Here is a 280665-nt window from a genome sequence, read left to right as displayed (position 1 = left end):
ATTGCTGTTTACACAAAGATCATACCCGCCCCCGTGACTACCCACTACCACACCCACGACTTCCCTCCACCCCATCTCGACTTCCGTGTAAATTTGATCCAAAACATTGCAATCTTTTGAGTTATTGTGTTTTATTCACTTTATAATATAATTTGTTAGTGAGTTCTATTTCACTTTACTCCTTTAATCTAAGCATATCAGCATGTTCTTTTTGGAGCAGTGTTTAAACATTGCCATTCCTGTCTAACTTTTTGATTTGACCGCATTCTTACAAATGCAGTTAACTTTGCCATTTTCATAAATTTGCTTAATTTATATAGCCAGTCAGCTTTTGTAGGTATTATCTCACTCTTCCATTTGCTGGCAAATACAATCCTGGTGGCTGCTGTAGCATACAGAAAAAATCCTTTCCTATTCTGAGGTATGTCTTTTCTCAACGGGCCTAATATGCCTCTGGTTTCCTTTGTATAGGCCATCAGGTTAGTGGAAAGGAGATCTCAAAATCCCCTCAGCTTTTTCAGCTCTGTTGCTTTGCATGACCTGGAAGGTGCAGAGCTCTCTAGCTGCTGTTGTGGCTAGTAGGTTGGGTGGAAAGGTAGGTTATATAAATCCCTCAGGTGACAGTCCTCTTGGCACACTTAATGGGGCATGTGAACAAGCATAGTTGCACGACTAATAAAATTAACAGATGGCTCACACCCCAAATTTTGTGTGTCATCTGCCTCTTCCCATTGTTTCTAACCCCTATCAAGATTTTCTATTCATATTTTCAAGGTTCCCCCCCCCCATCTTGTTAGACTGAGTCTGCATACAGAAGCATATTCAATTCCAATCCAGTGCAGCATCAATATTGCATTAGGCACTTGTATAAATATCAAAGGTTCTGTATTTCTACCACCACCAAAAGGAAGATTCAGGTTTTTTCCACACGCCTCACAAGTGGGAAGGTAGTTCTAAAGCTGAAGAACAATGTGGGGCCTCCCTGCCAAATGGCATCCACATACTGAGTTATCTGTCCTCTTCCCTATGATGTCTACTAGAGATACCACAGTGTGCATTTTCCCTCTCCCTGTGTGATGATATGGCATGTGTTTCCATTACTACACATTATGGGGGAGAGATTTGGATGCAGAGCTGTTTTTTGGGGTGTGTGTGTGTGTGTGTGTGTGTGTCGTTCTCATCCTTTCTACTACCTAGATGTATGGCTCTCCCACCTAAGGTGCTCCCCACCCAATCGTTTTGCTGTTCCTGGTCCCCAGAGTTCTGTCTCCCAGCTTGTGCTTTCTGTTCCACTATCTTCTGTTGTTGCTGCAGGAGTTTTTCCAAGCTGCTTGCCAGGCAAGAGGGAGGTAGGGAGGCTGTGGCTGGCTGTGGCTCCCCTGACAATTTTTCAAGGCTTCCCAGGCAGCTGCAGTTCCCTGGTTGATAACTGCTGCACTAAGGAGTGTAGGGGGGAAGGTTATTTAAAAGCCGGTTGTGAAGCCTGGGTTTTAAGCATGTGTATAATGGCAGCAAGTAATGGGCACTAACACTAAGTTTTGTGTTTGACGTTCCAAAATTGCTTTTGCTCTTAACCTTCTGGTCTTACTGTGTCCTCTGCTGCTTTGGCCTCTTAACTGATCTGGCTGGTCCCAGTGGATCTGTCATTGGAAAGTGCTTTTGAATCTGGCCAGGATGACATTTACTGTTTTTCCAGATCAGCTTGCATATTCTGTCTCAGGGTGGATTTGATTTAAATCACGATTTAAATCACTACTTAGTAAGGCTCAGGGTGGATTTAAATAAAAAAAAATCCATTTTTTTTAATTTAAATCGGATTTTTTTGATTTAAATCCACCCTGAGCCTTACTGACTAGTGATTTATATCGTGATTTAAATCAGTTTGATTTAAATCAAATCCACCCTGTTCTGTCTGGAGATGGTGTAGGCCATGGTGCATGTGGCCCTTGAGGCCTTTTTTTTGACAGCCCTCAGCAACATTTGACACCTGCCACCCAGCCCTTGTGCTGCCTTCCCAAAGCTGGGTAAGTGAGGTGCTGGGCTTTGGGGAGGAAGTATGACGGCTCTGACAGGGCCTTGAGTCCTCCTTCCTTCCCAAAGCCTAATTAGCACTTTCCTAGCTTTGGGAAGGCAACATGACAGCAGTGTGTGTGTGTCAGTGTCTGTGTGAGTTAAATTTTGGCTTTGCTCCACCCACACGTGACAAGGCAGTGTGTGGCCCACAAGTTCTGTGTTGAAGTACTCTTCCAGCCCACTTGGTATGAAAAGGTGGACCGCCCTGGTGTAGGTATTTATTATGTAATAAGAAAAGTTTGTTTTCATTAACACTATAATAGATGTCTCCTTGCTGCAAAATTTACTAAGGTATTTGTTTTTTAAAATTATTTTTATTGAACAGATTTAACAAAAGAAATAATATATCCAATTACACCCCCCCTTTCCCCTCTCCCACCCTCCAAACACTTCCCTCAGCTCCCCTCTCTGGTTTGTTTATACATATTATTCTCTGCATGTTATAAAATTGTCTTATCTATCCAATGTTCTACTTCTAAATTGTGGATGTTTATACAAAACCTGCCAAGGAGTCCAAATCCCTTTGTTGTCTTTTTAAGTAGTTTGTAAAAAGTTCCCTTCTTCCTTAAAGTCATGGTTGACCTTCTCGCGTAATTTGTATGTTAAAAATCAGGCTTCTCCGCCGCCAGTGGCGGGAGAGGGGCGAGTACCCCGAAATCGGGCTTCTCCGCCCCCCTGCCTCCACCGCCGCCAACTGCAGAGCAGCTGGGCTGGGCAGCAGCCGTTTGCTCCTGCCCAGTCCCACTGCTTTGGCACGAACCGCGAGGGAGGGCTCCGTTTCCCTCCCTCGCGGCTTGCTTTGGAGCAGCGGGGCTGTGCAAGAGATGCTTAGCTCCTGCCTAGCCCCGCTGCTTTGGGGTGAGCGGCAAGGGAGGGCTGCTTTCTGGGCTGCTTTCCCTCCGCCCACCCACCCAACAGCGAGCCGAGGGGAAGGGAGACGTGGTTGCCCCTGCGAGATGTGGTAACGGGATCAGCGCCCCTAAAGCGCTCCTTTCGGGGTGCTCATCCCGCCACCGCCTCTCACAAGAGCAGGCTTCCTTCCCCCCTCTCTTTCTTTCTCTCTCTCCCTTCTTTCTCTTCCCTCCCTCCCTCCGTCCTTCTTTCTCTCTCCCCCCCTCTCTCCCCTTCCTTCCTTCTCTCTCTTTCACTCTCTCTCACCCCTTCTGTGATGGCCTGGGAGTCAGACTCTGATGCTGAACCTGAGGGATCCCAGCCTGCACAGGATTCCCCGCCTCCAGAACCAGCTGAGCCGGGGCCAGGGCTGGAAGGATCCCCACCTGTGCTGGATCCCCAGGTGCAGGCATCAGCAGAGTCTGCTCTGGCTCCTGATGGGAGGGAGGACCCATTGCCTGCAGGTGCTCCACTCCCAGCCTCTTCAGAGGAAGCGGAGGCATCCCCTGGGTCCAGTAACCCACCAGCCTCTCCTGAGCTACAGAGGCTCAGGGCAGAGAGGCGAAGGGAGTTAAGTGTCTGCAGGAGGAGTGCTCGCCTCCAGGCCCGGAGGAGAGGCGAGTCTCCGGAGGATCGGGACCGCCCTAAGCATAGGGCCAGATAAAAGCCAGCCAGACCCAGCCCAAGTTGCGTGAGCAACTTTGTTGCAAGCGTGTGCTCAACCTGCAACCTCGTGCCTTGGACTTTGACCTGCTCCCTGCCTTGCTCCCCGTCGGACTGACCTCCTTTGGACCCCTTGACCCCGGACTGGACTTGGACCTTGCTACACGGACCCCCCCCCTGGGGCCAGCACACCTTCCTTCCTTCCTCCCCCCTCTCTCCCCTTCCTGCCTGCCTGCCTGCCTTCTCTCTCTCTTCCCTCCCTCCCTCTTTCCCTCTCTCTTCCTCTCTCTCTCTTTCACCCCTTCCTTCCTTGTCTCTTTCTTTCTCTCACCCTTTCCTTCCTTCCTTCCTTCCCTCTCTCTCCCTTTCCTTCCTTCCTTCCTTCTCTCTCTCTTCCCTCCCTCCCTTTCTCTATTTTGTGGTAGCAGGACTGCCACTGCTTTGGAACATGTAGCAGAGATGATGGTTACAAGGAACAGTTTGGTTGTGAAATGGATGGAGGAAAGTAATCGTTTTGTGCATTCAATTTTTTTATAGTGACATGGTCAGAAGTGTCTTTGAAGTTTGTATTTCTGCTGCCCACAAAGTACCAATTTAGTGGCTTGCTGTAGAAAAACTGTGCATGCAGTTTGAATCTCTGTACCTAATGGAACACCTTTGCTCATATGTACCTACCTGTGCCTTGAAACCATCAGTGGAGTGCCTGGTTCACATGTCTGCTCTGGCTGAAGCACAGAGGATGCCTATGAGTGAGAAGGCCTTTTTGGCAGTGGCCCCTTGATTGTGGAAGGCTCTCCTTAGAGACACCTGCCCGGGGCCCATTTTAACGTCTTTTCTGCAGCAGGCCAATACAGTACATTTATTTATTCATATAACAATGAACATTCCAACAGCTCACTGTAAAGCAAGCAAAGGGAGAGCCACTTAACGCTCTGCGTGGCTCTTGCTAGAAAAGAATATTTCGCTGGGTGCGCGGAAAACCCTCTTGGGCTTCCGAGCGTACCGTGGGAGAAGGGGGGCTCACAAAGGCTATGTGGACCCAGGCGCTTCAAGGGGGGGGGCTACCTTGAAGCTTGGTTTATCCAGCGGCGTTCTGAGGGAACCTTTCCTGGTAGGAGCTCCAAAGAGAGAAGAAGAGGAGCCCTCGGGAGGGAAAGTGTGTCGTGGACGCAGAGGATAAAAACCCGCAACCCGCGGAGACGCGAAGTCTCAGGCACCCGATGTGAAGCGGTCCGCCTCCGAGAAATAAGAACTTTCCCCGTAAAAAAAGGCTTTAATATAAAATGAGAACAGCAGGGGAAACCAAGTAAGTGGAGAAGGCAAAAGAAGGGAATCCTTCCCTGAATCTTGGTGTGAAAATGGCGCTTGGCAAGACGCTGCTAGACGGAAGAAGGGAAGCGTACCTGTAGAGTGTAAGACTTTTTTTTATTAACATCCCCCCAACAGCATTTTCCCTTGGGAGGAGAGATAAGATCTGAAATAAAGAGAGCCGAACGAGTCTGAAAGAACCTATGCTCGCTTTGGGGCTTGGATATAAAAAAGACATTTTAAGCAGAAGAAAGGCTTGGGGACAGGGTGAGAAGCCATTCTCCGCTTTACAGTGAGGAAAAGAAAGAGTACATTAAGATAAATGGGGGGAAAGCGCTTTGGACTGCACAACTGAGAACTGTAGATAACGGAACTATCTTTTCCGGATTTGTTTATTTGGGGGTTGTCTACTTTGAAGATTTGGACTCTGTTGCTGGACTGCGAGTTTGGAACTAGCAGGAATTTAGAGGGATATGGAGGACGGAAGAGAGTGAATTGTTCTTTTTTTGCTTTGTCACCCCCGACTCCAGACAAGGCTGCTAGTCAGCGCTAACTCGCTGACCCATCGAGTCCTCTTTGCTGGGTTTCGGGTGAAGCTGTTTTACTAAAAGTTGTCCCCGATGGAAAAATAAGACTACTGCTTCAAAGACGAAAATTTACAGTTCTCCGTCTCGATTTTTAGTGGGATAAAGACAACTGAAACCCCACCTCTCTCTTCTTTCTTATTTTAGTTTATTGTTTTCAGCCGCCTATGGAGGCTGTGGGATAGGGAGGGGGTTTCTTTTCTCTTTACAGGTCCGAGGAATCAACAAGGACAATTAGGATATTGAAAAGAAAGACTGGAGGCGTGAAAGATACAGAGTGGCAGCGAGATCGGAACAAAGAACTAAGAACAAAGAAGCAGAAAGGACTGTAGAAACAAAGACAAAGAAAGTTAAAGTGAAAGAGATTGAGACACTACGAACTGGGAACATTTAGTAACTGTATATTGATAGTGTTTTAGAGTGCCATCTATAATAATAATAATAATAATAATAATTTATTATTTATACCCCGCCCATCTGGCCGGGTCTCCCCAGCCACTCTGGGCGGCCTCCAACAATCAAAATACAATACAGAGTCACAAATTAAAAACTTCCCTAAACAGGGCTGCCTTTAGGTGTTTTCTGAATGTCAGGTAGTTGTTTATTCCCTTGACTTCTGACGGGAGGGCGTTCCACAGGGCGGGCGCCACTACCGAGAAGGCCCTCTGCCTGGTTCCCTGTAGTTTTGCTTCTCGCAGTGAGGGAACCACCAGAAGGCCCTCGGCACTGGATCTAGAGGTCTCAGAAGTAACGGTTTTGTATTTTCTGTTTAAAACTTTATTCTAGCTATTAAAGGAGCAAATGGGGGTTTCTGCGGATAGATAAAGTTGTAGCATATTGTAGATCAAACAAGAGGAAAGGAACAAAAGGTAATGCTACACCAGCAGAGAGGAGAGCCTCGAGACAGGAGGAAGGCAAAGAATGGGAGGGTCTGCTTTCGGAAATCAAAAAAGAAATAAGACAGAGTGAGCAAAATATTGAAAAAAAGATAGGAGACTTGAAAGAAGCAATAGATCAGAAAATTGAAAGAGTAGTGGGAGATTTAAGGGAACAACTTAAAGACTTATCAGTGAAATCTAAAACAATTGAGGATTCAAAAGAATTTGGCCTATAGATTTGGAGCCAAAGGCAAGAAGAATACAAAGACTGTAAATGACTGTATGATAGTGTTCCAGAACAGATACCAGAGAGACCAGATTCTTGACCTTCACTACAAGAATAACCTGGTGGTGCAACAGCAACCTGTCATCATTTATAAAGACATTCCCAGGTACTTCTTGAATTTAAGATCTGGATTTGCTGACCTGGCAGCCGAATTAAGAAGGAAGATTCTTTTCAGTTGGGAATTTCCACAAGGCCTAACGTTCAGATACAAGGAAAGAAGAGTAAGAATAAGATCAATTGAGGACAAACGGAATCTTTTGGAGAAATACGCATCTGATTTCGAAGGGTCATCACTAGATCTGACAAGACTATACCCATCTGTACCAGGAGGATCGGCGCCAGGAGAAGGAGAGGAAGAAGAAGTACCAGGAGCAGTTGGAGGTATTGCCTAATAAAATGATGATGAAACTACTGACGTGGAATGTTCACGGTCTGAACCAGAGGCCCAAGAGACATAGAGTGAATCATGCATTAGAAAAGAAGAACTTAGACATACCGTATATACCCGATTATAAGCCGACCCGAATATAAACCGAGGCACCCAATTTTCCCACAAAAACCTGGGAAAGCTTATTGACTCGAGTATAAGCCGGTTCACCTTTGCCGCTGTGGAGGAGGAAGAGGAACGAGCAGCCCGAAAGCAACCCTTTGGGCTGCTCCTTCCTCTTCCTCCTTTGCCAAGTTTGCATTTATGTGAGCAGTTCAGGAATAGAACAAGCTGCCTGGGGAGAGTAAAGAACCGCCGTTCTTGTATGCTTCTTAAGGAATGGTTGACTGGGGAGAGCGGGTGGTGGCACGAGCGGAGAGAAAGGGCTTCTTTCTCGCTGCCCCCACCGCCCGCCTCACTCAAGTATAAGCCGAGGGCAGCTTTTTCAGCACAAAAAATGTGCTGAAAAACTAGGCTTATACTCAAGTATATATGGTAATCTGTTTACAGGAGACCCATGTAATTCGGCAGCATAGAAGGATTTTACAAAACAAAAAATTAGGACAAGAATTTATATCTTCGGATAAAGTCAAGAAGAGAGGAGTTGTAATTTATGCAAAAGAGAAATATAATCCAAGACAACTGTTTTAAGGATGAAGAAGGGAGATACATTGCGATTGAAATAACTGTGCAAGGCGAAAAATATATGATACTGGGTATGATACTGAGAGTTCCCAAGATTTTGGAAGATGCCCAAAAGACGATTAAAGAATATTTCCAGATAAATCTGAATACACAAGTGGAAAAAAGAATTGTGTGGGACGCAAGTAAAGCAGTGATGAGAGGGTTCCTCATAAGAGAGAAGGCGAAGAGGAAGAAGGAGCAAAATCTGGAAAAGAAAGACTGTTGGAACAAATAAGGCTGAAAGAGAAAAAATTAAGAGGATACCCTAAAAATCAACAAATACAGAAAGAAATAAAAGATCTTGCAGTCCCAATATTCTAAATTACTCAATCAAGAGATAGAATGGAAAATTAGATTAATGAAGCAGAAAACCTTTGAATCGGCAAATAAATGTGGAAAATTACTTGCTTGGCAATTGAAGAGAAGACAGAAATTAAATACCATCACAAATATAAAAGTAAAGGATAAAAATGTGGAGAATTCAGAGATCAGAAAATGCTTCCAGAAATTCTATAAACAATTGTACAAAGAAGAGAAACAAGAGGAAAGTGTCATTGAACAGTTCTTGGAAAAGAATGGTTTGCATAGAATCCCAGAAGAAAAATCTGCATTACTCAACCACCCTATTAAAAGTCAAGAGATAGAAGAAGCAATTAAGAATATGCAAATTGGCAAGGCCCCAGGACCAGATGGATTGACTGCAAAATATTATAAGACTTTGAAAGATTGGTTGATTCAACCAATAATGGAAGTGGAATGTTAGGGGGAGGTAGGGCGCCGGACTCATGGAAAGAAGCATATATCACATTGATTTTGAAACCAGAAACAGATAAAACAGATGAAGAATTACCGACCAATTTCGCTTCTAAATGTGGATTATAAAATCTTTGCGAATGTCATGGCCACAAGGTTAAAAAGAGTTTTGAAGGAATATAGCCACAAAGATCAAGCAGGTTTTTTACCTGGTAGACACATGAATAGTAATACAAGGAATATTGTGGATATATTGGAAAGATTAGAAAAGAAGATAAATACAGAAGCTGCTTTGATGTTCATAGATGCGGAGAAGGCCTTTGACAACATTTCTTGGAGTTTTATGAAGAAGAATTTGGAAAAGATGGAGGTCAGTCAAAGATTCTTGAATGGCATAAATGCCATTTATAAAGAACAAAAAGCAAAAATTATAATAAATGTGATATCTGAAGAAATTAGGATAGAAAAAGGAACGAGACAAGGTTGCCCTATCTCCCCCCTACTCTTTATAACGGTCCTGGAGGTCCTACTGAATATGATTAGAAGAGAACAGTCGATAAAAGGGATTAGGGTGGGAGAGAAAGAATATAAATTGAGAGCCTTTGCGGACGATTTAGTGCTCTCCCTACAAGATCCAGATAACAGTGTGGTCAGCTGCCCTGAGCCTAGTTTGGCGGGGAAGGGCGGGGTATAAATAAAAATTTATTATTATTATTATTATTAAAGCATTAGAGACAATAGAATCATTTGGACAGGTAGCAGGTTTAAGTTGAACAAAGCAAAGACTAAAGTTCTAACTAAAACTTGACTTAATTTTGTTAATAAGGTTAAGTATCTGGGAGTGAACCTGGCTCCTAAGAATCTGAACCTGTTCAAGGACAATTATGAGAAACTGTGGAGTGAGATAAAAAGAGACTTGGATATATGGACTAGATTGAAATTGTCTTTGATGGGCAGAATAGCAGTTATTAAGATGAATGTATTACCAAAGATGCTGTTTTTATTTCAAGTGCTTCTGATATTGATAAGTTGGACTGTTTTAGAAGGTGGCGAAAGGATTTATCTAAATTTATCTGGCAGGGGGAGAAACCCAGAATAAAATACAAGATTTTGACAGACTCTAAGGAAAGAGGTGGATTCTCACTGCCAGATCTTAGAATCTATTTTGAAGCGGCAGCCTTTTGCTGGTTAAAGGACTGGTTTAAGTTAGAAAACTCGGATGTTTTGGACTTGGAAGGACACGATAATGTATTTGGTTGGCATGCTTATCTTTGGTATGATAAAGTCAAGGTCCACAAAGCTTTCAAATCTCACATTATCAGGAATGCATTGTATCAGGTTTGGATTCGGAACAAAGACTTACTAGAGAGAAAAACTCCCAGATGGTTATCACCAGCAGAGGCTAAGGCCTGTAAGAGACCCAATATGCCTGCAAATTGGCCGAAATATGCTGACATACTAGAACAAGAAGGTCAGAATTTTAAACTGAAGAGTTATGAACAATTGAAAGTGAAAGTATCTGACTGGCTGCAATACTACCAAATAAATGAAGTTTTTAAGTTGGATAAGAAACAAGGCTTTCAGTTAGAGAAATCCAAGCTGGAAACAGAGCTAATAGAACCAAGTACTAAAAATCTTTCCAGAATGTATAATTTGTTGCTAGATGAAATGGTTAAATCAGCTATGATTGACTGGGCAAAAGATGTTGGGCATAACATAATGTTGGAAGATTGGGAGAGGTTGTGGAAGGAGGGTACTAAGTTTTCTGCATGTAATGTGTTAAGGGAAAACATCATGAAAATGATTTATAGATGGTATTCAACTCCAGTTAAGTTAGCTAAGATGTATCATGGTTTGTGTAATAAATACTGGAAGTGTAAGCAAGTAGAAGGTACCTTCTTTCATATGTGGTGCACGTGCCCAAAGGTAAAGGACTTCTGGGAGAAGATATATAATGAACTTAAAAAGGTGTTGAAAAACACATTTAGTAAGAAACCAGAGGCCTTTCTGTTGGGCATGACCAACTATGAAATCTCCAACAAAGATAGAACATTCTTTATGTATGCCACAACAGCTGCTAGGATTTTAATAGCTAAAAACTGGAAAACTGAAGAATTACCAACAGTGGAAGATTGGCAGATGAAGTTGATTGAATATATGGAACTCGCAGACCTGACCGCGAAACTCTGAGACCAGAGGGAAGAAACGGTGCAGGAGGATTGGAAGAAATTCAAAGACTATTTGAAATGGTGCGAAAAGATACGACATTTGAAAGTAAAATCAGAGGATATATAAGGTTACAGCAATTCTAGAAGTTAGATTAAAATAGGATATAAGAAGTAGTTAGAAATATGTTGTGTTTATTTTTATAAGGATTAAGAATAGATTGAAATGATGATTATGGTTGATAAAGATTAAGTTTAGATGAGGAGGATTTTACAATGTTATAAAGTTATTAAAGTAGACGAGAAATGAATGCAGAAGAGAGGATGCGAGGAGGTCCCAATACAATGTTAGGAAGAAGGTAAGGATAGTGAAATAAGTGTTTGTTTGTTAAGATTTTTGTATTTTTGTAGTATTTTGTAATGTTTTGTTATTTTTTGTATTTTGTGTGTGTTTTTATTGTTAAACATTAATAAATTCTTATAAAAAAAATAAAAATAAATCACTAGCCTGTAAGGCTCAGGGTGGATTTAAATAAAAAAAGTAAAGCAGTCATGAGAGGATTCCTAATACGAGAGAAAGCAATGAGGAAAAGACAACAAGATCAGAAAAAAGATGAATTGTTGAAGCAGTTAAAGGAGAAGGAAATCAAGTTGAGAGGGAATCCAAAAAATCAGCAGATCCAAAAAGAAATTAAGGCCCTTCAAGTTCAATATTCGAAGTTGATTAACCAAGAAATAGAATGGAAAATTACCATATTTTTTGCTCCATAAGACGCGCTTTTTTCCTCCTAAAAAGTACGGGGAAATGTCTGTGCGTCTTATGGAGCGAATGCATGGTCCCTGGAGCCAAATTGCCCAGGGGGGAAAGGCAGATCCTGCTTTTTCTGTTGTAGAAAGAGCTAAAGGCTAACAAGAGGGAAAGAGAGTGTTGAAAGGAACCCGCTCAACAGCTGATTGCAGGAGATCGGGGAGGGAGATAAGGGATCTAGCTCCCTTCCTGCCCCGCCCAGGCCCCTTGCACAGCCCTTTGGGAGGGCTGAGGATCCTGGGAAATTGAGTTTTTCAGCCATTTGAGGCTCTCCGTTACTTTTCCTCCTGCTTTCTATTACTGGCTGGTGCTTACTGGTTTGCTTTCTTCTTGCTTCCTATTACCTACTGGTGCTTACTGGTTTGTACTGGTTTGCTTTCCTCTTGCTTTCTATTACTTGCTGGTGCTTACTGGTCTGTACTGGTTTCTACTGGTGCTTACTGGTTTCTACAGGTTCGCTTTCCTCTTGCTTCCTATTACTTGCTGGTGCGTACTGGTTTGTACTGGTGCTTACTGGTCTGTACTGGTTTGTACTGGTTTGCTTTCCTCTTGCTTCCTATTACTTGCTGGTGCGTACTGGTTTCTACTGGTGCTTATTGGTTTGTACTGGTTTGCTTTCCTCTTGCTTCCTATTACCTGCTGGTGCTTACTGGTCTGTACTGGTTTGTACTGGTGCTTACTGGTTTGTAAGCAATGCTTTTCCCCCTTTGCAAAAGCTGCACAAATCTGAACTGATCCTCAAAAAGCAGGGCTTTTCCCTTTGCAAAAAAGCTGCAAAACTTTGAGCTGATTCTAAAAAAAAACCACATGGGTTTTAGAGAAGGAAAACCAGAAAAATATTTTTTCCCTGGTTTCCTCCTGTAAAAACGAGGTGCGCCCTATGGTCCGGAGCGTCCTATGGAGCGAAAAATACGGTAAGATGATGTGGCAAATTGCTGGCTTGGCAATTAAAGAGGAGACAGAAGATGAATACAATTACAAATATCAGAATAGAAGAGAAAAACATTGAAAATCCTACTGAGATCAGAAAATGCTTTCTGAAATTTTATAAACAAGTGTATAATGAAGAAAAACAGAATAATGATAAAATTGACCAGTTTTTGGACAAAAATACATTGCATAGGGTCCCAGAAGACAAAAAAACATTACTTAACCACCCAATTACAAGACAAGAAATAGAAGAGGCGATAAATAAGATGCAACTGGGCAAGGCCCCAGGACCGGATGGATTAACAGCTAAATACTATAAAATCTTAAAAGATTGGATGATTCAACCTATGATGGAAGTATGTAATGACATTCTAAGGGGAAGCAGGGCACCCGAGTCATGGAAAGAAGCTTACATTACTCTGATACAAAAACCTGAAACGGATAAAGCTCAAATGAAGAATTATCATCCAATTTCATTATTAAATGTGGATTATAAAATTTTTGCAAATATATTGGCCACAAGACTGAAAGGAGTGTTGAAGGAATATATCCACAAGGACCAAGCAGGTTTTTTACCTGGAAGACATATGAATGGAAACGTTAGAAACTTAGTGGATATATTAGAAAGGTTAGATAAGAAAATTAATACAAAAGCTGTTTTGATGTTTATAGACGCTGAAAAGGCCTTTGACAGTATTTCTTGGAGTTTTATGAAGAAAATTTTTGCTAAAATGGAAGTTGGACAATTTTTTTTGAATGGCTTGAATGCCATTTATAGTGAGCAAAGAACAAAGATTATAGTTAACAATGTGGTAACAGAGGAGATTAAAATTGAGAAAGGAACCAGACAAGGATGCCCAATTTCCCCATTGTTGTTTATAACGGTCTTGGAGGTTTTGCTGAATATGATAAGAAAGGACGACAATGTAAAAGGGATCAGGGTGGGGGTAAAAGAATATAAATTAAGAGCCTTTGCAGATGATTTGGTTTTGACCTTACAAGATCCAGAACACAGTGCAATTACAGCACTGGAAATCATAGAAGAATTTGGGCAAGTTGCAGGCTTTAAATTGAATAAAGCCAAAACTAAAGTGTTAGTAAAAAATCAAAAGAAAAATTACAGAATATAACAGGATTGAACTTTGTTAAGAAAGTAAAGTACCTGGGTGTGAATATGACTGCAAAAAATTGTATCATGGACAATGTAACAAATGCTGGAAGTGTAAGCAAGTAGAAGGGACATTCTTTCATACGTGGTGGACGTGCCCGAAAGTAAAAGACTTCTGGGAGAAGATATATAATGAATTGAAAAAGGTGTTGAAAAACACATTTAGTAAAAAAACAGGAAAGAACAGATAACATTAAACCAACTCGCAGCAGAAACAGATATCATCATCAAACCAGCTGATAAGGGAGGGGCGATAGTGGTAATGGATAGAAAAGACTACTGCCAAGAAGTGTTTTTTATATTAACATTAGAATATAAAAAGCTAAAGAAATTACTAAAGATGATTTACAGGGAAAGCAGACGGAGGGCGTGAGGAAGTCACTATACAATGTTATAAAAGAGGGTTAGTTAGATTTTTTTATTTTTTCACAAAAATTTTATTGGTTTTCCACAAAAACAAAAAAAATACAGTAAAACAAATACAACATCAACAGAAACAACAATTAAAGACAAAAATAAAGATACAAACCTAAACTGGAATACCAACATTCCTTTCACTAATTAAAAAAACTTATTTGGAATCTACTTGGGGGACTTCCCCCGTTTTCTCTCCTTTGCTTCCAATTCTAATTTACTTTAATAACTTCTCATCTCTAAAATTTAAATCTATTACCATCAAAATATCCAAATATAACTTCTTAATATTTAATTTTACTTCATAATACAACATATTACTTCTTAAATCAAATCTTACATCTTATTTTACTTAAACTGCTGCTGATAATCAATTCACATATCTCTTCACTAGTTCAAAAATCATAAATTCTTAACACACTGACTTCAGGGTACCATGATGAGCCGTCCTAATTATATTTTAAATATTTTCACCCTATCCCTCTTCTAACCATTTTCCTTCGCCATCTCGGGATCACCCACCAGACATCTCTCCACCTCCCTCCAACATCATTGTCCAGAATGTCCTCTTTTTCTTTATAACCAAAGGTCAGAACGCAGTCCATAGACATCCTTGCAGAGAACTCCAGGGAACACAAAGCATCACCTTCCAGCATCTCCATTTCAGAATTCCAGTCATCTTCAAATTGCAATTTCAAAAGTCGTTTTCCCTTCATTTCTAGGCTCTCACCCCAGAAATCGGATATAAATTGTCTTTCAACCCTGGGTCTCTCACACCAACAGGGTTTCCATCTTCTTGGAGTTGCATTTGTTGTTCAGTCGTTCAGTCGTGTCCGACTCTTCGTGACCCCATGGACCAGAGCACGCCAGGCACGTCTATCCTTCACTGCCTCCCGCAGTTTGGCCAAACTCATGTTAGTAGCTTCGAGAATACTGTCCAACCATCTCATCCTTTGTCGTCCCCTTCTCCTTGTGCCCCCCATCTTTCCCAACATCAGGGTCTTTTCCAGGGAGTCTTCTCTTCTCATGAGGTGGCCAAAGTACTGGAGCCTCAACTTCAGGATCTGTCCTTCTAGTGAGCACTCAGGGCCGATTTCCTTGAGAATGGATATGTTTGATCTTCTTGCAGTCCATGGGACTCTCAAGAGTCTCCTCCAGCACCATAATTCAAAAGCATCAATTCTTCGGCGATCAGCCTTCTTGATGGTCCAGCTCTCACTTCCGTACATTACTACTGGGAAAACCATAGCTTTAACTATACGGACCTTTGTTGGCAAGGTGATGTCTTTGCTTTTTAAGATGCTGTCTAGGTTTGTCATTGCTTTTCTCCCAAGAAGCAGGCGTCTTCTAATTTCGTGACTGCTGTCACCATCTGCAGTGATCATGGAACCCAAGAAAGTGAAATCTCTCACTGCCTCCATTTCTTCCCCTTCTATTTGCCAGGAGGTGATGGGACCAGTGGCCATGATCTTAGTTTTTTTGATGTTGAGCTTCAGACCATATTTTGCGCTCTCCTCTTTTACCCTCATTAAAAGGTTCTTCAATTCCTCCTCACTTTCTGCCATCAAGGTTGTATCATCAGCATATCTAAAGTTGTTGATATTTTTTCCGGCAATCTTAATTCCGGTTTGGGATTCATCCAGCCCAGCCTTTCGCATGATGAATTCTGCATATAAGTTAAATAAGCAGGGAGACAATATACAGCCTTGTCGTACTCCTTTCCCAATTTTGAACCAATCAGTTATTCCATATCCAGTTCTAACTGTAGCTTCTTGTCCCAAATAGAGATTTCTCAGGAGACAGATGAGGTGATCCGGCACTCCCATTTCTTTAAGAACTTTCCATAGTTTGCTGTGGTCGACACAGTCAAATGCTTTTGCGTAGTCAATGAAGCAGAAGTAGATGTTTTTCTGGAACTCTCTAGCTTTCTCCATAATCCAGCACATGTTTGCAATTTGGTCTCTGGTTCCTCTGCCCCTTCGAAATCCAGCTTGCACTTCTGGGAGTTCTCGGTCCACGTACTGCTTAAGCCTGCCTTGTAGAATTTTAAGCATAACCTTGCTAGCGTGTGAAATGAGTGCAATTGTGCGGTAGTTAGAGCATTCTTTGGCACTGCCCTTCTTTGGGATTGGGATGTAAACTGATCTTCTCCAATCCCCTGGCCACTGCTGAGTTTTCCAAACTTGTTGGCATATTGAGTGTAGCACCTTAACAGCATCGTCTTTTAGGATTTTAAATAGTTCAGCTGGAATATCATCACTTCCACTGGCCTTGTTGTTAGCAAGGCTTTCTAAGGCCCATTTGACTTCACTCTCCAGGATGTCTGGCTCAAGGTCAGCAACCACACTACCTGGGGTGTATGAGACCTCTATATCTTTCTGGTATAGTTCCTCTGTGTATTCTTGCCACCTCTTCTTGATGTCTTCTGCTTCTGTTAGGTCCTTTCCACTTTTGTCCTTAATTGTGGTAATCTTTGTACGAAATGTTCCTTTCATATCTCCAATTTTCTTGAACAGATCTCTGGTTTTTCCCATTCTGTTATTTTCCTCTATTTCTTTGCATTGCTCGTTTAGAAAGGCCCTCTTGTCTCTCCTTGCTATTCTTTGGAAATCTGCATTCAATTTCCTGTATCTTTCACTATCTCCCTCGCATTTTGCTTGCCTTCTCTCCCCCGCTATTTTTAAGGCCTCATTGGACAGCCACTTTGCTTTCTTGCATTTCTTTTTCATTGGGATGGTTTTCGTTGTTGCCTCCTGTATAATGTTACGAGCCTCCATCCACAGTTCTTCAGGCACTCTATCCACCAAATCTTAAGTCCTTAAACCTGTTTTTCACTTCAACTGTGTATTCATAAGGAATTTGATTTAGATTGAATCTTACTGGCCCAGTGGTTTTTCCTACTTTCTTCAGTTTAAGCTGGAATTTTGCTATAAGAAGCTGATGATCAGAGCCACAGTCAGCTCCAGGTCTTGTTTTTGCTGAGTGTATAGAGCTTCTCCATCTTTGGCTGCAGAGAATATAATCAATCTGATTTCGATGTCGCCCATCTGGTGATGTCCATGTGTAGAGTCGTCTCTTGTGTTGTTGGAAAAGAGTGTTTGTGATGACCAGCTTGTTCTCCTGACAGAACTCTATTAGCCTTTGCCCTGCTTCATTTTGAACTCCAAGGCCAAACTTGCCAGTTGTTCCTTTTATCTCTTGACTCCCTACTTTAGCATTCCAATCCCCTATAATGAGAAGAACATCCTTCTTTGGTGTCATTTCTATAAGGTGTTGTAAGTCTTCATAGAATTGGTCAATTTCAGTTTCTTCAGCACTGGAAGTTGGTGCATAAACTTGGATTACTGTGATGTTAAAAGGACTGCCTTGGATTCGTATCGAGATCAATCTATCATTTTTGAAATTGCATCCCAGTACAGCTTTCGCCACTCTTTTGTTGACTATGAGGGCCACTCCATTTCTTTTACGGGATTCCTGCCCGCAGTAGTAGATATGATAGTCATCTGAACTGAATTCGCCCATTCCCGTCCATTTTAGTTCACTGATGCCTAGGATGTCAATGTTTATTCTTGCCATCTCATTTTTGACCACATCCAGCTTACCAAGGTTTATGGTTCTTACATTCCAGGTTCCTATGCAATACTTTTCTTTACAGCATTGGACTTTCCTTTCGCTTCCAGGCATATCCGCAACTGAGTGTCCTTTCGGCTTTGGCCCAGCCGCTTCATCAGCTTTGGATCTACTTGTACTTGTCCTCCGCTCTTCTCCAGTAGCATGTTGGACGCCTTCCGACCTGAGGGGCTCATCTTCCAGCGTCATATCTTTTATATGCCTGTTGTCTTTGTCCATGGAGTTTTCTTGGCAGGGATACTGGAGTGGGTTGCCAGTTCCTCCTCCAGGTGGATCACGTTTGGTCCAAACTCTCCACTATGACCTGTCCATCTTGGGTGGCCCTGCACGGCATAGCTCATAGCTTCCCTGAGTAATTCAAGCCCCTTCGCCACGACAAGGCAGTGATCCATGAAGGGGTGGAGTTGCATAGTCACTATATTTTGTTCCTCAAATATTTCCTCAAGTTCCCTAGCAAGGTTTTCTTCCAGTTTAGCAAAGTTCTCAAGAGTCTTTCCTGTTGCATAAAACTTTTCCTCAACATTCTGCTTCAACAATTCTAATTTCTGGTTTAACAGTTCTAACTTCAAAAGAATTATCCTTTGTTCATGGGTCATACCTGGATCTAAAGCCAGTTTAAAAACGAAACCAAGCATGGTAGAAGTAGGCAGAGGGTATCAAGTTTCAGTACTTTTCCATCTTTAGCCACAAGTTTCAGCCGCCATTTCCCCCCGAATCAGGGTGAAAAGATTATAATCCAACAACTTCAAAGAAGAAATATTCCCAACATCTTAGTTCCCCTGACAGGGATTCAGCTGATCTCGCTTGTCAAAAAGCTCCTTAGAAACATTGTATCCGCTAATGCAGCCGCAGCTAGAAACATTGTTATTTTCTTCATTCAGCAAAGAGAGGAACGGGCTTCCTTTTGACGTTCCTCCCGGAGTGCCAATTGTAGAATTTTTAGATCCAATTAACTCCGTACTTACGGCTTACGGGGTTCTTCTTTTTTTCCTTCAAATCAGGTAAGAACGACACGCTCATTGCAGGCGGCAGCCGCCACTTCGCCTGCCCGGTTGGGGCATAGCCTCCACAGCCCGGCGCCGTTGTCCCTTCACTCCCGCGCCCCTTTTACAAGGGGGACGGGAGAAAGGGATCGGCACCATAGTGGGCCCGCTGGAGAGCCCGTGCCGCGGGACGCTCGACCCGCGGTTCGGCGGAGCCCGCTGTGCGGTAGCGGAGCTCCTACCCCTGGGACAGGCCAGGGTCGTCTCGCTGCCGAAACGACCCTCGACCGCCCGCAATGGCGTCCTCGCCGGAAGTCGGTTAGATTTAATTGTTTTTATTTATCTTTTTGTTGTGTATTTTGTTGTAATGTTTTTTGTTGTATGTGTTTGTGTTTTTTAAAAAAGCAATTTTTTAAAATAAATAAATAAATAAATAAACCGGTTTTTTTTATTTAAATCCACCTTGAGCCTTACAGATTAGTGATTTAAATCGTGATTTAAATCAGTTTGATTTAAAAATCCACCCTGTATAGAATGATTGTTTTGTTGATTTATAGTAAGTCAAATTCCCTTCTTGTTTGTTCTAGAATTTTAAGGAGTCTTTTAGCTCTTGTTTGTAGTGTGATGAGAGGGCTGTGATATCTTGTTCTAGTTTACTAATTTTTGATGAGGTTTGTTTTTTAAGGGATGGTTTCTCTTATATGACTGCTTTCATTGTGTCCCAGGGGAGGGCGGTTCTTATATTGTCTATATCACTTTCTTTGAAGCAGTTCTGGAGAGTTTTCGTGAGACTCTTAATTTATTTGTGGTTAGGATGGGACTGAAGGACCATGATGGGGTAGTTTGTGCTTCCTCTCCTATTTTAAGGGTAGCTTCTACTGGTGTGTGGTGGTTTTGATGTTACCTGTCAGGGAACTGTCCCCGGCTCAGCGCAGGGTGGTGGAAGGGCTCTCGGGATGCTACAGAGAGCCCTGGCCCCACCTGACCAGCAGCAGCGATGTCTCCAGTGGGGAGGGGCAGGCAGCTCAGGGGCTTGAGAGCAGAGGCTCTGGGGATGTTGGAGAGGCTCTGCACTTGCCTCGCTCAGCGGGTGATGAGGGAGACACGTCATTTCCATCGCCCCAAGTGCGGAGATGGGTGAAACGCAAGGAGGGGAGGCGGAGATTTTGGATACCAAAACTCTTACGTTGGGATCACAGCCAGAAGGGGCCACTCCCGGATTCTGCGAGTGACTGATACAGACATGAACTTGTAGCTCTGCATTGTAAATAGTATGGACAATAAAACTGCTAAAAGATTGGTTGGAGTCTTGCCTGGTTACTCGTGAGCAACTACCCCATGGACCTTACATTACCCAAGTTTGTTGTTTCAACCAAGGGGGTCAGGTCTTGTGTGAGCAGAATGGTATCCAGTCTGAACATTGTGCCATGGCGTTTGGACTGGAATGTGTGGCTGGTGTCACCCTGGTATTTTTCACCCCATGTGTTGTAAAAGCCTCAATTTTTGAAGTATTTTTGTAAGAGTCTCTAATTATTTGGGGTTTCCCTTGGAGGAAGGTTCCCCATGGGGTTGTGGGGTGGATGTCTTTCAGGGAGATGCCCCTCATGTTTAGGTTGAGGTCACCTCCCAGGATTGATTCCCCTTCTGAGGAGAGGAATTTGTTTAGTGTCTTCTGGATGATTTCTAGTTGTTTTGAGTTTGGGGCATATAGGGAGCCAATTTTAGTTTAGTTTTCTCATCTAGTGTTACTTTAGCAAAAATGAATCTGCCTGTTTTGCCTTTAGCAATGTGGTGGCTTTAAAATTCAGGTCTCTACTGAGTATTATGGCTACTCTGCGAACCTTTTCTGAGTCAGGTGAAACCCATGGTTGACTGAAGTGGGGTTCGCTCAGGAGTTTACTTCCTTTGGGTGGATTGTGTATTTCCTGTGGGAGGGCTATGTGTGGTTTCATGGTGTTTACGTACGAGGTGGTGCGTTTTCTTTTGATAGGGTATCCCAGCCCCCTCATATTTAGTGTAATTGTTTTTAAGCTAGCCATTCTGCATATCTACTTTATAGGATGATTTCCTAATCCCTGCCAACCCGTCTGGCCTGTCCCGTGTCTCTCACCTTGTATTCTCTATTGAATTTAAGTGTGTTGTTGTTCTAGTAGTATTGATATTGGGTCATAAAACCTTTGACCCAAGTAGTGCTGCTGGCCGGCACTGCAATCAATCACCTTTACGATCGTCTCCGGCATCAATGGCGCCCAGGCACACTTCTCGCTGCGCCCTGAGCGTTCTCCAGTCCAGCAAAGTTAACCGCAGCGTCGGGATGGCTTTTAGGTCTGCTTCTCCGTGCTGTCTGAAATAACTTGACAGACGCCAGTGCTACTAAACTAAACTAGGCTTTATTTAGTAGCACATACACAAGTCCTACAGACTTTAGCTGCATGCTTGCAGCAAACAAAGAAACTCACATTCAGCAGTAACACAAAGCAATAAGGCTGAGAAGAAGGCAGAGGGGAAAGTGAAACCAAACCTCCCCTTTTCTAGACAAAGGAAAAGTGCCCGTATTACAGTGGGCAAGGCTAGACTCCCAGGATCAGAACGCCTCTTGCATCATTAACTCTAAGATGCCCAGAAAACCTGACACCCCCTCTCGTTCGCAATCCTGGGTAGACATATATACATTTCATTCAACATTTAACCCATCACAGAAAACTTCGTGTTTCTGGAAACTCAAGGGCTTTGTGAATCCATCAGCAAGATTCATTTCGCTAGGACAATATTTCAGCTTGACCACATTTGTCCTAACGCTCTCATGCACATTTTTGAACCGAATATCCAGATGTTTGGTTCGTGCGTTGAATTGACCGGATTCAGCCAGCTTCAGGCATGGCTGGTTATCCTCCCATATGGTGATGGGTAGGTAACACTTCTCACACACTTCCTGCACTAGGCACTTGTAGAATTCAAGCTCTCGACACATTTCTGAAAGAGCACTGAACTCTGCCTCAGTTGACGATAGAGCAATTAAACTCTGCTTTTTTGACCTCCAGCCAATTACAGAACCTCCAAATTTTACCACTATTCCAGAAATTGACTTTCTGTCTGAGCCGCAAGCCCAATCAGCATCCACCCAACATTGAAGCTGTTCATCACCTTGGGCTGTCAGTGTGAGGCTAAACTCTTTGGTCTCTTGCAAATATCTAAGGACTCTTTTGACCCCATTCCATGCCATCACACTGGGCTTTGCTGCCTCTTGGCTCAGCAGATTAACTGCAAATGCAATATTGGGCCTGCTCCACTGCGAGAGATAGAGCAGGCTTCCCAGAGCAGATTGATATACCTCTTGGTTCTCAAACTCTCTTTTTTCAACAGTCTGGTTATCAGTTACAAAACTCGTTTCCATTGGTGTCCTTGCACCTTTGCAGTCTGCCATATTGAATTTCCTGAGCAACTGATCAATCTTTGCGCTCTGGTTCAACACAAAACTGCCATTTTGGTCTCTGTGAATCTGAACCCCTAGATACATGTTCACAGGACCCAACTCGTTGAGTTTGAAGTGCTGCTTCAGCTTACTTGCAAACTCCTGCACCTGTTTGTTTGTGTTGGCCACTAGAACAATGTCGTCGACAAAGATCAGGGCCAATTCTTGTTGCTGACCTGTCCCTTTTATGTACAAACAGTTGTCCGCATGACTTTTCTTAAAACCTACCTTTTCCAGCGCTTGGTCGAGACACTGATTCCAGTTTCTCGCGGACTGTCTGAGACCATAAATGGAGCGGTGTAGCCTCCATACTAGACCTGGTCTGTCACCCTCAAAACCCGGAGGAGGTAACATATAGATTTCCTCCTGCAGCGGTGCATTTAAGTAGGCGACATCAATGTCAAAATGAGCAGCTTCTGCGCCTCTCTGCGCTGCTACAGCAAGAAGCAATCTCATTGTTTCACTACGGGATGTGGGTGCATAGACTTGTGAGTAATGCACTCCTGGCCTCTGGCTGAAACCTCTTGCCACCAATCTAGCCTTATATTGTGGCTCTCCACTTGCAGTGGGTTTCAATCTATAGACCCAGCGACAGCTCACAGCTTGCTGTCCAGCTGGCAGAGTTGTCAGCGTGAAAACTCCAAGAGATTTCATGGCACTAAGTTCTTTCTCCATTGCTTGTTGCCACTTGCTGGATTCCGCCTGAGGTAATCTCTGCACCTCAGCGAAGCTTTCCGGTTCGCAGTGAGCAAAACCGGCCCAAACATTAGTGGCTTGGAACTTGTCAGGAGGTTTCCCCTTTGTAGTGCGCTTGGAACGCCGTGGCACCACCGGTGACTCGCCCCCTGACCCAGACGTGCTAGACTCAGCCTGAGAGTCCCTGGCGTCTGGTGAACCACCAAGCGACCTACTGCGCTTGCTATGTCCCCCTGGACTGGGCTTCCCTGTTGGAGACCTTGGAGACCTACCTCGCTTGCCTCTCCTAGCTACTTCTGGAGATGTGGGTGCACTACTGGGTTCTGTCTTCACCTGTCTTTTTGGGATTGCCCCCTCTGACACTGCACCCTGGTCGTGTTCGGGAATGCGGCCCGAAACACCAGCAGGTTGACCACCTTCTGCACCACTGGCAGGTGTAACTGGCGGATCTTCATAATCAAGATCGCTGAACGGATCTGTGAGCACCTCAGGATTTCCATGAATCCTTTTCCAGCCTTGCTGCTCACAAAACTCAGCGCTCCTGCTGATTGTCACTCGTGAACGATCGCCATCTGGGAAAGCAAATCTCCAGGCGTTCGAACCTGTCTCATAGCCACAGAAAATCAACTTTTGTGATCTTGGACTGCCCTTTCTACACAAATGTCTGGGGATAAGAACCCAAGCTTCTGCCCCGAAGGTCCGAAAATAGTGGACCTTGGGCTTTTTTCCATAGAGTAGAAAGTAGGGCGTGGTCCCTATCACGGAACTGTATGTCCTGTTAAGAGTGTGGCAGACAGTTCTCCAAGCTTCAGCCCAATAGTATCTTGGCAAGCCTGAGTCAAACAAGAGAGCATCTACTGCCTCCTGCATTGTTCTATTCCTCCTCTCTGAAACACCATTCTCTTGAGGAGAATAAGGAGCAGTTTTTCTATGCTTGATACCCTTGGCACGAAAGAAATCCTGCAGCTTAGATGCACAAAATTCTGTGCCTCGGTCTGTCTGAAACGCTTTCACGCGGGTTCCAAATTCCAGCTCTACTGCTTTCACCCATTCTATAATCTCCTTCGCTGTTTGCCCCTTGTCTTTGAGTGTGAAAATCCAACCTGCCCGACTAAAATCATCAGTGAGACAAAGAACATAGCGAGAATTACCCATGCTTGGCACCCCCATTGGACCACAGAGATCCGCATGCACAAGCTCGAAAGCTTGTTTGGTCACCCTATCAGACGATGGGTAGCTGCAAGAATGCACTTTGGCTCTTTTACAAGCTCTACAGTCTAGAAACTTGGAGCACTCCTTCATTTAACAACCATCAGTGCACTCTACCTGTTTGCACACGTATTTCCAATTTGCGTGCGAGAACCTGCGATGCCATAAATGCAAACACTGATCATGCGTGGGTAAGTTGGCATACTGAGCTTGAGTCTCCTCAGAGATGCCATTACTTGTTTCAGCACCCTGCGCCCTCTCTGCGGCGCTGTTGTCAGTTTCCAGCATATACACCCCATCATGGCCTTTCACCTGGACCAATTGTTTCCCATCTTTGGAGATGGTGCATACCTGGTTGCCAAAGCTGACCAGATAACCTGCATTGTCTAAAGCTGAAACAGAAAGTAAACCAAATTTCATACCATCTAAAACATACACATCAATATCATCATTAAGACAAGGCATGAAAATAACACCAGTTTTGGTAACAGGTCTTGTGGTTGAATCAGCCAGAGTGACTGCAGTTGCATCTTGGATCGGCCTGCAGTTCCGCAACTGGCTGCTAGGTGGCGCTAGATGCCTTCCAGCACCACTGTCGAGAAGCCAACGCAGCTTGGGGTTAGCAACTGTCTTTCCAACAAAAGCATATGCAGCTGCCTTGCAGTGGGCTCCAGCCCCTCCTCTGCTTGCTCTGGAAGGTCCTCTTCTCCCATGACGTGGTCTTCCTTTCATCTCCCGGTTGCCATGGAAACCATCTTTGAAGTCAGCCTGGTCGCAGTTTGCCTGAAGATGCTTATCAGAATTGCATAGATAACAGCGCTTAGCTGCAAAAGCTTTAACAGAGCTCTCAGCGTTTTCTCCACTCCTGGGCTTAGGCAAAAAGCAACCCCCCTTAACAGCTTTCCCTTTCTCTCTCTGCCTCCGGTCCTGTTCATCCTGCAGCCTCCCAGTAACATAGTCCAGATTCAACTGGCTTGCAGGCATGGACTCCAGCGTTAGGGAAAGAGTCTCATAACTGGGGTCTAGTGAGCTCAAAAGGATATAGACCTTTTGTTCCTCTGAGAAAGGAACATTCAGCTGTCTCAACTTGTTGAAGAATGCCAGCATTTTGGCCACATGTTGACGCACACAGCCTCCTTCTTGCAAACGTAACTCAAACAGCTGTCTAGTTGTATGAATTTTGGCACCAGCTGACGTTCTTTGGAACACACGCTTAAGACACTCCCAAATTTGGTGGGCGTTAGTAGCAGCGTCTATGTGCACCATCAGCTCTTCCTCTATGCCCATGACTATGTGAGCAGTAGCCCTCTGGTCTTTCTTAAGTGCTGCAGCTGCCTCAGCAGCAGGGGCTTGAACTGGTGGGCTCTCAGTACAAGTCCAAAGGTCTTTAGCAGTCAGAAAAATCTGCATTTTCTTGGCCCAATCTTGCCAGTTTCTCCCATCCAACCTTGGAAAGGGTGGCACGAAACTCTCATGGGACTGCGCCATCTCCCCCCTGGGGCTTGAGGTAACTCACGTGGCTGCAAACTCAGCACTCGCCTCTCAGCTCCCAGCTCCGGAAAACGGCTTCTCTTCACCAGCGAGGTTTCCCTGCTTTGTGCCTCAAGAGCATGGCACAAAACAGTCCTCCAGCTGGGCTATCGGCTGCCGGCCCCAGCAGACATGCAGACCTCCCGTCCTGGCCATCAATCTCCTCAGGACGCCTCGCCATCAAAGCGTAGCTTCTTGGCAATAAAGCAATTAAGCCATTAAGCCATAACCTGTTCTAGTAGTATTGATATTGGGTCATAAAACCTTTGACCCAAGTAGTGCTGCTGGCCGGCACTGCAATCAATCACCTTTACGATCGTCTCCGACATCAATGGCGCCCAGGCACACTTCTCGCTGCGCCCTGAGCGTTCTCCAGTCCAGCAGAGTTAACCGCAGCGTCGGGATGGCTTTTAGGTCTGCTTCTCCGTGCTGTCTGAAATAACTTGACAGACGCCAGTGCTACTAAACTAAACTAGGCTTTATTTAGTAGCACATACACAAGTCCTACAGACTTTAGCTGCATGCTTGCAGCAAACAAAGAAACTCACATTCAGCAGTAACACAAAGCAATAAGGCTGAGAAGAAGGCAGAGGGGAAAGTGAAACCAAACCTCCCCTTTTCTAGACAAAGGAAAAGTGCCCGTATTACAGTGGGCAAGGCTAGACTCCCAGGATCAGAACGCCTCTTGCATCATTAAGATGCCCAGAAAACCTGACAGTTGTACTGACATAAAGTGTGATTATTATTATTATTACTATTTATTCAACTTACACACTGCCCTGTACCTGGAGGTCTCAGGGCAGTTCACAAGACAAAAGCAATTACCCCCCCCCCCCGAAATGCTACTTTCTATTTTATTTTATTTTTAATTTTCAGTTTTTTATGTTAACATTTCCCATACATACAATACTGGGATTATACAAACCCCACAGACTTCCCCCTGTCCCACCCTGGTTTCCATATTTTACCCTCTTTTCTTGCATATAATTATAATTATCCATTCTATTTCATCTCCATAAATGTTATATCAATCCTGCTGTCAGGGAACTCTCCCCGGCTCAGCGCAGGGTGGTGCAAGGGCTTTCGGGATGCTACAGAGAGCCTCAGCAACACCTGAGAAGCAGCACTTCCTCTTCCAGTGGGAGCAGCAGTGATGCCTCAAGTGGGGAAGGGGAGGAGGTTCAGGGAACTGGCAGCCAAGGCTCTGGGGATTTTAGAGAGACCTCACACCCCGCTGGCGCAGAGGGAGGCACGCCACTTCCGTCCCCCCAATTGCGCAAAGGGGTGCCACGTAGGGAAAGAAGGAGGGGATTTCGTATCCCTAGACTCTTATGCTGGGGGAGAAACCGGAAAGGGGCACTCCCGGATTCTGCTGATGGATGAGACAGACGTGATTTGTTAGCTCTGCACTGTAAATAGTTTTGCACAATAAAACCATTAAAAAGAAGCTATGCAGTTCGGCTGGTCACTCATGAGCAATTAACTGAGGACCTTACACCTGCTAATGTTTCTAAATAGCTACAGTGGTTTTTAAGGTATTCAACAATTTTTTCCCATTTTTGTTTATTTTTTATTGTCTTGATGTCTGATCTTCACTGTCATCTTTGCCATTTCAGCATAGTCCATCACTTTGGTAATCCACTCTTCTTTGGTTGGGACCTTCTCTTCCCTCCACATCTGTGCCAACAACATTCTTGCAGCTGTTGTCGCATACATTAAGTCTTTTTAGGTCTCTTGGTATTTCTTCTGTTAAACCTAGTAGAAATGCTTCTGGTTTTTTTTAAACAAATGTTATCTTAAACATTTTTTCCAATTCATTATCATTTCCCAGAAGCCCTTTACTGCCTTACATGACTCTACCATATATGCTAGAACCCTATCTATCCTTACATTTCTAGCATAACTTAAATGTATTTTTGTACATTTTTGCCAACTTTACTGTAGTCAAGTACCAACGATTACATCATTTTCATACAGTTTTCCTTCAATGCACAACAAGCCATAAATTTTAAATCCTCTTTCCACAAATCCTCCCATAGATTAATTGGTATGTTATAATCTACATCCTTTGCCCAGTGTATCATCACTGCTTTTACTTCATCTTTTGTCTCCCATTCCAACAGTAGTTTATACATTTTTTATTTTTCAAACCTTGAAAATTCCTTCCCAAACCCACTCTTTTATCACACCTGAATACATCATTAAGTTGGTGATTTTGTAACCAGTCTGTAAACAAATACCTTATATCATTAAATTCTTTCAATTTTAATTGGTTTTCAATCTCTCTTAAAATTCCTTATTGTTGTTGTTTAGTCGTGTCCAGCTCTTCGTGACCCCATGGACCAGAGCACGCCAGGCACTCCTATCTTCCACTGCCTCCTGCAGTTTGGTCAGACTCATGTTGGTAGCTTTGAGAACACTGTCCAACCATCTCATCCTCTGTAATCCCCTTCTCCTTGTGCCCTCCATCTTTCCCAACGTCAGGGTCTTTTCCAGGGAGTCTTCTCTTCTCATGAGGTGGCCAAAGTATTGGAGCCTCAGCTTCAGGATCTGTCCTTCCAGTGAGCACTCAGGGCTGATTTCCTTAAGAATGGATAGGTTTGATCTTCTTGCAGTCCATGATACAGTGGTACCTCGGGTTACATACGCTTCAGGTTACATACTCCGCTAACCCAGAAATAATGCTTCAGGTTAAGAACTTTGCTTCAGGATAAGAACAGAAATTGTGCTCTGGTGGCGCAGCGGCAGTGGGAGGTCCCATTAGCTAAAGTGGTGCTTCAGGTTAAGAACGGAACTCTGGAATGAATTAAGTACGTAACCAGAGGTACCACTGTACTCTCAAGAGTCTCCTCCAGCACCATAATTTAAAAGCATCAATTCTTCGGCGATCAGTCTTCTTTATGGTCCAGCTCTCACTTCCATATATCACTACTGGGAAAACCATAGCTTTAACTATACAGACCTATAACTATACAGACCTTTGTCGGCAAAGTGATGCCTCTGCTTTTTAAGATGCTGTCTAGGTTTGCCATTGCTTTTCTCCCAAGAAGCAGGCGTCTTTTAATTTCGTGACTGCTGTCACCATCTGCAGTGATCATGGAGCCCAAGAAAGTAAAATCTCTCACTGCCTCCATTTCCTCCCCTTCTATTTACCAGGAGGTGATGGGACCAGTGGCCATGATCTTAGTTTTTTGGATGTTGAGCTTCAGACCATATTTTGCGCTCTCCTCTTTCCCCCTCATTAAAAGGTTCTTTAATTCCTCCTCACTTTCTGCTGTCAAGGTTGTGTCATCAGCTTATCTGAGGTTGTTGATATTTGTTCCGGCAATCTTAATTCCGGCTTGGGATTCATCCAGTCCAGCCTTTCGCATGATGAATTCTGCATATACCGGTAAGTTAAATAAGCAGGGAGATTTAAATCAGTTTGATTTAAATCAAATCCACCCTGGTCTTTTATTATGGTAATCTTTGTATGAAATATTCCTTTCATATCTCCAATTTTCTTGAACAGATCCCTGGTTTTTCCCATTCTGTTGTTTTCCTCTATTTCTTTACATTGCTTGTTTAAGAAGGCCCTCTTGTCTCTCCTTGCTATTTTTGGGAAATCTGCATTTAGTTTCCTGTATCTTTCACGATCTCCCTCGCATTTTGCTTGCTTTCTCTCCCCTGCTATTTGTAAGGCTTCATTGGACAGCCACTTTGCCTTCTTGCATTTCCTTTCCATATATCCATATATATATATAGATAGATAGATAGCAAAAACTTTATTGATTAAAACACAATACATCCAATACATTCTCACATTAACATACAATATCATTTTTATCATGCATTTCCCATTTTTCCATCCTCACACCCACCACCAAACACCCCTCTGACTTCCTTCCATCAGTCTTTTGACTTCCATTATAAGCTATTTGTTCACTATTTGTACAATCTTAATTTCTATATATTTCTATAATCATCTTTAATTCTTTGTATTAATTCATTATTTAGAAATTCCTTCATACCTCTTACTCCAAGCTTATTAGCACTTCTTTCTTTGAGCAATGTTTCTCCATATACTCCTCATAACATTTCCATTGTTTCTTCAAATTTTGATTTGTTTGGTTTCTTACTGCTGCTGTCAGTTTTGCCATTAACAAATACTCGTTTAACTTGCCTATCCACTCATCCTTTGTTGGGACCTGTTGTGTTTTCCATTTAGCTGCTATCACCATTCTGGCGGCTGTGCTAGCATACAAAAATACACTTTTCTTTCCACTAGGTATTTGCTCATCTAATAAAACTAGCAAATATGCCTCCGGTTTCTTTACTATTGATTTTTTCATCATTTTTGTCATTTCTGTATGTACCATTAACCAATTTTTTTTTATGTCCTCGCATAGCCACCACATGTGCAATAGCGTCCCCACTTCTTTCTTGCATGTCCAACAAAGGTTGGACTTCAATTGGTACATGCTTGCAAGTTTCCCAGGAGTTAAGTACTACTTATAATGCATCTTAAATTTTTTTTCCTTAATGTTATATGAAGCCGTGGATTTAATATCCTTTCCCCAAAATTTATCCCATTGCTCCAGATATATTGTATGCCCAAGATCCTTGGACCATCTTAACATTGTCTCTTTTACTTCCTCCCCCATCAGATCCCACTCTAATAACAGATTATATGCTCCAGATAATACTTTTTATTATTTTGTATCACCACTCTTTCAAATTTGGAAATTTCTTTTGAGAAACCCTTCTTTATATCTGCATTAAACATACTGTAGAGCTGTATATACTGCCATTTATCAATTCCATATCTCCTTAATTCCTCAAATGGTTTTATTTTATATTTGCCTTCATGATTTTCTATTAATTGTCTATATGTCGGCCAAATTTTTGTTATATTTAATCTTTTCCTGGCAATGGCTTCTATTGATGAGATCCACCATGGTGTTTGCATTTCTGCATATCTTCCATATTTTTTCATACTTTATATAATGCTCCCCTTAAAATGTGATTGGTAAATTCCTTGTTTATTTTTGCTTTCTCATAATTTCTTGCATTTCCTTTTCATTGGGATGGTTTTCGTTGATGCCTCCTGTACAATGTTACGAGCCTCCATCCATACTTCTTTAGGCACTCTGTCCACCAAATCTAAATCCTTAAATCTGTTCTTCACTTCAACTGTGTATTCATAAGGGATTTGATTTAGATTGTATCTTACTGGCCCAGTGGTTTTTCCTACTTTATTCAGTTTAAGATGGAATTTTGCTACAAGAAGCTGATGATCTGAGCCACAGTCCGCGCCAGGTCTTGTTTTTGCTGACTGTATAGAACTTCTCCATCTTTGGCTGCAGAGAATATAATCAATCTGATTTTGATGCTGCCCATCTGGTGATGTGCATGTGTAGAGTCGTCGTCTCTTGTGTTGTTGGAAAAGAGTGTTGTGATGACCAGCTTGTTCTCTTGACAGAACTCTATTAGCCTTGCCCTGCTTCGATTTGGACTCCAAGGCCAAACTTGCCAGTTGTTCCTTTTATGTCTTGACTCCCTACTTTAGCATTCCAATCCCCTATAATGAGAAGAACATCCTTCTTTGGTGTCATTTCTAGAAGGTGTTGTAAGTCTTCATAGAACTGGTCAATTGCAGTTTCTTCAGCACTGGTAGTTGGTGCATAAATGTTTGTAAGTGATGCCAATAAAGATTTTTTATTATAGTTGGTGCATAAACTTGGATTACTGTGATTTTAAAATGTCTTCCTTGGATTAGTATAGAGATCATTCTATCATTTTTGAGATTGCATCCCAGTACACCTTTCACCACTCTTTTGTTGACTATGAGGGCCACTCCATTTCTTTTACGGGATTCTTGCTCACAGTAGTAGATATGATGGTCATCCTAACTGATTTCGCCCATTCCCGTCCATTTTAGTTCACTGATGCCCAGGATGTCAATATTTATTCTTGCCATCTCATTTTTGACAACATCCAGCTTACCAAGGTTCATGGTTCTTACATTCCAGGTTCCTACGCAATACTTTTCTTTACAGCATTGGACTTTCCTTTCGCTTCCAGGCATATCCGCAACTGAGCGACCTTTTGGCTTTGACCCAGTCGCTTCATCAGCTCTGAATCTACCTGTACTTTTCCTCCGCTCTTCCTCAGTAGCATGTTGGACACCTTCCGACCTGAGGGGCTCATCTTCCAGCGTCATAACTTTTATATGCCTGCTGTCTTTGTCCATGGAGTTTTCTTGACAGGGATACTGGAGTGGCTTGCCAGTTCCTGCTCCAGGTGGATCAGGTTTAGTCAAAACTCTCTACTATGACCTGTCCATCTTGGGTGGCCCTGCACGGCATAGCTCATAGCTTCTCTGAATTATTCAAGCTCCTTCACCACAACAAGGCAGTGATCCATGAAGGAGACAATTCCTTGTAAGGCACCCATTCTCTTTTCATGTTGACTTGAAGAACAGCCTCAGAAGATGATCTCAGGGTCCGGGTAGGTTCGTATGGAAAGAGGCGGTCCTTGAGGTATTGCAGTTCTGAGCCGTATAAGGCTTTATAGGTCAAAACCAACATTTTGAATTGGGCCAGGAAACTAATTGGTAGCCAGTGCAGTTGCACCGGGGTAATATGCTCAAACCGTCTTGCTTCAGTGAGCAACCTGGCTGCTAAATTCTATACTAGCTGAAGTTTCCTAACCGTCTTCTCAGGCAGCTGTAGGTATGACGCATTGTAGTAATCTAACCTTGAGGTTACCAGATAACAGTAAATCGGCATAGATAACAGTAATTCGGCTATTACTGTCCAGATAGGGGTGTAGCTGGGTCACCAGCCGAAGCTGATGGAAGGCACTCCGGGCTACTGAGGCCACCTGAGCCTCAAGCGACTGCAGAGGATCCAGGAGTACCCCCAGGCTACGAACCTGTTCCTTCAGAGGAAGTGTAACCCCATCAAGAGCAGATGACCTCCCAGCCATCTGGTCTAGGGAACTACCCACTAACAGTGCCTCAGTCTTATCTGGATTGAGCTTCATTTTGGTGGCTCTCATCCAGTCCATTACCAAGGCAAAACACTGGTCCAGCACTCCCACTGCCTCACAGCGGAGTGTCATCAGCATACTGCTGACAACGTACTCCGAACCTCTGGATAACCCCACCCAGCGGTTTCATGTACATGTTAAACAACATGGGGATAGGATTGATCCCTGTGGAACCCCACATTTAAGGTTCAACAGGGCTGAAGAGTATTCCCCAAGTAACACCCTCTCGGAACTGCCATCCAAGTAGGACTGTAACAATCGCAAAGCGGTGCCACCCACTCCCAGTTCGGAGAGTCGCTCCAGAAGGATACCATGGTTGATGTTATTGAAAGCCACTGAGAGGTTGAGAAGAATTCACAGGGACATGTTTCCCTTGTCTCTCTCCTGACACAGGTCATCATACAGGGCGACCAAAGCAGTTTCTGTGCCAAAACCATGATGGGCAGGGGAAGAGGGGGATTAGAGTTAGAGTTGGGCTGCAGAGTGGGGGGTGGATTACAGAAAGTAGCCTATATGTAGTTATATAGGTGTTTGGGGTAGTTTGGACCATTTGGCTTTCAAACGTTTGGTCTTGGGTCTCAGCTGACGTCGAGGGCCTTGTTTAGGAACAGACCCCCCCATTCGCTTGCGATACCATTATCTTAGTTGTGTATCAGATTTTAGCCTATTGGTTGGTTGTATTATTGAGGTTGGGGGTATTGCGCTTATGAAAGCCTATGAGATGGCAGTGAAAGCTGCAAAGTTTTACTTCTCAGCTTCCATTGCATCTGCTAGCTTTCGCCCAGCACAACTTTTTAGAATAATCTAGGTTTCTAATGTCCCTAGAGGTACAATCAAATTTAAATACAAATTTGACTCATAGCTGTGAGGCATTTGCAAGTTTTTTTTTTGCGAAGAACACCTTGCTGCTCCGCCGTGACCTCCCTGCCAATTTGGATACAGTAACAGAACTGGAGGCCACTTGACTGTCCTCGGGTCCAGTATTGGACCACTTCGATCAGATACTCCCTGCCGATGTAGACAGATTCCTCCGAGCTGGAAGGCCCACCACTTACCTCCTCGACCCATGTCCGTCCTGGCTGATTGGAGCGTGTCCAGACGAGGTGTGGGCCCCCCTGGGTGAGATCATTAACTTGTCCCTCGGCATGGGGACATTCCCAGGGGAGTTGAAGGAAGCAGTGTTGTGTCCACTTAAAGAAACCACCACTAGATCCTTTAGATCTATCCAATTACTGCCCAGTTTCGAATCTTTTGTACCTTGGTAAGGTAATTGAGAGAGCAGTTGCTGAACAGCTTGGTAGGTTTCTGGATGGAACATTGGCTCTGGATCCATTTCAGTCTGGTTTTCGCCCTGGTTATGGGACCAAGACGGCTCGGGACGCCCTAACAGATTATCTCCGTAGACAGCTGGATTAAGGCAGGTCGGAACTGCTGATTCTTTTAGATTTGTCAGCAGCCTTCGACATGGTCGATCACGAACTTTTGGACCACCGCCTTGCCGATGGGCACAGTGCGACAATGGCTGCACTCCTTTATCTCAGTTTGGGGACAGAGAGTTGCGCTAGGGAAGGAGTTGTGTGTGGAGTGCCGCAGGGTGCAATCCTTTTCCTGATGCTTTTCAATATTTTATGCGCTCCCTTGCCCAGTTTGTGCGGATTTTGGTTATTTAAATCAAAAAAATGGATTTTTTTGATATAAATTGGCCCTGAGCCTTACTGACTAGTGATTTAAATTGTGATTTAAATCAGTTTGATTTAAATCGTGATGTAAATCAGTTTGATTTAAATCAAATCCACCCTGGATTGTGTTTTATATGATGTTAGCCGCTCTGAGCCCAGCTCTGGCAGGGGAGGGTGGGATACAAATAATTTTTTTAATTTTTGTTATTATTATTAGTTGCAGGGTTTCTGGTATGTTGGTGGCCGTGTGCTGTGTAGAGGGGGGAAAGTATTTGACCCCCTGCTAAATTTGCCCGATTGACCTCTGACAAAGAAATGACCAATACATAATTTTAATGGTAGGTTTATTGTAGCTGTGAGAGACAGAATACATATGAATTCAAATGTTCATCAAAATAAATGTATAGCATTTTTAAAAGTAAAATAAAAAACGTTTTCTGTAGCGCACATTTCAGAACTGACAATGAATGACAGAATGTCCAGCAATGTAACTGGATAAAAAAAATCATTATTCATTACTTACACTGGCAATATCACAGCTTGACTTATTATTTACTAGATTTTTAAAATGTGGGTTGTAAAACTGGTTCTTACATTAGACTTTACATTTTGTGGAGAATATTCTCATTCTCGAGAATATTCTCCGGAGAATATTCTCACCTCAGATCACTATCCCAAACAAAAGCCACCAAGACAATCGAGATGGAATCAACCAAGAAGATGGCAAATGACAGAGATCGCAACATTGCCCCATGAGGACAACTACCCAACAACTAATTCTGTAACTAAGACTTGCAGAGTTAATGAAGAACACGGTGACTTTCCTGGAGACAAAAATCAGCAACCTGACCTCCAAAGTGGAAACACTCACTGGCACCATTTACACTCTTGAAAAGGAAAAACAGATGCAACTAAACCAAATAGATCAGCTCCAAGAGGAAAACACATGTCTGAAAAATAAATTAGCTGATATGGGCAGCCGCCAAGAAAGAGAAAGCATGAAAGTGAGAATTAAACTAGTGGACCTAGAACAGGTATAGGCAACCTTCGGCCCTCCAGATGTTTTGGACAATTCCCATCATCCCTGACCACTGGTCCTGTTAGCTACAGATCATAGGAGTTGTAGGCCAAAACATCTGGAGGGCAGAAGGTTGTCTATGCCTGACCTAGAAGATCGCAGTAGATGCTGCAATATCTGCAGGACAAAAACCTGGCAGATCTCATCGTATGCTGGCTAAAAACCACAATCCCAAACCTGAAACAGGAAGTGGATGATCCGGAAAGGGAAGAGTTCTAAGACCCATGCCCCTCCACGAGACATCATTGTGTGATGGCCTGGGGCTCGGACTCGGAGCCGGAGGAGTTGCAGCCTGCACTGGATCCTCTGCCTGGGACATCGGCTGAACCAAGTCTGGGGCATCGTCCTGAGGAGCCTCAGTCTGCTCAGCCTCCCCTGCAACAAGACTCAGCTGAGCCGAGTCTAGGGCCCGAGTCTGCCTTGGTTTCAGATGCAGGGGATACCTCGTTGCCATCAGCCGGGTCGTCACCAGCAGCTGGCCCACTCCCGGCTGGGGCTGAGGTGGCCCCTGGGTCCTGTAACCCACAGGCGTCTCCCAAGCTGCAGAGACTCAGGGCTGATAGAAGGAGAGACCGAAGTACTTGCAGGAGGAGTGCTCGCCTTCAGCCGAGGTGAGGTAATGATTCGCCAGGGGATCAGGGCCATCTGTTACCCCGTTCTAGATAAAAGGCAGCCAGACCCCACCCCGGGTTGCAGGAGCAACATGGTTGGTTGCTAGTTCCTGCCAGTGTTCCTGCTTGAGACCTGTCTTGCTTTCCTGCCTGCCCTGGTTCCCTGCCTGCATACCTGTTCCTGACTTCGCCTGACTCCCTGCCCTGCACCCAGCTTCAGCTACTACGGGCTGTCTCTATGCTGAACCTTTGACCATAGACCTCGCCTCTCGGGTAACCCATGGGACCAGCACATATTTTTTGCTTCACCCGCCACAAAAAGAAAGAAGAAATACGGAACAACCTCAGAAACTCAGGCAACCTCCGATATGGACAAAATTCCATTCTGGTCTTTCAGGATTTGTCACAAGAGACCCTAAACCAAAGAAAAAACCTACACCCATGTATTCAACGTCTTCAACAAGCAGGAATCAAGTATTGATGGGGCTTCCCCTTTTGCCTCATTGTGATCATATATAGTTTTGTTTATCAAGCTGTGTTGTAGTCACCAAAACAGTTATTAAGTGTTAGAAGCACAAGATAGCCTATTACAGTAGTACCTCAGGTTACATACGCTTCAGGTTACATACTCCGCTAACCCAGAAATAACGCTTCAGGATAAGAACAGAAATTGTGCTCTGGCGGCACAGCGGCAGTGGGAGGTCCCATTAGCTAAAGTGGTGCTTCAGGTTAAGAACAGTTTCAGGTTAAGAACGGACCTCCAGAACGAATTAAGTTCTTAACCCAAGGTACCACTGTACTGAATTTACTTGTATCAAACCTTAACATGCCAATTTTCAATTTCAAGTTTGGTACAAAAAAATCCAAGAATATGAATTCACTGTGTTGCCCCATTCCCATTGAATAAAACAGGGGTGTCAAACTCAAATTCATCGGGGGCCGCATCAGCAGTTTGGTCACCCTCAAAGGGCCGGTTGTATCTGATGGACTATGTGTCCATTCTTTATTATCATAAATTATTGTCACTGCATTCAATTATTACTGTTTTTTGTAATAATGTAAGTAATAACTAGCTCTGAAAGCAGAAACATAGTCAGAATAATGGCAAGTAGATATTCAAAAATAGCTAAAAAAAAGCGACAATAAAAGGTGAAGGCTGGCGGCTGGCGGCGGCTACACGGGCCACGTGACGAGGTCTGGCGGGCCGGATTCGGCCCCCGGGCCTTGTGTTTGACACCCGTGGAAAAAAAGTATCTGTACAGTTTTTAGTTGCCATTGAACAAGTTTATCCATGAATAAACATGTATATTAACTAATTACATGTATATTGTTTTCAATGCATTAAAATTACATCATTTTCAATGCATTAAAATGAATATTCTATTTTTAATGAAAATTCTCTAATATTCACATTAATCGAGAATATTCTTGAAAATATTTTGTAAAAGATTATTCTCAAGAATTTAACATCACTAGTTTGGGATGTGCGCTGTGTTCTGTTGAAGTGAGGGGATGTTGTTGTTTGGTGCTATGCCTAATTCCACCACATCAAATTTCTTCTGCAATTGTGATACTATCTGTTCATATTCCTGTTTAGTCTTTGTAGAAATTAACACGTCATCTACATACACACATATTTTTGTTACAGAGTTTGCCCTTTCCTTAATAAACACAGTTGTCTGCCTTTCCTTGCGAAAAACCAATATCCAGCAATTCTCTCGCTAAAGTTTGGTGCCAATTCCTTCCGCTCTGGTGCAGACCATAAAGGGATTTATTTAATTTGCATACCAATCCTTCAGTGGCGTCTATGCCATCAGGAACACACATAAAAATTGTTATTTTAAATCTGCAAACAAATATGCAGTTTTTATATCCAATTGATAAATAGAATGTCCATGTTGTGATGCATCTTTTAACAACAGCTTAACTGTTTCATATTTTACACTTAGTGAATAACACAAATCAATAATCTTCACCTGGAATTTGTTGAAAATCCCTAGCAACTAATCTAGCCTTGTACCTTACAACTTCGTTTTTGTCACTCATTTTAACTTTATAAACCTATTTTGAATCAATAAGTCTCATATCTGGGGTTTGTGGTACAAGAGACCAAGTGTTATGCTCTTTTAAAGAAGCTGTCTCAGAGTTCATAGCTTTATACCAATTCACAGCTTGGTGCTTAGGTAAATTCCGAACATCATTGTAGCTTTTTGGCTCAAAAATTGCCTTATTGGCGTACACAGTATTGAAATGTTCATCTGCAAAACGTTGTGACTCCTGTCTTTCTATTTGAATGTCTCAGTCTGGAAGGAGAGTTAGACTCTTCAGACTTAATGGGACTAAGTAAACTACTAGTTTCAGGTTTTAAATCATCATTGTCAGACTGAAAAGATGCCTGTAGGCTAAGCTCACGGTCCGAAAACTCAAGGGAACCTAAACTCCCCTCGGGTGCCTGTAACTTTAAATCCTCAAACAAATTACCAGACTCAACAGGTTTTTCATCATCTTCCATTAATTCCGAATCACTATTATTCCCTGCCGCTGCCACTGCTTCTTCCCTTTCCTCCTCAGTATTATCTTTTTTGCCATATCATTTTTTATTAATTTTATAACAATACAGTATTAAAATCCATCACATTATCTTTTCAAATCTTTACATTTTGGCTTTTTAGGGCCATGACTTCTGTCAAACCCTCCTTATGATATCCTAACATTCATCTCTAACATCTATACTTCACATATCAATCATTGCTTAAATTATCAAGCTTAAACTTATCACTAAAATTCCATACTACAATGACATTCCTTTTTTAATCTACAAAGCTTCTCGAAGTCCTACCAACGTATTCAATTGAATGCAATTGTCTTTCAGATAATATGCAAATTTAGTCCAATCTTTGATGAACTTCTAGTCCCGCTGTTCTCGGATTCTTCCCGTCATTTTGTCTAATTCCGCATACTCCCATTAGTTTCAGTGTCCATTCTTCCTGTGTTGGTGATTCTTCTTGTTTCCATTTTTGTGCAATTAATATTTTCACCACAGTTACAACATATTGGAAAAGTTTATATCTTGCTTTTTAATATCTGTACCTATGATTCCCAGTAGGAAAGCTTCTAGTTTCTTAACAAATGTATATTTCAACATTTTCATAAGTACAGTATATATCATATCCCAAAAGCATTTCACCTTCTTAAATTCCCACCACATATGATAAAAGGTACCTTTCCCCCCTTACATTTCCAACATTTATTCGCAACTTAATAAAGTTTTGCTAGTTTAACCGGTGTAATGTATCACCTTTACATCATCTTCAAAACATTCCTCCTCAGTATTATCTATACCCTCAGTATTTTGGAAAACAGCAACTCCATTCCAATTTACAGTTTGTATCATGCTTCTGGTAATATGAAATTTTCCAGTTGCTGGTATGTAAATTCTGTACGGCCACTGCTGATAGCCCATTAATTTTCCCCAGGGTGGATTTGATTTAAATCAAACTGATTTAAATCACGATTTAAATCACTAGTCAGTAAGGTTCAGGGTGGATTTAAATAAAAAAAAAACCTGATTTTTTTAAAATCGGATTTTTTGGATTTAAATTGGATTTTTTTGATTTAAATAGATTTTTTTATTTAAATCGGATTTTTTTTAATTTAAATACACACTGAGCCTTACTGACTAGTGATTTAAATCAAATCCACCCTGATTTTCCCTGAACACTGCGCTCACCCAATTTCTGCTTAGCAGGATAATGCATAACGGCAGGTTTCCCCAAACAAAGGCCTGCGGGCTGGATGCTGCCCGAGGGACTTAGTTATCCAGCCCGTGGTGACCCCCGCTGCCTGCTGCTGCCGCCTGCTCTTAGCAGCATGGCGCGGCGCAGCTGGCCACTTCCAGGTCAGCAGAGCACCGGAAATAGCTTGTGCATGCGCAAGCGTCCTTTCCGACACACTTCCAGGTCTGTGGAGGCCCGTGCGCACGCACACAAGCTATTTCTGCCGCTCCGCCAGCCCAGAAGTGCGCCGAAAATGACGCGCATGCGCACAAGCTATTTCTGGCGCTCCGCCAACCCGAAAGCACCGGAAATAGCATGTGTGCACGTATGGGCGCGTGCTCCCCCGTCCTCCGGCCCGCCGCGTGATCGGTGCTAGAGGAACCGGCCTGAGGCCAGGTAAGTTTGGCCACCCCTGCATAACAACATCCGAACCCCAAATGCATAGGTATTTCAGATTAGGGCTTTTTAAAACAACATCTCATAGGGCAGGGGTCTGCAACCTTTAAGACAAAAAGAGCCACTTGGACCCGTTTCCGAAGGGGGGGGGGGGGGAAACTGGGAGCCGCAAACCCATTGCGACATGGAAGGAATGTTTTTATTTTATTTTGACTATGGCAGACCAACACGGCTACCTACCTGTAACTGCAATAGCCTAAAAAAGATATTTAGTCAGATGCATGACCCCCCCCCCCCAGCTGTCGTGTCTGACTACCCAAACTTGGCAAATTTGGCAAGCTAGCTTCTCCACTAGTCCCCAGTACAATTCTACCTCCTGGCAGGAATACAGCTAGCTACCTGCCACACTGGTGCCTTCTAAATGTTTTGTGCTACAAATCCCATCATCTCTGACCATTGGTCATGCTGCCAAGGGCCAATGGGAGTTGTAGTCCAAAACGTATGGAGGGCACCAAGTTTGAGAAAGGCTTCTTTCTAACCTGCTATACTACAAGTGAAAAAAGCCATTGCCATAAAGGTGGCTTCTGATACCCTCATTTCCTTCAAGTAACGAGAGAGAGAGAGAGAGAGAGAGAGAGAGAGAGAGAGGCAAAATAATGGGCGGAGTCGTCACCCCCCACAACCACCATGGCAACCCGAAGAAGAAGAACAAGAACAAGAACAAGAACAAGAAAAGTCCAGGTTTGGAGTCTCCTCCGGGCCCTTCTCGGTCCTGATGCTGCTGCAGTGGTGGAGGCGGCGCAGCCGGGATCTCCTCCAACGCACATGGCCAGCAGGTTGAAGCCAGCGAGAGGAACGAGGCGATCCCGTCATGAGCAGCAGGCACCCCCACTCAGGCTGCCCATCTTCCCAGAGCCCTGGAACAGCAGCATAGAATCATAGAATCTTAGAGTTGGAAGAGACTGTCATCCAGTCCAACCCCCTGCCAAGCAGGAAACACCACCAAAGCATTCCTGGCAGATGGCTGTCATTTGGACCCACCCCCTTTTTCAGGGATCCATCTCTCCGTAGACATGGAGCACAGTCAGATTCCTAGGCAGGAGGGAGAAGCCGAGGTATACCCCTCCAGACAAGGGTGCCAACTTGAATAAAATATTTTGGGGGGAGATCTGCATAATTGAACACATGACACAGCGTGCATACACCATTTGAATGGCAATGCCGATCAACTCGGGGAGGGAGCAGCCTCCTCAAATATTCTATATGGAGGGGCGAAGGGACCTCGGCTCCCCGGCAGTGCAGAAGATGGAGACGTCCCTCCGAAAGGCCACATTTCCCATTCTGTCTTCACCACGGCACCACCCCCGCCAATGCTCGACTGGGCTTATCTTGTTCTTGCCCCAAGGATGCTTCCAACCCCCCACCCCACCCCAAGCATCCTCTGCCCTCCTCTCTGAAGCTCTCCTTCGCCCAGAAACCTCCCTTGGCACAGCTCACCCCTTGCCCTGCGCGCTAAGTCTCTCCCGAGCGCGCCCACATCTCCATTCGCAGGAGCCTCGCAGGGAGGGGGCAGAGCGGGGGGGAAATCTCTACCCAGGCGTCCTCCGCGTCCCTTAACCCTGACGTGGACTCCCCCTCTCCGTTTCTGCAGCCGAAAGGAACACCCCTCCCCCATGCGCACCACAGACGCGCCTCGCAGCACGCGCAGAGCCCGGAGCGCCCCGAGAGATTCCTGCCGGAGGGGACACCGGCCGACGCGTCTTGAGGGGTCTGGAACCCGCAGAGGGGCATCAGGGTTGGGGTCCCGGTTCGACTTCCCTTTAGGGTGGTCGCAAGGTAACTGCTCTCCCCCAACCCCTCCAGCAAAACAGGAACAAGGGGAATGTAGAAGGATCACCTTCTTCCACCCCGTTTTTTCAGGGGTCTCTTTCATCGCCGCTTGCCGTCGGGATTCCTCCCCCCTCCAAAAGAAAAGAGGAGCTCTCGGTCCCTCGCATCCTTCCCCGGACCCACCACCACCCCTTCACCCCGATCTCTCTGAGCCTTCCCCTCCCGCCCTTGGAAGTTCGCCATCCCCTCGACCCCCGGGCGACCTGGCTGCACCCCTCCCTCCCCACCCGCCAGCCTGGCCGTGGCCTCGGAGATGCTCCCTCGCGCGCCCCGCCGCCGCCGGACTCGGCTCACCTTCCCCCTCGCCCTCGCCTGCCGCCCGCCGCCCCTGGCCCAGCCCGCAGCTGCCTTCTTACCTCTTCGAGTCGTCGCCTCGTCGTCGACTCTTCGAATCCTCCTGCTCCACGCAGCAGCCAGCAGCAGCCGCGCCAAGGAGGGAAACTGCTGCGGTCTGCTGCTGCGCCTGCGCTAGCACGAAACGAGGCACGGCGTCACGCATGAGCAGTAGCAGCCGCCCGGCCAGGTGGAGAAGTGGGCGGGCGCAGGCGGGCCAGCAGCGCAGCGCGGCGTAACGCGTTACGGCGCGGAGGGCGCAGGCGGGCTAGCAGTGCGGCACGGCGCTGCACCCCCTTCATTTCGCCGCCCTAGTCTAAGTAGACACACCGGCCCTGCCGGGAGCCGCAGCAACGGTCTGAAAGGGCCGCATGCGGCTCTGGAGCCGCGGGTTGCCGATCCCCGTCATAGGGGGTGATATCTAAACCAGAATGATAGCTACGATTCTTGACATAGCAAAAAGCATGGAGTGCTTCAGCCCAAAAAACTTTGGGCAGATTAGCATTGTGCAGGTAAGTTTCAACACCTGCCTGCAAATCATGCTGCACAACTTCAACAAGCCCATTTTGCCAGGGACTTCAGGGGCAAGATAACTCATGATTAGTCCCCTGTGCTTCCAGGAAATTCTCAAAATCCTCAGAAACAAATTCCCCACCCCGGTCAGAAAACAGGTTCTTAATAGGTTTGTTAAAGTGCGTTTTTTACCCAGCTGCAAAAAACTTTGTACTTCTCAAATGCTTGTGAGTTTTCAGCAATTGCATAATTCCAACAATATCTGCTATACTGGTCTATCAGAGTAAGCCAGTACTTAGAACCTCCTAATGATGATGGGAGTGTTCCAACTAAATCACAATGTACACGCTCAAATGGCTCAGTTACTTTCCTGTCTGAGCATCTACCCTTGCGTGCAACCTTAATCTCATTCTTGTGGTCTTACATTTTTCAACCCTTGTCTTGACTGTGCTGCTCTGCAATTTACAGGCGGTTTTGAGTAGGTGCGAAAATACAGTCTATAAAGGAGACTAGTCTTCTTCCCGAGTGGCCTGGCTCCGTTGACCATCAAAGATGACTTCCAAACAACATGGAAAGGAGCAGTGGGGAAAATAATAGCAACCCTCGGATTTAATCCACAAACCCTGCTTGCCATGGGGTATGAAGGAGCAAGAAACACTATTAAACAGCGAGTGGTAGACACTCAAAGACAAGCTGACTTGGCCAGCTCCCCAAGATTTCTGATTAGTGAAAATAGACGATATTTGACCACCCAAATGCCATATGTAGCTAATCTTGAAATTCCAAAGCAGCGAAGGGCATTCACTTTGGCCCGATGTCGGGCATTACCTTCAGCAATGCAAGAAGGCTGTTACGAGAAGATACCCCATGAAGAAAGGAAATGCCCTTGTGGTGCGGGGCAGCAGGAAACATTAGAACATGTCTTCTTCTACTGCAAGTATTATACGGACGTCCGAGCAAGGTTTATCCAACCCATTTTAGATAAGTTTCCTGGGCTTTCAGAACAACATAATATCTCATTGCTATTACAGGATGAAAGCCCAGAAATCACTTACGCTGTCGCCAGATTCTGTGCAGCCTTGATAGATATACGTCGAAAGATGGTCTGTGATGTAAATCGACTTTAAATAGTGGCCTAAAATATTGTTGGAACTATATTTTAGTAGCCTATCTCATAGAACCGATACCAAAGTCTAAATTTTATTAGTTATATCTATGTTTAATCAATGATTTTAAGGACATGGTTTAAGTTGGGCTGGATATGTTGAATATGCCCTCATCATGTAATGAGTACCCATTTAAACATATATTTTTTACATTGTTTTTTACATTGTTTTTATAAATGCAAATATCTTGTTTTATGCTGGTCTGTGACCGAATAAAGTACATTCATTCAGTCTATATAAACCCTTAGACTCCCGGGCATGCAATAGACGTTCGAAAAACTCACACATTGACTTAGTGAAACACAGTTATTCCTTGACGAGCAAAACAACTTACTGACAATGAATTACCGTATATACCCGAGTATAAGCCGACCCGAATATAAACCGAGGCACCTAATTTTCCTACAAAAACTTGGGAAAGCTTATTGACTCGAGTATAAGCCGGTTCACCTTTGCCGCTGTGGAGGAGGAGGAACGAGCAGCTCAAAAGCAACCCTTTGGGCTGCTCCTTCCTCTTCTTCCTTTGCCAAGTTTGCATTTATGCGAGCAGTTCAGGAATGGAACAAGCTGCCTGGGGAGAGTAAAGAACCGCCGTTCTTGTACACTTCTTAAGGAATGGTTGACTGGGGAGAGCGGGTGGCGGCACGAGCGGAGAGAAAGGGCTTCTTTCTCGCCACCCCCACCACCCGCCTCACTCGAGTATAAGCCGAGGGCAGCTTTTTCAGCACAAAAAATGTGCTGAAAAACTAGGCTTATACTCAAGTATATATGGTATCCACTGACGGGTAGTAAATGCAGTTCGCTATCGTAATTTTTAAAGAGTCAAGTTTAACAGTACCCCTGCCAAACGACTGCAAGACTTTTGAATTTGCTTAATGTACATTACCAATTTCCTCTTTGAAAGAAATAAACAAGCTTCTATCATTGCAAAGATGCTTTGATGCTCCAGAGTGCACAATAGAAGAATTCCACTTGGCACCTTTAATTCTTTTACGACCTGTTGTCCGAGCATGAAAACCTAGCGGCTCTTGTCCATCTTTATGATACAATGTCGGCTGCTGTGCTGACGACTGATTGAGGAACTGAAACGGACTTGGGAGTACTTTGCCTTCTTTTGGATCTGCAGTCCTTTGCAAAATGTCCTAGTTTATTGCAGAACCAACAACATTTGGCAGCTTTAAATGCAGTCGTTATCACAATTTTGCATATAGCGTTCCTAATTATTTCTTGGAATAGGAGTGCTTATCGCGCAAGCCTCCCTTCTATCCAACTCACCCATTAATCTTGCCGTTACCCCTTCCACAGTTAATTGTGCTGGTGGAACGGCAGATATCTGGCTAGCTACACCATCAAAGTCCTCATTGAGGGAAAAAAGAATGATAAATACATACTGAACACAGACTGTGGAAGAAATTTCCAAATTGCCAACATTAACTGTAGAATTCTGCTATTGATCCAATAACTATACACCAATTAAAAAATGAGGGTCAGATTAAGTTTAAATAGTGGTATGAATGCTGCCTTCAGATTGTTGTGAGGATTGACATAAGGTAGTATTCTGTAGATAAAATGGAGAGAGGGAGAAGCGTACGCCATCTTGCTACTTGAGGAAAAGGTGGGATATGGATGTAATAAATAATAGATTAGATGGAAATACTTCTGGTCGATGGTTTTGCTCAAAGCTTACCTGTGTGAGGAGTGTCATGCATTCTTTCATCCTCACCCCCAATGTATTGAAGAAAAGCTGCTATTTGCCTTGCAGATTTTTTAAAAAAATAAGACTATCACAAAATAAGTGTGGAATAATGTTACTTTGTAGGCTGGATGGAAGGAGAACCATGCCACTTTCATGAATGAACTGAAAAATCTACAATCGGCAGGATTAACCACCTTTGGACAGGCTCTTCGATCATCATTTGATTTGCTAAACCTCAACAGATTAGTGTCTGGAATAGACAACTATGGACAGGTAATGATAGCATTTAATTCCTTCACTTTATCATCTGAAAAATCTTTACATCTCTTTTGTAAAGAATGTGCTGACATTAAAACAAACCAAATAGGCTGCTTGAGTTGGTTTTTTTGGGGGTGTTTTAAAAATTTTATGTGCAGCCTCTATTTTTACTATCTGTTAATAATTTATATTTAATTCTCGGCGTTGTGAGTAACTCATTGTTACCTGCTCCTACAGCTATCAGAGCCTGAAAAAAATGCATTTTTAGTTCCTTACATGGTGATGTGAGATATTTTCTACCAAGGGTTAGAGCAGACCTTGCGGCTTTTTTAAAAATAATGTGTGCATGGTGAGTGTTGTGACGCTGTAATGATTCAGTGTTTAAAATGTTAACATTTCGTCCTTTGTAGGGAAGGAACCCTTTCTTTTTAGAACCATCAATTTTAATTACAATCACAGATGGAAGCAAATTGACAAATACTACAGGTGTGCAGGAGGAGGTAAGAGATGCTCCTAAACTTTAAACTGTAATATGGCTGCATGGAATGTGTTCTCCTCTTGGGAGTTTAAAATAGTACTTCTGTCCTGATATTCCTATGGTGTTAAAAAGGTGTTTCATAAAAATTTTGTGCAGAATTATTGGTTATATTTCTATCCTGCTCTTGCTGTGTTGCTAAGAGAGAGATTAGACTGAGAGAAGGAAGGAAACCTGTGTTACATACAAATTCAAATTCGTTGGTCCATCTAGTTCAGGATTCTCTGCCTTGACTAGCTGCAGCTCTTCAGGGTTTCAAACAGGGCCTTTACCAGCCTTACCTGGAAATGCTGGGAACTGAACTTGGGACCTTATTCATGCTAAGCAAGTGCTCTACCATGCTTAATCACAGTCCAAAGATACCTGTGAACTTCATAGCTGACTAGAAATCTTTCCTATGAACAACTGGAATATAGACTAAATTAGATGAAGAAAATAAATCTCCATCTGGGCTGTTTTCTCATTTTTCACTGTTTCAAAACACACAGAGGGCTGGATGTCATTGATCTTCCTAGATATTTTAGCAGAAAATGGAACTAGCTACATGTTCCTTTTCAGTTAGAATCAAATGGGCTTATTCTTCTAGCAAAGCCCTTAGATGGATGTCTGTCTTTTTAGCTTCATCTTCCTTTGAATTCTCCCCTGCCTGGAAGTGAGTTAACCAAAGAACCATTTCGCTGGGATCAGAGGCTGTTTGCCCTTGTGCTGCGCTTGCCTGGAGTGTCTTCAGTGGAACAGGAACAGCTAGGAAGTGTCCCTACATATGAGTCTGCTATTACACAGATGTGTGAAGTCACAGGAGGTAGCTGCTGCTTTTTTCTCCCTATTCTTGGTTTGCAAATCTAAATCCATCTACTTTGAAATAATGGTGTTGGTGCATTCACATGTATTATCTGACTCAAATTCTCATTCATGTCTATATGTTGTGTGTATGCCTGCATATGGGGGAGGGAGGGATACAATTCCCTCTTTCATTTATCATTACTGACTAGCTTGGGAATCTGGTAGAGCACCTTCAGAGTAAAAGCTGGAAAGTGGGGTGGGGGAAACTGCAAGATGGAATAATGGAGGTGGGCCCAGAGTTCCCTGGTGTGCTTCAAATTTCTGTTTTGCAAAGTCTGTCTGCTCCTCAAGGTGGCAAAAATTTAGCTATCCTGTTCTACTCTTAGCAAAGCACTGAATAAAGTTTGAAATTCAGGTCCATATTCCTAATCACAAAGCTTCATTTCTTTCCTAACTTTGAATTCCTCCCTGTTACTTCAATGTAGTGCCCAAGTTAAAAGTCGCTTAGTGGTATACTAAATGCACTAGTGGAATCACTTGCACAAGAGAAGGCCCAGAAGAAGCAGAAGAAGAGTTTGGATTTGATATCCCGCTTTTCACTACCCGAAGGAGTCTCAAAGCGGCTAACATTCTCCTTTCCCTTCCTCCCCCACAACAAACACTCTGTGAGGTGAGTGGGGCTGAGAGACTTCAGAGAAGTGTGACTAGCCCAAGGTCACCCAGCAGCTGCATGTGGAGGAGTGGAGACGCGAACCCGGTTCCCCAGATAACAAGTCTACCGCTCTTAACCACTACACCACACTGGCTCTCCCAGGAAACACTGCAGTTCTTATGGCTTGTTGCACAACCAATTGCTGTAGTCCTGATACTTTCTGTCGCCCATCTGGTTCCACAGCAACCGTTATTCTCACCCTTATGCTTGTGCAACAGCCCTTGCACTGGTGGTCAGAGAGCATTGAGTCTGGGACACAGTTTTGTTCAGAGAAACAATTAGAGCAAAACCACTGCATGATCTTAGTCTGCTCAGTGGCTGTTCTTAACCTCACAAAGGGGTAGAACCAAATTCATCAGCCCCTGTGTGAAGCTAAATATTCTCAGCTTTAGTCAAACCAGGCATTTGTGCCTTAGGGAAGATTTAATGGGAGGTGGGTGGTGTTCTTATTCTTTGGCGATCACTCGTAGCCAAGTAAGATTGTCTTCCATGAATATGGTCTTAACAGTGTGTCTGTAGGTGACTGTGGAGGCCAATTCTGGAACTGCACATCCTTCTACAGTGAGGACATAGGTTTCCGGGCAGGAGTTGATCACAGTAAGGATTTGCCAAATGTGCATTCCTCTTAGCTTGTTTCTCGCTTTCGTCCTGAATTTGTGCTTCTTCAAAGTCCATGACGCCTTTGGTAGAGACTATTCTCCAATTGGAGTGCTCACAGGCCAGTGTTTCCTAGTTGTCAGTGTTTATACTACATTTTTAAGATTTGTCTTCAGAGCGTCTTGAAACCTCTTTTGTTGTCCACCGACATTATGCTTTCCATTCTTAAGTTTGGAATAGAGTAGTTGCTTTGAAAGACGATAATCAGGCATTGGAACAACACGACCAGTCCAACAAAGTTGATGTTGAAGAATCAATGTTTTGACACTGGTGAACTTTGCTTCTTCCAGCACACTGGCATTAGTTTGCCTGTCTTATCAAGAGATACGTAAAATTTTTCAGAGACACCATTGATGGATTATTTTGAGGAGTTGGCGATGGCGTTTATAAGTGGTCCATGTTTCACAAGCGTACTGTGAAGTTGGTAGTATAATAGCTTTGTAAACAAGCATTTTGGTTTCCCTGCGAATGTCCCAGTCCTCAAACACTCTGTGTTTCAATTGGAAGAAAGCCGCACTCGCAGAGCTCAGGCTATGCTGGATTTCAACACTTTCCAAGGTTACACCGTTAAGTTGGATTTATGACGCTGCAGAGGGGTTGTTTCGTGCTTGTTGGTGCAGCACTTTGGTTTTGGGGGTGTTGAGCAATAGGCCAAGCTTTCTGTAAGCTTCTGAGAAGATATTTAGGATGGTTTGGAGCAGGGTGGATTTGAGTTAAATCACGATTTAAATCACTAGTCAGTAAGGCTTGATTTAAATCACAGTTTTCTACATAAAGACTAATTCTTGCTGGTATAACTTTAATATGCAAGTAGATGAAGATTTTTAGAATAACAACTTTTCATATTAGTTTTTTTTATCCCCAGTTTAATAGGATAATCATTCATATTTGGACAACTTTTCTGTTGTACTTAGGAAGGAGAAAAATAATCATTTAAATAGATTTATTAGATCCATTCCACTCCAAACAATCAGAAAAATATTGTTTCTATTCTGTTCACTGAACTTCTTGAAACTTAACACTGAAGGGGTTCATTCTGTATTCATAGGTTTGTAGAACAATAGGATTAAGGTCTTTTTCTCAACTCTGTTCATGTTATAACATTTTTGTTGTGAAGAAGAGGCATGTGATCTCTGCTGAGTCAAATTCAGTTTTGAGAACTGCAAAAGTAAACCAGGCATCTGTGATAATATCTTGTAGGCAGAGAAACTGCCCAATAATCTTACAAAAACCTCTGGAAGAGCATAAATGACATTGTGAATGGATTAATGGAATTTATTTACCAAAAAATTAAACATATACAGCCTTATTCTACATAATTAAAAACTAATCTTTACTTCATGATTGAATAACCTTTGGATGGTAATATATTTTCCCCAAAAAGCATTTTATTTAAAAAAAATCGATTTAAATAAAAAAAAATCCGATTTAAACAAAAAAAAAAATCTGATTTTTTTATTCTTTTTGAAAAAAATCATTGATTTTTATCCACCCTGGTTTGGAGGTCATCCTCAGAGTGTGCACACACTACATTGTCATCAGCGTATTGAAGCTCTATGATGGAGGTTATGGTAACCTTACACTTTGCTTTCAGCCTACTCAAATGGAAGAGCTTTCCATTTGTTTGATATATAATTTCGACTCCATTGTTGTGGAGTTTCCTGAGAAAGTTTTAAAAGCTTAGGGGGTCATAACTTCTTCACCCCCAACGAGACTGCAGACAAAAGTCGTAAATTTTCAGCCCGGAACGTTTCCCGATGCTTGCTCTGATCGGCTAATTAGCAGAGTAAACGCGCAGCGTGATTTATGTCTGAAGTGAGTAGATACAGTCTCTGTAAAACTTCTGGAGACAGATGCATCTAAAACTAGCACTTATTTCAGAAGCAAGGAAAAACACACACCAGGAGAAAACCCTTCCATGGCTGCTTTCTCTCCGGCCAGCAAAACAGAAACTATACAGACAAAGTAACACCCAAAGGTGGGTGGAGCACCCAGTGTCAGAACGCATATCCGGTGGTCTGTTAACCCTGTGTTAACCAGAAACCCCACACCCCCTCTTGTTCGCAACACTGGGTGCATGTAAGCACAATAGCTCAACCCAAACCAATTCCATCACAGAAATCCCTGTGCCTATGGATGCTCAAAGGTTTGGTGAACCCATCAGCCAGATTTTCCTGGCTAGGACAATACCTCAGTTTAACCATACGTGTCCGGTTTACCATCTCCCCCCCCCCCCCCGGTCAGGCCTTCCTTCTTCAGAACTTTATCCATGTACACAGTCTATTCATTCTAGCTTGTAAGTTTGGGTTGGCTTCCCCCCTTTCTATCCATTTCCTGTAAAATGCCTATTTTTTGTGATTCTTTGACATTTTCCCATCTACCCTCTGCCCCAATCTGTGCAAATATTTCTGATTGTACATATTCAAAAACATAATTGTTCCATTTTTCCAAATTCCATTTAGCCTTTTCTTTCCACCCCAGTGGAATAACCGCCATTCCGGCTAGAATTATAATCTTATACAATTCTTGCATATTACTTCTTACTTTATAATTTTCCAATATTCAGGAAAAGAGCAAATCCCTATTAACTTCTATGTTCATTTGAAATATTCCAGAAATTACCTTTATAATCTTTTGCCAGTATTCCTTGACCAGATTGCATTCCCACCATAGAATCCTTTTTCCTGACCACAATGCCAGCATTTGGGACTAAACCCTTTCACTATATACACCATTTGTGCTGGAATTCTATACCATTTTAATAAAAAAATTCTACTTAATTCTTTATATTTTTCTATTTTAATATTATTTATATTCTTCATCAGTTCTTGGACCGTATTTTGATGGATCATACCTTCCTGCTCCCATTTAATCTGGATTACCCTTATCATTCTTTCTTTGTTGCTTATCGTCAATTTATATAACATCACTGCTATCCCTTTCTCCGTTATTTGTCTTTTGATCAGCACCATATCTATTTTCATTTCTGTCCTCATTGTCTCCTTTACTCTTTCCATTTTTATTAAGTCCTAAAGTCCTTGCACTTTCAGCCAATATTGTTTTCCTATTTTCTCCAAAAAAACTTTTTTTGTAATTAAATTCTCTTCTTCATCAAGCATGTCCTTTAATTTATAAAATCCCTGATCTTCTAATTCTTCCACCAGCCAGGGTCACTTTGACCCTCCTGCATATATTTTAAAGGCATCCACCTTGAGTATGTTGGCTTCCATTTCATACTGCAGTTCTTCCAGATTCCTAGCGCAGTTTTCCTTGGCCCTATTGTCTTCTTACAAGCCATATTAATATCTCTATTAAATATCCCCTCTCTTCCTATTCCTTCATTTATTTCATTCTCCAGCCTAATCCATTTAATCTCATCCTTAGATTTTTCAATTGGAATGCTTCATAATAAAATTCTAAATTTCGTATTTCCCATCTCATCTCTTCTTGAGATGAATAATTTACTATATCTGGGGTTCTAACTCTTTTACTTCCAAAAATCCAATTTTTAAATACCTTATTCCATGTTTTAAACCATATTTTCCTAATAACAAGTGCAATTACTTGAAATAAATATTATAATTTCGGTACAAAAAACATTTTAACTGCTCTAACCCTACCTAAAATAGATAAATTCTTATTTTTCCATGATTTTATATCCTTCTTGATCTTCCTCCAAGCTTCTTTATAATTTGCATCTGGAATCCTACCAATATTTTTAATAATATTTACCCCCAAGTATTTAATTTTTTTCCTGGTGATATCCATCCTTGTCATTTTTGCAATCTCCTTCTTCTCTTCTTTATTTACATCCCAAAATAAAATTTCAGACTTCTCCAAATTTACTCCCAATCCCGACTTCTCTTCGAAGTCCTTCAGTATTATCATAAGTTCTCTTACACCCTCAAGAGGGTTTGTGAATAATAATAGGATATATCTGCATACATGTTTAACTTGATTTCCTCCTTTCCTTTCTTACATCCTTTTATCCTTGCTGAGTTTCGTATCCTGTCTGTCAAGTACTCCATGCCCAACACAAATAGTAGTGGTGAGAGTGAGCACCCTTGTTTAACTCCTCTTTGTATATTAAATTGATCTGAAACCCCCCCCCCCCATTCACTCTGACCACAGCCTTCCCTTCTCTATACAATTCTTGGATTGCTTCCTCAAAGTTTTCTCCTAATCCTACCTCCCGCATAATATTCCATGAGAATTTATGTCTAATCGTATCAAAGGCCTTATACACATCCAATTTTAAAACCACCAATTTACCTTTTGCCCTGCTTGTTAATACGTTTAACACATTTCTTACGGGATGGCCTATGTATCTTCCCTTAACAAATCCATATTGATCTTCCTTAATTATTTTAGGTAGTACCTTTTCCAATCATCTTGCCAGAATCTGTGTAAATATCTTATAGTCTTGATTCAGTAGGCTAATTGGTCTATATGAACCCACCTCTGTAGGGTCCTTTTGTGGTTTTTCAATCACTACTATTTCAGCTAGTTTCCAAGTGTCTGGGGCTTTCCCCCCTTCTAGGATATTGTTGAATACTTTTTTCAATTCTGAGCCCAGGATATTGATTGTTTCTTTATAAAAGTCTGCAGCGATTCCATCTAATCCCAGGGACTTCTTACTCTTAAATGATTTGACTACATTCTCTATTTCTTCCAGAGAAATTTCCTCCTTCAGTCTTAATCTATCACTTTCTTCGATTTTAATCCCTAAAATTTCCTTACTAATATTTTTGTTTTCTTCCTTATATAAAAATTGGTAGAATTCTGCAAATTCTTTCCTTATTTCTTTAGAGCTTTGTGTAAGTATTTCCCTTCTGGTCCTAATGGTCGTCACCCTCTGTTTATCCCTCCTTTTCTTTAAATAGTTTGCAAGTCTCTTATATGATCTTATTGAAATTCTCTGAAAGTCATTTTTGATCATATTATCTCTTCCAAATCGTAACCATATCTGTAAGATCCTCAGGTGTTGCTCACGAGTAACCAGCCAAATTCCGTGGCTCTTTGCGATAAAGCATTTATTGTGCAGATATATACAGTGCTGAGCATCAAAGATCACGTCTGACTCATCCTAGTTCAGAGTCTGGGAATGAGTCCTTCCAGTTTTTTCGACCAACATAAAAGCTGTGGGAAACGGAATCCCCTCCTATCTCCCCTGCGCTGAACCCCTCTGCACAGATGGGGCGCCGAAAGAGGTGCGCCTTCCATTGATCCTGCTTGGTGTGAGGGCTCTGCTACCCTGCTAAAGCCCCAACACTCCCTGCCTCCCCGCAGTCCCTGACACCCCCCTCAAAGCCCCCCTCCTCCTCCCGGCCCTTGCCTGGGAGATCATCCTCCCTTTCCTCTGGCTCCTGCTGTGCACCTTCCCCCCTTGACACCCTCGGGGAAGGTGGGAACCCCCTAAACTCCCCCTTGTTCTCACTGGTGGGTGCGAAAACATCTTCCCATGACGTCGGACTCCTGCGCACTGGGGACATCTCCGCAAAAGACCATTCACTCTCCTGCTCCGACTCTGCTTCCTCCCTATCCGATGGCCTAAAACCCCAGAACTCTTCTTCCTCCTCATCCGTGGTGTCAAACAACCCCTCCCACCCTTGTCCCCATGGTTTGGGCTTGTGTGGGAACAGTGTGTGAAACTCCATGACCAGATGTTCTTGGCCGGCACCCACGCATTCTCTGATGCCGGTTCCCCCTCCCATGCTACCAAGTACTCCAGCTCGTTCCCTCACCACCTGGAATCTAGGATCTCTGTCGCCTCATTTTCGAACTCCCCTTCAATCATATTGGGCGGTGGCAGCCCCCCTCGTTCCTCCCCGTGAAAGCGACTTCCTCCTCTGTATTTGGATAACAGAGACCTGTGGAACACTGAGTGTATGCACATTGTCTCTGGCAACCGAAGTTTAAGAGCCATTGGATTAACCTGTTGCACTAGCTCAAATGGCCCCAGCCTCTGGTGCTACAATTTCTTGCACCTTCCCCTGAGGGGCAACCCCTGTGACGAGAGCCACACCTTATCCCCCACCAGAATGACCTCCCCTTCCCTCCTGTGCCTATCCGCCCCCCTCTTGTAAGCCTCCTTGGCCCTTTCCAATGTCTCCGTGAGCTGCTGATGTAACCCGACCATCCCTTCCGTCATCTCTTGGGCGGCAGGTACATCTAACTCCTCCCCCCTCCCTGGAAAGGATCTGGGGTGCCAACCATAGTTTGCCTTGAAAGGGCTCATTCCAGTGGTCACATGCTCGGCATTGTTATAAGCAAACTCTGCCAACACCAATTTGTCCACCCAATCATTCTGTCGCTGGTTAACATAGTAACGCAGGTACTGCTGAAGGACAGAATTTGCTCTCTCTGCTTGTCCATTAGTTTGGGGATGCCTGGCCGTGGACAGACTTACCTCCACCTGCAACAAACTCATGACCTTGTGCCAAAACCTGGAAGTAAATTGCCTGCCACCCTCAAAGGCAGGCCATGCAATCTAAACACGTGCTCCAAGAACAGTTTGGCCGTTTCTTCCGCCGAGACCACCCGTGGGCAGGCCACAAAGTGGCACATTTTGGTAAACAAGTCCACTACTACCAACACCGCTGTCTTACCTTGCGATTTGGGCAAATCTGTCATAAAGTCTATGGACACTACCTCCCAAGGCCTCTTAGGCGTGGGCAATGGTTCCAACAAACCTGCAGGTGCCATTCTATCTCCCTTTGCTCTCTGACACATGTCACACCCCTGTACGTATTCTTTCATGTCCTCCCTGACCCCAGGCCACCAAAACTCCCTAGTGACCAGTTCCATGGTCTTGTGTTGCCCAAAATGGCCTGCTGTGGGGGTGTCATGCATCTGTTTGAGGACCTTTGCCCTTAACCCCTCCCCTGGGATGTAAACCGCTCCCTTGTGAAATAATAAGCCACCCTTTTCTGCAAAGTCAACTCCCCCTTTCCCTTCTTTGAGTTCTTGCAGCTGGCCTGGGCAAAATTGTCGTCACGCGTCAGTCTCATCAGTTCAGCTCTGAAGTCCAAGGTGCCCCCACAAACCCATTGTTGTTGCGAAAAGATGTGCCTGGACTCTGGCACCCCTTCGTCCTCCATGTATTCTGGTTTGCGTGACAGGGCGTCCGCCCTGACGTTCTGCTCACCTGGAACATAATGAATCGTAAAATTAAACCCCGCAAAAAACTCTGCCCACCTTATTTGCCTTTGATTGAGGACCCTGGCAGTGCGCCAGTACTCTAGATTCTTATGGTCAGTGCACACATGGATCGTGTCCCTAGGTCCCACTAGAACAGGGGTGTCAAACTCAAATTCATCGGGGGCCGCATCAGCAGTTTGGTCACCCTCAAAGGGCCGGTTTTATCTGTAGGACTATGTGTCCACTCCGTGCACTACTTCAATCATTTTAACTCGGGGTGAAAGGAGAGCACGGTGGCACTGGTGTAAATCATGGCCCTTCTGATAGGACTAGCATACACAAACCCATTAATTAGTAAACAAGCACCATGCCTACTGAATAGTCGCCATGCGAGAAGACCCAGGCACAAAGCAATCTGTTACATGCAGGAGAGGGAGGGAGAGAGGGAGGAAAGAGGGGAGAGAAAGAAGAGTAGGAAAGAAGGAAGGGAATAAAGAAGGAAAGAAAAAGAAAGAGGGAGAGAAGAAAGAAAGGAGAGGGAGAGAAAGAATAAGAATGAGGGAGAGGAAGAAAGACAGGAAGGAAGGAAGGAGAAAAAGAAAGAGGGGAAAGGAAGGATGTGGAAAAGAGGAGAGGAAAATAGAATTTGGTAAGTGGGGAAAGTGGGGAAGAGAAAGAAAGGCTGGAAAAAGATGTGACCGAGAGGGGGAAGGGAGGGAAAAGGGGGATGGGGAAAACAGGTAAACCATAAAGAGGAGGAGAGGCGAAGAGGGGAAAGTGAAAAAAGGAGAAATCAGGAGAGAGGTGGGCGGGACAGAGGGCAGGGGAGAGGCGGGCGGGGTCCTGCCTGCACGCACAAGGGGCTTCTGCGTCTCATCGGTGCGCAAGGCTTGAGACAAATAAGATAAACCACAATGAATGGCGATTCATTACTTTACTTCTGAGCAGGCACGGCTAGACCTGCGCTGTCACACCTCAGCCGTACTTACCGGGCAAGGCAAACGCCCAGCAACGACACGGCAAGGGGGCTCCTCGATGCGATTTGGCTTTAGGGTTGAATCTGTATTACACCAAAAACATGGGGGGGGGCAGGGGGAGCTGTCTGAATTTCTAAAGGACCACGACTGCTGTCTGTTCTGAGCAGAGGGATCGGATTAAATTACTGCCAGTTTAGCCTGAATGAAACGTTTCTCTCCACCCCCTTCGCCTCCCCAGACCCCTCCCCGCAAGAGGGGAAGAGAGCCTCAAGCAGCAGCAGCCAGACGCGGTACAAGAGGGAGGGGGGAAGTGATCGGGAAAGTGATCGACAGATCCAATGAGGGAAAGGCAGCGAACGGGCTTCCACGGAGACTGGAGACAATTGATCTGCGGGAGCTGGCTCAGGCTCCCTCTTCAACATGAGGCTTGCACAGCCTCAGACTCGCAGCCTCGCAGCTCACTTGCAAAGCTGTGCTGGAGACTCCAGCAGCGAGTTACCTGTGGAAGTAGTGGCGCCGCTGCCTATTTTTAGAAAGAGGGCTTCCCCCTCGCCCTCGCCCGCCGCCCCTGGCCCAGCCCGCAGCTGCCTTTACCTCGTTGTTGTCGCCTCGCGTCAAATCCAGCCAGCAGCTCCGCCTCCACGCCAGCAGCAGCAGCCAAACAGGAGGGAAACTGCTGCTGTCTGCTGCTGCTGCGCCTGCGCTGGCAGAAACGAGGGAGGACGCATGACAGAGCAGAGCAGCAGCAGCAGCGCCTGCCTCAGCCTCCCGAGGGCGGGCCGCCGGCAAGCTGGAGAAGTGGGCGGGCGCAGGAGGGCCAGGAGCGCGGCGGCCGCCTAGTTGGCCTAAATGGCAGCTCCGGCCCTGCGTGAAGTGAGCGCGCGCGCCCTCCCTCCCCGGTGCGGGCGGGCGCTGGGAGGGAGGGAGGTGCGCGCGGGCCACATGACGAGGTCTGGCGGGCCGGATTAGGCCCGCGGGCCTTGTGTCTGACACCTGTGCACTAGAAAATGCCTCCACTGCTTAAAAGATAGCCAGGAGTTCCTTGTCCCAAACTGTGTAGTTCCTCTCAGATTTGTTCAGCTTCCTGGAGAAAAAGGCACAGGGCCTCCAGTCCCCATCAGTGTTTTGCTGCAGCAGCACCGCCCCAATGGCTGTGTCTGACACGTCCATCTCCACCTTGGGGTTCACGTGCAACAGCTGCTCCTCCGAAGCAAACACCTTCAAAGTTTCAAATGCTACCTGGACATCCTTGGTCCACACAAACTTCTTCTTGCCACTTAAACAATCCGTTATGGGTGCCACCACCTTGGCGAAGTTCGATAAAAACTTACGATAGAAGTTGCTGAAACCCAAAAATCTTTACACGTCCTTCTTCGTTCTGGGGTTTTTCCATTCCAGCACAGCCTTCACCTTGTCTTAGTCAATGGCCAGCCCCTTATCCGACAACCGGTAGCCCAGGAACTCCACCTCCTTGGCATGAAATTGGCATTTCTCTAGCTTGACGTACAGTTGGTGCTCCCTTAGCTTCTCCAGCACCTCTCTGACGTGTTTCACGTGGTCCTCCTCCCTCTCTGAATATATCAGTATGTCATCCAGGAAACAGACACAGTTCTTGTACAGGAGGGGCCCCAACACGTGGTGCATAAAGGCCATAAAGCATGGACTCCCGCCCTGTAATCCAAAAGGCATTACTAAATACTCGAAGCTGCCGAGCGGCGTGAACATTGTCGTCTTCCATTCATCTCCCTCTCGAACCCGGATCAGGTTGTACGCCCCTCTCAGGTCCAGCTTGGTAAAAATCCTTCCTCGGCGCACTCTGGCCAACAAGTCGTCGATTCGGGGCATGGGAAAACTGATCGGTTCCGTCAAGGAATTAACGATTCTGTAATCACACACCAGGCGGTGCTGTTTCATGTCCTTCTTGTCCACAAAGAACACGGTACTACCCCCACTGCCTTCGACTCCTGTATGAACCCACGTCGCAGGTTTTTGTCAATGAACTCCTTGAGGTCTGCCATCTCCTGGCCTTCAGGCCCCGGAGTTATGCTGGGCCGTTGGCCAGGTGGCTTTTCTGTCCCAGCATGGCCAAGGTTGCTGGGGAGGAGGAGGTCTTGGTGGCTCCCCCCGCTGACTTGCTGGACTCTCCGAACTCCTCTCTGGCAGTGGCAGCAGCGGGCCTGGGGGCCAGCCAGGCAGCGCAATTGGTGCTAGCTGCTTTCAGGAGTGCCATGGCACCCACCATTTTGCCTCCACTGGGTTTTTCCTGTGCATTTCTAAAGTATTTCTATGTACACAACACATTAGGTTTGACATCAGTGCTGTTCTTCGGTTCACGGTACTTTTGGTTCTTGTTATTCTCCTTTTTACCTGAAGTTGCCAAACCTTGCCTTCAGAACCTTCTTATTTCTCTGCTTTCTGTTATAGGACGCTCATATTATGTTCGGACACAAAGAATGTTGAATCAGTGTTTAGAATCTCTAGCTCAGAAAGTTCAGAGTGGTGTTGTCATCAACTTTGAGAAATCAGGACCAGACCCACCACAAATTGGGGAAGGTACAGTAAACTGTTTATGGTCATTGTAAACTATTATGTTAACTGTACAACTGTATTTAAGCTTTAAAAAGTACTGTATGGCATTGCTAAATTAGTGTAGATTATGTGCATAATAGCTTTGCCTCTGACAATTAGATTGATTGAATACTGCCCTTCATTTATTTGAACAATTAAACTGGTCCATTTATTACTCCATAAATTATTCTCCTGGTGGAAACTGAAAAACCTGTAACAATGTCTTCAAGTGTTTTCTTTCTTAGACACAAAACCACTAAACTATGTTTTACCTGAACACTTTGTTTTAAACTTTTTAATCTTCACTGTCCCAAAATACTAGTCAAAACTTTGGTGGTCATTTGCGCAGCTTAGAGAAAATATATCTAAGTAGAGATTGTAAAGCTAACGCTGGGAACCTAATGTACAGTGGAGAGCCAGTGTGGTGTAGTGGTTAAGAGCGGTGGGGTCGTAATCTGGGGAACCGGGTTCGCGTCTCCACTCCTCCACATGCAGCTGCTGGGTGACCTTGGGCTAGTCACACTTCTCTGAAGTCTCTCAGCCCCACTCACCTCACAGAGTGTTTGTTGAGGGGGAGGAAGGGAAAGGAGAATGTTAGCTGCTTTGAGACTCCTTCGGGTAGTGAAAAGCGGGATATCAAATCCAAACTCTTCTTCCTCTTCTTCTACAATGTTACTTAATGTTCTGTTCTCCTTCTTTGGATCTTAGATGGAGTTGTTGATGTCACAAGACCCATCACTTCCTTTGCTTCTCAGCCATGGCACAGCTGTCATAAACTCATCTATGTGAGGCCTAATCCTAAAACGGGAATTCCTGTTGGCCATTGGCCAATTCCAGAATCCTTTTGGCCTGATCAAAATTCACCAACACTGGTATGAAATAGAGCTTTAGAATTTCTGTGCAGATCCTTGTAATACAAATGTCTCTTGGTGAGTGTCAAGGATTGCTCTTCCCTTTAGATGTTGCTCATGAGTAATGACAAGCCTTCAGGTAAGCTAAAACTATTTATTGATCATAATGTACTTACAGAGTCTCTGGAGCACGACTGCTCAGTTAGTTTCAGTTTCCAGGAGTGGCGGGCTTCTCGCGCCCTCGCCAACAAAGCCAACGGCTCAGCACTCTAAAATGACGTCTGTGTTTCCTCGCCCCCCCTCGTCTCTTCTTCCTGTCTGAGACTGACTACTCTTGGTCTTTGCCCTGCCATACCAGAGCCTGCCATCTCCCCCTCTTCGGGAGACGTTTCCTGACGGGGGCTTGAGCTGGGACATGAATCTGTGGAAATTATGGGTGGCGGTTCTCTATAACCCAGTGACTCCCCTTCCCTGGAGGAATCACTATCTTTTCTCCCAGCTCTAGCTTGCTCCTCTGTCTCTCCCTGCTCCTCCCGAGTAGTCCCTCTATCCCTGACATCTACTCCCTCCTCAAAATCTCTCTGCAGCCGTCTTCTTTCTTATCTCAGAAGCGTTTATTTACAGAAACATTACAACTCCTGGGAGAGGGCAACGGCATGCTTGCTCCCAGTACTGCAGAACATAAGAGAAAGGAAAAAACCACGCCCCAAACTCCCACTCCAGGAAGCAACAGAAACCCATTTATAGGCACACCCAGATTACAGCACGTCATGTGACCAGAGCAGTTTAACAGTTTAACCCTGTAGGTTCTGGAATATATCACACCCCCTCTCGTGCTGTATTTCTGGGTTGAATGTAAATACAATCATTTATTCAAAACATAAACACAACCCCTTGCAGAACTCTTCATGCTTCTGAAAGCTTAAGGGTTTAGTAAATCCATCAGCTAGGTTTGTGGACTAGGGCAATATTGTAATTTAATCAAACCTGTTTGGACGCTTTGACAAACGTTTTGGAAACGGATGTCCAAATGTTTTGTTCTTGCTTTAAATTGTCCATTTTCCGCCAGTTTTAAACATGGTTGATTATCCTCCCAAACAGTGACAGGCAAATGACAATTCCCATAGATTTCTCGTACCAAACAGTGGTAGTACTCTAGTTCCCTACACATGTCAGAAAGGGCACTAAACTCAGCTTCAGTGGATGAAAGTGCAATAAGCTCCTGTTTCCGCGACCTCCAACCAACTAGAGACTTTCTAAATTTTACCACCAGTCCGGACACAGATTTTCTGTCCTTTAAGTTCACCCAGTCACTATCAGCCCAGCAAGTGAGTTTTGTCTCACCCTCAGCTGGCAATTTTAAACAAACATTTTTAGTGGCCTGCAAATATTTGAGAATTCTTTTGATTCCTTTCCAGGCAGCCACGCTAGGCTTTGAAGCTTCTCTGCTGAGCAGATTTGTCGCAAACGCTATGTCTGGTCTGCTCCACTGGGAAATATACAGGAGACTTCCCAGAGCAGATTGAAAAACTTCGGGATTGTCAAAATAGGACCTTTCCCCGAATTGACTGTCTTTTACATAGTTTGTCTCCATGGGAGTTCTGGCGCCTTTGCATTCAGCCATTTCAAACCTTTCAAGTATTTGCTCAATTTTAGGCGTTTGACTGAGCATAAAGCTCCCGTTTGCAGTCCTATCTATCTGTACACCTAGATAGACCTTTACTGGCCCTAGACTTTTAAATTTGAAATACTTTTCAAGCCTCTTGGCAAATTGTTGCCCCTGTTTTTTAGTCTTTCCAGAATGGAGAAGGTCATCAACGAAGACTAACACCATTTCTTGTTGCTGTCCGGAACCTTTCAGATACAGACAGCTGTCAGCTTGGCTCCTTTTGTAGCCCATGTCTTCCAGAGCATTATTCAGACACAAGTTCCAGTTTCGGGCAGACTGTCTTAGTCCATATATGGAGTTGTGCAGTTGCCACACTTGACCTGGCATACTTTCTTCGAACCCTGGAGGTGGCAACATGTAGAGTTCCTCCTCCAGGTCTGAGTTTAGATAGGCTACATCTATGTCAAAGTGGTTCACCTGAAAACCTTCCTGAGCACATACTGCTAAAAGCATTCTCAGGGTTTCACTCCTGGAGGTTGGTGTGTAAACCTCAGTGTAATGGAGCCCTTTTCTCTGTGAGAAGCCTCTCGCAACAAGCCTTGCCTTGTATTGTGGCTCTCCTGTGATTGTTGGCTTAATTCTGTACACCCAGCGACTACTCACTGCCTGTTTTCCTTCCGGCAGTTTTGTGATGGAGTACACTCCTAACGATTTCATGGAGTTAAGCTCCTTCACCATTGCCTCGTGCCACTTAGCGGCCTCTTCCTCAGGCAATTGTAACACCTCTGAAGCTTTCTGGCTCACATTGAGCTGAGCAAGCCCAAACACTAGTTGCTGTGTACTTTTCTGGGGGTTTTCCTTTTGTGGTGCATTCAGAACGCCTTACCACTTGGTCAGATGCCCCCTCTGACTCTGATGTGTTGGGTCCAATCTGCGCGTCCCTGTCATCAGGAGAGCCTCCTAGTGACTTACTTCGCTTTCTTTGTCTTTCTGGACTAACTACGGGAGATGTGGGCATACTTCTGGGTTCTTTTTTTACTGGCCTTGGAGATGTCCCTTGTCCTTGAGCTGGTGCTCCAGCAGGTGCTGGTGCTGGCTCCTGAACATCTTCATCAGCAGAATCATCTAGACTCTCTGAGAGAACGTCAGGATTGGCATGAACGCGTGTCCATCCACCTTGCTCACAAAACTCAGCACTTCTGCTTATCACAACTCTAGATTGATTGCCCTCAGGACAAACAAATCTCCACCCCTTCGTCTCTAACTCATAGCCACAAAATATCATTTTTCGGGATCGAGGATCACCTTTTCTGCGTTGAGCTCTAGGGATCAGAACCCAAGCTTCACACCCAAACACACGAAAGAAATCGACCTTTGGCTTCTTTCCATACAAGAGAAAATAGGGTGTGTCCCCCACAGTAGAATTATATGTCCTGTTCAAAGTGAAATTGGCAGTTCTCCACGCCTCCCCCCAAAACCTTGGTGGAAGCTGTGCATCAAACAGCATGGCTTCCGCAGCCTCCTGAAGGGTGCGATTTCTCCTTTCAGCCACCCCATTTTCTTGAGGAGAAAAAGCGCAAGTTAACCTGTGGCGTATGCCTTTCCTGCGGAAAAAATTATTTAACACAGAACCCGTAAATTCCCTGCCACGATCTGATTGTAGACACTTTACTTTGTGCGGGAACTGCCATTCTACAGCAGCAATCCACTACTTAATTGTATTGGCAGCCTCACTCTTCTCTTTTAGAAGATAAATCCACCCCATCCGGGTGTGGTCATCTGTAAGAGAAAGAGCATATCTGGCACCGCCCAAACTGGCAGTGGGCATGGGTCCACATAAATCTGTATGGATTAATTCGAAAGGTGCTGCAGTTACCCTGTCAGATCTGGGATAACTACAAGTCTTCACTTTAGCTCTCTTACATGCGCGACAATCTAAGAACTTTGAGCATGACTTCATGTTGCACCCATCAGCACACAAATGCAACTTTCTGACATAGCCCCAGTTGCAGTGTGTCATCCTCCTGTGCCAAAGATGCACACACATATTGTGCGTGGGTACTATCGCACACTTTACCTGTGCTCCCACAGACTCTTCCAGGGTAAACAACCCATCCTGACTCTGAACATTAACAAGCTGCTTACCTCCTTTGGAAATTGTACATACATCATCTTCAAAACAGACTTTAAACCCATCTCTAAGCAAAGCAGAAACCGATAATAAACAGCTTTTCATGCCCTGCAAAACAAAACATTCAAGATTAGTATTCAAACAGCTTAAATACACAGAGCCAAATTTTTGTAATTGTCTTTGAGTGCCATCAGCCGTAGAGACAAGTTTCCCTTCAGTAAGTTCCTTGCAGTTTTCCATTTGGACACTAGGGGGCAGTAAATGGTGACTGGCCCCACTGTCTATGATCCAGCGTCGACTCGGCACTTCCTTCACGGTTGCCATGGCAGCTCAGAAGTGAGAACTTTTATCAGCATAGCTGCCTCGTCCCCGGCCTCCACGAAAAACTTGGCCTCTCTTTCCACGCGTTGGTGCTTTGCTCCTTGTCTCGTCATCCTGGGCGACGCCCTTCCCAGTCTGGGGACAGTCTCTCTTTAAATGTTGGGTGGAGCCACACCTGTAACAGCGCTTGTTTGCAGCAAAAGCCTTTACAGAACCTTCTAGCCTCTCCGCTCCTCCGCTCCTTGCACAACTCCCCTCTCTTGGGTGTCGGCTTCCCTGTCTCTGCCTTTTGGCTTCCTCATCTGCTAATCGACCAGAGACATAGTTGAGCGTCAAATCAGTAGCAGGCATGGACTCCAGAGTCAGGCACAGATTTGAATAGCTTGCATCCAATGAGCTCAACAAAATATAAACTTTAACGTCTTCATCAAACTTTATACCCAACAACCTGAGCCTGTTAAATACAGCAAGCATCTGTGCTATATGGTCCTAGCTATTATGTCCCGGTTTAAGTTTTAAATCAAACAATTTTCTCATAGCATGAATTTTGGCCCCTGCAGTAACTCTGATGAACGCGTTGCAAAGCGTTCCACACATCGTGTGTGTGTGTCAGGCCCTGTATGTGAGGAAGTTGAGGCCCATCTATACTTAGAATCAATGCTGCAAAAGCCTTCTGTTCCTTACGCAAAGCAGCCTCTGAAGCACCTGCAGTGGTCTGAATAGGTAAATTCAGCGTATAGTCCCAAAGCCCTTTGCCAATTAACCAAGCCTGGCAGCGCTGGGACCATTCCTCATAATTATGTCCATTTAAGCGTTCAAAAGGGACAGAGGAAAACTCATTCTGCTCAGCCATCTTCCCTGGGGGGTGCAGCTCACTTACTTGCTTTCAGTAGCTTTTCCTCCCTATCCGAAGATGCCTCCAGTCTCTTCAGCCAGCGAGTTCAAACTGCTATTTTTGCCTTAAGAAACAGCATAAGCAGGCTTCTCAAGCTGACCCCTCTGCCTCCACAAACTTGGCAGAGTACACTGCATTCCACAGCCAGTTGCCGTGACAACAGAGCTCAGGCTTATCAGCAACTCCTCTCTGCATGCGAAGCTGAACGCCAGCCCTTACACAAACTCTGCTTTCAATTGCCTTCCAGACGCAGACCAGACCAAGGAAAACTTCCATGGCCTGGGGTTTATGGCAAGCCATGACCCATAAAGTGTCCTTAATGGCTAGGCTGTCCATAACTTGAGCTGCCCATAATCTGCTGGATCCATAACCTGTCCAGTAAAATGGGTAGTCCACTTTAAACTGGCAAAAAGTCCAGCACGCTCCTGCTGTGCTACTTTGCTTTCCCCCCAGTTTCCTGGGCTGTTAGCAGAGTCTCTACTCATGCAGCAAGAAGCAGGTCTGTTGTGTAAGGCATCCGCAATAAATCTCTCTGCAGCCGTCTTCTTTCTTATCTCAGAAGCATTTATTTACAGAAACATTACAACTCCTGGGAGAGGGCAACGGCATGCTTGCTCCCAGTACTGCAGAACATAAGAGAAAGGAAAAAAACCACGCCCCAAACTCCAACTCCAGGAAGCAACAGAAACCCATTTATAGGCACACCCAGATTACAGCACGTCACGTGACCAGAGCAGTTTAACAGTTTAACAGTTTAACCCTGTAGGTTCTGGAATATATCCCTTCCCCTTCTCACCGCCGCCAACAAGTCGTCGATTCTCAGCATCGGGAAGGCTGTGGGGCATATCCGTGAATTCAAAACGTGAAAATCAACTACAAGCCTCTTCTGCGTGGTCCCTTTCTTGTCCACGAAGAACACTGGGCTACCCCCGACTGCCTGGGATTCTCTTATGAACCCCCTTTGCAGGTTCTTGTCGATGAACTCCTTCATCTCCTGCTCTGACATGGAGTACAACTTCCCTGTTGGTAGCTTTGCCCCCGGTAAGAGCTCTATGTGACAATCATAAGGTTGATGGGGTGGTAACTGGTCCGCCTCCTTCTCGCTGAACACATCCTTAAAGTCTTTGTACTGCGGCGGGATTCCCCTGGAAGCTTCCAACTGTACTGTGGCAATTCTCCCCTCTGCTTCTGGTTCACTCACCGCTAGCAGGCAGTTCTCCATACAATGCGATGATCCGAAGGTCAGCGACCTCTGGTGCCAAGCTACCACCGGATCGTGGAGTTTTTAGCCAACTCATGCCCAGTATGATTGGGCGCTCCTGACAGATGTGTGACATTGAACGCTATCACTTCCTGATGCCTGGAGCGCTCATTCTCATGGGCAGTGTCTGATGACCAACCTCCCCGCCTAGGAGTTCTCTTCCGTCAGTTCGTCACTGTCAGGGGAAATCCAATGGCAACAAATGTATCTGGTGTTCCCTCGCGAAGCTGTCTGACAAAAGTTCACTGATGCTCCACTGTCTAACAGGGTGTCCACCTCCAGTGGGTACCCATTGGGTAACTCTAGACGTACTTTGAGAACAATTCCTGGTCTTGGAGGCCATGGTGCCACTGCGCTCTGTTTCTTTGGGGACTTCAGTTGCACTCTGCCTGGCTGGTCATCCCCTCTTCGGTTCCCAACCAGACGCTGGCTTTTCCCTGCTCCCGTTCTGCCCCTCCTTCCTCCTGCACAGACGTGGCCGCCATCCCTTGCCACACACGTTTCTGCGGGCATTGCTTGGCCAAGTGTTCCGGCCTGTCGCACGCATAGCATTTGCGTGTTTCCTTCTCTCCCCTCCTCAGCAATTCTTTGCTAGGGGCTGCTTTTGGAAACCCCTGCATCTGCACTCCCCCAATTTCCATCGGTTCCCCGGCCGACTGCTTTGGCTGGCTTCCCTGGTCTGGCTGACTGCTCGGCAGGGTCCTCCGATAGCGGCTGGGCATCTGTATGCTGTGCTGCTCCTCCCATGCTCTCTGCTCACAACACACCCCACCGTCAGAGCCGCCTTTATATACTGATCCATGTTCTGTGGGCGTGGCCCTCTGCTTAGTTCATCCAGGACTTCTGGGTTAAGCCCCTGCTGGAACAAAGCTTCCATCTGTGGCGCCATGAGGTCCCACCCCAGCTTATGACACAATAGGGTAAATTTCGCCACAAAGTCTCTTACAGTCCCTGCTCCTTGTCTCAGCCTTAAAAGTTCCTGTTTAGTTACTTCACTTTCATATAGCTAGTGTAATGTAGACATAGCGGCTAGGAACGCCTTCAGATCGCTCAATGCTGGGTTCTCACTGGCTAAAAGCGGCCTCACCCCATTCACGAGCTCCTGCCGCTAGGTGGGCAATCATGAATGCCACCCTTTCCGAGTCATTCTGAAACTCCCTTTCTCTCATCTTCAGGGCATAATCAATCTCTGTTCTGAATCCCATATACTCCCTGGGATCCCCATAGAATTTGTTTACTAAAGCAGGTACCACATTTTTCGCTTCATAGGACGCTCCGGACCATAGGGCGCACCTCGTTTTTAGAGGAGGAAACCAGGGAAAAATATTTTTCTGGTTTTCCTCCTCTAAAACCCATGTTTGTTTGTTTTTTTGAATCAGCTCAAAGTTTTGCAGCTTTTTTTGCAAATGGAAAAGCCCTGCTTTTTGACGATCAGTTCAGATTTATGCAGCTTTTGCAAAGGGGGAAAAGCATTGCTTACAAACCAGTAAGCACCAGTACAAACCAGTACAGACCAGTAAGCACCAGTACAGACCGGTACAGACCAGTTAGCACCAGTACAGACCGGTACGTACCAGCAAGTAATAGGAAGCAAGAGGAAAGCGAACCAGTACAAACCAGTAAGCACCAGTACAAACCAGTACGCACCAGCAAGTAATAGGAAGCAAGAGGAAAGCGAACCAGTACAAACCAGTAAGCACCAGTACAAACCAGTACAGACCAGTAAGCACCAGTACAAACCAGTACAGGACCCGTAAGCACCCAGTACAAACAGTACGCACCAGCAAGTAATAGGAAGCAAGAGGAAAGCGAACCAGTACAGACCAGTAGCACCACGCAGAAACCAGTACGACCAGTAAGCACCAGCAAGTAATAGAAAGCAAGAGGAAAGCAAACCAGTAACAAACCAGTAAGCACCAGTAGGTACTAGGAAGCAAGAAGAAAGCAAACCAGTAACAGCAGCATGTAATAGAAAGCAAGAGGAAAGTAACAGAAAGCCCCAAATGGCTGAAAAACTCAAATTCCCAGGATCCTCAGCCCTCCCAAAGGAACTACTGTGCACGGGGCTGGGCGGGCAGGAAGGGAGCTAGCTCCCTTATCTCCCTCCCCGATCCTCTTGCAATCAGCTGTTGAGTGGTTCCTTTTCAACACTCTCTTTTCCCTCTTGTTAGCCTTTAGCTCTTTCTACAACAGAAAAGCAGGATCTGCCTTTCCCCCCTGGGCAATTTTGGCTCCAGGGACCATGCATTCGCTCCATAAGACGCACAGACATTTCCCCTTACTTTTTAGGAGGAAAAAGTGCGTCTTATGGAGCAAAAAATACGGTACATGTCTGTTTTGTGTATAGTGGAGTTTCGGCCCCCCTGCTGCCCTTCCTGCTTTTGTCCAGCCTTATCTCGAGATGCTGTAAATCTTCCTCCAGCTTCACATTCCTCCGTGCCTCCCACTCTGTTTTCGCTTCCAAATCCTTAATTCTTGCCTCCGCCTCCCGCTGAACTGTTTCAACAGCAGCCGCTTCCAAAGTGGCTCTTTGCCTTCTAGCTTGCTTTCTAGCTCAGACATTCTCGGCTTTCACTTCTCTCACAAGCAACTTACAGAGGACTCCGGGAAAGCTGTCAAGGATTGCTCTTCCCTTTAGATGTTGCTTATGAGTAATGACAAGCCTTCAGGTAAGCTAAAACTATTTATTGTTCATAATTACTTACAGAGTCTCTGGAGCATGACTGCTCAGTTAGTTTCAGTTTCCCGGAGTGGCGGGCTTTTCGCGCCCTCGCCAACAAAGCCAACGGCGCAGCACTCTAAAATGACATCTGCGTTCCCCCCGTCTCTTCTTCCTGTCTGAGACTGACTGCTCTTGGTCTTTGCCCTGCGATACCAGAGCCTGCCATCTCCCCCTCTTCGGGAGACGTTTCCTGACGGGGGCTTGATGTTGGAAATGAATCTGTGGAAATTATGGGTGGGTGGTTCTCTATAACCCAGTGACTCCCCTTCCCTGGAGTAATCACTTTCTTTTCTCCCAGCTCTAGCTTGCTCCTCTGTCTCTCCCTGCTCCTCCCGAGTAGTCCCTCTATCCCTGACAGTGAGCTTAGGTAATATCATGAAAAGTTTGCTGGAACTGGGAAGTAGTTCAAATCACAGTGCATCTCAGGGATCACTGGGTTGGCTCTAAGTGAGGACTGCCCTGCTGATAGCCTGAGGGCCGTGCTCCTGCCTCACTCCACCTGGCCCAGGGCAGGGCCTGACAGGCTCTTAAGGAGTGCTGCTGCTGCGCAGCAGAGAGGGCTTTTTCTTTTAAATTGTTATTATTTTTATACTTTAAAATTCTTTTTTTAGTCTTTTAACTGTTTTTAACTGAGTTGTAAGGGCATTTTGTGGGATGTGCCTAGGAAGAGAGGAGCGGGAAAGAGCAGGGGTAGGCCCAATTTCAGTGCTTCTGGGTAGGAGGAGGTATGGCATGGGAGATGGGGCAGGCCGGGTAAGGGGCACATGGCCCATCCAAGCAGTTGGTGACTGTGCCAGCCCCTCCAACCTGGGGAACTGTGGTTGTCATTTCAGCTAGCACTCGGGTCTGCAACTGCTGCTGTTGAATGCCAGGTCAGCTCAGAATAAAATCTCCCTCATCCATGATCTGATTATGGATGAGGAGGCTGATCTGGCATGTATCACTGAAACCTGTGTGGGTGAACAGGGTGGAGTTGGTCTCACCCAGCTGTGCCCACCTGGGTACTCAGTGCAGCAGAATTGAAGGTTGGGGAGGGGAAATTGCTGTGGTCTGTAGAGATTCTCTATCTCCAGGTTCTCTGTCCAGTTTTTTTTTGGGGGGGGGGGGAATCTAGAGTGTGTGTTTACTACCCACCTTGCAGCCCAGCAGTCCTCGTGCCTCAGTTGACAGAGCTGGTCTCGGAGGCGGTGTGGAGGATTCCCGGACTGTTGGTTCAGGGAGACTTCAACATCCATGCTGAGGCAGCTGGCTCTGGGGCGGCTCAGGATTTCATGGCTGCCATGAGAACCATGGGGTTGTCCCAACATGTCACCAGCCCAATGCACATGGTAGGCCACACTCTGGACCTTGTTTTCCCGATTGGACAGGAAGAGGGTGATTTGAAGGTGGGGGACATTGACATCAGTCCCTTGTCATGATCAGATCACTTCCTGTTGAGATTTAGGGTGTCAGCACCTTTTCCCCTCCACAGATGCAGGGGATCTATTAGGAAGGTCCTCTCTTGGAGGCTGATGGATCCAGTGGGATCCCAAACGGCTCTGCGGGGTTTTGCGGCTGACATGACTGGTGCTCCTGTCAAAGCCCTGGCCAACCTCTGGAACACCCGAATGGCTTGGGCCATTGACATGAGCACCCCTGAGTGCACTCTCCCACCTTGTGGAGCCCGATTGCCCCCCTGGTATACTCCAGAGCTTAGGGCGAGGAAACAAGCTGGGAGACGGCTTGAACACAAGATGTGCTGGCCCCAGGGGTCTGTCCGTGATCCTTCAGGCTCAAGCCCTGGCCCTGGCTCAGCTGGTTCTGGAGGCGGGGAATCCTGTGCAGGCTGGGATCCCTCAGATTCAGCATCTGAGTCTGACTCCCAGGCCATCACACCATCCCCAGGGGCCGCCTCAGCTTCCTCTGAAGAGGCTGGGAGTGGAGCACCTGCAGGCAATGGGTCCTCCCTCCCATCAGGAGCCAGAGCAGACTCTGCTGATGTGCACCTGGGGATCCAGCACAGGTGGGGATCCTTCAGGCTCAAGCCCTGGCCCTGGCTCAGCTGGTTCTGGAGGCGGGGAATCCTGTGCAGGCTGGGATCCCTCAGGTTCAGCATCTGAGTCTGACTCCCAGGCCATCACACAAGAGGAGGAAGGATTCGAATGAATGCAACCGATCATTGGTAAGGGCTCATTATTGAGCCTACCTAGTGGCAGTGAAGGCATCAAAGAAGGCACCATTGGATCCTCATCATGTCATCCGGCAGAGCTTTTCTGGATTGTACGGGGCCTTTTAAAGACTGGCCCAAAGGAGGTGGTAGAATCAATGGTAGCTAGCTGTGACTTGTTTGCATGGCATTTTGAGGATAAAATTGCTTGCATCCACAAAGACCTTGACTGTTGTTATAACAGATGAATCTCATGAGGTGTCCAGAGTACAGTCTAGTCCTGATGTATTGCATGAGTTTCAGTTGGTAAGGTTCAGGATGTGGATAAGGTGCTTGGATCGGTCTGGGCGACCCTTGTACTCTAGACCCTTGCCTCACTTGGCTGATAAAACCAGCAGGGACGGAACAGCTGGCTGGGCCAGGGATTGTAGGTGATCAATGCCTCTTTATGAAAGGGGGTGGTCCCTGCTTGTTTGAAGGAGGCAATGGTAAAACCACTCCTTAAGAAACCTTCCCTGGATTCAGAAAACCTAACTAACTACCAGCCAGTTGCTAATTTCCCTTTCTTGGGCAAGGTTCTGGGTCGCAGACCAGATCCAGGCGCTTTTGGAAGAAACTGGTTTTGTGGATCCATTTCAGTCGGGGTTTAGGCCTGGTTTTGGGACAGAAACTGCTTTGGTCGTCCTGTATGATGACCCCTGTCAACTCTCCGAACTAGGGTTGGGTGGTACCGCTTTGCGATGGATCCAGTCCTACATGAAACCGCTGGGTGGGGTTATCCAGAGGTTCAGAGTACATTGTCAGCAGTATGCTGATGACATTCGGCTTTATTTCTCCTTTACATCTGCAGGTGTGGCAGTGGAAGTGCTGGGCCATTGTCTTGCCTTGGTAATGGACTGGATGAGAGCCAACAGACTGAAGCTCAATCCAGATAAGACTGAGGCACTGTTAGTGGGTGGTTCCCTAGACCAGATGGAGCAGGTTCATAGCTTGGGGGTACTCCTGGATCCTCTGCAGTCGCTTGAGGCTCAGGTGGCCTCAGTGGCCCAGAGCATAGCTGTCAACGTTTCCCTTTTTTTAAAGGGAAATTCCCTTATTCTGAATAGGATTCCTCGCAAGAAAAGGGAAAAGTTGACAGCTATGGCCCAGAGTGCCTTCCATCAGCTTCAGCTGGTAGCCCAGCTACGCCCCTATCAGGACAGGAATAGCCTAACTACTGTTGTCTATGCTCTGGTAACCTCAAGGTTAGATTACTGCAATGCGTTATACATAGGGCTGCCTCAGAAGACGGTTAGGAAACTTCAGCGAGTGTAGAATTCAGTGGCCAGGTTGCTCACCGGAGCAAGACAGTTTGAGCATATTACACCAATCCTGGTCCGACTGCACTGGCTACCAATTAGTTTCCTGGCCCAATTCAAAGTGCTGGTTTTGACCTATAAAGCCTTAAACGGCTTCTTTCTATATGAACCTACCCGGACCCTGAGATCATCTTCTGAGGCCCTTCTTCATGTGCTGCCTCCTCAAGAGGTACGGAGGTTGGCAACACGAGAACGTGGCCTTCTCTACAGTGGTTCCCCATCTGTGGAATGCTCTCTTTAATTTTGTTTTTTGGGGGGGACTATTGGGTTGTTCCTTTTATTTCTATTAGGTATTTTGTGGTTTTATATATTGATTTTATTCTGTGAACTGCCCTGAGACCCCCGGATGTAGGGCAATATATAAATTCAAATCATCATCATCATCCCCCCCCCCCCGCAACCTCTGTCTCCTGCTATGGGGATCATTATCACAAAAATACAAAAGGTATGTGGACATTTCAAACATTTAGAAATAGTGCTAGATAGTTAGTGTGTTACCCTATTTCTTCTTTGCAATTGTTGAGGCTTATGAAAAATGTTATAATTTGACCTTCTTGAATAGCAGGTAAAGTGCCTCTGGGGATAATGTTAAGCAAACTTGTGGCTTTCCTTCTCCTCTAAATGGCTCTGATTCCCTTTCTTCCTTCTAAGCCTCCCCGCACAGCCCATCCAGTGGTGAGGTTCTCCTGCATGGATTGTGAGCCTATGGTAATCGATAAGCTTCCATTTGACAAGTATGAGCTTGAACCATCACCCTTAACGCAGTACATCTTGGAGCGAAAGTTACCTCATTCCTGCTGGCAGGTATTTGCTATATACTCAAAGCTAATGCTGGGCAAACTTGCAGGAGAGATAATTGAAGGGGGTGTTGGATATTAGTGGGTATATTTTCCAACTCACAAAGGTGTCCACATTTCCACATGCTTTGCAGACAATCACCGATGCAATAAAAGCCCACGGCCCAGGCAGTAAGGTTTATTGCCAGTTTACAACTTAATGGTTCTGTACATCATTAACCCATAAATCAGTCACTAGCATGCTGCTAGGATGGTCTGGTGCGTCAGAAGATGGTTGTCTCCCAGCAGGAAGAAGAGCAGAGAGAGAAAGGAACAAAGCTCAGTTCTTTCAGTCTCTTATCCAGGCCTAAAAAAACATTGCGCATGAACATTAACTCAAGTTTCTGACCTTGAAGCCACCTGCTTCTAGTTTCCAGAAAACAGTGCAGATAAGGATCGACTACTAGTTTCAGTTTCACATATACAGTGGTGCCTCGCAAGACGAGATTAATTCGTTCCGCAAGTCTTTTCGTCTTGCGGAAATTTCGTCTTGCGAGGCACGGTTTCCCATAGGAATGCATTGAAATTTAATCAATGCGTTCCTATGGGGAAAAAGTCCAGGCTTGTTGCCGGCAGCACCAGGGAGGGGTTGGGCCTGGCTGGGCCCAGCCAGAGCCTCCTGCCGGCGAGCGGGGAGAGCAAGCGAGGAGGGCAATAGGCTATCGGGGAGAGCGATCGGTGAGCGGGGAGAGCAAGTGGGGAGGGCGAGCGGCAAGCGGGGAGAGGAGTGGGGAGGGCGAACGGCGATCGGTAAGCAGGGATAGCAAGCGGGGAGGGCGAGCGACAAGTGGGGAGAGGAGTGGGGAGGGCGAACGGCGATCAGTAAGCGGGGAGCACGATCCTCAGCGGGGGGAGCCAGGAAAGCAAGCGGGGAGCACGATCGGCAGCAGGGAGAGCAAGGAGAGCAAGCGGGGAGCACGATCGGCAGCGGGGAGAGCAAGGAGAGCAAGTGGGGAGCACGATCGGCAGCGGGGGGAGCCAGGAGAGCAAGCGGGGAGCACGATCGGCAGCGGGGAGAGCAAGGAGAGCAAGCGGGGAGCACGATCGGCAGCGAGGGGAGCCAGGAGAGCAAGCGGGGAGCACGATCGGCAGCGGGGAGAGGAGCGGGGAGGGCCTCGAAGCCCTCTCCGCCGCCGCCAGCCTCCAGCAGGCTGAGCAGGTCTCTGGGCGCCGAGGTGCAAAGGGCCGCGGCCACCCGCCCGCAGCGGGGCGGAGAAGCGGCCCTGGCCGGAGTCTCCATGGGCTGAGGAGCCTCAGCCATGGTGGGAAACAAAGGAGGCAGCGGCGACGGAGAAGGAGAGGCAGTTGGGTCTTCCCTCGCTCGCCGCTCGCTCTCCCCAAGCCACAGCCAAGAAGGGCGGCGAGAGCGGTGAGTGAGCAGTGGCAGCAGGAGAAAGCTGGGTGTGGGGAGCAGGGGCCGCAGTAAGGGAGAAGCCGAGGCTAAAATGGCGCCGTACCTACCTCCTCCCTCCCGGAGCGGTGAGTGTTCTGGGGTTTGCGGGGAGCCGAGGGCAGGCTCGGCTGCTGCACCTTGGCACTTGTGAGCTTCGGCGGTGGGAGGAGGCAAGCTGCTGCTTCCGGTTCCCGCCTCCGCTGCCGCTCTCCTTGCAGCAGCAGGTTCCGGCTTCTTCTAACAGTGGTACCGCGCAAGACGAATGCTTCGTTTTGCGAGTCACGGCCATAGAAAAATTCGTTTTGCGAGTCACCTAAAAAATCGCAAAACCCTTTCGTCTAGCGGGTTTTTCGTTTTGCTAGGCATTCGTCTTGCGAGGTACCACTGTACCAACAGGGGGAAAGTAGAGAGAATGCTGAGCTTGGAGATGGCAGAAGCAAGTTAAGATTTTCTCAGCCTTCAACAAGTCTATTTTACTTTAGCAGTGGGACCATCGCTCAGTAGCAGAGCACATCCTTTGCATGCAAAAGACACAAGGTTTGAACCTTGGCGTGTCCAGTCAAATTTAGCAGAGGTACAAAATAACTTTCTCTTCCTGAGACTTTTTTCAGTCCCAGCCATAAGGTAGCAGCTGCACATGTTTTTATGCCATGACTGAATTTGCAGAGTTGTTAAATCACTTGCAGTACTTCAGTGGCGATGTTTGCACCATTTTAGAGATGCTATTATTTATAATACTTGTGTGATATGTTAACAAATAATTTAGTGTCAAAACAAGTTTCATATTATTTAAGCCTTACCTTATTTTTGTTTAAATTGCATCCCGATACTTTAAAATCAGGGATAAAAAACAAAGGGTGCTACGCAGTTCTTTACAATTTATTTAACAGGTTGTTTGCTATTGACTTACAGTTGGGCTTCGTACCCATTTATAGATGTGTCGCTCAGCAGAGCTGAGTTTTGGTCATCACTGTTTTTCCTTCAATTCTAGCCATGTATTTATCTTCAGTCAGTGAAGTGGTGATACAGCTTTAATTTATATCTGTCCCACCTTTGAATCCAGAAAGATTTCCAAAGCCCCATAACTTCTCTAAAAAATCCAAATACAATTAAATTGGGGCTGCTTCTACATCCTCTCAACACCTGGATTGTTCTGGAATGTAGTGTACCCTCTCCCTCCCCAACTCTCCAGTTCTTATCAAGAAACTATGGCTATTTGATTTGAACTTCATCCCATTGCCTTTGTCCCAAATGCTGGCAGTTGGGTAATCTGTTGTCTTCCATCTAGAACAACATGCAGGGATGGGGTAGCCATGTGCTTCAGGCAGTTAAAATTTTCTGCTTTTAAAATTGTATACCCCACCATCTAGACAAGAAGCAGGGCCTCAAGGAGCCTCAGTCCATACAATGTTATAGGGAGCCAATGGCACTCAAAACTGCAACAGTTCCTTATCTACTCCAGTATCAGAGAAGACTAAAAGGGCCTGCCTAAGCACTTAAATTTTGGATGAGAAGAAGCCTTGATGCCGTCTCTAGTACAGAGGTGGGGATCATTTGGCCCTCTAGCTGTTCAGCGGCAGCTGAAGGGCCAAAGGTTCCCCATGCTGGCTCTGGTATTCCATTGGCTGGGATTGGGTTTTGTTGTGAGGCTTGTGGTGTTACTTAATGTAGAGCTGTCTCAGAGCCATCATGTGCTTAATCTGCTCCATGTAAGGATGATTCATAACGTGTGGTTACAGGTAGGTAGCCGTGTTGGTCTGCCGTAGTCAAAACAAACAACAACAACAACAATAATAATAATAATAATTCCTTCCAGTAGCACCTTAGAGACCAACTAAGTTTGTTCTTGGTATGAGCTTTCGTGTGCATGCACACTTCTTCAGATACCACACACTATTCATAATGTGTGAATAGTAATGAACTGATTTAAGTGATCACGGGGTATTGTTTGGATATATTCAGCAATTATATATATATAGAGAGAGAGAGAAAGAGCGCGCACCTGTCATAGAACAATCACGGGGTGGGTCACTGCATGGTATAGCAAATACCTAAAGCCTGTCAATTTTACAAAAGTTCAGTCAGATAATCACATCTCCTTTTTGTAAACTTTAATCAGAATGTCATTCAGGCCAGCTGACTTTTCATGATATGTTAACTGGTGGTACTGTGCCAAGATATCAGCTGTACATAAAGGATTAAGGATAATTTTATTATAAATGGAATGATTTTAGGATGCTTGGATTAACTCTGATTAGAAAGCTGTCATGAAACTGCTGTTTCTGTATCTTGTAGTACACTAAATGGGCCAAACACCAGTAAACTGTGCAAGACTTCTCCCCTGTGCTTTCAAGACAAGGATGCGAATAATTGGGCAATGTCGCTATCTCTCAAAAACATGCACCACTTTTTTAAAAAAATGTTCCCACTGGAGTTCAAAAATGTGTGGTTTATCTGAAACCCAGTAGCCCCTTGTGTATAATAAACCTTGTCTCTTCCCTTGTCTTTTCTAGGTATTTGTGAGCAGCAGTGGGAAGTACAGTGAACTGGGCCATCCGTTTGGGTATTTGAAGGCCAGCACCACTCTAACATGTGTCAATCTCTTTGTGATGCCTTACAACTACCCTGTCCTCCTCCCTCTGCTAGGTGAGTGATGCAGAGCCACTGCAGCGCAACCAACTAGAAAAGGAACTATCTCTGTCTTGTCTTGTCTGCTGTTTACTTGCCAGCCATTTTCTTAAATGGGTTGGAAGACTGGAGAGTCTAGAGCAGGCTTTCTCAACCTTGGGTCCCCAGCTGTTGTTGGACTGCAACTCCCATCATCCCTGACCACTGGTCCTGCTAGCTAGGGATGATGGGAGTTGCAATCCAACAACAGCTAGGGACCCAAGGATGAGAAAGATTGTTGCAAACTGCTACATTGGGAGGAGAGGATTTTTACACACATCCTATTTTCTCTGCAGTAAAGGAGGAGAGCCACCTGCTTCCAGTGCATTTTTTATGCTGCTCACCTACACTAGATCTACACTGACCTGTTTAACATTATTAGAGCAATATTAGATATATCATTTTAAAACACCTCAGGGCAGACCTGTAAACGTTTCTTACCTCCAGCAAAATGCTATTTCCCTACTGCTCTGCAATGCCCTCTGGTGTCACATTATAATAACACATTATGAACGTTAAAAGTAGAACACCATGTGGCCATATAGTTATCAAAACCATTCCTTACCCATTCCTTAACGTTAAAAACAATGATTGTAGATCCTCCATTCTTTTCCCTCTTTCAGGATGTGGCAAGTTTCAGAGAGAGAAACACCCCTCCCACTGTATATAGCTGTCATGATTCACTCTGTCACTGAAGAAAAAAAAATCATGAATAAACTGTCTCATCTGGGTCTGAGTGTTACAGAGAAAATGGTGTGTGCCCACCCAAGCTGTGTCCCTGTTGTTGTTATTTATACCCCACCCATCTGCCTGGGTTGCCCCAGCCATTCTGGGTGGCTCCCAACAAAAAAGTAAAACACAATGCCAGCCATTTCCCCTGAATAGTGCTGCCTTCAGATGTCTTTTTAAAGTCACATAATTGCTTATCTGTTTGAAATCTGAAGGGAAGGTGTTCCACAGGGCGGTCGCCACCACCGAGAAGGCCCTCTGCCTGGTTCCTTGTAACCTCACTTCTCACAGTGAAGGAACCGCCAGAAGGCCCTCAGAGCTAGACTTCAGTGTCTGGGCAGAACAATGGGGGTAGAGACGCTCCTTCAGGTATAATAATAAATAATAATAATAATAAATAATAATAAACCTTTATTGTCACTACACCACCTGTGTGCAGTGAAATTAAACAAGCTCCCCCCCCCACACCCATACACTCAGTCTTGTTCGCAATCTGTGTGCTTGTCAGAAGTCAATTGCAACACTATTTCCCCCCCCCCCCATTCAGCAGCCCAAAAGCCCACGGATAAAAACTGTTCTTTAACCTGTTGGTGCGGCTGACTATACTTCTATATCTCCTGCCCAAAGGTAGGAGATTAAAGAGGTGCTGGCCGGGGTGTGAGTCATCCCTGAGAATTTTCCTTGCTCTCCTGAGGCAGTGGTCTCCTGAGATGTCATCTAGTGAACTCAGGGGACAGCCCATGATATCATGTGCTGTATTCACCACCCTCTGTAGGGACTTCCTGTCCGTGGCTGTCAAACCAGCCTACCACACTGTAATACAGTATGAATGGACACTTTCTATTATGGACCGGTAGAAAGAGATCATCAATTTTTGTTTGACATTGTTCTTATGCAAGACCCTAAGAAAATGGAGTCTCTGCTGGGCCTTCCTAACCACCTGGGTTGTATTGATTTTCCAAGTGAGGTCTTCACTAAGGTAAACTCCCAGGAATTTGAAGAAAGCGACTCTCTCCACACAGCCCCCCCCCCCGATATACAATGGGGCTAGTCTCCCTCTCTTCCTCTGAAAGTCCAACACCATCTCCTTTGAATTACTGATATTTAGGTGCAAGTTGTTCTCTAGGCACCAGGTCGAGACTTTTTGAACCTCCTCCCTATACGCTGATTCATCTCCCCCTGTAATTAGACCCATTATGGTGGTATCATCTGCAAACTTAATAATTACAGTGGATGGATCGGATGAAATACAGTCATATGTATACAAAGAGTACAGGTAGGGACTCAGCACACATCCCTGTGGGGTGCCAGTGCTGAGCTTCAGGGAGGTAGATGTAACAGGGCCAATCCTCACTATTTGTGTGCGATCCCTCAGAAATTCTTTAATCCAACAACAGATTGTAGAAGAAAGGTCTGGGCTGAGGCTGTTTAGGGCTTTAAAGGTCAGCACCAACACTTTGTTTTTTTGTTTTGTTTTTTAAACAGAATTTATTAACATTTTCATAATATAACACAAACCCAACCCCACACCTACAAATACAAAAACAACTACAAATACACATAAAGTCAGGATTCTTCTTCTTAATTATAACCTTACAAAAAAAAAAATTCTAGTTCTGAATCTTGACGCTTGACTTCCCCCGCCTTTTCACCTTCGGTTTTAATTCAATATACTATTTCCTTAACAACTTTTCTCTGTAAAAAATTAACTTTACTTAAAAAATAAAGAAAACATACTTATCTCAATCTTTGCATTATACCTTAAATCGTAACCAAATATTCTTATAGCTAAACTTATTTCTTCTGTCCTTTATCATGCTGCTTTTAACTTAAAATTCAATATCTCCTTACTTATTTAAAATAAACTTATCATTAACAGACTTCACACTCCGACTTCGGATACCATGGCAGACCATTTAGATTATACACTTAATTCTTCAACCCACTCCTCCTCTGTCCATTGTCTTTTCCTGTCTTTCTCCAGCGCCAAATCTCCCATTGTCTTCCTCCAAGTGTCCACAGATCCAGGCTGCATCCACAGCAAACCCCGCATCGAGCCTCAAGGCGTTTCTCATCTGCATTCTGGGCTCCTCCGTTTCTTTTGCTTCTTCTTCTTGTAAAAATTCTAATTCCATGTCCCTTACCCCCGAGCTGCCACCTCGGGGTCTGGATATTGTAAGTTTTCCCATTTCCAGCTGTTCTTCCCGGATTTGCCCAGCCATCTCAGACCATCTTTCAACCGCCCCTCCCAGCTCTTTGCCAAGGCATGATTCCATTGTGTAGAACTTTTGAAAAGCCTCCTCTGTGGAAAGTAGATCTTTTTTGTGAATAATTCCACTCAAGACTTGTAGTTTCCGATCAAGCAGTTCCATCTGCAAAATAGTGAGCTTTTCCTCATCCTTTAAATATGAGTTCGATGCCAATATGAGCGCGAAGTCCAGCATTTTAAGAGAGAGGGTGAGTGTCAGATTTCAGTTCCTGTCTCTTCCTTCCTTTGTTTCAAATTTTTCCTGCGACACACCAGGTCGCCGCCATTTCTCCGAAGCAGGAGTATAAAGACCAAAACTTCAAGCGGAGATATTTTTCCCCCAGTTAACCCCCGAAGGGAGATCTCAACAGACTCAGTTTTCAAATTCCAAATACTTTCTATTGATTGTTGTGGCAGCAGTCACTTAAAGAGTTAATTTCTTTCACCAGCCGAAGGGAGGGAGGCGGGCTGCCTTTCTTCTTTCCCCCAGAGCATTCCAGGAAAACAAAGAGTCAATCAATTACTCACAGCTTCTGGGTTCTTATCAGCTCCTTAATGACAGGTAGAACTTAGACGCTCATCACAGGCTTAGCCGCCGCAATTCCATCCCGGTTGGGGCATGTCCCCTGAAGCCCGGCTCCGTCGTCCCTTCACCCCCACTCCCCCTTTACAGGGGGTGCGGGGGAAGGGTTCGGAGCCACCACGGGCACAGCCGGGGAGCCCAGGGAGCGGGACGCTCTTCCCGCTCCCCAACCGGAGCCCCGCTATGCGGCTGCAGGGCTCCTAACCCCCGGAATGAACTGGGTGCTTCGCAGCCGAAGCAACCCACGACCACCCATAATGGCGTCCGCAGCCGGAAGTCCAGCACCAACACTTTGAATTGTGCTTGGAAACGTACTGGGATCCAATGCAGTTCTTTCAGGACCAGTGTTATAGGCTCCCAGGGGCCACTCCCAGTCACCAGTCTAGTTTTGGGTCCAGCTTCTATTGGGAATAGTTTGACTGTTGAATAGCTTCTCATATATTATTTTATTATTATTCTTTTTATTTATTACATTGCATGGTTCTCCTCCCCATTTCATCCTCACAACAACCCTGTGAGGTAGGTTAGGCTAAGAGATGGTGACTGGCACAAGGTCACCCAGTGAGCTTCATAGCTGAGGGGGAATTCAAACCCTGCTCTCCCAGATCCTAGTCCAGCCCTCTAACCATTACACCACTCAATATTTAGTACCATAACTTAAACACGCACAGTATCTAAGATCAGCAGAATCCAAGGTGTTTAGGACTTCAGAAGACTTCAGACTAAACGGTGCTGCTTCTCATCATTAAAAGTTGTGATTGTTACTCTGCTAAGATCTAGCCTGACTTGGGGTGTGTAAAAGTTGAATATACAACATAAGGAGGAGAGAGCCCTGTCCTTGGGAGTATTAGTACTCTCTGGATCTTTAAGGGACAATCCTATGGAGCATGATGCTGGGATATTTGCACTGTTGTGTACATTTGTGACTTGTATTTTTTCTCCTTTGCAGATGATTTATTTAAGGTTCACAAACTTAAGCCAAATTTGAAGTGGCGGCAATCTTTGGATAACTACTTAAAAACCATGCCTCCCTACTACTTGATGGTATGTACCTCTCGTCAGTTTGATGGGTCTTGTGTTTTATGCTGTTGACTGTTCACAAGCCAGGATTCAAAAGCTTTGCAACATGGAATGACTTACTGGTCCTTCCTTAAATGTTCTTTTTTTATTCCCCATGCTGTTCATCATCTACATGAAACCGTTGAGTGGATTCATCCAGAGATTTTGAGTACCATATTGGCCCAAATATAAGCTGCACTTTCCCCCCCAAATTCCGATAGTGAAAAGTTAAAGTGTGGCTTATATTCACGACCTTACGCCACCATCAAAGTGGCTTGGCTCCCCCCTCCCCAGAAGCAGCCTATGAGCTTGGGGCAACGGAGCGCTGCCCGCCGGCCGCTCCCAAGCCTCCCCCAAGCCATTGGAACGAAGCGGGGGGGGGGGAGGCCGCCGGCAAAGCGCCGTGGCTCCCACCCCCCAGAGAGCAGCTCAGGAGCACAGGGCAACGGTGTGCAGCCCGCCTGCTCTCCTAAGCCTCCCCTACACCAGCTGAGGGAAGGGGGGAAGGCTGCTGGCAAAGCGACGCTGCTCCCCCCCAGAAAGCAGCCCAGGGCAATGGCGCCCATCCCATCCACGGCTCCCAAGCCTCCCCCAAGCCGCCAAATTTTAAAGGTGCAGCTTATTTGCGGGTGTGACTTATATTCAGGTCAATACGGTATGTTGTCAGCAATATGCTGATGATGCACAGCTCTACTTCTCTTTTAAACCTGCATGTATGGCAGTGGATCATAGCTGTCAACTTTTCCCTTTTCTTGCGAGGAATCCTATTAGGAATAAGGGAATTTCCCTTTAAAAAAGGGAAAAGTTGACAGCTGTGCAGTGGATGTGCTTGACCGTTGTCTTGCCTTGGTAATGATAGCCAAAAAAATTGAAGCTCAGTGCAGATAAGACTGAAGCACTGTGTTAGTGGGTAGTTTCCTAGACTGGCTGGATGGGAGGTAGCCAGCTCTTGATGGGGTTACACTCCCTCTGAAGGAGCGGGTGCGCCGTACTTCTGGATCCATTGCTGTCGCTTGAGGTTCAGGTGGCCTTCCATCAGCTTCTGCAGGTGGCTGGTGGCCCAGCTGCACCTCTTTCTGGACAGGGTTAGATTACTGTCCCTGAAGACAGTTCGGAAACTTCAGCTGGTGCAGAATCATTGGCAAGGTTGCTCTCCAGGGAAAGACTGTTTGAGCAGATAACCCCAATTCTGACTTGGCTGCACTGGCTGCCAATTAGTTTCTGGGCCCAATTCAAAGAGCTGGTTTTGACCTATAAAACCTTAAATGGCTCAGGACCACAATACCTCCAGGGCTACTTCTTCTTATATGAACTGTCCTGGACCCTGCAATCATCATCTGAGACCCTTCTTCATGTCCTCTACAAGAAGTCCAGAGGGTGGCAACACAAGAGTAGGCTTTATATTGTCTAGTAGTAGCACCTTAGAGACCAACTAAGTTTGTTCTTGGTATGAGCTTTCGTGTGCATGCACACTTCTTCAGATAATAAAATTATCCTTAATCCTTTCTGAACAGCTGATATCTTGACACAGTACCACCAGTTAACATATCACAAAAAGGCAGCTGGCCTGCATGACATTCTGTTTCAAGTTTACAAAAGGAGATTTGATTATATGACTAAACTTTTGTAAAATCACTTTGTTTTATTGACAGGCTTTAGGTATTTGCTATACCATCCTGTGACCCATCCCATGATTGTTCTATGATAGGCACTTTCTCTCCATATATACCAAGAACAAACTTAGTTGGTCTCTATATTTCTACTGCGTCAGACCAACACAGCTACCTACCTGAATCTACAAACAATCTATGGCCTCTTAAGATGTGTGGCAGAGTTATTGTTTGTGTTTGTTGTTATGATGCAGATTTTTGTGTTTTTTATATTGTAAACTGCCCAGTGATCCATGGATAAACCACATTTAACAGAAGAAATTGGGCTGAGGAGGAAGCTAGATGGCAGGGTGGCAGTGACATAAATCACCTGCATAGCTTGGGCAAGATGCCACAATATGGACTTGCATCATCCCAGCAATCAGGGTCTGTAGCATCTGTGTGAAATTAGCAGGTGGTGCCATACTGCACAATACCATGTGGCTATGTGATCCAATGCCCACTGTGAGCCATCCGAAACCCACCTTCCAACTCTGCCTTAGCTTTATATAACACTTAATAGCGAGAACCTTTTTTAAAAGACCATATTTTTATAAAAAAGCAAAGATCTGATATTCTTATTCTTATTTATTTTGTTTTCCTTATAGCCATTAAAGAAAGCACTAAGGATGATGGGAGCTCCAAATCTGATACCAGAAAATTTAGATTGTGGACTTAGTTACAGTGTTATCGCTTACCTTAAAAAACTCAGCCAACAGGTAGTAATGACAAAACGTTTGAAATTAGAAGTGCATTGATGGTGATTTGTGTGTGTGTGTGTTGCTCTGGTATGTAACAGCAGCAGCAGCAGCAGCAACAACAACAACAACAATTTATTATTTATACCCCGCCCATCTGGCTGGGTTTCCCCAGCCACTCTGGGTGGGTTCCAACAAAAGATTAAAATACAATAGTCCTTCAGATATTAAAAGCTTCCCTAAACAGGGCTGCTGCCTTCAGGTGTCTTCTAAAAGTCTGGTAGTTGTTTTTTCCTTTGACATCTGGTGGGAGGGCGTTCCACAGGGCAGGTGCCACTACCGAGAAGGCCCTCTGCCTGGTTCCCTGTAACTTCGCTTCTCACAGCGAGGGACCCACCAGAAGGCCCTCAGCGCTGGACCTCAGTGTCTGGACTGAACAATGGGGGTGGAGAACGCTCCTTCAGGTATACTGGACCGAGGCCATTTAGGGCTTTAAAGGTCAGCACCAACACTTTGAATTGTGCTTGAAAACGTAAATAAATCACTTAAGGAATGTCCTTTTTTCCTGTATTTTAAGGTAGGTAAAGATTTGACTGTTTCTGTTTTCAGGTAAGTGGTGGTGGGGCCCTTGGAGGGAATTAGACAGGTAGAGGAAGGGAACTATTTAGCTTACCTGCTCCATTGTTTGCCAAAGTTTAGTTGTTTGCTGCCAATGAGCATTGCAGTAATTTTTGCTAATGATTTGAGATAGTGGCAACTAGTGATGTTTAATGAGAATATTAGAGAATTTTCATTTAAAATAGAAGAATATTCATTTTCATGCATTGAAAATGATATGATTTTATTCATGGGTAAACTTGTTCAGATGGCAACCAAAAACTGTACAGATACTTTTATTCAATGGAGCAATGCAGTGAATTCACTTTCTTTGATTTTTTTTTGTTCCAAACTTGAAATTGAAAATTGGCATGTTAAGGTTTGATACAAGTAAATTCAGTAATAGGCTATCTTGTGCTTCTGATAGCTCTAACACTTAATAACTGTTATGGTGACTAAAACAAAACTATATGCATACTTATAAAAAAGAAGCCATTAACATTAATTATATTATCATTATATGATAATATATTTCGGTATGTCATTCTCTGGTAAATGGCACCTTGTACCGAGGGAGTAACATCTCTCTCTGATTGCCGTACCTCCCTGGTTTGTTTTTCCTTGATTTTTACTGTTTTATATTGTTTTATTTTTTAACTTTTTTAGCTTAGTTTTTAGCTTAAACCATCCGGTTTTATCCTAAGTGTCTTAAAGGAATCAAGATCTAAGGAAGTTGCTATAAACTGTTGATTTTCACTTGGATACGAGCCAGGGGAGTGCCGGGGCCTTCAGCGTTAACTGAAGAAGGAAGCCTCATATTTTGTGGCCACCTTCACCCTAACCATCCTTTCATCTTTATCTCTGCCTGTTTGTACTCCCTGCCATTATTATCTCAGCTAATGAATGGCAGTGTGACTTTTTTTAACTTTAAGCAAAATAATGGTGTCGACTCGGAGTGGCTGTAAAACTTCAAGGCCTCCACTGAATGGCACTGCAAAAACCAGTTACTGGCACTAAATAAAAATATAGAAACGTCAATTGTTTACATCAAGGCCACTTCACATGCTATTACACATAATTGTATAGGCCTAGGTACTTTCAGTGTATAAAGCATTAAAGCTACTTTCTGTTAAAAAAAAAATCACACTGTATTGCCAAGGGTATAGAATTGCTAAGAATGGGACTTCCGGCGAAGGTGCCATTGCCGGCGGCTGGGAGCTGTCTTCTTTCCGAGACAGCTCCGGTTTTCCCGGGGGCCAGGAGACCCGCAACCGCGCTGCGGGCTCCGGTAAAAGGGAGGCTCGGGTGAATGGGTAACGGCGCGGGGCTGAGGAGGCTGTCCCCAACCGGGAAAACTTAGTGGCGGCCACCGCTGGCATTTGAGCGCCCCGTTCTTCCTTATTTGGTTTAAATTAAGAAGAAACCCGTAAGCTGTAAGTACGGGCTTAATTGGATCTATAAATTGGCTTGGTTGGCTTTAGGGGAGAAGTTCTAAAAAGGAAGTCTGCTTCTCTCCCTTGCGACGAAAGAACAGTAACACTGGCTCTGGCTGTTGCTACTTTCGGCTGATACAAGGTATTTGTTGACTTTGTGGATCTATTAAGAAACCCCTGTTTAGGGATAGAACTGGGAATTTTGAAGTATTTTTTCTGTGTGACTGTGCATTATAAAAGGAAGAAATTTTTGCACTCTGATCAGGGGGAAATGGCGGCTGTAATGCTTTTGAAGATGGAAAAGTACTGATTCTTGTTATTTCCTGCCTGCATCTGCCCCCCTTTGGTTTCGTTTCCACGATGCCTCCAGATTCAGCAATGACTTTTGGACAAAGGAAAATTCTTCTGAAATTAGAACTTTTGCAGCAGAATGTCACTGCTTTTAAGGACTTGACCAAGGAACTTAAAGAACTTAAAGAAATAACTAAAGAGCAAACTTCTGGGAACTTATTTGAAGTAGAGAAGATGCAACTCCAAAGGGAAGAGGAACATTCCTGTAGATGTGAGAGGTCCAGGAATGACTTTTGTGGCGTTATAACGGTTTTCTGGGGTGGGAGCCCAGAAATACTGGAACAACAATTTTGGAAATCACAACAGCAATTGGATTTGGAGATTGAAGTGGAGATGCATGGTGATGAAGAATCATTTCCCTGGAAGAGTTCAGCAAAGATACTTTGGGACATGGCTTTCGTTCTTGGACATCAAGGAAAAGAAGACATTCTGGACAATGGTTTGGGAAAAGGTGGTGGGGAGGCCTCGTGGGGGATTGTGATGGGAGGAGAGAAAATGGTAAGAAGGGGGGTAGGGTGAAAGAATGTATGTGAGTATTAGGAAGGCTTGCCACGGTACCCCCGACATCAGAGAGTAAAAATGGATTTGGACTAGAGAAGAAATACTTAGGTTTTTTATGATACAGTATTGGTTTAAGATTTTATAAGGTTTGGATTAGAAGCAATAAGCAGCAGTTTTATGGAACTTAGAAAAGAAAAGGATATAAGAAATTAAGATTCGTAATATGAAGTGGTATTTTTATTATGATTTAGAATTTAAATGAGATATGAGGTTAAGATAAAGAAGAATAATGGTGAATGTAATTGTTAGAATAACTAGAAAAGTAAATTAGAACTGAACGTAGGAGAGAGAACGGGGGAAGTCCCTCAAATAAGATTTGGAACAAGATTTTAATTAACGGTTGCTGTGTTCCAGTTTGTAAGGTTTGTATCTGGTTTTTTCATATTTTGTTGATGTTGTTTGTGCTTTTCTTTTTTCTTTTTTGAATGATTGTCATTATATGTTGTTTTTAGTTGTATTTGTTTGTTTAATGTGGAAAACCAATAAAATTCTTTGGGGGGAAAAAGAATTGCTAAGAATAAGGTCACACCAAAATAGAAAAAGGTTATTACATATAGTTGAAATACATAAGAATTCAAATGTTCATCAAATTAAATGTATAGCATTTAATTTGTTTTCTGTAGCTCGCATTTCAGAACTGCCAATAGTGAATGACATAATGCCCAGTAGTGTAACTGGATAAAAAAAAACATTATTCGTTACTTACACTAGCAATATCACAGCTTGACTTATTATTTACTAGATTTTTTAAATATGGGTTGTAAAACTGGTTCTTACATTAGAATTTACAGTTTGTGGAGAATATTCTCTGGAGTATTTTCTAGCAGAGAATATTCTCCGGACAATATTCTCACCTCACATCACTAGTGGCAACCATCAATCTTTGTGCTTGGTGGCTGAGAGCTATATGTCTGTCTGAAACTAGTTTTATAAAGGGCTATCTACTTTTGTAACTTCAAAGAAAAATGATTCTCTCCCCTTGGTCAAATTATCCCCCTCCCCATGATATGTAAGCAAAGCTACCAATGCTTCTGTTCTGATTTTGCTTGAGTTGCAGGTCACGACATTAAATGGAATACCGTATATACGCGAGTATAAGCCGACGCAAATATAAGCCGAGGCACCTAATTTGACCACAAAAAACTGGGAAAACTTATTGACTTTAGCATAAGCCGAGGGTGGGAAATGCAGCAACTACTGGTAAATTTCAAAAATAAAAATAAATAAAATTACATTAATTGAGGCATCAGTAGGTTAAATGTTTTTGAATATTTATTTCAAAGAAAAACAGTAAGCAAAAACTTTAGCTCAATCAGCAACCAAGCTACGGTAAATCACAAGAGTTAAAATCCTTCAAAACTGGATTCCTCCTCATCTGTATCCCCAAACAGAGCTTCAGGGGCTCACACTTGGCACCCCAAATATCAGAACATCAGCAGGACTGGGGCCCAAAAGCCCCTCGCTCCTTCTGCACTTCCTTCCAGCAACTGAGATTCAGCAGCATCGCTGGGGAGACAAGAGTTCAGCCCTCGCAACTGAAGCTGAGCAGAGCCTCTCCTACTCCCTGCACTGGTCCCAGCCTTGCTTCCTGGGGCAAGGAGTTCCATAGGCTTGACTGCACCACAGGAATAAGCGCTTTCTTTTATTTGCCCCCTCCCCTCTTCCAACAGTTAGGCTTTCCTTTTTATTTCTTTGGTGTGTTTTATGTCCAATATTTCCATCCCCCTACAACCTCTATCAATAAATGGGACTGATTCCTGTGTCTGAGGGGGTTTATTTTCAGGCCCTTTTCTTCACTCCCCAAAGACCCCTCCCTTCCCAAACAGCCAAGCGGTGAATGGATCCAAAGGAATATAAGAGTTGCAGAGCTCCTGTGACCTTGCCTCCTCCTGGGCTTTGCAGAGAGGAGGGGGGCAAGAGGCTCTGTTCCTTGACTTGGGGGTCCTCCCTGCACCCTCCCCTTCATCCCAGGGACCCCCTCTTCTCCCCAATGGACCCTTTGCAAGATGAGCAGAGACTCACTGGATTCAGGAGGTGCCAGGGATGCAGCACGTGTAGAAAAGAGAGACAAAGGTCCAGCGCCAGGGATGCAGCACGTGCAGAAGAGAGAGACAAAGGCCCCCCTCCTTTTGTAGGTGGGCTTGGTATTTCCTGACCTCTCTAGGAATCCCACTCAATCCTTTTTAACCCTTGGCAAGCCAGTGCCCCCAGCTTCTCTGATCCCGTCCTGTGCCTTTTGCAGGAAAGAGCTTCTCTCCACTTCTCTCCCCCTCCCCCCAACTGACAGAGGGGGAAGCATTGTGCAGTGCTTCTCCGATCCTCCATTTTGTGCCTTTCTGCTGGTGGGTGGAGGCAGAGGCGTCTTTACCCTTCCAGCTTGTGTCTGGAACGCACAGGACGGGATCGGAGAAGACGCGTCTCAGATCTCCATCCTGCGCATTTCCCGGTGGGGTGGGGGGGAGGGAAGCGGAGAGAAACTCTTTCTCTCCGCTTTTCCTTCCCCACCACCTCGCAGACAGCTGCAAACGCACAGGATGGGATCGGAGAAGACGCCCCCGCCCTGCACATTTCCTGGTGGGGTGGGGGGAGGGAGAGGAAAGCGGAGAGAAGCTCTTTCTCTCCGCTTTTCCTTCCCCACCGCCCGCCTCACTTGAGCATAAACCGAGGGCGACTTTTTCAGCCCAAAAAATGGGCTGAAAAAGTCGGTTTATGCTCAAGTATATACGGTAATCCAAATGTGAAATGCTGGCTAAAGCTTTCTAGAGTGGAGTCTCAACAGTCCTGTAGATAAGGACTGAAGAATTAAATTAGACTCTGCTCAATCATATTTTTCTGTGGTGGTCCTTCCCCTCTACCCACAGTGCCATTTCCACTACATGTGGATTAAAATAAGCACTGTCTTTTTTTATAACATTTTTAAAATTAACTTTTCAAATTTTACAAATTATTTTAAACCTCCATCAGAACAAATCTCTCATTTCCATTGACTTTTGTTAAAGGAAATTCCTGGGGTCCCCTTGGATTACCAAACAAAGACACTAGCCAAGAATATAGGAGCAAAACAGCAGCCAGTAGGCTTGATCTTTGTTCCAAAAAGACTGTTGCAACAGGACTTCCACCTACCACATGGGAGAAGCAGGAAGAAGCCCTGAACAAAAGGATGCTCTAACTTTTATAAGTTTCCCATTTTCCCATAAAGGATGCTCTAACTTTTATAAGTTTCCCATTTTCCCTTGGTGAAACATCACACATACTGCATGCACACGAAAGCTCATACCAAGAACAAACTTAGTTGGTCTCTAAGGTGCTACTGACTATCATATCTACTACAGTTCGGATGACTATCATATCTACTACTGTGGGCAGGAATCCCGTAAAAGAAATGGAGTGGCCCTCATAGTCAACAAAAGAGTGGCGAAAGCTGTACTGGGATGCAATTTCAAAAATGATAGAATGATCTAGATACGAATCCAAGGCAGACCTTTTAACATCACAGTAATCCAGGTTTATGCACCAACTACCAGTGCTGAAGAAACTGAAATTGATCAATTCTATGAAGACTTACAACACCTTATAGAAATGACACCAAAGAAGGATGTTCTTCTCATTATAGGGGATTGGAATGCTAAAGTAGGGAGTCAAGAGATAAAAGGAACAACTGGCAAGTTTGGCCTTGGAGTTCAAAATGAAGCAGGGCAAAGGCTAATAGAGTTCTGTCAAGAGAACAAGCTGGTCATCACAAACACTCTTCGAACAACACAAGAGACGACTCTACACATGGACATCAGCAGATGGGCAACATCGAAATCAGATTGATTATATTCTCTGCAGCCAAAGATGGAGAAGCTCTATACACTCAGCAAAAACAAGACCTGCAGCTGACTGTGGCTCTGATCATCAGCTTCTTATAGCAAAATTCCAGCTTAAACTGAAGAAAGTAGGAAAAACCACTGGGCCAGTAAGATACAATCTAAATCAAATTCCTTATGAATACACAGTTGAAGTGAAGAACAGGTTTAAGGATTTAGATTTGGTGGATAGAGTGCCTAAAGAACTGTGGATGGAGGCTCGTAACATTATACAGGAGGCAGCAACAAAAACCATCCCAACGAAAAAGAAATGCAAGAAAGCAAAGTGGCTGTCCAAGGAGGCCTTACAAATAGCGGGGGAGAGAAGGCAAGCAAAATGCGAGGGAGATTGTGAAAGATACAGGAAATTGAATGCAGACTTCCAAAGAATAGCAAGGAGAGACAAGAGGGCCTTTCTAAATGAGCAATGCAAAGAAATAGAGGAAAATAACAGAATGGGAAAAACCAGAGATTTGTTCAAGAAAATTGGAGATATGAAAGGAACATTTCGTACAAAGATTACCACAATTAAGGACAAAAGTGGAAAGGACCTAACAGAAGCAGAAGACATCAAGAAGAGGTGGCAAGAATACACAGAGGAATTATACCAGAAACATATGGAGGTCTCATACACCCCAGCTAATGTGGTTGCTGACCTTGAGCCAGACATCCTGGAGAGTGAAGTCAAATGGGCCTTAGAAAGCCTTGCTAACAACAAGGCCAGTGGAAGTGATGATATTCCAGCTGAACTATTTAAAATTTTAAAAGATGATGCTGTTAAGGTGCTACACTCAATATGCCAGCAAGTTTGGAAAACTCAGCAGTGGCCAGAGGATTGGAGAAGATCAGTCTACATCCCAATCCCAAAGAAGGGCAGTGCCAAAGAATGCTCCAACTACCGCACAATTGCACTCATTTCACACGCTAGCAAGGTTATGCTTAAAATTCTACAAGGCAGGCTTAAGCAGTATGTGGACCGAGAACTCCCAGAAGTGCAAGCTGGATTTCGAAGGGGCAGAGGAACCAGAGACCAAATTGCAAACATGCGCTGGATTATGGAGAAAGCTAGAGAGTTCCAGAAAAACATTACTTCTGCTTCATTGACTACGCAAAAGCATTTGAGTGTGTCGACCACAGCAAACTATGGCAAGTTCTTAAAGAAATGGGAGTGCCGGATCACCTCATTTGTCTCCTGAGAAATCTCTATGTGGGACAAGAAGCTACAGTTAGAACTGGATATGGAACAACTGATTGGTTCAAAATTGGGAAAGGAGTATGACAAGGCTGTATATTGTCTCCCTGCTTATTTAACTTATATGCAGAATTCATCATGTGAAAGGCTGGACTGGATGAATCCCAAACCGGAATTAAGATTGCCGGAAAAAATATCAACAACCTCAGATATGCTGATGATACTACCTTGATGGCAGAAAGTGAGGAGGAATTAAAGAACCTTTTAATGAGGGTGAGAGAGGAGAGCGCAAAATATGGTCTGAAGCTCAACATCAAAAAAACTAAGATCATGGCCACTGGTCCCATCACCTCCTGGCAAATAGAAGGGAAGAAATGGAGGCAGTGAGAGATTTCACTTTCTTGGGTTCCATGATCACTGCAGATGGTGACAGCAGTCACGAAATTCGAAGACGCCTGCTTCTTGGGAGAAAAGCAATGACAAACCTAGACAGCATCTTAAAAAGCAAAGACATCACCTTGCCGACAAAGGTCCGTATAGTTAAAGCTATGGTTTTCCCAGTAGTAATGTACGGAAGTGAGAGCTGGACCATCAAGAAGGCTGATCGCCGAAGAATTGATGCTTTTGAATTATGGTGCTGGAGGAGACTCTTGAGAGTCCCATGGACTGCAAGAAGATCAAACCTATCCATTCTCAAAGAAATCAGCCCTGAGTGCTCACTAGAAGGACAGATCCTGAAGTTGAGGCTCCAGTACTTTGGCCACCTCATGAGAAGAGAAGACTCCCTAGAAAAGACCCTGATGTTGGGAAAGATGGAGGGCACAAGGAGAAGGGGACGACAGAGGATGAGATGGTTGGACAGTGTTCTTGAAGCTACTAACATGATTTTGGCCAAACTGCGAGAGGCAGTGAAGGATAGGCGTGCCTGGCGTGCTCTGGTCCATGGGGTCACGAAGAGTCGGACACGACTGAACAACTGAACAACAACAAGGTGCTACTGAAAGGATTTTTTTTATTTTGTTTCGACTACGGCAGACCAACATGGCTACCTACCTGTAACATCACACATGCGTCACGGATACATCATACATACATCACAGAAAGGGAGGAGTTCTCTGGTGGAAGCCATTTTGTCAACTTTGCCCCCAACCTCCCTCACCCATCACCATACACCCATCAAGTGATACAATAGGGATATTTACAGGTTCCTGGTGCTCCTGGCCAAGCAATCACACTCCTTTGTCTTGACTGGGAGTGCTATAGCCGACACTCATGATGCACAGAGTTTCTTTAAAGCCACAAAGACCATTTATGGGCCAATAAATCATGGCATATGCCCCCTACGCTCAACAGATGGTACCACACTTCTAAAAGATAAAGAAGCTATTGCACTGCGCTGGAAATAACACTACCAACATTTCCTTAACCACAACTCCCCCCCGTAGCTGCTGAGGTCCTCTCACAAATTCCACAAGAACAAGTTAGAGGTGAGCTTGCAGTATCTCCAAATCTGGGAGAGTTATGTACAGCTATTAACCAAATGAAAAACAACAAAGCCAGTGGAACTGATGGGATACCTGCCTAAATCTTCAAAGTGGGTGGAATTGAACTTACACAACAACTTCACAAGCTCATCAAAAAAATCTGGGAAAGAGAAGCGATCCCAGCAGACTTTAGGGATGCCAAAATTATCAATTCCTGCAAGGATCTTAGCAAACCGTCTCTTAACAATATCCGAGGTGACCCTTCCTGAATCCCAAAATGGTTTTCGGCCTTCTAGGGGGACAGTGGACATGATTTTCACCATTTGACAGCTTCAAGAAAAATGCAGAGAGCAAAACCAACACCTGTATATGGCGTTTATTGATCTGACTAAGGCTTTCAACACTGTAAATCGTAATGCCCTGTGGACTGTCCTTCTGAAAATTGGCTGCCCAGATAAATTAGTGAACATCATTCGGCTCCTCCATGATAATATGACAGCAACAATCGCAGATAACAATGGCTCTCAAAGTGAACCATTCACAGTGGGATCAGGTGTTAAACAGGGTTGTGTTATTGCCCCAACTCTATTAATTATTTTCATTGCCATGATCCTACACTTTGTCGAAGGGAAACTCCCCACTGGAGTAGAAATCATATATCGAACAGATGGAAAGCTCTTCAATCTGAGCAGGCTGAAAGCAAAGAGTAAGGTTACCGCAACTTCCATCATAGAGCTTCAGTAGGCTAATGACAATGTAGTGTGTGCACACTCAGAGGATGACCTCCAAACCACCCTAAATATATTCGCAGAAGCTTACGAAAAGCTTGGCCTGTCGCTCAACATCCAAAAAAACCTGAAGTGCTGCACCAACAAGTACAAAATAACCGCTCTGCAGCGCCACAAATCCAACTCAGTGGTGTAACGTTCAAAAATGTCTGTCACTTCTCCTACCTAAGCAGTTATCTTTCCACAAGGGTCAACATTGATGCCAAAATCCAGCATTGCCTGAGCTGAAAAACTCAGTTTCCCAGGATCCTCAGCCCTCGCAAAGGAACTACCTCACCTTCCAAGGGAACTCAGTTTCCCGAGCACCCTTGCAACGACGAAGCCCGGCAAATGCAAAAACTGGGACAGATGCCTGTTCCTCTCTTGTCAGCACGATGCAGCGTGGATACAAAAAGTGGGCAAATGAGGAAGGAGGAGATCCCAGGCGAGGTCTAAGACCTTCTTAGTCACAATGCAGGAGACCTACAGAGCTCCACACTGGAAACCGGCAAGGGAAGGAAGAGGGAGTGTCCCAGGTGTGGGCTGCTTAAATGGGCAAGGGGCAGATCCAGGGAAGCCCATGGTCAGCCCTCAGATTCGCCCCCTGGCACTGCCCAAATCTCAGCCTGCATTCCCATTTGACGAAACAGGGTGCAGGCTAGCATCTGGTCTCTGATAGGCACAGGGAAGCATCCCTGTTACGTGCACGCATGCACGCAAACTCACACACAGAGTGGCCAGCTCTTTGTCGGCATGAGGGAGGTGGAACCATCCGGTGCAGCACACACACACACACGCACAGAGTGGCCAGCTCTTTGTTGGCAAGAGGGAGGCGGAACCATCCTGTGCAGCACGCGCGCGCACACACACGCACACACACACACACAGAGTGACCAGCTCTTTGCAAGCAAGAGGGAAGGAGCTGCTCCCTGCAATTGCCCACGGTTACTGAGTTTTTGGGGGATGAGAAAGACAAGAGTTGTTGAGCTTTTTTTCCTTTTAGGCTGATGATCACTAAGGTACCCGCGATCAACCAGAAACTTCCTGGCGATCGACCTGTTGGACATGCCTGCAATAAAGAGTCACTGAAAGTCCCAGTGTGTTCTGCTTCAGAGGGCGCTGTTAGCTAATGCTGATTGGTTGCCTTTTGACAGGTCATTTGAATGCGGTGCTTTTTTGATACCTCGTCTATCCAGCTTCCAGATGGGTCCAATAATCTCCCTCTTCTGAAAAGCAGTCTTTCTAAAATTTCAGTTTGTACTAAGGAAGGCAATAACCAGAATGGACTTATTAGCATGTTTTCTTCTGCTCACTCCCTGGGTGATACAGACCATGTAAGGATGCACTTCCCTTTATTGGTTTTAAAACCTCTTGTTTGTGATTATCAAGGAGGGTCTTTTGGGACCTGTTTCCCTTCCTAAATTTTTCCTGTTCCTCATTTACCGTTAGTTTGTCAAGCTTAGCATCAGAAAATAAAGTCATTGGTGACCTATTTTCAAAAAATCTTGTTATTATAATCATTTCCTTCAGGAATAGGTGTCTTAATCTGTAGATTAGTTTGGCAAGATTTTGGTCTTAAAAAGTAATCATTGCTCGTACCGAATACCCATCATAATATAAATATTTTATAGAAGCAATGTCGTTTGGCTTTACTACACCTGGCAGTCTGTCATTTAAGATGTTCAGAAGATGCATTATGTGGTCGATCCTGTTTAGGGAGGCTTTTAATGTTTAATAGATTATTGCATTTTAATGTTCTGTTGGAAGCCGCCCTGAGTGGCTGGGGAAACCCAGACAGATGGGCGGGGTATAAATAAATTATTATTATTATTATTATTATTATTATTATTATCCATGAGAGGAAGGTCCGTGGGATGACCACCAATGAGAAGCCCACAAGCAACCGCTGCACCATCACCATTTGTGATTATTCAAAGGCTTATTGCAGCCTACATGACATTTATTATAGCAAGTGTTAGTTTGAAACTGAATTGGTAAGCAGTTGGGGCAGGAACCAAGGAGATTTTGGGGGTAAATCCCAATAGAATTATTGATGGGATTTCTGTGATCTGAAGGTCCCGTGCTATGTGTCTCACTGTTTTGAAAGTCGGCTTCTATAATAATATAACAATAATAATTTATTATTTCTACCCCGCCCATCTGGCTGGGTTTCCCCAGCCACTCTGGGAGGCTTTCAACAGAACATTAAAAACAGAATTAAAATTCAAACATTAAAAACTTCGCTAAACAGGACTGCCTTCAGATGTCTTCTAAAAGTCGGATAGTTCTTTTATCTCCTTGACATCTGATGGGAGGGCGTTCCACAGGGCAGGCACCACTACCGAGAAGGCCCTCTGCCTGGTTCCCTGTAACCTCACTTCTCGCAGGGAGGGAACCACCAGAAGGCCCTCAGAGCTGGACCTCAGTGTCTGGGCTGAACGATGGGGGTGGAAATGCTCCTTCAGGTATACAGGGCCGAGGCCGTTTCAAAAGGGCTAATGCACAGAACTGGACAGACTGTTCTTTGAATCCTGGCTCTGGTTTCACAAATCATAACTCCTTTGGTGTTTTTTTGTTTTTGTTTTTTTAAAATATTTTTTTGGTTAAGTTAAATCCATACATAGTCTTCAATACATGTACAACTTTGAATATTTACACCATTAGATATTAGTTTATACTTATAAATGCACATGCTCTTTTCTTATAATAATTAAACTAGACAAAGATATATTAATATAATTTGTTAATCTAAATTCTACTAAAATAAATCATATAGATATAAATGCCGACTTCCTGTCCTTTCCCGAAGTACTTTACATTTACAGCATTGAATGTACTTATATTTCTTACTTTATTCTTACTATATTTTCTTGTACTTTTCTATAACATTTTGTACCATATATCTTTTTATAATAATATATAATTTATACAAGAGTCATTCAAGTGCTGCCATGGAAATTATATCATTATTATCTTTTTGTAAGTATTTGCGTGGCTATATCCCTCCCTCCCAGATGAATAATGACACGTGAGACATTGTATCAAATTAAATGGGCGTAAAGGCCACAACTTTATTGGTTACGTATGTTGAGCAGTATTGGCTTAGGCATTGGATCCTAACCACTATATCTGACCCCAGCCCGGGTGTTGGAGGTCCGTGAAGGGTTAACCACCAAGGGTAGCCCCACTGATGCTTATCAAGTTGAGCTGCCCCTGTGATCACCGTTGGGGCGTGCCTTAGGCCCTAACCTCCCTAGGCTTCGGACAGGGCCACGCCCCCGGAAACCTTAACGGAATACCCTTCCAATGAGGGTCAGGTGATGCCGCTACCTCCCCTTTTTACCTCTATTGATGTTATCCAATGCCTAACCGCCAACCGAGCCTAAAGGGCTCGCCGCCAATACCCTCACACCCGCAACCAATTCCTAATGCCCTTAATTATGTCTGCCAACCAAATATTGTTTCCCATGCTTGATAGATGCACGCCATTATTGCGATAAAGGTGCGCTTTGCAGCGCTTTATGTCGGGGTGTTGGATAACCTGACCCTTCAGCGTTATCACCCGATGCACAACCGCACTGTCCAGTAATCTCCTAGCCTTGTTCAAAGCGATGGGACAATGCCCATCGCGCCAACAGCGTCTTTACAGCAAAGATGACCATAGAGGTGTGGTGTTTGGGAATACAGCACACAGTTCATCAAGATCCTTAAAGATTGTCCATTTCAATTCGACCGATTTCCGATATGCTAAATCATTTTCCCCGAGTTGGATCAGCAAAGCATCCGGGGGACCCTGCGAGGCGGCCTTGGCCTTCAATCTTGGCAGGGGTTCGTCCCACCGCATTCCACGTCTCGCGATCCAACAGACTCTGACCCTCCCCGGAAGGCCTAGGCCCGTGTCAATCACTCTTTTTCGCGCCTAATGAACGATGCTGTGACCACAGATCCACAACTGCACAGTGCTGCTATCTGTAATAGAGGAAGGAGAATACTGGATCAGATGGACACCTATTGTTACATTATGCTCCGGACATACCCCTTGTAGGCATTCGATTTCCATCGACCGAGCTCTTTTATCCTATCAGCTGAGAGCCCCATATGCATGGCGGTGGTCGCGGCGCCTATTCTAAAGGAATGTGCAGCATACTTTCTAGGCTGCAGGCCCGTATTGGCAATAGCCCTGCGCATCACGCGAGTGAACTGGTTTCGCATGAGCCGTGAGCCATCCTGGTGTATCAACAGTGGGCCTGGTCCCAGATATAGGAATCTCCTGGTATCCTTAACTGGGCAGGGACCCCTTTGGCCCGTCGCCTGTAGACGCAGGGTGGCACCCTTCCCCCTTTGATCCGTCTTAGAATGGCGAATGTGCAACAGTATGTGTATGTCGGTCAGTGTTACATCCTACAACAAGATTCCCCGGACGTCAATGTCTGGGTGGCCCTCACATACCACCTCGCCCACCATGAGTGCTCCAAAATATGCCAAAGAAAACGCAGCTGAAAAAGTCGCGCTTCATATTTGGACCAACAAGTAGTTCTAAGCTGTATGTGAATTTGGCCTAATAACTTGAATTAGGACTCTGACCTTACTGCAGCGTCCCTAACTCTGAATTTATTGAAATCTGACCACGCCTTTTCATAAGATCTAAGTGTGGAGGGGGCCACCGATGCTAATACTCCCTTCAGGACTTCGTGTTGCCAAGGTTCCACAGATGTTCTGGGAATGGATCCGGTGACTGCTGTGCCTCCGGTGCTAGCAAGTGGAAGCGGTCCATCTGGAAACGAGACAAAGCGCCCGCGATATCGTTATTAATCCCTGGTACAAATTTGGTCGAGAATTGAATGTTCAGCTCTAGGCATAACAAAACAAATGCTTGGAGGAAGGCTAAGACCCTTGGGGAGCGCGATGACTGTCTCGATAGGACGCTGACCACAGCCTGGTTATCCGTTCGGAAGCAAACCGGTGATTCCTGAAAACTTCTTCCCCTGCTCCTTGGTGCTCCTTTTTTGTTGCCCTGACTCCCCGCTGTGCTCAGCCACTTCCTCCTCAGCGGACGTATCAGAACCTGCCCTTCCTGCTTGTGTTTGGGACACCTGAAAGACACTTGGGACACCTGAAAAAGACTGAGATGACCCAGGATTAGAATCTGCCGAACGCGACCTGCTGGCAGAAGCTTGAATATTAGTCGTATGATCACGCGTAGCCTGTGAATGCGTCCTCGGCTGCTGGGAACTGGGAAGTAGAGACGCAGAGGAACACGGTCTCTCCTCATTACTGGATGGTGTATCAGCTATGCAATCTGTGTCGTCCACCTCCTGAGAACCCGTCGTTAATACTGCAGGATTCATCTGCCGATAAAAGGTTTGAAAAGCTGAGAAGAATTGCACTAGAGCTCGGGGATTTTTCGGGACATTGACACCTGTACTCACAATTTGCATGCCAGACCCACTAATCCTGGCACGCTTTTGCGAAATCACCGTGGAGTCTGACTTTTGGCTGCGCTTAGAAGCCGTTACGTCCACTAAGTTTATTTTATTTTGTGTTTTTTTATTTAATTTATTTTATTCTGTTTTATCTATTTTATCTTATTTAATGTATATATATATGTATGTATATGTATGTATGTATTTGTTATATATATATATATATATATATATATATATATATATATGTGTGTGTGTGTGTGTGTGTGTGTGTGTGTGTGTGTTTTGTTTGGATTAAATTGCAAATTAAACAGCAAATTAAATTGCAGTTAATTAACCAGCTGTATCTTTGATGAACTGCCAAAATTAAATTATGTAGATTATTGGATTATCTTACTATTATTTTTAATTAAATGCAATTATAGCCAGCTGTAATTATTGCCAACAATTGCCAGGTTGCTGCCAGTTAAAGGCGACGGAGCAACAAAATGCAGGTCTCAATTACACTCGGTCAGCGTATTTAATTGGCTCCACACTGTGATTGGCATATGCACGCAATCGGTTTTAATACAGCACTGCCCTCTTTACCCTAAAGTAGTGACTAAAGGGGAAAGTCAGTTTCTGCCACACTCAATGGCCCCTGGAAACGACACGCTCAAAATGGCCCCCAGAAACAACACGCTCAGACACACTCAAAATGGCCGCTGTGCCTCACCCACGTGGCCACTCTCAAAATGGCTGCTGCAGAGAGGCTTCCCCAGACACCCTCTAATGGCCGCTGCCAGTCGCACACATGGCCACACTCAAAATGGCCGCTGGCGTAACAATGAGGATTGCCCGGGAAAACAACTAAGAAAACAATAATGTCTCACTTCCTTAGCCTTAAAAGAGGCAGCACTGGAATTAAAATTCCCCCTCACAGCGCTAAAGCTGCTCCCTGAGGGGCCAGTCGAGCATTTTACGTCTCAGACCAGCAGCTGAGTGACTGAAAGAAGCCTTTCCTCCCCAGACAGGAGTATAATCGCCAAGCGCAAAGGTACAGCCAAAGGCTTGCCACCAGCAATTAAAAGGAAAAAAACGTGTAACAAAGGGAGGGAAGGAGGCACTAACTCCTACAGAAAAATAACACCACAATTCAGACCAGCCCTTGCCCCCCCCCCCGAAGTCACTCACACGCACACGAAACCATGCAAGCTCAGTTAGTTAGGGGCTCCTAAGACCAGCAACTCCAAGGCAAGAAATTAAGCACTACCCACAGCAAGCCCCTCAAACCTCAAGCGAGCGCTGCAGCAACACGCAAACGAACGTCCTTGAGTGTAGGGGGTCCCCAGACCAGGCAAAACAGCTGATCGGCGGCTCACAGTCAGCTGGGGGCGGCCGCTTGCTCCTGACATGGAAAAATGGCTGTGCAGCAAGTTGGGAAGGTTCCTAGGCTCGCAGGAGCAAAATAACGAACGGCAGGCAGTCAGGTGGCTAGCGCGGAGACAAATAAGTCCAGCTGCTTCTCGAACAGCTGATCGGCGGGTCGGGAAGTTCCTGGGCTCGCCGAAGCGACGGGACGATGCAGCGCTCTCCCAAAAGTACCGCACGGCACCTCAGCAAGGCAATGAGAAGGAAAACCAAACAAAAAACTAAAGACAACAAACAAAGAGGCAGAGGGAAGCACCAGCTAAACAAAGAAAGAACCAATGCAGCTGGGGGCAGCGAAGGAGAGGGGGAAGGATTCCCGCCGTCTCCAGTTAAAGGGCCGTTGGCCCCTCCCCTCAGCTGACCGGATTGGTCAGCCTCCGGGGAGAAGCGTCGGGAATCCGGCCAAAAACCCTCCCTTTTCAATCTCCCACCAGGCTTCCCCCCAACATTTTCCCAGTCCAGATTTTTCTTCTCCCACAATGATGCAGTTCCCTTCTTCCAGAATGTCACATTTTCCTTGATACATGCAAACCAAAACATTGTCACAAAGTATCTTTGCTCCACTCTCCAATTCAAATTGTATTTCCCAGAGTTGTTGTTCCAATGTTTCTGAGCTGCCACCCCAGAAACCCATTATGCTGTCTCGGTTGCCAGCTTCCGACCTCTCACGTCCAGGAAACTTCTCTTTTTGTTGTACTTGTGCCTTTTCTTCTTCAGATAAAATCTCTGGAATATAATTCTCTCTAATTGTTTCTTGGAGTTCCTCAGTAAAGTTCTTCCAAGTGCTTTGAATCTGAGAGAACTTATCAATGACATTCTGTTGCAAAAGTTGTAATCCCAACAGTATTTTCCTATGCACTGGAATCATTGTTGGGTCTGGAAAGACCGTGGGAACCAAACAGGCAGGAGTAGGCAGGAAATAACAAAGTTTCTGTACTTTTCCATCTTCACTGCTCAAATCCCAGCCGCCATTTCCCCCTTAATCAGAGGGTAAACTTTCTCTCGCTATAATTCGCTGTCAATCAGAAGAAATAAATCAAATTTCTCAGTCTTGCCCCAAACAGGGGTTTCTTAAGTAATCAGAATCAGAGTCAGCATAAAACTTCAAACCAGTCTTAAATAGCATCAGCCAAATCCGGTGTTACTTTAATCTTGCCACATCAGGGAGAGACGGACTTCCTCATTTTAAGTCTCTCTCCGTAAGCCTAATTATAACGTTTTAAGTCCAAATTAAGATCCGTACTTACAGATTCCTTTTTTAAAGTCCAGATTGAGGAAAAACGGAGCTCTCAAAGTCCAGCAGCCGGCTGCCGCTTCGTTCCCCCGGTTGGAGACAGCTTCCACAGCCCTGTGCCGGAGCCCGTTCACTCATGCCTCCCTTTTACAAGGGAAGCCTGAGAACGGGTCGGCACCATGGAGCCCGCTGGAAACCTGACCACGGGACTCTCTTCCCGTGGTTTACTGGAGCCCGCAACGCGGTTGCGGGGCTCCAAAACCCCCGGGGGAATCGGAGCTGTCTCGGAGCCGAGACAGCTCCCAACTGCTGGAGATGGCGCTCACACCGGAAGTGAGATTAATGTTCTTCAATGTTATCCATATTCCTAGATATAAATAATAATACATACGCCTTTGTATTATTATTTATTTTTTGAATTTACATACCATGTTATACCCACAGGTCTCAGGGAAGTTCACAGAATAAAATCAGAATATAAAACTACAAAATACATAATCAAAATAAAAACAACAGCAATAGCCCTTATCGGATCAACTTCTGTTCATGTGAATGCCACATATGCAAGCTTTTGAGTTGCACAGATAGCCTTTGTACAGCAGCATACAAATACAGCTAATCATAGTTGGATAGTTGTGAACCAGGCTGTATTTTGTGACTAAATGTGGCTTCTGACTAAATTTGCTTCTCTAGAATGTTATTCCATCCTGGTCAATGATGAGAACTGTGGTCATTGTTTGTATTTCCCATGTCGTTAAAAAAACTGCATTGTTTTAACTTTCTGTCCCAGGTAACTGAATTCATTTGTTATGCATTTTGGACTAAAAGGCATTTGTTCATTTATGAAAAGGCCCTGTGTGACTCAAATGCTTATGTAGTCTTAACAGGCGGTTGTGACAGTTAGATATATCACTTGAATCTTGGAGGAGATGTATTATAAATAATCCTCAATCTCTTTCAGCATGTAGAGAGCAGGTTTGGGCTACCTTTTGATGTAGTAAGAATTTTGTTTTGTACCAGAATCTTCTGCTGTGCTGTTTGCTTCTCTCAATATACCATTTGATTTTGTTGTAGACGAAAATAGAGTCGGAGCGGATAATAGGGTCAGTGGGCAAGAAAGCACCACAAGAGATAGGCATTAAAGTGAAAAATCACTTCAGTGGTCTCTCACTGATCCAGAAGAGGGATTTCAAACAGCTGCTTCCAGGGATCTCAGGTGAATCTCCGCTGAGGCTTCCTGAAACGAACGTTAAGGAATTTACTGGCTTCCACATAGGGCTCTTAAACAAGGTGGGTGTGATGTGGTACCAGTGGGAAACAAAATGCTTGCCTTAAATCTTCCAACTTGTAGTATTCAAACAGCAATGAGTTGACCAACATTCTGTTTTTTGTTTTGTTTTTGTTTTTAAAATTCAGGATCTAAAGCCACAGGTATATAGGAATGCTTATGATATTCCTCGCCGCAGCCTTTTAGACCAGCTGACCCGAATGAGGACTAACCTGCTGAAAACACACAAAGTTATCCTGGGCCAGGATGAAGGTAAGTGCTATCCTGTCTTGTTGTCATTGGGCTGAATTGAGGTTCTAGTTTGGTTCCTTTAGGTGAAGTGTAGAAACACAGGAACCAGCTTCATTCTGAGGCAAACCATTAATCCACCTCCTTCACTATTGTCTACACTCTACACTGTTTGGCAGCAGCTCTCTCAGACAGGACATGCCCAGCTCTACTTGGAGATGTTGCCAGAGATTGAACCTGGGAGCTTTGGCGTGCAAAGCATTAGGAACATAGGAAGTTGCCTTGTATTTAGTCAGACCACTGATCCAACTGGTTAATTGTTGGCTATGCTGAATGGCAGTAACTCTTCAGGATTTCAACAGGAATCTCTTTCAGCCTTACCTGGAGTTTCTGGGAACTAGAGACTTTGTGCATGCAAGACAGATGCTCTACCACTGAGCTGTCCCTGGATTGGGATTTAGACTTGGTTTAGACTTTAAATCAAATCCACCCTGCTTGGAATACATGGATTTTATGGATTCTTCTAGCCCTGAATCCTGCCATATGGTAACCCTTAATGTACATAAAGCATCCCACATATTGCCAGTTGCCTGTCGATGGCTTCATAGAGCTTCCTAGGGAGGAAATTCCAAAGCCTTTCCTTGGCAACCCACTTGGAGTGTGACATGTTACTGCTTTGATGAAGCTTTTCCCTTCTTACTTGTTTTGCCTCATATTGTTGGAGTAGCTGGGCATAGGAAGGGGTTAATTTCCTTCATGTGCATGAATGGGTGAGTTAATCGCAGGTGCAAGGGCAAATGTGCCAGTTGCTGTGGTAATCACACTGAACTCAAGCTATATCTATGTGATTAATGTACAGTTGCAATCAAAATTATTTAATCATTTGCAATGGCAAATCGAACAAATCAAGCAAAAGCAATTGAAATAGCTCAACATCACGGATGCTTCAAGTGGTTTCCCCAAATTCAGCTGAAAATGCAACCTATACCGGCTTTTCCAGTCTCAAGCCCCTGGATAGAATCTCTCACAACAGCACAAATATAACAGGTGTTGTCTCAAGTACACCTGATGCAACTAATCAAGGGCTTCATCAGTTGCACCAGGTGTGCTTTAGCTGTAACACATGAAATACCTGAACTGACTAGGGGGTTGCACAGTGTCAAATTTGGCTGCACGTTAGAAATATGGCTAAGTCAAGAGAATGGTCCAAGAAGGTAAGAGAAAAGATCATTGGCCTTCACAAAAAATGAGCAGTATACAAAATGATAGTGAAGGCACCATATCTTCCTAGAGACACCGTTGGAAGCATAATTTGCAAGTTCAAAGTTAAAGGAACAGTGGTTACACTACCAGGACAGGGCAGAAAAAGGAAGCGATCTGTGGCAGCAACCAAATTTCTGAGACTGTAGACTGGGAAAAATGCACAAGTGACTGCAAAAGAGCTGCAGCAAGACTTGGTGACAGCAGGCACTGAGGTTTCAATGAGCACAGTAAGGCGCATACTGCACAGAAGGAAGAAACTTGGGAAAATTCCATTCCACCTTAATTTGCAGACATGGAACTGTTGTGTGTCACATGTCTGTTTACACACCAGCACAGATTGCTGGGAACTTCCGTTGTGTATAGCTTTTGCTTTTGAGACTCTCTCTGAGGAGACGAAGGAGAGACGACATGTTTTTCTTTGTCCTGATTTATGCTTAATAAATCTGCTTGTTAATGTGCTTTCACAAGCCTCTTCACGCCACTTCTGTTTGCACAGCAAGCTCTGCTAATATAGTGTGCTCAGACATTTGAAGTCTGAGTTGCAGGCTTACGTCGCACCAGAGATCGGGGGATCGGTCAGCATGTCGGCTGGAAGGGCATGATCCAGCTGGGGGTAGCCAGCTGGCCTCTCGACCCCCTCTGGTTGGCAACAGAAACATCTTGCCATCTGTGAGGAAGCTGAAGCTTGGGCGTCTTTGGACTTTCCAACAAGACAGTGATCCCAAGCATTCCTCAAATTCCACCAAGCCTTGGTTGCAGAAGAAGTCCTGGAAGGTTCTGTTGTGGCCATCACAGTCACCTGACTTGAACCCCATAGAAAAACTCTGGTGGGATTTGATGAAGGCAGTAGCAGCATACAAACCCAAGAATATTACTAGACTGGAGGCCATTGCTCATGAAGAATGGGCTCAGATTCCTCAGGAACGCTGCCAGAAGCTGATGTCTTGCTATGCATCTTGTTTGCAGCAGGTCATAGCAACAGAATGCTGCTCTAGATAGATGTTTATTCGGCATTTGCGCCCATCATACAATACAAAACAGAACAAACAAACGAGAATCAAATAAAACAACGGCACCGTACAAGCCGCAAATAAGATAACACAACTCACAAAGACCAATATTAACATTTCCGAAAAACATCTCTCAGAGAAATTTTAAAGTTAAAATTTAGACATCAGACTAAAATCAGTGTCTAATTTCATTTTGGAAAACATATTTCTAATTATCAATAATCAGCTAACATCCCATTTCATCTCTTATACGAAATAACGGCTGTTAGGAATCTAGCAACCTGTAGAGTTATGTAAGGGTCCACATCTTGTAGATCCCAAGCACGACGTAGGTCAACTGGCTTATCAGCAATGGACTGAATTATCGGACTTAATATACTGGCACGGATCGAACTGTACATAGGGCAATTGAACATTACATGCTGTAGAGATTCAGTTGATTTATTTTCACAGGCACATATGGGAGAAACTTGGCCCTTAGTACATCTGTGACTCAGCACGTTTGATGGAAAAGCATTAAACCTAGCTTTAATGAAGGTGTATCGATGTGAAGCAACTGTGAGTGATGTTAAATAAGACAGAACTCGGTAAATAGGGGTAATGCCAATATTTAATGGTGAACAAACTCCCCCACCAGTTAAGAGATTTTGATACAGCTCCGCATCTTCCAGACTTTGATTTATGCACCTTTTTGCCGCAGTAAGATCCAGTTTGAGTAATTCAGAAGGAGAGATCTCATAAGCCAGCAATTTGACATGGATTTTTCCAGTCCACAAATTTGTGAAATCATCCTGCCACATGCATTGAATAAGATAGTGGTTCGGGAGTTTATGCCAAAGGGTTAGCCAATAAATCAAACTTGCCTCCACAAAACTGACTCAACTGAGGGGATCTTCATTTCTAAGTGAATGGCTGCATTACTTACGCATGGTGGTAGTTTTAAGAGTCGACGTAAGAATTGGCTTTGGACCGACTCTAAAGGTGCGAGATTTGCAAAAGCAGCCCATAATGGGGCAGCGTAAGCCATTGTGGCCATCACTTTAATGCTGTACACTTTCAAAGCCTCAGGGACGTATAAGGCCCCCTCAGAAAAGAAAAAACGGAGGAGAGAGAGAGACAGAGCTTTTGTCTTGTTGTATAAGTATTCAACTTGTGATTTCCACCCCATATTATACTGAAAATAAATTCCTAAATATTTGAATTTATACACTTGTTCAATTTTTGTTCCCTCCAGTTTCCACGGATAGAGTTTCTGACTCCTTGAAAATATCAATACTTTAGACTTGGAATGGTTAATAGACAGGTGATTTAAATGGCAGTAGGTCACAAGAATCTTTAGTGCCCTCCTTAAACCCACTCTAGAGTAGGAGAGTAGCACCGCATTGTCTGCGTAAAGAAGTAATGGACAGCGATAATCTGCTATACGCGGAGCGTGAATAAATTTGTGTGAGTCGGCTAGAGGGTTCCTCATATCGCTGATAAATAAGTTAAAAAGAAATGGCGCTAGAATGCAACCCTGGCTTACTCCCCTATTTATTGGCACAGGGTTAGTTAGATCACCAGCAGGTGTTAGTCTCACCCTGGCCACAGACCCGTCATGAAGTTGGGAAATAAGCCACAGAAGCCTTCTATCAATACCCCAACAGGCAAGTTTATCCCATAGTATTTTTCTTGGGATACTGTTGAATGCCACCTTCAAATCTATGAATGCAGCGCATAGTTGGCCCTGTCGGGGTGTCGAATATTTCCGGGCTAAATGATGAAGGAACAGTTGCCTGATCTGTTGTAGATCGGTTTAATCTAAAACCAGCTTGTTCGTGGCCAATGAAGTTAGCCTCGTCAGACCACTTCGTCAACCTTACCAACAAAAAATGGGCATATATTTTCCCAATGATTGATAACAGACTAATGTTCCTGTAATTCCCTGGGTCACCGGGGGGTGTGCTTTTTATAGATAGGGATTATAATGGCCTCCTTCCACATTCCTGGTATCGATCCAGTGGCATTTATTGTGTTGAAAGTTTTAGCTAATATCCCTGCCCTGTTAGAGATTTCAGTCACCTACGTGCAGAAAGGAAATGCAGCTGTTATCTTCAAGCAATTAGTAGTTGGCAGAAAGCCCAGATTGCTCTCTCTCTGACCATTAGCAAGCACCTGTGATTGGTCAGTGGAGTACTTAAAGAACTCAGCTTTATCTGAGAGGGCGTGGTAGGTGTTAGTGTGTGGTGTTAGGTTGATGAGAGAAAGACAGAGAGAGGAAAAGATTTTATGTTTTGTTTCTTTTATTTTGTAAAGTCTGTAAATAGTAACTTATGGATGCTAGTTGCTTCAATCAATAAATACTGTATATAGTTATCCAGTGAGTTGCTGAGTTCCTGCGTTGAGCTGTCTAGTCAATTTCACAACAGCCAGAAGCTTCCAGAAAGTCTGCGTCTAACTCTGCGGTGTCCAGGAATACGTTATACTCCTGACACTAAATCCCAAAGGTTATGATTGTCTTAAGACCATACAGAATGAAGCTTTATAGCCTCAGCTGGAACCAAATACGGCCCAGGGGCCTTACCAATTTTCAACTGAGCTATCAATTCAAGAATTTCGGCGGGGTCGGTATTTGGCCAAACAGGAAGGGGACTAAAGGAAGGACCCAAGTGAGTGGCTGGAGTCTCTGCCACGGAGAAATACTTTCTCAGGAACTGTTCCCACGTAGGGGCTGGAATAACCGTCAAGGGATATTTCCTTGTTCTTCTATTTATTAAGGACCAAAATTTCTGGGAATTATGAGAGTTTGAAGCAGCAATTATCGTCTGCCAGCGATTTAATTGCCACTCCCTTTTGGCCGTTTTCTGGGCCTGTTTATATGCCATTTTGGCCTTGGAGTAGGCTGGAGGTAAGGTAGGAGCACCAGAAAGTTTATAGTCCTTATATATAGTACGTAGCTGGAGTCTGGCTTGTTTACAGGAAGAGTTGAACCAAGGGGCGCCAAGTTTAAAATCCTTATTAACTCTATGCACAGATGAATTAAAAAAGCAAGTTAAAACTGCTGTCAGGCAGGAAAAAAGATTCAAACACTTGATAGGGTCATGCGTGGCTAATCCTATGTCTGGCTGGACCCCAGGAAGTTTTTTTTGGGATAAAATCCGCATATCTTTGGGCGAGGGTGGGAGACCATTTAGTCCCCCTTATTTTAGTAGTTGACTCCTCGTTCACCCAGATTGGATGGGAGCTCTCAATCAGCTGCCAGTCAACACATAACTTGGCTATCAGAGGTAGATGGTCACTAAATTGAGCGTTATCAATTTTGAAGAAGGTGACATTCAGAAATAGATCCCGAGAAACCAATGCGTAATCTAGGGCACTATTTGATTTTAGTCCCAGATGGGTAAATTCTCCTGGTATATCAGGAGGACATCTGCAATTTAATATTATTAAATTAAGGCGTATGGTCATCTGATAAAGCATCACTCCTGCCGCATTAACCTTTGCATCCTTAGAAATTCTGGGGGGGATATAGTCTAAATCATAGTTTTGAGAGCTGGGGTCAACCCACCATTTGGACTTTATAAGAGCCTCCCGATTTGAGGCTATCCGGGCATTAAAATCACCTCCAATAATAGATAGAACATTTGGAAACTTGAGATAACCAGAGAGTAAAAAATCTTCTAGGGATTCCCATCTAGAAGTGAGTTCGGCAATTAGCCCTCCTGGGGTTACAAATAGACATTTGTAATCAGTAAGGAAAACTTTTCTCCAGAGATCAGCCCAGTAAGGGCATAAGGCGGTAAGGCATACACAAGGGAGAGTTTCGCCCCTAGTTTAAGGGATATGCCGATTATAAGGCCTCCTTTAGCGCGGCCACCATTCGGTGAAGGGCTGGCAGGTAGAAATATAAGCTTGAAACCATTTATCACAATTTCCTCCACCACCCAAGTTTCTTGTAGTAAGATGATAGGAAAAGAATTAATATATTTTTGGAATTCTGGGTCTGATATTTTACTTTTCCATCCTGCAATGTTCCAACTTAATACTGAAGGCTGAAAATTCCTAGCTCTTTCAATTAACTGTCATTTGGAAGGTTGGCTCAAATTTAATACGGAAAGGGGTGGGGCAGCAAAAAAATCAGTTATTTTCCTCTGATGAAAAACCCCCTGCAGAGGCTGTATAGGAGGATTTGCAAAATTGTCTGGCTGTTGATCCTGGCCACTTGTTCTGCGAGGGGTGGATCCTCGGGCGGAAGAGGCCGCCTTTTCCAAAAAAGTTTGGTGGACCAACATGTGCAACCCAACTAGCTTGTCAGGTGTTTGTCCTCTCTGGGGCCTGCTACTGGTCTTTTGGACTACTTGATTTATATGACTTGTTGGATCTTCCGTCAATTCCGTCTCTGGTCTTGCTATTAAGTCTGTAATTCTCCGCAATGAAGAATAAGACTGGAAGAGTGGACTACTTGGGAAAGTTGGCAAAGACATCTGTAGAGGCATCTTCTGGGAGTTGGAACAAGTTGCATCCAGTGCATTGGGAAGTTCAAGGGCTGGGATAGATGAATGCGTGGGTAGTGAGTTAGTAGGAGGAGGAGAAAAAACAAAGGATATTGACGGATCAGGGAGGGTTGATAGGGTCTGGTTGACCAAGGTCAGACCTACCTCTTCTCTTGGTTGGTCAGTGCTATATGAAGGTTCCAGGTCCGGCATCGATGAATGGGTGGAAAGGGATTTGTCCAGCTGTGGTATGTCATGAGTGCCTTCTTCTGGTATATTTGTCAAGGGCGGATCATGTAGATCTATTAAAAGTAAGGAGGGTTGTTCTACTTGAGGGGAGGGGCCGGTGGTTACTTCTTGGGGTTGTTCCCTGTCCTCCAATGCCGACGTACATTTGGGATTCGTTATTTCAAGTTCCATATGATCTGGTTCCTCTGGGATATAATGTTCGCTATTTGAGGACGGTCTGCTACTGAGCTTCCTAATAAGCTGGAATTTAAGCGAGTCCAGCCTGTCGATAATTTCTTTTTGTTCCGCCACTGGTAAATCAGCAAAGGAGGCAATAAGTTCGATTTCTTCCGGTGGAGTCAGGCCAATTTGCAAATGGTCACTGTTCTTTATTTGGGGGGTTGGAGGCCACATAGCTCTGCTCCTGTAGCAGAACACCCGGTCTGTCATCCATTGGTGTTTCAGGGTTGGATGGTTTTGAGATCTCTTTAGTTATTTCCTTCAACACTAGAGGTTTAAGTGTAGAGTCTATAAAGACTCTTGTTGGTGTTATCCTACGACGTGACAAAAATATTTTCCTTCGTATTATGATGGAGGGAATTCTTGTTGATTGAAACTGTCAGGGGGCTGCCCTCGCCTCAAGGCAAGGAGTTGCCAGGCCTTTATCGGTATCGCGAGCCCCCGCCCCAGCTGCTGAGCAATTCATCTTCCTCCAGTGAGGAAGGCAGTGATCCCTCTAGTGGGGAGGGAGAGATGGGAGCGGGAAGTAGGAGTCAGGGCTCTGACAGGGAAGGAGAGCCCGCGCACCAAGCAGAGGCTGGAGGGGAAGCACCTCTTCCGTCTCCCCACTAGCGCAGGGGGGAAAGACGCAGAGGGAGTAGGTGGGGGTTCCGCATCCCGCGCCTTTAATGCTGGGCAAAGAACCACAAGGGGTCATTCCCAGACTCTGCCGAAGGATGAGCTAGACGTCCTTTTCTTAGCTGGACTTAAGAGAACTCATTGTGAGCCTGAAGGGGGACATTGGGGAAATGAAAAAAGATCTGGATGAAAAAATTAATAAAATCGATGGGAAATTAGAAAATTTAGAGACTACAATGAAAAAAAATGAAAAGGAAAATGAAGAAATAAAGGAGAAATTATCAGAAGTCCTGGAAGGAATGAAGGAGACAGATAATAAAGTGCAAGAATTAAAGAACAAGAATCAGCAAATGGAAGAGATGGTGAAAAAAGCCAGTAAAGAACAAAGAGAATACAGAAAAGAAATAGATAGACTGAAAAAGGAGCTGGAAGAACAAAAGGCAATCCAGGAAGCCACTGCGGATGCTCTTGCAATGATACAGATGCAGATTAAAGAGAAGACCTTGAGATTTAGACAAAACAAAATCGAAAATTCTTTCTAGTAGCACCTTAGAGACCAACTGAGTTTGTTCCTGGTATGAGCTTTCGTGTGCATGCACACTTCTTCAGATACACTGAAACAGAAGTCACCAGATCCTTAAATATAGTGGGGGAGTGGGGAGGGGTATTACTCAGAAGGGTGGTGGGAATGGGTGATAGGCTGATAAGTGTGGAAAACCTGTTGACGACTCTAAACGGCTGCAATTAGTCTTGCAGGGAAAGGCAAGGGGTGAGATGGCTAAAGATGGCTTAGTTATGTATAATGAGATAAGAATCCAATGTCTTTGTTCAAACCAGGTTTCTCCATGGTTTTAAGTTTGGTGATTAGTTGCAATTCAGCCACTTCTCTTTCCAGTCTATTTCTGAAATTTCTTTGTATTAAGACAGCTACTTTGAGATCTTTTATAGAATGTCCTGGGAGATTGAAGTGTTCTCCTACTGGTTTCTCTGTCTTGTGATTCCTGATATCAGATTTATGTCCATTTATCCTTTGGCGTAGGGTTTGGCCTGTTTGTCCAATATAGAGAGCTGAAGGGCACTGTTGGCATTTGATTGCATACACAATGTTGGAAGATGAGCAATTAAATAGTCCTGAGATGGTGTGTTTGATGTTGTTGGGACCAGTAATGGTGTTATCCGGGTTTATGTGGCAGCAAAGTTGGCATCTGGGTTTATTGCAGGCTCTGGTACCAGTGTCCATGTTGAGTCCTGTTTTTGTATTATTGTGGGTGAGGAGCTGTTTGAGATTGGGTGGCTGTTTGTATGCGATGAAGGGTCTTCCTCCCAGAGCTTGAGAAAGAGAACTGTCATTGTCTAGGAGAGGTTGTAGATCTCTGATGATGCGTTGTACTGTTTTAACTTGGGAGCTGTATGTGATGACTAGTGGTGTTCTGTTATTTTCTTTTTTGGGTCTGTCTTGCAGCAAGTTCTCTCTGGGTATCAGTCTGGCTCTGTCGATCTGTTGTTTAACTTCATCAGGTGGATATTTTAGTTCTAAAAAGGTTTGCTGTAGATCTCTTAGGTGAGAGTCTCTGTCTGTAGAGTTGGAACAGATGCGGCTGTAACGTAGGGCCTGGCTATATACAATGGATTGTTTGGTATGTTTGGGATGGTAGCTAGAAGCATGTAGATATGTTTGTCGGTCAGTTGGTTTGCGGTATAAGGTGGTGTCTATGTGTCCATCCTGTATTTTTATAGTAGTGTCCAAAAAGTGTATTTCTTGCATAGATTGGTTCATAGTTAGGTTGATGGTGGGGTGAAAGTCATTGAATGTCTTGTGGAAGGTGTCCAGGGTCTGTTGACCATGTGTCCAGATAATAAAAATATCATCAATGTAACGCAGGTACAAGAGAGGTTTGAGTGGGTAGGAGTTTAGGAAACGTTGTTCTAAATCTGCCATGAAGATGTTGGCATACTGTGGGGCCATGCGGGTGCCCATTGCTGTGCCGTTGATCTGAAGGAACAGGTCCTCACCAAATTTGAAGTTGTTGTGGGTAAGGACAAAATGACAGAGTTTCGTAGCAAAGTCTGCTGTGGTTTTATCTGAAATGGTGTTCCTTATAGCTTGTAAACCATCGTTGTGTGGGATGTTGGTATACAGAGATTCCACATCCATAGTGACTAGAATAGTATTGTTAGGAAGGTTATTCAAAGATTGTATTTTTCTCAGAAAATCTGTGGTGTCACGTACGTAGCTGGGAGCACTGATGGCATATGGTTTCAGAACAGAGTCCATATAACCGGAAACCCCCACTGTAATGGTGCCAATACCTGAGATGATGGGGCGTCCTGGATTTCCTGGTTTGTGTATTTTGGGTAGAAGATAGAAAGTTCCTGGTCGAGGTTCTGCTGGTGTGTTCATGAGGATCTGTTCTTGGATGTGTGGGGGTAGCTCCTTAACAATCTTGTTCAGTTCTTTTTTGTATTCTTCCGTGGGGTCTGAGTCCAATTTTATGTAAAAGGTGGTATTGGAAAGTTGTCTGTGAGCCTCCTGGATGTAATCAGTTTTGTTCATGATGACAACAGCTCCACCCTTGTCCGCCTCTTTAATTATAATGTCTGGGTTGTTCCTGAGATTATCTATGGCTCTCCTTTCAGCATGGTTTAGATTTTGTTGTAAGCGATGGTGTTTTCTGGTCACATCTGTTTGGATTCTGCGGCGGAAGCAATCGATGTACAGATCTAGTGTGGTATTGCGTCCATCAGGAGGGGTCCATGCGGAGTCCCTTTTAGTGTAACATTTTTTCGGTGGTGGTTGGTGGTCAATGTTCTGTTCATTAATGTGTTTGGCGGGTGGTGGATGTTCCCCAGTAGGTTGAGAGATGTTGTGTTGTGAAGATGTTGTTTGTTCTTTGTCTTGTTCTTGTGTGTGTTGGAAGTACTCCTTCAGGCGTAAACGGCGGAAAAATGCTTCCAAGTCCCCATAGAACTGAATCATCTGTGGGGATTTGGCAGGGCAGAATGATAGTCCACGTGAAAGGATAGATTCCTCAACTGGGATTTAGAAACATTCCAGAGGAGGAGAAGGAAGATATATGGAAGAAAATGATTGACATTTTAGCAAAGTGGTTGCATCTGCAAGAAAAAGATATAATTGAACAGACAGAGAAAAACTTCAGGGTGAATTCAAGAAAAGCTAAAATGAACAAATGGCCAGCGGATTGCATTATCGAATTCACATCGAGTTGGATGAGAGATAAAATTCTTCAAACAAAGAGCAAGAACAAATTAATGATTGACGAAAAAGAAATAATAATTATGAAAGAGGTCCAACCGAGGCTGAGAAAAAAGAGACAGCAATTCCAATTTTTAACAAAAGCGCTAAGGACAAAATCAATATCCTTTAGATGGGAATATCCAGTGGGGATGTCCTTCAACTTTAAAGGAAAAAAGACGATTTGAGGCATTTGAGGAAGCAGACATATTCTGGAGGAAATATCGTGATGAGCTGGGAGGAGGAAAAGGCAAAGGAAGAATAGAGGAAAGGAAAAAGGGAGAACTATCGGAGGAGGAAGAAGAAGTCCAGCAAAGGGTGGAAGGATAAAGAACTATATCAGGGGTAATAACCAGACCAATAACCAATATAAACTCATTTCTTTCACTTACACAGAAACCTGAAAGTCTTTCAATTGACCTTTAAAGGGAAAAAAAGGAAATATTTTTATTTCTTTTTTTCTCTTTTCTTTTTTTTAATTAATAAAGAATGAAATTCAAATTGTTATCATGGAATGTAAATGGTTTAAATAATAGGAGGAAAAGACAGAAAATAGAACGCATCTTAGATAAACAAAAGTGGGATTTAATTTGTCTGCAAGAGACTCATGTTAATAGGAAGCATAAAAGAATACTGGTCAAACCAAAGCTAGGGGAAGAGTTCATCTCATCTGATGTAAGGAAAAGGAGGGGGGTTGTAATATATGTTAAAAGCAAGTATGAACCCAAATCATTATATGTAGATGAAGAAGGGAGGATAGTGATTATTAAAATAATATTAAAAGGAGAATCAATTGTAGTTGTTGGAATTTACGGGCCAAATAACGGGAAATCTGAGTTTTATGCCAAAGTAAGATCTCTGCTAATGGAATATATGGACATGAATGTTATTCTGCTGGGGGATTTGAACGGAGTAATGGAACCGGAATTAGATAGATTGCAGAAAGGGACGGGGGAAAATGATGGGAAGTTACCAAAAAGCTTTGTGGAAATGGTGAAAATTCTTGATTTGGTTGATATATGGAGAGACAATCACCCTGTTGAAAAAGAATTTACTTACTTCTCAGAACCCAACGATTCTCATAGTAGAATCGATGGAATATGGGTAACCAAAGACATGACAATAAATACAGAGAAAGCAGAAATACTACCCAAAACACTTACTGACCATAACCCAGTATCATTAATACTTAAAGATAAAGAGGAGAAAAGGAGCAAAAGGTGGAGAATGAATGTTTTTTTGCTAAAAAATCAAGGTGTAATTCAGGGAGCTAAAAGACTGGTGAAAGAATATTTTGAAAACAACTGGAAGAAAGGGATAAATGTGAAAACAGTGTGGGATGCTGGGAAAGCAGTTGCAAGAGGATACTTTATACAACAAAATTCAATAATACATAAGAATAAAGAAAATAAAAAAGGAATTATTGAAAGAAATTAGGAGGAAAGAAAAATTAGCATACATGAGTAAAAATAAGGAGAGAATAAAAGAAGAAATTAAAATATTGAGAACAGAATATAATAGAATCATAGAACAAGAGGTTGAGCAACAAATTAAATTCTGGAAATACAGGAATTTCGAGTGGGCAAATAAACCAGGCAAGGTACTTGCCTGGCAATTAAAAAAATGAAAAAGTGAAAAATTAATAAACAAAATAAAAATAGGAGAAAGAACAATAAAGGATGCAGTAGAAATCAAAAAAGAATTCGGAGAATATTATAAAAAATTATATCAGGAGGATGAAGTCTCAATAGAGGAGATAGAGAAATATATAAAAGAAAACAAATTAACAAAAATAGCAGAAGAAGATTATAAATTACTTAATGAACCAATATCAACCATAGAAATCAAAGAAATAATTCAAAAGACTAAAATAGGAAAATCCCCAGGCCCGGACGGCATACCATCAGAATATTATAAAGAAATGATAGAAGAAATAGTTGAACCATTAAAAGAAGTGATAGAGGAAGCACTAGAGAAGGGGAACATTCCAGACTCTTGGACCCAGGCATACATAACACTCTTACCAAAACAAGGTACGGATCTAGAATCGATTTCAAATTATAGACCCATCTCTCTATTAAATGCTGATTATAAAATATATGCAGGATTATTGGCTAATAGGTTAAAAATAATAATAGGGAAAATAGTACACAAGAATCAGGCTGGTTTTGTACAAGGAAGGCAGATAAAAGATAATATAAGAAATATAATAGATATAATGGAATATCTTCAAATCAGAACCGATAAGCAAGCGGCACTGATCTCAATTGATGCCGAAAAAGCATTTGACAAAATTTCATGGGAATTTATGGGGAAATTGATTGAAGAAATGAATTTAGGAGAAAAATTCCAAAAAGGTATTAATGCAATATATAATAAACAAAAGGCACAAATCATAATTAATGGAGAGATGGGGGAAGAGATCAATATATTCAAAGGTACAAGACAAGGATGCCCTCTATCCCCAATGTTATTTATAATAGTATTAGAGACATTACTCGAGAAAATAAGATCAGACAATCAAATTAGAGGTATAGTAGTGGGTGTTGAAAGATACAAGCTGAGAGCTTACGCGGACGATATCATGATTACAACAGAAAATCCCTTACAGTGTGTACCCAGAATATTAGAGTGCATAAATGAATACGGTAGATTAGCAGGTTTCAAATTAAACTATGGGAAAACAAAAGTATTAGTGAAGAACATGAAAGAAAAAGATAAATCGGAATTACAAGAAATTACAGGATTGGGCATTCAAAAAAAATTAAGATATGTGGGAATTAACATAACGACAAATACTATTGATTTAATTAATGAAAATTATGGGAAAATATGGAAAGAAGTAAAAAATGATTTACAAGTATGGGACAAATTAAATTTATCATTACTAGGGAGAATATCAGTAATAAAAATGAATATATTACCAAAGATGATGTTTTCATTTCAATGTATCCCAATATTAGGAGGAGAAAAATGCTTTAAAAATTGGAAAAAAGATTTGGCAAATTTCATTTGGTCAGGGAAAAAACCAAGAATAAAGTACAAAATCATGATTGATAAGAACGAAAGAGGAGGATTTAGCCTCCCCGATTTAGAATTATATCACGATGCGGTGGGCCTGACCTGGCTAAAAGAATGGATTAAACTAGACGATTCAGACGTATTGGACCTAGAAGGAGTGGAAACGAGATTTGGATGGCATGCCTATCTAGTGGACGAAAAAGCAAAAGTGCATAAAGGTTTTTGGGGGCATATAATTAGGAAATCTATTTACAAAATTTGGGAAAAACACAAAAGAATCCTAGAGCCCAAAATACCATGGTGGGCATCGCCGGCAGAGATAGTCACAGTTAAAAAATGGAACATGAAAGAAAATTGGGTCACTTATAAAGATGTATTAGAAGAAAATGCTGTATTAAAGTTAAACGATTATGAAGAAATAAAGGCATATATTACAGATTGGTTTCAGTACACCCAAATTAAATACAGATTACAAAAAGATTAAAAAATAGGATTTGAAAAAGGAATTTCTAAATTTAGCAAATATTTATTACAAGAAACTTCAAAAAATATATCCAAATTATATAATTTGTTGTTAGAATGGGAGACAAAGGATGAATTAGTTAAAGAATCAATGATTAAATGGGCAATAGATATTGGAAAGAATATTATGTTAGAGCAATGGGAAAAATTATGGAAAGAAGATATGAATTTTACTAGATGTAATATATTGAAAGAAAATTATTTGAAAATACAACACAGGTGGTACTTAACACCAGAAAAAATAGCCAAAATAAATAAAAACTGCGGAGATGTCTGCTGGCGATGCAATGAAGGAAAAGGCACCATGATACACATATGGTGGAATTGCCCCAACATAGTCCGATTTTGGGAAACTGTATATAACGAGATGAAAAGAATGTTTAAATACTCTTTTAAAAAAACACCAGAAGGTTTCCTACTGGGAATAGTACCAGACAGTTTAAAGAAGGAAGATAAAACATTATACTTATATGCAACAGTAGCCGCAAGGCTACTGATAGCAAAAAATTGGAAAAGTGGAGCAATCCCAACAAAAACAGAATGGCTCGCCAAACTTCTAGAATATCACAATATGTCTAAAATAATGGAAGAAATTGGAAGGACCACAAAAGAAAGGGCAGACAAAGATTGGAAAGCGTTCAGAGGATACTTGAAAAATTATGTTGAAAAGTTAAATCTCCTATTATAATGAACAAGTTCCGTTACAACTATTGGATATTAAATAAGTTAGACAACAAAGGGGAACTGTAAATAAACAAGAAATTGGAATAATAGTGTGTTAGAAGAAAGAAAGAGGAGAAACAGAAAGAAATTATAGCTGAGTTGACTGGAAGTCATGCACAGGGTGGGGTGTGGGGTGTTGGAAGGTGGTGGGTAGAGTGTGATGAAGATAAGGAAAGTATGATGGAGTGTTTGGTTTTTAAGATGTTGAAAAATGTCTGTAGGTTGTGTATGTTTTGTCGGAAATATGTGTATGTATTATAATTTGAAACAATAAAATAAAGTATTTTTATTTAAATAATAATAATAATAATAATAATGCTGGGCAAAAAACCGGAAGGGGTCATTCCCGGACTCTGCCGAAGAATAAGCTGGACGTCTTTTTATGGCTGCACTGTACATATTTGCACAATAAAGAAACCTAGTTTCAGAAACCTCGGCGTCAGGCTGGTTACTCATGAGCAACCACTGAATAACCTTACAGAAACGCAACAAGCACTCTCTGGGATCTGCAGTGGTGGGCAAGGGGGAGGACCGCACAAAGGTCAATTTGTGATACCTCAATGTTTAAAAGCACCATCAGGAGCTCCTTGGCTCCACCCAGAGTTCACCATCTTGCGTCCCCATTTTGAATAGTTAGGCCAACTTTCCTTGCTTGGAGAATCACGGATTGATGGCCTACTTGGAGGTTAGGGTTGTATTTAAATTTGTCAGAATGTTTGTTATTTAAAGGCAAACACCTCATCCACATTCTCTCGCCTTTCTCACCTGGTGACTTGACACAGGCTGACAACAGTGGAGTAGTAACTAGCTTTTGTTGCAAACTATGCAACTGGGAGGAGAGATCATCAATTCTTTTGAATATACAATGCAGGGTATTGATTATTAGATGTAACTGTTCAAATGTCATATGATTAGCCGTGCCAAGGTCCGATTCCTCCTTCTGAGGAGGGCCGTCTATTACTGTTGGTCACAACGCTTGTTATCTGAGGCATAATTAGCTCTTCATCTTTAAGTTCTGGTACGCGATCAATCAAGGGATTGAAGCAGTTCCGAGTTTCTACCATATAGGTACATTCCAGTAAGTTACTCCCTTCTTTAAAGTGGCATGAATCAGCCCTTGTTTGTTTAGATCTCGGGAGGGAGGAGGGCAGTGTCTCCTCAAGGTCTCTAGGACATTTCCCATATCCCATAATTCGGATTTACAAAAGGGAAGGTCTGAGTAGCATACAGCTTTTGTGCCTTAAAATGCCTTAAGGTATTGGGTGATTCAGCGTTTTCTCTTCTGAAGTCAGTTTTCCACTGCTGAGGGATGTTATTTTGGCCTTATTCCAAAAGCCCCAGGGCTGTAAATCATCACAACCCAACCTATGTTACTTCTGGGGGCACTTGACTTGCTTCCAATAACTTTCAAAAGGTTTTGGAGGGGGCCCAAACGCAGAAGGCAACTCCCTATGTCCTCACCGTGACCTTGTCAGGCTAGGAGTTTGTCTTTTATCCCAAGAGTTTATCTTGGTCTCGTTATTTCCTTTAGGGGATTCTACTCACTCAGCTGTAGTAGAAGCTCGCTGCAGGTTTTCTTCTACTATCACCTTTCCTTTTCAGTTAAAAACAGTAATAAAACACTGGTGAAAATGCTACAATACAGATGCGGAGCTCCAGCCGTGCTTCCACTACCGGCGCCATCTGTTGTTGTTCGTCAAATTCAAACTTTATTTGCGTAGCCGACTGGCCATAGCATCTAAAAGACAAACACCAACAAAGATACAACAAATATGGTTACCAATAAAACCTTATAACCTATTAAAACTCAAGGTAATAGCTCCTTGGAACTTATCATAAATAGTAAAATGATAATAATAATGATAATAATAAAATCCTATGCTGGGAATCCGGATGACTACACTGTTGTCGTTCAGATAGCAGCTCTCAGTCTCATTGCTCTCTTGATAAATCTGGCAACCTTCTCTGTTATCGAGCTGTTCTGTTGTTGTTGTTCAGTCGTTCAGTCGTGTCCGACTCTTCGTGACCCCATGGAGCAGAGCACGCCAGGCACGCCTATCTTTCACTGCCTCCCGCAGTTTGGCCAAACTCAGGCTAGTCGCTTTGAGAACACTGTCCAACCATCTCATCCTCTGTCATCCCCTTCTCGTTGTGCCCTCCATCTTTCCCAACATCAGGGACTGATTCTATCCCCCTTTGCTCTCTGACAATGTCACACCCTTGAAGTCACCCTCTGCCTTGCCGCTCCTGAGAGCCTGCAGCTGCTTGCGAGCAAACTCGTTGTCTCCATTTTTTTCCTTCTTTTCCTTCTTTTTCTTTCTTTGTTCTTGCCGTTTTCTTTACAGTGATTGGTATGGGATTGGTATGGGATACTGTAATTGGTTATAGTGCGAAAGTAAGACACAGACAACTATAATATTATTGTAAATTATTTTATTGGCACTGAAAGGTTCTCTGTTCATATTTGTCGTTTGATGTATCTGAAATTCTGGAATTTTGTTTGTGGAAAATTTAAATTATGGAAATAAAAATTATTAAAAAAAGAAATAAAAGAAAGTGACTCCACTGTTTGAAAGCAGCGTAGATGGCTAGAAGTTCCTTGTCCCACACCATGTAGTTCCTTGCAGACTTGTTCAGCTTTCTGGAGAAAAAAGCACAGGGCCTCCAGTCACCATTGACATCTTGCTGTAACAGAACCGCCCCAACCGTGCAGTTGCCCAAATGGGTGCACTGGTGTCCATGTGAATCAGTTGCTCCTCCGAAGCGAACACCCTCTTCAAACTCTTGAAAGCCGCTTGAGCCGCCTCTGTCCACACGAACTTCTTCTTGCCACTGAGACAGTCCGTTATAGATGCTGCCACCTTGGCAAAATTGGGAATGAACTTGCGGTAAAAGTTGCTAAAGCCCAAGAACCTCTGCACATCCTTCTTGGTTCTGGGGTCCTTCCACTCCAGCACCGCTCTCACCTTTTCTCCATCCATAGCCAGCCCCTTATCTGACAATCGGTAGCCCAAGAAGTCCACTTCCTTGGCATGGAAATGACACTTCTCTAATTTGGCGTAGAGCTGGTGCTCCCTCAACTTCTCCAAAACCGCCCGAACGTGTTGGACGTGCTGCCCCTCCTTTTCGGAATATATCAAAACGTCGTTCAAGAAGCACACACAGTTTTTGTACAGGAGGGGCCCCAGTACATGATGCATGAACGCCTGGAAACATGGACTTCCGGCCTGCAATCCGAAAGGCATGACTAGATATTCGTAGCTGCCCAGGGCCGTGAACATGGTTGTCTTCCACTTGTCTCCTTCCCGTACTCTGATCAAGTTGTAGGCCCCTCTGAGATCCAACTTAGTGAAAATCTTGCCCTTGCGCACCCTCGCCAACAAATCGTCGATGCGAGGCATGGAAAAGGTCAGGGGTTCCATCAGGGAGTTGACGGCACGGTAGTCCACGACCAAACGACATTGCTTAGTCCCCTTCTTGTCCACGAAGAAGACTGGACTCCCCCCTACTGCCCTCAACTCCCGTATGAAGCCTCGCCAAAGGTTTTTGTCAATAAACTCCTTGAGGTCCAGCATCTCTTGATCAGATATGGAATACAACTTTCCAGCTGGCAGTCTGGCCCCCGGCACCAAGTTTATCTGGCAGTCATAGGGCCGATGAGGGGGCAACCTGTCTGCTTCCCCTTCGCTAAACACCTCAGCGAAATCAGCGTAGGCTGCCGGCACACCTGCTGGGCTCTGCGCCTTGGCCACTGCTGCCACCACGTCTCTCCTCTCGGAGCTCCCCGTGCCCAGGCAGTGCTCCACACAATGCGCCGATCCAAAGGTGAGGAATCGTTGATGCCACGCCACGACCGGGTCATGCTGGTTCAGCCAACTCATGCCCAGTATAATCGGCAGTCCTGCCAGCGTGGTGACATTGAAGGCGATGACTTCTGAGTGCCCCGATATTCTCATGCACGTTGAAGGGATCTGGTGTGAAATTTCCCCTTCTAGCAACTTCCTCCCATCGCTAGTGGTCACCTGCAAAGGGAAATCCAGTGGAAGCAAGTGCAGCTGATGCTCCAGAGCAAAATCCCGGCTGAAAAAGTTGGCACTCGTCCCTGAATCAATTAAGGCCTGCATTCCAAGGGGTGACCGTTCGGGAGCTCCACAGCCACCCTCACCACAATGCTGGGCTTCAGCGACGCTGGACGGGGCACCTCTACTCCTGTTGCGCCTGGCTGTTGGCCCCTCCCTTCTGCAGCCAGGCTCCTTTGTTTCCCTGGGGTTCGGCTCTTCCTTCCTCTGGCGTCACCGTCCCCGCCATTCCCTGCCAGCCCCTGCGTTGTGGGCAGACTTTAGCAAAATGTTCAGGCTGAGCACACAGGAAGCATTTCTGGGCAGCCTTCCAAGGCTTGCCCTCTCCTTTCTTGGTTGCCATTTGAACTTCCCGCGCGCAGGCACCGCCAATTTCCATGGCCTCGGTAGTCGGTAGTCTGGGCGTAGAGCCAAACCTCTCAGGAATGCGGTTGCCATTGTAACGCTCCCCCTTCTGCTGTCCCTTCTCACGGGCATGGTCTTCCAAGCGCACCCCTATAGCCAAGGCAGCCCTCGCCAATTGATCCATCGTCTTGGCCTTGGGGCCCCTGGCCATCTCATCCTTCACCTCAGCATTCAGTCCATTACTAAGCAACGCCTGCATGGGTTCAGACAAGAAGTCCCACCCCAGCCGATGCACCAACATTGAGAAGTGTGCCCAGTAGTCTCTCACCGTCATCGAACCTTTCTTAAGGGACAGGAGCTCCTGCTGCGTCACGTCCTTCTGCACCTCAGAGGTCAACATAGTGTCCATCACCTCAAAAAATTTCCCGAGGTCCTCAAGCGCGTCGTTCTGCGATGCGATAAGCGGTCTCACCCACTCCCGGGCGCCTGCTTCCAAATGCGTGATAATAAAAGCCACCCGCTGTCTATCATGGGTAAACTAGTCTTTCTGCAACTCTAAAGCGTACTTCATCTCAGTCTTAAAGTTCAGATAGTCCCCGGGATTCCCGCCAAATTTGCTCACCAGCGCCACCAGCTTTCGCCCCACTGGTCCCGTCCGCCCTTCTTGGTCTTGCAGCCTGCGCTCCTCCAGCCTCGCACTGAGCCGCTCAGCATGCACTTCCAAGTCCTGCGTCCGTTTCGTGAGTGCAGCAATCTGTTGCGCCGTGGCGATCAGCTGGTCCCGGTCGGTGGGCCCTCCGCCCGTTGCACCCTCTTCCTTGCTCATGGTGCCCTTCCGAACCCTCGGATCCTACTCACGAGCAACCTGCAGTGATTTCCGGACTGCTGTAAGGGTTTTCAGTGGTTGCTCATGAGTAACCAGCCTGACGCTGAGGTTTCTAAAACTAGGTTTCTTTATTGTGCAGATATGTACAATGCAGCAACAAAAGTACGTCTAGCTCATCCTTCGGCAGAGTCCGGGAATGACTCTTTCCGGTTCTTTGCCCAGCATAAAAGCCGCGGCATGCGGAACCCACGCCTCCCCCCTCTGCGTCCTCCCCCCCTGCACAAGTGGGGAGACGGAAAAGGTGCCTCACTTCCAGTCCCTACTTGATGCGAGGGCTCTCCTTCCCTGTCAGAGCCCTGATTCCTACTTCCCCTTCCCGTCTCTCCCTCCCCACTAGAGGGATCACTGCCTCCCTCACTGGAGGAAGACGAATTGCTGAGCAGGTGGGGAGGGGGCTCGCGATAGTGAGAAAGCCCTGGCAACCCTTTGCCGTGAGGTGAGGGCAGCACCCTGGCAGGTCGCATTAGTAAAATTGCCCAAATGACTAATGACAGACCCTCTAAGGGGCCTGCTTCTGCGGACTTAGTCTCCATCTCCCTGAGTAACGCTCCCTCAAACTCCGCTAATATCTCGGAAGAGGTGATCCAGCCTGTTCTAGGATCTACACCCAGTGAAACGAGCACCCAGATCCAACAATTAGACCATCCGGTTACAAATCTTAACCTGGTGTGCCCCCTGCAGCTGCCTCCCCTTCAAAGTAAAATAACAGACTTTTTCGTTGCCTCGCCTTTGCCTACTAAAGAGCCACCCCTTCCTTCGAATTGACTGTCAAATGGACAACATAGGAAAACACCGTTATCATATATATATATATATATATATATATATATATATATATATATATATATATATATATATATATTGGATTTTCCAAATTGAATCAATTACAAATACCCACTCCCCATACAAAACAACACAATACACCCAATACACACAAAACAACACAATTGCTTAAAAATCCTTCACTTCTTCCAAATCTTAAGCTTGGGACCTCCTCACGCCCTCTCTTGTGCGTACATTTCTAATCTTCAGTAACTTTGTAGCATTGTAAAATCTAATTCCATACAACTAATCTTAATCAAGCAATTATAATCAACAAATCTTGAATCATAAAACTTATTCTTATCAAATAAAACATCACATTCCAAACCTTAGCTTCTTATATCCTTTCTTCTCTTAACTCAGTAAAGCTATTGCTCTTATTACTTCTAATTCCAACTTCAAAAATATTTTAATCAACACATTTTCATAAAAACCTAAATATTTCTTCCCTTCTCCAAATCCTTTTTGCCCTCTGACGTCGGAGTACCATGGTCAGCCTTCCTAATAAATCTCATAAATCCTTTTACCCCACCCCCCTCCTCACCATCTTCCCCCCTCCCATTTCAATCTCCCACCAGGCTTCGCCCCAACATTTTCCCAGTCCAGATTCTTCTTCTCCCAAAATGATGCAGTTCCCTTCTTCTTCCAGAATGTCACATTTTCCTTGATACATGCAAGCCAAAACTTTGTCACCAAGTATCTTTTCTCCACTCTCCAATTCAAATTGTTTTTCCCAGAGTTGCTGTTCCAAAGTTTCTGAGCTGCCACCCCAGAAACCCATTATACTGTCTCGGTTGCCAGCTTCCGACCTCTCACGTCCTGGAAACTTCTCTTCTTGTTGTACTTGTGCCTTTTCTTCTTCAGATAAAATCTCTGGAATATACTTCTCTCTAACTGTTTCTTGGAGCAGATCATCAGTAAAGTTCTTCCAAGTGCTTTGAATTTGAGAAAACTTATCAATGACATTCTGTTGCAAAAGTTGTAATCCCAACAGTATTTTCCTCTGCACTGGGATCATTGCTGGGTCTGGAAAGACCGTGGGAACCAAACAGGCAGGAGTAGGCAGGAAATAACAAAGTTTCTGTACTTTTCCATCTTCACTGCTCAAATCCCAGCCGCCATTTCCCCCTTAATCAGAGGGTAAACTTTCTCTCACTATGATTCACAGTCAATCGGAAGAAATAAATCAAATTTCTCAGTCTTGACCCAAACAGGGGTTCAGAATCAGAATCAGCATAAAACTTCAAGCCAGTCTTGAATAGCAACAGCCAAATCCGGTGTTACTTTGATCTTGTCGCATCAGGGAGAGACGGACTTCCTCATTTTAAGTCTCTCTCCGAAAGCCTAATTATAACGTTTTAAGTCCAAATTAAGGTCCGTACTTACAGATTCCCTTTTTAAAGTCCAGATTGAGGAAAAGCGGAGCGCTCAAAGTCCGGCGGCCGGCTGCCGCTTCGTTCCCCCGGTTGGAGACGGCTTCCACAGCCCCGTGCCGGAGCACGTTCACTCAAGCCTCCCTTTTACAAGGGAAGCCTGAGAACGGGTCGGCACCACGGAGCCCGCTGGAAACCCTAGACCACGGGACTCTCTTCCCGTGGTTTGCTGGAGCCCGCAGCGCGGTTGCGGGGCCCCTACCCCCGGGGGAATCGGAGCTGTCTCGGAGCCGAGACAGCTCCCAACCGCTGGAGATGGCGCTCACACCGTAAGTCCGGAAAACACCGTTATCAATCCTGTATTGGAATACTGCAGGCTTGAAAAGGAAAAAATTAGACCCAGATTTTCTGAAGTTTATAAACTCATTCCATATAATCCTTCTGCAAGAAACATGGGAGGAGGAAGGGATTGACATAAATGGCTTCGATCTTATAACACTTCCAGCTAGCCCATCTTCAAAAGGTGGCCGTCCTAAAGGTGGCCTCACAATTGCCATATCACTCAAACTTCATGCCAAACTTACACTTGTGCAGGCCTTACACCCCCCCCTGTGCTTTTTCTGGAGAAAAAATTACATTATTAGTTACAAATATCTATTTTGTAGAGGTTTGGAGCTTTCAGAGTTAACAAGCTCAACCAGATCGCCCCGCCCACAAGAGGAAAAGCGTCGCCGGAAGACTCTGTGTAATGTGTAATGTGATACTTGTTGTTTCTGTATCTGTCCCTTTCGTTTTTGGCCGGAGAAGGAGAAAGGCGACAATGTCTTGCGTCTCTCCAGGAATGTAATTTATGCCTTGTAAATAAAGCTTCTAGATTAGGAAAAGAAGCTGGACTCTGTCGTCTATAATTGCTGGCATGCACACACACCGTTGTGCAAGAAGATACTCTGCGGATGGCACAGGAGAAGCAAGTGAGAACGTACAGCAGGTACGTGCGCAGCAGAAACTTGCTGGACTCCATTTGTGTGCTAAATTGGTTTGAAGGCTTTCCAACAATCCAAAAGCCTTCATATTTCCCTCCTGGCGGTCTTACGTCAGACGTCCATTGTAGATGGGAATCCCTTGAAGAAAACCTATTATCATGCTATATCAAGTACCGCAACACCCCTTCAGTAATGGGTGGAGATTTCAATGCCCACACAGCCGCTAACTGGGACTCGATGAGCAAGGCCAAGTGGTGGGTAGCCCCCTGCCCCCATAATACCGATTTAACTTCTCTTACATTAAGAACATCTAAATACACCAGAGTGAATGAGGCAGGAGTCCTTCTTTACCAAATGGCCATCCATTTAATTATTTTGAATGGCAGATGTCCCCCTGATATACCAGGAGAATTCACCCACCTGGGCATATCATCAAATAGTGTCCTTGATTATTTTTTAGTCTCAAAGGACCTATTTATGAGCTTCTTTTATTTTAAAATAGAAAACGTGCAATCTAGCAACCATTTACCCCTAGTTGCCGAGCTTACCCTGGACTGGCAGTCAGTTGATTGCACACATCCAACTCATATGGCTATGAGTGCCACGGCCCAAGTAAGAGGGATTAAATGGTCTACGGCCCAGGCCCAAAAGTATCTGGAATTTTTCCAAAAAGAGATCCTTGAATCCCACATTGCTCTTGAGGCTAATTCGATTGATTCTATTATGACCTTGAATTTATTTTCTCAGTTCTCGGCGGATTTAACTGTCTTTTTTTACGTTACCGGCTCATTTGGTTAACCGTGATCAGTTTAAGTTTGGCACGCCCTGGTTTAATTCTCAATGCTCGTTAAGAAGGCCCTCTTGTCTCTCCTTGCTATTTTTTGGAAATCTGCATTCAGTTTCCTGTATCTTTCACGATCTCCCTCGCATTTTGCTTGCCTTCTCTCCCCCGCTATTTGTAAGGCCTCATTGGACAGCCACTTTGCTTTCTTGCATTTCCTTTTTATTGGGATGGTTTTCGTTGCTGCCTCCTGTATAATGTTACGAGCCTCCATTCATAGTTCTTCAGGCACTCTATCCACCAAATCTAAATCCTTAAACCTGTTCCTCACTTCCACTGTGTATTCATAAGGGATTTGATTTAGATTGTATCTTACTGGCCCAGTGGTTTTTCCCACTTTCTTCAGTTTAAGCTGTAATTTTGCTATAAGATGCTGATGATCTGAGCCACAGTCAGCTCCAGGTCTTGTTTTTGCTGAGTGTATAAAGCTTCTGCATCTTTGGCTGCAGAGAATATAATCAATCTGATTTCAATGCTGCCCATCTGGTGATGTCCATGTGTAGAGTCGTCTCTTGTGTTGTTGGAAAAGAGTGTTTGTGATGACCAGCTTGTTCTCTTGACAGAACTCTATTAGCCTTTGCCCTGCTTCATTTTGAACTCCAAGGCCAAACTTGCCAGTTGTTTCTTTTATCTCTTGACTCCCTACTTTAGCATTCCAATCCCCTATAATGAGAAGAACATCCTTCTTTGTTGTCATTTCTATAAGGTGTTGTAAGTCTTCATAGAATTGGTCAGTTTCAATTTCTTCAGCACCGGTAGTTGGTGCATAAACTTGGATTACTGTGATGTTAAAAGGTCTGCCTTGGATTCGTATCGAGATCATTCTATCATTTTTGAGATTGCATCCCAGTACAGCTTTTGCCACTCTTTTGTTGACTATGAGGGCCACTCCATTTCTTTTACAGGATTCTTGCCCACAGTAGTAGATATGATAGTCATCCAAACTGAATTTGCCCATTCCCGTCCATTTTAGTTTACTGATGCCCAGGATGTCAATGTTTATTCTTGCCATCTCATTTTTGACCACATCCAGCTTACCAAGGTTCATGGTTCTTACATTCCAGGTTCCTATGCAATATTTTTCTTTACAGCTTTGGACTTTCCTTTCGCTTCCAGGCATATCCACAACTGAGTGTCCTTTCGGCTTTGGCCCAGCCGCTTCATCAGCTCTGAATCTACTTGTACTTGTCCTCCGCTCTTTCTCAGTAGCATGTTGGACCCCTTCCGACCTGAGGGGCTCATCTTCCAGTGTCATAACTTTTATATGCCTGTTGTCTTTGTCCATGGAGTTTTCTTGGCAGGGATACTGGAGTGGCTTGCCAGTTCCTTCTCCAGGTGGATCACATTTAGTCTAAACTCTCCACTATGACCTGTCCATCTTGGGTGGCCCTGCACGGCATAGCTCATAGCTTCCATGAGTTATTCAAGCCCCTTCGCCACGACAAGGCAGTGATCCATGAAGGAGGAATGCTGCTCTACTAAGTACTAAAGATGCTTGCCATGAAGGGGTTGAATAATAGTGAGACTGGAAAAGTGAGTATAAATTGCAATTTTAGCTGAATTTGGGGGAACTGACATGATTTGGGTCAGGAATCATACTCCAAATGCTCCAAATTGGGGGGGGGACCCCAAAAACCCAAACCTGGACGCATAATCTGACACGATTTGGCTTAAATTCTAAAGCTCTCCATGTCCTGGTGGAGAAGCGTATTTTGGAGTTGGCACTTCTGGTAGCAATAAATCATGCAGAGGAAAAAGTTCATTAGCAAAATAAGAACTTTTAGTAAAGGTTTTTCAGCTTCATTACAAAAGAGAGAATTTAGCAGATGTGAGTGGTAGAAAACAAAGGTAAGAATGAGAAACCAGCCCGCTGAGCTCATAGATTTCTCTTTCCTTGCTCAGCATGACCTTGAGACATCGAAACGTAAAGCATAAAATTTCCAGCTGCTTCAGCAGAAAAGAACAGAACTTTCGAGAATGAACCAATATTTTTCAGCATTTTCCCTTTTCTGCCCTCAGAGGTTTTAGTCGCGGCAGAGAAACCTCTTGAAGCACCTGCTGTGATAAGCTATTTCAATTGCTTTGGTTTGATTTGCTCATTGCAAACAGCTGAAAATTTGTAAATTTTTATAATAAACCTAATTTGCAATGGGAGTTGAATGATTTCGATTGCAACTCTGTCAGCTGGTGTATTTTGTGTTAATATTGCAGTTGAAGCCTTGGAATTAGAGCAATAGGGATATTCTGTATCTGAAAAGCCTGCAAGCTGGAACTTAATTTTGAGTGTGCATGCGCACGAAAGTTCATACCAATAACAAACTTAGTTGGTCTCTAATGTGCTACTGGAAGGAATTTTTTTATTTTACTTCTTCTGTGTATAACTTTGTCTAGGGCTGTTTCCCGTGTCTGTTATTTCTGCAGTAGTAAAATATTTGGACCTTACTGACTCTGCGTCTCTGTGACGACTTTTACAGCGAACATGACTTGCAGCCACATTTCCACTGTGTGTGGTCTTACCTTAGATTCCCAACACACAACTTTCATAGTTTATGCTTTGTGTCAGGGTCGAGTCAGATGAGGAGGAGTGGTGGCAAGCCCCCCCTGACAAGGCAGCACCCACAGAAGAATCTGAGGAATTCGTACCTGGGGAAGACTGGTGGCGGCATTCCTCAGAAGAGGAGGAATCTGATAGGGAGGAGGAGGAAAGACCAGAGCTAGAGGAAGAAGTGGGGGCAGGAGCAGGTCCCAGTCCAGAGCGGAATCAGCCGATCCCCTCTCCTCCTCCCTTCTCAGCTGTAGAACGCCGAGCTGAGAAGCGAAGGCGGCAATTAGAGACAGCTGTAGCTCATAGGAAGCGTGGAAGTGAGCCGACTACTTAAGAAAGCTACTCCCCTACTCCATTGCGTCTGCAACAATTGTGTTGGGCGCGTGGTTGCTGTACTCGTCTTGTTCCTGTGTTCCTGGTTCGTATCTGACTGACTTGGCTTGTTTTGACTTGGACTGTTTCTGACTTCGGCTTCTCTTGACCCCAATACTGTTACCTGACTTCGGCTGGCTTTTGACCTGGACTGTTGACCTTGGCTTATCTCGTCCTGACTGCTGCGCTGCAGCACACCACTTGTTGTCGCCCTGACACTTTGCTTGGAAATTCAAGATTGACATGTGTTACAAGGGAACTCTTAGCAAAATGGGAAATCACATATCCTTAGATATCATGCATCAGGTTCAAAGACACTTTCCCTATGCACATCTCCAGTCTGTGCATGCACACGAAAGCTCATACCAAGAACAAACTTAGATGGTCTCTAAGGTGCTACTGGAAGGATTTTTTATTTTTTATTTTGTCTTAAAAGTGTATGAAGACATGCTTAAGAACAATGGGACTATAAATGACACAGATGGAAAAACTTAACAAAGTTAACTATTTAACTTTAGGGAAGTTCAAAACTTCTGAAAATAATATACATTGTTTCTGTTTCTGTTGCAGATTGCAATCATAGTGTTCCAGTGGCTCAGATGGGGAACTACCAGGAATATCTAAAGAGAATGCCTTCTCTACTTCGGGAAATTGACCCAGACCAACCCACAAGACTTCATACTTTTGGTAACCCTTTCAAGCAAGATAAGAAGGTAGGCAGAGTCTACTGTAATTGACCCAGGGCACTCGCCCAAAAAAATTTCATGACTCTTTGAGTGAGTGGAGTTGGTCTTTTGTTCCAAAATAATAATACTGCTAATTGATCTTAATGGTTGATTATGTGTTTTCCAGGGCATGATGATTGATGAAGCGGATGACTTTGTCACCGGTCCTCAGAACAAAATCAAGCGTCCAGGAGAGACCAACACCCCTGCCTCTCTGAAAAGGCGGCACAGTATGTCTCCACTGTTGAGGCAGTCCCAGTCCCCACCAATGATAGCCAATCATGTCAGTGTGAAGGGGGCCTCCTCTGCTACAGGGTCCCCAACCAGCGCCACCCTCAAAGCCATGCCAGCCTACAAAGGTAATTAGAACTACAGCTTAGCTGCAACCTTTCTGACCTTTACTTTGTTCCCTTTACTTATCCTTTGTGCTTTTTCTTCTAAACCCTCACTAAACAATTGCCTTTTGCCTGCTTAGGTATTTATATTATTTATATTATTATTATTTATTACCCCGCCCATCTGGCTGGGTCTCCCCAGCCACTTTGGGCAACTCACAGCATATCTAAAAACATAAAGCATTAAAAACCTACTGATACAGGGCTGCCTTCGGATGTCTTATAAAAGTTGTGTAATCCTTTATCTCCTTGAAGGGAGGACATTCCACAAGGCGGGCGCCACTACCGAGAAGGCCCTCTGCCTGGTTCCCTGTAACTTTGCTTCTCGCAGTGAGGGAACCACCAGAAGGCTAAGCAATGGGGGTGGAGACGCTCCTTCAGGTATACTGGGCCAAGGCTGTTTAGGGCTTTAAAGATCAGCATCAATACTTTGAATTGTGCTTGGAAATGCACCAGGACCCAGTGAAGATCCTATAGGACTGGTGTTATATGATCCCAGCGGCCACTCCTAGTCACCAGTCTAGCTGCTGCATTCTGGTTAGTTGTATTTTTTGAGTCACCTTCAAAGGTAGCTCCACGTAGAGCGCATTGCTGTAGTCCAAGCAGGAGATAACCAGGGCATGCACCACTCTGATGAGACAGTCTGCGGGCAGGTAGTGTCTCTGCCGGCGTACCAGATGGAGCTGGTAGACAGCTGCCCTGGACACAGAATTGACCTACGCCTCCATGGAAAGCTGTGAGTCCAAAATGACTCCCAGGCTGCGCACCTGGTCCTTCAGGAACACTGTTACCCCATTCATGACTAGGGGATCCCCCACACCCACCTGTCCCCCCAAAACAGTACTTCCGTCTTGTCAGTATTCAACCTCAGTCCGTCAGCCACCATCCATCCTCCAACTGCCTCCAGACACTCACACAGGACCTTCACTGCCCTCACTGGTTCTGATTTAAAAGAGAGGTAGAGCTGGGTATCATGCGCATACTGGTGAACACCCAGCCCAAACCCGCTAATGATCTCTCCCAGCGGTTTCATATAGATGTTTAAAAGCATGGGGGAGAGGACAGAACCCTGAGGCCCCCCACAGGTAGGAGTCTAGGGGTCTGAACACTCACTCCCCAACACCACTTTCTGGACACAGCCCAGGAGGAAGGAGCGGAACAACTGCATAACAGTACCCCCTGCTCCCAGCCCCTCTAGGCAGTCCAGAAGGATGTCATGGTCAATGGTGTCAAAGGCCATATTGGCCGGTTCCAAATATGTTTTTTTAAGAAGCGGTTTAATAACTGCCTCTTTCAGCAGGTCTGGGAAGGCTCCCTCACAGAGTAAAGCATTTACCACCTCGCGGAGCCCATTGCCCATCCCTTCCCAGCTCGCTTTTATGAGCAAGGATAAAGTAGACAGGTGGTCAGTTTCACTCATCCAAGCAGCCTGTCCACATCCTCAGAGGTAACAGATTGGAACCTGTGGAGAAGTCTAGTTGCACCAGGAAGTGACCCGATCATAGCACTTGTTTTGTTTCACTTTTACTTAGTGTCAGATCACCCACGTCCATAGAGGTGAACACCAGGTCTAAGGCATGTCCGCGACTATGAGTTGGGCCAAACTTATTCAGGGACAGCCCCATGGAGACCATGTTTTCCACAAAGTCCTGAGTGGCCCCTTGTAAGGTCGTATTGACATGCATGTTAAAATCCCCTAAGAGACCTAGACTAGGTGTCTCCAGGAGAACATCTGCCATGACATTGCCTCTTTCACCAACTCTTCCTTTGTCCCCCATTCCAATAAGATGCTATAGATTTTAGATAATACTTTCTTGTTCTTTAGAATTATTTTCCCAAATTCTTCTTCTTCTGCAAACCCTTTCTCTTTGTCTTTCCTGAATAATTTATTTGAAAATACTGGAGCCAATCCGTCACAAATTCTGTAATTTCTTCCCTTTTTTTGTCTTATCGAATCACTTTGAAATTCCAGAAGATCTTTGTAGGTTCCCCACTTGTATCCCATGTTTACTTTCTTAACCCCCACTGCTTCAGTTGGGAATACCCAGTGGGGTGTGTGTCTTTTTTTCTAATAGGTCTCTGTGTCTAACCCAAACATTATATACAGTGTGGGGGGGGGGTATTTGATCCCCTGCTAAATTTGCCTGATTGCCCTCTGACGAAGAAATGGTAGGTTTATTATAGCTGTGAGAGACAGAATAACAACAGGCAAGGCAATTTCAGCAATCAGGCAATTTCAGCAGCATGGTGGGCTCTGCAGCAGCCAGCTAATCGATTGCTAGGTTTCAACAATTCATCATTACAGGATCCCTCTTAAAGTGAGAGCCTTGGCTTCTTCCCCACTTCCCCACTTCATTCTCTTTAATCAGACACCAGAGTGTGTGGGGGGGGGAGAGAGGGGGAGAGGACTGCTGAAAAAGGGCAGGGGAGATCCTGAGATGTGAGAAAGCAAGCAAGGCAATGGAGCTGGAACTGGGAGGGAACCTGGAACTGGGAAGGGACGTTTGTGCAAGTGGAGCAAGGAGGAAACCCACCAGATTGCCCCTGAATCATTTAAAGCCACAGCATCCCCTGGGAAAGGTTGAGATTTCTTCATCAGCCCTGCCATTATCCCAGACCAACTGTCACTTAGTCTCCGAGGCCTGTAAGAGAAGGGCAAAAAAACTTAGGAAGAGTTAACTCTTACCACAGTCTTTGGAAGGAAAAAATGCCTTCCCACCCTAACACTTGTCCCCCTGCCCTGATGACCCAACAAACAGGCACAAGGTCTCAGTTTACTGCCACTTTCATTATTTCACCCAGATGGGATCTCTGTAGCCCCAAAAGAAGAAGCCATGGTTGAACTGCCCCTTTAAAGAAATGGATGTGACACATGAAAAAGGAAAGTTAAAAACATTGCTACTAGCAATATATCACAGCTTCGAGTCTAGATGAACACTTGTCTTGTCCTGACAGCTTTACTGCTGTTCTAAATCACTGCATTGATGGGTGTAAGCAGCCTTGAATTTTATTCTGAAAGGCAGGATGGAAGCATCTCAGATAAGTTTGAGAAATGGAGGCCAAGACACAGCTAAATCTCCTTGATCTCTTGGTAAGTTTTGATACCACCCATCCATGGTATCTTATCTGTAGGTTGGGTGTGGGGAGCAATACAATGCCCTATATGTATGTAGGGTCAGTTCCAGAAAGTAGCAAGGGGGGGGTCTGTTCAATCCCACAACACTTAATCAGAGCATCATGCAATGTTTTCAGTATGGTGATTTAACACCCAGCTCCATTTCTCTCTGGTATCTAAGTCTGGGGAAGCTGGAGTGGTATCTGGATTCAGTAATGGGATGGAAGAGTGCTGATAAGCTGAATTGACAACTAGCCACTGAGCTCCCCCCTTCTGAACATGTGTGCAGAGGATGTATATTCTGGTCACTCCACAGACCTTTATTTCAACTTTGCGTTAATCGGTTTTAACGCGTCGTATCAATATTTTTATGGAGTGGAGACCAAAGGACAGAAGTCTAGATTTTATCTGCCCTTGAGATCTGTTTTTAATTATTCTAGACTTGCCCATGAAGGAAGTCGCATAGCATTTTTCAAATAGGTGTAGTTAGTTGTCTCATAAACCCTGAAAAGCTTCATTTGTCTGTAAAGTGTCAGGGTGGTATGACATGACGCTCTCTACCTATTAATGCTGTAATTTACAGTTTGTATACGTGTTTGGCGTGCGCCATTTTCGGCACCAGAAGGGGGTGCAACAGGGTGGGGTGAAGGGCAGAGCAGGGTGGGTTGACACATATGGTGCCTCGGAATGCAATCCCCACGTAATAGGGCTGAGCAATATCTACTTTCCAACATCATAATACTGTATATTGCCAGCTAAACTTCACAATATGGCGGTACATTATGATGTCAGAAAGAAGGTGGAGCAGAAGAAGGCAGTTGCCGGCCACAGAGACGATTAGCGTCACTGTGCACAGCTTCTGCCTCTTCCCGGAAAGGCCTGGTGGGTGGCAATGCCCTGGGTGGAGTGCATCAGCTAGGGTGTGTTGCATGGCATGGCACTCTGGAGGCGCCAACCTCCCTGGAACCGCCAGCAGTGCCTTGCCCTGACAATAGTCTTACTGTGCAAGTGGCAGCTACTGTGAGCCACTGTTCCACGGCAAGAAGGACCAGAGGAGGCAGCCTGCCAGCACTCATATGGCCAGAGAAGGAAACCAAGGAACAGGCAGGCAAGCCCCACTCCTGAGGCCTGAAGCTGGGCTGCAGAGGGAGGGAATGGGCGAGCATCAGGCGGCCTGATTGAAGTGCATAATGCTGGATGTGAGCAGGGCGGGAATTTGTGATATACTGCCTATTGGAAATTTTGAAATCACTGCTTTATGAGGATTAAAATATTTCAAAATATCTAATGCAGTGGTTCCCAAATAGCTAATTACTGAGGACCCCCTATTTTTCAAAAGCCAAACCACGGACCTCCTACTTTTGAAAAAATTTATAACTCTATGGTAGTTACCTGTGCAAAGTATTTTTTTAAAGAAAATGTGGGGTAGCCCCTAATAAGCAAAGGATTTTAGGTATACTAAAAAACAGACCATAAAATTTGTGATATTACAACATGTTAAAATGCAAGTGGCATTTAGAGTAACAGCAGCAGTTAAAAAAAAAAAAACATTGAAAATACTGTGGAGAAGATAAGGTATAGAGTAACTATAATACGTAGCATAATTTGGAAAATTAGGGAAACCATGGAGGAATTGGAGGGGTGGGGTGGGGGAGTCCAAAGTTAAATGATTGTAAATTGGAAAATGTCATCGTAACTCCCCCCCCCAAAAAATCTGTAAATAAAAAGTTATATATAAATAAATGAATAAATAAATAAATAATTCTAAATACCTGTTAGAAATGTAAAGAACTCAAAGGGACATTTTATCATGCTTGATGGAAATGTAAAAAAGAAAAAAGAAAGAAAAAAAGGATACTGTCAGAGGACTGCCCTCGCCGGAAGGCAAGGAGTTGCCAGGGCTTTATCGGTATCGCGAGCCCCCGTCCCAGATGCTGAGCAATTCATCTTCATCCAGTGGGGGAAGCAGTGAACCCTCTAGTGGGGAGGGGGAGATGGGAGCAGGAAATAGGAGTCAGGGCTCTGACAGGGGAAGAGAGCCCTTGCACCAGGCAGAGGCTGGAGGAGAAGCACCCCTTCCATCTCCCCATTTGCGCAGGGGGGAAAGACGCAGAGGGGGTAGGCAGGGGTTCCGCATCCCGCGCCATTTATGCTGGGCACAGAACCGGAAGGGGTCATTCCCGGACTCTGCCGAAGGATGAGCTGGACGTCTTTTTCTTAGCTGCACTGTATATAATTGCACAATAAAGAAACTTAGTTTCAGAAGTTTCTGCGTCAGCCTGGTTACTCATGAGCAGCCACTGAAAACCTTACAGATATAAATACATACACTGATAGAGAATTTTGACGATTGATTTTTAACTGAAGCGAGAACTCTTCCTGCTGGGACTTATATACAGTTAGAAAAGGACTATGGAACTTTGTTACAATATATGATAACAGCAGTCAGACTTTTATAGGCACAAAGATGGAAGGACCCATTATTACAAACAATGGAAGAATGGCTGTCATAACTAACGGACTTAGAGAAAAGTCATTGTTAACACTTACTAAGGATTAGAGACCTCCCAAAGATTTTTTGCATGGAAAAGAAAAAGATGACATTTGGATTTGAGGACTGAAAATAATGTTTGTTTATAGAAAGTGGCTTTGTTGGGTGTTACATTCGAGTGGATAAAGTGAATATTGTTTATATATAGTGGACAGACAAAGAATCAGAAGTCCCTTACCCTCTGAATTCCCCCCCTTTTAACCTCTTTTCTATTTCTTTTTCTTTATTCCTTTCTTTCCCCTCCCCTCCTTCTCTTTATGTATTGATTGTATTTAGATCAACGTTTGAGTTTGGACAAAAAAAGTGGAACAGATATTTGATATTAAGTTCTGTATTTTACAGGATGTTGTTAAGGGTGAGTCATATGTGCTCTCCTACGTACAGCAGGGGAAACAGGCTAAGATGGGGTCATAACATCTAGGTAAAAATTGAAGAGGCCATATCCACTGACCAAATGTTGAATCTTAGAATAAGCCTCCTGGAGAAAAAGTCATGTAATCCTCTGCCCATCTATCAATATATTGTGGATTATCTGGGTGCTTACTGTTACACTAATTCCCATCCTAATCACTCTCTGAGTTGGTTTGACATGGAATGTAGACAAGCGAGACAAGATCTTCATATGCTTAGCAGGCAGGTTTATACTGGCTATGTATACTGGAAATATAGCAAAAATCAGAATAGGCAAGGAAGGTCAGTTAGCAGCAGAAATAGACAATGATTGGTGTAAGGCAGGGTTGTCTATTGACCCATTTTTTGTTTAATATATACATGATATTATTGCCCATCTGTGTGATAAAAACCACATTTCCTGTGTCCGCAGGCCCATAAAAATTGAACATATTGCTATACAGATGATATGCTTGTTATTCTAGACTCAAATTGGCATATGGAGGCTGCTGAAATTGTTTGGGGATGCATACGAGGAACAGCTTTATGTGAATCACTCAAAGACTAAGACCAGGCTTCCTCAATCTCGGCCCTCCAGGTGTTTTTGGCCTACAACTCCCATGATCCCTAACTAGCAGGACCAGTGGTCAGGGATGATAGGAATTGTAGTCCTGAAACATCTGGAGGGCCGAGGTTGAGGAAGCCTGACTAAGACAGTAGTCTTAGGCTGTCATCCACCTAAGCATAAGCTGTTTTTGGATGCCCACTGCCTGGAAAAGGTTAATAGATTCAATTATCTGGGAATTTGTTTTCCTTTTAACGGTTCTTTGATAAACCATTGGCAGGTTAGCAAACTAGAAACTCAAAGTTCACTACAATTAGTGTTAATAGTACGAGCCGTTAGGGTCTGAAAAGTAAAGATTATTCTACAACTGACCTACAGTGCAGAAATATAGGGCACTCATGAGCCAAATCAGGCATGGTTGCCATATTTTGAAGAGCAAAAAAGGACACATTTCTGACTTCTACTTTAACTACATATTGCTGTGATGACTCATTTTAAATACCCCCTACTGTATACAGGCTATAGCAAAAAGCCACCAAATTTGGTACACCAGTGTTATGTACTGAGTTGAATAGGATCCAAAAATGCAGCAGCCTGATTGGTCCTAGAACAATAGGATTGAGATTGCAGCAGCCTGATTGGTCCTAGAACAATAGGATTGAGATTGCAGCAGCCTGATTGGTCCTAGAACAATAGGATTGAGATTGCAGTAGTCTGATTGGTCCGCAGGAGCCACCCAATCCAGCTCCAGGTGGAAGTGAATCCGCAACCCGATTGGCATACAGGAGTCTCCCGGAACTAGCCAATCACGTGGGGCCCATTGTGTAAATAGTGTATATAAAGCAAACGTTTTGGGGAAACTGCATTCCTCACTACTATGAGCTGAATAAAGAGCATGAAATTCACACTTGACTCCGAGTATATTTCAACCAGATAAATCATTTAAGTGAAAGAGTGCCACAGATGAGCCACTGCTGTCCCAAAAGGGCCTTGATGGGATCCCAGAGCTGAGCTTCTGAAGAAAACTCTGGACTGGTTTGCATGGGAGCAAGAGACGTGGTGTGGGTTGGGGGTCTTCAAATACCTTGATCCTAGGCCATTGGGACTTAAAGAGTAAAAAATGATGCACAGGAACTTTTCCTGTGTTAGTTGCTATAAATGTGAACTAAAGGCATCCTACCGCTGTAAAAGAGCTATTTAAATGTAGCCCAGCTAGTTTTGCTACTTGATTCTGATTAAGTTTCCACCATGAAATTACTCTCTGCGCTTATTTTTAAGCTCCCATTACTAGAAGTTGGAAGCCTTTTGACCTCTTCTGGGGTGCCACCTGCTTTTTGCAACTAAGTTCAAAGCCTTTTTTTCTTTTTTCTTTTTTTGCAGATGCAAAAAGCAATGTAGTGCAGGATGGCAAAGGTGAGAAGAATGTAGACAACTTCCAGTCCCTGGACAAGCATGGGGATGGGCTGACTACGCACCTGATTGCCCCGCTCCCAGCAGCCCTGACAGATGACTTGCCAAACGATGTGGACTCTTTGCCCAGTGAACTGAATTGCATTGAGGAGGATAGATTGGACCATAGGCCTGTTACCAACTCCCTTGTTTGCAGACCTGTAAATTACAGTATGTCTTCAGAGGAACAAAAACTATTGGTGAAGTCTGTACCTGGAACCATGAAAATAATGTCCAGTATGTTTGAAGGGAACAATGAAGTTCTCAGAATCAAAGTTATGAAGGAGGTTCGCAAGCCTGGGAGAGGTAAGTGTTGCAAGGGGATTGGAGTCATCCTAAGGGAGGTCCTGTGCTGTTGCCGCCACCCTACCAAATATAGAGGGGGCAAAATCATTTCTGATGTTTAATGGGTGTGAAATGGAAGGTGGATTTGATGAAGCTCTTGATATTTCAGTCTGCTCTCTGTCCTGAGCCAGATGACTTGGAAACAACCGTCATTGATTTTGATGTAGCTTATTTTCCAGTTGAGGTGCATTATGATAACAGACTCACTTTGCACCTTTAAAAATTGGTAATGATCCCCTTTTTAGAATGGCAGGAAATAACTCATAAATTGTAGAGTTAATCCGTAAATTGCAGCAGTCACACATCATAATGGACTTCACATTTAGAAACCTGGAACATAACAACTAAGATGAATTTTAACAGAGAGAAGATGAATTTTAACAGGGAGAAATGTAAAGTACTACACTTGGGCAAAAAAAATTGAAAGGCACAAATACAGGATGGGTGACACCTGGCTTGAGAGCAGTACATGTGAAAAGGATCTAGGAGTCTTGGTAGACCATCAACTTGACATGAGTCAACAGTGTGATGCAGCAGCTAAAAAAGCCAATGCAATTCTGGGCTGCATCAATAGGAGTATAGCATCTAGATCAAGGGAAGTAATAGTACCACTGTATTCTGCTCTGGTCAGACCTCACCTGGAATACTGTGTCCAGTTCTGGGCACCACAGTTCAAGAAGGATACTGACAAGCTGGAACGTGTCCAGAGGAGGGCAACCAAAATGGTCAAAGGCCTGGAAATGATGCCTTATGAGGAACAGCTTAGGGAGCTGGATATGTTTAGCCTGGAGAAGAGAAGGTTAAGGGGTGATATGATAGCCTTGTTCAAATATATAAAAGCATGTCATATAGAGCTAGACGGATGAGCTAGACGTCCTTTTCTTAGCTGCACTGTATATAATTGCACAATAAAGAAACTTAGTTTCAGAAGTTTCTGCGTCAGCCTGGTTACTCATGAGCAGCCACTGAAAACCTTACAGATATAAATACATACACTGATAGAGAATTTTGACGATTGATTTTTAACTGAAGCGAGAACTCTTCCTGCTGGGACTTATATACAGTTAGAAAAGGACTATGGAACTTTGTTACAATATATGATAACAGCAGTCAGACTTTTATAGGCACAAAGATGGAAGGACCCATTATTACAAACAATGGAAGAATGGCTGTCATAACTAACGGACTTAGAGAAAAGTCATTGTTAACACTTACTAAGGATTAGAGACCTCCCAAAGATTTTTTGCATGGAAAAGAAAAAGATGACATTTGGATTTGAGGACTGAAAATAATGTTTGTTTATAGAAAGTGGCTTTGTTGGGTGTTACATTCGAGTGGATAAAGTGAATATTGTTTATATATAGTGGACAGACAAAGAATCAGAAGTCCCTTACCCTCTGAATTCCCCCCCTTTTAACCTCTTTTCTATTTCTTTTTCTTTATTCCTTTCTTTCCCCTCCCCTCCTTCTCTTTATGTATTGATTGTATTTAGATCAACGTTTGAGTTTGGACAAAAAAAGTGGAACAGATATTTGATATTAAGTTCTGTATTTTACAGGATGTTGTTAAGGGTGAGTCATATGTGCTCTCCTACGTACAGCAGGGGAAACAGGCTAAGATGGGGTCATAACATCTAGGTAAAAATTGAAGAGGCCATATCCACTGACCAAATGTTGAATCTTAGAATAAGCCTCCTGGAGAAAAAGTCATGTAATCCTCTGCCCATCTATCAATATATTGTGGATCATCTGGGTGCTTACTGTTACACTAATTCCCATCCTAATCACTCTCTGAGTTGGTTTGACATGGAATGTAGACAAGCGAGACAAGATCTTCATATGCTTAGCAGGCAGGTTTATACTGGCTATGTATACTGGAAATATAGCAAAAATCAGAATAGGCAAGGAAGGTCAGTTAGCAGCAGAAATAGACAATGATTGGTGTAAGGCAGGGTTGTCTATTGACCCATTTTTTGTTTAATATATAGAGGAGGGAGAAAGGTTGTTTTCTGCTGCTCCAGAGAAGCGGACACGGAGCAATGGATTCAAACTACAAGAAAGAAGATTCCACCTAAACATTAGGAAGAACTTCCTGACAGTAAGACCTGTTCGACAGTGGAATTTGCTGCCAAGGACTGTGGTGGAGTCTCCTTCTTTGGAGGTCTTTAAGCAGAGGATTGACAGCCATCTGTCAGGAATGCTTTGATGGTGTTTCCTGCTTGGCAGGGGGTTGGACTGGATGGCCCTTGTGGTCTCTTCCAACTCTATGATTCTAAATGGAGAAAGTAATTTTTCCAATTTTCATGAAAATTACTTTCAGTGTTAATGTGGTGGGTGCTGTTACAAAGGAGAGAGGAGGAAATTGCAGCCCCACATAGGAAAAGAGTTTTGGCATCCGGGGGTTGAACGACCAGCTGACTAGCCCCCAGCTGGATCGTTCCCTCCAGCCGTCACACTGCGAAGATCCCTCAACCTCTGGTGCGACATAAATCAGTGACCCAAGTCTGCTGACATGGGCACACTTTACTTAGCAGATCAAACTGCACAACAAAAAGAGGCTTGAGGCTTGTGGAGACATACTAGCAAACTACAGATTTATTATCGTAAATCAGAAACATACTTCCAATTCAAAACTTGGGAGGACAATGGAAAGTGTAGAAAACACTCGGTAAAACAGTGTCCCTGTCCAAAACCCAGCGTTTGAGACTGCGTTTGAGACTGGTGGCTGATGGAGAAAGGAAATGAATAGATTGGGTGAGATAGAACTCCCATGATTGCTGTACGAACCCACTAGTGGTGTAAGGAACCACCAGTGGCGCTAAGATTGACTGTGGTTGCATCTTCAGACTGTGAAAAAAGATTTTCTAGATTGCGTCTCGAAGGTAGAACATGGTAGAGGAGACAGGAGGAGGAGATTAAAACGGCTTGCTGAGTCATTGTTACAAACTTTGCCCTTTCTGGAGGACATTGTGGAGGATTACTTCCTTGTTGAAATATCAACAACCTCAGATATGCTGATGACACATCCTTAATGGCAGAAAGAGAGGAGGAATTAAAGAACCTTTTAATGAGGGTGAAAGAAGAGAGCACAAAATACAGTCTGAAGCTCAACATCAAAAAAACCAAGATCATGGTCACTGGTCCCATCACCTCCTGGCAAATAGAAGGGGAAGAAATGGAGGCAGTGAGAGATTTTACTGTATTGGGCTCCATGATCACTGCAGATGGTGACAGCAGTCATGAAATTAAAAGACGCCTGCTTCTTGGGAGGAAAGCAATGACAAACCTAGACAGCATCTTAAAAAGCAGAGGCATCACCTTGCAGTATAGTTAAAGCTATGGTTTTCCCAGTAGTATTGTACAGAAGTGAGAGCTGGACCATAAAGAAGACTGATCGCCGAAGAATTGATGCTTTTGAATTATGGTGCTGGAGGAGACTCTTGAGAGTCCCATGCACTGCAAAAAGATCCAACTTATCCATCCTTAACGAAATCAGCCCTGAGTGCTCACTGGAAGGACAGATCCTGAAGTTGAGGCTCCAGTACTTTGGCCACCTCATGAGAAGAGAAGACTCCCTAGAAAAGACCCTGACGTTGGGAAAGATGGAGGGCACAAGGAGAAGGGGACGACAGAGGATGAATCATAGAATCATAGAGTTGGAAGAGACCACAAGGGCCATCCAGTCCAACCCCCTGCCATGAGATGGTTGGACAGTGTTCTCGAAGCAACTAGCATGAGTTTGGCCAAACTGCGGGAGGCAGTGAAAGATAGGCGTGCCTGGCGTGCTCTGGTCCATGGGGTCACGAAGAGTCGGACACGACTGAACAACTGAACAACACTTCCTCGCGAGAACTAAAAGTGATACAGTGCTGACATCTGGTGATCAAAAGGGGATTTTTTTCCCCCTCTACCCTTTTATAATTTACATTCTTTCTGTCTTCTCCTTTTACCTTTTGGGGAAATAAATATTTTTTTGTCTCTCTATGTATTTAATAATAATTATTGTATCTGTGTCAAATCGGTCTTAAAGATACAGGTCAGATAATCAGTGACGTTTAGAGGTTGGTCGTTATTTGAAATTTTCCGACTGTCGAACTTTGTTGAACAGGGTATACTTGTATTGTTTTATGTGGTTTTGTTATCTTCTCCCTTCCCCCTTTCTCTCCCCCCCTTTTTTCCTTTTGCTGGTTTTCCACACCCTTTTGCTCCACGGTTGAGATATAAAGTCGTTGTTTTGTGGAAACTACCAAATACATGGGTATAGTTGGAATTAGGAGGGTATGTCTAACGTTAATAAGAAAACTGTAATCTCAACGTCAGGCACGGCTATAAACACTAATAGAAGAAATTCAACCCCTGAACCAGACTCCAATATGGACATGAAAGATCTGATCTTGGGACTGAAGAGAGACATTTTAGAAATGAAAAGAGAAATGAATGAAAACACTTAAGACTATTGCTCAAAAGCTTAATGGAATGGGACTGAAAATAGATGAGAATGCAAAGATGGTGACTGAGATTACAGGGAAATTGAATAAGTTAGCGGTTAAGAACATGGAGATGACAAAAACAGTGCAAGAGCTGAAAGGGAAAAACAATTTGATTGGAGGAAGGGGTAAGAGAGGTTCAGAATAACAATAAGGAATGGAAGATAGAGGCAGATAAGATGAAGACGGAAATATCAGATACAGGTGGGTAGCCGTGTTGGTCTGCCATAGTCGAAACAAAATAGGAAATTCTTTCCAGTAGCACCTTAGAGACCAACTGAGTTTGTTCTTGGTATGAGCTTTCGTGTGCATCTGAAGAAGTGTGCATGCACACGAAAGCTCATACCAAGAACAAACTCAGTTGGTCTCTAAGGTGCTACTGGAAGGAAATATCGGAGATGAAGGAAACTCATGAGGCAGTTCTAGATGCGATATCAATAATCGAGAGGCATAGAAGGGGAAAAAAACCTTGAGATTTAGAGTGATCCCAGAAGAGGCAAATGAACAGTTAGAACAGAAAGTAATTCCGGAATTGACTTCCGGCGAGGACGCCATTGCGGGCGGTCGTGGGTCGCTTCGGCAGCGAGGCGACCCAGGCTGGCCTGGGGGTAGGAGCCCCGCTACCGCAAAGCGGGGCTCCGTTGAGCCGCAGGTCGAGCGTCCCGCGGCTTGGGCTCTCCGGCGAGCCCGCTATGGCTCCGAACCCTTCCCCCGTTCCCCCTGTAAAGGGGGAGTGGGGGTGAAGGGACCATGGAGCCGGGCTGAGGAGACATGCCCCAACTGGACCGGCGAAGCGGCGGCCGCCGCTCACGGTGAGCGATATCGTTCTACCTGGTAAAAGAAAAAAAATGAAGCCCGTTGGCCGTGAGTATTTGAACAACTGAGCTTATCTTTGACATTTGCCACTCCGGGAGACACGACGGAAAGGAAGCCTGTTTTTCTCCCTTCGGTGTAAAGAATGTAACTGTTTTGATGGTGGCTGCTGCTACAGCGATGGATACAATGTTTTGACTTTTGACAAGTGAGACTGATTAGATCCCTTTTGGGGGAGCAACCTGGTGGTGGATATTTCTTTTTAAAATGGATAGACTGTAATCTTTTTGCCCTGACTCCAGGGAAAATGGCTGCGGAGACTTGTGAATGAGATGGAAAAGTACTGTGACTGAGATGGAAAAACACTGAAACCTGATACTCTATGCCCACTTCTACCATGTTAGGTTTCGTTTTCAAACTGGTTTTAGACTCTGGACTGACTCACGAACAAAGGATTATTCTTCTGAAATTAGAACTGCTAAACCAGAAATTAATTTTGCTGAACCAGGATGTTGCAGAAAAGTTATATCCCACAGGAAAGACTATTCAGAACATGGTTAAATTGGAAGGAAACCTTGGCAGAGAGCTGAAGGGAATTATCGAAGAACAAAATATGATGGCTTTGCAACTCCGAGAAAATGAAAAGTCCTGCTGGGGTGGCAGACCCAGGATGAGAAGATTTTTTATATCCAATTTCTGGGGTGAGAGTCCAGGAATGATGGGGAAAAGACTTATTTATCTACAATTAGAAGAGGAATGGAATTGCGAACCGGAGATGCTGGAAAGTGATGATTTGTATACCCTGATGCTACCTGCAAGGACTGTTGTAGACTTCGTCTGGAACTGTGGACTTACAAGAAAAGAGGACATTCTGGAAAATGGTATTGGTGTAAGATGGAGGAACGCTTGGGGGGAGACCCCGAAATGGCGAAAGAAAATGGATAGAAAAGGGATAGGGTGTAATGTATTAAGGATAAAATTAGGATGGTTTATTATGGTTTGTTATGTACCCTGAAGCCGGTGTGTTAGGATTTTAAGCTTTTTGAACTAGAGAAGAGATATTTGAATTTTTTTTATCAGCAGCAGTCTAAGTGAAAGAAGATGTTTGATATGATTAGATATAAGAAGTAATATGTTGTGTTATGAAGTTGTTTTATTAATTATCATGAAGTGAGACTTGGATTAGATTGGATTTAAGTTAACGAGTGATAGATCATTGTGAATTAAAAACAAGATTTTAAGGAGTATGTTTAGTTTTGATTTTTAAATGATTTAATTTCAGAGATGAGAAGTTATTAAAGTAAAATTGGAATTGGAACTGAAGGAGAGAAAACGGGGGAAGTCTTTTAACAATGATTCGAACAAGAAAAGTTTTTTTTATATGTAAACAAGAAAAAGAATTGTTGGTGTATTTGTATTTGTTTTATTGTGGTCTGATTGTTGGGTTTGGGTTTGGGTTTATGTTGATATATGTGTTATGTTGTTCTTTGTTTTGAAAAAAACAATAAATTCTTTATTAAAAAAAAAAAAGAAAGTAATTCCGGAATTAGCAAAATGGCTCGAAATTGAAGAACAAGAGATGACCCAAAATTAGAATTAGATCTAGCTATGCGAGAAAGAATAACTGGCCAGGCGATTTTCTTGTAACCTTTGTAAGTATGGAAATGAGAGATAAGATCTTACAAGCCTGTAGTAAGAAAAAATTTAGAATTATGGGGACAGATATTATCATACACAAAATCATTCCATCAATATTGCTAAGAAAAAGAGACAAATACAAGCCGCTGGTAGAGGCTTTGAGAGAAAAATCAATTGTACATAGATGGGAATTCCCAGAGGGGATCTCTTTTTATTTTAAAGGGAAAAGAAGAATGTTTACAACATGGGATGAAGCAGATAAATTTCGAAGAACGTATAAAGAAGAACTGGGAGGGGGAAAACAGCTGGGCAGAGGAGCAGAGAACTTAGGAAATTTATCAGAGGGAGAGGAAGGATAGGAATTTGGTTGCGAGGGAAATTAAAACTGTACAATTCTATTGAGTGTTACTGTATTTTTAATGTCAACTCAGACCTATTGAGAGTTAGATAAATAAAGCAAATAATGGAATTAAAAACCATAACCTGGAATGTCAACAATTTAAATGAGAAACTTAAAAGAAATAAGGTGGAACATATATTGTATAAACAAAAACTTGATCTAATATGTCTACAAGAAACTCATATTGCACAACAACACATAAGAATTTTGTCTAATAAAAAGCTGGGAATGGAATTTGTATCTCCGGACAAAAATAAGAAAAGAGGAGTTGTAATTTACGCTAAACCCTATTTGGAGCCTAAAATGATTTTTAAGGACACAGAAGGGAGAATAGTAGTGATTAAGATAACTGTTCAGGGAGAAAATATAATAGTTATTGGTATCTATGCCCCAAATGAGAAGAAGAGCGAATTATATCAATCCCTGGAAGGAATATTAACAGAGTACGTGGGAGAAAAGATTATATTAATGGGGGATCAGAACGGGGTGGCGGCCCCGGAGTGGGATAGAACCCAAAAGGTTTCTAAAAAGAAGCAGATGAAACTTTTTTCTCAGTAACAGAACTGCTGAATATAGAGGATGCTTGGAGAAGCCAAAATCCATTTAAGATAAGAAAGAATTAACCTACTTTTCCTACCCCAATAATACAGCTGGAAGAATAGACACTATCTGGCTGTCAAATAATTTAACCTCAAAATTTTTTAAAACAGACATCCAACCAAAAACAATAACTGATCACAATGCGGTACTGGTCTGGTTGAAGGGGGAAAGGAAGAAAATAACAAAATGGAGGCTAAACGAGAGGTTATTAAAAGATGAAAAAATGCTAGAAACACACTAAAAGAATATTTTGAGCTTAATTTAAAGGATGATGTGGATTTAAACACCATATGGGATGCCAGGAAGGCACTCCTTAGGGGGTTTTTTTATACAGCAAAACGCAATTCAAAGGAAGCAGAAGGAGAAGAAAATGCAAGAACTGGTAGAAGAAATTAGGAAAAATGAAACAGAGCTATACCAAAAACCAGATAATGAAGAATTTAAAAGAAATATTAAAATATTAGTCACAATATTCTATGATAATCTGTGAGGAACTAGAATGGAAATTAAGATTCATGAGACAGAGAAACTTTGAATATGCTAATAAGCCGGGAAAACTAATAGCGTGGCAGCTAAAGAAAAAATAATCTGAAAGGATAGTCAATAAAATTAAAATAGATGACCAAACCATAGTTAACCCCAAAGTAATCGAAAAAAGATTTGTGGATTTCTATAAAGAATTGTATAAAGAAGGAAGTGAAACAGTTGAAGATGTAAAATATTACTTAGAGCAAACTAATGTATTGAAAATCTCTAGTGAGCAAAGGGAAAGATTGAATGGCCCAGTTTCAATGTTTGAAATCCAAAAGGCTATTAAAGACTCCAAAAGCGGAAAATCAGGTCTGGATGGCCTTTCAGCCAATTATTATAAAAGTTTAGAAGATATATTATCGATTCCCCTTAAAAACATTATGAATAACTGTCAGGATCTTCCCAGGTGCTGCTCATGAGTAACAACAAAGTCTCTCTTGAAAAACTGAAGCTATTTATTAAGCATAGCTATTTACAAGCAGAGCTAGTCAAAAACATGACCGTTCATCACTATCAGAATCCGGAAGTACATTCCTTCGGCTACCCACCCAACACCAGATTTTCGGCACCCTGAAACAGCGTCTCCTGGGTCCTCTAGCCCCCCTGCACTGTGCCTGTGTCGGAAGCTGTGGGCTTCTGTCCGATCTTGTCTGGCTGGTGGTGCTGGGTGTCACAGAGCCCTTGCTCCGTCCCCTCGTTTGGAGACAATTCCTGTGATAAGCTGGATGAGGAGGAGGAGGAGTCCATATGCAAAAGGAGCTTGGGTTCCCTATAGCTTTGTGAGCTGTCTCCCCTTGAAGAGCAGCTCTCCCTGCCCTGCTCCTGATTCCTTAAAAAAAAATGGATTAGCCATGCAAGTGGCAGAAGCTGTATGAATACCCTTCTGTTTTCAATTTGAGGATTAATTTGGAGACCTTTTTACTTTGTATGGTGGGTGACTTGACTTGGAAATAACTTATCCTTGGAGTTTGCGATATTGGATTAGCCAAACAAGTGGCAAAGACTGGGTCTGATGAATTAAGGGACAGAACTGAGTTAAAATAAGATTGCACTAGAGGTAAACTGACTGTGGTAAAGTGAATGAACTGGAAAGAGACTGTGATTTTTATGTTTTTATCATTGAATGTGTGATTAATAATATTGCAGGATTTAGAGTAATTGAAATTGACAGATAAGAATTACTGTAATTTGGAAGATTTGAATAAATATTGCAGGGAAGGAAAAAAGAAGAGGTGAAAGCAAAACGGATAAGAAAAAGGCAACAGAAACAGGAGCTACACCAGGAGATAGAAGAGGATCCAAACAAGAAAACTCCAAAGAAATAATAAAGATGCTCTCAGAACTCAAGAAGGATATAAAAGAAATAAAAGAGAGTGAAAAAGCTATGGAGGGCAAACTGGATCAGATGGAACAGAAGTGGGACCAGACAGCCAAGGAACTGAAAACACAGGTTCAAGAAATAGATAAAAGAACTAAAAAGAATGAAGAAGGAGTAAAACGTGTACAAAAAGAAGTTAGAGATCTGAGGAAAGAAGATGAAAAATTAAGCAGTGAAATGTCAGAAATCAACAAAGCACAAGAGGAGATGCGGGATTTGATTGCTATGCAAGAGATGAAACAGAGAGAGACTAATCTAAGATTAAGATCCATCCCAGAGACACAAGGACAGGGGTCTGCAACCTTTAAGACAAAAAGAGCCACTTGGACCCGTTTCCGAAGGAAAAAAAAAAACTGGGAGCCACGGCAAAACCATTGCGACATTTAAAACACTATTTACACCCCCCCTTTTCTGTACTTCTGTAAACCTTGGGAGCTTCCCATCACCACCCAAAAAACCCTACAAAACAACTTTAGAACAAGAGACATGTTGCTATGCCCTCCTCCTCTGCCTGCTGGAGAAACTGACAAGCCTGGCATCGAAAAGAAAACTTTCTCTTGGATTCGGGGCTTTTCCACAAGCCGCCACTTCCTGCTGATGATCGATAAATGCAGCGACAGGCCTCTTCGCTGGCTTCGCCACCCCCTTCCCCAAATTCAGGAAATCACCCGGTTTTCACAGGCACAGGTAAAAAAATCACGAGGCACACCACCATTAGAAAATGTTAAAAAAATTAACTCTGTGCCTATATTGACTATATATAAAGTAATTCTCTTGAATAGGAATCAAATAAACACATCTACCTCACATAGGAGGCAGCATGTTGGGAGCACATGCCCTGCTTTCAAGCTTATTCCCATTGGGCTACTGTGAGAACAGGATGCAGGAGGGGGGCAGACCTTTGGTCTGATCCAGCAGCCCAGTTTTCTTATGGAATTAAACAAGAGGAAATGAAAGAGTTGAATATTTGCTACAAAAGAATGCCAATGAGTTTTATGCTGGCCACACACAGCACTGATGCTGAGAGATCTTTATCAGCCCTAAGTGCTGCTTGTCATACCTTGCATAGCTTCAACAAGGTCTCCAGTTATAGCAGCAATTCATCAAAAACAGAGCTAGGAGGACAGCCATAAATAGATAAGTAGAAAAGAAAGCTGAGTTTGGCAGGCTCTTCAAATACATATTGCCCTGCCCCAAGCCATCATTTTAATAGACGACAAATAGGAAGGCAACAACGGGTTAATAGTGCTTGGAGGGGCATGTTTTGCCCTTTATCTGCCACCTTTCTTCTACTCTGGGACCCCGGCAGCCCCCACGAAGCTCTCCTTGGGGTCCCTCAGCAACCCCCCCCACGCACTTGACGGTCTACTTCGGGCAGGAGCAGCGCAGCGAGCGAGATGTTGGGGGCCGGGGGGTCCGCAGCCCCGGGAGAGACAGGCCTTCTCCCTGCGCTCAGGTTGCAACAGGCCACTGGCTCTTGGGGGATCTTGTTCCCTTATTGCACGGGCTGCGAGGCGCTTCGCCATGGCCGGCGGGAAGCCCCTCTGCCCAGCTGCTCCTGGCGCTGGAAGCTCTTCTATGCAGCCCTGTCGGGCCGGGCAGCGCTGCACAGAATCCTCGGGGCGAGAAGCCCGTTCAGGAGGGCGCGCATCAAGGAGCGCTGCCTGTTCCCACCGGGCCCCCTGTTGTAAATTGTCCAGGGAAACGGGAACAACGGGCATGCTCCCTGCTGGCCCAAACACCCCCGGCCGAACTGCCGGTCGAACTTCAAAGCCCTGGAATAGCAGCAGAAACCAGAGACCTAGCTTCAGAAAGCCAGGCACTCTTTCTGTTCACTTAGCAGCAGAAGATGCACCACAGAGGCTGGTATGAGCATTATAGTTAAGCATTTATTAGGCGAACATGAGGACAAAAGAAAGCATACGTGCAGTCACCTCCATGTTCGGAAAACGAAAGAGAAAGTACAGACTGAGGAACGGAAGTTCCCAGCAGCACACTGGAACACTATACAGACATGTGATAAGCTCCCATCCTCAGTCTGTTGTTAAGGTGGAATGGGAATTACAACACCCCCGTCCTCCCCACAGCCGCACCGGTGTAGAGGCAGCGAGGGGATCCCCCGGGAGAACCCGCTGGCAGCCTCCTCCCCCCGCGCTGGCTCCAGCGCCCCCTGCTCCTCCTCTCAGGCAGGCGCTTGGTGAGGCTGACCTCAGGTGCCTGCGCGGGGGAGGGGACGGAGGGCTGGCTCCCCCCGCCGCCCGGGTCCAGCCAAAGGCCAATGAAGAGGCACCGAAAGTAGGGCCGGGGAGCCCCTCGCGCCCCGCCTCCTCCCCCTCGCCTGTCCTGCCGGACCCTGGCCGCAGCCACAGCCCTCTCCTCCCTTTTGTGTGTCTTTTCACACTGTGTCCCTGCGCAGCCCGAAGCGGGGAGGGGGGTGAAGAAGAAAGAGTCCCCCGGCGCGCTGGCCGGCGAGGCAGAGAGAAGCCATTCGGCCCTCTGGACGGATGGACGCGCTGCTGGCCGGAGGAGGGCGATGCCCCAGAGAGGCTAAATGGCGCCCCGACGGAACCCGCTCGCCGCGGAAATTTGACATTTTTTAGTGTGCCGCGGAACAGTGGTTGAAAAACACTGTATGATTCAAGCCCCCAGAGATGCACCCCCTGAAAGAGAAGGGGGGAGCGTCAAGGTCCTGCGCATCTTTCCCAAAGGGGAGGTGGGGAAAGAGAAATCTCCAACTCCACTTCCGATCAACGTGCGAGTGGCAGCGTGCGTGTTCAGGGAAGGGGGGGCGCCCGGTGCGGCTAATTGAGAGAGATCCGGTCTCCGCTTGCCAGATCGAAAACGATCCAGCGAGGGAAAGATCCACAGAGGGGGCAGCGATGGGGCTTGAGGAGGGGGTTGGGAAGAGAGGAGGAAGGAAACCAGCCAGGACTCGAACCATCCGCAAGAAGTCACAACTCCAGCTGATCAACTTCACGCTCTTGCTTCCTGGCCCGGAGCGCCGACGGGCCCATTGCGCCGCTCCTCCCGCGGCTCCTCCGCCCCCCGGGCAGGCGAGGTGTCTCGCAAAGATCTTACCTCGTCGAGTCGTCGCCTCGTTGAATCCACCAGCCCGCAGCAGCTCCACGGCGGCAGCAGCAGCCAACCACCTCCTGGACATGCGCCAAGGAGGGAAACTGCTGCTGCCTGCTGCTGCGCCTGCGCTGGCAGAAACGAGGCACAGCAGCAGCCTCCTGCCAGCTGGAGGGCGGGTCGCCGCCGGCCAGCTGGAGAAGTGGGCTGGCGCAGGTGGGCCACAAGCGCGGCGCGGGCGGGCGGGCGCAGCTCAGGCGGGCCAGAGCCGCTGCAAGGGTGTCAGAGAGCCGCGGGTTACCGACCCCCGCACAAGGAGAAAATATCGGTGCGAAAATTATTACGGAATTGGCACAGTGGCTGGGAATGGAAAAAGAAGAACTGGCTGTGAATGTGGTGAATGTCTTTAGAATTAAGAATAAAAACAAAAAAGGGAAGAGATTCCCAGGAGATTGCTTGATAATATTTAAGGATAAAATAACAAGAGATGATTCTGATGAAAAACAGAGAGAAGAAACTGTATATTGACAACACAATGATAATCGTATTTAAAGACATCTCACTTCACTTGCTAAAAAAGAGGATGCCATATCAACCTCTGACACGGATGCTGCGGAAGAAGATCGACTTCAAGTGGGAATTCCCAGAAGGGGTTTCCTTTTTTTTACAAAGATAAGAAACATAAATTGAAAGGGATGCCTGAAGTTACAAAATTCCTCAGAAGATATAAAGAGTTCGAAAAGGAAGAAAAGGAAGAAGAGCCATTGGAAGGAGCGTGTGCTGCCCCAATACAGGGGGAGGAAGGAGAGGAGGAGAATATTATTAATAAAGAAGAAGAAGAAGAGTAAAAGACCAAAAGAAACAAAAGAGACCCAAGATGGCTATACGTGTGTTGTCCTGGAACATGAACGGAATTAACCAGAAAGCCAAACAAAGTAGGATTGAGCATCCTTTGCAAAAAAAGAATTTGGATATAATCTGCTTGCAAGAAACACACGTAGCCAGGAAACACAGAAGGATTTTGGTTAAAAATAAATTGGTTAATGAATTTATATCTTCAGACAAAACAAAGAAGAGAGGAGTCATCTTATATGTAAAACAACATCTAGAGGCAAAACAGCTGTTTAAGGATGAGGAAGGAAGAATAATTGCAGTACAAGTCACGACACAAGGCGAGAAGTTTGTAATTGTCGGAATCTACGCACCAAATGGTAACAAATCAGAATTTTAGAAGGAATTGGAAGAAAAACTTTATGAATACCTGGATCAAAAAATTATAATCTTAGGAGATATGAATGGAGTGATCTCATTGGAAATGGGTAGAAGGAGGAAGAAGATGGAATCAAAAGAAGGTAAACTACCTAAGACCTTCTTCTCATTGGTTAAAAACTGTAATTTAATAGACATTTGGAGACTGAGACACCCATTAGAAAAACAGTTCACTCATTTTTCGGAACCAAACCAATCAACAGCAAGAATAGATTATGTCATGATTTCCAGCGAGATGGCTCCAAGAATTGAAAAAATTGAAATACAACCGAGAACATTTTCTGATCATAACCCAATATTTTGCGAAATAAAAAGAATGGAAGAAAAGTCATTCAGATGGAGACTCAACGAAAATTTATTAGATGATCAAGAATTGGAGGAAAAAGCAAGGAAAAAATTAACGGACTACTTTGAGATAAACAGGAATAAGGAAACAAAAGAAAGCATAGTTTGGGATGCGTCCAAGGCGGTGATGCGAGGTTTCTTTATACAACAAAACAGTATCAAGAGGAAGATTAGAGAAAAGAAAAAAGAAGAAATACTTAAGCAAATTATGGAAAATGAGAAGAGACTCGCAACAAAACCAAATGATGCAAAAGCAAACCAAAATATTAAGATTCTGCAAAGCCAGTTTGCACTGATTGTCAATCAAGAAGTGGAATGGAAAATCAAGTGGATGAAACAAAGGAATTTCGAACATGCAAATAAACCAGGAAAATGGCTGGCATGGCAGATAAAGAAGAGAAAAGAGCAAAATACAATAAACAAAATACAAATTGAGGACAAGGAAGTTGAAAATCCATCGGAAATAAGGAAAGGTTTCACAAAATACTACAGACAACTATATAAAAAAGCTGGAAATCAAGACATAAATAAAATTATGGAATATATAAACAAAAAAGAGGTGCGGAAGATAACGACAGAAATGAAAAACCGACTAAATGAAAAAATTGAAAAAGAAGATATTGCCAAAGCAATAAGAAATTTGAAAAGTGGGAAGGCTCCAGGACCGGATGGATTTACGGCAAAATACCATAAGAAATTTAGAGACACCTTACTTGAACCCTTCAAAGAAGTAATGAATAACATCTTAGAGAAAGCGGAAATACCAGATACATGGAAAGATGCATACATTTCACTGATACCCAAACCAGAATCAGATTTGCTTCAAATTAAGAACTATAGGCCGATTTCGCTATTGAACCATGACTATAAGATTTTTGCTAGTATATTAGCAAGTAGAATGAAGAACATTCTCAAAGAGATGATTCATGAAGATCAGGCGGGCTTCCTACCAGGCAGACAGTTGAAAGACAATGTAAGAAATATAATAAATATTATCGAATATCTGTCCGTCAGGAATGAGAAGCAAGCCGCAATGATTTTTGTCGATGCAGAAAAGGCCTTTGACAACATTTTGTGGGAATTTATGATAAAAAAAATTGAAGCAATGGACATGGGTGAAAGATTTATAAGAAGTATCAAGGCAATATATTCACAACAAAGAGCGAAAATAATTGTAAACAATACGCTAACTGAAAATATAGAAATAACGAAGGGAACAAGACAAGGGTGTCCACTGTCACCATTATTATTCATCTCGGTCCTGGAAGTACTTTTGAAGACAATAAGGCAATCAGAAAGAATAAAAGGAATAACAGTCGGGAAAGCCTCTCCTCCTCCGGGAGGGGAGGGGTTGTGGTCGGGAGCCGGCTCCTGCATCATCGTGGGGGCGTCTCGCCCCCACCCTCACCTGCCTTACCTTTCCGGCTGCCGTGCCGCGCCCCTAGCAGTCAGCCAATAGGGCCGGCGCAGGGACGGGGTTTTAGCTGCTGTTAGGGCAGCCGCGGCAGCAACCTCCGCCATCCGGCATCGGAATCAACTTGGACCTACCTAGCTGCGTGCGAGTTTCTTGGTTATCGAGACGCGGCATGCGATGGGAGGAGCTAATGCCTTTGTTCAAGGCTAAAGCTGCTTATAATGGTCCCCTGGACATCTTGATTATTCAACTTGGTGAAAATGATTGAGCCTTTAGGAAGAGCTTCGACTTAACCTTACACATAAAGCAGGACCTAGATGAACTATCGCTTTCTTTTCCTGATATGACCATGTGCTGGTCCTCACTCCTAAAGAGAAGAGTCTGGTGGGGAAGTCGGTCTCCTGTAGCAGTTGATAAGTCCAGAAAGCTGCTGAACCGTGTGGTGGCACGCAAGTTGTGTTTCCAAAATGGCCTTGTGAATGAGCACGCTGACATCAAGTTTAGCAACACTGCTCTGTTTCGGAAGGATGGCGTCCACTTCTCTGATATGGGAAATGACATCTGGCTGTCTGACATCATCAAGGCCCTAAGGGATTGGTTGCAGCTGTGATGGTATTTGGCGGCGAGCCCTTTGGGCTCGAGTGGCGGTTAGACATTGGGTTTAGTGTGGTATCGGAGGGCAAGGTTTGGGCCATCGCCTAACCCTCCAATTGTCCGACACAATGTTGGTGGCTAGGGCCATGGCACGACCCCCGGTGACTTCAGGGGTGGAGCTTTCAGTTGTATCTCGCATCAACAGGCTCCACCTCCTGGGCGGTTAACCCTTGAGTGGCTCCACGCTCTGCGGGGGGAGTCTACTGTAGTTTGTTCAACCCAATGCCTAAGCCAATATCACTCACATGCTGTAACCAATAAAAGTTGTGGCTTTTTTCCTTCCATTAACCAAAAATGTTTTGTGTCATTGTGTTTTATTTCTGCATGCGGGAGTCGGGTCCTTGAATTACAAAACACAACATAAAGTGAAAGCCTATGCCGATGACTTGGTGCTGACAGTGGAAGAACCAATAGAAAGCTCAAACGCAGTATTGGAGGAGATGGAAGAATTTGGACAAATCGCAGGATTTAAACTTAACAGGAAAAAACTAAGATTTTGGTTAAAAATATGGACAATGAAGAATCACAGAAACTGCAACAACAAGTACAAATCAATGTGGCAAGAAAAATTAAATATTTAGGAATATGGATAACACCAAAAAATATCATTTTGTATCAGGACAATTATGAAGTAGTATGGAACAAAATTAAGAGAGACCTGGAAGTGTGGGAGAGAATGAAACTTTCATTGATGGGAAGAATATCAGCAGTAAAAATGAGCATGCTACCGAAAATGTTATTTCTATTCCAAACAATACCGATAATCAAGGGGACAGCTGTCTTCAAAGAATGGCAAAAAAGAATATCAAGATTTGTCTGGCAGGGGAAAAAATAAGATTTAAGTTATTAACTGACATTAAAGAAAGAGGAGGATTTTCTCTGCCGGACTTGAAATTGTATTACGAAGCAGCTTGTCTGTTGGTTAAAGGAATGGATAGTGTTGAAGAAAACAGATTTGTTGGATTTGGAAGGACACGACAATAGATTCGGTTGGCATGCATATTTATGGCAAGAAAAGATAAAGGTACACAGAAGTTTTGGAAACCACATCTTCCGTCTCTGTATGAAGTTTGGGACAGATACAAAAATTTATTGGAAAGGAAAACACCATGGTGGTTATCACCGATTGAAATAATTAGTTTTAAAAAGGCAAATATGAGCCGAAATTGGACAACATATGAGACATTGCTTAAAAATGACGGCACTAAATGGAAATTAAAACCATATGAAGAGGTGAAAGAATATGTAAATAATTGGTTGCAGTATCACCAAATTACTGAGATGTTTAAGAGCGACATGAAGAAGACAGGTTTTAGCGAGACTAAATCAAAATTTGAAATTGAAATATTAAATAGTGACTTTAAAGTACTTGCTAAGATGTACAAGATGCTGTTGGAATGGAACGTGAAGGATGAAGAAGTAAAGTCGGTGATGATTCATTGGGCAAAAGACTTTGGACATAACATCATGTTAGAAGACTGGGAAAAACTTTGGAAGGAAGGAATGAAATTTACGGCATGCACATCAATAAAAGAAAGTATGTTAAAAATGATGTATAGATGGCATATTACCCCAGTTAAACTAGCAAAGATGTATAAGTCTGATAATAAGTGTTGGAAATGTAAGGAAAGTGTCGGTACCTTTTATCATATGTGGTGGGAGTGTAAGAAGGTGAGGGCATACTGGGATATGATATATCATGAGTTGAGAAAAATGTTGAAATATAATTTTGCTAAAAAACCTGAAGCTTTTTACTAGGTATTATAGGTACAGACATTAAAAAACAGGATGTTAAACTTTTCCAGTATGCAGTGACTGCAGCTAGGATTTTGCTAGCACAAAGGTGGAAACAAGAAGAAATACCGACAAAAGAAGATTGGACAATGAAATTAATGGAATATGCAGAACTGGACAAAATGACGGGCAGAATCCGGGAACAGCGGGACCAGAAATTCATCAAAGACTGGTTAAAGTTTACGAACTATTTGACTAACAATTCGCAGTTGAACACGCTAATAGGACTTCAAGAAGCTTTGTAGTTAATGTGTAGAAATATTATTGTAAGTATGGTAGATAGAGTGAGTAAGAGATTTATGATAATGTAAGCAACGGTAGATTAAAGAAGTATAATATTAAGATATAATTCTGAATGCCATGTGGAAGGTCTGAGGGAAGTCACGGCTATGATAGCCAAAACTGAAAAATGAATGTGAATGTATATTTTATTTTTTGTAGTAACTTAGTATAAAACAATAAAAAATTATTTTTTTTAAAAAAAAGAGTGAAGCAAAAGCAACACCACCACAACAGAAGTTCCGCTTGTTCCAGCAAGCAGTGCTTGAATGTAAACAGACATGTGACACATAGTAATCCCATGTCTGCAACTAAAGGTGGAATGGAAAATCCTAACAAAGAGGTGGCAAGGGAACACCTGGCTACTTTAAATGAATTCAGTGCTCCAGGGCCTAATGAGCTGCTCCCAAGGGTACTAAAGGAACTTGCGGGTGTAATCTTGGAGCCTCTGTCTATGTTGTCCCCATCTTTAAAAAGCGGGAAAAAGACCTAGGTAACTACCATCCAGTGAGCTTGACATCGATACCAGAAAAGGTAATAGAACAGATCATTCAACAGTAGGTCTGTGAGCGCTTAGAAGCAGTGGGTTTCTCAAAAACAAGTTATGCCAGACAGATTTTTTTTTTTTTGATGGAGTAACAAGCTTGGTGGATCAGGGGAATGCTGTGGGCTGGACAAGATGGATTTGTAGCTGGTTGACTGACTGAAGCCAAAGAACTGCTCACTAATGGTTCCTTGTCATCCTGGAAGAAAGGGACAAGTGGGGCGCCGCAGGGTTCTGTCCCGGGCCCAATCAATGTTCAGTGTCTTTATAAACAACTTGGATGAAGGAATTGAGGGGCTGCTCATCAAATTTGCAGATGACACCAAACTGGGGGCAGGGGGGCAGGATAATGCTGCAGAAGACAGCATTGGGATTCAAAATGACCTTAACAGGTTGGAGAATTAGGCCCTTACTAACAAAATGAACTTTAATAGGGACAAATGTAAGGTTCTACACATAGGCGGGAAGAACCAGCTGCATAAATGCCAGTTGTACATGTGAAAAGGATCAACGGGTCTTAGTAGACCGCCAGCTGAACATGAGTCAACAGTGTGATGCAGCAACAAATAGCTAATACTATTCTAGGCTGCATCAACAGAAGTATTACTCCTGCTCTATTTTGTCTTGGTCAAACAACACCTGGAATACTGCGTCCAGTTCTGGGCACCACAATTTAAGATTATTGACATGCTGGAACTTGTTTTCTCCTGCTCCAGAGTCTAGGATACGAACCAATGGATTCAAGTTACAAGGAGATTCTGACTAAACTTCAGGAAGAACTTTCTAGGAGTAAGATCTGTTTGACAGTGGAACAGACTCCCATGAGTGGTAGTGGAGTCTTCTTCCTTGGAGGTTTTTAAGCAGAGGTTGGATGGCCATCTGTTATGGGTGCTTTACTTGAGATTCCTTCATTGCAGTGGGTTGGACAAAATGACATTCAGGGTTCCTTCCAACTCTGATTTTATTAAATTGTTACTAGCAGAAGAGGAGAGTTGTTGCAGCAGATGTGCCTCTTTATCACCAAACTAGCCCCATGAGAACCTGCACAAAACAGCTAAACCCCAGTAGAGAAAAGGCACAACCTTGAGGAGGACACTGAGAATCTGGAAAGGGCAAAGGCTCCACCATGGTTAACTGACATCATTGTGGGACAGTTGAGAAAGCAGGCCAGTGCCTAAAATCAATCAAGCAAAGAGAAAGGAGGGGGGATTCTGATGGCCTTGCCAACACTACAATGATCTCACTCTTTCTTTTTAATTGTAGATTACAAAAGAATTTTTTCTCTCCTTGAAGAAGTTCAAGGCCCTGTGGAAATTCAAAAATATTTCATTGAATTTGCTATCAAGGAAGCAGCAAGGTTTGTATCACGATGACAAGCCCCAAGTTTGAACAAATAAGTGTACATGTTTTGATGGTGGCCTGTATTTTTCATACATATATTGTAAATGTTATTTGAAACTGCTGCCTTCAATGGTGGGATATGCCTTTTATTTGTAGATTGATGTGCCTTATCTGTTTTCAAACACAAAGGCAGGTGTGTCAGCCCTGTCCCTCCATATATTCTGCATAGTAATGCAACAGCCACTGTTTGTTTCAAAGGGGGAACTTGAAGACAAGTGCAGAACCCACATTAAATTGCTCTCCTTCTCCCTCTCTCTTTTTCTTAGGTTTAAGAAACGGGTGTTAATTCAACACTTAGAGAGAATACTAGAGGAAATAGAGTTCAACGGCCTGCCCAACAGAGTTAATCATGTCAACAGTAGATAATAGTGTCCCAGCAAGAGGAATGCACAGGCCAAGGAGAATAAGTTTGCTATGTTGCAGAGGAGTGAACGAGGACGTTGTGGCAGCTACCACTGGTATGGTGGCCAAGCAGTTTTTCTGTTGGAGTTTGTACATTTGCAAACCTCTCTCAATGGAAGATGGGCTGTGACCCTGATGGATTTGCTGCAGGAGATCTGGCTTCCTCCCTCTTTACCCTACTTTGGAGGGCCTGATCTGCTCAATGGGCTGAAGAAAAACACTCAGTGCTACCCTCGTCCTGCAGGTGATAAGAATTTACTCGTTTGAACCTTTGTTCTAAGACACTTTAAAGCACTGCTTCAGGCAGCGGGTCAAAGCTGATAAAACAAAAATGGCATACCCTTTATCTGCACTTGTGTTGGAAAAATCCTTCGTTAAGAAGAAGAAGAAGAGGAGGAGGAGGAGAGTGAAAATGCCCTCTGTGGTGATAGTGCATATTTTCAGAGAACAGTTTCTGAGAACTGCTAGCCAACCCAGGAACAAGTTTTCAGGGTAAAATGAATTTGAGAGGGAAAGCAGTCCAAAGCCCTGTGACTACTGCCTGGTAGCCTCTATGCAACCCAACTCAGCCTCTCTTCTCTTTTGTCTGCAGACATTATGAAAGTGCGTGCCTGCTGCTCCCCAGGTCCCAACTTCAGTTCTCTTTCATCTTATGAGGAGGAGACTCTTCATGGGAACTTGACTTTGAAAGCACTTAAAAGAAAACTATTTTTAAAAAGCAAGTCCTGTCCTGTACCCCCAAATCTTCTATCTATGTATGTATGTAGTTTACATTTTGAATGTACACATGAGAAGAGATTGTTTTGGACAGTGTTGTTTACCAGATCCTTAATTTGATATATCAGTGTGTGTGTGTGTGTGTATACACATACCTGTGAGAATTTGTTTTGCAATTGTTTATAATAAAAATCATTTTATGATTTCTTAAAAAGTGCCTAATCTGAATGAGGTGCTGATGAATAATCTCTAGTATAATTTCACTTGCCTGTTAAGCACAAAGCAGAAAAATAAAACCCCCGAAACAATGAAGAGAAAAGTGCTGTATTGTTGTCTCTCCACTTCCTTCCTTTCTCCAAAAGACCATTTTGACTCTTGTAGTGTGTATTTCTTCCATGCAGAAAGAGCTAGTCCATGTGTTTTTCTTTGATTCTTGAGATAGTTGTTATTTGACTTTCCACAGTATAGTGTTCAGTTACTGTAATTGCCGTTTTCATTCTGTGGTAGTGCTTAGCTAGGAGTGGGGTGACTCCTCCCACGTGCCTTGGAGATTGAGGTGATGCAAATGACTTTATGTTTGGGCCCCTTCAGTAGGATAGGAACCTCCTTATATTGGCTTGGCCCCACCTGTTTTGAAATCACAGTCACAGCACTGAACTACAGCTGCTGTAACACTAATTTACCTGACATTTTATTGACCCTTCACTAGGGAAGCTTCTACCATGTGGCATCAAGTAGACGTGGAACCAATTGCAAAGAGGCATGGAACTCCCAGGTGCAAGCACCCCAGCCCCAAGGAGCATCCTTTCAGCTGGCAATGGGGGCTGACGCCTACACAGAGGAGAAAAAGCTAACCAAAACAGGAGCAAGAGGAGCTCTAACCTAGTTCTGGCAAAGAGGTGCCAAGTATCTTCCTGGTGTCACTTCCAGCTGCCATTTTAGAATAGAAGTACAAACTCTGAAGAGTATTGTGGGACTGCCTGGCTTGCAATTTAGGAGAAGGAATGGTGTTTGGTGACCTTTGCCAGGTTTTCTGCCATTTGTTAATGCTTGCTGTCAACACCAATGCATGACCTAACTGTGGTTGTGCTATAACCCCCACTACTCTCTCAAATTGCCAGCTCTTTGTTGTACAAGCTTGATGCAGAGAGCACTTGAAAACATGCTTTTGAGTAATCCTTTAAAGCTCCACTCAGTGACTTTGATTTGCTGCTCAGTAATTGCTGCCTAAACCAAAGTTTGATTAAGGGAAAGAGGAAGCCGACTGACATTACTCGCTTTGTGTGATTCCAGGGTGGCTACACACCAGTCTGTGTTAATCATGTTTCAGTTTTGTGCTCCTGAAGTAGTAATGCCTTTGATCTTGCACCGTTCCCTCCACGGCAGTGAAAATAGAAGGCAGTCTAACCTGTAACTCCCATCAGCCCCAAGCAGCACAGCCATAATATGCAGAGGTTGATGGTAGTTGTGGTTGAAAACAACTGAAGGCTGTGTGGTAAGAATTCACTTCTACACCACCTTGTTCATAACCCAGGCAAGAAACTACCTTTTAAATAAACCACAGAACCAAGGAAACTATTTTCAAGTCCAGCATCCAGAAGGGACCCAACGTTTATTTTTATTGCAATAGGACGGACAAGGTCCTATTAAGAACAAAAGCTTATATAGTGGTTCAAACACAGCATAAACAGTGTCATAAAACATTCTTAAACATACGTCAGGAAAGGTTACAGGTCATGAGAAGTAAAACACACATGGTTCTTCCTGCTCTCCACTACCCCCTCTGATACCTTGGGGCTGACCAGAAGCTCCCAGGCCTTTTGCCCATTTTAGGTATCGGATGTCCCATTTTTCCCTGGCAACCTAGTCTATGATCAGTCTTTATTGACATTTCTCCATCTATCTTTCAGGAAGCTTGCAAGGATTTCTGATTAATGAGATGAGCACCGCATCCCATAGTCACCTTTGACTGGACTTAACCTTCCAGGGGTCCTTTACCTTTACCTTTACCAACTCATAGGAAAACATTCTGCCGTTTGTGCCACTTTCAGGGTTAGATAAGAAGAGATGGAATGCAGCGTAGGAGGGAGAGATTCACAAATGCAGAACACACACACAACTCAAGCCTAATACATTCTATCTAAAAGTTAAATGCAATTAAAGTGAAACATTGAAACATTATTAAAATAATAAAAATATACACATTGGGTCACTAATTCTTACATCAGCTGGAGAAGGGAAAAGAGTGGTGAGAGGGTTAGTTGCAACTCTGAACTTAGCACTGACAGCTAAAGCAGATTATACAGAAACTGGGACAAAGTATCTTGGTGCGTACATAGTGAGGTGTGGGCGCATAATGAAGACAACATATTGTCTACTAATAAGAAATCACAACCAATATCATTGGGAACCGCAAGGCAGCAATCTGTTGTTGAAATAGATACAAATAGATGTAGACCTAAGAGATTTAATCATAGACATGAACAAATCCATCAATGATAAATTGGACATTATGGGAAACAATATCAAGCAGAACTCTAAATTAATAATGGACCTATCCGGACAGCTAAAGGAGTTGCCCATAAACAACCTAGAGATAGAGAAGACAGTCCATGATTTAAAATTAAAAAAACTATTAAACAAGAGGAAATGGTGAAAGAAACCACAAAGAAATTACACAACGAGAATAAAGAATTGAAAAAAGGTCAAGATGCAACAAATACTGAATTATTGGAACTAAAAAGAATCCACGGGGAGACGCTCGATCAAATTGTGCTACTCGAAATGCATCAGAGGGAACTGATACTACGTTTTCAATGGATTCCCGAAACACAGAATGAAGACCAGGACCAGGAGATTGCTTGGTTTTTCTAAACTCAAGATTACTGAAAGACAAGATTTTACAAACAAGAAAATTGATGATTGACGGGAAAAATATAACAATATATAAATTAATTCCCAAAAGAATATTGAGAAAAAGGCACATCTACAAGTCCCTAACAGGCTTTACAGAACAAAGGAATAAAATACAAATGGGCATTCCCAGAAGGGATATCCTTTACATTCAAAGAAAGGAGGAAGACAATAAAATCTTTAGAGGATCTAGGAAATTTTTGGAGGAAGTACAAGAGGGATCTGGGAGGAGAGGACCCACAGGAAGGAGAAGCAACACCTGAATTAGCAGGAGAGTAAGAGGGTAGCTAAGAGAATAGGTAAACGGTACACGATCTCCTGAGACACACTGATCTTATATGTTTAAAATACTCACACTTCTATCTGTAACTGCTTAAACAAACCTGAATTTATTAATAAAGTTAGATGAATTTAAATATCATTTCATGGAATATTAATGGTCTAAATCAGGGATGGCCAACTCCCAAGAGACTGTGATCTACTTTCAGAATTAAAATCTGGTGGTGAGCTACCCCCGTTTTTTGGGGTTCAGCTCAAAGTTGTTGACCTTTTTTGGGATGTGGAATGCCCCATTTTGGGGGGTTCATTTCATTTTTAGTTGTTGAGCTTTTTTAAGGAGAAGGAAAGGGGGTGACCAGATTGGGTAACCTTTTGGGGGGGAGCACTGGCCAAATACTTTTCTTACGGGGGACAACAGAAACTTTAGGAATTTCTTGGGAGAGAGTTGCATAAAAGCACTCGCAAAACTACGCCGCACAAACTCCTTTACCCACTCCTTTAACCTACCTATCAAGATTTCTTTAAAAATACATGCCTTCATCCATTGTTAGTGTGACACCTGCGTCACCATTTCAGTAACCAACTGTTCAATATCAGGTGAGTACTGTGTGATGTATGTGTCTTTAAGTGTGGAATCTCATTGTGTACACCTGAATCCTATTAGCTGGGATACAGGTATATTAGTTGTAATCTGTTCCCCTCCCATTCATTCATTTAGTGTTTTCCTCCCTCCTTGCGGGGGATATCGTCGCTATGTATGATCTTTTAATAAACAATGGCTGCAGCTTAGTAAGGACTGCTTTGGCAGCGTTGTTTCCTCATTGCCGAAGTCCAGGGTTTCCTCAGAGACATTACAGCCAGCTTCAGGGAATCCTTAAGGTGCTCATCTGTCATGTTTGAACGTTGCTTACTCTTTGTCATTTTTAAATATGAAAATGCAGATTCACACAAATAAGTAGAACCAAAACATGAGTGTAACATTTTGCTGCATCTTCTCAAATTTGGAAATTTCTGTCTAGGCACAAACTTCCAAAATCATTCTTATTCTGCACAGACCCTCAGAAAAATGTCATTTTTCAGAGTTAATATCTCATTTTCAAGAGATGTTTTGCACAATGAGTAATTTGTACTGATAATGACTGCAATTTTTTTTAATGTCCAAATCAGATTTGGATGGAAATGACATGTACTCTACAATTAATTCAATTTTTGGGAAGTCGCCAAATGTTTTTTCTAACTCCAGAATAACAGAATCAATTTCGGCCACATACTTCTGTTTGAAAAACAAAGTCAGGATTTTTTTCCAGATGGTCCTGCATATTAGGTGTCAGGTTTTCTGGTCATCACATAGTTAACTGTTCAGGAAGCGTTCTGATCCTGGGTGCCTCGCCCACAGTTATACGGGCATTTTCCTTTGTCTGGAAAAGGGGGAGTTTTGGTTTCGCTTTCCCCTGGATGATGTTTTTTTCTGTGCTGTTGCTTTCTGATGTATGAGTGAGAACGCTGCAGACATACAGCTCGAGTCTGTAGGACGTTTTGTGTGTGCTACTACAATAAAGCTCTGTTAGATTAGTAGCACTGGTGTCCAGTTGAATTATTTTAAGACACCGCCGAAGAAGCAGACCTAAAGAAGCCATCGTACCCTGTGCTAACTCTGCTACTGAAGACAGCTTTTAAACGCGCAGCTGAGAGAGAAGCGTGTCTGGACGGCCATTAGATGTCGGAGAGGATCATAAAAGCTGATTGATTACAACTCCGGACAGCAGCACTACTTGGGTCAAAGGTTTTATGACCCAAATACCACAAGATTAGGAAAGTGATCAAAAATTTTGATTTGTAAGGTCAGCCATCATTAGCTTAAATTTTGTTTTGTAGGATGAAACTATGCTAATCATCTCACCAATGCATTTACCTTTACCTTGTAGCTCTAGGTTCATATTGTCAGGAGTGCATGCAGGAGCGAGGCCCCATGACCAGCAGGACCTCTCAGTACTGGGGCCTTCCTAAGTTTGTTCTGGAGAGGCAAGGTGTGGCCGCACAGGTGAGGCCGATTGGTAACGCATCGCACCTGGTGGCAAGAGCCGGGAAGGGATATAAGGCCAGGACTTCATTTCAGCTCTTTGCCACAGCAGCATGCTTCCTGCCTTGGGCTTCTTGACTCCTTGCTTCCTGACCCTCGGACCCTCGGCTTCCTGACTCCTGGCTTCTGGACTCCCGTTCCTGCTCCCACCTCGCCATCTTGCCCCCGGTCCTGACATCCCCTGCTGGGACTTTGTTCACCCGTAGACCAGACCGTGACACACACATATCACTAAGTTTACCTGTGAAATCAGCAGGGTGGATTTGATTTAAATCATACTGATTTAAATCACTAGTCAGTAAGGCTCAGGGCCGATTTAAATTTTTTAAAATCGGATTTTTAAAAATTTAAATCATTTTTTTTTAAATCAGCCCTGAGCCTTACTGACTAGTGCTTTAAATCGTGATTTAAATCAAATCCACCCTGGAAATCAGCAAGGAAAGCCAGATCAAACAACCACTCATCATCTTCTAACTTGGCATACTCATCTCCTTCAAAAAGGATATTATTTCTTCCAACAAACTATGAATTCTTACCAAAAATTTGTGCCTACTGAGCCACCTTACATCTCTGTGTAAAATTAATTCTAGTTGCCCTTCCTCAAGAGTGAGATTGAAAAGCCACCTTTGAAGTGCTTTTCCACGAATTGCATTTACAATTTTAAAAGCTATGTCCATGACATGCTGTGTGTTCAGTCTCTTGCTTGCCAAAACTTGCTGGTGAATGATACAGTGGTATGCAAGGAAGTCAGGGAAATCACCATGCTGTCGACAAAGGACAATAAATCCATTAACCCAACCTGTCATGGCTTTTGCTCCATCAGTAGTGATGGCAACAAGCTTGTGTAATGGAACATTAAGCTTGTTTATAAAGGAATAGAAGGAATTAAATATTTCTTGACCAGTGGTTCTCTGTTTTAAAGAAACCATCACAAGTAGTTCTTTTGTGCTGAAATCTTTAAAAACCATACAAATAAAAACTAGTAACTGAGCTGTGTCACTGATGTCTGTAGATTCGTCCAGCTGGAGTGAGAAAGCAACACAACTGGACACATCTTTCAACAGCTGTTCATCAAGATTTTTACACATTTTCCATTTGCCGCATTACCATGTTTCTTGATAATTGCAGATCTTGGATAGCAGCTATGATCTCTTTTTATTTTCAAACCCTTCAAAAAGATGTTCAGCTGCTGCATTGTTAGAATGTGAGCAGGATTTTACCAGTAATTGCTGCTGAGAAGTTAATTTTGCTTTGAGTTCTTTGAGTTTAAGTTTACGAATTTCACTTTTGACTGGAAAATCAAAATCCAATTTACTACGGTGGTAAGCATTATAATGGCGTTCCAAGTTACCCTTTTTTGGTAAGGACACTGAGGTGTTACAAACTAAACAACAACACTTCTCTTTCACCATCACAATGAAATACTCAATTTCCCATTCCTTATGAAAATGATAGGTTTTGGACTTCTTTGGGGCACTCATTTTTTTACAATAGGGACTAGACCTTCTGAAATAATTGATTTAAAAACTAACTCAGCAAGACAGAAGACTGCCTGCTTTGTAAAGTGTGACAACCTTTGAGGTACAAAACACCCAGACAAGGAAAACCAACTCAGCTAACTAGTTTACACAGATCCAGTGGTGTCAAGTATCACGTTTTTGGCGGGATTCTCCCGTTTTTAAACTCATTTCTTGCTGCTATCCCGGATGATTAAAAATCCTGTTTAATACCGGGATTATTAAATTTCAAAGGACTGCTTTTTCTGCCCGGCTCACAAGTCACGGGCAATGAAGGGTTAAAGGCTGCAGTGAAGAAATCCCGCCTCCTGCCTTTAAGGATTGGATGCTGCAAGCCAGGGGAGCAGAACAAGAACAAAAAAAAAACCCACCTAGCTGAGCCTTCATTGGCCGCCTCGGCTGCCACTCGCGAGGAAGGCTCTCTGCATGTGGATTTGAGAGGCGGATTGAAACGCAATCGCTTCTCCAAGCCAGCCTTCTTACCCATTGCCCATGTGCTGCACTTGAAACATTATCTGCTGTTTCAGCCCTTGGAAAAAAGGAGGAAATACAGGGAAAGCAGATAGCTGAGAGAGAAGGAGAGCTGTTTTTCGTTAACGCTTTGACCAATTTGCAGGGTAAACTTTCTCTCTGACTTCGTGTAGCAGAGGGCACTGGGGTGCAGTGGAATGGAGGCACGGTTAAAAGCTTGCCCCCATTTTTCACTCAATAAAGGAAGATATCAACAAGATGGGGGTGGTGGCTTAGTGATAATGAGCATTCCTTGAGAGCTGCAGTTTTTGCACATGGAAACAGTTCGGAGACTGGGTGAAAACAGTCGAGGCGAGGGAGGGGGAGGAGGTCTTGTTCCTTCCCAGGCGGGCCTGGCTGCTCCTGGGGACGGCGGTGGGTGGGTGGGTGGGAGGGAGCAAATATCTCAGACCAGGGAAACTTTTGGCTAAGGAGTTTTTGAGCAAATCAGGCTGCGATGGAATCAGGTAATGGCTTAGTGTAACTAACATTTACCATGGAGGAGAGGGAAGTTAGTTGCTCCCAATTGCCTCTGAGGAAGGAAGAAGTAAGTTAAATATTAGCAAGAAGCAGCCATCTAAGAACAGCTCAGCAACAAAGAAGGATCCCAGGAGATATGGTAATACATCTAGTTTCAGAAGCCTGGGATCAACTGAACTGAATAACCATAGGTACATGAAGGCATTTGAGGCAGACTTTGTAGAACTGTAAAATTCATTGGTGTCTGGCTGTTCTGCTTGGTGTTTGGATCTTAAATATCTGATGCTTGCATCTGACAATTGCTTAATCATCCCCTGTATCTTTGTAGAGGAGGAGAATGGTGTAAATTAATTTTTAGCCTGGGGGGATTACCGCGGTGTGGACTGTCCCTGAGAACCTCCTAGGCTGTCCCTGGGACAGGTGAGGGTGCGCTGATCCCTTATTTTCAAATTCGAAACTTGACAGCTATGCACATATCTGAGGAGCCAGTTGATGCGTGCTAGGCTTTCAATTTCACATATGGCACCCAAACAACTGTACCCACACCACATTACCTTCAAAGTAAACCAAAAAGCTAAAACCTCAGAACTGCACAGGCAAACCACCTAGAAATCAAACCTTGCTGCAAAACAATGCCACCCGCAATGGAGGCTGGAAACTGCCCCACATAAGGAACCTGGGACAAGCTGAAGCACCAATGGCTCAATTACCGGTACCCTCTTTGATGACTTAAATACACAATGAATATTTAAAAAAAATATTTATTCCTTTTAATTAATTTTCCAAACAGTAGCACTGGAAACTTTAGCAAGAAAGGCACAGGAAAATAACAACCCAACCAGTGCCTGTCCCCTGACCCCAACGGCTTCAGTTTTAAAATGCAGTAGCAAACCTCAGAACTCTTTCCCACGTGGCCTCTACAATGGTGGCTGCAAGGAGGGGAAAGGAGGGCAGGGACCCTTTTAAACCCCCTTCCCTGCAATACCTACAATGGCAGCGGCAAGGAGGCGAAAGGAGGGCAGGAACCCTTTAGAAAACCCCCTTCTCTGCGAGCAGAAAATACTCAATACAAAAGGAGGAATTAGCCTAACAACACGCTTGCGAGACAGGGGGAACAACAAAAGTCAAACCAACACACCCCTCCCCCAAACTCAAAGGAAACCGTGCAGAAATACCAGTCGTCCCCAGCGATCCGGGGGCGTGCTCCCTGCAGCCGGACAGCTGAGCAGCGGCAACATGGCTCTGTGGCTGTTCTCCAGGCAGTGAGCGGCATAGAGCCGAAAAGCAGGGAAGAACACAGAAGCCCCTGAGAAGCTGGAGACAAGGCAATCCGATGCTGCAGCCCTTGAGAAGCTGGAGGCAAAGGGCAGGTAGCTTTAGCGATCCGATGCTGCAACCTCTGAGAAGCTGGAGGCAAAGGCTGGATGGAGAAAAGGCAGCACACGGAGAAGCTGGAGACAAAGGGCAGTAGGTCGGCTGGCGTGCTGGATGGAGAAAGGCAGCACATGGAGAAGCTAGAGACAAAGGGCAGGAGGTTGGCAGACAAAAGTGCAGCTGGAGGCAGAGGATTCAGGCGGCTGGTGGCTCCCGGTGAAGATCACGCCCAGCTCATGGAGCGCAACGGGGCTCAAAGCAGGAGCCGAAAAGCAGCTTCTTGCGCTTCACACTGTTGTAACAGGGGAATATATATAATCTCACCTTTGCTTTATTCTGTATGCTTATATCTCTGATCAATCATATGCTTGCAATATATTTTGAGTAACCATTTATGCATTAAGACTGTGCCTTGTAAGGAATGCTTCTTACAGAGTTCTGTGGTTTACAGCTGAGCCAAGCAGAAAATATCTAGCTAGGCAGATTGACCATGGAAGAAATAAATTATGTCATTGGGCCCTATGTCCCCAAGTGAGACAGGATGTTGGGAGAAACAGGATGTCTGCAGAATGGGCTGGGTGTTTGAGATACATCTAGTGTTTCGACCAAGTCTGACATAATGAGATTTATATGCTTACCAAGCTAAAACAATGGCCCAACGAAAGAAATTGGGGAAGAGTTCACAGGGCGCAAAAGGTTGTTATAAAGGGGTTAATTAGCTAACCTGGATATATTTACCTGAATGTACTGTTAGAGACTCTTTTCTTTTGAGTGGAGGCTTTTCTGTATGAAATCTTTATTTTTTGCTGTGAACTTTGATCTGCATTGCACTCCTGATTGGCATATTACCGTGTAAGCTATGACTAAGAATCTGGAGATAACAGTAGAAGGTCAACCTTGCACAGAGAGGTCAGAGACAGATAGGATGGCCTTGCTGAAGTGTGCATGCTAGCACAGGAGCCAACTCAGGGCTAAATGTCCTTTTGCCTTATATGTACAAGGAAATGTACAACAGGAAATGTTCCTTATATGGACAAGGACAAGATTCCTGGGGTGGGAAGATGAGCCAGGGAACTGTCTATAAGAACTGTCTGAAAATTGACTAGCTTTTGTACTTGCTTGGGTGTCTGAACACCGCAAGTGCCTCTGCATGCAGAAAATAAATCTTTCTCTCTCTGAAGCCAGCAGCCTCAGGTGTCTTTTCTGCTTCCATGTTTTCTCACCAGGCGCAACCATGGGAACCCGTAGGGGCAAATAAGGCTTCAGTTACAAGAAAGCAGAAGTAAATCTCCTTGCTTCAGCTAACTGGGGTGAAGTTCAGAGAGTCTTCTGGGGACAAGAGGGTTGGATTTCTGGGGTGCTGTTATATGCTGTCATATGCTCATTGGCTTGATGCTTAATGCAAGGTATGAATATGTAATGTTAGAAGGATCTATAAAAACCTTTGGACACCTGTGATTGATGTCCAGATTTTTGGAGGTGACTCACTGGACCTTATTGCTCAGCAATAAAATGCTTACTCTTGATTTCTCCGAAATCCCATGTTTGGCATTTATTTTAAGAACTAAGGTTCCCATTCATGTACATCAACACGGCTTAGCTCGGCTGTGAGGGAAGCAGCCACAATCCAATCTGAAGCTGATCTACGAACATGTGGTCGGCCGTGCTGGGAGACAAAGAGCTCAGCTGTGCTGGAGGAGGCTGAACCGATGCGGCTGGGAGCGGGGGCGAAAAGAGGGCAACTTCCCGCCTGTCTCTTAAGAAACCAAGACACACTCACCCAGCAGACTGGATAGGCCAGCCCGCGAGCGGGAATCCCACCAATCCACACACACACACACACACACACAGTGGCCAGCTCTTTGTCAGCAAGAGGGATGGAGCTCTCCCTGCAGTTGCTCATTAGGCTGACAATCACAAAAGGAACCCACGATCTACCGGGGATTGACCAGAAACTTCCTGGCAATCTATTGGTAGATCGCGATCGACCTGTTGGACATGCCTGGTCTAAATAATAAGACAAAAAGGAACAAAACTGAACACATTCTAAGAAAGAAAAAATGGGATGCCATCTGTCTCCAAGAAACTCACATTGCCAACAAACACAGGAGAGTGTTGATAAATAAGAGATTAGGAACAGAGTTTATAGCCTCGGGTGCCAGTAAGAAGCGAGCAATAGTGATATATGTAAATCCAAATTATGAAACAAAATTATTGTTTAAAGATGACGAAGGAAGATTATTAGGACTGCAACTGACAAAAGGCAAAGAGAAACTATTACTAGTGGGAGTATATGCACCTAATGGAAGTAAAACAATATTTCAGGAAATTGGAAGAGAAGTTATTAGAATATAACAATGAAGACATTATTATTATGGGGGACCTCAACAGTGTTGTATCCCCAGAATTAGATAGGTCGGAAAGAGAACATACATCTAAAATAGGGAAGCTCCCACTATCTTTTTTTCAAATGTCAGAAGATTTGAATCTAAAAGATATTTGGAGAGAAAAACATATCAATGAGAGACAGTACACTTTTTACTCTGATGCCAGAAAATCGGCCAGCCAAATAGATGCAATTTGGGCCTCAAATACAGTGGTACCTCAGGTTACAGACTCCGCTAACCCAGAAATAACACTTCAGGTTAAGAACTTTGCTTCAGGATAAGAACAGAAATCGTGCTCTGGCGGCGCAGCGGCAGCGGGAGGTTCCATTAGCTAAAGTGTTGCTTCAGGTTAAGAACAGTTTCAGGTTAAGAACGGACCTCCAGAACGAATTAAGTTCTTAACCCGAGGTACCACTGTAATTTAAGGCCCTTTATTAGGAAGGCCGAGATTCTAAACAAAACAATATCAGACCACAACCCAGTTATGATTGAAATGAGGAGAAATAAAAAGGAAAATAAAAATTGGAGAATGAATGAAAGTTTATTGAACAATGAGAATATATTGAAAAAGGCCCAAGAATTATTAAAAGAGATTTTTGAGATCATTATGGCCCAAGAAACGGATATCAGAATAATATGGAATGCAGGGAAGGCCTTTATAAGAGGCTTTATATTCAACATAATACAGTGGTGCCGGTATGCCCCCGGTATGAGACAAACCTCTCCAGGCGTCCTCCAGTGTTGCGCTCCCCTGGGATGGCCATCAATCTTAATCCCGGTGCGCCCAGCAACACGGGTCGGCTGATCCTGTGCACGCTATTAATCAGCAGAGATAGCAGTAATGACTGGAAGCATGAATGTGAACATCCTAAGGATTTATTAACCAATATTTACAGAACAGATCATAATGGCATCTGCTCTCTCCTTCAGCAGCAGAAAGAGAGAGAAAAACACAGTGCAACAGCACAACATAACGGAAGAGATAAGACATAACTTCCATCCTCAGACTTTCCCAGCTCAATAAAGTAAACAGACATGTGACACAACAGCCACATATCTAGCAACGGAGGAGTGATTTGCTAACAGGCATGCCTACCTTGGCTATAACAAAATTAAAATGCATAGTGGATTCAATAATCATATTCTCAAAAAAGCCCTATTTAAAGTTTGGAACAAATACCAGCCATTATTAGAACCCAAGACTCCTTGGTGGTTATCACCATTAGAGGCTCACACAGTTAAAAAATTAAATATGGATGATAATTGGGCAACCTATATACAGCTCTTTCAGCAAGATCAAGGACAACTAAGGCTAAAACCATATGAAGAGATCAGACAATATTTATCCGGCTGGCTACAATATCATCAGTTAAAGAGTGTTTTCAATCAGGACTTAAAAGAAGGGATTTGGCGAGGAAGAATCACAACTAGAATTGGCTTTATTAAATAACAAAATGAAATTATTATCTAATGTATATGATGTGCTACTAAAATGGGATTTAAAAGATGAATTAGTGAAGGAAACTATGGTCAGATGGGCTCGGGATATCAGTCACACAATATATCTGGAACAGTGGGAAAAACTCTGGCAGGTGGACATAAAGTTTACCGCCTGTTATACAATTAAAGAGAATTTCATTGTTGGACTTTTGGTTTGTTTTTTTTAATAAAGATTTATTGGATTTTCCAAATTAAACCAATTACAAATACCCACATCCCATACAAAACAACACAATACACCAACACACAAAAACACAATTACTTAAAAATCCTTCACTTCTTCCAAATCTTACTTGGGACCTCCTCTCGCCCTCCCTTGTGCGTTCATTTCGAATCATCTTTAGTAACTTTGTAACATTGTAAAATCTAAATCCTTATAACTAATCTTAACCTTACAATTATAATCAACAAATCTTATATCATAAAACTTATTCTCATCAAATAAAACATCACATTTCAAATCTTAACTTCTTATATCCTTTCTTCTCTTAACTCAGTAAAACTGTTACTCTTATTACTTCTAATTCTAACTTCAAAAGTATTATAATCAACTCATTTCCCTGAAACCTAAATATTTCTTCCATTCTCCAAATCCTTTTGCTCTCTGACGTCGGAGTACCATGGTTAGCCTTCCTATTCAAACTCATAAATCCCTTTAACCCACCCCCCTCCTCACCATTTCCCCCCTCCCATTTCAATCCCCCACCAGGCTTCCCCCCAACATTTTCCCAGTCCAGATTTTCCTTCTCCCACAACAATACATTTCCCTTCTTCTTCCAGAATGTCACCTTTTCCTTGATACATGCAAACCAAAACATTGTCACAAAGTAACTTTGCTCCACTCTTCAATTCAAATTGTATCTCCCAGAGTTGTTGTTCAAACATTTCTGAGCTGCCACCCCAGAAAGACATTATACAGTCTCAGTTGCCAGTTTCGGACCTCTCACATCCAGGAAACTTTTCTTCTTGTTGCTCTTGTTCCTTTTCTTCTTCAGATAAAGTCTCTGGAATATAACTCTCTCAAATTGTTTCTTGGAGTTCCTCAGTGAAGTTCTTCCACATACTTTGAAGCTGAGAAAACTTATCAATGACATTCTGCTGCAAAAGTTGTAATCCCAAAAGTATTTTCCTCTGCACTGGAATCATTGTTGGGTCTGGAAAGACCGTGGGAACCAAACAGGCAGGAGTAGGCAGGAAATAACAAAGTTTCAGTACTTTTCCATCTTCACTGCTCAAATCCCAGCCGCCATTTCCCCCTTAATCAGAGAGTAAACTTTCTCTCTCTATAATTCACTGTCGATCAGAAGAAATAAATCAAGTTTCTCAGTCTTGCCCCAAACAGGGGTTTCTTAGGTAGTCAGAATCAGAATCAGCATAAAATTTCAAAGCAGTCTTGAATAGCAACAGCCAAATCCGGTGTTACTTTAATCTTGCCGCATCAAAGAGAGACAGACTTCCTCATTTTAAGTCTCTCTCCGTAAGCCTAATTAAAACGTATAAAGTCCAAATTATAATCCGTACTTACAGATTTCTTTTTTAAAGTCCAGATTGAGGAAAAACAGAGCGCTCAAAGTCCAGCGGCCGGCTGCCGCTTCATTCCCCCGGTTGGAGACGGCTTCCACAGACCCGTGCCGGAGCCCGTTCACTCAAGCCTCCCTTTTACAAGGGAAGCCTGAGAACAGGTTGGCACCACGGAGCCCGCTGGAAACCCTGGACCACAGGACTCTCTTCCCGTGGCTTACTGGAGCCCGCAGCACGGTTGCGGGGCTCCAAAACCCGCGGGGGAACCGGAGCTGTCTCGGAGCCGAAACAGCTCCCAACTGCTGGAGATGGCGCTCACGCGGGAAGTATGGACTTTTGGTTTTAACTGGAAAAGCCTCAAAACCAGTTTAGCACTTAGAGTGGTGTCCAGCTACACTTCCTTCTGCGGTCTCCTGCTTCTCCAGTGCTTTAGCAGAGTTTTTCAGACTTCTTACTTCTCCTTCTTGTGCAACGGTATGTGTGCCTTTCGTGGCAGCAATAAAACTCCCACAGTGTCTGGGTTGTTTCAAAGTAAGTACGCTTTATTACAAGCATACGACATCTCCAGCCTCTCCGGTTTGCTCAAAAGTGAAAGTAAGACTGACCAAGAAATAAACGGTGCGTCACATAAACCACAAAGGCATCGCATACAGCAGATACCCCGGATGTTGTGACACATCCCTGTGGGACGGGCAAACTGTTGAGCTTCTTTAACCCTGAAAGCTCCAAACCTCACACCCCCTCTCGCTCCTCACCACAGGGCATCGTAAGCATACTGCTTACCCCCCCCACACACCTTCACAGAACTCCCTATGAGAGCCAGTGTGGTGTAGTGGTTAAGAGCGGTGGACTTGTAATCTGGGGAACCAGGTTCGCGTCTCCGCTCCTCCACATGCAGCTGCTGGGTGACCTTGGGCTAGTCACACTTCTCTGAAGTCTCTCAGCCCCACTCACCTCACAGAGTGTTTGTTGTGGGGGAGGAAGGGAAAGGAGAATGTTAGCCGCTTTGAGACTCCTTCGGGTAGTGAAAAGCGGGATATCAAATCCAAACTCTTCTTCTTCTTCTTCTCTATGACGTTGGAAGCTAAGTGGTTTTGTGAACCCAACCGCCAGGTTCACCTGACTAGACCAGTACTTCAGCTTCTCTAAGCTGGTCTGACTACCTTGACACACGTCTCGGAAGAGAACATCCAGGTGTTTGGGTCTGGCTCCGACTTGTCCAGACTCTGCCAACATCAAGCAGGATTGGTTGTCCTCCCATACTGTGATGGGTAGGCAACACTCACCGCAGACCTCTTGGACCAAACACCTATCGTACTCCAGTTCCCTATCGAGCTCTGACAACGCATTGTACCTGGCTTCTGTAAAGGAACGAGCAATGAGGCTCTGGTTCTGGGACTTCGTCCCACCTAGAGCTCCTCCACACTTCACAACCATTTCAGACATAGACTTCCTGTCCTCGGAATTTGCCCAACCGCTGTCGCACCAGCACGCGAGCTGGGGCTCACCGGCAGCTGACAACCTTAGGCAAAACTCCTCTGTCTTCTGCAAATATCTCAGCATTCTCTGGATGCCATTCCAGGCATGCACACTTGGCTTTGTAGCCTCCCTGCTGAGCAGATTCACAGCAACTGCTATGTCAGTTCTGCTCCACTGGAAAAGAAACAACAGCTTCCCTGGAGCTGACTTGAACACCTCGGGGCTCTCAAACTCAGAGCATTCCCCGGTGTGACTGCCCTGAACGGAACCAGTCTCCATAGGTGTTCTGACACTAGCACACTCAGACATCTTGAACTTCTTCAACAACAGCGCTATCTCACCTGTCTGATTGAGCAAGACACTACCACCTTCGGCTCTGTCTACCTGTACACCTAGGTAAGCACTAAGAGGGCCTAGGTTCTTGAGCTGGAAATACTGACCAAGCTCCTCTGCGAACCGTTGCACCTGTTCCCTGGTCTTTGCCAGGTAAAGGATGTCCACACCGGACTGAAGAACTAGCTCCTGTTCTGGGCCTTCTCCTGCCAGAAACAGGCAGCTATCAGCATGACTCTGGCTGAAACCTAGCTTTCTCAAAGCTTCTTGCACGCATAATAATAATAATAATAATAATTTATTATTTATACCCCGCCCATCTGGCCGGGTCTCCCCAGCCACTCTGGGCGGCCTCCAACAAATACCAAAATACAATACAGAGTCACAAATTAAAAACTTCCCTAAACAGGGCTGCCTTTAGCTATTTTCTGAATGTCAGGTAGTTGTTTATTCCCTTGACTTCTGACGGGAGGGCGTTCCACAGGGCGGGCGCCACTACCGAGAAGGCCCTCTGCCTGGTTCCCTGTAGTTTTGCTTCTCGCAGTGAGGGAACCGCCAGAAGGCCCTCGGCGCTGGATCTCAGTGTCCGGGCTGAATGATGGGGGTGGAGACGCTCCTTCAGGTATACAGGACTGAGGCCGTTTAGGGCTTTAAAGGTCAACACCAACACTTTGAATTGTGCTCGGAAACGTACTGGGAGCCAATGCAGATCTCTCAGGACTGGTGTTATGTGGTCCCGGCGGCCACTCCCAGTCACCAGTCTAGCTGCCGCATGAGGACCAATCTCTGGCTGACTCCTTCAAGCCATTGATTGCCTTGTGCAACTACTACACTTGATTTGGCCTGTTGCCCTCGAACCTTGGCGGAGGTACCTCGTACCTCTCCTCATCCAGGTCGGAATTCAAACAGGCATCCAAATCAAACTGTTTTACCTCAAAACCTCTTTGAGTCGCGACTGGTAAAAACATGCGCATGGTTTTGCTTCTGAGAGAGGGCGCGTCCAGTACCTCGGAACAATGGACTCCCTCCTCCTCCTGAGTGAAACCTGTGGCTACTAACCTAGCCTTGTGCTGCAACTCTCGAGTTGCTGCCGTCTTGGGTCTGTACATACCCAAAGACCTCACTGAGCTCACCTGCTCTCCCATGGCATCATGCCATTTCTGGGCTTTCCCTTGAGGCTGAACCTTATCAAGGCTCTCCGGTTCACACTGAACCAAACAAGCACTCATGCTAGTGGCCGTGAACCTTTCAGGTAGAATCCCTTCCGTGGATCATGCAGACTGCTGTGATACCACCATAGGTTTCCCCTTTGCTTCAGTCACACAGGATTCTGCCTGTACGTCCTCGACGCCAGGCATCTCTCCTACTGATTTGCTGCGCCTTTGCACCCTAGCTGAACTACCTAAGGATGATGTTGGTGCGCCTTTGGGTTTCTGATTCACTACAGAAGAACCCCCCTCTTGCTCCGGGACAAGACCTGAGTCAGGCTCTCCTGGAGAAGATTTGCCACACATGGCCTGCCCCCTAGTCCTAGACACTGGACTTGTGGGTGCACTCCTAGGCTCCTGCCTTGGAGTTGCCCCTAGCTGTGCTGCACCCTGGTCATGGCTGGGAACTTGGCCCAAGCCACCAGCAGGTGCTAAAACCACAGCAATACCCCCACCCGGGGTTGGTCCACCTAGACCACCGCCACCAGCAGGTGGTGCATCTGCCTGTCCAGCATTGACAGGACCATCCAGAACATCGGGAAGAACATCGGGAATTCTAGGGATGCATTCCCATCCTTTCTGCTCACAGAATTCAGCACTCCAGCTGACTGGAACCCGTGTTTGATCACCATCTAGGTACGCAAACCTCCAGCTATGCAAGCTGGCTTTGTACCCACAGAAAATCATTTTCTGCACCTTGGGACCACCACCTTTGCACTCAGCACGTGATACAGAGACCATCGCTTGAGAACCAAAAACGCGAAAGAAGTGTACCTTTGGCTGAAGACCTGCTTCTGAGAGCATGGCCTCAGCGGCTTGCTGCAATGTTCTGTTCCGACGTTCAGCCAAACCACATACCTGTGAAGAAAGTGGGTTAGTCACTCTGTGCTTAATCCCCCTCTCATGGAGGAAAGCTGTCAGCGAGGATCTAGGGAACTCCTTGCATCTGTCAAACTGAACACAGCCTACCCTTTCGGACCTGGGGTAGCTGGACGTCTTCCCTTTGACTTTGCACACCTTGCAACCAAGAAAGTTGTCACATGCCCTTAACTTGCACCCTTCAGAGAACTCAGGCTGCTTCAGCACACTGTCCCAGTGGCAATGTGCCAGCCATTTGCGCCACAGATGTGCGCACATGTGGCGCGTGGGCACAGTGGTGCACTGAGCCTGTACTGCATCAGTGATACTTCCACCTGTACCTACTAGAGGCGTCTCAATAGCAAACACCCCATCTCCACTCCTGGAAATAAAACAGCTGTTAGTTTCATAACAAACATCAAAACTTTCGGACAGAAGTGTTGGTACAGAGAACAAAAATATTTCCATTCCAGGAAACACAAAAACGTCCAGATCTGTCCCTAGGATCTGTCCCTTGACTGTTCTAAAAACGTCAAGTCTTCTTCTGCCTTCATCAGTCAGTTGCACAAACTGCTATGTAGAAAATGACTTGCAGGTCCTCACATGTCCACCAGGAGGAACAGTCTTGGCCTTGTCCACCGTTGCCACAGCAACTGAATGACAACAGCAGATGTTATCTTCCTTCCGGCCTCTGGTGGAGCTGCCTGGATTCCCATAGCCAGCCCTGCACGTCATCTGAGAAATGACCTTGGCCTTATCTTCACTTGTGCACTTCAACAGCACATGGTCAGGAGATCCTCCAAAACAATGCCTTGCAGCATTTGCCTTCACGGAGGCTTGAGACTTGAAAACATAGCCCACGGCTATCTGGCCCCCCTGCATTCCCTGTCGACGTAGCTCTTCAACAGCCATAAGCTGAGCTGGGGGCATGCTTTCCAAAGCCTCTTCTTCAGCCAGTCCCTCTGCCCCAGGAAACTGGGCTAGGGTGTTCCAGGGCTCACAAGTGCTGGCATCAACACTCTGGGCAAAAATTCCTCTTGCTGCCTCATCTCTGCATTGAGCAGCAGCTGCAACCTCCTGTACTCCTGAAACTGAGCCAGGAAACGGTGAGGATGGTGGTGCTTGCTGAAGCAATAGTCCCATCCTAATGGCCCACTCTTGGTGGATGGTTGCCTTCCTTTGTTGGATGGGGCTGCTATAACTCCCTCCATTTTGCCCTGGGGATGCGTACTCACGATTCTGTAGCTCTTCACCCAGGCAAGGAAGATGGAGGTTCACCAGAGAGGGTACACTGCTTGGGCACACCTCAGTCTGGGCTTTGCTGTATTTCAAACTCTGGCAGCAAGTTGCAGACAGCTTAGCCATTCAGCAGACTGCTGACTGCTTCTGGCACACACGTTCTGAATCCTTAAAAACTGCTCCAGAACCAGTCCAAAACTGCAAAAAACTCAACCCATAACCTGTTGGACTTTTGGTTTTAACTGGAAAAGCCTCAAAACCAGTTTAGCACTTGGAGTGGTGTCCAGCTACGCTTCCTTCTGCGTTCTCCTGCTTCTCCAGTGCTTTAGCAGAGTTTTTCAGACTTCTTACTTCTCCTTCTTGCGCAACGGTATGTGTGCCTTTCGTGCCAGTAATAAAGCTCCCACAGTGTCTGGGTTGTTTCAAAATAAGTACGCTTTATTACAAGCATATAAATCATAGAGCTTCGCCTGGAGACTGGGATGACACCTCCAGCCTCTCCGGTTTGCTCAAAAGTGAAAGTAAGACTGACCAAGAAAAAACGGTGCATCACATAAATCACAAAGACATCGCATACAGCAGATACCCCGGATGTTGTGACACATCCCTGTGGGAGGGGCGAACTGTTGAGCTTCTTTAAGTTGATATGTATAGACTAAGACTGTAGAGTGTATAAGAGGAATGATGTTTGAAATGATACACAAAAGAGGCAGACTTACGGTTTTGCCGCCACCGTGACGGACGCGCTCCGCAAGAGCTCCGAGTTGGAGCGTTTGTTTGGAGAGGTTTTGGGGGTATAGTGAGGGCTGCGCAACCCCAAGAAAGGGTTAGGGGGTGACCCTAAGCTGAAGTATCCAGCGGCGTCAGAAGAGATTCTCGGCATTCTCTGGCTCAACGGCGAGAGAGCAGAGGGACTCAGACGTGAGGATTAAAGACCCTCCCAACAAAAAGCCCCGGAATCCGGAATGGTGAGAAAGAGCAGTAAAATTTCCAACTATTTTTCTATCCCTATTTAATCATCTAACCGGCATTTAAAATGGAGATTAAATGAAGAAAAGTTAGCCGCTTAGATAAAGACGATAAAAAAGCCAAGGGGAGAGACAGAAGAGAAACGGAAATTTCTAAAAAGCTAAAGTATTTAGGCATCCAAATATCGACTAACAATTTAGATCTGGCAAAAGAAAATTATGAGGAAAAATGGAAACAAATAAGGAATAAATTGGAATTATGGTCCAAATTAAAATCTCATTACTAGGTAGAATATCATTGGTTAAAATGGGGGTATTATCCAAAATGAATTACCTATTTCAGAACCTACCACTGCTAGGAGGGACAGGCTACTTCAAAGATTGGAAGAAAGATATCTCCAAGTTTATTTGGAATGGCAAGAAGCTGCGGATCAAATATAAAAATCTAATTGATCACAGGGAAAGAGGAGGGTTCGGGCTTCCTGACCCAGAGCTTTATCATGACGCGGCAGCACTATATTGGATTAAAGATTGGATAGTTAAAGAATAATGATTTATTAGACTTGGAGGGCGATGGATTAGGTTTCGGTTGGCATTGGTATCTTATGAAAGAAAAAATTAATAAACAAAATGTATTTATGAATAATATTATTAGAAAATCATTGCATAGAGTTTGGCTAAAATATAGAAGGTTCTTTGAAACAAAAACACCTTGGTGGCTATCCCCCCTAGAGATCGTATCAGTAAAAAGGAGAAACATGGATTTAAATTGGCCAACTTATAAAGACATATTGGAGGGAAAAGATGGTGAATTGAAATTAAAAGATTATGATACAATTAAAAATTACCTAAGTAGTTGGCTACAATATTTTCAGATAAATCAGAGATTCCATCAAGATAAAAAAAATTGGATTTGGAAAAGAAAAATCAAAACTAGAAGAAATATTATTGGACAAAGAAAAAGATTATATAAAAAACTTACATCATGTATTGCTAAAATGGGAAACGGAGGATGAACTAATCAAAGAAATTATGATACGATGGGGACAGGATGTGGGAAAGCCAATTATGTTGGAAAAGTGGGAAAACCTGTGGAAGAGAGATAGCAAATTGACTCCAAACTATGATATTAAAGAAAATATATTAAAGATGCAATTTAGATGGCACTTGACACCTGTCAAGTTGGCCAAAATATACAAAAATGTAAGTAACCAATGTTGGCGATGTAAAAAAGAAGTAGGTACCTACTTGCATATGTGGTGGTTTTGTAAGGAGATTAAAGTGTTCTGGGAGATGGTGTACAAAGAGTTAAAAAAAATGATCAAATATCCTTTCAAGAAGAGTGTGGAGACTTTTCTCTTAGGAATGGTGGACAGTGAATTCCAGCCAAAAGATAGACATATAATCATGTACGCCACGGTCTCGGCAAGGCCACTGATAGCAAAGAATTGGAAGTCTCAAATAATACCGGAAAAAGGGGATTGGCAGCTAAAAATGCTAACATACTATAATCTGGCATTAAAATATGAGGAAATAAAAGGAATAAGTGAATCAGAAAGAGAGAGAAATTGGAAATTACTCAAGGATTATTTTAAATTATATGTTGAAAAAGCCGATCTCCTGGCAGATTGGTAAAGGCCCAAACAATTGAGAAAAAAGGGAATATGATTAGATAAAGGTCATGCGGACAGATGAAGGAATGATATAAATGTAGTGATGGGTAAGCTGAGAAGTAACGGGGGGGGAGGGAGGGAATTCAGAGAGGGGAGGGGAGGGAAGAGGGAAGGGTAGGGTAGGGGAGAGGAGATAATTGAAATGCTCACTGTATTCTTTTTGGCTATGTAAATTACTTTTTATTATGATTATCTCTTTTTTACATTGTAATGTTTTGGAAAGAAATAAAGACAAGTTATAAAAAAAAGAAAAAAGAAGAGGAACGGAAATTACTTTCACTGTAAATGTAATCCAGTACAGAGAAATTAAAGATTCAGTCTGTAACACAGAGTTATTTTACAAGAAATTACTGCCGTGGAACCTCTCATACTCCTATTACAGAGTGAGAGAAGGAAAGGAGGAAGGAGAAGGAGAGGAGAGAGAAAGAGAGGGGAAGAGAATAAAGACCCAACCAAAAGACATCACAAATGAAAAACTACAGACGAAATACTTTAGAGAGTCAATATTTAATAAGAGACATTAACAACAAAGACAGCAATAAGGACTTGAAAAGAAATTACCAGAAGCAGAGCTGGAACGGCGTGGAGTGGCGAAGGGTGGGGACTATTAGCAGAGGAAAGGAGCAGGATATGAGCAACAAAGAGATCAGAGGAAAGAATTAAAGCGAGAAGCTTCCAAAGTAAGAGACAAATCCTCCAAAGTAAGAGACAACGTTTAGAAGAATAGCAACACCAGTGGCCGTACCTGGAACTGCAAGCAAGGAAAAATAAACTGCAAAAAATAAGCTCTGGGAGGAAGACCCTTCATCGCATACAAACAGCCACCCAATCTCAAACAGCTCCTCACCCACAATAATACAAAAACAGGACTCAACATGGACACTGGTACCAGAGCCTGCAATAAACCCAGATGCCAACTTTGCTGCCACATAAACCCGGATAACACCATTACTGGTCCCAACAACATCAAACACACCATCTCAGGACTATTTAATTGCTCATCTTCCAACATTGTGTATGCAATCAAATGCCAACAGTGCCCTTCAGCTCTCTATATTGGACAAACAGGCCAAACCCTACGCCAAAAGATAAATGGACATAAATCTGATATCAGGAATCACAAGAAAGAGAAACCAGTAGGAGAACACTTCAATCTCCCAGGACATTCTATAAAAGATCTCAAAGTAGCTGTCTTAATACAAAGAAATTTCAGAAATAGACTGGAAAGAGAAGTGGCTGAATTGCAACTAATCACCAAACTTAAAACCATGGAGAAACCTGGTTTGAACAAAGACATTGGATTCTTATCTCATTATACATAACAAAGCCATCTTTAGCCATCTCACCCCTTGCATTTCCCTGCAAGACTAACTGCAGCCGTTTAGAGTCGTCAACAGGTTTTCCACACTTATCAGCCTATCACCCATTCCCACCACCCTTCTGAGTAATACCCCTCCCCACTCCCCCACTATATTTAAGGATCTGGTGACTTCTGTTTCAGTGTATCTGAAGAAGTGTGCATGCACACGAAAGCTCATACCAGGAACAAACTCAGTTGGTCTCTAAGGTGCTACTAGAAAGAATTTTCGATTTTGTTTTGACTATGGCAGACCAACACGGCTACCCACCTGTAACTGCAAAAAATAAGACTGTCAAGGTTGAGCAGGGAGGAAAGAAACAGCGACACAAGTGGCAGGACTTGAAACCGCAAGTCTAAATAAATAAACTGCAGGGGTTTTAAAGGTCTTTAGAGAATAAAAGGACGAAGGGGGACTATAAAGAAGGACGATAAAGGGGAATTGATAGAATTTTGGATGAAAGGAGTCAAATAATATGTCAACAAACAAAAAATATAATCAAAGTGTGTTATATAATCAACAAGGAAGAAGAAGCTTGGGTCAAGAACAAGAAATGGAGGTTAGAGATTGAATTTTGAGTTTAAAAGGAGACATTGGAGAAATGAGGAGAGAGTTTAATGATTTAAAAATGGAAGTGAATAATAAAATGAAAGGAATAGAAGAAAAATTAGATAAGATGAATGGAAGAATTGAAGACAATACAAAATCAATTATAGAATTGAAAACACAAGTAAAAGAATTAGCTGGGGAGAATAAGGAACTGACAAAAACAATCCAGGACAATAGAAATAAAATGCCCTCTATTGCCCCTGCTTTTTGTTTTTGTTTTAGAAGTTCTTTTAAATAACATCAGAAAAGAAAAGAAATTAAAGGGAAGTGTAATTGGAAAGAACACCTATAAAGTAAGAGCCTTTGCAGATGACATAATAACAACACAAGATCCCAAAGAAAATATACCAATGGCATTAGAAATAATTAAAGAGTATGGCAAAGTGGCAGGATTGAAAGTAAATTACCCCAAAACTACATTAATAACTAAAAATCTAGATACAAAGGAAAAAGAGGAATTACAACAACTGACAGGATTGGAAATTAAGAATAAAGCAAAGTATTTAGGAATTTATATAACACCAAAAAGCATTAACTTGTTTGAAGATAATTACAGAAAAGCGTGGAAGGAAATTAAGGTAAACATGGAAACATGGAATAAGTTACATCTTTCACTTTGGGGTAGAATATCGTTCGTCAAAATGAATGTCCTACCTAAAATGATTTTTTTATTTCAATCTATACCAATCTTGGGGGGCATGAAGTGCTTTAAAGAATGGAAAAGAGACTTAACAAGGTTTATCTGGAATGGCAAAAGACCGAGAATAAAATATGAATTATTAACAGATAAGAAAGAAAGGGGAGGATTTGCTTTGCCGAATCTAGAGCTTTACCACGCGGCAGCAAGTTTAACCTGGCTGAAATATTGGATAACTCTAAAAGATCCTGAAGTATTAGATTTGGAGGAAGTAGACAACAGGTATGGTTGGCATTCCTACTTATTATATGACAAGGTCAAGGTACATGAGGGATTTCTTAATCATTTAGTCTGAAAATCATTATATTTAATTTGGGCAAAATATAAAGGTATATTGGAACCCAAAATACCATTGTGGGCCTCACCAATAGATGTAATAACAGTTTAAAAAGTGAATGTGGAAGGAGGAAGAGCCACATACCAAACACTATTGGAAGAAAAACAAAATGAACTACATCTGAAAAAATATGAAGAAATTAAAGACTATCTTACTGATTGGCTGCAATATTTTCAAATACATCAAAGATTTACAATCGACAAAAAAATGGGTCTAGCAAAAGAAAAGTCAAAATTTGAAAAAGAATTACTGCAGAGTAAAGGGAAGTATATTTCACGCATTTATGATTTATGATTGGAATGGGAGCTCAAAGAGGAGCAGGTAAAATCGGTGATGGTGTGATGGGCCCAGGACTTAGGTTATAATGTCCTAATGGAACAATGGGAAAGACTGTGGCAGGTGGACATAAAATTTACAGCCTGCTACAATCTGAGAGAAAATGTATTAAAAATGATGTATAGGTGGTACCAAACACCTGAAAAATTGGCTAAAATGTATAGAAATAGATCCCCTTTATGCTGGAGGTAGTCCGGGCAAACTACAGAAAAAAACGCTGGAACCTGGGCAAAATTGCAACATAAACGCTATTAATGGCATTTTTATGAGAATTGGGTGTAGAATAACATATAAAAAATTAGACAAAATTAAATGACAGGAACACTGTGAAATCGTGATTTCAAAATGGCCGATTTGCTGTATCAATTGTATTGTATTTCGATTAGTTTTCTAAACTTAATTGTGTGTAGCCTATGTTTTTTAATTGTTGTTACCAAACGTCAGGGAAAATAATACAAAGTTGTCATTGATCTAGTTATTAGGCTACATAATTTCTGTATTTAAATGTTTGCTAAAAACAACAAAGTGAAAGCAATGGTACATTGAAACAAGGTCACAATAAGGCGCTTGAACCAGAACTTTTATTATGTATTACAAATAACGAAAGCAGACATCAGTCATCCATATCATCTTCTACATCAGAACAATGTTCAATCAACAACACATTTTCACAACCAATGGTCTGGCACTGACCACAAGCTGTTGAACATGGAAAACTATTTTTTTTGCACGTGCAACGGAATGTACAACAACCTGTGGTGCAGTTACAGTGGATAACTTTCAAAAGACTTTCAGGTGCAGGGGCCATGTCTGACATCACAGGGTGAATCTGGTTGTCCTCCTTTATAATCCAATCCCAGTCATTAGGTCGTAAACCCTCTTTGTGGCATGACCATTCCATTATCTGGTAATATGATCGAAAACTATGGAATTTTGTTGCAGATGTAGTTGGTGGTAGACGTTCTGGTGCAACGAAAGAGTTTGCTGATGTTACTTTGTCCACTAGTATGCGATGTCATAATGTTCCAAGGGTATAATCAACTTTTCCACCAAAAAGTATAACCATCGCCTTCTGACCAGCATCTTCAATATTGATATGTAACTGATCTTTCAAACAAAATGCCAATGCTAATTCACGAAGTCGATTATCTGCGATAAGTTTGTTGAAACATTTGCCTTTTCCTATCCCAAATATTCTGGATGTGCTGTCACAGCCTGTAAAGGCGTGGAGGAAAAGAAGATAGTTGCAGGTCTCTGCGCCCAGTATCATTCTACAAGCAATAATGTCAAATGTGTGGTTTGGATTTTTTCCTTGTTTATCACTACGAAAATACAAATTAAATTCTGTTTGATGGTTAGCATGGTACAGGAGTAGAATCAATAAATCGGAATCTTCTCCAATCACAGTAGTAGTTTGGAACTGAGGTGATGCCCCAGCTGCCTTCACAATTTCAACATCAGCATCTCCTTCACCTAGTACAACAGTGCATCCTTGTCTCTTCAAATGTTCAGCTATGAGAAGAATGATTCGCTGTTTGTTACTTTCATTGGAAAGAAAGTTGTCTTGTTTTAATATGAATTTAGTTTGCAGAGAGAAGTGTACTTCAGGGCTAGAGAACATAGATTTCCGACATTTGTGAGTCATATCTTTAATGGATGGGATGTTTTCATAGCTGTCAAAGACAATAATAGCTTTCCCATAATGACGAGTTGTAAAATTCGCATATGAACATGCTATGTCATCATACCTGTTGTCTTTGTCCATGGAGCATAGACAGCATCTTAAAAAGCAGAGACATCACCTTGCCGACAAAGGTCCGTATAGTTAAAGCTATGGTTTTCCCAGTAGTAATGTATGGAAGTGAGAGCTGGACCATAAAGAAGGCTGATCGTCGAAGGATTGATGCTTTTGGTGCTGGAGGAGACTCTTGAGAGTCCCATGTACTGCAAGAAGATCAAAGTCTCCAAAGTCTCCTTCTTTGGAGGTCTTTAAGCAGAGGCTTGACAGCCATCTGTCAGGAATGCTTTGATGGTGTTTCCTGCTTGGCAGGGGGTTGGACTGGATGGCCCTTGTGGTCTCTTCCAACTCTATGATTCTATGATTCTATCCATCCTTAAAGAAATCAGCCCTGAGTGCTCACTGGTAGGACAGATCCTGAAGTTGAGGCTCCAGTACTTTGGCCACCTCATGAGAAGAGAATACTCCCTGGAAAAGACCCTGATGTTGGGAAAGTTGGAGGGCACAAGGAGAAGGGGACGACAGAGGATGAGATGGTTGGACAGTGTTCTCACAGCTACCAACATGAGTGTGACCAAACTGCGGGAGGCAGTGGAGGAAAGTGGTGCCTGGCGTGCTCTGGTCCATGGGGTCACGAAGAGTCGGACACGACTGAATGACTGAACAACAACAAATGTCATCATACGTTTCATGCTTCTTCCTTTTAAGGCAATGCAGCAGTGGACCACCATCTAACACGAATTGATCACTTCTTGGAACGTATTCGGTACTACAACTATTCTGTTTCTGCATCACATATTTTTTGATAACATGTACTGTCTGTGACTTGTCAGCCTTCCTGGGTATAGAGCATGATTTGAACAATGAAGGTGGGTATGAGCACAATTCATACTGCAGCACTTCCAAATTTAGTTCGCCTGTGTTAACAATGTCCAATAGCCTTTGAAACAGCAATGCTGGGTCAATCGTTCTTTCATCATCTCCAGGAATTTTCAGTGCAGCAGAGAACGCTAATGTTTTAACTTTGTCAGAACGCTTACATTTATATGCAAAAACTTCTTGGTCAATAAGTTTAGCTACAATGACCTTACCAACTTCTTGCAATTCATGCACATTAACATTTGCCAAATCTGCAGTTACACCTGTTACAATATTACGCAGACTTGACTCGGGTGTAAATGGCGAGAATGCTTGCAACTTGCTCAATACCAGTTGTGAATCACTTTTGTCTCTAATCAGCCTTGCACTAGATAGTTCTTTGTGTTGTTCACTTGATGAATATGACACATTGGTAAACTCCTGCATAGCTAGATTATACCCTGACGATACAGGCAATGATAAAGACCAAACTGCTCTCTGAACGCCAGTCAATCCACTTCCTCTGGTCAAACCCCCTGTAGTTTTAAGAGAGCGCATCAGACATTGTTCGATTACTAAGTCAGAACCCAATCCTGCCCAGTACCGTTCACTTCTGCGTATCACATGAAATCCTTTTTCAAACATTGCAGAAACAGTCGCATTTGTTGTTGGCAACAGAATTATATTCTGCAAATATAGGTATGGTGATTTCAAGTAATTATGGTGACCCGCAGCTGCGAAAATGGGTAGACACTGATTTATGGCATCAATATGCATTTTCTATGAACCAGTTCTATCTGCTGTGATGAGTTTTCTAGCAAGATCAACCCTATTTTGATACTCAAGCCATAGTTTACTTGTTGCTGAGTTTGCTTTCAGTTTGCTCTTCTTTGCATCCAATGCACAGCTTATGTGTATCATAGTCTGTGAAGAATCCACTTCTTCTATAGTTTTGTTACAGGACACTAGTGAATCATACAGTGCAGAAGCTTCTTTTAAGACCTGGGGGAATTCTGAATGATCTTCAATTATCTGCGACATTATTTCAGCACTTAAGCATGAATCGAGAATCAAATGTCCACGAAAAGCTCTTGATACTGATTTCCCATTTAACATATGCACTACTGTATTTTCCCCATAAATCTCTTCGAGGATTTCTTTAAGGCCCGATCCTGCCATGAGTGTACCAATGGCCCCAAGAAGATTCATGAAAGTATGAAAGGAACCAAGCAATAGAATGATGTCCTTGAGAGCACTACTATCACATGATGAATGAACTATTTGTGATGCTTTCCAAAAGAGTGGCTGATCAAATGTTATGATAGTTGGTATATTGTACTTAAGAGCTAAATCTCGTAGGTATGTTAAGGTAGACAGGATGCAAGTCATTTCAGTGGGCTTCATATCAATGATAGGTAGGAAAAGTACTGATGATTTCTCAACTTTCTGGTTGTTTTGGTTATTATGTATTAAGTGCATCATTCCAGACCAGCCAGGCATTGGTTGTTCAAAGTTCCTTGACAGTTTCCACAGCAGAGCTATTTTGACATTTGTGGGATAGATATCAGGCAATATTTTAAACTTAATGCCTCTGAGAGAATTGGATGCAAATCGATATTCATGAATGTTGATAGATGGAGCAGCTCAATATATTCTTTCTTGGAATACAATGAGAAAAGGTTTTTGCTGGGGTTATTGCTGCTATCATCCCCATACCATGGAATGTGTTCTCACCATTCAGTGTAATGATATTGTGATCAATATTGTCCGCAGCTAGAAGAACGTGACTGTTTTCAACATTTTCTAATATATCAACAATTAAAAAACATATTATACACAAAATCAAGTTTAGAAAACTAATCGAAATACAATACAATTGATACAGCAGGTCGGCCATTTTGAAATCACGATTTCACAGTGTTCCTGTCATTTAATTTTGTCTAATTTTTTATATGTTATTCTACACCCAATTCTCATAAAAATGCCATTAATAGCGTTTATGTTGCAATTTTGCCCAGGTCATTTTGTATATTGACCGGACTAAGGTGCAATAAAGAAAATGGGTCTTACGAACATATGTGGTGGACATGTTCTGATATATGTATTTATTGGAATGACATTTACGAAGAACTTAAAAAATTGATTAAATGCACGTTTAAAAAAAGACCAGAAATGTTCCTACTAAGTATTTTGCCAGAGGAAAAAAACAACAACAAAAAGAGTATTATGTATGTATGGGATAACTGCAGCTAGAATTTTAATAGCTAGAAATTGGAAGAATAAAACTTTACCGGGCATAGCAGATTGGCAAAATCTAATGTTAGAACTGTTTGGAAAGAATGGAGGATGTTTAAAGAATATTTAATGAGTAATGGTGTAAACGGAATCCTAATGGCAGATGCAGACTGAACATATACGCAAACATGATGAGATGAGAAGAAGCAATCGAGTAACAAACAGAAATATATAACTGTACATTATACTGATATAATATAAATAATATAAAATACATTGAGAATAATTGGAAGTTATTTTTAACAAATTGAACCTTTTATTTATGTTCTATCAGTTTTGTTTGTAGCAATTTCTATCAAATGTTGTAAAATGTATGCGATATATATGTTTTAATCAATAAAGAATTTTTTTAAAAAATGAAATGATACACAAAAGTAAGTTAAGATAAGGAATGCAATGTTAAGATTTAATATAATCAAGAGATATTGGACGGTGGTGGAGGGGAGTTAAGGGTGGGTGGTGAGACTACATATATAATTTTATTATATTTTTTCTTTTGTCTTTTCTTTTGTCTTTTTAGATCCTTTTGAATTATTTAAAATAAAACTTTTACCACCCCCCAAAAAGAGAGTGGTGAGAGGGTATTAGAAAAGTAATGGAAACTGGGAGCCTTGTAGAAGTGACTTGAGGCCATAATGCCCCTTTACATGTTCAAAGTTTCTTTTTTTTAATATAAATTGCTTTATTGTCATTATAGATATCCATCATTTTACAATCATTTACATAACTTAACACTTAACAGATTCTACATATTTTAAATAAAGTATATAAATACATAATTGTGTGTCTCTTTCCCCCCCCTCATGCGTAATTTGTACGAAAGTATTTAGTGCCATATTTCTCCATCAACGATATCATACTAATACTATAAACAATATATAAACCAAGGTAGGAAAATCGCCGGGACCTGATGGCCTTCCGGCAATTTAGTACAAAAAAATGGAGGACATCCTGTCGGATCCTTTGAAAAAAGTAATGAATAATATCTTGGACAAAGGCACTATGCCAGAATCCTGGAAAGAAAGTTTCATAACACTGATTCCAAAACAAGGTACAGATCAGTTGGCAATTGCTAATTACAGACCCATTTCATTGCTTAATAATGATTACAAGCTTTATGCTTATATCTTGGCCAAAAGAATGGAAAAAACACTTCAAACAACAATACATAAAGATCAAACTGGCTTTCTCCCCGGCCTGCTTATGCAGAATAACATCAGGAGTATAATTAATATTTTGGAATATCTGGATTTGCAAATCGACAAACCAGCAGTAATAATGGCGGTCGACGCGGAGAAAGCATTTGACAATGTTTCATGGAAATTTATGGTAGCCTTATTAAGAAGAATGAAGTTTGGGGAAGTAATTAGCAATGGAATTAAAGCTATTTATACCAAGCAGATGGCAAAAATTATAGTAAACGGTAATATCACGGAAGAATGCGAAATTGGTAAAGGAACCAGACAAGGGTGCCCCCTGTCACCGCTTATCTTTATTTTAGTGTTGGAAATATTAAATAGGAAGATCAGAGATGAAAAGACCATCAAGGGAATAACACTAGGGAAAAACACCTACAAATTAAGGGCATTTGCTGATGATTTAATAATAACAACTGAGAATCCAAGAGAAAGTTTAATAAAAATATTGGAACTAATGACAGCATTTGGAAAGGTTGCGGGATTTAAATTAAATATTAATAAGACCAAGTTGATGGCAAAAAATTTGCCATTAGGAGAAAAAGAAGAAATAGAAAAATTGACAAAAATTAAGGTATGCCAAAAGATAAAATGTTTAGGAATCTGGATATCTACAAGAAATATAAATCTATATGAGGACAATTATGTAAAAACCTGGACGGATATCAAAAAGAACCTGGAGAGGTGGAGCAAGTTGAAGCTATCATTCTGGGGACGTATCTCCGTGGTTAAGATGAACATCTTACCTAAGCTATTGTTCCTATTTCAATCTATCCCTATCATAGGGAAAATGAGTTACATTGAGGCCTGGCAGAAAGAGGTATCTAAATTTATATGGTCCGGAAATAGACCAAGGATCAAACATACTCTTTTAATAGATCATAAAAACAGAGGAGGGTTCGGGCTCCCCGACTTTAAATTATATTATGAAGCAGCATGCCTCTCTTGGATTAAAGAATGGTGCCAACTTAAAAATACTGAACTTAAATTATATTATGAAGCAGCATGCCTCTCTTGGATTAAAGAATGGTGCCAACTTAAAAATACTGAACTTTTAGACCTGGAAGGGCATGACAACCGTTTTGGTTGGCATGCGTACCTTCAGTACGACAAAGCAAGAATTCATAAAGGCTTTACGGGGCACATTATAAGAGGTGCGTTGTTTAAAGTTTGGGAAAGATATAAAGGCCTTTTAGAAGTTAAAATTCCCAAATGGATTTCTCCAGAAGAGGCTAAAGCCTTAAAGAAGAAAAATATGAAAGGGAACTGGCTAAAGTACAACGATTTATTAAAGGAAGAAAATGGCCAAACAAAACTAAGAGAATATGAGGAGGTAAAAGAACATCTTACAAGTTGGCTTGACTATCATCAACTATACGAAACATTTAGAGAAGATAAAAAAACCGGCTTTGCCGAAAAGCCATCCAAATTTGAGATAGAAATAATAAATAATAATTCGAAAATATTATCGAAAATATACCAAATCCTTCTGGAATGGAAGGTTAAAGAAGAGGAAGTTAAAGAGGTGATGGTGAGATAGGCCCAAGACATTGGCCACCCGATAATGTTAGACCAGTGGGAAAAACTCTGGAAAACAACAATGAAGTTCACGGCATGTTATAGCATTAAAGAAAACATACTCAAAATGCAGTATAGATGGTACTTGACCCCATCACGGCTTTCCAAGATGTATAAGAACCTCGCTAATAATTGCTGGCGATGTGGGGAAGCCAATGGAAATATGTACCACATGTGGTGGACTTGCAAAAAGATTCAAGAATTTTGGAATACAATATACGAAGAACTTAAGAAATTATTAGGAATATCTTTTCTTAAAAAACCAGAGGCATTTCTCTTAAGTATTATCGGGAAAGACATACCAGAGAGGTTAAAAGACATCTTTTTATATGGAACAGCTGCTGCGCGGATGCTGATTGCATCGAATTGGAAAGGGGAAAACGCCCCCAAAGTTAAAGATTGGCAAAATAAATTTCAAGAGTATGTAGGGATGGCCCAGCTAACCAGTAGTCTAAGAGGAAACAATAGACAGGAATTTGTTAAAAAGTGGGAGAGGTATAAAAAGTACCTGCAAGGAATCGAAAATGGTATTAAGTCTGTGGCGGCCTTTGAATGACCCCGGAGGAAAAAAAAAATGAGTGTGAGAAAATGAAGCTGTATTCGGTAATGTAGAAGGTTTTGGATATAAATAAAGGATAAAAAAAATGTTAAGTACTTTCACAAGTAGAGAAGGAGTACACATCAGGAAAGATAGGAAGTCTTTTTATGTATCTAAACAAAATCGAAAATTCTTTCTAGTAGCACCTTAGAGACCAACTGAGTTTGTTCCTGGTATGAGCTTTCGTGTGCATGCACACTTCTTCAGTGTGCATGCACACGAAAGCTCATACCAGGAACAAACTCAGTTGGTCTCTAAGGTGCTACTAGAAAGAATTTTCGATTTTGTTTTGACTATGGCAGACCAACACGGCTACCCACCTGTAACTTTTTATGTATCTGTTAGTGATGTAAGTATTAATTTGGATTTGGGTTATGTGTAGATTTATGCAAATAACTGAGGTTTATAAATTTACTTATCTATTTTTTGTTTAGCAGTTATTTTTCCCTTAATACATGTTCAAAGTTTCTTGAGTTACCTTTCTTCTAGAACCCTGAGCACAAGTTGATGTGTATGTTTCCCTAGTAGAAGCCCATTCCCAAGTTACCCGGTAGTCTACTCATTAAAGCTTTGAGCTTCTTTCTCATTTCATGGTTGTTGAATGTATGTGCATCTGGCTAAGGACAACCTTGGACTGGCAGATTCTGGCTGTGAACATATTTCTCTGAACTGGAAACTCTTCACTGACTTAGCCAGGTCCTCTTTGGGGCTCAACTTCTAGATGCAGCCCAAAAACAACTTGCTGGCTATGGCAGGCTGGTATCCAACAAAGCTGTCAAAGACTCCCTGTAGAGTTTGTGAAAGTAACATGGACAAAAAATACCCATGTCCTCACTCCATACATACACAACTAAAATCAAATAGACCAATTAGATAAATAAGCAATATCTACCTCTGCATTTTCTGACTGCACACCACCCCCAAGCCAGAGAGACTAGCGATGTCTGTTGGGGCTGCCCACCCAAGAATGTCCAGCCTGTGGGCCAGGGAGAACTCTCACTTTTTTATACAGTACATATAAAAATTTCAATTTATTTTTATTTCACACACACACACACACACACACACACCTTTTTAAACTTTATTTTTATTTTTCATTTTTTACTTTTTAAATCTCTACCTTTTATTTTATCTTATCTTTCACCCTTAATTGACATGTGCTGTCCACCAAAGAATTCATTCCTAATGTATTCCATTTTTCAATTTTCAAACCTTCCTTTTTTGTTTTTCACTTGCCTTCTCTCAATCTTAAATTCATATTTTTTTATTTTCCCTCCCTTTCGCTTTACCTTATTTTACGTTGTTCTATTATATTTTTTCTTTTTTTCTTTCATCTTTCTATTATACACTCACACACTTTATTTCCTAGTTTTGTTTTTTTAAATAATGTTTTTTAAAGAAAGGATCCAATAATAAAAATACCCATACATTAGATAAATATATATATATTTTTCAAAATGAATTTATTAACTTTTTCCAAACATAAACAAAATACATATAACAGACAAAAACAAATACAACTAATACAAACAAACTACAAAAATGAAAAACAAAAAATTATTCAATAAAACTTAATTTTTCCCTTAACATTGTAAATTGACTTCCACCCGTCTGCCCATCCTGCGTTCATTGTCATTCATCTTTAGTAATTTCTTTACATTGTACAAACCTTATTTTTCAAAAAATCCTATCCTTTTCTTTAACTATATTCTTAATTAATTATTTCACATTTCTTTAACCCTTAACATAATTCTAATTCTGCAGTTTCACTTTTCTTACAAATTCCTTCTAAATTTCAATCTTACTATACTTTTTAATGTACAATTTAAATTTCTTCCATTCTTCTCCCACCGAGTCGTCCCTCTGGTCATGGAGCTTTCTGGTCATCTCAGCAAGTTCCATATAGTCCATCATTTTCATCTGCCACTCTTCTGAAGTATCTGAAGAAATGTGCATTCACACGAAAGCTCATACCAAGAACAAACTTAGTTGGTCTCTAAGGTGCTACTGGGAGGAATTTTTTATTTTATTTTCTTTTGACTATGGCAGACCAACACGGCTACCTACCTGTAACTGGTAATTCCTCTGTCTTCCAGTTTTTAGCTATCAAAATTCTAGCTGTTGTTGTGGCATACATAAATACAGTTCTATCACATTTTGGGATTTCTTGGCCTAGGATGCCCAGTAAGAAGGCTTCTGGTTTCTTTTTAAATGTGTTTTTCAACACCTTCATTTCATTATAAATCTTTTCCCAGAAGTCTTTTACCTTTGGGCACATCCACCACATGTGGAAGAAAGTTCCTTCTACCTGTTTACATTTCCAGCATTTATTACTTTGTCCCTGATATATTTTTGCCAATTTAACTGGTGTCAAATACCACCTATACATCATCTTCATAATGTTCTCTCTAAGCATATTACACGCAGAAAATTTTATACCAGTTTTCCACAATCTTTCCCAGTCTTCCAACATAATGTTGTGCCCCACATCCTTGGCCCAATCTATCATTGTTGATTTAACCATTTCATCTTTTGTATGCCACTTAAGCAATAAATTATACATTCTGGATAGATTTTTTAATCTAGGCTATAACAATTCCATCTCCAACTTAGATTTTTCTAATTGAAAACCAATTTTTCTATCTGACTTAAATACTTCATTGATCTGATAATATTGTAGCCAGTCCGTTACATTTCCTTTCAATTGTTCATATGATTTTAATTTTAAATGTTCTCCTTCTTGTATCAAAATGTCACTGTATTTTGGCCATTGTCTATCCATATTTGCTCTTTTATGGGCTTTTGCTTCTAAAGGTGATAACCATCTGGGTGTTTTCTTTTCAAGTAGGTCTTTATACTTCATCCATACCTTAAACAAAGCTTTTCTAATTATATGTGATTTGATACCTTTATGGGCCTTGATCTTATCATACCAAAGATATTGTGATGGCCTGGGAGTCAGACTCTGATGCTGAACCTGAGGGATCCCAGCCTGCACAGGATTCCCCGCCTCCAGAACCAGCTGAGCCGGGGCCAGGGCTTGGGCCTGAAGGATCCCCACCTGTGCTGGATCCCCAGGTGCAGGCATCAGCAGAGTCTGCTCTGGCTCCTGATGGGAGGGAGGACCCATTGCCTGCAGGTGCTCCACTCCCAGCCTCTTCAGAGGAAGCTGAGGCAGCCCCTGGGTCCAGTAACCCACAAGCCTCTCCTGAGCTGCAGAGGCTCAGGACAGAGAGGCGAAGAGAACTAAGTGCCTACAGGAGGAGTGCTCGCCTCCAGGCCCAGAGGAGAGGCGAGTCTCTGGAGGATCAGGGCCGCCCTAAGCATAGGGCCAGATAAAAGCCAGCCAGACCCAGCCCAAGTTGCGTGAGCAACTTAGTTGCAAGCATCTGCTCAACCTGCATATGCCTAGACCCAGGACTGGACTTGGACCTCGCTTCACGGACAAACCCTTGGGGCCAGCACAGATATACATGCCAACCAAAAATATTATCATGTCCTTCCAGGTCTAATACATCTGTATTTTCTAGCAAAAACCAATCTTTCAACCAACAAAAGGCAGCTGCTTCATAATAAATCCTTAAATCTGGCAGTGAGAATTCACCTCTTTCCTTTGAGTCAGTTAATATCTTGTATTTAATTCTTGGTTTCTTCCCCTGTCAGATAAACTTCGACAAATCCTTTTGCCACCTTTTGAAGCAATCCATCTTATCAATAATTGGCAAAGTTTGAAATAAAAATAACATTTTTGGCAATACATTCATCTTTATCACTGAATTTCGGCCTGACATAGATAACTTCAAATTTTATGTTTTATGGCTTCTTCAATCTCTTGATTTGTAATCGGGTGGTTGAGTATAATTTTCTTATCCTCTGGTAATTTACGCAATCCATTTTTCTCCAAAAACTGAGTTATCTTATCCTGGTGCTGATTATCTTCTTTATACAATTGCTTGTAGAACTTCTGAAAGCATTTCCTGATCTCCGTCGGGTTCTCTATATTCTTGCCTTCCACTATAATACTGGTGATTGTATTTTGCTTTTGTCTATTTTTTAACTGCCATGCCAGTAATTTACCACATTTATTTGCAGATTCAAAAGTATTTTGCTTCATTAACTTAATTTTCCACTCTATCTCCTGATTTATCAGATTGGAGTATTGTACCTGAAGAGCCTTTATTTCCTTTTGGATCTGTAAATCTTTCGGTTTACTTCTCAATCTTTTCTCCTTTTCTTTGATTTTTTTCAGGATCAAATCTTTTTTCATATTCTGCTCTTTTTTCTTTGCTGCACTCTGCTGTATAAAAAAGCCTCTCATTACTGCTTTGCTTGCGTCCCAAATAACCCTTTTATCCAACGATGTAGCTAAGTTGATATCAAAGTAGTCCTTTAGGGTTTTTGGGCCTGTCCAATAATTGTTTTATTTCTCAATAGTGAATCATTCAGCCTCCATCTAAATGAACCCTGAGGAGTCAATCTTAAATCCAATTGTACAGCATTATGATCCGAACAAGTTTTTGGACAAATTTCCGCCTTCAAAATATTTGGTGCCTGGTCTCTTGAAATCCAAATATAATCCAATCTGCTCCATGCCATTTTCGCATCCGAAAAAAATGGTGACTCTGTTTCCATTGGATTCTTCAACCTCCATGAATCAATCAAGTCTAAATTGTCCATCATGTCAAAAAAAGTATTTGGAAGTCTTCCATCATTAGTATATTTAGATCTTTGAGATCTGTCCATCAAAGTGGAGACCACTCCATTCAAATCTCCCAGACATATAAATTTATAGTCAATATAGTCCAATTTTAGATAAATATATATTGAACAGTAATTGTTAACTCTTACAATGATATAATATACGTATTTTTTCCCTTTATGCTGTTCAATTAAATTGTTCTATAATAATAATAATAATAGATATGTTGAGGGGAGTTCACTATTTCTGAATCAGGTAGTGAATGGGGTTACATGCCTAATGATATAAGAATTAGAGATGATATAAGAATGCCCTTCAAAGTTTCAGCTTAAGTTGATCTTCAGTTAGAGCAAATTGAAGCCTTTGTTTTCTTATGCTTAGAACTGAACATTCAATTCTCGACCAAATTTGTGCCTGGGATTAATAATGATATCACGGATGCTTTACCTCGTTTCCAGATGGACCGCTTCCACTTGCTAGTGCCGGAGGCACAGCAGTCAACGGAACCATTCCTGGAACATCTGTGGAACCTTGGCAACACGAAGTCTTGAAGGGAGTATTAGCGTCGGTCGCCCCTTCCACACTCAGATCCTATTAAAAAGCGTGGTCAGATTTTAATAAGTTCAGAGCTAGGGCCGCGGCAATAAGGTCAGAGGCTCCTCCCACGAAAGAGGAGGTATTACAATACCTTGTGCATCTAAGGAGGTTAGGGCGGGCGGCAAAAACGCTGAACATTCAGACTGCGGCGATCTCCTTCTTCTGTGAGGTGGCTCACTCTTGCGATTCTTGCGCGGACTTCCTAGTCTGGCGAGCGCTCGAGGGATGGCGCAGGCTACGGCCGCCTGCCAGTGACGGTAGGAGGCCAATTACATACGAGTTATTGGGCCAAATATACATACAGCTCAGGTCTATTTGTTGGTCCAAATACGAAGCACGACTTTTTTTGGCCGCATTTTCTTTGGCATATTTTGGTGCACAAAGGGTTGGAGAGGTGATATGTGAGGGCCAGTCAGACAGTGATGCCCGGGGTATCCTGTTGAGGGATGTAACTCTGACCGACACACATATTTTGTTGCACATTCGAAATTCTAAGACGGATCAGAAGGGGAAGGGCGCCACCTTGCGACTGCAGGCGACGGGCAAAAGGGGCCCCTGCCCGGTTAAGGATGCCAGAAGATTCCTGTACTTGAGGCCAGGCGGACCAGGCCCTCTGTTGATACATCAGGATGGCTCACGGCTCACGGCTCACGTGAAACCAGTTCACTTGCGTGATGCGCAGGGCCATTGCTAATATGGGTTTGCAGCCTAAAGAGTACGCTGCTCATTCCTTTAGAATAGGTGCCGGGCACCCAGCGGCACCAAAGCGTGCTCTCCCGCTCTGCGGATTTTTGCTATAAATCCGTAAGACGGGATCAAGCTGCGGGCGCAAGGGAGGCATCGCTAGCCTGACGTTGCACAGCCTCTGGCTTCTGATGAAAGCGTCAGATTTCCTTAAATTAAAGATTGGATTCTGATTGAAGGAGGGGAAATATCCCCTGTAAATTTCATTTAATTTGAAATTGGGAAAGAATTCGGACAGCTGAAGGGCGCAACAAGGGAGTCCGTCCGACAGCGGTGAGGAAAATGGCGCAGGACAGAATGTCGCAGGAGTGATCTACGTTTTGGAAATCCTACAAAGTGAGTGATCGATTTATTAAAGATGTTTCTTTTATTGAGAAAAGGCACTGTATATTTAAACTGGATAGAGTGGAAGCTTATGGTGGTGGAGAAACCTCGGTATACCCCTGGTGAAGTCCCTGCCGAGAGGTTGGGGGGGTGAAAAATCGCCTGTACCTCAGCCCAGGACTTAAAAGTCTACCGGACAATAACTCAGAGTAATTTAGAAACAGAAGTGCTGTGGAAGGGGTGAAAACCCCATCCAGAGGGCACGGATTATAACTCATTTTACTCTGTCTCGGTTTGGAGCGGTTTGGAGTGAACGGCATGGACGGCAGAGGGGTGGTGTTTAAAACCTGCTTCCCCATTCGGGAGAGATTAGAGGGAGTCCCACCCCGAGCTAGGGGGGACTGGAGAAAGTCGCTTTCCCCTGTCGGGGGGGGATTACAAAGCCCATCGAGGTAGGATTATTAAGTAGATTTGGAGGATCGCAACTCCCAGTCGGGGGGTGGATTACAAAACCCATCGGGGCAGGATTAATTGGCAGATTTGGAACGTCGCAATCCCCAGTCGGGGGGAGGATTACAAAGCCCATCGGGGCAGGATTATAAATTTCAATTTTATTGCTGACTGAATAGTAAGAAGGCGGACTTCTCTGTTTTAATATTGACACTTTGCGCTGGTGTAACTGTATCGTTGGACTACAGTAGCGGACTTTCCTCTTGCTACTTTCTTTCTTCATTTATGTGTGGGAAAAGCAACAGTTATAGTGTAGCTTTCGCTTCTGTAAAAAAGCGAAAGTGACTAGAAAGAGATTAGAAGTGTGCTAAAGGCTGACACTGACTGGCAACTATTGGTACTGCTGATCTTATTTTTGGTTTTAAATAGGAGCTCCCTCCAGTGGTCAAAATAAGAACTGAGAGGTGCTCCCTCTAGTGGAGAAACCTTGTTATTGCAGTTAGATTTAAATTTTAAAAAAATGACAGGGAGAGATACAAAAAAGCCAACAACTCCATTAGATAGACGACCCTCCAGACAAGAGGAGGTAAAGTATTTGGAAGCATTATGGCAAAAAATTAAGGAGGAATTTAGGCAAAATGAACAACGGATGGAGAAAAAATTGGAAAATGTTCAGGAAACATTAGATAAAAAAAATAGAAGGAGCAGTTGGAGAATTAAAAACCAAGATACAGGATCTGTCAGTGAAATCAAAAACAATGGAAGATTCATTGAAGAAGACACAGAAGGAGGTGAGAGCGACAAAGAAGGAGACGGAACAAGTGAAAGAGGAGGTGACACAAATGAATAAATCACAGGAAGAAATGTGGGACAATTTGGCTATGATGGAGATGAGGCAAAAACAGATGAATTTGAAATTTAGAGGTATAAAAGAAGAGCCAAATGAGGATATTAAGATGAAATTAATTCAAGAATTGGCCAAATGGATGGATATGAAGGAAGAAGAAGTGGCTTACACAATAGCGAATGCTTTTAGAATCAAAGTGAGATCAGCAAAAGCTAAATCTAAGAAATTTCCAGGTGATTGTCTGGTTATGTTTAATTCTTTGGAGATGCGAAATGCTATTTTAAGATTGAGCTATACAAACAAATTAATTATAGATGGAAAACAAATAATTGTGTTTAAGGAGATCCCGACAAGATTGCTACGTAAGAGAGATGGATACAAACCATTGGTGGCATTACTGAAGAAGAAAGAAATTCAACATAGATGGGAATATCCGGAAGGGATCTCCTTCTACTACAAAGACAAAAGATTTAAACTGACAGATGCACTGGAAGTGAAAAAATTTACAAGAAGATATGAGGAAGATTTGGGAAAGACAGGAGCAGCCGGACCAGCACCAAGTAAAGGCAAGATTGATCAGGAAAAGAAGAAGCCAAAATAGCTGGAATAAAAAAGAAAAGGCGAAAAAATTAGATAACCTTCTTAAGGAGGTAAGGAAATTAGAAATTGAATTAGGGAAAGCCAAAATGCAAAAGAAGGAGGAATTGAAGAAGAATATAAAATTATTACAAACCCAAATCTCAAGTATTATTGATAATGAAATTGAAAATAAAATAAGGTACCTACGACAAAAAAGTTTTGAATATTCAAATAAGGCAGGAAAGTATTTAGCTTGGCAGTTAAAAAAAACAAAAAGAGAGACTTATTGATAAACTAATAGAGAACGGTAAAGTAATTGGTGATCCTAAAGAAATCTCCAATTCCTTTGTGAAATTATATGCCAAACTATATACATCAGAAAGTTATAGCAAATTGGACATAGGAAATTACCTAAAAAAGACGAATCTATTGAAGATCGATGAGGAAAGCAAAAAGCGACTCGAAGAGCCGATTACATTAATGGAAATACAAGGAGTGATTAAAAAAGCCAAAATAGGGAAATCACCCGGCACGGATGGGCTGCCTGCTATTTATTACAAAAAGTTTAGAAAATTATTAGCAGAGCCTCTAAAGTTATTAATGAATAAAATTGGTGATGGAGGGACCATCCCTAAATCATGGGAGGAGGCTTACATTTCAATGATCCCCAAGCAAGGCACAGATAATTGCCAAGTCCAAAATTTTAGACCAATCTCTCTGCTAAATAGTGATTATAAACTGTTTGCGGGGATTATAGCCAGTAGGCTGAAAGGGGTGTTGGGGAAATTAATAAATAAAGACCAGGCAGGTTTTTTACCAAACAGACACATCCATAGCAATATAAGAAACGTGATAAACATCTTAGAATATTTGAATATGAAAATTGATAAAAAAGTGGCATTTCTCTTACTTGACGCAGAGAAAGCGTTCGGCAAAGTGTCTTGGGCCTTTCTTAAAGAAAGTCTAACAGTATTGGGATTTGGGAAGAAAATATATAATGGAATAGATTCAATTTATAAAACGCAAAGAGCAAAACTGATAATTAATGGTGAAATTTCTGAGGAGTTAAAAATTCAAAGGGGCACCAGACAGGGATGCCCGTTATCCCCCCTTCTATTTATTTTGGTACTTGAATTTCTATTGGAAAATTTAAGAAAAGATGATGATATTAAAGGAATTAAAATCGGTAAAAATATATATAAAACCAAAGCTTTCGCCGATGATGCCATAATAACTGTGGAGAAACCATTAGAAAGTATCCCTCTAGCTCTAACCAGAATTATGGAATTTGGAAAATTGGCGGGATTAGACTTGAACAGGAATAAAACAAATATGTTAACCAAAAACTTAACAGGAGAGGAAATTGAGAAATTACAGGAAAAGGTGGGATTAAAAGTAGTTAAAAAGCCAAATACCTAGGTATTTGGATCTCCAATAATACCAATAATCTATTAAAAGATAACTATATAAGTAAATGGGAGGAGGTTAAGAAGGATTTGGATATCTGGCGTAGATTAAATCTATCATTATTGGGGAAAATAGCAGCCATCAAAATGAATATACTCCCAAAAATGTTATATTTATTCCGGATGTTACCAATTTTGTCAACAGGGTCAGAACAATTTAAACAATGGAGGACGGATTTAACGAAATTTATTTGGAATAGTAAACCAGCTAGGATTAAATACAAATTATTAATTGACATCAAAAATAGGGGAGGATTAGCCTTACCGGATTTAAATCTATATTATGATGCGGTCTGTTTTTTATGGTTAAAAGATTGGATTATTTTGGAAAATTTAGAATTATTAGACCTGGAGGGAATCGAAAATAAATTTGGATGGCATGCTTACATGGTGGAAGACAAATTAAAAGCCCATAAAGGATTTAATGCACACATTATTAAAAGATCTCTGTTGAGGGTCTGGGACAAACATAAGAACCTCTTAGAGCCAAAAACACCTAAATTGCTGTCGCCTATTGAAATTATCACCGTAAAGAAGGTAAATATGGAAAGAAGCTGGGGGAAATATAATGATTTATTGGAAGAGAGAGAAGGGATACTTAAACTGAAGAAATATGAAGATATTAAACATCATCTAACAGGATGGATACAGTACCATCAGGTACATAGTAAGTTTAATAAGGATATGAGGCAAAAAGGCTTTTTAAACCAACCCTCTTTATTGGAAACACACCTACTAAAAAGCGATAATAAAATAATCTCAAAAATGTATAATGTTCTGCTCGAGTGGGAAGTCAAAGACGAAATGGTAAAAGAGACAATGATTAATTGGGCCATGGATTTAGGGAAGACCATACAGTTAAAATCGTGGGAAAAACTCTGGAAGGAAGGGTGGAGGTTCACAGCTTCAGAGGGAATAAAAGAAAACATGATCAAGATGTTTTATAAATGGTACCTTACACCTGTTAAAATCCATAAGATGTATAAAACCAAAGATAATTTATGTTGGAGATGTAGGAAAGAAACAGGGACGTTCATTCATATGTGGTGGCACTGTGGTAAAATTAAAAAATCTTGGACACAAATTTTTGAGGAAATTAAGAAGATTTTGAAATATAACATTAAAAGAAATCTGGAAGCCTTTTTAATAGGTATATTAGATGATGGAGTAAAAAAGGAAGATGGAAATTTGTTTCTGTATGCAGTAGCGGCTGCAAGAATTTTGATTGCATCTTACTGGAAGACACAAGAAGTACCTAGTATACAGGAATGGCAAGAAAAATTATTTAGCTTCCTGGATTTGGCAAAATTAACAGAAGTGATAAGAGGTGGTAGTAATCAAAAATTTAATCAAAGATGGGAGAAATTTGGAATATATATGAAAAACCAGTGCCCGAATATAAAAACTTGGGTCCATTTCTAACATTCTGTATTGGTAAAAAAGGGAAGGAAAGACAAAAAGTCGATAAATTCACATGAATTTTGGTTAAATGATTGGATAACGCAGTAACGAGTAAATTAAGCAACCCGGGAGGAGGGCAGGCAGAAGCCTAAGTCAAGTTTACAACTAGGTATTATGATTTATGATTAACTTGGATCGGTTATGATTTATTTATTTAAGTAATGAATTTTGATATTTTATTAATAGATAGCATGATTGAATGAATGAATATGTATGATTTATTTTGTTTAAATTTCTTTTTGATGTATTATGGTTATGTGTGTGTGTGATGTTTGTTTTGTTGTGTATTGTTTTTAATGTATGAATGTTACAATTCTCAATAAAGATTTATTTTTAAAAAAAGGAAAAGAAGAAGAAGAAGAAGGAAGAGGAGGAGAAACTGGAAGAGTTGGGGCGCATGGTGGTGTAGAGGAAGAGGAAGAGGGTGAAGAAGAGGAAACCGAAGAGGAGGAGGAAGAGGAAGAAGAAGATATTGATAATAATAATACCAAACTTTAAAGGACTTTTCAACAGGAGAAGGAAAACAATGGCTTTAAAAATAATTTCGTGGAATGTGAACGGTCTTAACGATAAGAAAAAGAGAAACAGGATTGGACATGTGTTAAATAGAAGAAATTTGGATATAATTTGTCTCCAAGAGACTCACATTGCGAAAAAACATAGAATATTTTAATCAACAAAAAGCTAGGAAGAGAATTTGTTTCCTCTGATTCCTTGAAAAAGAGAGGTGTGGTGTTGTATATAAAAGAGAAGTTGGAACCAAAATTGATCTCAAAGGATGAGGAAGGAAGGATTTTAATCGTACAAATCACGCTGCAAGGTGAAAAATTGTTTGTGATTGGAATATATGCACCAAATGAAAACAAGGCAGAATTCTTTAAGAGTTTGGAAGAGAGAATAATGGAATTGATGGATCAGAAATTGATAATGATGGGGGATTTCAATGGTGTAGTGATGCCGGAAATGGATAAGTCGTTTGTAAAGAAGACGGCAAGAGAAGGTAAACTACCAAAATCTTTTTTTGATCTGACGGAGAATCTTGGACTAGTGGATATATGGAGATTGAAACACCCAACTACAAAAGACTTTACTTTTTATTCAGAACCTAATCAAAGTTTTGGAAGAATTGATCATATCTGGATAACAAAAGAATTGATAGGAAGGGTGTTGAGATGCGAGATTACACCAAGAACCCTGTCAGATCATAATTCGATTAATTTAGACCTAAAAGGAAAAGAGAAAAACCCCGTCAGATGGAGAATGAATGATAGTTTGTTTGATGATCCAGAAGTTGTGACCAAGGCGAAACAAGAAATATTAGATTATTTCAACCTGAATTTACAGAAAGGAACCGGACTCGAGGTGGTATGGGACGCGAGTAAGGCCGTGATGCGAGGATTCTTGATACAAAAGAACAGTCATCAAAGAAAATGAAAAGAGAAAAAGAAAGAGGAAATTTTGAATCAATTGATGATTTGTGAGAAGAAATTGATATTGAAACCGATGGATATGCAATTAAAACAGAATATAAAAATATTACAAACTCAGTTCTCCGTGTTGGTGAATCAAGAGATTGAGTGGAAAATTAAACAGATGAGACAAAATAACTTTGAATCAGCAAATAAGACAGGAAAGCTACTAGCTTGGCAATTGAGGAAGAGACAAAATCAGAATATAATTAATAAATTGGAAGTTGGAGATGGAGTAACAGAAGATCCGAAGGAAATTAAAAAGGCTTTCCAAAAGTATTACAAAAATTTATACCAGCAGGAGAAAGAGAATGGAAGGAAAATAGAGGCATATCTGGAAAAACATAATTTGGAGAAAATTCCAGAGGAGAAAATAGATATTTTGAATGCTCAAGTCACGGCGTTGGAAATACAAGAGGCAATAAAAAGAATTAAATTAGGAAAATCTCCAGGACCAGACGGGCTGTCGGCGAAATACTATAAGACTCTCAGCGAACAACTGATTCCGGTACTGAGTGAAGTGATAAATAATATTCTGAAAGGAGGGAAAATTCCAAACACATGGAAAGAAGCATATATAACATTGATACCAAATAGGATACAGATCGGTTAAATGTCAAGAACTATCGACCTATATCCTTGTTGAATAATGACTACAAGCTTTTTGCAGATATTTTGGCTGTGAGATTGAAGAGAATCTTAAATGACGTAATTCATAAAGACCAAGCTGGCTTTCTCCCTGGTCGACAGTTAAAAGAAAACGTGAGACATATTGTGGATGTAATAGAGTATCTGGAAATCAGGAATGAAAAACCAGCTGTGCTAATGTTTATTGATGCTGAAAAAGCGTTTGATAATATTTCTTGGCAATTTATGAAGAAAAGCATAGAAGGAATGGGAATAGAAGGATCTTTCCTGAGAGGAATTGAATCAATATACTCTGATCAAAAAGCAAAACTAATAGTTAATCACGAAATAACGGAAAGCTTTGAAATAACGAAAGGTACCAGACAAGGTTGTCCGTTGTCACCTTTACTTTTTATAACGGTCCTGGAGATTTTAGCTAAAAGTTTGAGAGAATGTCCGGGAGTAAAAGGAATTAAGGTTGGTGCAAAAGAATACAAATTAAAAGCCTTTGCAGATGATTTAGTGGTTACATTAGAAGAACCCCAGAGCAGCGTCCTAAAAGTATTGGAGGAGATGGAGAAATTTGGACAATTAGCAGGATTCAAGCTGAACAAAACCAAGACCAAGATGATGGTGAAAAATGTTGAGAAAGATAAAATAGAAGCATTACAACAAAAAACTGGCATTGCAGTGACAAGGAAGGTAAAGTATCTGGGAATCTGGTTAACTCCCAAGAATATAAATTTATTTGAAGATAACTACCAACCAGTTTGGAAGGCGATTAAAAGAGATCTGGAAGTGTGGAATAGACTTAAGTTATCCTTTAGTGGAAGAATAGCTGCAATCAAGATGAATGTTTTACCAAGAATGTTATTCTTATTCCAAATGATTCCTATAATTAAAGGAACAGGAAAGTTCAAAGAATGGCAGAGAATACTGACAAAATTCATCTGGCAAGGGAAGAAACAAAGAATAAAATTTAAATTGTTGACTGACAAGAAGGAAAGAGGGGGCTTCGCCCTACCAGACCTGAAATTATATTATGAAGCGTCCTGTCTGTGTTGGTTAAAAGAATGGATAACATTACAAAATATTGACCTGTTGGACTTAGAAGGATATGATAATAGATTTGGATGGCACTCCTATCTTTGGTACGATAAAGTAAAAGCACATAGAGGTTTCTTGAACCATGTGATAAGGAGAGCCATCTTTGAAGTATGGGAAAGAAATAAAAGACTTCTAGAGAGCAAAACCCCGTGGTGGATCTCACTGATCGATGTACTTACTTTAAAGAAAGTCAATATGGAAGGTAAAAGATCCACATATGGGGATTTGTTGATGAGATCTGAAAGAGGTTGGAAGTTAAAATCATATCACCAGATTGAAGATACTTTTACAGGATGGTTACAGTATCACCAGGTGAATAATTTGTTTCTAGAAGATAGAAAAATTGGTTTTGAGGACAAAAAATCTAGATTTCAAACTGAGTTGTTAGAAGGTAGAAGTAAGTTATTGACAAAAATGTATGATTTGTTGTTAGAATGGTATACAAAAGATGAGTTAACAAAAGAAGTGATGATAAAATGGGCAATGGATTTTGGGCACAATATTGAGTATGATGCATGGACAAAACTATGGAATGAGAGTTTGAAATTCACTGCATGTGTAACTTTGAAAGAAAATGTTTATAAGATGATGTATAGATGGTATTTGACTCCAGTGAAATTGTCAAAAATGTATAGAACACATGATAAGTCATGTTGGAAATGCAGACAAGAAGAAGGAGACTTTTATCACATGTGGTGGACTTGTAATAAGGTTAAGGCCTTTTGGGAAGCAATTTACAACGAACTCAAGAAGATGTTTAAATATACCTTTCCAAAAAAGCCAGAAGCCTTTTTGTTGGGGTTGATGGGAGAAGAAATAGCTAAGAAGGACAAAAGATTGTTCATGTACGTGACAACTGCAGCAAGAACACTGCTTGCTCAAAAGTGGAAATTACAGGAATTACCAACGATTGATGAGTGGCAGACGAAGTTGGTGGAATATGCTGAACTTGCAAAACTGACCGGTAGGGTCAGAAACCAGGATGACTCGAGGTTTCGAAGAGATTGGAGTAAATTTGTGGAGTACTTAAGATTGAACCGTGGAAGTTTAAAAACACTAGTAGGACTGGAATAGACCTTTGACATAGTTTAATATGAAGAGATAAAAACTGCGTGTTGAGAATGGACTAGAAAACCTGCTGACGTGAGGGAGGGGAGTCGTAGCTCGGCAGAGCAATGGTGAATGTATTTTATATTAGATGTTGAATTGGCTGTAATTTGATATATTTGAAAAAATAATAAAAATTATAAAAAAAGAATAGGTGCCGCGACCACCGCCATGCATATGGGGCTTTCGTTAGATAGGATAAAAGAGCTTGGCCGTTGGAAATCGAATGCCTACAAGGGTTACGTCCGGAGCATAATTTAATAATGGATGTCCATCTGATCCAATATTCTCCTTCCTCTATTCCAGATAGCAGCACTGTGCAGTTGTGGATCTGCGGTCACAGCATCGTTCATTGGGTGCGAAAAAGAGTGATTGATACGGGATTGGGCAGCTGCCTAGGCCTTCTGGGGAGGGTCAGAATTTGTTGGATCGCGAGACCTGGGATGCGGTGGGACGAGCTCCTGCCTAGATTGAAGTGCAAGGCCGCCTTGCAGGGTCCCCCGGATGCATTGCTCATCCAGCTCGGGGAAAATGATTTGGCATATCGAAAATCGGTTGAATTGAAATGGACAATCTTCAAAGACCTTGATGAACTTCGCACTTTATTCCCCAACACCACACTCATTTGGTCATCTTTGCTGCAAAGGCGCTATTGGCGCGATGGGCATTGTCCCATCGCGTTGAACAAGGCGAGGAGATTATTGGACAGCGCGGTGATGCGTCGGGTGATAATGCTGATGGGTCAGGTTATCCAGCACCCCGACATAAAGCGCTGCGAGGCGCATTTATATCGCAAGGATAGCGTGCATCTTTCAAGCTTCAGAAATGATATTTGGTTGACAGACATAATTAGGGGCATTAGGAATTGGTTGCGGGTGTGAGGGTATTGGCGGTGAGCCCTTCAGGCTCGATTGGCGGTTAGGCATTGGATAACATCAATAGAGGTAAAAAGGGGAGGTAGTGCCATCACCTGCCCCTCATTGGAAGGGTATTCCTTTAAAGGTTTCTGGGGGCGTGGTCCCGTCCGAAGCCTAGGGAGGTTAGGGCCTAAGGCACGTCCCAACGGTGATCACAGGGGCAGTTCCCCTTGATAAGCGTCAGGGGTGCTGCCCTTGATGGTTAACCCTTCACGGACCTCCAACACTCGGGTTGGGGGTCAGATATAGTGGTTAGGATCCAATGCCTAAGCCAATACCGCTCAACATCCGTAACCAATAAAGTTGTGGCCTTTACGCCCATTTAATTGGATACAATGTGTCTTGTGTCATTATTCACCTGGGAGGGAGGGATATAGCCACGCAAACAGGGATGTCCACTTCAGCTGCCTCATACACCATATTATTTAATCTAACTTGCTCCAGCCTTCGCTACAAACGTTCTAACTATCCAGCTAGCTAGCCAAAATAACAAACTTGCTTCTGAGCATTCAGAACTGTGTGTTATAAATTTTACTCAAGAGTAACTGAACCTATCCCACCGCTCAACACCATGTGATGAATGACCCACTTCCAAAAGTGCAGTCAAAATCAGGAGGTTCCTAAAAACATACAAGAAACTATTAAAAACAAGACTTTGTTAAAAGGAAAAACTTCATATGATTACACAAATTAAGACTGCTCAGAAGCCAAGAAAATAACAAAACTAACTTATCTAGCTGGTTGACACAAAACCCTAAGAACCACTTAGCAGCCTCAGAAAGGCACATCCTATGAAGAGGACAGAAGCCCAGCGGATAATGGCCGGCCTGGGGCCAAAACCTGACTTGCGAAGTTTAGGAGTCCCCAGAGACTGAAACCACCTAGGAGTTAAATTATTATTATTATAGTTATTACAGTTATCAATATAGTAATTAATATTATAGAGTATTATAAAAATTCTATTTATTTATTTATTTATTATTAATACAGGCTTGCAAGAGGCTTGTAAATTTAGGATTGGGTCCAGTCTGTGTAAGTTGGGATAATGTGTTGAATAGAACTGTAGAGTTGTAAGGGACTCTGTGGGTCATCCAGTCCAACCCTCTGCAATGCAGGAATATGCAGCTGTCCCACGTGGGGATCAAATGTGCAACCATGGCATTATAAGCACCATGCTCTAAACAACAGAGCTATTCAAGAGGGAAATCTAGTTCAGTATAGTGTATACTGGCAAAGGGTCCTGGCTAATCTTAAGACGGGGACAATAAGAATGAAAGATTAAGCCAAAACTATATGCTAATTAAATCTACAGCTATTCCAAGGTAAAAACCAGTAATTATAATTAGCCAATGAAATTATGCCAGTTTAAACTGAGAGCGGTAAATCAATTTATTTATTCTATAAGCAACACACTATTGAAAGTAGCAGTATTCCTTTCAAAATGTGAAGAACAGTATGGAGGAAAACTGAATCCGATAAAATGGAGCCCACAGGGGCAAGAAGAGCTTAAAACAGTAAGCCTGCGCTTTGGGTTCTTGTTAATTTTTTATTAGTTATTATTATTATTTATTATTAGTGTTATATTTTATTTTATTTTATTATTTATTTATTTTTTATTATTTATTTTTTATTTAAAGAACACTAGGAAATAAACGCAACAGTATTTATTTATTCAAGCTCCCTTCGATCAAGTGTGTACTCAAAACAGCTTCACCCAGCCACTGCGTTCCAAATGGGGCTGCACACTTGACCATCACAAGATGGCTGCCCCCACATTGTCCCAGCAACCTGCAACAACCAGGCAAGGCAGGAGGCAAAAGATAAATGGCAGGGCTAAACATTTTACTTTCTTGGGTTCCATGATCACTGCAAATAGTGACAGCAGTCATGAAATTAAAAGACACCTGCTTCTTGGGAGAAAAGCAATGACAAACCTGGACAGCAACTTAAAATGCAGAGACATCACCTTGCCGACAAAGGTCCGTATAGTTAAAGCTATGGTTTTCCCAGTAGTGATGTATGGAAGTGAGAGCTGGACCATAAAGAAGGCCAATCGCCGAAGAATTGATGCTTTTGAATTACGGTGTTGGGGGAGACTCTTGAGAGTCCCATGGACTGCAAGAAGATCAAACCTATCCATTCTTAAGGAAATCAGCCCTGAGTGCTCACTGGAAGGACAGATCCTGAAGTTGAGGCTCCAGTACTTTGGCCACCTCATGAGAAGAGAAGACTCCCTAGAAAAGACCCTGATGTTGGGAAAGATGGAGGGCACAAGGACAAGGGGACGACAGAGGATGAATCATAGAATCATAGAGTTGGAAGAGACCACAAGGGCCATCCAGTCCAACCCCCTGCCATGAGATGGTTGGACAGTGTTCTCGAAGCAACTAGCATGAGTTTGGCCAAACTGCGGGAGGCAGTGAAAGATAGGCGTGCCTGGCGTGCTCTGGTCCATGGGGTCATGAAGAGTCGGACACGACTGAACAACTGAACAACAACACTTCCTCGCGAGAACTAAAAGTGATACAGTGCTGACATCTGGTGATCAAAAGGGGAATTTTTTCCCCTCTTCCCTTTTCTAATTTACATTCTTTCTGTCTTCTCCTTTTAACTGGAGGGCACAAAGAGAAGGGGATGACAGAGGACAAGATGGTTGGACAGTGTTCTCGAAGCCAGGAGTGCCTGGCGTGCTCTGGTCCATGGGGTCACGAAGTGTTGTACCCTACTAAACTACTAAACAACAATTTTTTTTTTATAAAAAATCTATTTTATTTACACATAGCAAGAAATTAGAGCCTCAGAAAGACCCAGGAAAGAATCATCATCAATGCTTATTCATCCAGAAAATATATTTGTCCCCTAAAATAAATTTAAACCAACCCCAAATAAATTTGCAGCTTTTAATTAAGCCAAATGCTACATCAATAAATTGCTCAATTAAAATTTAACTCAATTAAAATCAAGCCTCCACCAAATCAATTTAAACTGAGATGAGTAGATTTATTTATTTATTTACAGAATGTAAATAAATTACAGAATGTGAGCGGTATTGGCTAAGGCATTGAGTAGACCGGACTATATCTGACTCCTGCCCGCAGAGCAGGAAGTCAAGTAAGGGTAAACCACTGGTAGGGGGAGCTCCATTGATTCAGACCAACTCAAGCTCCACCTGGGTTCCCAAGGGGTTGCGGCATGGCCCTAGCCCCGCCCTGGGCTTCGGACAAGATCCACACCCCCGGATTCCTTTAACGGAATACCCTTAAGCTTGGAGGGGCAGGTGATGGCCAGGCCTCCCCTCCCCCATCATAAGGTCACCCAATGCCTAACCGCCCCAAGGGCTCGCCGCCACACACCCTCACAACTGCAACCAATACCTCACACCCTCTGTTATGTCGGCCAACCAGATGTCATTTCCCCAATCTGAGAGGTGCACACCATCATCTCGAAACAATGCCAACTTGCTGTAAACAATAGCGGGATGCGGAATCACCCGGCCACCAAGCATGTGCACCTTCTGTGCCACTGAACTATTCAAGCGTTTTCGGGTATGATCCGTTGTGGCTGGGTTACTACCACCATGCCAAACATGTCTCTCTAGAAGCTGCGACCAAATAAGAGTCATTTTTGGGAAGTTCAGAGCCAAACAGTCCAAGTCCTTTTTGATATTTGAAAGCAAGTCCACACCTTTTCGACTCGGCAAATCGTTTTCACCCAGCTGCAAGACCAAAGCATTGGGGGGCCTTTGTGCATCGGCCCTGGCCTTCAAGATTGGCAACATCTCCTTCCATCGCATCCCACGCCTCGAAATCCAAGAAATATGGATGTGCGTAGGAAAACCCAGCTGGCACCCCAGGCCACTGGCAATTGCCCTCACCTGGGCCCAATGAATGATACTGCACCCCACAATCCAGATCTCATTGCACTCTGAGTCTGAAAAGGAAGGAAATGACAAGATGGAATAAGTCATTGGCCTGTTTAAATTGAGGAGCTGCCACGAATATACCCTTTGAACGCATTGGATCGCCATTGCCCCACATCTTTTATTCTGTCTGCTGACAATCCTCAGTGGGCAGCAGTTGTAGTGGCCCCAATCCTAAAAGAATGAGCAGCAAATTCCCTAGCTGGAAGGCCGCATACTTCCATGGCTCTACGCATTACACGAGTGACCTGCTGTCTGGCTAGACGGGACCCATCCTCATGCACCAGGAAAGGGCCAGAACCAGGGGGCCTAAGATTGAGATACGTTTTAGTATCTTTCACAGGGCAGGGGCCAGTTTGCATGGTCGCTGGCAGATGGAGCAGGGCGCCCTTTCCTTTCTGGTCAGTTTTAGAGCAGCGGATGTAAATAACCAGCTCTGTTACAGAAAGCTGAATGTCGCTAAGCTGCAAGCTTCGGGATAAAGGGCCTGGGTCACCTTCATGGACTAATTCTCCTACTCATATGGCACCAAAAAATGCAATTGAATAGGCTGCTGAAAATAATCTAGATTAATATTTAGACCAACATATGAAATGTAATTTGTTGCGAATTTTACAGAGGAGGTCAAATGTAACAGGCCTACGCCCGTCCATGCTTGGAGGTTGCAATCTACACCAACCTTCGAGCACCCTGCACACCACAAAATCAGTGCAAGGGTCAGTGAAATAAATGGATTTTGTGAAAGAGATGGCTGCCGCCTGGATTTTTAAAGTTTTTGCTGCATGGCCACGGTTGCATAGATGAACCAAGTATTGCAACACCTGGCTGGTGGTAGGGGGCGTGTGATGCCTAACACCCCAAAACTGCTCAAAATGGACTAGGAAATCAGACCAGGCTCTAGTGTAGGACCCAAGAGTAGAAGAAGGTGCAACTGAAGCCAATACTCCCTGCATCACGTCTCCAAAGATGCTCTGGGAAAGGCTCTGGCAACTGCTGATCCTCTGATGCTAACCTCTGGAAGCAGTCCACCTGAAAATGAGACAGCGCGCCCACAATGTCGTTATTGACTCCAGGAATGAATTTAGCTGGGAATATAATGTTAAATTGGAGGCACCGCCAAACAAACGATCGAAGCAGAGCTGACACCCTCTCCGAGCGAGATGATTGCCTGGTGAGTACATTGACCACAGACTGGTTGTCTGTCCAAAAACAGACACGGCAATCCTTGAATTCCTCAGTCCAAAGGTGAATAGCTACTAATCCAGGAAGGTGCTAAAAGTCTCAAAGGCGGAACAACCCATAGGCATTGCTTTATCTATGTAAAAGGATCCTTCAAACCTAAAGCCTAACCATCAAAAGTCATGAGGATGTACCGGAAGGAGGAGGAAAGCCGATTCAGTGTCGCATTATGCAAGTAGCGCCCCCTTACCAAAAGTCTGAATAAGCTTTATGGCCTGATCAAAAGAGGCATACTTGACTGAACAGAGTTCTACCGGGATAGCATCATTCACAGAGCCTCCTTTTGGATAAGATAAATTATGAATCATGTGATATTCCCCTGGGGTTTTCTTAGGCACAATCCCTAAAGGGGAAATATGCAAATTGGGAATAGGAGGGCAGGTAAAGGGGCCAGCCAGCCACTCTGCCACAATTTCCTTTGTTATTTTCTTTTTTGCTATTTCTAGCATTTCCTTTACTGACTTTTGATTAGGTGGGTCTTTTGAGTGTGGAATGAATGATACTGAAACCCCAGGAGAAACCCCCCCAAAGGTAATTTGCTGCTTTTCTATTTGGGTACAAGTCTAGGAGGGTTTTTAGGGCATTAAGCCTGATGGGTGAGAAAGCTAGTGAGAGAGAATTGTTGCCTACGGGCACCCCCGGAGGTGGGGGGCTGTCCACCCTGCCTGCTTTGCTGGTGTGACACCCTACCCCCACGAAAGGGCTGCTTTCCTCTATAACAGGAAACCACTGGGTGATTGCCAAGGCACCTGTCACACTCATGCGAGTACTTACAACCTTGCCTTTGGCATAATCCTTTATTAAACTCCCAGCACACTTTGCGGTGTTGGTCCTATTTGATGTCAGATTTCGGGAATTTACCTTGATGCAGATGGTAACAGTGAGGCATTTCTTCGGAAGATCTTATCATATCGAATGGCCACCGCCTCGCCAGCTGTCAGGGTTTCGCTAGTGCTCCCCACGAGTAACAAGTCCCGACTCAGGATTTGTATATTTACATTGGTTTATTATACAGATATGTACAAGACAGAGCTTAAGATTCCATGACCATTTCAGTCACTCTCAGATCCTGGAAGTGGCGCTTTACGGGAGCGCCCCCAACAGAAAAACCTGGGGGCCATGAGTCTCCTCCCTTGCTCCTTCCATTTAAGCCCCCTACGTAATTGGGGCGATGGGACTACCATTTCCCCTTCTGTTCCTGAGCCGCTCAGTTGGTGTCCGGACCCTGCAGCATCCGACAGCTCTCAGCATCAGGGATGGATGCCTCCCTCCTCCTCCTCCTCTACTGGCTCTCCACTGCCCCGGGGTGTTCCCCTGACACCAGCCATTGTGTATGCCGTCCGCACCAGTGATTGGTAGACAATTAAATGCATGGCTCTCTTAGGATAAGCCGCAGCTACTACACAGGAAAAAACTTGGAAACTGTTTAGCCAATTCTCAAAAGTTTTCTCAACCTTTGGAGACCTATATTTACGTTTGCCATACTCACGTTTCCTTTCTGACTCAACTTGAAATTTTTAATTTCCATTATAATTTATTTAATTTGTATATCTTTCAACCTATTCTGTTGCTAGTAATTGTAAATCAGAATGTGCACGTTTTATCTGTTCTTGTTTGTTATGTCTATGGGGTTAAAGCCAAAATAAAATAAACTGAAACTTTCTGACTTCTCGTGGAGATCATTGAGGGGGACTAGCTTAAAAATGTCCACATACTCTCCATTCAAAATTTTGGTGCTGGTTTTTGAAGACAGGTGGTTTCCAAGGATAATATCCTTGGGTCTGTTAGTAGAGACCTTAACGTCCTCCACCAGAGCCCTATCCTTACCCTCTAAGGTCCCTCCAAACTCTTTTCGATGTGAATTAGCTCTCCTATTCCAAGCCCATAAAGGCAGACCAGGAACCCTTCCCCTTGGCACCAATAACAATCCATAGACTCATCACTTTCAGAACCCAAGCTGGATGAAGAGGAAGTACTTGAATCCGAGTCAGAATCGTCCTTTCTGGATCTCTTGCTCTTCTTGCTTGAATGCTTCTTATGCTGACATTTTCTGGGAGCCATGGCAGCCTCTGGAAACAGGAGTGCATTTTCCTCATCCGAGGATGAGTAATCACCAAGGACCTGAGGTTATCCTGCACAACACTAGAAGATGATGTTAAATGGAGGTGGTCCCCGGCAGGCGCCAGGGAAGGGGAGGAAGAACACTGCCTGCTTGTGTTTTGCGAGCCCTTGGTGCTGGGGCGCTGAAACTGCACCCCCCTTGTTGCGAAGTTGTGGGAGGTCTTTTTGAGAGCTGTGCACGGGATGCAGCAGCAGGATGGTTACTGTGGGATCTAGGTACCGGCCTAGCCTGGGCAACAGTGCCTGGGACGTCCCTGGCATCTCATCTGACTCATCACTAGCCCGAGACATACAGGAACCACTGACTTCCTATCAGGAATAACATCAGGGGTCGATTGACTCCTGACCCTCCTCCTCTGGCCTAAACCGTTGCATCATGGAATCAAATTCATTAAAAAACTTGCGCAATGCACATGGATTTTTTGCCATACCTGCTAAGGTTGACCCTAATTGCCCAATGGCCTGCCCTGCAAGTGATTTACCTTTGGCCTGTTGGGCTACCTGTGACCGGGTAGCCCTCTTTGCTGCAGTGATAGCAGCAGCAGAAACCTGATTCTTTTTGGGGGCATGAGGTCCACACAAAGCTCCTTTCTATCTTTATTAATGCAGCACCACCTACAAGGCTAGCTCAACTGAATACACAGACAGCAGATGTACTATTACCAATAAAACAAAGATTCTGCACGATAAAAATGCACGTGTTAACTTAACTAAAGCGGCCGTAAGTGATAGTGAAACCAATTAGTGAAGGTGCACAAAAGCCTATCTATTTACAAATCTAAATAAAGCAAGCGATAGCTGAACCAGATAGCAAATGCACACAACCCCGATCAATCTGCACTCCTAATTAAAGTAAACCAGCTCCAAACTGACTTTCACCATCAAATAAATTGCCACTCAATAAATGCCACCTCAATAAATGTACCGCTGAAGGACACACCAGCAGGGTAGCAGACACCAAAGTCTCATTCTTTATTTATTCAATTATGTAATTATGTAATTGATTATTCTTACCCTTATTATTATTATCATTTTAATTTTATTAAATTTAACCAGGAAATAAAGGCAACCAGAGACAACACGTGGCATATGTAAAATGGCCCTGTCCACATGACCCCACAGCCAAAATGGCAATGCTAACGTTGCCCCAGTAACCGGTAAAACAAAGCAAGGCAGGAAGCCCTGGGTAGGGTGGTAGAACTTTAGGACCCATGCTATGGCGGGGCCAAGCTCTATGATTTAGGTGTACTAATGGTCAATCTGATAGAGGGAGCCCATTTCCACTAGAATTATTTGCAGCACCAGAAGGATTGAAATCTGGAGAGCACTCCAGTTCAGGCAAGGATGACCATGTCCTTGCAAAAAGTTCCTCAACCTCATGAGTCTTTATCAGCTGGACAATGTCATCTGATTTTGGCAACTTGGTATTATTGTCAGCTGATGTCCCTTTAGTCATTTGGGTAAGGGAAGAGTGAAGATCAATCAGAAGGCTAGAATTAATGTACTGGGTTGGAGAATCACTCTGTATATTGTCAGTTGTTGATCGCTTTGTTGGAGTACGATCCCGTGCTGTGATTTCCAATTCATGCCTAGAAGCCTTGGCACTCTTAGTGGGAGTAACTAGAGGTCTGACGTAACTGTCTGTAAAGTACCTTTTAAAGATGATATTCCATCTTCTCATATAACAGTTCTTTTGAATTAGAAGAGATGGAAAGGTAGGGGAGCTAAAGGTAAGAATTATCCTTTTCAAAAGGGTGCCCCTTGATAGCCAGGTAATTCCTGCCAATTCTGAGGGTAAAATATTGCGATGTAGAATTTGTGATAGTGCCTCTAATATTTTCCATTTGCTATCCCACCTGTTAACATTGTCCATATTATTTCCAACTAAGACCACCACTTTCCGATCTTGAAGTGTCAAATTTGATTTGAGGGAGCTGTTCGTCAGAGCTGTTCGTCCCTGGTAGTGCCTCGGTCTTCCGTTCCTCCTCATGGGGAACGCGACATCCCGAACGAGCCCCCAGGAAAATGTAGCCTTTTCCGCTCTTTACCGGATCTGCGATGCTCCCGTGAGGAGGAAGAAGAGTCAAAGGACACCGAGGTTCGCAAGAGAAAAAGAATTTATTTGCAAGTCGGACAAGCAAATAGGTGCTGCGTGGTCATCCACAGCAGGCACACAGTATATTTCCAGGCTCGTTCCTTTATACCCCTGGTCCCACCCAGGGTTGCACACCCCTTATGGGTGAGATGCCCGTGACTGCATCTGCGGGTGTCTGAGTGAGCCGGATGTCCGGGCCACAAGATGTTTCTCTGCTGAGATGCTTTCTGGAACATCTTGCTACACTGCGTACATGACTAGCTTGCTCCACGGCTATGACAGCTATGTTAGAGATTTCCAAGTGCCTACATGCAGAAAGTCAGCTATCCACCTCTGGCAATTAACTGTTGGCTGCAGGCCAAGATCTACTCTCTCTCTAGACCCTTAGTAACGATCTTGTGATTGGTTAAGGAGTTCCTAAAGAGATGAGCTCTGTGTGGGGTTTTCCGTTGGTGTTGTGTAGTTTGGTTAATGAAGGTTGAGAGAGAGAGAGAGAGAGAGGAGAGGTTTTGCTTTTGTTTCTTTTATTTCCTAAGTCTGTATATAGTAACTTATGGATACTTGTTGCTTCAATAAATGCTGTATATAGTTATCCAAAGTGTAGTTGCTGAGTTCCTGCGTCGTGCTGTCCAGTCAATGCTCTACAGCCAGAAGCTTCCAGAAAACCTGCGTTCACTCTGCAGTGTCCAGGACTACGTTATTCCTGACACTAAATCTTAATAAGCTATGGCTGTTATCTTAGCTCCAAGGCTGTGACGGCTATGGCTGTTATCTTAGCTCCAAGGCTGTGACAGCTATGGCTCTTATCTTAACCTTTTCCCCAGAACCTCAGATTCTGGCCCCCCTTCAGCATACCTTTGGTATGATAAGATCAAGACCCACAAAGGTTTCAAATCGCATATAATCAGAAAAGCTTTGTTTAAGGTATGGATGAAGTATAAAGATTTACTTGAAAGGAAAACACCCAGATGGTTATCACCTTTAGAAGCAAAAGCCCATTAAAGAGCAAACATGGATAGACAATGGCCAAAATATAGTGATATTTTGATACAAGAAGGAGAACATCTAAAACTAAAATCATATGAACAATTGAAAGGAAATGTAATGGACTGGTTACAATATTATCAGATCAATGAATTATTTAAGTCAGATAGAAAAATTGGTTTTCAGTTAGAAAAATCTAAGTTGGAGACAGAATTGTTAGAGCCTAGATCAAAAAAATTATCCAGAATGTATAATTTATTGCTTGAGTGACATACAAAAGATGAAATGGTTAAATCAACAATGATAGATTGGGCTAAGGATGTGGGGCATAACATTATGTTGGAGGATTGGGAAAGATTGTGGAAAACTGGTATAAAATTTTCAGCGTGTAATATGCTCAGAGAGAATATCATGAAGATGATGTGTAGGTGGTATTTGACACCGGTTAAATTGGCAAAAATATATCATGGACAAAGTAATTCAATTCAATTCAAACTTTATTTGCATAGCCGACTGGCCATAGCATCTAAAAGACAAACACCAACAAAAATACAACAAATATGGCTACCAATAAAACCTTATAACCTATTAAAACTCAAGCTAATAGCTCCTTGGACCTTAACATAAATAGTAAAATGATAATAATAATGATAATAATAAAATCCTATGCTGGGAATCCGGATGTCTACACTGTTGTCGTTCAGATAGAAGCTCTCAATCTCATTGCTCTCTCGATAAATCTGGCAACCTTCTCTGTTATCGAGCTGTTCTGGTCGGCTAGAAGTGAAAACAATTTGGCTTCACAAGAGCGGCCCGGGATGGCAGATAGGAGTGGCGTGATGGTCTCATCTCTCAGGTCTTTATATAGGGGGCAGGACGAGAGTACGTGCGACACAGTCTCTACATAGCCGGATCCACAGGGGCATAGCCGGATCTCGATTGGAATTTTTTGGTATCTACCTTCAAGAACAGCTGAGGGTAACATATTTAGCCTGGCCAGTGTAAAGGCCCGCCTAAATTTTGGGATGGTTAGGTTGGACAAGTATGGTGCCCGAGATTCGAAGTGGGAGGGGGGCAGATAAGCGTACCAAGCACTAAATTTCTTGATAGAGGCCAGATTATTCTGCAGTTCAATATCCTTCAGGCGCTGGTCAATAAGGATTTTTGCCTTGGGAAGACCCATTTTAAGTAGGTGTTGTGCTTGGAGGCCACATGTGAGTAGTTTTTGATGCACTGCTTTGGACCACAGACTTCTGTGTGCATCTCGTGTGACTAGGGGCAATAGGCCGGATGGATTTAAATTTAAGCGAATCCAATAGTTGAATGTTCTTATCCAGGTCCTGGTTTCGACAGAGGGGAGGCCGGTCTCCAATCGTAGGGCCGCGTTTGGTGCACATGGTGGGACGCCTAGAATCTGTCTTAAGAATTTAGACTGGACCGTTTCAAGTATGTTACAATGGTTTCCCGTCCAGATTTGGGCCCCATAGAGTAACTGCGCCAAGGGTTTTGCTTGAAAAACCTCCAGAGCTGCTGGAATATGCCTGCCTCCCTTTGTAAAGTAAAAGCGAGACAATATTTTGGCGCTTTGGGATGCTTTTTCCCTGGCATATTTATGATGAGCCTCCCAGGACCCTGTTGACTGGAAAACTATTCCGAGATATTTAAAAATTTTGACCTGTTCTATTGGTTGATTGTCCATCTCCCATCTATATTGTCTGTGTCTCCTAGCAAAGACCATGACTTTGGTTTTTTGGTGATTTACCACCAGTTGATCTCTCCTGCAGTAGGCTGAGAATTCTCTTAAAAGCCTTTTGAGGCCTACTTTGGTTCGTGACAGAAGAACCGCGTCATCCGCGTAGAGGAGCGCTGAAATTGATTTTTCGGCCAGTTTGGGAGCATGAAACTCCGGGGATGTTAAATATTTGACCATGTCGTTTATGTATAGATTGAATAAGGCCGGGGCTAAAATGCAGCCCTGTTTGACTCCTTTGTTGGTTGGTACAGGGCCAATCAGTTGCCCATTAACTGAGGTTCTTACATATATTTTGGAGTCTTTGTATAGGCTTTTTATCAAGAATAGTAATCTTTTATCAATGCTGGAAGTGTTTAATTTAGCCCAGAGTTTGACTCGTGAAATCGAGTCAAAGGCCGCCTTCAGGTCAATAAAGGCTGCGTATAGAATCCCACGTGTTTTATTGACATATTTATCTATGAGATGTGATAGTACAAAGCAGTGGTCTATTGTTGTTCTGCCCTGTCTGAAACCGGCTTGCTCCTCTGCCAGAACTGCCTCAGTTTCCATCCAGTCAATTACTTTAGTGTGGAGGTGTTTGGCGTACAATTTGCTGGGAATAGGGAGGAGACTAATGGGTCTGTAGCTCGCTGGATCAGCCATAGGACCCTTTTTGTAGATTGGAATGATTACTGCCTCTGTCCAGCAACCAGGGATTTTGCCTGTTGAATCGATGTATGTAAATATTGACGCCATTATAGGGGCCCACCAACTAATATTGATCTTCATGAGCTCTGCGGGAATGTGGTCAATGCCTGGGGCTTTGTTGTTTTTCAGTTGGGCAATTAATTTCCCAACCTCCTCTATGGAAACAGGAGGCCAATATGGTAAGTTCTCGGAGTGAGCACTTAGATCATTGTGCTGGGCTTCGTCATCGTAGAACAGGGTTTGAAAATGTTTCGTCCACTCCTGGGGTTCTACAATACAAGTGGGACCAGTCCACTCCTGGCCCAGGAGGCCTGTGATGATACGCCAGAAGGAGGTTATGTCTTTCTCATTTGAGGCCCTCACTAGATTACACCAGGCCGATCTCTCAGCTTTTTGTTTTTTTACCTTTAATAGCTGTTTATAGTTTCGTCTTAAGTAGACGTAAGCTGTAAAGAGCGAGGGTGCTCCGGTGTTTCTGTAATTCCGATAGATTGATCTCAGATGTTTCCTTGCTTGTCTGCATTCCAGATCAAACCATCTCTCTTGGTCCTTTGCCCACTTTGCCGCAGAGTTAAGTGTCTTAGTTGTTAAGAAGGTCTTTAGTCTTGCTAATAACTCGTTGAACGAATCCATGGCCTTTTCTCCGATGTTAGCTGATACAATGGTTGAGTAGATGGTCTTCACGTCTTGCGAGTGGAGGAGATGAGTTAGCTCTATATTGAGCGTGGGAGTCCATTTAATTCTTCTAGGGGCCGGTAATCCCAGGTTAACAGTGGGGGTGTAGTAAAGGTTAGCCGTGGGTTTGTTAAACGATGGACCATCGAGCTCTAAAATTAGTGGGAGGTGGTCACTTTCAGTGTTATGTCCCACTTGAAACTTTGACACGGAGTTGTAGGCGAATTTTGATATCAATATATAGTCTATTACGCTTCCTCCCGCCTTTGAGAAATGGGTATACTCCCCAGGGCGATCCTCTTCCTTACTACCGTTTAATATCATCAGCTCCCTTCTTTTTGCGACCTGGGCTAGGCATAGCCCCGAGAAATTACATTTACTATCTTTGGAGAGTCTTGAGACACCTGCCTCAGTTGCACTTTCAAGGTCCTGAATCTGGTTATATTGGGTGTAAAGATTGTTATCATCAGTTCCCATACGTGCATTAAAATCCCCCCCCGATTATAATCGGTGTAGAAGGATGGGAGGATTCTATGGACTCTAGGAATGTCTCTAACTCTGCCCAGTTAGCTTTAACTCTAGATTTTTTTGACAGGGGGGCAGATAGACATTGACCAATACTAGTGCATCTCTCTTAAATTTAAGTAGGACGGCCGTGGCAAGGGAATTGCAGTTTGGTAGGGCTTTTAATGAATGTTCAAGCTCTGTGGAGATAAAACTAGCTAAACCTCCACTGGGCCTGCCTCCCCTTACCGATGGAGTAGCATATAGGGAATGGCAAGTGTAGCCATTAAGCAGAGTGGGGTCACTATGCCAGGTCTCCTGCAGGAGGATGATGTTGAAGCGCTTGAAGAACGTTGCAAGTTGTTGATTGTTTTTCTTAGCGCGCCACCCTGCAATATTCCAGGACAGCAACTTTAAGTCTCTATCCCTCCGTGATGTGAATTTGTTGACTCCACGATGTCCAGTAACCCCTTTACATCTAAAAAAACACTCCCATTAATTTTGTCAATAGGCATCTGCTGCATAAGGGGATGATTGTCCCTAGCTCTTGGAGACTTAAAGGGAGGGTTTGAACTTGGGGGAGTAGCTGTTTCATTTGGAGAAAGTTTTTGATAACTGAGCCAAGTCCTCGGGGATGTCACATTCTGGTTTAATTCTGCCTTACCATACACCAGCGGGGGCTGCAATTGGTGTTCCGAATCTACACATTTAAAGGAGCCTCCTGCCGTCCTCTTACCCACTAGGCACTTGGGAGATATAGGCCGTGTGTGTGGGCCTTCCGTGGTCTCAACATGGGCCTTCTTTTTGACCAGTCTGCTTCTCAGAGTGTCCAGTCTGTCCAGGATTTCCTTTTGGGCTGGCATCTGCAGTGACCAAAACCGATTTATTAGAGCAAGTTCTTCTACAGAGAAAGAGTCCTCTCTGTCGTTCGGATGAAGTTGTGTCTCAGGAGGGGCTAAGTCTTCCTGCTGGTACATTGATCTCTGGTTTTGTTGGTTTTGTTGCATGTGCACTCTGGCATTTTGTTCCTCTGTTCCTGATCTCGTTTCCCCCTTGGCCGCCAGTAGGGAGGTTGGCGGGGCTCTATTTTCAAAGATTCTTAATAAATCTATTCCTTTCTTTGAAAATAGATTTCTTGTTCTAAAGATGAAATTGACCAGGTTATGATCTGTGAAAGTAATTAGTGCACGAACTGAATGTCCATCTTGATATAGATAGTCTATACTGACTATGTCGGTTGCTTTAACCGCCCCAGGTAAAATGCTGTTTATAATGGCCAGCAAATGCCTCACGCGGTCTGTCCCTGTGCGTGGGCCCAATGGTTTTGGATAGTTCGTGAGTACAATCTTTTCCTGGCTTAGAACCAGGATCCATTTTTTCTTTGAGCAGGGGGCTTGAGATTCCAGCGAGTCCCCGTCTATGTTGGAAATCCCCGACTTACTTCTGTTTACAGTCGCTACAGGGGCCCTAGGTGGGTTCAAGACAGGGGCATCCAAATGTGGTTTGGTTGCTTTCGTCAGTCTGGGCGAACACAAGGGAAGAACAGCTGTAGGGTGGTTTATTTCTTTGAATGTACTTGGGGAATCATTTTCACATATGGTGATGGGCTTGGTCTTTGGCGAGTCTTCCTTGTTGGTCTCTTTGGTGCCTTGGACTTTGATTTTTTGTGTGGTTATAAGAGGTGATGGTAATAAGTTGAAGAGTTTCTGCCACTGTTTTTTACTGATATGTTGGGTTCTTCTAGACGGCCAAAAGTTCTTGATGTTTTTGGTTTTCTTCGTCTTGGGTTCCAGTTTTCTTTTACGTGGCTTCTTTTTACATGGTATGTGGATTCTAGTATCTAAGTCCGGAGTCTGGTCTGTGACTCTTTTTGCCAGTTTGAAATTCTCCACAAGCGTCAGGAGTAGGCCATTTGTTACTGCTAGAAAGTTTGTTACATTATGGAGGTCTGTGCGTATCTGATCTATCTGGGCATGTAGCTGAACATCCCGCTCTTCCATGCTGTTGGCATTCGCTGTAGGCTGGGGGTCTTGCTGGTTTTTCCTGAGATTCTGAGATAATTTTTGAAGATCAAGGTCATTGGGGTTGGGGGAATTACTCGTCAAGACGTTCTCAGCTAGGAACAGTTCCTGCGCCCGCTCTTCCATGCTGTTGGCATTCGCTGTAGGCTGGGGGTCTTGCTGGTTTTTCCTGAGATTCTGAGATAATTTTTGAAGATCGAGGTCATTGGGGTTAGGGGAATTACTCGTCAAGACGTTCTCAGCTAGGAACAGTTCCTGCGCCCATGTCCTGGAGTAATTTGGGCCTTCATGATCCGTTTGTAACTCTTTGCGTTGTATGGACCAATCCAGCACAGTAGGGGTGACTTCATTTAGGGTGCTCTCGCACTGTGGATTCTTATTCCCTTCTTTGTGGGGGAAATAATTGGTGATTTTACTTTGTTTCCTTCGAGGCTCCCCCTCCCCCTGGGGTGATATTGGCACAATTCCTAGGTCCATATAGTTCTTTCTTGTAAAGACCATCTTGAGTGTGGGAAAAAGGTAATTGGGAGCAGTTTACTAGAGTCTCTTGGTCCCAAGAGTTTTAACTTCACTTTACTCAATCACGGGCAGACGAGACGGATTATGTTTGTCTTCCAATTTCCCACCATCAAAAGGTGTGGAGGCTAGCAAGGTTTCATGCTTGTCCCTTAGCTTGGTAGGATATTGCTCCCAACTTCCCGTCTCGTCTCTTCTCTAGTTCTCAGCTTTAAGATTTCTAATGCTTCTGTCCTGTGGTGCCTTCCCCCCTCGTATATACGAGCAGAAGATACCAAGACTGTCTCCAATACCCCTCGTCGACCTCAGAGGTGTTGTAAATGGCTAATAAATCAGAAGGGTTTACTGCTGCAGCATAAAAGGGCTTGTGCCAAAGAAGAAATAAAGCAGGACTTGCCTTCAGTTTCAACCGCTCCTTCTTTCTCCTTCTTTCTCGGCGTTCTTCCAAAAGGGAGTAGACTATCTTCTGATAAGCGGTTTTGTGGCTTTGTAGATTTAATAGCTAGTTCTAAGTCGCCAAACCAGACTCAAGTTAGAGATAGTAAGGTTTCTAAACCTTGGAGACTGATAGAAAGTTAATGAGAATTGATAAAAACTAATAAAACCATATTACTGACACGGAGCTTAGAACGGAGCTGCTGCTAACGACGCCATCTTAGATGGACAAAGTAATAAGTGCTGGAAATGTAAACGGGTAGAAGGAACTTTTTTCCATATGTGGTGGACGTGCCCAAAGGTAAAAGACTTCTGGGAAAAGATTTATAATGAAATGAAGAAGGTGTTGAAAAACACATTTAAAAAGAAACCAGAAGCCTTCTTACTGGGCATCCTAGGCCAAGAAATCCCAAAATGTGATAGAACTGTATTTATGTATGCCACAACAGCAGCTAGAATTTTGATAGCTAAAAACTGGAAGACAGAGGAACTACCAACGATTGAAGAATGGCAGATAAAATGATGGACTATATGGAACTTGCTGAGATGACCGGGAAACTCCGTGACCAGAGGGACAATGCAGTGGGAGAAGAATGGAAGAAATTTAAAATGTATTTGAAAAAATATAGTAAGATTGAAATTTAGAAAGAGCTTGGAAGAAATATTAGACTGCAGATTTAGAATTAGGTTAAGTGTTAACGTAATGTGAAATAATGAATTAAGAAAATAATTTAAGAAATAGATAAGATTTTTTGGAAAATATGGTTGGTACAATGTAAAGAAATTACTAAAGATGAAGGACAATGAACGCAGGAAGGGCAGACGTGAGGAAGTCAAGCAACAATGTTAAGGAAAGAAGCAGTCTTTAACAAATAAATTTTTGTTTTTCATTTTTGTATTTTGTATTTTTGTATTTTGTAGTTTGTATAGTTTTAGTTTTTGTATCTGTGGTATGTTTGTAGTTGTATTGGTTTATTTTATGTGTTTTGTTGATGTTTTTGAAAAAAAGTTTATAAATACATTTAAAAAAAGAGATCAGGTTGTTTCATAAGTGGATGAATATATACGTTAATACATATGATCTTAAAGTGTGACGAAAATATATTGACAGCCAAAACCCATTTTTTTATCGATTTCCAATTTCCTAGGGTGGGCCCTTAAGGCTGTCGATACAAAGGTACTCAATCCTCCGGCGGGTCTTCCCCCGGAGGGTCTTCCCCTAAAGCACAGGAGTGGAAGGCAGAATGATTGTAGAGTTCAAACGGGGTTTGCATTCAGGTTTCCTGGAAGAGGATGATCTTAAACTGTGAAACATAGTTACCATATTTTTCGCTCCATAGGGTGCACCGGACCATAGGGTGCACCTCGTTTTTAGAGGAGGAAACAAGAAAAAAATATTTTTCTGGTTTTCCTCCTCTAAAAGCCCTGCTGTTTTTTTTAAGGATCAGCTCAAAGTTTTGCAGCTTTTTTGCGAAGGGAAAAGCCCAGTTTTTTTGAGGATCAGCTAAAAGTTTTGTAGCTTTTTTTGCAAAGGGGGAAAAGCAAAGAGGAAAAGCTCCGTTTTTATGGGGTTCAACTCACATTTCTGAAAAATCTTAAGGAAAGGGAGCCATTTCTACTATTTCCAGACAGATAATCTAACCAGCCAGTCACATGTCGCTGGGGAAACAAACAACCTCCCTCTGCAGCACATTCAACAAAGGAGGCCTGGGCCTGCTGTTAATGTGATCAATATAGTTCAGATCGATGGAGAGAGGATTTACCCCCAAAAGTCCGGCTAGGTGGCTCCTTGCATCGTTTTTGGAGTACCAGTTAATCATCTGGCCTCTGAAGGGGCAAACAGTTAGGCAGACTTTAGTAGCTTGCAGAAAAAGATTATGAGAAGATATGGAGTGTTGTTCTTCCTTAATTTGTTCATTTTCATGTTTGCAGGCGACCTGAGAAATTATGTGAGATAAATCAGGTGCTCTGGGCATTTGTATAGTCCTATCCTCAGGTAAGGCATCTGGAGGGCTGTCTTTACCTTTTAAGGATACAAGTGAAACAATCTTCTCTAGGGATCCTCGGATGTCTCTTATGTATTTAGCAACTAGGTCTAAAGTGGTTGAATGTTCAAATAATATATCAGAGGCAGCTTTCTCGTTCTCTAATGCAATCTTTTGGTTGGATACCAGTGATTGTATCCTTTTTAGACCTTTTTGATTTAGTGGCGTTGTTGCTTGAGGGGTTAGTGAGCAGTTTATCAAAGAATTCTTTCAGCATGGCTTCCTCGTCAGTCATCTCTGCTAGTGGGGAGAAGGTGTACGAGACCGGGATATTAAAAATATCCTTTGTTTTTTGAGGGAAAAATTCACTAATTTTTGTTTGCTTGGCAAGAGGCAGGCACACCAATTCCTCTATATCCTCTATTTCCTCTGATTCTCTGGTACCTTTCCCAGCTCCTCTCCTCTTATCAGCAGGGCCGCACGGTTGCTAAGTCATCTCTCTCTTCACACAATCGCCTCAATAACGAAAGGAATCCCCCTAATTAGTAAACTAAAAGGGCTAAAAAGTACTATGGAGTGCTTAAATTTTATCAAGCTTCTATACTCATTAAAACAATCTTTAAAAGATAAAATCAGAGAGCTCACGCTGACTAGGTGCCGTTCGCCATCTTGCCATTCCGGAAGTCCCTTACAGGGAAAATGAATGAGTTGGTGATAACGAACACAGAGATTATAAAAACGGTGCAAGAACTGAAGGGTAAAACAGTTAGCCTGGAGGAGGGGGTAAGAAAGGTCCAGAAGGATAATAAAGAAAGGAAGGTAGAGGCGGATAAGGTCAAGAAAAAATTAGAAGAGATGAAGGAAACTCACGAGGCAGTTTTAGACGCAGTATTAATGATCAAGATGCATAGGCAGGAGAGGACTTTGAGATTAAGAGCCATCCCTGAAGAGCCAAACGAACAGATAGATAAGAAAATAACTATAGAACTGGCCAAATGGCTCGAAATGGAGGAATCAGAGGTGTCTCAAAATATAGAAAAAGCCTACAGAATTAGATCAAGCTATGGGAGAAAGAATAACTAGCCAGGTGATTGTCTAGTTTCCTTTGTTACTATGGAAGTGAGAGATAAGCTCCTACAAGTTAGCAGTAAGAAAAAACTTAGAATATTAGAATCAGATATTATCATACATAAAATTGTACCATCAAGATTGTTAAGAAAACAAGACAAATATAAGCCACTGGTAGAGGCCTTGAGAGAGAACTCTATAGCCCATAGGTGGGAATTCCCAGAAGGGATTTCCTTTTACTTTAAGGGGAAAAGAAGGAGATTTACAACATGGGCTGAAGCAGATAAATTCCGAAGAACTTATAAGGGAAAAAACAGCAGGGGAGAGGAGCGGAGAACTCAGGGAAGCAATCAGAGGGAGAGGAAGGTTAGCAGTTTGGATTGGTGGTAATTTAAAATCGTATATCTTTATTGACTGTTATATTTTTTTCCTTTTTTAAATGCCTTTATAGACCTATTGAAAGTTTGATAAATAAAGCTGATTATGGATTTGAAAACATTAACTTGGAATTGTCAACGGTTTAAACGAAAAATCTAAAAGAAATAAGGTAAACTATATACCGGTATTATATAAACAGAAGCTTGATTTAATATGCCTACAAGAAACTCATGTGGTGCAACAACACATCAGAATTTTATCCAATAGAAAGCTGGGGTTAGAATTTATTTCTTCGGATAAAAACAAGAGAAGAGGAATTGTAATTTATGTGAAACCACAATTAAAGCCTAAAATGATTTATAAGGATACAGCAGGCAGGATAGTAATTATCAGAATAACAGTCCAGGGAGAAAATTTAATAATTGTTGGCATATATGCCCCTAATGCCCCTTCATGGATCACTGCCTTGTCATGGCGAAGGGGCTTGAATTACTCAGGGAAGCTATGGACAGGTCAAGATGGACAGGTCATAGGGGAGAGTTTGGACCAAACGTGATCCACCTGGAGGAGGAACTGGCAAGCCACTCCAGTATCCCTGCCAAGAAAACTCCATGGACAAAGGGACTTCCGGTTGGCCGCCATTCTGCTCGGTCAGGAGAAACCTCGGCTCCGAAGTTCCTCTGTCGTTGCGGGGGAGGGGGGAGTCGAAACTGCGCTTCGACCCCCCAAGAAACTCCAGGTAGAGCGTCCTGGAGACATGGGATCCGGCTGGTCCCCCGGGGCACCTCCCTTGCTCTCCAGTAAGCCCTAGTAAGGACTGACATGACGGGCGAGGTTTCAGAGGCGCGGGCGCTGTGGATCGTCTGCTGTCCTCACAGCGAGAAGTAGCGGCTGCTGACAGAGAGAGCGTCCAATTCTTCCAAGATTTGGCTAATTTGGACTTGTAAGTACTGACTTTTTTTTAAAAAAGTGATTTTAAAAATTTGGCTGTTCTGGGAACTTCAAAAATGGAAGTCGGTTCCCTGAGCGTTGAAACAAAAGGAAATAGTGTAAGTTTCAATTCTGAAGCTATTGACCAACTTTGTGACAAGGAAATTTCTGAAGCCTTTTCCCCCCAGGTTGGGGGGGGGTGAAATAGGTTTTTATCTTTATTGGAACTGTGATTTTTGGAGATGCTATTACCCTCTCTTTGAGGAAACTTTGGATGGCTGCTTTGCAGCGAAGAAACACATCTGGACTGCATAAGCTTTCTAGAATATAAGTATGCCTAAAAGGAAATGGTCGCAGGAATTTCAAATAAAGGTTCTGGAACTTTTGCACAATCTAACAGTGAAAGTTAATCAGTTAAATCAGCTAACTGGGACGGTGGTACCTCTGGACTTGGCTTTGCAGGAAAATGGATCATTGATTTTTTGTGAAAGTTATGAGGATATAACTACAGAAGAGGAGAAAATCCAGGATAAAATTCATGGGCTCAACCCACAAAAAGAAAAGAGAAATGTGAGAAGGGACAAAACAAAAAGAAGCAAAAATGGGAAAGCTGCAGTAAAGAAGAGAGATGCAGTGAAGAAGAGAGTGCAACGGAGAGCTGTGCAGAGCATGGATAATGTTGAAAAAGCTTCAAGGACATATGAGATAAGAAAGGAGCAGAAGCCAGTTTCCCAGGACTGTGGGGTTTTGGAATTCGAGAGGGTGGGGATGGGTTGAAAAATGAATGTTTCTATGGATATTCTCTTTGTGTTTTGGTGCAGGCATATGGTCTGGTAATGGATAATGCATAACAAATAGAATTTAATTTAGGGGAATGTAGGAAGGAAGGGGGGAGAAGAGATAAAATAAAATTAACTAAATTAGGTTGTTTTATTGAAATTTTGAATTAGGCAATGGAGGTTCAGAAATATTGTGAATGCAGAGGATATGTTAAATTCATAAATAAGATATGTAAGATGAATAATTATTCGGCAAAAGAGTTTAAAAAGAAAATGTTAAAAGAAAAAAGTAATATGGGGATTAATTGACAATAACTGTGAATTAGGGTTAACCTGGAAATCAAAGGGGGGGGGGGATCGGGGAAGTCTGTAAAGATGTTATGTGTAAAGTAAATGGTTAAATTTGGAAAGATTTGTTGGATACCCCAGTGGGAGGGGGGTTTGTTTTGCTTGGCTCCCCTTGGTGAGAGAAAGTAGGGAAAATTTAATCATGTATTGTAATTTGGTTTTAATTGGAAAATCTTAATAAATATTATTTTTTTTAACAAGAAAACTCCATGGACAAAGACAACAGGCATATAAAAGTTATGACGCTGGAAGATGAGCCCCTCAGGTTGAAAGGCTCCCAACATGCTACTGGGGAAGAGCGGAGGACAAGTACAAGTAGATTCAGAGCTGATAAAGCGGCTGGGCCAAAGCCGAAAGGTCGCTCAGTTGCAGATATGCCTGGAAGCGAAAGGAAAGTCCAATGCTGTAAAGAAAAGTATTGCATAGGAACCTGGAATGTAAGAACTATGAACCTTGGTAAGCTGGATGTGGTAAAATTCAGTTCGGATGACTATCATATCTACTACTGTGGGCAGGAATCCCGTAAAAGAAATGGAGTGGCCCTCATAGTCAACAAAAGAGTGGCGAAAGCTGTACTGGGATGCAATTTCAAAAATGATAGAATGATCTCAATACGAATCCAAGGCAGACCTTTTAACATCACAGTAATCCAAGTTTATGCACCAACTACCAGTGCTGAAGAAACTGAAATTGACCAATTCTATGAAGACTTACAACACCTTATAGAAATGACACCAAAGAAGGATGTTCTTCTCATTATAGGGGATTGGAATGCTAAAGTAGGGAGTCAAGAGATAAAAGGAACAACTGGCAAGTTTGGCCTTGGAGTTCAAAACGAAGCAGGGCGGGACTTCCGGTGGCGCGCCATTCCATTGAGTCAGGACCTCTCTCAGCTCCGAGGGGGGTCCGGTGTTTTTGGGTCAGGAGCGTCCACAACCGCGCTGTGGGCTCCGTTTAAACCTCAGGAAGAGCGTCCCGGGGACTTGGGGTCTAGCGGGAGCCAGAAGTGCTTTCCTTGCTCTTGAGGAAACTTAGTAAAATTTACTCAAGCAAGCGGGGCTCTGGCACGGCTCTGAAGACCTATCAATTGCCTGAAAACACGAAGCGGCGGAGGCTGACGGTTAGATGAGCGCTTTGCTTTTCCCTAATTTGGATTACAAAAGAAGGACTCTGTAAGTACTGAGAACGATTGATTTGCAAATTCTATTGAAATTCGGCTTACAGAGAGAGATCAAAAGAGGAAGTCCATCTCTCTCTGACAGCGGCAAGTTTAAAGTAACACCTAGAATCTGTAGCTGTGAAAGATTTGTTTATTTCAAGTGGAGAGCTGATTTTGTATACCTTAGAAAACCCCTGCTTGGGGGGTAGACTGAGAGTTTGATTTATTTCTGCTTGTGGATTACAAACTAAAAGGGAAGATACCGTTAATCCCCCTGGCTAAGGAGTCTGGGTCAGGCGGGGAATGGCGGCTTCGGACTGGATTGCGCAGTTGGAAAATTAATGAGATCTCACCACTTCCTGCTTATTCAAATCCCACGGTGTCCTCAAAGCTTAAAGAATGCTAGACTCAACACTGACACCATTTCAGCAAAGGCTATTGTTGGAATGTCAATTGCTTCAGCAGAGAGTTACAGATAAGTTCACCCAGATTGGAGCTGTTTTAGCAAACTGCTTTTTAAACCCACTCGATGGAAAGGATGGAAAGGAGGCAGATCCAGAGGAATTTTTGGAAGAGGAGGACATACAAGTTGGAAAACAAGAAAGGCTCCCTTGGTGTGAGAGACTGGGAGCCTACAGTCTGGACACTACACTGAGCTCTGGGGGTGAGAGCCCAAGGGCCCAAGAACAACAACCATGGAAAATGCAACATGTAGCTGAGAGTGGAGGAGAGATACTTTATGATGATGCCAGAGCAACTACCTACCAAGAAGAAAGCTACAATCTGGAGGAGAAGAAGCTACAACGAAGAATACTAAGTATAAAATTGAGCTTGAAGGAAATAATGGAAGAAGAAAAAAGCTGGAAAGGGTGGATTTGGGGGGGACACCTGTGGGGGATGGGAAAGGTAATGGGAGGGGTTGCGATGGATAGGAGGGTGGGGTGGGGTAAAGGATGATTTTTTAAAGGGGATATTATAAAGGCTGACCACGGAACTCTGAAACCAGAGGGAAAACGGTGTATGAGACTGGAAGAAACATTTAGGTATTTGTTAAGATGTGATTTATTAATATCTGAAATTGGAATCAGAAGGAATATAGGCTACAGTATTAGAAAGTTAAGTTAAGAGAGGATATAAGAAGTTGCAATATGGAATTTGATGTTTTGTTTGATAAGAATAAGATTTAAGATATGTTGATTATAATTGTAAGATTAAGATTAGGTGTTAGAAAGAAGATTTTACAAGGTTATAAAGTTACTAAAGAAGATTAGAAATGAACGCAGAAGAGAGGACGTGAGGAAGTCCCAAATTTAGGATTATAAAAAGGATAAGGATGGATAAATAAGTGTTTTGTTTGTGTGTATTTTGTCTTGTATTTTTGTAGTGTTTGTATTTGTATTTTGTGCATGCTTATTATTATTAAAATCCAATAAATTCTTACAAAAAAAAAACGAAGCAGGGCAAAGGCTAATAGAGTTCTGTCAAGAGAACAAGCTGGTCTTCACAACACTCTTTTCCAACAACACAAGAGACGACTCTACACATGGACATCACCAGATGGGCAACATCGAAATCAGATTGATTATATTCTCTGCAGCCAAAGATGGAGAAGCTCTATACACTCAGCAAAAACAAGACCTGGAGCTGACTGTGGCTCAGATCATCAGCTTCTTATAGCAAAATTCCAGCTTAAACTGAAGAAAGTAGGAAAAACCACTGGGCCAGTAAGATACAATCTAAATCAAATTCCTTATGAATACACAGTTGAAGTGAAGAACAGGTTTAAGGATTTAGATTTGGTGGATGGAGTGCCTGAAGAACTGTGGATGGAGGTTCGTAACATTATACAGGAGGCAGCAACGAAAACCATCCCAATGAAAAAGAAATGCAAGAAAGCAAAGTGGCTGTCCAAAGAGGCCTTACAAATAGCGGGGGAGAGAAGGCAAGCAAAATGCGAGGGAGATTGTGAAAGATACGGGAAATTGAATGCAGATTTCCAACAAATAACAAGGAGAGACAATAAGGCCTTCTTGAACGAGCAATGCAAAGAAATAGAGGAAAATAACAGAATGGGAAAAACCAGAGATCTGTTCAAGAAAACTGGAGATATGAAAGGAACATTTCGTACAAAGATTACCACAATTAAAGACAAAAGTGGAAAGGACCTAACAGAAGCAGAAGACATCAAGAAGAGGTGGCAAGAATACACAGAGGAATTATAACAGAAAGATATGGAGGTCTCATACACCCCAGGTAATGTGGTTGCTGACCTTGAGCCAGACATCCTGGAGAGTGAAGTCAATTAGGCCTTAGAAAGCCTTGCTAACAACAAGGCCAGTGGAAGTGATGATATTCCAGCTGAACTATTTAAAATTTTAAAAGATGATGCTGTTAAGGTGCTGCACTCAATATGCCAGCAAGTTTGGAAAACTCAGCAGTGGCCAGAGGATTGGAGAAGATCAGTCTACATCCCAATCCCAAAGAAGGGCAGTGCCAAAGAATGCTCCAACTACCACACAATTGCACTCATTTCACACGCTAGCAAGGTTATGCTTAACATTATACAAGGCAGGCTTAAGCAGTATGAGGACCGAGAACTCCCAAAAGTGCAAGCTGGATTTTGAAGGGGCAGAGGAACCAGAGACCAAATTACGAACATGCGCTGGATTATGGAGAAAGCTAGAGAGTTCCAGAAAAACATCTACTTCTGCTTCATTGACTACGCAAAAGCATTTGACTGTGTCAACCACAGCAAACTATGGCAAGTTCTTAAAGAAATGGGAGTGCCTGATCACCTCATCCGTCTCCTGAGAAATCTCTATGTGGGACAAGAAGCTACAGTTAGAACTGGATATGGAATAACTGATTGGTTCAAAATTGGGAAAGGAGTACGACAAGGCTGTATATTGTCTCCCTGCTTATTTAACTTATATGCAGAATTCATCATGCGAAAGGCTGGGCTGGATGAATCCCAAACCGGAATTAAGATTGCCGGAAAAAATATCAACAACCTCAGATATGCTGATGATACTACCCTGATGGCAGAAAGTGAGGAGGAATTAAAGAACCTTTTAATGAGGGTGAAAGAGGAAAGTGCAAAATATGGTCTGAAGCTCAACATAAAAAAAACTAAGATCATGGCCACTGGTCCCACCACCTCCTGGCAAATAGAAGGGGAAGAAATGGAGGCAGTGAGAGATTTCACTTTCTTGGGTTCCATGATCACTGCAGATGGTGACAGCAGTCATGAAATTAGAAGACACCTGTTTCTTGGGAGAAAAGCAATGACAAACCTAGACAGCATCTTAAAAAGCAAAGACATCACCTTGCCGACAAAGGTCCGTATAGTTAAAGCTATGGTTTTCCCAGTAGTAATGTACGGAAGTGAGAGCTGGACCATCAAGAAGGCTGATCGCCGAAGAATTGATGCTTTTGAATTATGGTGCTGGAGGAGACTCTTGAGAGTCCCATGGACTGCAAGAAGATCAAACCTATCCATTCTCAAAGAAATCAGCCCTGAGTGCTCACTAGAAGGACAGATCCTGAAGTTGAGGCTCCAGTACTTTGGCCACCTCATGAGAAGAGAAGACTCCCTAGAAAATACCCTGATGTTGGGAAAGATGGAGGGCACAAGGAGAAGGGGATGACAGAGGATGAGATGGTTGGACAGTGTTCTCGAAGCTACTAACATGAGTTTGGCCAAACTACGAGAGGCAGTGAAGGATAGGCGTGCTCGGCGTGCTCTGGTCCATGGGGTCACGAAGAGTCAGACACAACTGAACGACTGAATAACAACAACATGCCACTAATGAAAAGAAAAGTGAATTTTATCAACATTTGGAAGAGGTACTAATAGAGTATGTGGGAGAAAAGATTATACTAATGGGGGACCTGAATTGCGTGGTTGCCCCGGAATGGGACAGAACCCCAAGGGTCTCCAAAAAGAAGCAGATAAAGTTTCCAAATATTTTCTTCTCCCTAACAGAACTATTAAGCTTAGAAGACGTTTGGAGAAGTCAAAATCCACTTAAGAAACAATTTACTTATTTCTCCTATCCCAATAATACAGCAGGAAGAATAGATGCCATCTGGGTATCTAAGGACTTAATCTCTAAATTATTTAAAACAGATATTCAGCCCAAAACAATATCTGATCATAGTGCGGTCATGGTATGGTTGAAAGGGGAGAGGGAAAAAAATAACCAGATGGAGGCTCAATGAAAATCTGCTAAAAGATGAAACAATATTAGAGAAGGCTGAGGTAACCTTAAAAGAATACTTTGAGCTAAATTTAAAAGACAACATGGACCTCAATACTGTATGGGATGCTGGAAAGGCAGTGATCAGGGTTTTTTTTTATTCAGCAAAATGCTTTACAAAAAACAAAAACAGAAGGAGAAGAAAGTTCAAGATTTGGTGGAAGAAATTAGGAATAAAGAAAAGGAGCTATATCAAAAACCAGACAATGAAGAAATAAAAGGAAACATTAAAATAGTACAGTCACAATACTCTATGGTAATTAGTGAAGAGTTAGAGTGGAAAATGAAGCTTATGAGACAGAAAAACTTTGAACAAGCCAATAAGCCAGGAAAACTTCTGGCATGGCAATTAAAGAAAAAAGAATGTGAAATGATAATCTATAGAATTAAATTAGGTGACCAAATTATAACAAATCCCACAGAAATTCAAAAAAGATTTGTGGATTTCTATAAAGAATTGTACAGAGAAGGAGGAGAAACAACTGAAGATATAAAAAACTTTTTAGAACAAGCTAATGTACCAAAAATATCAAATGAGCAGAGAGATCTATTGAATGGTCCGGTTTCGATGTGTGAAATCCAGAAAGCTATTAAGGATACCAAAAGCAGGAAATCGCCTAGTCCAGATGGCCTGTCAGCCATCTATTATAAAAGCTTAGAGGATATAGTGGCGTTCCCCCTCAAAAATATATTGAATAATATCTTGAATGGAGGAAACATACCGGACACGTGGAGAGAGAGTTATATCACTTTGATTCTGAAGCAAGGAACTGACCATCAAATCATAGCTAATTTTAGACCGATTTCACTCCTAAATAATGATTATAAGCTATTTACGTATACATTGGCAGAAAGAACTAAGAAGGTCCTTCAAAAAATCATACATACGGATCAAGCAGGTCTTCTCCCCGGGAGGCAAATTCAAAATAATATGAGAATTATAATAAATTTGTTGGAGTAATTAGATATTAGAATTGACAAACCAGCTGCCTTTATGGCAGTGGATACCAAAAAAGCATTTGACAATCTGTCTTGGAGGTTTATGATAAATACAATCCAACATATGGCATTTGGGGATAAATACTGCAATGGTATAAATGCAATATATAAGAAACAAAGAGCTAAAATCATTATAAACGGGGACATCGCTCAGGAGTGCGAGATCAACAAAGGGACGAGGCGGCAGGGATGTCCATTGTCGCCGTTGATCTTCATTTTGAGGATGGAAATCTTAAATAATCAAAAAAAAAAAAAGGAATTCTTTTGGGGGAGAACTGTTATAAATTAAAGGCCTTCGCAGACGACCTCATTATAACTACAGAAGAGCCAATAGAAAGTTTGGTAAAAGCCTTAGAGACCATGCAAGAAGTATCTGGATTCAAATTGAATTACAACAAAACCAAATTATTAGTTAAAAACATCCCATTAAACGATAAGGATGAAATTGAAGAGGCAACGCAACTCAAAATTCATACTAAAATTAAGTATCTGGGCATATGGTTAATGGCCAAAAATATCAACCTCTTTGAAGACAATTATAAGAGCTGTTGAGCAGGAATCAAAAAAGACCTTTTACTTTGGAATAGGTTAAAACTTTCTTTCCTGGGACGGATATCAACAATTAAACTAAACATTTTACACAGGCTACTCTTTTTATATCAGACCATCCCAATAATAGGAAAAACAACTTGTATAGAGGAGTGGCAGAAGGAGATATCAAAATTCATATGGGTGGGTAAGCGACCGAGAATAAAATATAAGGTCCTTATAGATAGTAGGGAATGGGGTGGATTTGGCCTCCCCGATCTTAAACTATATTATGAGGCCATATGCTTTGCATGGCTGAAAGAGTGGTTCTTACTTCGTGATAATGAATTTAGATGCTTTTTACAGAAGGTATTAGAGATGGCATCATTAGGAGAAGACTTCTGTAGCGGAATAAAATCTATATATGAGAATCAAACCGCAAATTTAATAATAATATCTAAATTTAATAATAAATGGAGATAGGACAGAACGCTTCCTAGTGGAAAAGGGGACCGTTGTTGTTCATTTTATCATTGGAAATATTGTTAATTAAAATAAGAGAAGATGAAATTAGAGGAATAACATTAGGAAAAGAGAATTCAAAGTGAAGGCTTTCACCAATAATATAATAATAACAACGATAGAAGACCCAGAGAAAAGTATTGTTAAGGTAGGTAATAGAAATAATAAATGATTTTATTAAAATATAGGGATTTAAATAAAATAGGGAGAAAACTAAACTTTTGATAAAAAATGTTTTAGAAAAAGAACAAAATGAATTAGAAAAGAAGGTAGGATTAAAATTGTCAAAAAAGCTAAATATTTGGGCACAGATATAACAATGAAAAATATTCATTTATTTAAGAATAATTATGAGAAAATATGGAAAGGGATAAAACAGGATATGGAAAGATGGAGCAGATTACAATTATCGTTATTGGGGAGAGTATTATTGAAGTATTTGGGTCATAAAACCTTTGACCCAAGTAGTGCTGCTGCCTGGAGCTGTAATCAATCAATTATTATCCAGCCCGACATCTATGGCCGTCCAGTCACGCTCCTCTCTCAGGCTGCGCGTTTCAAACCTGTCTTCAGTAGCAGAGTTGGCACAGCGACACAATGGCTTTTTAGGTCTGCTTCTCCAGTGGTATCTTAAAATAAATCAACTGGACACAAATGCTACTAAACTAACAGAGCTTTATTGTAGTAGCACACACAAAACGTCCTAAAGACGCGAGCTGCATGTCTGCAGCGTTCTCTCTCATACATCAAAACAAAAGGACTAAACACAGAGGGGGAAACGAAACCAAACCTCCCCCTTTTCCAGACAAAGGAAAAGGCCCGTATAGCTGTGGGCGAGTCACCCAGGATCAGAACGCCTACTGGTGAACAGTTAACTCTGTGTTGACCAGAAAACCTGACACCCCCTCTTGTTCGCAATAAAGTTGTGTATATATATACACAACTTTACCAACGTTTAACCCATCATAGAAATCTTCATGATTCTGAAAACTTAAGGGCTTTGTGAATCCATCAGCAAGATTCTTTTCGCTAGGACAATATTTCAGCTTGATCACATTTGTCCTAACACTTTAATGCGTTTTTGAACCGAATATTCAAATGTTTTGTTCGTGCGTTAAATTGACTGGATTCTGCCAACTTCAGGCATGGCTGGTTATCCTCCCATATGGTGGTGATGGGTAGGTAACACTTTTCACACACTTCCTGCACTAGGCACTTGTAGAATTCAAGCTCTCGGCAAATTTCTGAAAGAGCACTGAATTCTGCCTCAGTTGACGATAGAGCAATTAAATTTTGCTTTTTGGACCTCCAGCCAATTACAGACCCTCCAAATTTTATGACCATTCCAGAAATTGATTTTCTGTCTGAGCCGCTAGCCCAATCATCACCAGCCCAACATTGAAGCTGTTCATCACCCTGGGCTGTCAGTGTGAGGCTAAACTCTCTGGTCTCTTGCAAATATTTAAGGACCCTTTTAATCCCATTCCATGCTGTCACACTGGGCTTTGCTGCCTCTCGGCTCAGCAGATTGACTGCAAACGCAATATCGGGTCTGCTCCATTGTGAGAGATAGAGCAGGCTTCCCGGAGCAGATTGATACATCTCCTTGTTCTCAAATCCTCTCTTTTCATCAGACTGGTTATCTTTTACAAAACACGTTGCCATTGGTGTTCTTGCACCTTTACAGTCTGCCATATTGAATTTTTTGAGCAACTGATCAATCTTTGCGCTCTGGTTCAGCACAAAACTGCCATCTTGGTCTCTGTGAATCTGAACCCCTAGATACATCTTCACAGGACCCAACTCGTTGAGTTTGAAGTGCTGCCTCAGCTTACTTGCAAACTCCTGCACCTGTTTGTTTGTACTGGCCACTAGCACAATGTCATCGACAAAGATCAGGGCCAATTCTTGTTGCTGACCTGCCCCTTTGATGTACAAACAACTGTCCGCATGACTTTTCTTAAAACCTAGCTTCTCCAATGCTTGGTCGAGACATTGATTCCAGTTTCTGGTGGACTGTTTAAGGCCATAAATGGAACAATGTAGTCTCCATACCAGACATTGGCCTGTCGCCCTCAAAACCCAGAGGAGGTAACATATAGATTTCCTCCTGCAGCGGTGCGTTTAAGTAGGTGACATCAATATCAAAATGAGCAGCTTCCGCACCTCTCTGCGCTGCTATAGCCAGAAGCAATCTCATGGTTTCTCATGGTTTCTCATGGTTTCACTACGGGATGTGAGTGCATAGACTAGTGAGTAATGCACTCCTGGCCATTGGCTGAAACCTCTTGCCACCAATCTAGCTTTATATTGTGGCTCTCCACTTGCAGTGGGTTTCAACCTATAGACCCAGCGACAGCTCACAGCTTGCTGGTCAGCTGGCAGAGTTGTCAGTGTGAAAACTCCAAGAGATTTCATGGCACTAAGTTCTTTCTCCATTGCTTGCTGCCACTTGCTGGACTCTACCTGAGGTAATTTCTGCACCTCAGCGAAGCTTTCCGGTTTGCATTGAGCAAAACCGGCCCATACATTAGTGGCTTGGAACCTGTCAGGAGGTTTTCCCTTTGTAGTGTGTTTGGAACGTCATGGCACCACTGGAGACTCGCCCCCTGACCCAGACGTGCTGGACTCAGCCTGTGAGTCCCTGGCGTCCGGTGAACCACCAAGGGACTTGCTGTGCTTGCTGTGCCCACCTGGGCTGGGCTTGCCTGTTGGAGACCATGGAGACCTACTTCGTTTGCTTCTCCTAGTTCTAGCTACTTCTGGAGTTGTGGGTGCACTGCTGGTTTCTGTCTTCACCTGTCTTTTTGGGATTGCCCCCTCTGACACTGCACCCTGGTCGTGTTCAGGAACGCGGCCCGAAACACCGGCAGGTCGACCACCACCTGCACCACCAGCAGGTGTAACTGGCTGATCTTGAGAATCAAGACCACTGAACAGATCTGTGAGCACCTCAGGATTTCCATGAATCCTGTTCCAGCCTTCCTGCTCACAAAACTCAGCGCTCCTGCTGATTACCACATGTAAACGATTGCCACCTGGGTAGGCAAATCTCCAGGCTTTTGAACCTGTCTCATAGCCACAGAAAATCATTTTTTTGTGACCTAGGACTGCCCTTTCTACGCAACTGCTTGGGGATAAGAACCCAAGCCTCTGCCCCGAAGGCACGAAAGTATTGCACCTTGGGCTTCTTTCCATAAGAGTAGAAATTAGGGCGTGGTCCCTATCACAGAATTGAACGCCCTTTTAAAAGTGTGACAGTGCCCCAAATTCCGTAATTACCTTTAAAGTCTCTCCGATAAATAAATGTGGGTCCTCGATTGTAATAACAATATCATCGGCAAAAGCTTTAACTTTATACTCTTTACTTCCATATCTTATGCCTTTTATTTTGTCCGATGTTCTAATCCTTTGTAATAGCACCTCTAAAGTTAATATAAATAAAAGAGGAGAGAGTGGACAACCTTGTCTTGTACCTTTAGTGATGTTAAAATTTTCTGTCAAATCATTATTTACGATTAAGCTCGCTTTTTGTTCTTTATATATCGCTTCTATACCCCTCCTAAATTTAGTACCCAATCCTAATATTTCCAAAAAAAAATCATAAAGGTCAAAGACAGGTTGTCGAATGCTTTTTCAGCATCCAGGAAAATTAACGCCGCTGATTTGTTAATCCTCAAATCCAAATAATCGATAATATTTAGCATTATTCGCATATTATTTTTCACTTGTCGCCCCGGAAGGAAACCTGCCTGGTCTTGATGAATGAAATGAACCATAATCTTTTTCAATCTTTGGGCCAAGATATTTGTAAATAATTTATAATCATTATTCAATAATGATATCGGCCTATAATTTTTTACACTTGTAAGGTCAGAATCTTGCTTTGGGATTAGCGTAATATACGCCTCTTCCCAAGACCGAGGCAGTTGTCCCTTTCCATTATATTGTTCATTACCTCCCTCAGTGGGGAGACCAACTGCTGGCTTAGTTTTTTATAATATTTTATTGAGATGCCATCCGGTCCAGGAGCTTTTTCATTTCCCCCCTGCTTTATTGCCTCTAGAATTTCTTCTCTAATAGATCTATTTCTTCCTGTGCCAGCTGTTTTAGCTTATGTTGCTGCAGATATCTTTTTATCTTTTCGCTGCACTCTTTTGGTGCTTTATAAAGCTCTTTATAATATTTAAGGAAGATATTCTTTATCTCTTTTGGTTTATCCACTGTTACATTATTGTCAATCAATTTATTTATTGTGCTCTGCGCCCGTCTTTTCTTTAATTTCCATGATATCCATTTTCCTGCCTTATTTGCGGTTTCAAAATTCTTCTGTTTTAATAACTTAATCCTCCATTCCACTTCCTGGTTTATCAAGGTGTTAATTTGTATTTCTAACAACTTATACGTTTGTTTTAATTTTAAGTCTGTTGTTTTACTTGTCATTTGTTTTTCCACTTCCTTTATTTTAGATAGTATATCCTCCTTGGTTTTTTTCTCGCTTCTTTTTAAGTATACAGTTTTGCTGTAGGAAAAACCCCCTCATAACTGCCTTGCTGGCATCCCAGACCATATTTATGTCGGTCCCCTTATTTAAGTTTAGTTCAAAATATGTATTCAACTGCTCTTTAGATCTTTCAAAAACTTCTCTGTTATCTAAAATGCTCTCATTCAATCTCCATCTCAATTGTTTAGGTCTTTGAATTTCTAGCTCCAATGTGACAGCGTTATGATCTGATATAGTTTTCGGTAGTATCTCCACCTTTTTAACTTTGATTGTTAACTCTTTGGATATCCAGATCTGGTCTATCCTGCTCCAACTTTGATTTGGTTCTGAGTAAAACGTAAATTGTTTAACCGTTGGGTTTTTAAACCGCCATATGTCCACCATTTCATTTTGTTCTATTATATGATCAAAAGCCTTTGGAAGTTTCCCTGAATTTATTTTCTGTTTCTTGCCTGACCTGTCCATTTCTGTTGAGGGTACCCCATTGAAGTCACCCATTATTATAGTCTTATAATCCACATATTCCATCAATGTTTTTTTTAAAAAATTCATAGAATTCAGCCTTTTTGTCATTTGGGGCATAAATCCCCACCACCAGGATCCTTTGACCCTCAATCTGTACTTCCACTCCTATTATCCTTCCCTCGTTATCCTTAAATTTTTGTTGGGCTGTGTATTTGCTTTTAACATATAATACCACTCCCCTTTTTTCTGTATGTCAGACAATACAAATTCATTTCCCAACCTATGATTTTTCAAAACCCTATTATGTTTTCTTGTAATATGAGTTTCTTGCAGACATATTATGTCTGCATTCAATTTATTTAATACATGTGCCACCCTATTTCTCTTAACCTTATCATTCATGCCATTTGCATTCCAGGATATAAACTTTACAGTCATTGTTTATGTTCGATTAAATATTTTTATTTCAGTATCCAAAATTTAATTTTCAACTGCTTTTTGTATCTGTTCTTCTTCAATAATTTCTCCTTCGTCTTCTTCCTCCTCCTCTGCCCCTCTACGGAACTCCTTATATCTTCTTCCAAATTTCTCTAGTTCTAATTCTGACTTTATTTTAAATTTCTTCTCTTTATAATAGAATGAAACTCCCTCGGGATATTCCCAACGGAATTTAATTTTCTCGGCATTTATGTTTTTAGTTAGCTCTTTATATCTGTTCCTTTTTTTCAAAAAGCGATTCGGAATGTCTCTAAAAACCACAATTTTCTTTTCATCGATAATTAATTTGCCATCTCTAGCTTTCTGCAATATTGTGTTTCTTACGTCTATCGAACTGAAAGTCGCTAGGCAGTCTCCTGGATAAATCTTTTTTTGTCTATTCTGTTGAGGAGGTGGTCTTATTCTAAATACATTTGTAACCCCATAGTCTAACTCATCTTCCTTTACTTCTATCAGTTTTGCCAGTTCTGTTATCAACTTACTCCTAATGTCCTCCCCCTCTTTTTCTGGAATCCCGCAAAATTTTAAATTTAATGCTTTTTGGTTCATTTCCAAAAAAGCAAGACTGTCTAATGTACTTTCTTGTATCTTAGAAAGCTCCTCTATCTGTCCTTTCATTTTTTTTCTTTCCTTTTTATTTTCCTTTATCTCCTTTTGCACTCGCTTTTGTTGTTCTTCTACCACATGCACCTTATTATGCAATTCCTTCATCTGCCCAGATAAATCTGCCAGTTTTTCTCCAATTTTTTTTCGCTTTCCTTGGCTGTCTCTTTAACCTCTCTCCTTATTTCCCTTATTTCTGCCAGGATTTTTGCCAGCTCTCCTTCCCCTTCTATATCTGCCTTAGAAGGTCTTCTATCCCCTGGTGTCATCACTTTTTGAGCTTTATGTGCCATTCCTGCTCTTTATATCCCTTCCTGTTATTTCTATTTACTGGGTTCTGCTGGTGTTGTGCAAACCTGTTAACCCCACTGGATATCGTTTGGCAGGTCTAAAAATAAACAAGAGTAAAACAAAAATGATGGTAAAAACTTAAATGTGCAACAACTTGAACAAATCCAAAGAGAAACAGAAATTGGGATTGTAAAAAAGATAAAATATTTAGGCATTTGGTTATCAACAAAGAATGTAAATTTGTTCAAAGATAATTATGAAGTGCTCTGGAAGGAAATTAAAAATAAGCTGGAAATTTGGGGACGACTGAATTTATCCTTTCTGGGAAGGATAGCTGCTATTAAGATGTCAATCCTACCGAAGATACTTTTTCTCTACCAAAATATACCTATTATAACTAACCAGAAGTATTTCAGAGAATGGCAGAAGATTATTTCGAAATTTGTTTGGCAAGGGAGGAAGCCGAGAATTGCGTTTAGATTATTAACGGACAAAAAGACAAGAGGTGGTTTTTCGTTACCTGACCTCAAGATCTATTATGAGGCGGCGTGTATTGATTGGCTGGGAGAATGGTTTAGATTAAAAAACACTGATTTACTTGATTTGGAGGGGGTGGAAAATAGATTCGGGTGGCACGCCTACCTATGGTACAATAAGGTAGAGGTACATAAAGGTTTTTTAAATCATACAATCAGGAAACCATTGTATCAGGTGTGGAGTCGATACAAAGACTGGTTTGAGGGGAAGACGCCAGGTTGGGTGTCACCACAAGAAGCTTTTGCAATCAAAAAACCTAACATGGAAGTGAATTGGTTAACATATAGAGAATTATTATAAATGGAAAGTAACATACAGACGATAAAGCCATATGAAGAAATTAAAGGAAGGGTAACAAGCTGGCTAGAATCCCATCAGTTGAATAGTGTCTTTGTAAAAGATAAGAAAATGAAAGGTTTCAAACAAGATAGGTCATGGTTAGAAAAGGAGGTTGTCCAAAATAATACTAAAACATTATCTAAGGCTTATGACTACTTGCTGGAATGGAATCTGAAAGACGAGGAGGTTAAGACTGTGATGATAAGGTGGGCTATGGACATCGGACATAATATTGACTTCGCTAAATGGACAAGACTTTGGAACACCAGTTTGAAATTTACGGCGTGCACATCATTGAAGGAGAACTTGTATAAAATGATGTACCGTTGGCATCTCACTCCAATTAAATTAAGGAAACTATATAAAACAGGAAGTAAATATTGTTGGAAATGTGAGGTGAAGGACGGGGAGTTTTTCCATTTGTGGTGGACATGTGACCTAGTAAAGCAGTACTGGGAAAACATTTATAACGAACTCAAGAAAATATTTAAATATACTTTTAAAAAATTACCAGAGGCATTCCTTCTAGGAATGGTAGGACCAGAGATTAAGAATTCCGATCAAAAGTATTTTGTTATATGCCACAACAGCGGCGAGACTACTGCTGGCACAGGTCTGGAAACAAAAGGCAATACCAACTGTGCAGCAGTGGCAACAGAAAATCACTGAATATATGGAAATTGCAAAAATGACAATGAGAGTCAGACAACAGGGGGATGAAATGTTTAGAAAAGAATGGGGAAAGTTTATTGAATACTTGGAAAAGGTATGTAAGATGTGAATATTGACATATAACTCACGGCGTACAAGAAAATGAAGAAGGTATTATAAATAAATGTTAGAAGGTGAAATTATGTAACATGGGAGGATATATAATTTGGAAGTGAGTTTGACAAAACAACGAATATGGTGTAGAGGGGAAATCTAAATGTGTGGAAATGAACTTAAAGTATGAAATATAGATGTAATATATAAGGAAGACATAATATGAAAGAAGGGAAGTTCATGGATTTAAGATTTAAATGTTTTGTGTGATATAATTTTTATTTTATTCTCATTTGTAAAGTTACTGTAACAATCTTTGGGTTTGTATTTAGATAAAATCAATAAAAATTATTTACAAAAAAATAAAAATAAAAAATAAATAAAAGTGTGACAGACAGTTCTCCAAGCTTCAGCCCAATAGTATTTGGGCAAAGCAGCATCGAACAAGAGCATCTACTGCCTCCTGTAGGGTTCTATTCCTTCGCTCTGAAACACCGTTCTCCTGAGGAGAATAAGGGGCAGTTTTTCTATGCTTGATACCTTTGGCACGAAAGAAATCCTGCAGTTTAGACGCAGTAAATTCTGTGCCTCTGTCTGTCTGAAAAGCTTTTACCCGGGTGTCAAACTCCAGCTCTACTGCTTCCACGCATTCTTTAATCTCCTTAGCTGCTTGCCCCTTGTCCTTGAGCGTGAAAATCCATCCTGCACGAGAAAAATCGTCAGTGAGACAAAGAACGTAGTGAGAATTACCCATGCTTGGCACCGGCATCGGACCACAGAGATCGGCATGCACGAGCTCAAAAACTCGCTTGGCCACTCTATCAGACTTTGGGTAACTGCATGAATGCACTTTGCCTCTTTTACAAGCTCTACAGTCCAGGAAATTAGAGCACTCCTTCATTTTACAGCCTTCAGTGCACTCTACCTGTTTGCACACGTATTTCCAGTTTGCGTGCGAAAACAGGTCCAAAGGAGGCCTCCGTCTCCAAGGCCGTTGCCAGGGGCGATGGACAGATAAGGAGAGGGAAGAGAGGGGGCAGAAGAGGAACTGGAAGAGGGACTGGCAGAGGGACTGGCAACTCTGGAATTTCCCATGTGGCTGCTACGTACGCAATGGTGGGAAATGCAACTGCAAGACCAGCCCTAAGGTTTATTGTTGACTCTGGAGCGAACAAAAGCATCGTCCCTTCGTCAGCTCAACTGCGAGACTGTAAACACGTTGAGAGACGCATAGACACTGCTGGCATTTTCTTTATGCCTTGTTTGAATACTGAGATTGATGTATTTGTTTTACCTGATATGCCTAATGCTTTACTTTCTGTTTCTGCCCTTAATGCAGCAGGTTTCAAAGTTGTGTTTGAGAACCAGGTTTGCTCCATCTCCAGAGATGGGAAGCTGCTGGTGGAAGTGCCTTGCAAGAATGGGCTGCATGTCTTGGAGACAGGTAATGAGACCTCGGCTGAGGCTCAGGTTGATGGCGCTTGGGAGGGGGCAACTGCTGATGTCCAGGCGCAGTGCGCTAACACTCCCACGCATCAGAACTGTGTGCACTTATGACACAGACGCTTTGCCCATATGAATTTTGGGTATGTACGCAAACAGGTAGACTATGCTGAAGGCTGCAAAATGCAAGAGTGTTCTAAGTATCTGGACTGTAATGCTTGTAAGCAAGCTAAGACTCATTCTTGTTCCTACCCACCGTCTGACAGGGTTTCCACTAAGGCTTTTGCTTTGGTTCATGCAGACCTCTGTGGACCCTTTCATACAGAGAGCCTTGGGGAAAAGTGGTGGGTTCTTTCTCTGATTGATGATTCCTCGAGAGCACAATGGTCGTTGATGCTCAGAGACAAAGGTGAGACTGCCAACGCAGTCATAGAGTGGGTGAATGCCGTGGAATTGCAGTTTGACACCCATGTCAAAGCCTTTCAATCTGATAGAGGTTCTGAGTTTCTGGTGTCTACTTTGCAGGCGTTCTTTCGCGCAAAGGGCATCAAACACCGTCTTAGCGCTGGGTATTCACCACAATGTAATTCTGTTGTTGAGAGAAGGAACTGCACGATGCAAGAGGCGGTAGATGCCATTCTTTTTGATTCTGGACTTCCGAAATGCTACTGGGGGGAGGCATGGAAATTTTGTATGCACACTTTTAACAGGACATACAATTCTGCGATTGGAACCACACCTCATTTTCTGCTCTATGGCAAGAAGCCCAAGGTGCACTACTTTAGGACATTCGGAGCTGTTGCCTGGGTGCTAATTCCCAAACAGAAGCACAGAAAGGGTGGTCCTAGATCACAGAAGATGATCTTTTGCAGCTATGAGCCAGCTTCCAAAGCGTGGAAGTTTGCTTATCCACAAGGTGACCGTTCACGCTTGGTGGTAAGCAGAAGTGCTGACTTCTGTGAGCAAGAGGGTTGGAAACGGATTCATGGCAACCCTGAGGTGCTCACAGATGTGTTCAGTGAACTGGATTATGACCCTCAGCCAGTTGTACCAGGCGCTCCGGCTGTAGCTGCCCCTGGTGGTGCAGGACCCATAGGAGGGGCTCCTCCTAGCGGTCAACCCCCTGTGCAAAGCAGTTCTTCTGGTGGTCGGGGCAGATGCCCGGCCCCAGACAGGCTGCAGGTTCAGAGGGGGCAATTCCTAAGAGGGTAGTAAAGCAGGAGACCAGGAGTGCTTCTCCTTCAGATAGAGCCAGATCAAGCAGATCTCGCAAGTGTAGTAGGTCTCCTTTGTCACCCACTGTCAGACCAGGTTCACGTGGTGTTAGCAAGTGCAGTAGGTCGCTTGGTGGTCCTCCTAGTGATAGGGACTCACAGACAGAGTCTTCCAGTTCGTCAGGCTCTGAGACAGAGGCCGTTGTGGTGCCAAGGCGCACAAGACCTCCTGATAGGTATCAAGCCTCAAATGTGTTTGTTGGATTTGCACAGGTTGAGCCAGAGAGCTATGCTGAGGTACAGCGTTTACCTCAAGCAGAGGCAGAGAAGTGGAAGCATGCCATGTTGAAGGAACTGGATGCTATGAAGTCTCTGAGAGTCTTCACCCCCACACCTCTACCCGCAGGACAGCAGGCTGTGAGTTGTCACTGGGTTTACAGGTTGAAACCCACAGCTAATGGCGCACCACAGTACAAGGCTAGGTTTGTCGCAAGAGGTTTCGCGCAGAGACCTGGGGTGCATTACACACAGGAGCAAACAGCATGCAGACCTAGTGGTGGGAAGAAAAAATCCTTAAATAAGAGACTAGGGGGAATGATAAATGGTCTTCAATGTCTGTATACTAATGCACAGAGCATGGGAAATAAACAAGATGAACTTGAGCTCTTGGTACACCAAACTAAATATGACATAATAGGCATCACTGAAACCTGGTGGGATGAGTCTCTGTTGTGATCTTATTACAAGCCGAGCTGCAATAGCCTCAGCAGCGAGGCTCACATGACTGTGTCTGTTTTTATCCTGTGGGAAAGCCACTAGTTCTACCAGCTTTCCCACACACGTGATGTTTTGTACTTTACTATTGTACCTTACTTTTGGTTCTGGCTCGAGAGATGCTAGACGCTTTTATGAACAGCTCTGACTATCTGAGCTGGCAAGCAGAGACATACTCTGCATTTTATCTACAATAAAGTAGTTTTAGCCTTAATGGCTTGTGTGTGTTGTTCTTCACGCTGGAGAGCAATCACATATTATCTGCGTGCCCCTGGACTCAAGTAGCCAGGAGGGCACGCAGGCTTCGTCCCTACCTGGGGGTCAGTCTCACAATTTGCCCCCGCGAGACGCATCATAACAGTCTCATGATTGGAATGTAGTAATAGAGGGATACAATCTATTTCAGAGAAATAGACCAAACAGGAAAGGAGGAGGAGTGGCGTTATATGTCAGGGGTGTGTATACCTGTGAAGAGATCCAGGATTTGAAACTCCAAAGCCAAACTGAGAGTATCTGGGTCAAAATTAAGGGAGAGAAAAATAACAGTGATCTCATTGTGGGAGTTTACTATAGATCCCCAAGCCAAACTGAGGACACAGATGATGCTTTCCTGGAACAGATGACCAAGCATTCAAAAGGAAGTGAGATAGTAGTAATGGGGGATTTCAACTACACTGATATTTGTTGGATGTCAAACTCAGCCAAGAGCATAAGGTCGAACAGATTCCTCACTGGCCTTGCAGACAATTTCATTGTCCAGAAAGTGGGAGAAGCAACAAGAGGATCAGCCATTTTAGATCTGGTCTTAACCAATAGTGATGACTTGGTAAGTGGGGTAGAAGTGGCAGGATCATTAGGTGGGAGTGACCATGCTCTACTGGAGTTTATTATACAGCGGAAAGGAGCAACCAAGCATACTAAGACTCAAATTCTAGACTTTAAGAAAGCCAACTTCAGAAAATTTAGGGAAATGCTGGGTGTGATCCCATGGTCAGTAATACTAAAAGGGAAGGGAGTTCATGATGGGTGGGAGTTTGTTAAAAGGGAGATATTAAAAGCACATGGAAGGTGCCTAAAGAAGCCAGGGTGGCTATCTAAAGAACTTTTAACTGATTTAAGATTTAAAAGGGATATGTACAAAAAATGGAAAAAGGGGGAAATCACCAGAGAGGAATTCAAACAAATAGCCAGTACGTGTAGAGACAAAGTCAGAAAAGCTAAAGCACAGAATGAACTCAGGCTTGCTAGAGAGGTTAAAAGCAATAAAAAGGGCTTTTATGGGTATGTCCGTAGCAAAAGGAAGAACAATGAAACAGTGGGGTCACTTAGAGGAGAAGATGGTGAAATGCGAACAGGAGACAGAGAAAGGGCAGAACTCCTCAATGCCTTCTTTGCCTCAGTCTTCTCCAAAAAAGAAAACAATGCCCAACCTGAAGAATATGGAGCAGATGATTCAGCAGGGGAAACACAGCCCAGAATAAGTAAGGCGGTAATACAAGAATACTTGGCTAGTTTAGATGTATTCAAGTCTCCAGGGCCTGATGAACTACATCCAAGAGTATTAAAAGAACTGGCAGAGGTGATTTCAGAACCACTGGCAGTAATCTTTGAGAATTCCTGGAGAACAGGCGAAGTCCCAGCAGACTGGAGGAGGGCAAATGTTGTCCCTATTTTCAAAAAGGGGAAAAGAAAAGACCCAAACAATTACCGCCCAGTCAGCCTGACATCAATACCAGGAAAGATTCTAGAGCAGATCATTAAGCAAACGGTCTGTGAGCACCTAGAAAGGAACACTGTGATCACTAAAAGTCAGCATGGGTTTCTGAAAAATGAGTCATGTCAGACTAATCTGATCTCATTTTTTGACAGAATTACAAGCCTGATAGATGAAGGGAATGCTGTGGATGTAGCCTATCTTGATTTCAGCAAGGCCTTTGACAAGGTGCACCATGATATTCTTGTAAAGAAGCTGGTAAAATGTGGGCTAGACAATGCTACCATTCAGTGGATTTGTAACTGGCTGACTGACCGAACCCAAAGGGTACTCATTAACAGCTCCTCTTCATCCTGGAGAGAGGTAACTAGTGGGGTGCCACAGGGTTCTGTCTTGGGCCCAGTCTTATTCAACATCTTCATCAATGACTTGGATGATGGGCTTGAGGGCATCCTGATCAAGTTTGCAGATGACACCAAATTGGGAGGGGTGGCTAATACCCCAGAGGACAGGATCACACTTCAAAATGACCTTAACAGACTAGAGAACTGGGCCAAAGCAAACAAGATGAATTTTAACAGGGAGAAATGTAAAGTACTACACTTGGGCAAAAAAATGAAAGGCACAAATACAGGATGGGTGACACCTGGCTTGAGAGCAGTACATGTGAAAAGGATCTAGGAGTCTTGGTAGACCATAAACTTGACATGAGTCAACAGTGTGATGCAGCAGCTAAAAAAGCCAATGTAATTCTGGGCTGGATCAATAGGAGTATAGCATCTAGATCAAGGGAAGAAGAAGAAGAAGAAGAGTTTGGATTTGATATCCCGCTTTTCACTACCCGAAGGAGTCTCAAAGCGGCTAACATTCTCCTTTCCCTTCCTCCCCCACAACAAACACTCTGTGAGGTGAGTGGGGCTGAGAGACTTCAGAGAAGTGTGACTAGCCCAAGGTCACCCAGCAGCTGCATGTGGAGGAGTGTAGACGCGAACCCGGTTCCCCAGATTACGAGTGTACCACTCTTAACCACTACACCACACTGGCTCTCAGGGAAGTAATAGTACCACTGTATTCCGCTCTGGTCAGACCTCACCTCGAATACTGTGTCCAGTTCAGGGCACCACAGTTCAAGAAGGATACTGACAAGCTGGAACGTGTCCAGAGGAGGGCAACCAAAATGGTCAAAGGCCTGGAAACGATGCCTTATGAGGAACGGCTTAGGGAGCTGGGTATGTTTAGCCTGGAGAAGAGAACGTTGAGGGGTGATATGATAGCCATGTTCAAATATATAAAAGGATGTCATATGGAGGAGGGAGAAATGTTGTTTTCTGCTGCTCCAGAGAAGCAGACATGGGGCAATGGATTCAAACTACAAAAAAGAAGATTCCACCTAAGCATTAGGAAGAACTTCCTGACAGTAAGAGCTGTTCGACAGTGGAATTTGCTGCCAAGGAGTGTGGTGGAGTCTCCTTCTTTGGAGGTCTTTAAGCAGAGGCTTGACAGCCATCTGTCAGGAATGCTTTGATGGTGTTTCCTGCTTGGCAGGGGGTTGGACTGGATGGCCCTTGTGGTCTCTTCCAACTCTATGATTCTATGATTCTAGGTGTATTCACCCACTGCCAGGTGTGAAACCTTGCGCATGTTGTTAGCTGTTGCTGCACAGTGAGGGTTCATAGTGAATCACTTCAATGTTGATGTTGCATACCTCAATGCTCCATTGCAGGAAGAGATTTACGTGATACCTCCGCCAGGTTTTGAGGATGAGTGGCCAGGACAGGTGTGGAGATTGCAGAAGTCCATCTATGGTTTGAGGCAGTCAGCAAGAAACTGGAATTCGACTCTTGATGCATCTTTGGTGAAGCTAGGCTTTAGGAAGAGTTGTGCTGATAGCTGCCTGTACCTGAAAGGGGCAGGTATGCATCAGGTGTTGGCTCTGATTTACGTTGACGACGTCATTCTGGCTTGCCAGTCAGATGCACAGGTACAGGAGTTTGCTCAGGAGCTAGGTCAGAGTTTCAAACTGAAGGACCTAGGCCCAGTTAGCATGTACCTTGGTGTTGAGATTTCCAGATCTCAGGATGGAAGTTTTCTTTTGAGCCAGCAAGGTGAGATTGAACAGTTGCTAGACAAGTTCAACATGTCTGAATGTGCAGGTGCAAAGACACCTATGGAGACTTGTTTTGTGAAAGACAATCAGGTTGAAGGGACACCCAAGTTTCAAAGACCAGAATTTTTTCAGTCCGCGCTTGGCATGTTGTTGTATTTATCCCAGTGGTCAAGGCCCAATATTGCGTTTGCAGTGAACCTACTCAGTAGGGAGACTGCAGAACCTAGCGTCATTGCCTGGAATGGTATCAAGAGGATTCTGAGGTATTTGCAGGATACCAGAGCTTTCAAGCTCAGGCTGTCAGCGCAGGGTGATACTACGCTTCAGTGTTCCACTGACGCTGACTGGGCCAATTTGGCTGACAGGAAGTCTGTTTCAGGTATGGTTGTGAAGTTTGGAAATGCTGTGATTGGTTGGAGATCCAAGAAGCAAAGCCTGATTGCGCTTTCAAGCACAGAAGCAGAATTTGCATCTCTTTCAGACTCAGTTCGTGAACTTGAGTTCTACAAGTGTTTGGTTCAGGAGATCATTGGGGATTGTTCCTTGCCCATCACAGTTTGGGAAGACAATCAGCCCTGCCTGAAACTCACGGAGTCAGGCCAATTTAAATCTTGAACAAAACACTTGGACATACGTTTCAGGAACGTTTGTGAGAGTATTAGGACAGGAATGGTTAAGTTGCGTTACTGTCCTAGCCAGGAGAATCTGGCCGATGGGGTCACCAAACCTCCGGGAAACATCAAGCACAGGGTGTTCTGTGATGGGATTGGTCTAGGGTGAACTGTTATGCCTATTGTTTCCAGCTGTGGAACGAGAGGGGGTGTTGGAGTAACAGGTTAACACAGGGTTAAACCTGAAGAGGATATGATGTCCCTACAGCTGGATGTTGACATTGTTGTATTACTGTTGTTTTTCTGTGTGTCGCAGTTCTTTTTGTGTGAGCTGAGAGCACAATGCAGGAAGAATGTGCTCCAGGCTAATCTGTATATATTCTGTAATAAAGTAGTTTTTAGAAGAAGCTACTGACTCCGGAAGCCTTTTTTAAGCCTAATGTTCCAGGGACGAAGCTGTGCTGCTCTGCTAAGACTGCCAATTAAGTGCCTAATGAGGAAGCGCACGGACCCAAGTTGTGAGTACTTGTTAGCCTGTCGGCTCAGAAACCCCCCCAAAACGTCTTTAATTTTTAACCATAATTTTTGTCTTTCTCTCGTTTAACTTAAACCCCGAAATTTTCCCAAAGTCTTCCATTACTTGTATTGCTTTTATTATACTTGTTTCCGGGTTCTCCATTGTTAAGATAATGTCATCCGCAAATGCTTTAATCTTAAATTCCTCCCTTCCTAACATTATCCCTGTTATTTCTTTTTCTTTCCTAATTTCCGTCAACAAAGTTTCCAGTGCCAATATAAATAGAAGCGGTGATAAGGGGCAGCCCTGTCTTGTTCCTTTCTCTATTGGGAAACTTTCCATTTTATCACCATTTATTATCAGGTTTGCATACTGTTTTTCATATATTGCCTTTATACTTCTGTTATATTTTTCACCCAAATTCGCTAATTCCATAATTTTTTGCATATCTTTTATTGAAATGTTATCGAATGCCTTTTCGGCGTCAATTAGCATGAAGGCCGCTCTTTTACCAGGTTTTAAGTCCAAATATTCTAGCAAATTAATCACTGTCCTCATATTTGATTTGATATATCTATTTGGAAGGAATCCTGCCTGATCTTCGTGGATAGTCTCATTTAGTATTAATTTTAATCTATTTGCCAGGATTTCTGCAAATAATTTATAATCATTATTTAATAATGATATTGGCCTATAATTACCTATTTCTTGCCTATCTGTACCTTGTTTGTGTATTAATGTAATATTAGGTTCTTGCCAGGAATTTGGTATCTTGCCTTCTTTCATTATTTTGTTCATTAAATTTTTTAACGGAATCATTATAACATCTTCCATTTTTTTATAATGCATTGCCGATAACCTGTCCGGACCCGGTGACTTCCCCAATTTAAGCCCCTCTATTGCTTGGTGAACTTCCATCATTGATATTGGTTCATTTAATCTCCTCTTTTTCTCTTTCTCAACCTTCAGCACCTGTTTATTTTGTAGATATTGATCAATTTGTTGTTCTGCCTCCTCTCCTTTCCTATACAGATTAGCAAAGTACTTTTGAAATTCCTTTTTAATCCTTTCTTCCGTGTCTAAGATTTCTCCCTGCAATGTTACTTTACTAATTTGCCTCTCCTTTTGCCTCTTCTTCACCTGCCATGCCAGGAGTTTCCCGGGTCTGTTGCCTTCTTCAAATGCTTTCTGTCTCATCCATTTTATTTTATTTTATATTTCACTGCTTAATATTGTCATAAATTGGGCTTGCAACATTTGTATTTTTTGATTTAATTTTGCATCTTTGGGTGACTTTGCCAAAAGTTTTTCATTTTGTGCTATTTCTTGTTGTATTGCATTTTGCTTTATATAGAAGCCCCTTATGAAAGCCTTTCCCGCATCCCAGACCACCCTTAAGTCAACTTCATCTGTCATATTTATTTCAAAAAATTCTTTCATTAACTTTTGTGCCTCCTCCACTATCTTATCATTGTTCAATAATCTCTCATTTAGTCTCCACCTCTTGTTTATTTTATTAGTTTCTCTTAGCTCTATTGTCATTGGATAGTGGTCTGAAATTGATTTTGTCATTATTTCTATTTTATGAACCTTTGTAATAAGAGTATTTGTCACCCATATTGCGTCAATTCTACTTGCAGATTTGTTGGCATCGGAATAAAATGTAAATTGCTTTTCTCTTTGATTTTTCCCCTCCATGCATCCAGCAGGTTTAGGTCTTCTGCCAATTGGAAGAAAGTTTTTGGTAATCTTCCTGACTTTGTTTTACCCACCCCCTGCGTTCTGTCCCATTCTATCGATGTTACCCCATTTAGGTCTCCCATCAATACTATGTCTTCGCTATTATATTCTACCAATTTGCTTTGAACTTTCTTAAAGAATTCCCTTTGGTTTCCATTTGGAGCATAAATGCCTACTAATATTAATTTTCTTCTAACTTTCTCAATTTGAAGTCCTATCAGTCTTCCCTCTTCACCTTTAAATAGTAATTCTGCCTCCCATTTTGGGTTTACATAGATGGCCACCCCTCTTTTCTTTCTTATATCTTAGGCAATAAATTCCTCCCCCAGTTTTTTATTTATCAATACCCTTTCATGTTTTTTTGCTATATGTGTCTCCTGCAGACATATCACATCCCAGTTTTTCTTTTTCAATACATATTCCACCCTGTTTCTTTTTTTATTATTATTTAATCGATTCACATTCCACGAAATTATACTTAAATTCATGAATTTTTTTAAACCTGTACACAAATTTGGCCAATCTCTTGCAATTATCAACTTTATTGAAAATATTTAAAATCTGACAGTAAGTTATCAACTACTCTCCTAGTAGATAGATCTCTCTACGTTGTTGATATTCACTCTCCTCCCTCTGTAATCGCCTCCTCAATTGTATCGCCTTTCTCTTCTTCTTCTTCTTCTTCTTCTTCTTCTTCTTCTTCTTCTTCTTCTTCTCCTCCTCCTCCTTCTCTTTTCTGGTCCTCCTCTCTTTCTATGTACCCCCCCAATTCTTTCCTGTAGGTTCTCCTGAACTTCTCCATCTCATCAATTGATCTTATAACTCTCCTTCTATCCTTATAGGTGAAGGCCAGACCAGAAGGCCTCGGGGGGTGGTTGGACTACCATCAATTGTATGGAATCTTCCAACAAGATAAAAAAGGGGTTTCCCAAAGAGCCAACAAGATTAGAGGTGGATCTGATAAATAATAAACATAAGATAATTTCAAAAAATTATCAGTTACTCCTCGAATGGGAAGTCAAGGAGGAGATGGTAAAGTCATCTATGGTGAGGTGGGCACAAGATATCGGACGTCTGATAATGATGAATGAGTGGGAACATCTGTGGAGGGTTAGTATGAATTTTACAACCTCTTTTAATATAAAAGAAAATATGATGAAAATCCAACACAGATGATTATCAAAAATCTATAAAGGATCTGCAAGTACGTGTTGGAGATGTGGGGGGAATAACGGAGATCTATTCCATATGTGGTGGATATGCCAGAAGATAAAGGTATTTTGGGGCTTGATTTATGATGAGCTCAAAAAATTGGTAGGAGTTACGTTCCCCCCCAAAACCAGAATCCCTCCTATTAAGTATTGTTGACAAAGAAATCCCAAGCAAACTAAGAGAGGTCTTTCTGTATGCCACAGCGGCAGCATGAATTTTAATAGCAAAAAGGTGGAAATAACCAGAACCACCATCGATAATAGAGCGGCAGAACAAATTGCAAGAGTTTGCCAAAATGGCTCAGTTAACTAATAGTTTGAGAGGTGGATCAAAACAAAAGTTTCAAGAAAATTGGGCTATATATAAAAAATATGTTCAGAAATATAGTAGGGGTCAGGTAGTCATGCCAGCTTTTCAGTAACCTTGGAAGTAAAAAGAATAATATGAATTGAAAATTGGGTACCGGTTGATATTACAGTGTATTAAAGATATATGAGATATTTGAATGTGTTGAACTACACTCATGGATACAAGTGAACTATACGGTTGGGCTTGATAGGAAGTCGGAAGGGTTTGGGAAATTTGTTGGTATTGTTTTTCTTTTTCTTTTTTAAATTTTTATTATACAAAAATAAATACATACAAACCAACATACATACAAACATACCAACCAACAGTACAAATGCAACTACAACTACAAAAGGGGGGGGGGAACTATACACGTATAATATACTTACATCCATATCTTCCATATTCATATTAGACAAATATCACATTATAACACTAATTAATTTAAATCCATATATTCATGCTTTTTAGCCATCCGTTCGTAACATAAGGGCTAAATTATTAGATAATTTTGTTCCTTGACTTCCCTGATCCATCTCTTAATTAAATTCTAATAAATATTTAATAAATATATAAGAAACACATAAAAGTATGACTCAGACCTCGATTACCTTTTCTTTCTTTCTTTTTATTCCATTCCTTTACTTTTTAACTTTATTTTATTACTATACCCTTTTTAAACCGTACAAGAGTTATTCTAAAGCCCAAACTGTATTGATGTTGCACCGTTTTTTGAGATAGTACAAAAAGCTGTTCCATTCCTCAATGAATTTTTCCCTCGGATTGTCCTTTACCTTTTCTGAAAGGTAAGCCAGCTCCGTATACTCTATGATTTTATAAAACCATTCTTTTTTGCTAGGTATTATTGCACTTTTCCATTTTGGCCCTATCAAGGTTTTTGCAGCTGTTGAGGCATAAAGAAAAAAAATCCTCATATTTTTTTGGTATGTCAGGGGTAGTTATTCCTATAAGGTAAGCTTCTGGTGTTTTAAGGAATTTGATTTTGAGATTTTTTTTCCCCATTTCTAAATGTATTTCATTCCAGAATGTTTCTATCTTACTGCATTCCCACCAAATGTGGTACCAACTTCCCACCTCCTCGCATTGCCAACAGATGTTACTCGCGTTCTTATACATTTTCGAGAGTTTGTGGGGGGTGATGTGCCACCTGTAAAACATCTTTATTAAATTTTCTTTGACCGAATTACATGTGGTGAAACACCAGCTGGATTTCCATAAATTTTCCCACCTTGTCATCATTATATCATGACCTATATCCTGTGCCCACTGCGTCATTGTGGATTTGACTTGTTCTTCCATTACTGTCCAATCTTGCAGTAACCGGTATGCCTTTGAAAGGGTTTTGGTCTTTGAATTTACCACTTCTAGATGGAATTTTGATTGCCCTTTCTCAAAGCCTGTTTTGCTATCTCTTTTAAACCTCTCAAAAAGTTAATAGTATGTAAACCAATCGTTTACTATATTTTTTAGTTTTTCATATGATTTTAATTCTAACTTGTCATTTTTTTCTTTTAGCAGTGTTTGATATGTTGGCCATTCGGACTCTAGGTTGCCACGTCTCAACGCTTGGGCTTCCAAGGGGGAGTTCCACCAAGGCACCCGCTGTTCCAACAGATGTTTCAGCCAGACTTTCAATAAAGATCCTCTTATAATGTGGTTGGAGAAATCCCTGTGAACTTTATGTTTTTCGTAGTTTAAATATGCGTGCCAGCCGAACCTTAAATTGACTCCTTCCAGATCCAATAGTTCCAAGTTGTCAAGGCGGCACCACTCAGCAAGCCAAGTGAGGCAGGCCGCATCATAATACAATGTTATGTCAGGCATGGCTAGCCCTCCTCGTGTTTTTTATATCAATCATATTAAGGTGTTTTATTCTAGGACATTGACACTGCCATATGTATTTTGATATATATCGCTGCCATTCCCTTAGCCTGTCCTCACCCCCCAAAATTGGTAATGTTTGAAAAAGAAACAAGAGTTTAGGAAGCACCATCATTTTGACTGAGGCTACCCTTCCTAATAGAGACAACTTGAGGTTGTTCCATTTCACCATACTGCATTTTATGTTGTCCCACATTGGAGCGTAGTTATCCTGAAACAGATTTATATTCTTTGAACTAATCCAAACCCCTAAATACCTAGCTTTATGACAGACCTTTACACCTGAGCTTTTTTCCAACAGTTCTATTTCTTTCTCTGTCATGATACCGGTTTCTCTTTTGTATGTGTTTAATGTCAGTCAACTGCTGATGCTGCTATTTTTAGTTACTTCTCATTTTACACATTGCTTGTTACTTACTATTATTAATATTATTGTTTTCAAAAGGAATAAGGGAACATAACCCCTCCTTAATAAACACAGGTTAATTTTATTATTTCACCATTTATCTTGATGGTTTAATTCAGCACAAGTGAAACATTAGCCTGGGGGGGGGGGTTGCCAATTCCCCCCACTCAAGGGGACTGCAAAGTCCTGCAAGGACCAGGACCATGGGCAGGAAGGCAGCATTGGGAACATCTGCTGCCCCAGCTAGGTGTACACCAGATGCTGGGGCAGCTCTATAAAGCCTGCCTGCCCTGGGGGAGGGGCCGCCAGCAAAGGGGGTTGTCCTTCTGGGAGCTTTTGGGAGCTGGCACTTCGGGAGTGGGATGAGGGTGAGGGCCAACCCCCTTGTGCCAAAGTTACTGTTTTAATGAGGATGGGGTTTTAACTTTGGGGTGTTTTAAAGTGTTTTAAGCTTGGGAAAAAAGCTATTTTAATTTTAATTTGTATTTTAGATTACATTTTTACATTATAGAAGTTACAGTATTTTGTTTTAAGGGTGGAGGGACAGGGCGGGGCAGGTTCCACGGGGGGGGGGGGCAGATGGGCATGTGTTGGGGGATGAATGTTCAGACCCCTGGGAGCTCACTTGTGGGGTGCCTCAGGGCAGTGGCGGAGCTTCATGCTCTGGCACGGGGGGGGGGGGAGAGCAGGTGGGGCATGGTGCCCAGCGCGTGGACAGCCGCAATGGCATCCCACCAGGATTGCACTGCTGGGGGCGGTGTGCCCCCCCACACTCCTCTTCCTCCGCCAGTGCCTCAGGGCTCCGTCTTCTCCCTCATGCTTTTTCATACCTATATGAAGCCACTGTGAGAGATCATCAGGGGGTTTGGACTGGGTGTTCACCAGTACGCGGATGGTACTGTTATAAGAAAATATGTATTAATAAATATCACTAAAGGTCAATCCCTTCCTTTCTCTCACCCATGTTTCTATCCTGTATCGAACTATAAAATGTCGATCATTTCTGAACTTGAATAATGTATGTGTTTATGTACTTTGTACCAAAAATGCAGCTATGCTTTTTAAACACTTTCATAAATGTATCCACACGGTTTTTTGATATATCTGTATAAATGAAAGCTAGGTGTAACTCCCTGAACCTGCACAATGACAGCTCAAGCACTAATACAGCGCCACAGCTCCACCTACAGGGTCTGCAGTGATATGACACAAATTCACAAATGCAAGTGTTTATTTCAATGAGTCATTCACAAACTATCACAGAAACATGTTACGTTTCATTCATAAGGCATCAGGGAGCATCAACATAAGCTCCAGAATCGCCAAAAGCCCAGTCATTCTTCCCTGCAAGTAAGCACTTCAGGCAGAACCATCAAACTTCACCTTGCAATCATAAAATCACAATAGACAGACACCAGTAAGATGGATGGGATGGGCTGAGAAATACCGGTAACAGTCATCCGCAACCTTCCTTTCTTTGTCAACACCACTTAAGAATTTCACCAAAACACTTCTCACAACTGCTCATCTGTAACCTCCAAATTCGCCCCTCCTGTGACGTCTTCTGCTGTGCTGTAAGAAAGTATAAAAATCTGTGTCTTCTTTTGTTCGGGGTTCTCCTTCCTTCGTACCACATTGGGCGTTTGGGAGCTGGAACCCCTGTTGCAACTGTGCTCAATATTTTGCAATAAAGGATCAGGCGTAAACGCCGCTTTGCTTTGAATTACATCTGGTTGATCTGTGTCATTTTATCTCTGACCGGGGGAACCTCATTGGACCTTATATGCTTCCTGGAGCATATAAGTGTCTGGAGGCGGTTGGAGTATGGATAGCAGTAAACAGATTGAAGTTGAATCCCAAGACGACAGAAGTATTGTTCTGGAGGGATGGGGGGTTCCTGGTCCTGAATGGGTAACTGTGCCCCTGAAGGACCAGGTGCGCAACCTGGGAGTCATTTTGGATTCATAGCTGTCCATGGAGGCACAGATCAATTCTGTGTGCAGGGCAGTCGTCTACCAGCTCCATCTGGTACGCAGGATGAGACCCTATCTGCCCATGCACTGTCTTCCCAGAGTGATACATGCTCTGGTTATCTTAGGCTTATCTTTATTTTTTAAATAAAAAAAAATCCTATTTAAATTTAAAAAATCCGATTTTTTTATTTAAATCGGATTTTTTTAATTTAAATCCACCCTGAGCCTTCCTGACTAGTGATTTAAATCGTGATTTAAATCGGTTTGATTTAAATCAAATCCACCCTGTGATAAATCACCAGCTAAACATCACAATATTTTGATATATCACAATGTTGAATTGAATTGATTTATTATGGTCACATGAGAAAGTTTTAAAGGCTCAGGGGGTCGTAACTTCTTCACCCCCGACGAGACTGCAGACAAAAGTCGTAAATTTTTAGCCTGGCGCGCTTCCCAGTCTTTGCTCCGACTGGCTAATTAGCAGAGTAAAATGCCCAGCGTGATTTATGTCTGAAGTGAGTAGATAAATTCTCAGTAAAAACTTCTGGAGACAGAGGCTTCCAATAACTAGCATTTAATTCAGAAGCAAGGAAAAACACACACTGGGAGAAAACCCTTCCATGGCTGCTTTCTCTCCGGCCAGCAAAACAGAAACTAAATACAGACAAAGTAACACCCAATGGTGGGTGGAGCACCCAGTGTCAGAATGCATATCTGGTGGACTGTTAACCCTGTGTTAACCAGAAACCTCCACATCACAGACCAGAAATTATCACGATGTCTGAAAACAGTTTTAGTTACAGGTAGGTAGCCGTGTTGGTCTGCCATAGTCAAAACAAAATAAAAAATAAAAAAATCCTTCCAGTAGCACCTTAGAGACCAACTAAGTTTGTTCTTGGTATGAGCTTTCGTGTGCATGCATGCATGTATCTATCTGAAGAAGTGTGCATGCACACGAAAGCTCATACCAAGAACAAACTTAGTTGGTCTCTAAGGTGCTACTGGAAGGATTTTTTAATTTTTATTTTGTAGTGAAAACAGTTTTGTTACTCATTAAAACGAACTTTTGTTACTCATTAAAATCTTTTAATAAATACATATTTATTTTTAAAATATTCCTCTTATTTTCTGAAGAATAGCTGTTCATAACAAATTGTAAGAATCAATCTATTGTTTCCATTAATGCCTTACTTTCTCTTGAGGAGCTTGGCAAATGCTACTTTCGATGAAAAGCTTCAGGGCTTGTAATTCTTGGGAGTAGAGAAATTCCTGGTACCATCTCCACCTTTCCCCCTGCAGATAAAGCATTAGGAGTTACATCTCTTCAGCTACACTGGCTGTTTCTTTTTTGGGCCACAAAGTGTCCTCTCATTTCCTACCCTAGCTCTCCAGCACCTGAACTTGCAGACCAATCCACACTGCAAAAGCCCAGCATAACCATGATGCTAATATGCTGTGACTCAAACTTGGTGCTTGTGGTGAGGAATAAGCTATCACCATGCAGCCTCTTCATGAGCCAGTTCATATAGGGCAGTTTTAATTAGCATTTAACGGGCATACCTCTTTGCAGTAGAGGAGAACTCCCACAAAGAATGAACATCTCTTGATGCCAGAATGCCCCCTTTGAATTTTTATATTCCAACTGGTACTGGAAACCAAGCAACAAAGAGACCTAATTGAGATCACCTAGCCTTGGGAACAATTGCATCTTTATGCCAGTTCCATTTTCAGACCAGAAATAAAAACTTTTTCAGGTGTAGTACTTGCCACATTCAGATATGTGGTACCAACTGTATGCTACTGAACAATTCCTTTTCATGGGAAAATACATGGTGGACAAAGCTAGAAGATGTAGGTTTCTCAGCAGCACAGGTTATCAGCCTTGTCACAGAATCACAAAATTCTAGAGTTGGAAGGAACCCTCTCCTAACCCCTCCCCTTTCTTGACATTTTAGTTGTTCCTTCTTCTGTGGTAGTGCCCCTAATCCCAGCTCCAACTGACAACCAGCTTCCCAAGAAACATAATGTTTTGACAAGCATGCCACTTTACCCGAATGAATTTGAAGTTCAGGGTTGTGTCTTCTGGTTGCATCTGAAGAGAAGGGGGAAAAAGGTGTTAAAAATTAATGGTTCTCGACTTCCGGCAAGGCACACTCACGGGCCGGATCGGGGTGTGTGCTCTGAGCAGCTCAAGCATACCCACCCATGGCAAAGGGTTAAAGGGGAGAAGATCGGCGAAACTTGCTCCCCGGTAAAGATCCGAGAGGAGAGTTCGGACCAAAAGGCACCAAGCGGCATAAAAAAGGGGTCTCTGAACCTCTGCTCCTCTGGCACAAAAGTGAAAGGAGGAGGAGGAAGGAACAGAGGACCTCGGTGCTGGAACAAAGGGCCACCTCAAGCTGTGGGGCGCAGTGGAAACCGGCTGAGCTGTGCTGAATCCCCCGAAGCAGAAAGCTGTAAGTTCCCTGATCTCAAGAACTCCTTTTAACGCATCTAAACGAAATTAAGGATAAAATTGAATGAGAAGCCAGAAAGAATAAATAAAGATTGGGGGGAAAAGAGAAGTGAATAGAGATAAACGGCTGAAAATAAAGGAATAATTACCGGGGATCCATGCTATCTTGATGGTGGACTTGCGGGGGTGAGATGAGACCTCACGCTGCATTTTAAAGGAGGATAGGTGCACGCTAGCAAAAGACTCAATATCATAGCATCCAGTATCCAGTTGATAGACTTGGGGAGGTGAAGGCTAGCGGAACCCCACCCATATAACCCCCCATAAAAATATTGGCGCCCAGGAGAAGAAGACCCCTAGTGCTCAAAAAAGGGGGGGAAAGAGAGGTGACCGAAAGAAAGAGCCCCAGTTCAAAATGCTCTTCTGCGCTGCGCTAGAAACGTCCGGTAAAGAAGGAGACAAGGAGACGAGGAGTTTGGGCAGGGAAGAGGAGGAAGCAGGAATACAAGGGATCGCACGGTGGGGAGAGAAGAGGAGAGAAGAGAAGGCGTGCAGAGGGCGAACAAAGAAGACGAACGAGAAAGGCGAACCGAGAAAAGAGTGGGGAAGATATAGAGCTATAAACAGAATTAACGAGAAAGAACTGGAGGAAAAACAAGCCGCTCAAACTATGTAATCTATTTTATTGAAGGGGGAGGGATTGGGAAGACGGGAATTTGGGATTTTCTGGAGAGGCTTGGTAACCAAAGGGGGGGGGGTGAGAGGGCAAGATGGCGATGAGAAAATTAAGCAAGTCATGCTCCTTCGTTTTCATCTAAGAGAAAGGAAGTGAAGAATCAGGAAGTGCGGTAATAGAGTCTTCGTAGTGGAATGTATAAAGAGGGACACCTTGTGTCCAGGATAAATATTGCAGGACAGTGATGTATATTTGAATGGGCTAATCTTTTTGATGGTCATATTTGCCAATGGTTGCTTAGAAGTAAAGATAAAAATTTTAAAAATTATCTGAAGTAAGAAAAACTGTGGTATAAGAACTGAATAGACGGTTTAGCCATAAATGTAGACTAATCAGCCACATTTAGGGAATTTTGAAAATAGATTGCAGTGAATGAATTAATCCTTTTTTAATGTACCCATACCCCCCCCATCCATAGGAATTGGAAGGAGAGAATTTATCCTCATTATTTTTTAAAATACCACAAGGCATTGATTGTGAATTTTGAGAGAAAAGAACTGGGACAAAACTTGTCTTATTGTGTATATAGTGTAACAAAGGTAACAAAGATGACGACTAATAGAAAAGGACAATCGCAGACAACAATACCAGTGGCGATGGCAAGAAGGCAGTCAGTAATAGATTCAGAACAGGACTCTATGGCAGACTTAAGAGATCTAATAGTCAATATGAATAAATAAATCAATAAATGAAAAGTTGGATAATATGGGCTGTAAGATCGAACAGAATTCAAAATTGATTGTTGAACTCACAGGCCAACTGAAGGACTTAACAATAAAAAATATGGAGACAGAAAAGGCGGTAGGTGATTTAAGAACTAAGATACGCAAGCAAGAAGACACAATGAAAGATGCAACAAAAAATTGCAAGTTGAAAATAAAGAAATAAGAAAGAATCAGGAGGTGACGAATATGGAGGTGAATGATATAAGGCGAATACAGAAAGATACACTAGATCAAATTGCTATCTTAGAAATGTACCAGAGAGAGATGATTCTGAGATTTAGAGGAGTACTGGAATCGCAGGATGAAAACACCATGAATAAACTCGTGAAAGAATTAGCTACATGGTTAGAACTAAGAGAAGATATGTTAATGGACATTGACAAAGTGTATAGAGTGAAACCATATGCCAAGAGGCAATTTAGAGGGCCAGGTGATTGCTTAGTGTTTTTGAATTCTAGATTACTGAAAGATAAGATTGTACAAAGAAGGAAAATGACAATAGACGGACATAATGTCTTCATTTATAAAGAAGTGCCAAAACGAATTTTGAAAAAACGAAGTAACTATAAGGTCCTGACTGATGTATTGAAAACAAAAGGAATTATGTTTAAATGGCTGCTTCCGGAAGGTTTGGCCTTTACTTATAAGGACAGAAGAAGAGTAATAAGAACAATTGATGAGATGGATATGTTCAGGAGAACATACAGGAAAGAATTAGGGGGGAGGGTGCATTGAAAGAGAGGAGGATCAGAAAAGAGAAGAAGGAGGAGAAGAAGAGAAAGGTGGTACAACCGAGGAGGCGAGTGGAGAGGGAGGAGAGTTGATATCAACGACGTAGAGAGATTTACCTGTTAGGAGAGTAATTGATAACTTACTGTCAGATTTCAAATATTTTCAATAAAGTTAATAATTGCAAAAGATTGACCAAATTTGTATACAGGTGTGAACAAAATTCATGAACTTAAGCATACTTTTGTGGAATGTGAACAGACTAAATAATAAGAAAAAAAGAAATAGGGTAGAACATGTATTGAAAAAGAAAAACTGGGATGTGATATGTCTGCAGGAGACACATATAGCTAAAAAACATGAAAGGGTATTGATAAATAAAAGATTGGGGGGAGGACTATATCGCCTCAGATATAAGAAAAAAAAGAGGGGTGGCCATCTATGTAAACCCAAAATGGGAGGCAGAATTGCTATTTAAAGGTGAAGAGGGCAGGTTGATAGGAATTCAAATCGAGAAAGATAGAAAAAATTAATATTAGTAGGCATTTATGCTCCAAATGAAAACCAAAGGGAATACTTTAAAAAAGTTCAAAGCAAATTGTTAGAATATAATAGCGAAGACATAGTATTGATGGGAGACCTAAACGGGGTAACATCGGCAGAATGGGACAGAACGCAGGGGATGGGAAAAACAAAGTCAGGAAGATTACCAAAAACTTTCTTCCAACTAACAGATGATCTGAACCATAAAATAGAAATAATGACAAAATCAATTACAGATCACACTCCAATGACAATAGAGTTAAGAGAAACTAAGAAAATAAACAAGAGGTGGAGATTAAATGAGAGATTATTGAATAATGATAAGATAGTGGAGGAGGCACAAAAGTCAATGAAAGAATTTTTTGAAATAAATATGACAGATGAGGTTGATTTAAGGGTAGTTTGGGATGCAGGGAAGGCAAAATGCAATACAAAAGAAGATAAGAGAAGCCAAATTAAAGGAAATACAACAAGACATAGCACAAAATGAGAAACTTTTGGCAAAGTCACCCAAAGATACAAAACTAAACCAAAAAATAAAATTGTTGCAAGCTCAACTTGCGACAATATTAAGTAGTGAAATAGAAAATAAAATAAAATGGATGAGACAAAAAACATTTGAACAAGGCAACAGACCCGGGAAACTCCTGGCATGGCAGGCAAAGAAGAGGCAGATGGAGAGACAAATTAATAAGGTAATATCACAGGGAGAAATTCTAGATACGGAAGAAAGGATAAAAAAGGCATTTCAAAAATATTTTGCCAAGATATATAGCAAAGGAGAGGAGACAGAACAACAAATTGACCAATACCTGCAAGATAAACAAGTGTTAAAGGTTGAGGAAGAGAAAAAGAAGAGGTTAAATGAACCAATATCAATGATGGAAGTAGACCAAGCAATAGTAGGGCTTAAATTGGGGAAATCACCGGGTCCGGATGGGCTATCGGCAATTCATTATAAAAAGATGGAAGATGTAATAATGATCCCGTTAAAAAAATTAATGTATAAAATAATGAAAGAAGGCAAGATACCAGATTCCTGGCAAGAGGCTAACATTACATTAATACACAAACAATGAACAGAAAGACAAGAAATGGGTAATTATAGATCAATATCTTTGCTAAATAATGATTATAAACTATTTGCAGGGATCCTGGCAAACAGATTGAAAATAATATTAAAAGAGACCACCCATGAAGATCAGGCGGGATTCCTTCCGAATAGATATATTAAATCCAATTTGAGGACAGTAATTAACCTGCTAGAATATCTGGACTTAAAACCTGGTAAAAAAGCGGCCTTCATGCTAATTGATGCCAATAAGGCATTCGATAATATATCAATAAAATATATGCAAAAAAATATGGAATTATCGAATCTGGGCAAAAATTATAATAGAAGAATTAAGGCAATATATGAAAAGCAGTATGCAAATTTGATAATAAATGGGGATAAAACAGAAAGTTTTCCAATAGAGAAAGGAACAAGACAGGGCTGTCTCCTTTCACCGCTTCTTTTTATCCTGGCATTGGAAACTCTATTGACAGAAATCAGGAAAGAAAAAGAAATAAGGAAGGGAAGGAAGGGAAGGGAGGAATTTAAAATCAAAGCATTTGCGGATGACATCATCTTAACAATGGAAAACCCATAAACAAGCATAATGAAGGCAATAAAGGTAATGGAAGATTTTGGGAAAATTTCAGGGTTTAAGTTAAACAAGAGGAAGACAAAAATTATGGTTAAAAATATGCAAGTCCAAAAACAAATGAAACTGGAAGAATTGGTGGGAATTCAGATAGTGAAGAAGGCAAAATATTTAGGAGTAGAATTGACTATGAAAAATATAAATTTATTCCAAAATAATTATGAAAAGGTTTGGAAAGAGGTTAAAAAAAGATTTTGAAAGATGGAGCAGATTGCAATTATCACTTTGGGGGAGAGTATTGATAATAAAGATGAATGTCCTACCAAGATTGCTCTACTTATTTCAAAAAATTCCAATTATAAATAAAGAAAATTGTTTTGAGGATTGGAAAAAAGATATTACAAATTTTATTTGGCAAGGGAAAAAACCAAGAATAAAATATAAATTATTAACAGATAGAAAGGAGAGAGGAGGATTGGCGTTACCAAATTTTAAGCTATATTATGAGGCAGAGTGCCTAATTTGGGTAAAGGATCAAATTGGAAAAAACAAAAGTGTTAGATCTTGAAAGTTTTAATAACAGATTTGGCTGGCATGCCTATCTGAATTATGAAAAGGATAAAGTTAACAAAGGATTTACAAATCACATATTGAGGGGGGCACTATTTAAAGTTTGGAATAAGTATAAAAGATTTATAGAACCAAAAACACCTTGGTGGATCTCCCCAGTTGAGGCCTTCAGCATGAAGAAAGTCAACACAAGGGCAAGTTGGCCAACTTATAAACAATTAATAAAAGAGGAGCAAGGTAATTATAAATTAAAATCATATGAGGAATTAAAAACATTGGGTTTGGATAGATGGCACTACATACAATTAGCGAGCGTGTTTAATGCAGACAAGAAAAGAGGGTTTAATAAGGAGGAATCCAAATTTACTATGGAAATTATACAATCCAATAAGAAATTATTATCAAAGACTTATAACTGGCTACTGAAATGGGATTTGGCGGAGGAAGAAGTGAAGGAGACGATGATAAAATGGTCAAAGGATCTGGGGCAAACTATTAATTTGGAGCAGTGGGAAAAATTATGGATGGTGGACATAAAATTTACGGCATCATATACGATTAGGGGAAATTTTATCAAAATGTTCTATAGGTGGCATTTAACTCCTGTCAAATTAGCAAAGATATGGAAGGGGAATACAAATCTCTGTTGGAGATGCAAGAAAGAGATAGGATCGCTAATGCACATGTGGTGGACGTGTGAGATAATTAGGCCTTTTTGGATAATGATACATGAGGAAATTAAGAAGATATTAAAATTATCGATAACTAAAAGACCAGAAGCCTATTTATTAGGAATAATTAATCAGGAAATTCCACAAAAAATAAAAAATTATTCTTGTATGCAAGCACGGCAGCGAGAATAATCATAGCTAAGAATTGGAAAGCGCAAAAGACCCCAACAAAGGAAGATTGGTTAAATAAATTAAATGAATATTTAATTTCAGCAAAGTTAACAGCGGCCATCCGAAACCAATCCAACCAAGAGTTAAGAAAGGAATGGAAGCAATATGAAGATTATTTAGAAAAATACTGCTCAAAAAACAATATGCTAATGTGCCTAGATTAGAGTGGGAGGTATAAAAAGGAATTGATGAAGGATTATAAGTCTTAGTATAAGAGAAAAAGGATGTAAGGAACGCAAGCTGAAAATATGATATGAAATCAAGAAGAGGGTGGAGGGAAGGGTGGAGGGAGGGTGTTGGGTGGTGGGAGATTGCATATACTGAGAATTTTTTGTATATGAATGTTGATGTAAAACATCACATTGATGGATTATTGAATATGGATTGTATGATTGTAAAGCAAAATAAAATTTAAAAAATAATAATGGTTCTCTAAGACAAGCGCTTTTAAAATAAGAGTTATTTAAAATTATTAGAGATTAATGTGGAGGTTTCTGGTTAACACAGGGTTAACAGTCCACCAGATATGCGTTCTGACACTTGGGTGCTCCACCCACTTATGGGTGTTACTTTGTCTGTATTGTTTCAGTTTGGTTTTGTTTTTTTTTTCTTTTTTTAATAGAAATTTATTGGTATTTTAGAAAAACAATACAAAAAAATACAAAATACAAAACAAAACACTAATACAATACACAACCACACAATTAAAAAACAAAAAACAAACCCACACAATCAAACATCTATCTAACTAAACTTATCTTATTTATAACCTTATTTTGGGGACTTCCTCACGTCCTCTCTTCTGCGTTCATTTAAAATATACTGTAGTAACTTTATAACACCTTTAAATTCTTCTTTCTCAACTAATCTTAATCCTTATCTATCTTCTTATATCTATAATCTTATTCCTAACAAATACAATAAAAAACCACAATTCTACCTTCTTATATCCTATTTTAATCTAACAATTTATTGCTATCGTCTATAATGTCCTCTGATTTCAGTTTCAAATATCTAACTTTTCACGTCGTTTCAAGTATTCTTTGAATTTCTTCCAATCTTCTTGTACCTTCTCCTCCCTCTAGTCTCAGAGTTTCGCGGTCAGTTCTGCGAGTTCCATATATTCAATCAACTTCATCTGCCATTCTTCGACTGTTGGTAGCTCTTCAGTTTTCCATCTTTTAGCAATTAAAATCCTAGCAGCTGTTGTGGCATACGTGGCATACATAAAAAATATTCTATCTTTGTTGGGAATCTCATGATTGGTCATGCCCAGCAGAAAGGCCTCTGGTTTCTTAGTAAATGTGTTTTTCAACACTTTTTAAAAGTTCATTATAGATTTTCTCCCAGAAGTCCTTTACCTTTGGGCATGTCCACCACATGTGATAGAAGGTACCTTCTACTTGTTTACACTTCCAACATTCATTACTCATACCATGATACATCTTAGCTAATTTCACTGGTGTTAAATACCACCTATAAATCATTTTCATGATGTTTTCTCTCAATACATTACATGCAGTAAACTTAGTACCTTCCCTCCACAGCCTCTCCCAATCCTCCAACATTATGTTATGTCCCACATCTTTAGCCCAATCAATCATTACTGATTTAACCATTTCATCTTTTGTATGCCACTCTAGCAACAAATTATACATTCTGGAAAGATTCTTAGTGCTCGGTTTGATTAGTTCTGTTTCCAACTTGGATTTCTCTGATTGAAAGCCTTGTTTCCTATCTAACTTAAAGATTTCATTTATCTGATAATACTGCAACCAGTCAGATACTTTATCTGTCAATTGTTCATAACTTTTCAATTTAAAATTCGGACCTTCTTGTTCCAGTATATCAGCATACTTTGGCCACTTGGCAGGCATACTGGGTCTCTTGTAGGCCTTAGCTTCCACTGGTGACAACCATCTGAGGGTCTTTCTCTCCAGCAAGTCTTTATTCTGAATCCAAACCTGATACAGGGCATTCCTAATTATATGATTCTTAAATACTTTGTGGGCCTTAACTTTATCATACCAAAGATAAGCATGCCAGCCAAATACATTGTCATTGTTAGAGATTTCAGAGTTGCCTACGTGCAGAAATGCAGCTGTCTATCTACAAGCAATTAGCTAGTTGGCAGACAGCCCAGATCTGCTCTCTCTCAGACCCTTAGCAACGACCTGTGATTGGTCAATGAGTTCCTAAAGACTCAGCTCTGTGTGAGAGCTTTGTGGTTAGTGTGTGGTGCAGGTGTTGGTGTGGAGAAAGTGGTCAGTATAGAGAGAGAGAGACAGAGAGGAAAAGATTTTGTTTTGTTTCTTTTATTTGTAAAGTCTGTAAATAGTAACTTTATGGATGCTAGTTGCTTCAATAAACACTGTATATAGTTATCCAGTGAGTTGCTGAGTTCCTGCGTTGTGCTGTCCAGTCAATTACACAACAGCCAGAAGCTTCCAGAAAAGTCTGCGTCTAACTCTGCGGTGTCCAGGAATACGTTATACTCCTGACACTAAATCTTAAGAGTCATGTCCTTCCAAGTCCAACACATCCGTGTTTTCTAGCTTAAACCACTCTTTCAACCAGCAAAAGGCTGCAGCTTCAAAATAAATTCTTAAATCTGGCAGTGAGAATCCACCTCTTTCTTTAGAGTCTGTCAAAATCTTGTATTTTATTCTGGGTTTCTTCCCCTGCCAGATAAATTTAGATAAATCCTTTTGCCACCTTCTGAAACAATCCAACTTATCTATAATCGGAAGTACTTGGAATAAGAACAACTTTGGTAATACGTTCATCTTTATGGCTGCTATTCTGCCCATCAAAGACAACTTCAATCTAGTCCATACATCCAAGTCTCTTTTTATCTCATTCCACAATTTTTCATAATTGCCCTTGAACAGATTCAGATTCTTCGATGTCAAATTCACCCCCAGATATTTGACCTTATTAACAAAACTTAGTCCAGTTTGGTCTTGTAACTTCTGTGCCTGCAAAGGTGACATATTTTTTGTCAAGACTTCTGGGATTTTATGCAAGCCATTCTTTTCCAAGAATTGTTCAATAACTCTCCCCTGTACTTTCTCTTCCTTGTACAATTGTTTATAAAATTTCTGGAAACATTTTCTGATCTCCTCTGGATTCTCCACATTCTTGTCTTTTACCTTTAAATTGGTGATGGTATTCAATTTCTTTTTTTTTTTTTATAAAGAATTTATTGGTATTTTCCATAACAAAGAATAATCCCACACCCAGACCTACATCAACCCAAACAATCACCCACCCACAATTATACAAGACAAATACAAACATAACCAAGATTCTTCTTCTTGTTTACATACACACACAAAAAATTTCTTGTTTCGAATCTTTACAATTGACTTCCCCTGCCTTCTCTCCTTCGGTTTCAAATCCAAATTCTACTTTAATAACTTCACCTCTCAAAAATTAAATTCATTTAAACAAAATAAATCAAATCTAAACAAACCTCTTAAAATCTTATTTTCAATTTACAATTATATCTCACTTCTATCTTAGATAAAATCAAATCATATTATAACTTCATAACAATTAATAGCAAAACTTTCTATCTTAACATATTATTCTTGTATCACATCAAAACAAACTTCTTCTTTCTTTTAAACTGCTGCTAATAACAAAAAAGAACTTCAAAATATCCCCTTTTTTATTTAAAAAGACTTAATATCTTGACACACCGATTTCAGTTACCATAACAGACCATTTATATTTTACGCTTAAAACAGTTCACTCTATCCCCCCTCTAACCATTGTCCTTCTCCGCCTTACACCGGAACCACTCCTCAAATTGTCCTCTTTTCTTATAAGTCCACAGATCCAGACGTAGTCCATAACAGTCCTTGCCTTGAGCATCAGGGTACACAGTTGATCTTCCAGCTTCTCCGGTTCAATGCTGCATTATTCTTCTATTTGTAAACATCTCAATTTTTTGCCCATCGCTCCCGAGGGCTGGATATAACAATCTTCACCGTCCCGGGTCTGCCACCCCCAAAGGACGTTTCTTTTCCCCGGAGTCGCCAAGCCATCTCTCTCTGATCTTCTATCATCCCCATCAGCTCTTTGCCAAGGCACTCTTCCATAGAATCAATCACCTGAAAGGTCTCCTCTGTGGGAAGCACATTTTTCTTCATGCCCCAGTTCAAGACCGTCAGTTTCTGATTAAGCAGTTCCAGTTTTAGAAAAGTAATCTTTTGTTCATCGGTTAATCCAGAGTTCAAAACAAGTTCGAGAACAAAGCCCAACATGGTAGAAGCGGGCATAGGTGTCAAATTTCAGTTTCTATTTCAATGTTTCTCCATCTTAATGCCAGTAATTTTCCACTCCAACTCAAGCTTTCGCAGCCATTTTCCCCGAAACCGGGGCGTAAAGACCACAACTTTAAGAAGGGATATTTTCCATCATCTTCCTCCCCAAAGGGAAATCTCAGTAGTCTCACTTAGCAAAAAGACAAAACAATGTAACCATCATTGTAGCAGCAGTCTATCAAAAACCGTTATTTTCTTGCCACCGAAGGGAGGGAGGCAGGCTTCCTTTCCCTGAAACCTCCCGGATTGTTAAGTCCACAGATTAATCCAATCAAGTACTCACAACCACCGGGCTTCATTCCCTTTCATCTTCTGCAGGGAGAACGTTGTCGCTCGTCACGGCCAGCGCTCGCCGCTTTTCCGCCCGGTTGGGGCATGTCCCCTAATGGCCCAGCTCCGCGCTCCCTTCACCCCCACTCCCCCTTTACAGGGGGAACGAGGGAAGGGTACAGAGCTTAGCGGGCCCGCCGGGGAGCCCGAGGCGCGGGACGCTCTTCCCGCGCCTCACCGGAGCCCCGCTTAGCGGTAGCGGGTCTCCAACCCCCGGGCTGGACTGGGTCGCCTCGCTGCCGAGGCAACCCACGACCGCCCGTGATGGCGACCTCGCCGGAAGTCGATGGTATTCAATTTCTGTCTTTTCTTCAACTGCCAAG

The 280665-nt window shown here is 42.7% G+C and overlaps 1 protein-coding gene across 2 annotated transcripts; it reads left to right on the top strand.

Annotated features, from left to right (window-relative positions):
- The first annotated feature begins 45825 nt into the window (after positions 1 to 45825).
- Positions 45826 to 163500, top strand: LOC117039793 (integrator complex subunit 6-like). 2 transcript variants are annotated; one of them, XM_033136991.1, is made up of 17 exons: positions 45826 to 45995; positions 46391 to 46480; positions 47134 to 47317; positions 59209 to 59337; positions 60061 to 60224; positions 73298 to 73450; positions 77389 to 77521; positions 82052 to 82146; positions 84419 to 84529; positions 103883 to 104098; positions 104225 to 104348; positions 132491 to 132633; positions 132773 to 133004; positions 141042 to 141416; positions 161936 to 162029; positions 162340 to 162967; positions 163068 to 163130. In XM_033136991.1, exons 1-16 carry the CDS (start codon positions 45876 to 45878, stop codon positions 162437 to 162439), a joined length of 2463 nt encoding a protein of 820 aa, XP_032992882.1. In that variant the 5' UTR covers positions 45826 to 45875; the 3' UTR covers positions 162440 to 162967; positions 163068 to 163130. The 2 variants fall into 2 exon arrangements, with proteins under 2 accessions (XP_032992882.1, XP_032992883.1); XM_033136992.1 differs by lacking the exon at positions 162340 to 162967 and having other exon boundaries at positions 163068 to 163500.
- Positions 163501 to 280665: the final 117165 nt, after the last annotated feature.

Source organism: Lacerta agilis, chromosome W (genome assembly GCF_009819535.1).
Source record: "Lacerta agilis isolate rLacAgi1 chromosome W, rLacAgi1.pri, whole genome shotgun sequence".
Taxonomy (NCBI): domain Eukaryota; kingdom Metazoa; phylum Chordata; class Lepidosauria; order Squamata; family Lacertidae; genus Lacerta; species Lacerta agilis.
This window is presented reverse-complemented; position numbering and strand designations above follow the sequence as displayed.

Excerpts from the sequence above, each read along its gene's own strand:
- LOC117039793 (XM_033136991.1), top strand. The coding sequence starts at position 45,876 with ATGAATGAACTGAAAAATCTACAATCGGCAGGATTAACCACCTTTGGA. Across the intron at positions 60,225-73,297 it reads ATCAAAATTCACCAACACTG|CCTCCCCGCACAGCCCATCC; the intron begins GTATGAAATAGA and ends CTTCCTTCTAAG. Across the intron at positions 162,030-162,339 it reads GCTATCAAGGAAGCAGCAAG|GTTTAAGAAACGGGTGTTAA; the intron begins GTTTGTATCACG and ends TCTTTTTCTTAG.